The sequence below is a fragment of the Melospiza melodia genome, chromosome 13 (genome assembly GCF_035770615.1).
Source record: "Melospiza melodia melodia isolate bMelMel2 chromosome 13, bMelMel2.pri, whole genome shotgun sequence".
In the NCBI taxonomy this organism is placed as follows: Eukaryota; Metazoa; Chordata; class Aves; order Passeriformes; family Passerellidae; genus Melospiza; species Melospiza melodia.
In genome coordinates this window covers 16,081,648-16,310,398 of record NC_086206.1, presented here as the reverse complement: position 1 = coordinate 16,310,398, position 228,751 = coordinate 16,081,648, and the positions used below count along the sequence as shown (strand labels likewise).

Sequence of the window (228,751 nt, the reverse complement as noted above, 5' to 3'; positions counted from 1 at the left end):
GAAAGTTTCTGAGGGGAACTTGGGGGTTTTGGCCAATTTTGAGGGGTTAAATGCATCTTCTGGAATGCAGGGAGACGTGAGGCCATGAGGGATTGTGTGTGATGGCCGAAAAACAAACCAATTCCCAACCACCTAATTACTGCAGGCCATTTTTAGAGCTGTTACTATTAGGTTTTGGATTTATCATGGTCCAAAAATGGAAATGCATCAGGACTCTCTGCACTCCCCTATTGTTCCAGGCTGCCTGCAGTCTCTGGAAGACAATGTCTGAGCTAGTCAGTACTGGTTTCATACACAGGAGGCATCTTGCCCCCTGAGACCGGATCTTTAGAAAGAAGCACTGTGCTGTAAATAAACAGGCTGCTGGAGGGCGGGAGGGAGCCTGGATTTGGTGCTGGGGAGCAGCTGGAGCCAGGCTGGGCCAGGATCCTGCACACGATGCAGGCAGCTCCAAGGAGCTGGAAATGCAGCCTCTGTTTCCTCTCTGCTAAAATCCAGTTCCAGGTAGCCCTGAACCTGCTGTGACTTGGAGAGAAAACACAGGAAAATCTGATCTGGGAGAAAACAGGCATATTGGCATTTGTGAAACACAGCCTGCCTCTCCCTTTTCCCCTCAAAGTGACATTTTAAGCCTCAGGCAAGGAGGTGGGAGGGCAGGGCTGGCACAGACCCCACTTCTCCCACTGAATTCCTCTTTCAGGCACAACCTCATCCCTCTCTGTGATGGTTTCTGGCCACACAGAAAGAGCAGGGTTGCTCCTCAGCATGAGGCTCAGCTCTTGGCTGGGTGTTGCCTGTCCTGAGAGGAGCCCTGGTGACCCTGAGCCTGTCCTGTGCCCACTGCTCCACTCCTGGGTCTGGCAGAGGTTAAAAACTCAGTGCCTTAAAACTCCTGTGCCTTCCACAGCTCATACTGAAGGAGAAGAAAGTTTTCCAGCTGGCCAGGGGAATTTGGGACTGGCTTATTTGCCTGTGATCTTCCAAAGCATGAGCAGGGCCCACAGCAGAGAGCTCTGATCAAATACGGATGGTTTATTTAATCAGCAGCCTCAGAGAGAGGCTTTCAGCCTTATTACCATATCTCCACATCAAAAATGTCTCTATAGATATCCTGGACAGCTGAAGATGTGTCCACCAAGAGCCAGGTGAGGTTGCTAATGGCACTTTGGTGGCACCAGTGGTGGTACCAGCCTGGAAGGGAGCACACACCAGCTCTGTGGGGTGGGTGGCTGATGGCTGGGTGTGACACTGCCCAGCCCTGTGCCAGCCCTTCACGTCTGGGCCGTGCATTTGGGGCCTGCTTCTTTTCCTTCTTTACCCATCCTTTTCCCACGGGAAGCAGAACCAGCAGGACACAGTCCAGGCCTGAATGATTTCAGCACCAGGAGCACCCACAGGGGCTGGGCAGGGAAAGCCCTGCTTACACCCAGCCAGCACAAAACCCTGTGGTTTTGCTTAAATGCTATGACTGATGATCCAACAAAGTTATATTTTCCCTTGGATGTGAGTGCATAACATGGAAAACAATTTTCTAGATGTATTTTTTAGGCTGTTTTTAAGCTTTTTTTCTTTTCTCCAAACAGCAAAACAAAAGCAGCGAGGGAAGAAGTTTTGGGGTGGATCCTTTTTTCTTTTTTTTTTCTTTTTTTTTTTTTTTTCCTTTTTTTTCTTTTTTTTTTTTCCTTTTTTCTTTTTTTTTTTTTCTTTTTTTTCTTGTTTTTCCTTTTTTCCCTTTTTTTTCTTTTCTTTTTTTTCCCTTTTTTTCTTTTCTTTTTTCTTTTCTTTTTTCTTTTTTCCCCTTTTCCCCTCTTTTTTATTTTTTCCCCCTTTTTTCCCCCTTTTTTCCCCCTTTTTTCCCCCTTTTTTCCCCCTTTTTTCCCCCTTTTTTCCCCCCTTTTCCCCCCTTTTCCCCCCTTTTCCCCACTTTTTCCCTCCCCTTTTCCCTCCCCTTTTCCCTCCCCTTTTCCCTCCCCTTTTCCCTCCCCTTTTCCCCCCCCTTTTTCCCCCCCCTTTTTCCCCCCCCTTTTTCCCCCCCCTTTTTCCCCCCCCTTTTTCCCCCCCCTTTTTCCCCCCCCTTTTTCCCCCCCCTTTTTCTCCCCCCTTTTTCCCCCCCCTTTTTCCCCCCCCTTTTTCCCCCCCTTTTTCCCCCCCTTTTTCCCCCCCTTTTTTCCCCCCCTTTTTCCCCCCCTTTTTTTCCCCCTTTTTTTCCCCCTTTTTTTCCCCCTTTTTTTCCCCCCTTTTTTCCCCCCTTTTTTCCCCCCTTTTTTCCCCCCTTTTTTCCCCCCTTTTTTCCCCCCTTTTTTCCCCCCTTTTTTCCCCCCTTTTCCCCCCTTTTTTCCCTTTTTTTTCTCCTTATTTTTTTTCTCTTTTTTTTTTTCTCTTTTTTTCTCTTTTTTTCTCTTTTTTTCTCTTTTTTTTTCTCTTTTTTTTTCTCTTTTTTTCTCTTTTTTTTTTTTCTTTTTTTTCTCTTTTTTTTTCTTTTTTTTTCTTTTTCTCTTTTTTGTTTTTCTTTTTCTCTTTTTTTTCCCTTGCTTTTCTTTTTTTATCTTTTTTTTTATTTTGTTAATCTGCTGCTGCTCGTTGCGGAGGGGGGAGCCCGAGCCCGGCCGCGCCCGCCGCCCGCCCCCGGCCCCGCCGTTCGGGGCGGGAGGGTGGGCGGTGATGGCGAGGGGCGGGCGCGGCCGTGCGGAGCTTCTGAGCCCGCAGCCCCGTGGGAGCGGCTCGGCCCGGCCCGGCCCGGCGGTGAGTACCGGCAGCCCCCGGGGGTGCGCTGGGGATAACGGAGCGGGGCTGGGAGAGCGGAGAGTCCGGGGAGAGCGTGGCGCTGGCCGGGACAGCGTAACACCGCTGTCACCCACCGGATGGGGACATGCTGGGTCGTCCCGAGGTGTGTGGTAGCCCTTGCTCTCTTTATGTGTCTGGACAGATCCTCTGTTCTGCCGGACAGATCCTCCCTCCTCCCAGACTGACTCTCTGTGCCCTGGGACAGACCCTCTGTGCCCTGGGACAGACTTTTGGTTCCTTGCCCATCCCTCAGGACACTCCCCCTGTCGCTTTCCGCTCCCCTTCCCCAGCCCAGGTCCCTTCGTTCATGCACGGTGTGGAAGCTGTTCTGCTCCCACTCTCTGTGTGTGTCTGTGTCCACTTCTAAAGATGTGAATTGGGTGTGTGACCCCCAAGCAAATGCCAGGGCTTGGTGGCTTCACTCCCCAAGCCTGGGGATGTTTGTAGGGATTTTTTCTGGGCAGCTGCTGCAAGCCCCTTTGCTTATCCTCTGGCACTGAGTCCAGGGGAGATCTGGCGAGTTGGAGGCTGAGGAATCAGAGTCACTTCCTCAGGAGGTGTTTGCAGCCTGATGCTGCTGCAGCTGGTGATGATCTCCCTCATGCCATGTGTTTTGGGGGCACTGTGAGGGTTTACGCTCGTGGATGTGCTGCCTGTCTCTGCTCCGTGCCCAGCTTTGTTCTCTGAGCAAGAGGCGAGCGGAGCGTTTCGCTCAGCAGCGTGAGGGTGCTGGGAGGATGGCAGGCAGGGAGGTGTTTTCCTGTCAGCTCTGCCAGCCTGAAGACCTGATGCAATAAGTCTCTGTGTGAGTAACCCTAATTTAGGCAAAGGGGCTGGACTAAAGCCAGCAGGGCTGGAGGACTTGGTGGGCAAACACACCCTCTGGAGCTGGTCACCACAAGGAGGGTGGAACAGGAAACAGAGGTGAGTAGAGAGCCGAGCCTCGGTGGCAGAAACATCTCTGAAGGGCTGGGTCCTTGCTGCTGACTCCCCAGAGTGTGAGCTGCTCTGTGGAAAGGAATTGTGAGGATCCTTACGAACCTCGAGGACCAGGTTTGAACCTGCTGGCAACACACCTGAACCTCACTGGAAAAGCTGGAGTTGGGAACACAGCCCAGGTGTGCTCAGTTCTGAGCCTGCTCCCCTGTCACCTGTATCAGCCTCCTCCAGCCAGCCCAGGTACTGGGGCCTCTGATACCACTGTGCTTCTCTGGAGTCAGAAAATTATTTATTATCAGCCAGAAATAGCCTTCCACCGAAGCCTGTTGGGGGCAGGGAAGGGAGGGATGGGAGGAGGAAGGCTGGGAACAAAAGCTCGGGGCATGTGGAAAGGAGCTGTTTTGAGGAACGCAGTCAGTGGAGGATGTTTTCCTGTAGCTGCCTTGGGGAAATGCTGCATTTGCTTTGGTTTCAGCTGTGTGATAGCCTGGGACATACGTTTTCTGGTGATGTGTGTTTTTCTTTCCCTGCTGTTACTGCTGGAGCATCCTTTCTGGGATAAAGTGGAGGGAAGGAGTGAGGGCATCTAGTGAGGCTTCCAAGTGTCCCCAGATTTCATCTTCCTGTGGTGTAGGCAGCCCCTTGCCCCTGCCTTGGGCAGGCACACGGTCCTGGAGCTGCTCTCTAAGAGCCAACGCTGTCCCCAACCCCCAGGGGAAGGAGTTTGCCAGCAGCCTGGCACTGTTGGCATGTGCCCTGCTGTTCCCAGGACCTGCTTTGTCAGGAGCAGAGTTTGATCTCTTGCAGGGGCTGCAGACACTGCCCTGGTGCAGTGTGAGGGTGGGCAGGGCTGTCCAGCTGCCCTGCGAGCTCCAGCTGAAGGGAGGATCAACTTGTTGTGTCCTGGGAACATCCTTGCTCCCTGGGTCTGTGCTGGGGACAGCAAGGGGTTCGTGCTGGTTGCTGATAAGCTGTTGTGAAGCTGCTGCTTATCAGGGTTAGACAACTCCAGTGTGTGCTGTAGGAGGGGCCCTGCACCCCAGGAGCTGGGGATTCCAGTGTGGAAAAATCCTTTTGGGATTCAGCTGCTGGAGTTGAGCTGTGGATGAAGATGTTCTTTGCCTTGGGGGGATACATCAGCTGCACAGCCCTTGGCAGTCCTTGATTCTGCTCCTCTGGCAGGGATTCCCCTCCCTCACCCCAAAGCATTGGGATTTTGTAGTGCTGGAGCTGCCCCACGATTTACCAGTCTGCCCAGCTGTGTGCTGGAATTGCAGCAGCTTTGTTTGCCTTTCAGCAGTCTCAGTGTGGAGAGCCTGGGAGGAACAACTTCTCTTGCTCCACTTGGTGGGAAGAGTTTCCCCTGCCTTCAGTGGAAAGCCCAGCCTGAGGGGAGCTGCTGTAAATCAGGGCTTGTTCTCCAGGAGCCCTCGGCGTGCTGGGGACAGAATTCCAGGTTAATTGATGAAACAGCAGCTCCTGTCCGGGTTCAGGGCTGCCAGCTCTCATAAGGAACTCTTTATGTGAGAACCTTGGCTGCTGTTCAGAGGCAGGGTGGGGGGATAGAGGGAAAGGTAAATTTTCTGGTGCAGTGGAGTCGCCTGGCATTTGAAATAGTGCTCCTGGCAGGATGCAGAACCCACAAAGCAGTGTGAAGGAAAAAAAGAATTGAACACTTCCCCACCCTTTCTGTCCCTGAAATCTTACAGTTTGTCTTTTAAACCTCTGTAAAATATTTGTTGAAGGACCTGAGTCATCACTTTTTGCTGCTTTGGCTCAGTTTCCTGGCTGCTGGCTTTGCAAGGTTTCTTGTTTAGATCATGGGAGCGGGGAAAAACTAATTCCCAGGAAGTCAGGTGAGTTTGGAGATCATAATGTTGTTAAAATACCAGAAAAACAAACAAGTGTAGAATTCAGCAAGAAGGGCTCCAATTTTATTTGTCTGCTGCTTTTGCTAAGGCCTCGTGTTTGGGAGCTGTCATGTTTTCTGCCTGTAGCCAGCAGGAAAAATCTTGTGTCTAAAATAGTCGCCTTCCTCAGAGCCCTGGATTTTCCATCATCACGTGATTCCAGAAGCTGAGGATTTAGGAAGAAACATCAGCTGTCATGAGGCAGATTTTAAAAATGATACAAGCTGGGAATACAAGTTTTGCTATTAAATAAGTCCAATACTGTGCAACCATTTAAACCCAGTCTGATATTCCCTCGAGCGGTGTCTAAAGCTGTTGAGAAGGGGTTGAGAATTAGTCAGACGTCATTCTCACAAACCACAGCATTTTTGTCTCACTGGCACACAATTCTGTCTCAGGGTGAAGCTTCACACATCAAGTGGCAGCATCTCTCTGCTGCAGAGCAGGCCAAAAAATTAAAATTCTCTGGGAAAATGTTGGATCTTGGCAATGAAAATCCCGTCTGTGAAGGGGAAGGGATGGGGGGCTCTGCGGGGTGGGGTGGAAAGGAGAGGGAAAGGTGGCTCCAGCCATGGGGACAGCAGTGCTCTGCATGGCTTGGTGTCCCAGTGCCAATGAGCATTGCACATAAATACCCATGAATTAATATTTATTTATCTTATCAGCTCTGAAGCACTGGTTGCTTTAGGGATGAAATAGTGCATGGGAAGGAGGGACCTGCACAGCTGCCTGCTGCTGGGGCTGTTCTGGCTGACATGAGGTTAGCCTGACATGCAGTGAGCTTCAAAAGCAATTAAAGATATTTCTGATCCCATAAATGATGAATTTTTTTCTTCCCCTCTCACATGTGATAGATGGTGTTGGCTGGGAATAGGAATCCAATTAAGATTCAGAAAGCCAGCATTTTTGTTTTCAACAGCATAGGAAAGTGGTTAATAAGTTAAACAGCCTGTTATGTACATGGTGTATAGTTGGGATGTGGGAGGTTCCCTCTGCACCTGCAAGGGGGCCCTGCTGGTTGTGTGTCCTTTGCAGCCCAGGCACCCTCCCCACAGCCCTGATCCTTTACATTCCGTAGGGATGGAATGTAAAGACTTTAATTAAAGTCTTTTTCCTCCAAATCCAGTTTTGAAACAGATCTATCCCCCCTCCTCCTTGTGACAGTGTGCCCAGCTTTCACATGCCTCCTGTAGGATGGGGCAGAAAATTTTTAATACTGGAAGCTAAAATATGCCCCAAACCCTGTCCCCCCTTGCTGCATCTCCTGTGTGTCCCACCTGGAGCAGGTGTCTGACAAGAGCATCACTGCCCTGGGGAGGCAGGAGATTTGTGTTTGGTGATTTTTCTCTGTTGGACAGAGGCTCCCACGGGTGCTGCCTGTGGCTGCTCCCACAGGACTGAGCCTCCCAGTCCCTCGTGGAATGGGCAGTGTGGATTCCAGCCTGGGAAGGTGCAGGAGGTGGATTTGTGCCTGGGAAGGGGCAGGAGGTGGATTCCAGCCTGGGAACACGGTGGGTGCAGAGCCAGCACACGAACCCTCCCTTGTGTCCGCCTCGTAGGGCGGCTGTGTGCAGGGTTTGATGCGAGCGCCACGATTCGCGGTGACATCACGATGTTTTCTGCCCTGAATCACAGATTTCCCTAAATTGAGCCCCAGAGCAAACTCGTAGTCAAGCGAAAATGTGCAACCCTTCTCGGCGCATCTGAGCCAAATACGTGCGAACCCGTGGGGACAGCAATGGGCTCTGTGTGTCCCGAGCAGGGGGAGCTCCGCGCTCCCACCTCGCCCTGCTCCTTGTTTGCCCTTTCCCCTGCCTGAGCAGCGAGCCTGGGAGGCACCCATGGATCTGTGAGCTGGGCATGGATGTGCGGGGCTGGCACCAGGGTGGGCTCTGCCCCCTGCACACGCACCCCTGGGCGGCTGCCTGGTAGCACAGCCCCTGTTTCCTCTCCGGTTTGCAGGAAGGACTTTTTCCCGAGGTGGTTTTTATTTTTGTTGTTGTTGTTGTTGTTTTTTTGTTTGTTTATTTGTTTTGGTTCTTTTGTGGGTTTTTTTGTGGATTTTTTTGGTGGATTTTTTTGTTTTGTTTTTGTTTTATTTTGGTCGTGGGTTTTTTTGGTTTTTTCTTTGGTTTTGCTTTTGTGATTTTTTTTTTTTTTTGGTGTTGTTTTGCTTTTTTTTTTTCTTCACTTTGAGACTTTCTGAGCCCACCCCCGGCCCCTGCAGCTCCTCCCGGCCGTGTCACCAGCGGTGCTCTCCGTCTGTCCCCGCGTCACCGCGGGGTGTGGAGGAGCGAGTTTTGCTTTCGTTTGCCAGCCCGGAGCCCTCGGCTCTGCGACGACGCTGAGGATTGCGGAAACACCTCAATCCTCGTGATTTCCCGTCGGTGAGTAGGTTTAGACACTTAGATACTTTGGGGGGCATTTTCAGATTTTATCTGTAGAGAGTTGGAGAACAGATTTGCTCTTTGGTCCCCAGTGCCCGGGCAGGCTCTGCCCGGAGCTGCCTCCGTGCCAGAAGCACCTAAAGCTGTTTGGTTTTCCTCTTGCTTTCCTGGCTGATATTTCCAGTTTTGGTGTCTCTGTGGGTGTGAGCCCCTCCCTGAGGACCCGTGTCCATCCTGTGTCCTGGAGCAGTGGCCGGGCAGTGGCTGTGCCCTGCTCTGGCAGAGGGATCGGCTCTCCTCTCCCCACAGGGGATGCTGGCACAGCGGCTTTTGCCTTCCTGCCCGGGGCAGAGCAGCCCCAGCTGCTTCCAGCTCCTGCTCAAAGGAGGAACCAGCCAGGCTGGCGAGTTTGGTGGTCATGAGGGTCCCTTGGGGTCGTGGTCAGGGCTGTGAGGTGGTGCAGGAGGAGTCACTGCCACCCTGCCATCCTTCAGTGTGAGCCAGGCTCTTCCCTAATGCCACTGCCACGGCAGCTGCTGTGCCACGTGAGGGGATGGCACAGAGGCTGCTGGAGCTGCTGGATCCCTGCTTGGCATCAGCAGTGCCTGTCTCAGCTCTGCCCTGGGCACAGCAAAGTGCTCTGGAGTTGCTTTTCTCATTTTCAAAATGAGATGAGGCACTTTGGGGGTGTCCAGCTGTGGTGCCACAGGGTTGGCCTCAGAGCTTTTCTGTGATTTGTGACTCCCAGGGTACCTCAGGTGGCTTCTCAGGGCTCTGCTGATCCTCAGCCCCTGCAGAAGCTTTGCTGGGTGCTGCCCATGTGCTGTTAGTGCAGCCTCTTGGGGTTTCAGCAAGGGGGATGCTGCCCTCACTGCACCAAACCTGCACGTACCTGGTGAGTGGGAGCTTTTCTGGGGACAGCAGGGCCTGAGAGGAGCTGGCACTGTGGGTGGGGATGGCCCAAGAGTGAAATTGAGAGGCAGTCACTGTCACAGCAGTGGCACCAGCCCTTGAGAGGGAATTTTGCAGTGCTGCTATGAGCAGCATTGTCTATTGCAGCCCATCGGGGACAGTTTCCCTCAGGAAGGGTTCATTGGAGATATCACTTTATTGGGTTGTTCTGATACACTTTTTCCCTCTGTATCAGGCACCAAAGTATCTCAGTACAGTCCCCTCCCAGCAGGCAGGACTGTGGACTTGTGCTTCAGGCTGGAAACAAGAGCCCTGCCTGGGCATCTCTGCCTGCTGGGTCCACCCCAAATCTCTGAATTTGGGAGATTTTGAGCTCAGTCCCAGCCTTGCTGCCTGTGCTGGGGTGCTCAGGAGCAGTTTTCAGCCTTTCCCTGCCCAGTGGGAGAGGTGAAGCTCCTCTGGCAGGAGCCAAGGAGCATCTGCAGGGATGTTCCCAGCATCCCCTTTCTGCCTCCCTGGCTGCTCACCTGTGGCAGAGGCGTTTGCTGGGGAGCAGCAGCAAGGTGCTGTGTCCAGACTAATTGCACCTGTGTGCAGAAGGTAATGAGGCTGCTGAAGGACCAGGGGCAAGCTGTGAATCCACTGAACTGCCTGGGTGGTTCTGAGTAGTAGATGTTTTTGCTTTGTGAAAGAGTTCTGGAGATGGCTCTGTTTGTCAGCAGGAGAGGGGAAAGGGACCACTGTGAGCTGTGGTGCTGTGGGGAGCTGCCTCAGGTGTCCATCCCAGCTTTTCCTGGTGTCCCCAGCTCCATGTGTGCTGGGTTTCAGCTTTTCTGCTGCTCTGGGCAGCCAGTTTGTGTATCCTCACACTCCTCTCCTGCTTCAATCTGATGACAGCCTGTTTTCACTGCCTCTAATCCTCCCTCAGGTACTGCTGCTCTCCCTGTGTGTCTCTACTGCCTGTGAGCTCAGATATGTGATTTATAACTGCCCCAATTTACCTGTTTGATACTCCTCTCTCATTTTTGCCTTCCTGAAAGGAATTTTGCTGCCACAATTGCAATGGGCTGTAGTGGGACAGCCTTAGTGGGGAAACAGCCACAGGTGACTTTTGTGGACTCTTACAGAAATCATGGATCATCCCAAAGAAAGATGTCCTGTTCTCTGGGATGGACACAGCAGAATTTTGCATGATATCACTGCTGGGTGTCAGTAATTCTGTGTCTGTTTCAAATATGCTTGGTATTGGCCATGAAAAGAAACTATTTCTTTAATGAGAGGAGATCACTGAATTTAGGGCACTATTAAGATTGAGCCCCTCTTCTCCCCACAAATGCTTCACCTAAAGCACAGCTTTATTTTTTTCTCCTCTGTTTTTTCTTGTTAATGTTTAACACAGAACTTTAGCATGGCCTGAGGAGCTGCTGCTCGTGGGGCTGCTCTTCTGCAGAGGGAAGGGGGACCTCTTCAGTCAGGAGTTACTTTGCAAATCAGATATCTCCTTCCCCTCTTTGCTTTTCAGATAATTGAGGAAATGAAGCTCCCAGGTTTTTCTGCTGACCCTTTTACACTTTGTAAAAGTGATTTTGCTGTCTGCTGTAGAGGTTGGGATGAGACTCTGCTCTGGGACTGCTAGATATTCAGGACAGCCTCGGGGCTTGTGTGTGCCCCCAGGCAGCAAAACCTTTCTCTGTGGGTTGTTGTGGACTTGAAACAGCTTGGAAGTGACCCGGCCATGGAGAAGAAAAGTACTTGAAACTGAAGCACAAAGATGTTCTGTTCAGAAGGTCCTGGAAGCCCAAAAAGGATTTGGTGACCATGTCCCTGCATTCTGCTCCTGCTCCTGTGACATCTCCTGATGGCAGAGGGACCCTGGGGCAGCCAAACCTTCAGGTTCATCCCTGAGAGCCCTCATTGGTACCCTGGCTGTGCTCCCTTGGGACATCACGTGTGTGTGCTGGAGCTGGCAGCTGGGATGGAGCACAGGACAATGTTTGGCTGCAGATGCTGAGCCAGTTCAGGACTTTGTTCAGGGCAGCAAATGTGGGGACAGCAGAACAAAAACGGGAGGAGAGACTGGAATACAGATGATGGCACGCTGACTCTTTCAGTGCCAGGTCAAATACCCCCTGAATTTAAAGCTTCTGTGGCATGTTAGGATAGTGCTGGCTCGCTGATGGTGCCTCAAACGTGAAACCTCTGAGGCAGCAGGGGCTGAACCCACAGCTGGCCCTGTGGAAGGTGCTGGATCCATGCAGGTGTAGCAAGAGGAAGGTGCTGGATCCATGGCAGGAGAGGTGGCTTCCAGGGTTTGCTCTGGCTGATGCTGGCCATCTCCTCATCCCAGTGCCTGTGACATGCCCATCCTGGGGAGCCAGACAGGCTGAGCTCAGGGGCTGGAGTATGGGAGAGGTGCTGTGCACCAAGAGGATGTTTTGGTGTCTGCCAGCCCTGGGAAGAAAGGTTTTTCCACTGAGTCATTTGCTGCCTCTGCTTTTTATGAGACAGCACTGGGATCTGGGAGAAGGGGAGATGGAAAAACCCAGCCCAGCTCTCCCTGCTCTGGCAGGACAAGGTCCATGCCCGCACAGCTGCCCCACGTTTGCTTCTCAGAGGGAGCAGTAGACAGCAGCATAAATAAAGCAGGCTTGGCTATTTTAGGATATTGATCAGTGCATTAAAGAAAATTAATTAAGTAAAATCTTCACTTTAGCTGCAGCTGGCAACATGGGCTGGGGTGGAGCAGAGCAGGGATGGGCACCTTGGGGCTGCTCCCCAGCCATGGTGGATGAACCATGAGGAGTTCTGCTTCTCCACGTGTTCCTCCTTGAAGCTGCAGTGGATGGAAGGTTTCCCGCAGTTCTGGTGTGACAGTGCCACTGTTCTGCTGTGACCCTGCCACTGTTCTGGCATTGTTCTGCTGTGCTCTTCCCTGAGCAGCAGTCCGGGATGAAGAAACATTTGGGGAGGGCATAATCTTAATAGTGCCCTAAATTCAGTGATCTCCTCTCATTAAAGAAATAATTTCTTTTCATGGCAAATACCAGACATATTTGAAACAGACATAGAAGTACTGACACCCAGCAGTGATACCATGCAAAATTCTGCTGTGTCCATCCCAGGGAACAGGACATCCTTCTTTGGGGTGATCCATGATTTCTGTAAGTGTCCACAAAAGTCACCTGCTTGCACAGGGGGTGATGGCACCAGACAGGCTTGGTCTAGGCAAGGGGAGCTTGGGAAAGGGACGTGGGTGCTGTTTTGGCGATGCTCACGAGTGTCTGCAGCCAGGGATGGGGTTTTCCTTCTTCTGGAGAAGTTTCTGAGTTCTTATGGAGCTGGGATGGTTTTACCACTCATTCCTGAGCAGCAGTGTGGGGTGAAGAGCTTCTGTTTGCTGTTGGGGGTTAAAACCAGGCTTGTTTCTGGTGACTTAGTGCCAAGCAGAGATCTTGGCAGGCAGGAGAAGAAGGCTCCAAGCCTTGGGAGCTGGAACTCTTTTCTGCTCAGAATTCTTTACAGCAGGGCTGAGCACTCAGGACAGCTGGTGGTGAGCCCAGAGCTCCTTCCACAGCCCTGCTGGGATCACCCTAACCCTGCCCTCCCTCCCCATTCCAGCTGGGAAGCTGAGCTGCAAGGGGAAAGGGCAGCAGCCCAGCTCCTGGCAGCACAAGGGCTTGTAAATACTCATGCCCAGGCAAAACAAATAGATAATATTAATTGGGGTTTTAATGCCAAGTAGAAGCAGATGGTTTATCAAGGTGGAGAAGGCAATGTTTGAGGGCTTCAGATAAAGTGGATGAGCTAGGAGCCACTCTTGAAAAAGAAGACAAAGAATATTGAAGCAGCTGCTGAGAAGAGCTCACTTTCCACTAGCAAAAATAGCCACAAATGCTTGTTAGTGTAAATTAATCTAAAAATGCTTTTTTTCTTCTTTTTCTCCCCTTTCTTCTCTATTGAAGACCACTGGTGATTCATGACAAGTAAAATGTATATCAGAAGTCAAGACTGTCCTCTGGGATGGGGTTTTGCACTAATAATGGTATAAAACCCATTTATCTCTGCAAAATGGCTTTGGTAGCAGGCTTCTGATAAGATTTAAAATGGATTTTTAGTCAGGGCCCAGTAAATCGTGCTCCAGGTCATGCAGTGCTTGTCACATGTGCCTTCAGTGCTCTGAAACAACTATTGCCACTTTTTACCTGCTGCCAGAGCCACTGTTCTGAGCTGGGTGGAGATGGGGCTGATTGAGGGCTGGAGCTGCCCTGCATCACACTCTTCCTCACAGCCTCTCCCCTTTTTATGATGATTTGCAGAGCAGAGCTCAAGCTTGCCCCTCGTAGCTTAGGTCTGTGGTGTGTTGCCTGGGGACAGACAGACAGCAATCAGGTGTGTGCTCAAAGATGCTGTGGGAGTGTGGCTCCTCAGCACAAACAAAGGCCCAGCATGCTCGAAGAAGAGGTTGGGTAATTCCCTCTCCCTTGAGGGACTAAGATGTTACCTTTCCTTGAAAAATCTGTTATTTATGGAGCAAACTCCCAGCAGGTCATGGGTGCTCTGCTGGGCTTCCACTCAGGACAACCTGGGAGATGGAGCCAGGAGAGCCTCATGGCTTAGATCACCTGTGTAACTCAGAGCAAGAGGCTCTGTGTGTGCCCAGCTCTATTGTGAATCAAAGGCAACTCCAGCAAAGGAGAGAGAATGATGAAGATGACTCTATAGATATCAGAAAGCTAATTAATTACTATATTGTACTATAGTATATACATTTTATTTAAATTGAATCTGTTAAGCATTTACTCTGCACACAATTTCTCACACTGCACAAAATTTGTGACCCAACAATCCACACACACACAGACACTCCTGGCCCTGATAGGCCAAGGAAACAAAACATCTTCACTTTGGCTAAACAATCTCCATATTGCATTCTACTTTAGCACAACACAAGCACAGCAAGTAATAAGAACTGTGTTTGCTCCTTCTCTGAAGCTCAGAATGTGAATCTCAAAAATATTGTGTGTTGTGCCTTGCTTTTCTCTGTGAAATGTGGCAGCACCTCTCAGCAGTGCTGAGAGGAGATTTGGTGCCCCCAGCACTGAGGTTTGTCCCTGTACTGTCCCACACTGAGGTTTGATGCCCCCAGCACTGAGATTTGTCCCTGTACTGTCCCACACTGAGGTTTGATGCCCCCAGCACTGAGATTTGTCCCTGTGCTGTCCCACACTGAGGTTTGATGCCCCCAGCACTGAGATTTGTCCCTGTGCTGTCCCACACTGAGGTTTGTCCCTGTGTGTCCCACAGAGTGCCAGGAGCTGCTGTCCCCCGGGCCCATGGCGTACACGGCGCCTCCCTCACCGCCTGGGCCTGTGGGCTCCCAGTACTGTGTCTGCAAGGTCGAGCTCTCCATCTGTGGCCAGAACCTCCTGGACAGAGATGTCACCTCCAAATCTGACCCCTTCTGCGTCCTCTTCATGGAAGTAAATGGGAAGTGGGTGGAGGTAAGTCCTGCTGGTGTGTGGATTTGTTCCTCCCGTGGTTTGCTCGTGCCTCCCTGAGCAGGAGCGGGAGCTTTCCTGGTGCTCCTGTGTGGCACCAGTGTGTGAATGGTTCTGTGCCACAACTGGTCCTTCCCCCATCAGTGCTTTCTGCTTTGTGCTGGGCATTGGTTTTTACTGCAAATTCTGTTTTATACCTGGTTGGTCTGGGAAGGGAGCAGGGTAGGCAAAGTGTGGATATGTGGTGGATACAGGCACCCACATTGGGTGCAGCAGAAAATGAGCATAGAGGAATTTAAATCGTGTAAACCAAACAAAAATGTTCCTAGTTCCTGGGAGATTAGGTGCTCTCATTCATGTATTTGGCCCAGGAGCTGATGAATGACCCACACCACCTCAGGTGTCCAGCAGTGATCTCACCTTCAGCAGGGAGAGTGTAGGGAAAACCTCACTTTGCCACAGCCTGCAATTAACTTTTTCCAGCCTGGATGAGATTCATGAGCTTTCCAGCCTTGATAGGTGTCATCTCTGACCTAATTGTGCTTTTCAGGAATTTTTCTTTCTGTCAGTAATGTCTCAGTCCAGCGGTTTTGATCTCGAAGCTTTCTATGCAAAACGTTTGGTGCTTTTAGGTTTTTGTTTTTCTTTTCTGCTATTTTTAGCTTCTCTCTAATTGGCACAGTAGGCACTGGACTGAGCCTTGAGCAGCAGCTTGCTGGTGGTGTCAGCAGGGCTGGAATGGGCTGGCACAGGGTGTGGTGTGCTGGTGCCTCTGAGCTGTGCTCAGTGGGACACTGCTGGCATTGACTCACAGGTGTCAGGGGTGCTCTGTGGGTTTGGCTCGTGGCTGGGTGCCAGGCAAGATCAGGAGAGGTGAGATTGCCCATGAGAACCTCTCTGGATGGGATGTTGGTGGACTCTTGGCAGCTGATGGCACGTGGTTCACAGCTACCCCCTTGTTCTCTGTGGTTTTGGCCACACAGATGTGCCCCATGCCCTAAGGGGACAGAATAAGCTCATTGGAATCCATCCCACCCCACTGCCCCTTTGTCCTCCACACCAGATGAGGGACATATCCCAAGCCTTGGTCCTGGTTGTGGTGGTGGGTCTCCTCCTTTGGCACCAGCCCTGGTGCTGGTTCTGAGCTGGGCAGTGGGGCTGTGGCACCAGCTGATGCCAGCAGGAAGATTTCTGCTCACTGTTCTTTCTAGCTGTAACATTTGTTCCCAAATACAATTATTTTGTCTCACTGAGCTTAATAGGAATTAAAAATCTTTGTGAATCAGCCTTGGAGGAGTGGGGGAGGGAGGCACAATAAACCACAGGCTGGGAAGTGAAGATGGGTGATGCTTAAATGTTCTACCCAGTGATGTCATCTCAGAGAAGCCATGAAAAAGCTGACCTGTGGTAACAGGGACAAGGGACACATGAGTCAGCCCTGCAGCTGCCTTTGTGCCACTGAGTCACCCAGGCAGTCCTGCACCTTCAGCACCAGCTTCCCCTGGCACTTGAGGCAGCATCTCCCCGTGGTGGGGCATGAGGCACCTCCACATGCTGGGGTGCTGAAGGTCCCAGCCTCCCTCTGAGCACTGGAAGGCCCCAGTGCAGTCACTGAGCACAAGGGCTGCTGCTGGAGATGATTTCCTGGTTTTGTGCTCAATTTCCTAATTCATAGAATTGTGGAATGGTTCCTTTGGGAAGGAACCTAAAGATCACCTCATTCCTACCCCCCCCCCACCACGGCCCTTGCTTGAAGCCACATCAGCCTGGCCTTGAACACTTCCAGGGATGGGGCAGCCACAGCTTCTCTGGGTAACCTGTGCCAAGGCCTCACCACCCTCACAGGGAAGAATTTCTTCCAAACACCCAATCTAACCCTGCCCTCTGTCAGTTTGAAGCCATTCTCCCTTGCCCTGTCACTCTGTGCCATTGTCTGAAGTCCCTCTCCAGCTCTCCTGCAGCCCTTTCAGGTGTCCTAAGGTGTCTCCTTCTGTCTTCTGAGCAATCCCAAGGCTCTCAGCCTTTTCTCTCAGGAGAGGCACTCCATCCCTCTAATTGTCTTTGTGGCCCTTTGAGGCTCTTACCCAAACAGATTTTTTTAATTAGCCTGGCTGGCTCTTACAAACGCTTGTGCTTTTCTGCTTTTTGGTGGCCAAGGCCCTGTTCTTTCCTGCAGATCTGAAGGGGATGGCAGGAGCTGCTGGCAGTGAGGGGTGCTGGTGAAGAGGCCTCATGTGTGATGGTCACCAGCAAGGTGGCTTGTGCTCACCAAGCCAAAGCTCAAACCTTGTGCAGCTCTCAGCTGGGGATATTGCTGTGCTTCACACTGGCACTGGGCAGGGGATTAAAATGTTGAATCTTGGGGCTGAAGAAAGCCCCATCACTGCCAAGTTTACCCCAAGCTGGGTGGGGTTTTCATACCCTTCCTTCAGCCACTTCTTCCAGAACAGAGCTGGAGATGGGACCTCAAGTTATCTCCTTCAGTCTGGGCTCTGGGTGTGAAAGGACTGGTTTCCCTTGGTCCCTGGCTTCCCAGTCATTCCAAGAACATGGAAGGACCTAAAGTCCATCTCTGCTGCCTGTGCAGTCCCATCTCCTGGGGCTGGAGGGGGATTTGTGTGTGTTGTGCTGCTGAAATGAAGCAGAGCTGTGGATGCCCTGGTCCATCACCCCTGAGCAGATGCTTGGCTCCTTTGGTAGGGGATGGCAGCAGAGAGGGTGTGTGTGAAGCTGTGTGGCCCTGGCCAGCTCACAGCCCACTGCTGCTGGCTTTGGTTCCCTGGGGTGCAGCAGGTGCCTATTCTGGGAACACAGCATTTACTTTAGTAAATTTACTTTACTTCAGTCGTTTCTTGGCAATTAAGACAGACTAAGCGAGCAATTGCAAAAAGCCCTGTGATGGTTGGGTGTATAAATAGCAAACTCACCACATTTCCACTGAGCCCCTCCAAACCTGCCTTCTGTGCTGAATGAGTTTCTTTGGGACTAAGGTATGCATTTGCTTTTTTTTTTTTTTTTTCCTTTTTTTTTCTTTTTTTTTTTTGGAGGCTTTTTCTGCTCTGCTTATTTCTGGCTCAGCAGCCCTGGCAGACATCCCACGGTCCCACAGCCTGGTTGGTGCTGCCCAGGGATGGCAGCTGCTTTCCAGAGAGGTCTTGCCCTGGATCTGGGATGCACAGCCTTGCCCAGAACTGGGTGTCCTGGCTGCAGGACAGGGTGGAATGCCAGCCAGGGTCACAGCATGGCCAGAGGCTGTGTGCTGCCCCACAGGGAGATGGGATGGTCTTTCCAGACACTGAGGGCAGCAGCTTTGATAAAATCACACTGGGCTGTGTGATCCGACACAGTGTCTGTGCTTCCTTCTCTTTTAATATCCGTGTTACCATGCCCTGGGATAATGGGGTGATGTGGCAAAATGCCAGTGCTGTCATAACACCTTCCACACCTTCCAGAGCCAGATCCAACCTGGCCTGGAGCACTTCCAGGGATGAGGCAACCACAGCTTCACTGGGCAGCCTGTGCCAGTGACTCACCACCCTCACAGGCAAGAATTTCCTCAGAACATCTAATCTACACCTGCCCTTTGTCAGTTTGAAGCCATTCCCCGTTGTCCTGTCACTCCAGACCTTTGTCCAAAATCCATCTCCAGCTCTCTTGGACCCCTTTGCATGCTGGAAGGTGCTCTGAGGTCTCTGCAGAGCCTTATCTTCTCCAGGCTGGGCAGTGATACCAGCATGATACCATCTGCTGCTCTGCTGACAGAGCTCCTGCTTGCTTTGCAGGCTGGAGGATTCCAGCTCTGGGGACAGGACACCCAGCTCTGGGTGTTTCTTGTTCAGCTCTCAGGCTCTGCTGCCCCTGCCCTTCCTGCCCCTTTCAGCTTCATGAGGATATTTTGCATGTCGGGGCAGTCTGAACTTGCCCTTTAGCATGTCTGGGGGGGAATATGGGTTCTGACGTGAGTTCAGACTCTGCTTGCCCATGGACTTCCAGAAGTAAATACACCAGCTCTTCTCAGCCTCAGTTTCCCCAGTTTCTATCACTTTGCCCAAAATCCTGGGGGATTTTCTTTGTGCAAGCTCATGGTAGGATCCCTGCTGGTGCTTCCACCCTTCCTGCAGAGTGAGTTATGGGGCTAGGACCAAAGTTCCATTTCTGCAGAGCAGCATTCCAGCATCTCATCATGGCTGTCCTCAGGGTGTTGTTTTGGCTCACACAAGGCTTTGTGACCACCTGTGCCATGCAGTGTGTAAACCCACACTTCCACCAGCTGCCTGCCAAGTTTCCTCTGCTCCTGTCCCTGCTCCTGGCTGTGGGATGCTGCACAGAGCTGTGGTGCTTCCCCTCTGACAGCAGCTTCCCCACATTCTTCCAGTCTCCATCTCCTCTCTATGCCTGCCCTTCCAATTCATCAGGGGCATCATTGCTTCCAGCCTGCTTGCAATAGCTCTTGGTGACAATATCTACTGAAGTTTTGTCTCTGGGCCCTTCCAGCCTCTTGTTGCCACTAATGCTTGATGAAATTTATGAAAAAAGGGACTGTGGTGATGGTTTTTTTTATCTTTTTATCTATGGAAGGCCAATAAAAAGCAACCACATGGATGTTTTGGGTTGAGTTCTAGAGGGAAATGCTAGCGAGTCATGTTCTGGCTCATGAGCTTGTTTTGCTTGTCCTTGTTGCTGGCTGCACAGACTAGAAGCAGCAAGTTTGACCCCATACAGAGGGTCTGCTGAGGATCAGAGGTGTGTGAGAGCCTCAGCTCATGGAGAACAGGGCTTAAAGCAAATGAAGCAATTCTGGCTTCAGTGATCCTCAAATCCATGCTGAGCCTTGGCTGGGTGGGCACTTCCATCCTGGCTGTGGGGTGGGGAGGGGTGTCCATGCACCCCATCCTCGGGAGGCAGCTCTGCATGGTGTGCCCTTGTGTGTTCAGATGGATCCCAGGTCGTGCACTTGGCTGTCACAGCCTGTGTTTGGGGACAGCTCTGCTGAGGGCTTGCTGTGCTCATCCTGGTGGTCACCATGGAGTTCCTGGCTGGATTCATTTTCAGTGACAAAGCTGCAAAATGCACTTGCCTAAATGCCTCTTTTTCTCTTCAGCTGGACAGGACAGAGACAGCTGTGAACAACCTCAACCCAGCTTTTGCCAAGAAGTTCATCATTGACTACCACTTTGAAGAGGTGCAGAAGCTCAAGTTTGCCCTGTTTGACCAGGACAAGTCCAGCACTCAGCTGTATGAGCACGACTTCCTGGGCGAGTTCTCCTGCACCCTAGGCACGGTGGGTCTGGGGTCCCTGCAGCAAAGGGGACCCCAAAACACATCAAACACAGGGATGTGGTGAGGTTACAGCTGTTCTTCTTACCCCATGCAAAGTTTGCTGGCTCCTCCCTGAAAAGACAGATTTGATTTCCTTGTCACACTTCAGCTGTTGAGGTTGAGCTGTTGCACATTAGGGGATGTCTGCTTGCTCCACTCTAAGCTGGTCATGGTGTGGTTTCTGCTGGTGCTGGCAAAGGGGCATCAGCTGGAAGCTTCTGGCTCTGTCTTCACCATGGCTTATAATAAGGGCTCAGTTTGGGCTTGGGAAACTTCCAGAAATTTAAAGTTAGGATGCATGTAATCTGCCTTTCTTTCTCAATTTGGGTTTTGTCTTTCTGAAAGTTTTGACCATTGCTGTTGTGTAGCAAAACATTCCTCCTGCTTGAGCATATTGGTGCTGGAATGTGTCTTCTGCTCTTCTTGTGGAAAAGCTTTTGGGACACAATGCAATTTAAAAGTTTTTGGAAGGTTTTTTCATTCATGAGCCCAGACCCTGTTAGAAGCTGGCAGCTGCATTCTCCAAACGTCTTTGTCCTCTGGCTCAGAAGCTGGGAATGAGGGAGATTTTTTCCATCTTTTTGCAGCATCCAGCAGCTGAGGGCTGCTGTGGTACCTGGCACAAATGCAGAGGCTGGGAGAAACTGCTTCTGTAGTGCTCAGTGCTGGGATGGGAAGGAAAGAGGTGCTGTAATGGGTGGGTCAGCATGGGGAGGGAGCCCAAGGTGCTCAGGGAGGCTCATGAGAACATTGCTCTGCTCACAGAGTGCAGCATGGCACTGCACGTGGCAGGCAGCGCCAGGGGCTTTACCGCTGCCAGCTCAAGAGCTTGACAGGTTTAGAGGAGCACTGACATTTACAGGGTTTGAAGTTTAATGACTGGAATTTTGGAAGTGCTCTGTGATGACCTCATTCTGCTCCTGCAGAAGTTAAGGGAGTGCAGGCAGCAGCTCTGGCCTGTGTTCAGTGGTTCAGCTTTAAACCCATCCTTTACAGTGAGTTTTGCTGTGCTGAAACACTTCCAGCTCCAGGGTGGGGCAGCTCAGCAAGGGCTGCTTGCGAAAGTCATGTCTTGGTGGGAGCAGAGAATTCATGGATTTAAGGACACAGCTGGAACCTTGCTGCTGTTGAGTGTGGCTCTGCAGCAGCCCAGGGCTCTGCAGGCCCCTGGTGGGGAAGAACATTATCCATATGCAGTGGGGAGGAAAGTGGAAGAGTCTGAAGAAGAGAGCTTGGAACTCTGCAAGCTTACCCCAGTATTTTCACTCTACAAAGGAGACCTTGACCTGTGCCCAATTTTAGCAGCAGTTCCAACATCAGCTTCTTGGTGACATTTAGTCCACAACAGGACACCAGCTTGGAATGGAGGAATCTTTTAATTTCTCTTTTTCCCCTGAAATGCTGTTTGCCTCCTCTCCCTGGTCTGGCAGCACAGCCCAGCTGTGGGACAGAGGGGGGCTGGGGGGTGGCACTTGAGCAGGGTGAGGAGAGGAGTGAAGCAAAGTGGAGGGGGGCTTGTGGGTTCAGCCACCCTGCCTTGGGCTTCCTAGTGACTGCAATTGGCTTGGTGAGATGTTCCCATGAGCTCCCAGAGAGCAGCTGTGGGTAGCAACAACTGGGCAGTGAGAATCTGACTTTTCAATTCTGAGTTTGCACTGGAGCTCAGTCAGATCAGCCAGGTTGCTGAGTGCAGCTGATGAGGTCTGCAGTAGGATTTTAAAGGAGACCTGGATCATTCCCAGGCCTGTATGACCTCTGTGGCCAAAGGAAATGCAGGGAAATGGGATCAGACCCCAGGCTGGAGGGTGTCCATGGTGTCTGCTGTCCTGCCTGTACCCAGCCTGGCACAGAGATCTGGTTACACTGCCTGGTGATTCCTGTGCACCAAAAGCACTGGGACTTGGCTGGCTTCTCACAAATGTCAAGGGTTTTGCTTTAAAGTTGCAAGAATCAGGGTCACAGAATGGTTTGGGTGGAAAGGGACCTTTAAAGCTCATCTAGACTCGAGGGGGACCCACTGGATGTGGGGTCAGGGCACAGGTGGCTCCAGCAGGTTGCTGGATCTCCATGTGGGCATCTGTACCTCATAAGGAAAGTTACAGGTTCTCCAGACCTGAAGGAGACTGAAACTCACTGAGCTGGGAAAAATCTCAAGGGTTTAATTAATTTCCCAGTTTATTCTGTCTGTCCTGTTACAAACCAGAAGTGAAGGGAAGAACTTTGCATGCCTTTGGGCTGTCCCTGCTCAGGGGTGCAGAATGATGCTGGGGGAGAGCATCCAGCTTGTAATGAGAGTCCACCCATGGAAACATGTCCTGCAATCAAGCTGCTAGCAGGGATCGTGGTAGAAGTGTGTGAAATGGGCCTTGAGGGAGTGAGTGGTGATGTTGCTGGGAACAAATTGCAGTGGTTCTGTGTGTGTGAGGACCCCCTGATCTCCTCCAGGGTCCCTGGGTTCGCCAGGGGCTGGGGTGTCACTGGTGATATTCCCACTCTCACAGCCATCCTTGCATACTGGTGCCTTTGTTCTACTCCTGCAAACACTTAATCTGAATTAACCAACGTGAGCAATGATCAGTAGCTTATGAGTCTGCTTTTGATCACTTGTACAATCATGGCTTTATTGTCTTTGGCTTCTCTAGATTGTCTCCAGCAAGAAAATAACACGGAGTCTCCTGCTGGGAAATGGCAAGCCAGCTGGGAAGGGCATGATCACGGTAGGTTGGCTCCTTTGTGTTCCTGCTGGGCCTCTGAAGGTGGATGGGGGCAAGGCAGGGCACTCACAGGGGCTCCAGGAGATTGGGGTGAAGCTCTTGAATATTTTTCCTTTTACCTCTTGTTTTTCTGGTCACTTTGATCTGTTTGGAGGACAGTTTATTTGGGACAGGGGTGAATCTCTTGAATATTTTTCCCTTTGCCTCGTGTTCTCTTGGCCACTTTGGAGGACAGTTTATTTGGGATAGGACTGTTCATTTGGGACAAGATCTTGCTCAGTGTCTGTCCTGTGCTTAGCACTGTGAATCTTCAACTTCTCCTTCAGTCTCAGCAATAAAAAATGCCTCAGTCTGCAGAAGTACAGAGTAAATCTGTGCTGCTGCTCTTTGTTCTCTGGTAGAAGGCGCCTGCTCAGACCTCTCTGGTGCAGTGACAGGTAATAGGGCTCATTCCTTTTGCAGGGATGGGTGATTTTGTTTGTAGGATGAGGATGTGCCATGGCAACAACTCTCATGGCAACAGCCACTGCTTCTGCTCCAGACCCCTTCGGGCAGTGGCCTTCCTGCTGCGGATCTCTTCGGCAATGTTCTTTTTTAAAAAGAAGAGACTAAATTTAGGTGTGTTTCTGTCTTACCTCAGCTCCCATCGTTTTTGGATCTCTGCTGTGTTATGGGTTTTGTGAAATGTGCAGCTGGGCTGCGAAGTTGTGGAAGGAAAGGCCAGCAAGGAGTTAAACTTTTGTCAGGTTTAAAAGCACTGGAGAGGTTTAAAAGCCTGGGACCCGCTGCATCTCTGTTCTGTTTGCTTTAGGGGAAGATATTTTTCTCTCCTAATTGCTGCAGTTAGTCTTTAAATGCAAGGAGAAAAGCCACAGTGAGGTTCAGAAGTGGGGCCATTCCCAAGGCTCTCACATCCCATCTGATGCTTGAGTGGGAAGAGCTGGAAAAGTTTCCAGTCAAGTTCAAAGGTTGCATGATTTAGAGAAAGGAAGGTCCTGTTGTGTCACTAATGTGCCATTAAACATCCAAGGGGGGCAGAGACATCTGCTTAATTTTGTAGAACTGATATGATTTCTTGATCTGGGCTTTTTCATCCTGGCCTGGCCTGGGTGATGCCATCAGGGCTGTGTGTGTGGGCACTTTCCCTTGGTGCAGTGCTGGAGCACAGGCCATGGACTCCACTGGAGGAGCAGGGAGTTTGGAGCCAAAGCCTGACTTCCTTGTCCTCTTTCCCTTCAGTTTTGCCCACCTATCCATTTTCCTAGCGGAGATGCCACACAGGTGAATGCAGCAGAAGAGCCTTGGCTGAACAGATGGGACTGTGTGGGGGTCCCTGAGTTTGAAGAGAGGAGATCCCAAAGCAAACCTCTGTGTTTGTAGAAGTCAATTTTAAAATCCTGCTGCACCCCTGTGCTGGACATAGTGGTGGGGATGTTGTTGCTGTCCATGCTGGCCAAGAGAAGATGCCACCAGCAACTGTGGCAGGGTGGCACAAGGACATTCCTGGCCTGTCTGCACAGCCTGGCTTTTACATAGCCTACAGGAGCCCCAAAGTGCTGGATTCCAGCTGGGCATGCTTTTGTGGGGCTGAGGAAAGGGCAAATTTCATCCTCTTCCCTGCAGTTTCTCTTCTTCCTGCTGGTTTTGGTGACTGCTTGCACCCACCTGGGATTAGGTGGGAGAGAAAAGTAATTCCATGGCATGGCAATAGGGAACTCCTTTATGGGGCAGAGGGGAAAACTGGGGTTCATATGCAATGAATAGGGGTCCTCTGTGGACCAAAGGGTTGTGTCCACCATGGGAAGGCCAGGAGGTTTTCCAGGAGCTGTGGCTCATCCCCTCAGCTGCCCAGACAGATGCAGGAGCTGCATCTCTGCCTCCTCATCTCTGCCAATTCCCCAGCTCTCCTAAGTGCCAATAACCCTCTGATTGCTCCTTCTCTAGAAAATTGTCCCCTGGAGTTCTGCAAGTTTTTCTTGAAGCCTTGGTGTAATGACAGTGCATCATTTCAGTGCAGGACAGCCCCTTGTGAGAGGCAGCAAGCAGCTATGCTTGGGACACTGTGCACAAGGACAATGTCCAGGCTGTGTTCCTGGCTGTGCTGGGAGAAGGAGGATGCAGCTGGGAATGCTGGGGAACAGCTCAGCCCACCTCAAGAGATCAGAGAAAGGAGAGGTAGAGAGCAGATGCTTGGGCAGGAAAAAAAAAAGACAAGTGATTCAGAAAATGGCTTGTAATAAAAGTGAATAAATGTGGGATTTTGTTATAGACATTCCTTTAAAATACCAAGAGACTGATTAGACCATATTCTAGACAAAACTGGCCCACTGGGGGCTGGCAGCCAAAGCCCTTCTGGAGCATGTGTGAATAAAGTCTCTCCAGCTGAAGGGGTCTGGGCTGTGCTCCTGCCTGCTGCAGCTCCTCAGGAGCACCCATGGGCTCTCCATCCTCGCGGCTGCCCTATCAGGTGGAGACATGACTCCTGGGTTCCAGCAGCATTTCCCCTGAGGGAAATGTTCTCCTGAGGATGTTTTTGCCATGCCCAGCCCAGGACATGGAGGATGAGGTGGCACATCTTGCTGGCAAGGGTTCAGATGGCTTCTCCTTCCTCTTGGCTCAGTCCTTCTCCTCCTTGGAGGTCCTGAATGAGCCCTGGTGCAGAAAAGCCATGTGAGACCAAGTCCAGCATAACACTCAAGAAAGGGGTTGAATTTTTTACCAGGAGCTTAACTTGTTATGCTGAAAATGAATGCAGCCTTCCCTTGTCTTTCAGATAGCTGCCCAGGAGCTCTCAGATAACAGGGTGATTACTCTGAGCATGGCTGGCAGAAAACTGGATAAAAAGGTGAGTGGAGCTGTGTCTGGGGGATACAATGTTAAATTTCTGCCTTTGGGATCTAAAGAAACCTCTGCTTTGGGTGTAGCAGTGACAGAAATCAGTCCCACTGGAGAAAACTTCAGGGTGAAACTGGACAGGATCCTCTGGTACAGCTGTGCCTCAGTTTCCCTGTTGTCACTATTCTTCATCACACATCTCCAGATGGAATGATTCTGTGTGGCATCTGTGTATCAGCATATCTCAGAGACAGCAGGTTTACCCCCTCAGTGGCAGCTGTTTGCAATTGCCTCCTGACAGAGCTGGAAGTTTTGATGACCTTTGACTCCATATCTCAGATGTGCTGAGAGCTCCTGGCTGTCACCTTCAGCCCCTCTGGAAATGGGGCAAAGATCTGCTTCTGTACCAAAGTGTAGGGCCTGTCTTCTCCCAGGAAGTGCAGGTAGCACACGAGCTTTGCTTTGGATGTGCTGCACAGGAAACAGTTCTTAAAGCCTCTCTGAGCAGCTTCTTCTGACCTTATTTACCAGGCAACCAGAGCTATTCCTCTTGAACCACTCCTGTTGCTAAGCAATCCATGGGAATATTATTTTTTCCTTCTTCCTAGTCTCTCCAGAGCTTGTTTTATTGGCAGGATGGCCCTCAGTTTCAGAAAACAGGGTAAAGCAAGCAGCCAGGCAGAAGGGTATTTGTGGGGCAGAAGATGGGGCTCACCCAGTCCTGTTGATAAAACTCAGTGGGTATCTGGTTTATCCAAGTTGTTTTCCCCACCTGTTGGAAATGGCTTTCTTCTCACCTTTCTACTTACCCTGCCTAGTGCAAATGCCCCAGTTAAGAGGTAACAAACAACTCAGTTTCATCTGTAGTGTCAGCAGAAGGGTTGTGCTCAGTGACCACCAAGAACTGACAAAGTTTCCTTGCCAATTCCCATATGCAGGACAGAGCTGCAGTGCTCAAAGTCCTGCTCATGAGCAAAGGATGCTCAGGTCACTTCATGCAAGTTAAAATGGCCCTTGAACGGGGGTATTGGATGGAAAACAATATTTTTGTGTAATTTTTGGTTATGGTTGAAATGCAGCTGTGGGAGGTGGGTAAAACTTGTTTAAGCTTAGGAAAGACAGTGGAAAATTGAATAAACAAAAGAAAGCCAAGGCTAAGGTTGCAGCCTGGGGAGTTGCAGCATCTGGTAGCACACAGCATGGGGCTGGGAGCACAGCTGCAGACTCAGACATAATAGGGAGGGCCTGGATCTCACAGGACTTTGTGGTGGGGTCAGGGATCATCTTCAGTGCACACACCAAGCTGAAGCTGTGCTCATCCCTTACTGTGCCACAAAGCCAGCCTGGAGCAGTGCTCAGCCCCAGGCAGCTCCTTCTGCCATGGCTGCCCTGAGGCTGGGATCTCTTTGAGGCTGCAGGCAGGTCCTCCTCCCCATCACATTCCATCCTCTCCACCTGCATCTCACCACCTTGATTTAAATGTTGAAACTGCAAAGCAGGAGCATGTCAGCAGCAGATTCAGCCTGGGGCTCTCATACCTCATGATCGCTTCTTGGGAGAGTTGTTGGAAGATAAAATATCTTGCAGAAGAGGAGACATTTCCACCTGGGACCAGCCATGGGGAGCCCAGGGCTGTCTGTGCCACCACAGCAGTGGGAGGGAACAGTGATGCTTCAGCATGGCTGGGGGACAGCAAGTGCTGTAGGCCAGGGCTGCTGCTGGAAGCTGTGATTGAGAGAGCTGTATCTGTGATTTGGGGAGCTGTATCTGCTGGAGGTGCCAGCTCCACCCTCCTTCTCCATGGTGTGTTAAAGCCAGTTTGGATCATTTCACTTCTTGGATTGATTTGCAGATCGATCCGGCCTGCTGAGCTCCTTTGGTTGCTCAGTTTCCACCTCCTGCCAGGTTTGCAGGGGTGAGATGTGGGTGGGTTTGATGTTTCAGAATAGCAGCCCACAATCTTGTGGCTTGGAGGCATCTCCCACCCTGCTTTGAACAGAACAAGGCTGACTGGACTTGCAGGCCAGGCTGATCCACGTGGGATGGCAGCAAATCCTTCAAAGCTCCCAGTGCCTCCTCCAGCCCACGCTGGGCTGCTGGGGAAGCTGCCTTGGTTGGAGGTGAAGCCAGCACAGACAGGGTCAGGCACCACCACTGGTTCTTTAATCCATCTGTGAAGCCTGCAAGTGCCAAGCCCAGGTGGTGGGTGAGCAGGATCAGAGCTGTGCTATAGCCACAAAGCAGCAGAAGGAATGGCTTGTGTTTCTATCCTACAAATGTGTGAAAAAGGGTAGGGAAAAAAATAGCCTCATCTCACTAGAGAGCCTTTATGGTCTGCTACTCTGCAGAAGAATTTTGACTGAAGCAAGTTGTAGTTTCCCCAGGCCAAAACACTTTGCAGTGATTTACTTTCCTGGCTGGCTTCAGAAACAGGATTTACATGGAAATGTTGATGGATTTTCTGCTGGGACATTGCTAGGACCCATGTGCATCCCAGCTGCCATCTCCTGGGCTTGCTGTGGACAGGAGGTCCTGGAGTGTCCACGTTTCCTCCTTCCCCATGCACAGCCCCTCACATCCCCACTGCATCACTCAGAAGCACAAGCCCATAAAAAGTTCCTCCAGCTCCTTGAAGGATTCAGACACCCACCCTCCTCTAGGAGGAAAACCCAGCTGAAATAACTTAAATTCTCCATAGATTGTCTGGAATATCTGGGATTTGGTTTCTTCTTAGCAACTCCTTGGGGGTTTTTTTCTGAATGGGAACGAAGCTCTGCCTAGAAAAGCTGGAGTTTCCCTGTCGGTGCCTTCCTCCTCCCGAGGCAGCCCCCGAGCTGATCCCAGCAGGGCTGTGTGTGTGTGTGCACGTTCCCATGAAGCAGAGCCTTTGTGGGGGGATTATCTGAGGAGATGCTGGCAGCAGAGGCAGCACACACTGACTCAGGGCTGCTAGCTCAGGGTGTTACATGATCCCTGTCAACACCAGGGCAGCTCGCTCCTTAAAGACTTCCTCTGCTTATGCTTTGCTGCTGTGTGTAGGAGGGTGGATTTTCTTCCTTTCTCCCCCAAGACATGCACTTCAAAATTCTGGTTTTTCCTCTGAGGCGTTGGATGTTTTTCCAAGCCCAAATGCAGCTGCCTCCCAGCTGGGGTTGTTTTCTGTGGCATCTGTGTCCAGAGAGCTCCTTGGGTACAGGCACACGCTGGGGTGCCAACACACCCAGCTCACAAAATGTGCTGGGGAAATCCAGGGGATTCACACAGCCAGGAATTCACACAGCCAGGACACTGCCTGTGGGTGCTGCCTGTTTGCCAGAGTGCCTGACCTGGCCCCACGAGGACAGGAGAGTGTCTGCAGGGCTGGCAGAGACACAGAAACATCTCCCTTGGACCTCTGCTGCTTGCAGAGCACCACGTAACCCATCCTGTTCTTCTCCCTCCAGGATCTTTTTGGGAAGTCAGACCCCTTCTTGGAGTTTTATAAACCAGGTGATGATGGGAAGTGGATGCTGGTTCACAGAACAGAGGTGAGCAAAACTCCAACGTGAGCTGCTGAGACACCTCCATCCTCACATCAGCTCCTCTTGCCCTTCATGGTGTTGTCTCGTCCATTGGTTGTAGACCAGGGTGGGATCCAGGGATTTCAAAACCTCACAGCTCTCTTCCTGGTGTCCAACTGAGGCTGCTGAACCCCCGCAGATGAAGATTCACTGGGGCCAGAAAAGTCTTGAAATCTTTTCTGTGTCCTGCTATATCCAGCAGGCAGAGAGGGAGATGGTCTTGAAGCCTGTGATAATCTCCAGTCTCATCCTGGGCTTAGACTGAGCCCTGGGCCACTCTCCCTCCAATTTCAGGAGCATTAGGGTGAGCTGTGACCTGGGGAGATGGTGGAGAGAAGGTGATGTGAGGTGGGGAAAGGTTAAAATGAGCTTTTTCCCCACCTCCACCTGAGCTGGGTGTTGAGGCACCTCCAGTTTCAGAGCATGAGCACCCTACTCGTGTCTCTCATGAGCCAGAGCCACAGCCAGGGAGGCACAGAGCTGTGCCAGGGTCTTGGTGGGTCTGAGCAGGGCCAGCTGACCCCTCCTCTCCCTCATTTATACCTGCTGTGCTAATTTGGTCTGAGCTGGTCATGTTCTCAAGCTGCTAAAGCCAGTGATGTTAGGAATACCAGGCAGGGAGAAAAAGGCTGGATTTTGCTTTAACAATGGACTAATAAGTACTTTTCAACGGCTTTCTTTCTTCTCCTCAGAGCTCGTTTCAAGGCTCTTTTTAGTTTGCACATAGTTCCTGGCAGCTGGCAGAGAGAGGGGGGGGAATCACTGGAGGGGGGACTCAGCAGCTTCCATGGCAGAGCAAGAGAGCTCCATCTCACCCCATCTCACCCCCTTCTTTCTCCATCCCTTTTCTTGTCCCCTCAAAGCCTGCTTAAGGAGTTGTACCACCACAGGCAACTGCTGTAACAAAACACAGGGGGAGCTCAGGTGGAAGGAGAAAGTGGTGTTTGTTCACAGAGTCTCTCCATATGTTTGGTTTTACCACTTCTGTGCAAAGTCCATGAGGATTTCCTTCCCTCACACACCCACATGCACGTGAGCACCAGGATGTGGGTAATGCCTTGTGCCCTGTGGTACCAACACAGGCCATCCTTACAGCTCTGCTGTTTATTTTCTGGTGCTTTCCCACACACCTTTCCATGCATATTTAGCTCACATCAACCTTAGTATTTCTCCTGTGGGAGCAGGCTGAGACCTCACTTGTTTTTTCCCTCGTGATTCAGTGTGTGTAGCTGGGTTTGACTCAACAAGATGTGTTTCTCAGATGTGGGGGATTGGAGTGGCCCCCAGCCCTTCCTTCTGGAGAGGCATGGGGAGGTGACTGTGCCCCAGCCATTGCTGGGATCCCTAAAAGCCTGTCAGGTTTGTGGGGAGCAGATGTCTGTGCTGGTGTTCCCTCTGCCCATTGTCCTGTCTCACTGGATCAAGGTCTAGACAAGTTTTCTTTCAAGTAATGGATGCTCCAACAGCCTCCACCTTTCCAGCCCTGCATACATCCAGCTGCCCTGAGAGGGTACCATGGTAGGTCATCCATCCCTGGAAGAGTCCAAGGCCAGGCTGGATGGGTTTTGAAGCAGCCTGGTCTAGTGGAAAGTCCCTGCCCATGGTGGGGGATTGGAACTGGATGATCTTTAAGGCCCCTTCCAACCCATACCATTCTGTGATGCTGTGACCATCTTTGTGTTTTGAGGCTGGACACAAAGAAATAAAATTCTCCATTCTTTCAGCTTGCAGTGCAGGAATAGAACCAGCTTTCAGTGTGGTGCTGGCATTTCCCCTGCCCCAGCAGACAGGGCAGGTGTGACAGGGCAGGAGGGGTGCTCTGCTGCAGCTTGCTGTCCAAGCACAGGTGTGAGTGCTCAGCTGGAGCTCTGGATCCTCCCCCACCCACCCTGGTGACCTGGCAGCATCCTGGGCTGTGTGGGCTCCCCTGTTCTCCCAGGCTCCTGCAGGAGGTGTTTGTAAATTCAGCTGAACTGTTCCTGCCCTGTCGGGGTTTCCCCACTCTCAGGCAGAGCCTGGCTGTCACACAAGATCCCAGGTGCTGTGCAGGTGTTTGCCCACAGCAGCAGCCATGGATCTCTTCCTCCCTGCTCTGTGCAGTGACTGTCCCAGCTGCAGAGATCCAAGCTCCTTCACACCAGAATCCCCCGTGGTTACTTTGCACAGAAAAGGGTTAATTTGCTGCCTGTGCCTGGCTTTCTGAACATCCCTGTGAATCTCTCTTTATGAGCACCACACCTCGGTGAAAAGGGATCTTTGCCTGCCCTGCAGGCACCTCTGATGTTCACAGCATGTGCCTGGAGCCCGCTCCAGTTTGCTCAGGTTTCTACTAAGCAATTGCATTCTCTCAGGAAATGTCAAAAAGCATCAATTAATATTTCTCCAGCCCAGGCAGCAGATGTTACACAGATGAGACAAGAGAGCTTAATGTGCCCCGGGCTGATTTGGCTTTCCAGGGCTGCTTGCAGCATCTTGCTGCTCCATCTTCTCAGTGGTCAGAGCCCAGATGGATTCTGGCTGTGTTTGGGGGCTGGGGGGCTCTAAGCCATGAGCAGGGGGCAAGCAGAGGATGCAGAGGGCAGAAATAGCAGGGGGGTTGTGCAGTGAGTGGCTGTGCCCATGCTCAGGCATTGCTGTGCCCCTGCTGCCCAGTGTGCCACAGCTGTTCTCTCAGGCACAGTTCCTTAATTCCTCCCATGGGTGGATAAATCACCCAGAGCAATGAAAACAAACCTGGTTTAACTCACACCTGCTGCAGCCTGAGAAGGGGAAGCTGCTGTGTCTCAGTTATGGAGGCAGGGGAGGGCTGAGACAGCTTGCCTGGCCTGGCCCACCAGGAGCTGCTTCAGGGTCACCCTTGGAGATGTGTCCCTGCTTTGTCCTGGTCTGTACCTGTGGGTGTGCCCATGGTGACAGCATCCTGTGCTTCCCCTGCAGGTGATCAAATACACCCTGGACCCTGTCTGGAAGCCATTCACTGTGCCTTTGGTGTCACTGTGTGATGGAGAGATGGAGAAGATGATAAAGGTAATAAAAATAAAGGTAGTGGGGAGCCCTCTTGGGGATCACCCTCTGGGGTTGACTCTCAAACATCTGAACCCCCATGGCTGCCTTATTAACAAACCCCAAAGCAACAAAAAATTCCTTGTTTGGGGTCTCCAGCAGGAGAGGCTGGGGACTCCAGCAGCTCTGGCAGGAGGTGGTTGCTGCTCCTGAGGTTTTGCTCCTTCCACCCCAGGTGGTGTGCTACGACTACGACAGCGATGGGGGACACGACTTCATCGGGGAGCTCCAGACCTCGGTGGCCAGGCTGTGTGAAGCCCAAGATGCCTCTCCTGTAAGTGCTGACATGCTTCTGGGGAAGAATGAGGAAGGGGCTCCTCAGGGTTCATGGTAGACTTTGGTACTTGCACCCTCAGTCTGTGCTCAGAAGGGGCCAAGTCCAAGTTCCTTCCTCCTTCCACCCGCACCATGAGTGACCCAGGCTGTTGCTCAAACATCTGAGCTGGGGAGAGCTGAGGCAGACTTTGCTGCAGATCAGGTTCTGCTGGGTGTCTGCAGCAGCACCCATGATATGGAGGTGCCCTGTGGTTTGGAGGGGCAGAAGGGGAGCTGTGACTTGCTGCTGGGGCTGCATCTGCAGCAGGGGCAGCCTGGTTCCCATTAGTGCAGCTCAACAGCAGTTTTGTGCCAAAGGTGTCCCCATTCTGCCCTGCAGTGCTGGCCAAGATCCTTGGTAGGTGCCTCCTGGTTGAAGGGGTGCTGTGAAGACCCCTGCATAGCAGAGCTTTGCACTGCTGTCTCCGCCAGGGTTGCAGGCCAGGAGATCTTGGCCAAGGCATGGAGAGGTGTGAAACACCATGTGTGGTGCATTGTGTCTCCTGCCTGGGGAAACTGAGGCACAAAGGCATGAAAGTGCTCTGTCTAGGACTGCACAAGGTGCTGGTGCCAGAGGCAGGCATTGAGCCCATTTTTCCTCTGGATTTGCAACCAGGCAATAAAATCTTCCTCCTCTTCACTGGAGGGAGGCTGCCCCCAGGCCATGCTGCTGGTGGCATCTGCAGCCACGGGCACAGCCCAGCCCTGCTCTCACACCAGGGCCTGGCTCGTGTGTTACAGCTTGAGCTGGAGTGCATCAACCCCAAAAAGCAAAAGAAGAAAAAGAATTACAAGAACTCTGGGATCATCATTGTCAAGTCCTGCAAGGTGAGTGTGTTACTGAGAGGTTTCCTTCAGCCCTGACTGAGCTTGGGTCTTCTCCAGCTCCTCCCATCCCTTATCCTCTGCCTCCCTTGTGTTTCCAAGGGCCTGCATAGCCTGAATAATGATGACAATTGCTGAAACACTGCTTTTTTTTTTTGTTTTTTTTTCATTCAGATAACCAGAGATTTCTCCTTCCTGGACTACATCCTGGGAGGCTGCCAGCTGATGTTCACTGTAAGGACTTTTGCTTCTCTTTGCCCAGTAGTAGTCTCACCTATGTGATGGGCAGAACTGGGGAGTGAGGTTCTGTGTGAGGTTTGGCACCAGCTTGGGGTGACAGGAGCTGCCCATTTTGCTGTTAAACCATGTGGGTTTGGGGATTCTGGGGATGCTGAGGTACATCCAGTAGCATGGAGGGAGCTGGCTGGGCTTTGGCTGAAGGCCAGACTTTCAAAAAGACCCTTCTGACCCTTCACAAAGTGTCACCAACTTCTGCCTCTATTTCAAGGTTTAACCACCCTCATTTTTTATGGCAGCTCTCCTTATTCTGAGCCCATCTAGGAGGCTTTGGGATGTTATAGAGATGTTTTTCTGCATTTTTACTGACATTTCCACCTTTTTTCAAGCTGAACCACAGCTTGTCAGGAGTAAATAAGCAAGAACATGTCAGTCCTGAGTGAAACCACCACAACACAGAAGTGGGCTTCTCAATTTCTGCAAACTTTCCTGGTGCGGTACCCAGAGATCTGCAGGCACTCACAGTTAGATCAGTTTGTATTTTGTTGTTTTTTCTGAAAACATGATGGGGGAAGAGTAGGAGGAGGAGGAAGAGTTGCCATAGGAACAGCAATGATTGGGAGAGCTTTTTGTGTGCTGCTCTGCCTCTGTGTGCTTTGCTCTGGGTGCTGGAGAGTGAATAGAAGAGAAAATCAGGGAATTTATTGGTAGTACAGAGCCCTTGTGTGAATTAGGTTTGAATGCAGAAATTTTCCCCCCATCTAAAGATCTGCTGGTTATTGGAGGGCTCCTCCTCCTCCTCCCAAGGCATCTGTGGTCCAAAGGGTGTGTTTCCAAAGGGAGCACTGCAGAAACACCTGAGCTGGCAGGAGGATGCTGCACACACCCCCTGCAGTTTGGAAAGGCCACTGCTGCCCTCCCCACCGAGGGAGGGAAGGGGGTTTGGGCTCAGCTGTGTGCCCTGTGTTGGAAGCAGAGCAGCTGTGTCCCTGTCAGACCCAGTGCCTGAGTGCTGCTCTTGGTGACACTGCTTGCACCACCACGGCCCCTGCCTGTCTCACTCCACCCCACGCCGTGCCTCAGTTTCCCTCTTGCTCTCTGGCTATGGTGGCTTGGCCAGAGCTGGGTGCAGGGGTGTTCCAGAGGTGAACCACTGGTTTGGTGAGGCTGTACAGTGTGACAGTGTTCACAGGGGTCTCAGGTTGAGGGAAGAGACCAGGATCTGACTCCATGTTTCAGAAGGCTGATTTATTATTTTATGATATATGTTATATTAAAACTATACTAAAAGAATAGAAGAAAGGATTTCATCAGAAGGCTGGCTAAGCTAAGAATAGAATAGGAAGGAGTGATAACAAAGGCTCTGTCTTGGACTTTCTGTCTGAGCCAGCTGGGCTGTGATTGGCCATTAATTAGAAACAACCGACATGGGCCAATCAAAGATCCACCTGCTGCATTCCACAGCAGCAGATAATCAATGTTTACATTTTGTTCCTGAGGCCTCTCAGCTTCTCAGGAGGAAAAATCCTAAGGAAAGGATTTTTCATAAAAGATGTCTATGACAGTACAGTTGTTTGACAAAGAAGTAAGGTGTTCATGGAACCATAGAATGGTATGGGTTGGAAGGGACCTTCAAAGATCATCTCATTCCATCCCCCTGCCATGGACCAACTTGCCCAGGGCAGCTTCCATTGGACCATCTTGCCCAGGGCTTTGTCCAACCTGGCCTTAAGCACTTCCAGGGATGGAGCAGCCACAGCTTCTCTGCACAACTTGTGCCTCACCACCCTCATTGTGCAACATTTCTCCCTTATCTCCAATCCAAACCCACACTCTGGCAGTTTAAAACACGCTCCCTTGTCCTGCCATGCCCTTTTTCCAGCCACCCTGGCACAAGGTGGTGGCACATCCTGGGCTGTGATGTCCTCCTGCCCCAGCCAGGCCAAGGTCCCTTCTCAAGCAAACTGCCATTTGTCCTCTCCCATTATGGATACAGAGCAAAATCTCTCTCAAAATCCCTGAGCTCGATTTAGGCACTGGAGTTATTTTGGGTTTTGCCTCTTGCAAAGCAAACCAGTCGAGTGCAGTCACGCTGCCTGTTTGCCTGGTCCCAGCTCTTCCTTCCCAGTCACATCAGATTGGGTGGCTCAGCATCTCTCCTCTCCTGGCCAGATTTATCTGGGTCTGAGATAGGCATTTCTACAAATGCCTTTAAATAGAAAGCCTAATTTAGTGCCTTCCTGACAGAGTCCCCTGAGAGCTCAGCATATATTGGTCCCTGGGGAAGCCTGGTGAAGAGCTGGTCTTCCTGCCTGCAGGGAAAGGTCTGCTCAGGGCTCTGATGCTTTGGTCAAAGACCTTGAGATCCAGATACCCTGGTGGCCCTGGCTGCCCTGGTGGCCCTGGGGCTGCTCAGTTCCTGATCCCTGGGAGATGGGAGTGAGAATCCTCAGCTGGAGGAGGTGGTGGCTTGTTCCAGGAGTAGGGGCTGCTTGAGGACGCCTTGTGTGATGCTCATTGGTGAAAACTGGAGGGGAAAGAGTGAATGACTTTGCCTAATGTAATATTTAATCAATTTCTTGCAAGAAATGGATTTTGTTAAACTTTTTCCAAAGTTTGAGGTTTGAGGGAACTGTGTGTGGGCCTCACAGCAGTGGAGGATTGGTGGTCAGGTCTCTGGTGGCATTTGCTAACAGAGGATGGGTTTATGCCTCTCTCTTGTTCTCCAGGTTGGGATTGACTTCACAGCTTCCAATGGGAACCCCCAGGAGCCCTCCTCTTTGCACTACATCAACCCCCTGGGCACAAACGAGTACTTGTCAGCCATCTGGGCTGTGGGCCAGATCATCCAGGACTATGACTCGTAAGCACCGTGCCCTTCTGCCACCACCCCTGTCTGCAGATGTTTCCCTGGCTTCCCAAGAGGCTTCTGGGATGCATCTGCCTTGATCCAGGGCTTAGTAGTACCTTAAGGATGTTATTTACCATAAACTTCAGGATGCAGGAGGAGAGGGTTGGGACAGGCTTTCTCCTCTCCCCCCACTGCTGCTGTGGAGGGGAAGGATGTTAGCAGAGGTGGAACATCCTCTCCTGGGGGCAGGTGCTCTCAGCTTGCTGTTGTTTACTGCCAGAGCTGTGACCCCAGACTGCCTCATTCCTCAGACATCCTGGGGAGTGGAGGAAATATCAAAAAAATATCATCTCAGACACTGATAGAGAAAACAAAGCAGAAGTCTGTTGTTCTCACTGTGATGGCTTTTGTGACCAAAATGGATTGCTCACTTTTTAAAATCTCCAGGGTTACATGCCTGCAAGAGATGCAGTGTTTGGGCAAGAGGATGTTCCTGGTCTCTGTGGGAAACAGAGCAAAGCTGGACTCCTTTTTCTCTAAAGATCAAATCCAAGGGGGAATATCTGTTCTCTCTTGAGAATGTTTATCTCCCATTGAAAAGCACTGCATGTTTTGGGAGAAGCTGTGCAAGCCTGCTCTGTGTGTGTCAGTACACCCATATGTCTTCCTCCTTCTCTTTAGGGACAAGATGTTTCCTGCTCTGGGATTCGGCGCCCAGCTCCCGCCAGACTGGAAGGTGAAGTGCTGGGGCCACCTGAGTGTTTGAGATGGGTTTGTCCTGAAATTGCCTTGGCAGGCGCAGAACTGCCAGGGCTTGGTCAGGGAAAAGCTGCTGGGGAGAGGGGGAAAGGGCAGCTGTGGAATCTCAGCCGGTGGGATGTGTCAGTGTGGGTGGGCAGCAAGGCAGGGATGGGGCACAGGCAGCCCGTTCCTTCATTCTGCACTGGCATGAAAGCAGCAGCTCCCTGGCATTAATAGGCAGAGCCAGGCATTGATTCATTTTCCTGGCAGAAGGCAGGAACGATTCTGGGGAAGGGAAAAGGCCTCTGGATGAATGTGTCAGACGGCAGCTAAGTGTGGAAGGGGGCTGGGAGCTTGGGAGCCTTGATTTGATGCTGCACAGGCAGAACCTGCAAGGGCAGAAGCAAAGGAGCCTTCCCAAAAATCCACCTTGATCTTTGGTTAGGATCAGACACTGGTTCTACAAGGGCTGAGCTGCACATCCCGCTCTTCTGGAGGGCAGGGAATGGGGCTGTTCCTGCAGCCTGGCTGGCAGATGGGGAGCATCTTCTCAGGGCTGAGACAATGTGCTGGGACACCACCACCATTAATTACTGGCTGGCTCTTCTGGCTGCTCTTTGCTCACGCCCTTTGTGTGCATTTTCTTTCTGCTTGCTGCTTTTGAGGCGTTCCCAGCTCCAGGCTGGGGTTGGATCTCAGCGAGCCCTTTGTGTTCTGTGGGAGGGGAGCTGTGCTCTGGGCTGAGCACAGCAGGGCATGTAAGTCATGAGCAGCTGGGAGCTGGGCTGGGAAGCTCATCCCTGCCAGCCCTCGTGGCTGGGGATGTCCTGCCTGCTCCAGCTTTGTGCTTTTCCCTGCCCTCCCAGCAGCCAGAATTTCTATGACTCAAGTGGGAGCTCTTGCTGTTTGCCAGCCACAGAAGGAGATCCCTCCATGTGCACTTTGGAGCTGATTCATCCTCCTTGGCCTGCAAATGTCTCTGGTCTGTCACTTTACCACTTTTGTTGGGAAAATCTAGGTAAGCAGCTTCCAAGGTCTAAGAGCCTGCTGCTGCCAGGGATTTGTTACTTGGGGAGGAAAATGGGAATGGCAAATGCAGTAGGCATGGAAAGGGCACAGCAGCTCAGGATTGTCACAGAGAGCATCCTGTGTGTGAGTCAGTGCCCACAGGAAGGGCATTGCTGTGTTGGAAACAGCCCTTCTGGCAAGACTGGAGGTGGATACTGGGTTAAGGATGAGAGCTGGGGGCTCTGCACCTGCCTCCTGTGGGCTAGAAGATGCTCTGTAAAAGCTACCAGAAAAAATACCTTGTTTTCCCCAGAATTATTTCTAAGCCCAAATAAAGCCCAGTGGGGAGCAACTTCTTCCTCCCCAGGTGCTTGGGCCATGCCTACAGGTCACCCATGACCCATCAGTTGTCTCATGTTATCAGTGAGGCCATCCCTGGTGCATCTCCCTGCACCACTCCAGCTCTCTCTAAGCATCACTGGCTCCACTCACTCATTAATGATTTTTTGGCTGTCAAGGCTCATTGTGTAATTCCAAAGCCAAAGCAGCAGCTCTTCATGAAATCCTGTGCCCTGTGTGACAGTGGACAGAAATCAGGGACCCTCAGACCCAAGCAAAGATTGCCAGGAGACACAAGAGGTATAAATGGTGCTTTGTGCTCCCGTTGCCATGGCTCCCCCAACGCTTCTCCGGCGCCCGTCGGAGCGAGATGTTTCACACACAAAAGTCGCGTTGGAAATGTCAAAGAACATCTTTGTAGCCATGTAACAGCTCTGTGGAGAGCCTTGAGTGGCTTCCTAGTAGGGAACAGCAGAGGGGAGCAGATGGGTTGTGCTTTCTGGGGGATGAGCAAAGGCAAAGCAGCAGCAGACAGGGGGATTCTAAATGTTGGAGCCACACCAGTCACCTGGGTTTGGGAGATGGGATTAGCCAAAAGGTGGTGGTTTGACTGATGTGAAACCTCCAAGGCTTTCCATCCTGTTGCCATATTTATATTTACATCTTGCATATATTTTATATATATGTATAGGCAAACTGAGTCATGGCAGCGATGGGATTCCTTCTGAAGGTGGCAGAGAACCCTCTGTGAGGTTCTTCTTACCCTTTGGGGTGGTTCAAAAGTTTCTCCCTCTGAGTTAGTTACTGGGGAATGGGATACCTGTAGGTGCTCCATGTACATTTAGCTGGCTTCCACAGAAACTGTTTTCAAAGTACAAGCTGAATAGGGAATGACATCCTTTCTTTTAAGTTTTTTGTTGTTTTGAAGCCCTCCTGTTGATTTTTTTAGGAGATATGTATATGTAGATATGTATTTTTATATATATGTAAAATTCATAAAAACTCCAGAGGAGGTTTTGCAGCATTTCTGCCACGTAGGGGTTCGGCTCTGTAGACAGTGAGGAACACAGCTTGAAACCATTTCATTGCTTCTTAAAAGAAAGAGAAACCCCTCTTTTGCAGAGCAAAACATGGAAATATTTCTGCCTGCCTTGTCTATAAATACTCATGACAGAATTTTGAACATCTTCTAAAAAAAAGCAAGCTCGTTTACAACCACAAGTCAACTGAATTACTGAATTTGGGTGTATTGCCCAAAATGAAGGCTTCTGTGAGAAGGGATGTATGCAAAACACAGTGATATATTCAGCTTGTCTCTACCCTGGTGGCTGTGGGTGCTCTGCAGGCCTGGAGAGACCTGAGCAGGCTGTGGTCGGTCACCACTCAGGCAGCCCATCAGCTTTGCAGAATGGGGAAGGCTTTTGGTTGACTTTGCTTTTGTTTGGTTGCTGTTTCCCACCCCACAGCCTCTTGTAAGAACAGTTTCTGCTGCTTTGGACACAATGCCCAGCATAATTGGAAAGTCTGAATCAGACGCGTGTTGCGTTCGCAGCCTCGGGCGGGCTCTGCCTTCAGACAGCTCTGGAGGACACTCGTTTCTGCCAGCACTGGGAATTTGTGTGTCCCAAAGCAATTCCCTTGCTGGAAAGCTCAGCAATCCTCCACCCTTCCGAGAGGGAGACAATATCCTTGTTTTGTAACACTGGCACAAACAGGGTGGGAGCTTTTTGTTTCAGAGGCCTTGAGCTGGTGGCCTGAAGGCCCAAATCACCCCTTCAACTTTCAGAGGTGCTGGGAGAGACAGTTGCACATCCTTGATGCTCCTAGTCTTATTTTCTTCTTAGAGTGCCTAAATTGCTGGGAGCAGAGTGGGGAATGTCTAACCCCACATATCTGGTTGTTCTTGACCCACACCAGCACTGGAAAGGTTCACATGGAAGCCAGGATCCTCTCTTGCAACTGGGCTGTTGAACTTTCTGTGCTGCTGAGACAGGTCCAAAGCAACTGCTGTCCAGTGCACCAGCCAGGGATCAAGGTGTGAGGGCTCTCTGCTCATGCCACAAAACCTTTTTGCAAAACCAGCTCCCTCTGAAAGCTTGAAAGGAGGTGTTGGAAAAGCCAAAGGGTCTTGGATGTGCTGTGGTGGAAGGATGGGTTCATAGGCAATGAAAACCAGCTCAGGTTGTGCTGTCCATCACACCCAAGCTTTCACATCGCCTCTCCCACACTGCCTTTCACCCTCATGCTGACCCAGAGGATGAAGTGAATCAGCTGCTGGTTTGCCATTGTACCTGACATGCCAGACCAGATCTTCAGCACAGCTCACTCTGCGCCTTCTTCCCTCCTGCTGCATCATCCTTGTGCAGAGAGATGGGGAATGGAGATGCTGCCAGGACTGGCACTCCCTGTGATGAGTTTGAGTTTTCTCTCTTTAAAACCTGCAGCAGGATGAAGTAATTTCTCCTAGTGACTGGTGAGATGGCACAGCTGGCTGGGAGCATCCCTTCCCCTGCTTCCCCTCTGGGCAGCCCGCAGGAAGCCACGTGGACAGACCTGCTGTGATAACTGTGGGAGAATGTCTGGTGTGGTAATTTCAGGAGGCTCCATGATGAGGGCGCTGGAGAACTGATTCATCCTCAAGTGCTGCTCAGCCCTGACCACGTTTGTGTTTGCTGTTTGGGTAGCAGAGGGCTGGGAAGTGTCACTGACCCAGCAGTTGTGTGGACCATAACTCTGTGGCCACCTGGTTCTGCTCCAGGGGAGCATCACACTTAAACCAGCCCTGTAGCATCAGCTGAACTGTTAGTGAGCTGCCTGCCTTGCACTGACCCTCCAAATTAACTTGGGTCTTTTCTTCTCCACAGGTATCCCATGAGTTTGCCATTAACTTCAACCCCAGGAATCCATTCTGTTCAGGTAAGCATCTGCCAGTCCTTTAGGACTCCTCAGATGCCTTCAGTGCCTTCTGTCCTTCCTCTGCATTTCTTCAGTAACTCCTTCATCCCTGGGTGTGTTCAAGGCCAGGTTGGATGGGGCCCTGATCAACCTGATCTGCCGGGTGGCGTCACCACCCATGCCAGTGTGGTTGGCACTAAGAGGATCTCTAAGGTCCCTTCCAACCTGAATCATTCCATGATTCTGTGATCATGGGGATTTTTCAAGGCATGTTCAGGGACAGACATGAATGGTGAAGCAGAGCACACACTAAAGGCAGACTCAGAGGAAAGCACAGAAAATTTGGGGCTGTGTAGGAAGGCCCAGGGTAAGCTGCAGCTGGATTCAGACTGTGTAAAATCCGCCTTCGCTCTGCTGTCTGGTGTGTCCTACCAGCCGTCTGCTCCCCCTGCAAGGCTGCAAGAAACACAAGGCCTGCTCAGCAGATGGGGAATTCAGACTCAGTGCTCCATTTAGCAGCTGATAGCTGCTCACAGTGATGGCTGAAGGACTGCTCAAATCCTGAGTGGTAAGGGCTACTACCTATACTAGGGCTTCCGTGGACCCTCTATCTGTTTTTGGTTATGTTCAAGGACCAGGAGTTGATTTTCTTTTCGCTCCTCCTCCTTGGCTGATTCTGAGATTTTTTCACAGTCCTAAGGAATGCTTTCATTGACTGTGGGTCCTTAGAGGGCTTCCCTACCACACAAGGTCTGAGGACCCTCTACAAAGTGACTGAAGAGCAAAGCTTGGATATTCAGAAATTTGGGATGAGTCAGGCAGGAAGTGGGGGGAATGGATCTGACTTCAGCTCCATGACAGCATGAGCCAATGATTCTTGGTTGGGTTTGCTGTGGTCCTGAGTTGTGACCCCCTGTAATGCCTGTTTCTCTGCTTTCCCTGAAGGTGTGGAGGGCATTGTCCAAGCATACTCTGCCTGCCTGCCCCACATCCGCTTCTACGGCCCCACCAACTTCTCGCCCATCATCAACCACGTGGCTCGTTTTGCAGCTCAAGCCACCCAACAAGAAACTGCATCTGTAAGTCTGTGAGATTCCATGATCTGATGGCAATCCTGGTGGCTCTGGGCTGGGGAACACAAACCCTGAGCTGGGTTTCATGTCTTTCCCTTGTCTGTGGGTCCAGCCTTGCCAGTGCTGACCAAGGTGTGCCCTTAGGGGTGTGAAGAGCATCTGGAGTCTGCAAGATGGAGCTCCCTTGGGTCCCTATGGCAGCAGGCTGCCCGTGGAGGATGGCAGATCTGGCCCCTGGCTTTTGCTGGCCAAAACAGTTCAGCTTGGGCACCAGCAGTTGCATGGCACAAGATTTTGGGGTAAAAGCTCCCCTCATTCCTGCCTGGAGCAAAGGAGGATCACACTGAAAGCCTATTCCTCATGAGGACCTTTCCCAGCCTTGCTGTGAGTGCTGTTGCTCTTCCCAGCTCCAGGCATAAGGAAATACTGAATTTGCTTTAATTCAGCACAGATCCAGGTCCTCATTTTTTTGTTTTCTGTGTTGTCAGTGGGGGAGGGAGAGCCCACGGGCTCAGCACTGAGCAGAGGCACTAATCATATGCAAATTGCACCCCTCTGCTGGCACTAATAGTTTAATCAAGGGAGATTTTAAATAATGGGCACTAATAGTGCCGTCAGAGGCAAGCCTGGCTTGGCTCGGGTGGATTTTTGGCAGCACAAAGCGTTATTGATGAGGGATCTCACTCCCCCGGGGTCCTCTCCTCTTCCATCCCCTCTTCAGCTCGTGCATCAAAGCCACCCCTGGTGCTGAGTGGCTGCCTGAACCTGCCCTCCTCTTCCTCCCGCTCTTGCCTGCTCCCAGCATTTCAAATAAAACCAAAAATCCTCGTAGTTTTTCCATAGCAACATAGATCACAAACAGCCCTCAGCTCATAAGGGATGGGAGACTAAAACATCCTGGGGCTGGGGGAGGGACAGAGGGGTGTTACACCACTTGGCTCTTGGGGAAGGATTAATAAGCTTTGGGGAATTAAAAGTCACCTTTCCAGCAGGGTTCCTGCATCCAAACCTCCCCTTTCTCACCTCATGCTGTTCAGTGCTGCCTAATCCCTCCAAGTCCTGCTGATATCATTAACAAATGGATTGGGAATCATCCCAGAGCCCATGTGGATGCAGGGATCAGCCGTTTTAACAAGAAAAAGAGGAGAAAGGAGGCAGGTGCTGCTGGTTGGTGTGTGATTGACCCCCTAGCCTGGTCCCTGTGCACCAGCAGCTCTGATTGTGGCTTGGCAGAGGTGCCAGCCTGGCTGAGTACTGCAGCTGGAGCCCAGAGGTGCCACCAGCACCCCTGTCCTGCTGTCATTTACTGACACCACCAAAACTGTCACTGCTCATTGGGGAATCTCCCACTGATGCTCTCCAGCAGTGCCTCCTGGTCCTTTGCTTCATCACCCCAAGCAGCCCTGGGCTTTGAGGCTGATCCCCAGCATCAGCTCTTACTTCTTTTGACCTCTGAAATATGTTGTGATAAACATTTGACAAGCTCTGCCTCCCCACCCCTTTTCCTGCATATTTTCCAGCATTTTTTTTTTTCAGATCCTGTTACAGATTTTACAGAAAAAAAGGGAACAAAGGGAAATAACCCTTTCCATGTTTCCAGGAGAGAGTCCAGGCAGGGAAAGGGAGAATCAGCTGAAAGTCATTATCAGGTGCTCCCCTCAAGGTTTCATACTCTTCCTCCCATACTGGTTCCCAGATGGGGTGAGGTCCAAGTCCAGCTTCCAGTTATGACCAGTGCAGGTCTTCTCCTGAAATTTAGTCTTGTCCCCCAGACTCAGATCTTGCAGTCCTGCTCTGCAGGCTTCTGGTTGACCATGTTTTGCTCTCAGAAATTCGTATTTAGATAAAAACTAAACTCTGGACATTAAACTGTGCAGGCCAGGTTAATGCATCAAAAGGGGCTGGAGTGGGGAAGGGTCTGGCTTGGGAAAATCTCACCAGTGTCCTCAGTTGTGTTTAAGCTCTACCCAGCCTTGTTAGTACTTGGAGTTTAGCACTGCAGATCATCAAGAGTGGATGAAGCTTAGGGAAGGTTTCAGGGGATGTGGGCTGGAGGAAGACCAGAAGAACAGGCTTGGGGCAGCACTCCTTCCTTTGCTTTTCCAGGATGCTGCACTAGCGGTTTTCAGAGGAAATGGAAAGAATGAGGAGAAGAACAAAGGGCTTTAATGCTCTTAAGTGCTTGTTTTCGTCATTTCTCCAGCACACACAAGCTCTGTAATGTGCCAAAATTGAGCTATTACTTTCCCTGGAGACAGAGGAGATGGGAATTTGGGGGTCCACATGCTCCAGGTTTGCAGAGCTGAGTCCAGCAGGACCGTCTGTCCGTCTCTGTCCATCCTTCCCCAGCTCTGCAGGAGCAGCAGGAGCGGCCCTTTCCCAAGGGAAGGGGAGCAGTTCCCAATGCTGCTGCTCTGTCATCCCCCAGCTTGCTGACATCCTCTGCATCCCCCTCAGGGCATCCCACAGCCATGGCTTTGGACAGGAGCCCTGAGCAGTGTGGGATGGCCCCACAGCCTGGCAGGGCAATGCAGGAGATGATCCCCCCTCAGAGCAGGGAGATGTTGATGGCAGCACCCCAAAAACCACCCCACTGTGTGCAGGCAGAGGGAGATTTCATTTCCCAGCTGGGCTCCTGTCCCAACCCTGAATTCCTCCCGGCCCTGACAGAGATCCTGTGCAGTTTAGAAGTTGATTTTGTTTTGCACCATTAAGTACAGTAAATCAGTAATTCAGAAAAATATTTTGGAGTGGGAGCTGGTTGTTGTTTGTTCAAGATCTTTCAAAAAACAGGGAGAACAGGAGCACCTGAATTTCTGGATTCTGCTGAAGGGCATGATGCCAGCTGACCTGGGAAATGGTGAAGCTCACCCCCAAATCTCCAGGGGCCCTGCCACCCCTCGATATGTGTGAGTCCTGGCTGCAGTGTGAGGGTGTATCTCGGGATTTTAGCTGCTCAGAGTGACTTTGAGATATGTTAGAAAGTCTTTTTTCTTAGCCTGGTGGGCAAATAAGGAGTCAGAACTCTTCAGCTCTCAGTCTCAAGGTTGTTTATTGTTTCTTATCTATAAAATCCTTTCTCCTGACCTGCCAAGGTCCACTCAGCAGGACAGACAGAAGCACTCTGCCTGCCCCAGGGCTGTGTTATCTTTTTATACTACAAACTACGTGTACAATATTTACAATTACTTCCCAATACCTACCATTTATGTTAGACAGTGAGCTTCTACTCTAAACCAATTTAAAAGTGCCAGCATCACAGCAGAAGATGGAGGCCAAGAAGAAGGAGAAAGGTTGGACACACTTAAATTCTTCCATCTTGCCTCCTGAACACCTATTCTTAAAACCCCAAAAATCTATTTTTCCCACTGTAACAAACTAATTCTTATTCTACTTATACTTTCGTATAAGGTTGGTAATTTTTTCCACATATTTTTTGATATGACCAATGGGTCATAATCAAAGTCACAGGTGTCCTGGGCTCTGTGCCAAGGTCTCTGAGCCCCCTGGCATGGGTCTTGGTAATCCAGGACAGCCAGAGGGATGTCCTGAATTCCGACATCTGTACTGGCTATGACTTTGTGCCCTCCCCTCCGCAGCAATACTTCATCCTCCTCATCATCACGGACGGGGTGATCAGCGACATGGACGAGACGAGGCACGCTGTGGTGCAGGCGTCCAAGCTGCCCATGTCCATCATCATCGTGGGCGTGGGCAACGCTGACTTTGCAGCCATGGAGTTCCTGGACGGGGACAGCCGCGTGCTGCGCTCGCACACGGGCGAGGAGGCCGTGCGCGACATCGTGCAGTTCGTGCCCTTCCGCAACTTCCGCAACGTGAGTGGGGCTGCCAGGGGGGGATCCCGGGGGAGATGTGCTGGGCTGGCAGGGGGGGATCCCGGGGGAGATGGGCTGGGCTGCCAGGGAGGGATCCCAGGGGAGATGGGCTGGGCTGCCAGGGAGGGATCCCAGGGGAGATGGGCTGCGCTGGCAGGGAGGGATCCGTCACAGACATCTTTTCATGAAAATCCTTTCACTAAGATTTGCCTCCTGAGAAGCTGAGAGGCCTCAAGAGCAAAATGTAAACAATGGTTATCTGCTGCTGTGGAATGCAACAGGTACATCTGTGATTGGCCTGTCTTAGATGTTTATAATTAATGACCAATCACAGCCCAGCTGGCTCAGACAGAGAGTCTGAGACAGCTGCCTTTGTTATCATTCTTTATGATTCTATTCTTAGCTTAGCTAGCCTTCAGAGAAGAACCTTTTCTTCTATTCTTTTAGTATAGTTTTAATGTAATACATATAATAGAATAATAAATCAAGCCTTCTGAAATATGGAGTCAAATCCTAGCCTCTTCCTTCAACATAAGACCCCTGTGTACACCATCACAGGGAAGGATCCCGGGGGAGATGGGCTATCTACCTAATTAAGGTATCCAGGGCATCTACGCTGGAGCACTGATACTTGCATGTAATATACCTAGCAAAAACTAACATTAAAGTTAAGACTAAGTCTCTTGTTCTTGGGTGTGTATGGCAGCCATCTTGCCATCTTCAGTCATGCTTTTTATAAGCTACAAGAACGTAAAAATTGGTGGGTGATTGGTTGATGATTTATCATCAGGGTTTGTATTTTTGTTTGGGTTTTTTTTTGGGGGGGGGGGAAATTAGTTCTGGGGTTAATTCTGTGTTTGTTTGGGGGTGGTTGTGGAGTGATGATGACAGTTGGTTATTGTTTTTGATACTAGGAAATAAAGAGGAAGGTTAATTGAAAGTGTATTGATGACACATGATTTGGATAATGTAGGGATATATGGTTTAATTATTTGACAAAAAAAAAAAAAAAAAAAAAAAGTCAAGATAAAAAAAATGGATGGATTTCCAGACCTGGAAATCACCCTGCAAGTGGAACAGCCAAGGCAGAGGCAAGAGGTACCTGCCTGTCTTGCTCTGTCTTAGCCTCAGGGATGCTGTGGTGTGGATCACATAGATCAGCACTGCAGGGAGGGGAGGCTTGTGCTCTGCAGCTCTCTAATGGTTCCACCTGAGCCTGCTGTGTTTCTCCACCCCCTGTCGTGGTCAGACAGGTGGGAGCAAAAACCAGTGACTCAGAGCAGGACCAGGGTTCCTGCAGCAGGTGGGGCAGCACTGGGCTCATGCCCCTTGCCTCAGCCCTGTGCTGGTTTTGGTGACTCCCACTCAGGCCTCATCCAGCACCCGTGATGTGCCACACACCAAGGGCTTTGTGCTGAATTGTCCTGAGGAAAGGGCAATGGTGGCACTGGCCCTGCACGTCCCCTCTGTGGGATGAGTCCTTTGCAATCATCCAGGAGACAACTCTGGGACAGAGGCTGTTACTAGCATGGGTTTAAATGCCAAGGATGGATCTTGTGCTTATCTTACCCTTCTTTGCAATTTATCACTGTCTTTCTATTTCACCTCCTGCCACTCAGACCTGTTTTTTTTCTGACCTACCCAGGATATTTTGTTGCTCTGTACCAGTGAATTCTCTCCTGGAGGGAAGGGTGGTAGTATAGAATATAATAATCCCTGGTGCATAAAATGCTGGCTATCAATGGACTCTAAGGGGTATTAAATGCCAACATCTGGAGCTGGGCCAGCCCAGCCATGTTTGCTCAGTCAGTCCCCTGTGGCTGTCCTAACACTGGTGTTGGTTCCCTTTGGCTCACAGGTCCCCAAGGAGACCCTGGCCAAAGCTGTGCTGGCAGAGCTGCCCCAGCAAGTGGTGCAGTACTTCAAGCACCAAAACCTGCCCCCCATCAACTCGGAGCCCGCGTAGAGCCGTGCCAGGCTGCGCCCTCTGCATGCTGCCGGAGCCTGATGGTCCTGCCAAAAGCACGTCCCACATGCTTTTAAGAGAAGAATACCCTCCCTGAAACACTTTGTACTTCTTAATTTAATTGCTGAGTTCTTAAGATGCATCCCAGCAAAGTGTCTGGATTCATTTTGTACAGTCCTGGCCCAAGGTAACACTAAGCAGCCAGGCCATGCCTTGGTCCTGCTCCGTTGAGTCACTTTTCAGTATTGAATGTACTTTGTATAATTTCAGTGGTAAAGAATACAATTTTTATGATCAAAACTTGCTTTTTCCAAGCAATGAAATGCTTAATATATTATCATTCAATGAACTGGTCGTTGTATAGTTCATGTATTTGTGTTGTACCTGTACACCTGTCAGGTTCTGTGTTCATTTTTATACTGTGTACATGTTATATTTGTTATACTCAGGTTAATAAAGAAACTTGGACATTTAAAACAAGAGTCTCCTAGATGGGAAGGGCTGGGAGTGGTTTACACTGTCAGCAGTGCTGGGTGTTTGGAGTCACCCTGACAGGGCCAGTCCTGGTCCCTCAGTTGCTGTGCTGGCAGTGCCCAGGATCAGCCCCACACTGTCAATGGCAGCATCCCAGAGGGAGATTTAGTGAAGGTGGATACCCTGGGGAAGGCAGGATGCCCTTAATGCCTGCCTGAGTCTGTGTGCTTGGGAAAACCCTGGTGACCCCACGCCAAACCATCAAAGGGAGTTTCACGGTTCACTGCTGCTCCAACTCCAGAAAATTTTCCAAGTCTGAGTAACAAAAGCTCCCTGCTGCCGGGGAGAAGATGGGCTGGGTAATGAAATCCTGCTCTCCAGCAGCTCCTTTGAGCTGCTCATCAGCAATGTGCTAATTGCTGCTTTATGCTGCTCCTAACCAGATTAAGGTCTTTTGAAGCTGAGTGTGCTGCTGAATATCCGGCAGGGATCACCAGCCCTACTCCAAACTCGAGCAGACTTGACTTGAGTCTCCTCCCCATTAATGGAAGCTTTGAGGTGGGAGGTTGCTGTCCCCATAGAAAGCCTGCACAGACGTGTGCTGCTGGTTGTGCTCTCTGCCAGCAGCCTTGTGGCTGTCACTGCTGCCACCAGCACAGAGGGCCCCGGGCTGTCCCACAGTGAGTTGGCTCTAAGCACAGCGCTGGGTGAGACCCCATCCCTTGGGAGAGCTTGCACTGTTCTGAGAAACATTTTTGCCTTGCAAAACCTCCTGGAAGGGAAAATAAACAACCAACACCACCCTTTTCCAAAGGGAGAAGCAGCCTTTGAAGGGTGGCTTGTTTAAAAATAACGCTGTATCCAGCTCAGCTTCCAGATCGAAGTCTGCGGCCTTGGAAAATTTTTTTTAAATTTTATTTATTTCCATAAGAGAACCTCACACGCAGCTGCAGGAGCTCATAAACTCTGCTGCTAGTAGAGTGTTTGTGGGGGTTTGTTGGGTTTTTTTAACACCTCCTGAAACTTTAACAACTAGCACAGACAAGGAGCGGTTTATTGAGCTGTCCCTGGGGACGGGATGAAGCACACACTATGCAGTCATGGTTTTTTCTTAAAAACAACAAAAAAATGTATCTAAACCCACCAGTGAATGAGAGTTGCTGGAGCCAGCCACAGCCAGCTTGTCTCCAGCTTTGGCAGCCCAGGGCAAGGTTACTGCCACAGCTGCCCTTTTCAGGTCTGATTTACCGTCCATCCCATACTGCACTTCCCAGCACTGGAGTATTTTAATGTCAGATGGCTCCTGATGTACAAAGGTAAATGGGACCAAGAGATGGAGTGAGGAGCTGGGACAGCTCTGCAGTTTGTTTTCATGAGCCAGGCCCTGAGAACAGCAGAGCTGACTCAAAGGCATTCCCCAAGTGTCCTATTCCATTCTTCTAGGAACAGGAGAAAGGCAGAGGGCCCTCACATCTGCTTTTCCTGGATTATGTCTCCTCCTGGCCCTGCACAGCCCCATATCCACACCAAAATTTACACTCCATAATTTACACACCATCTCACCTGCACTTGCCACAATTGGCTGGAAACTCCCACTATAAATTTCTGGCTAAATCAGGCATTTTGACTTCAGCTGTGCAAGATACCACTCAGGAAAATGGCCCAGCATGCTGGCAGGTGGGCAAGGCTGCTCTGACTCTACAGTCAGATAACTGATGTAGTTTAAAGCCAGGGAGGAACACCAGCAGCTCTCATACCAACTCATTGAGGCTCTTGCCCATACAACTTTAATAAAAAAAACATGCATTTTTTTTGTGCACCACTTCCATTTCATTCCATAGCTCAGTAAGATGAAAAGTCACCAAAAGCAATGCATTAGGGAGGCTGCACGAAATCTGCTTATTTCCCACCTGGAAGTGCCATAATTACAGTAGCTGGAGAAGAGGCAGGAGCAACTCTGGAGCAAACACAGGAGGTGCCAGGCAGCCCAGTGCAGGGGAGGAATTGCAGTGTGTTTGTAAAGATCTGTCTGTGGAACAGGGCTGTGCAAACAGAAAGGGTGTTTGGCTAAGGATAGCTGCATTGTGAGCACAACTCTCCCCATTTCCTTTGGAAAATTCAGCACTGAGGCTAAGGCATGAATCCACTACAGGCCTTGTTTTCTCTGCTCCCTCCCAAGTCCCTCAGTGCCACCTCCAGTGACTGTCCTTTGGTACACACTGACCAGCTGCTCTCACAAGGGCAGCACTTAGAGCAGGATTGCACAAAGAGACTTCCACCCCTGAGCTGAGCTGTTCCAACCCTCCAAACTGCCACCAGCACACTGAGATTGAGAGGATGGGCCCTCAGCCCCACTTCTGGAATTCTCCAATTCCCATACAAAGGAGTTTGGCTGAACAGGGGAGTCCCACCCACTCTGGATTCATGCCCTTCAGGACACTGCTGCTGAAAAGCTCTGACTTGTCAAGCCCCAGTGTTGGAGCAGCCTTTGAGCAGAAAACCCACCTGCAGTTCCTGTGAACTCACTCAGACCAAGTTTTCCTTCACCACCTCTGCTTTTGTGGGAAACTGACCTACACCTCTCCTGGATGGTGGTTTGGACCCAAACAGTCTGCTCTGGCTGTTTGGGTAGAGCACAAATTGATTAATGGAATGAGAACAATTATGAATGGCACAGGCAGAGATAAAAAAAATGCATTCAGAATGTCTTTAATCATGTAACACTAAAACTTCTTTACAGTGTCATGGCAATCTACACTTCACCATCTGCTCAAATTTGGTTCTGCCCCCATTTTTCAAATACAGAATAAAAATGACATTTTAAAACAGAACACATGGCTGCTTCTACAAGACTTCACTGCTTCAAGTGATTATTTTTTGCCTGTTAGTCTTGTATAAACTTCTTAAATCAACATAATTCTTTCCATAAGAATTGTAAAAGATAAAGCTCTCTCCTCCATACCCTCAGACCTTTGTGACATGGTTAGGTGTGCCCTCTGCTTTAAGATGGCAGCTTTTCTTCCAGGCTCAGTATGCACCCCAGAAATGGAAAGTTGGGGGGGAGGGAGTGATGGGGGGGGAAATAATGAGTTACTTCAGGAATATCTGAGTGTAATAAAGTTGAGAGGTTAGCTAGAAAGATTATATTTGGGGCAGAAGGATGCAACAAGCATCCACCAGGGCTTTGGAAGATATTCTGCACTACATTACACACGGAGGGGTTGTGCTATGGACCATCAAAGAAGCTGTTGCCACGAAAGACAGAGGAGACAATCTTGCCAGTGGAATTGATGGTGCCCTCGCTGTCCGAGCTGGACTCGGAGTCGCTGCTGCCCGAGTAGGCGCCCAGGCCGGGCAGGATCCCGATGCACACGGCAGCAGAGGGACAGTGCACCGCGGAGCCTCCCACCGAGCTGCTCCCCAGGGACACGCACGAGGGCTTTTCTGCAAGACACAAACCTCAGTCAAAAACCAGACTGCAGTCAAAAATGAGAGTGCTTTCAATCAGCCCAGGAACGGCCACGTGTCGCTCACCTGCTTTTCCCACATAAGCAGGGGATGATTTCAGGATTTAATTAAAGCATAAGGCAGCTTTATGCTGTAATAAAAGCATTCTGACAGGAAGGACCTGCTACCTCAGGGGATTTTTTTCCTGCTCTATGCTGGCATTACAGATCTTTTTATTCTAAAGTTGTCAGTTTGATGCTTGTCAAGTACCAAACCCACTAAATAAGAATAAATGCTCTGCTTTGAGTAATTGAGTAATTTTTTTGCAATATAACAGCATAGTTGAGAAAAAGTTTTATTCCCTTATTCTGCTAGTCAACATCTCCCATCTTCCATGGCTAATTAATTATTTCTGCTGTTCTGAAAGTTTACTGAACAGAAGGAGATTCAGGAAGTGCCTTGGGTTGTGTTACACAACTGCAGCTCACCCGATTTGTGTCAGAGTAGCTTGACAGCAAGTCAATTGCAGCCCTGACAGCTACAGCTGAAACACAACTTCATTTTTCTTCTAGTTCCCCACAATTTTCTGAAACAAATTGATTTCAGGATGGACTGAATCACTTTAGAGCATGAAGTGGATGTATACAAATACATGCAAGGCTGCTGTGAAGAGGAAGAGGATGATCTGTTCTCCGTGTCTCCTGCCCACAGAACAAGCATTAGGCTTGAAATGCACCTAAGGACAATTCCATTACTTATCAGGTTAAACTCTTTCAGATTAATAAACTCTCAAAGGAAGGTGGACAGTCTATATGTGGAGACTTCAGAGCTCCTTAGACAAGCATCTGTCAGGGCTGGTTTGGGCAGGGGACATCCTGATAAGCTTCAGAGGTTCCCTGCAGCCCTATTTTCCATGAAGGCTGTCAGCTCCCACACTTACCATTTCTACTGCTTTAAAAGAGAACATGCCAACCAAAGTCCATGCTGTCCAGTGAAGGAACAGAGAAGCAAATCCTCTATGAGATTTAACCCCAACTCAGCGGCTGTTCAGTGACAGACACAGAGCTTCTCACACACAGAAGTTGGGACGTACCTGGATTCTTTTCCTCGTGGTCAGTGTCTAATTTCAACCTCTTGACACTGTTACCACCATCTGAACTGTGGAAAAAATAACAGAGTGTCTTGTTCTTCATAGGCAACCACTTAATTACTGTGAAGTCATTGTTACATCTTTGCCTTAAATGCTACAGCAGATGCCAGCAGGGTCCCCTGATGACCATCACCACTTCCACCTGCCTTTAACTGAGGCTCCTTGGGGAACATGCAGGATCCAAGGAAGCAGCAACACCTACACTACCCCTATCACCTTTTATCCTGGGAAAGGAACACACCTCTTAGAGTTCAAGTCAAAGCCCTTGCACAGCAACCTGGAGCTGCCTGTTGAGCAGGATGTGCCCCACAGGAGACTGGGAATGACTACCTGAGCTTCAGACACCCACATGGCCACAGCCTTGCACATGTGGATGATTACCACACTTGCTAATGCCAATATCCATGGCTTTTCCCTTGCAGGGCTTCCTTCCCCTCCTTCAAGCACCTGTTCTAAACCATCCAGAAACCTTGCACCCAGCCAGCCCAGACACTCTCACAGCAATGGACAGAGCTGCAGTGTCCACAAAGGTCCTTTCTGGGTCCAAAGTGGCATTGGGAGAAAGGAGCATGGCTTGGACTCCCGACTCTTCAGAGCTTCTACAGCTCTCCCCTATCACTGCTGAGATTTCCCCCCCACTCCTGCACGTGCCCAGTGCTAAGGCATCCACACAAACAAATGCTTCCCAGATTCTGCAGTGATGAACTGATGAAGCATGAGCATTAGGATGCATTAACTCTTTTCTGTCCCTATCAGAACATGCAGTACAGATGAAAGGTTATTCTGTGCAGAGAGCTTTAATAGTAATACATCCTTTAGAGGAAATTACAAAGCTCAGGGAGCAGATGATGAGCTCACACTACACTTGCTTTGGGCCACTTTGCAATAAAAGATAAGATGGCAAAAATAGAAGGCTGCAAAGCAAGTCTGCAATGGCATTGACATGTCAGTTAAGATGCTCTCTTTAAGCAGATGCCATCTGCAGACTTCAGAAGTACCATTAAGCACATGCCAGCTCCTTTTGTACATCCCACTGGGTTAAGTACTATTAGTTACAAGACAAAAACAACATTTTTGGCTGCTTGTTATCAGCTCAAGGTTTTTCTTTTCTGCCTTCCTAAAACCCAAACTATCACCCAACCCCACAGACATCAGGTGGTGGAAGTGCTTACTTCAGTTTTCAGACATGCAATTAATTGCTGTACTGGGAGCTAAACATCACCCTACAAGATAAGCTTCTAAAATAATCTCACATTCCCTGAGACAATTTGAACACACTGCACTTTGAGATGTCAGTAATCATCTCAAGTATTAGATGATTCATCTGGGGGAAATAAGTCTGGTCCCACATGCCTGGTTCCTCCATAACCTGTAGTACACCAACAGCTGTGTTTGCAGGCCAAGATCAAAGCAGCAAGCACATCACAAACCCAGCTGGGATGGAAAGGGTGCTGATGTATCAGAGTAAATCCATTAAAATAATCCATTTTAAACACGGGTAAAATTGGCTGATAAATCAGGCAACCTGAATGAAATTGCATTCGTGAGGTGACACTGATATCTGCAAACAGAGATGTAAAACAGATTCCCTCAAACCCCAAGCAGGATTGCCCAAGCCTGGCACTCTAAAATGAAGATCCTGCCCACTTGCTTTACACACACTTATCTATTTGATTTGCTTCATGTTTTTCCCCACAGTTTGTGAGAGCCTATAGAAACAAGACTGGTCTTTTCTTATACCTTCCCCCTTTTTCTTTAGGGCTAAGGTTTACACCTCACTCTCTGGAGGCAGTTTTGGCCTGTCTCCCTTTACACTGCTAACTGGGTTCCGTTCCTCAGGAATTTATAGAAGTGTGAAACTAACCTTCTGTGTTTCACAGCTCCTGCCAACAGCTTTGCCTGAGAAAATTTGTTCTTGTTTTCCACTGACTTCATGGGCAATTTCTTCTCAGTTTCCTTCTTTGGGTCCATACTGACTCCCACTTTAGTGAGAGTGCTGTGAATTAAGGGTTAAGGATCAGCTGGGAAGGAATGGGGAGAACAGACATTTCCTCCCTGATATATTTAGCCAGCTCTGCTGACAGCAGTGACCGAAGTTCATTCACATATTCTACCCAAATAAACTCATTTGTGATGACACTGAGCTGGTAGCCTCAGCCAGAGGAGAAGACACTTTCTCCTCTGGGGCTGGAGCTCTCTCTGGTATCAGGACCAGCTCTCCCTGTGAGGATGTCCAGGAGCAGCCTGGGAGCTGCTGTTCTGAAGCCAAAAAGGTGTAACACAACACACCCAGCACCCAGGAACACATCCACCATCCTGCCTTTTCCTTAGAAAAGCAAAAAGGTCAGGCTGGACCAAAACAAACAAACCAAAAAGGCAATGCAGTACTTCCCCTTCTATAGGGATCAACACATTTGTAATTCAAATCTGCTGCTCCACACTCTAATCCTTACCAGAAAAGCTAAGTAGCAATTTATGCACTCACTTCCACTCCTCAGACCTCCTTCTGCTGAGCCCAGCAGATTTCAGCCTAGCAAGACAGAACAGTTCCATTTTTTGGTTTGGTCCTTAGCACTCCACCTTTGCAGCTCATCTCTCTGTAAGGACCACAACGATTGGTGCTGGTCTGAGCATCAATCCCAGGAGAAAGGAGACTTTAATTAAGGGGAACTGTGGTCCAAGATTCACCCAAAAAAGACTAAAACTGCTCAGAAAAGCTAAGCAGACTAAAACAGTGTTAGCAAGGTGGAATGCAGCTGAAACCTATAATGAAGTGGAGAAGCTTGAGCAGGTTCTCAGATGGGATGAGAAGGAGCAGGGTGTGTTTATCAGGGCACGCTCTGCACACACTGAACACATCTCCTTGTGTGATGAAGGGAAATCTGCCAAAGACCCTGTTTGTAGATGAGGTGCCAGGAAAGTCACACAAAATTCTGCAAAAATTTTAACTGCACAGGCAAAGGCAAATTAACTTAGATTAAAAGCATGTTTATAAACTCAAACCTAGTGTTCTAATAGTTTCTCTTCTGACTACAGTTCCACAAGCTGGAATTTCACAGATGCCCCAGTCACTGCAGACAAATATTGGATAGTGAATTTTACATTGATGGCCCATATATTTGAAGCCATAGATTTTTCCCCCCACTCAACATCTCAAAATCAAAAACTTTTAGACTTTGTTTGAAGTGACACCCAGTCTCCAATCCCTTTACAGACAGGAATGTTCAGATGCCATTTATTACTTGATTTTCCTAAGGATACAGCAGTAACCCAAACTGTTCCTTACTTCAACCAAAAATCTTCTCAGCCCAAACCACTGTTCAATTTTATCTGTTTTTGAGATGGCACAGGAGTGCCATCCTGTGGCTGTCTGAAATCATCTGAGAGCTCCTCATGCTGATTTGATTTGATGCTGCCACACAATTCTTCCACACACTGCAGTGTTCAACTGCCACATTCAGGTCCATTACCTTGTTACAGTCTAAGCCTGACTGAGGAACTCAAAGGCTTTTCTTTTAAAAGATACCAAATTAGAGGCTTTTAGCTTCCATCCAGGATGGCATTCTCCTAAATCTCCTCAAATAGAAAGGCACAGCACATTTTTAGTAGGTATTTTATACATCCTGCTGTCATTAGCAAATGTAATGCTCTAGGCAGCCAAGAAGTGTTCCCTCTCAGGAAGACTACATTAGAAACAAACCTCTCAATCTTAAATATCAACTGCACTAAACAAGCTGTCCTTCAGCAAAGCCAGCTTCTTGGAGGGGGGACTGTTCCTACATTTAGATAGCAGTAAAGACAAGCTGATCTTGCTCTCAAATACTTCTTGGAAATGGCTTAAAAATATTTGTAAGTCTTTATCTGAACAGGGGGGTCTGCATAGGTAAGGAACAAACAAACCTAGTTGTTCATGCAGGAGAAAGAAAAATTCCTATTCATCCACGCATATGAATTTCTTATGCTCAAGAGTACATTAAAATATTCCAAGGCATATTTATCCTGAGGATGTAGAATTTTGTGATTGTTCAACCTGAAAAATTAAGAAAAAAAAAGATCTCTGTACTTGAATATTGACACAGTTTTTACCATGAAATTAATGCCTCTGGGTAGCTTAAATTAAATGCTATTGCAGGAAAAAGAGCAAATAGTGAAATCCATTGGGTTGAAATTGCTCTTATTAATTTGGAAGAGCACTTAAACAGCACCTATAAGTGCAGCACAGTGGTTTTTGTCACTGCAGTGATAAATTTGTTTTTATAGTAACAACCTGCAGAAGCAAAATCCACTTTTGCATTTCAGAACACCACGAAAAATTTCAAACACAAGTCAATTTAAAAAAGAAATTAAATGGGCAACACTTTTGATTTTCTCACAAGATGAGGTGACTATAAAACATTCTCCCTTCCTCCACTCCATCAGCAATAAGTTTAATTTTTACATTAAGACTTCAGATTCAGAGGCACCAACACTACTAAGAGTGCAAAGACTGAGGTGAGATGCTCTGTAATTCTTGATCAGGCTGTTCAGGGATCTGTGTGTTATGTGGCCAATTCAAGGCAACTCAAGATCCCCCCAGGGCTGGTGTGGCTCAGCCCAGATGTACATGACATAACAAGAGCTGTCAGCTGCTCCCACAGCACCATCTCACACTGCACAACCCTGGATCAGCCAGCTCCAAGAGCAACCATCACCAAAACTAAATATATCCATGAATATCCCATTAATAGATCCAGCAAATCAAGAAAATACTCCAAAGCCATCAGCTAACTGCAGCCTATTTCTGAAGTTTAAAAAATTCATCAGGATTGCTTTTCCCTAAACACACTCCTGAGCTAATTGAGATGCTCTTCACAGGACACGTGCTCCAAACTGTAAATCATTGACTAACACAAGGTAAGACCAATCTCTGTAATATTCACTATTCAATTTTATTTGCTGACTGGTTTTGGTCACCTCCTTGTGTCCACAAACTTTCCATCTATACTAAAGCTTCCCTGAGCATTTGTGTTTTGTTCACCTCTAACTCAAAAGCAATCCAGACAAGGAAACCATCAGATTCTGCATAGGTTCAGTAAACCTCAAAAAAACAACATTTTGCTTAGCACAGAAATTCTCAAACCATTCCAATCTCCCTTGACCGGCACTAATTAGAGAGGAAAAACATCCTCTATGATTTTCTAGCATATCTACAAGAAAATTAGGCAAATTTAACAGCAAAGCCAAACTGTCCTGTCCTTAATCCTGCCTACAAGTGTGTATTACCCAAAGGAGCCACGACTCCATGGGCACTGACTTCCCAGAAGAAAATCAGATGTATTTAATTTCTCATCCTGAAAGAATCAGCAAGGGAGAAAGCATCTAATACTCCAAGAAGAGTAACAGAGAGAGCAATCCACACATTATTTCAGACAGGAATGTTAAAATCAGGCAATATACAGATAAAAAAAGAGCGTGTAGTTTTCTATAAGAAGATAAAAGAAAAATATTAGAAATAATACACTGTTTTTTCTTTATGTTCTCTTTCTCTTTAAAGTTATGGTATTTCATGGCCTCACTAACACAAAAAACCAAACTCCAAAAAACCACATCCAAACCCCAAAACAATGCAGAGGGGAGAGGAAAGGATCAAAGAAGTGGGAGTTGAGGGGGAATATCAAACATTGCAGGGGTCTATCAAAGCTACAATGAAGGCATTAAACTTTGGAAATGTATCACTATACACATTCTGTAAAGCAGCTTTATAAAAAGAATGTCAAGTGACAGAACAAACTGCAGCCCACTCTTACCCTCCTCCAGGTAACCACCAGGCACCTTAGTGCAAAGGATATTCTGTATTCATTTAGTTCTTTCAGCTCTTCTTCCCTTCGTTGCTTTTCTAGTAGCTCTTGCTGCCGAGAAACCTCATCAAGGAAATGTGTCTCATCTTCATCTAAGCCTCTTACCATATTTTCTGAATAAAGAAAGAAGAAATTTGTTGGTTTCAGACACCAAGTCTGTCTGTCTCCTCTGAATTCTCTTAAACCAACCAATAACTAAAAAAAACACACTTCTTGCCTCAAAAGAGGAAGAACATTTTCTTAGAGCAAACAATTCCTACCTAATTAGTTCTAACACCAGTTCAAATTTTTTTTTTAAAGTAGAAGCAAGACAACTCCTAATTTTCAAATAAAATTAAATTCTTTCTAAAAATGTTACCCTATTTTAAGGAAAGTACATGCTAGTGCAGCAGGAAGGTCTTTTATTTCCTATTCTGCAAATATTCAGTGCCTCTTGAGCAAATTATTTAAATAGAATGGCAACAAAGATTATGTTTCAGGAAGACCAAATCCTGCTCTTTGTAGTCATCATCAGAAATCTTAGCCCAAACATCATCTTTAGTCCTCATTAAAGTTTAATTCCACATGTTAGGCTTTTACATGAAGTCACCATATTTTTAATCCTCAACCCACACAGGCAAGCCCTAGTCACTTTGAGGGCAAACTAGGAAATCCATTTACACCCATAATTGGCAAGTTGTGTCTGACAGAAAAGCTCTGGAAATCAGTGATTATTTGGGGTTACTTTATAAAAGCCAATCCCTGCTCCTTCCAACTCATGCAGAGCTCATTCATAAATCTTTCAACAGTAACTTGTAGCACTCACTATTACTACTGAGGACCCCTTCAGAGAGCAAAAGTAGTGGCACTCAGGACATTTTTTGACATGAATTAATCTCATTTTCTGCCTGACTCATCTGCAAACTAAGAGGAGCAGCCAGTGAGGTGCTTTGAGCTGAGGTTTTATTGAGGTTCCCTCCCAGGCACTCTGCAGCAGGTTTTGTTCTCCAGGCTAGGTGGTGTCTGATATTCTGCTGTGGCTGCATTAAAAGCAGAGGTGGGTTTATTCTCAGGGCTGCTTCCCATTCCAGTACTTGGATTACCAAAACAAAGCTGTTGCAGATCTAATATAACTGGCCAAGAAAAACTATTCATTTAGGCAGTTATTAGAAGCACTTCCTATTCAGGCTAACAGTCAATTTTTGGGTAGCTCCTTCAGCAAGAATTGCTTAGTCATGTTACCAAAAATTACTCCAAAAATGGGATCAAAAGTCTACTGAAGTTTACTGGAAACTCTAAGTGGAAAGAATGCTGTAGGCCCAGCTGGAGACTTAATGCATTAATGCTGCTATCTGTACTTGCCACTTTTCAAAGGGCAAACACTTTTCTATAAAACCAGAAATCCAGACATTTCATTAGAAGAGTCAAACATCTACTTCTAAAAAATCAAAACATGTAAGTTTACTTCTTCCAAATCATAATGTTAACTTTCAAATCACTTTTAGTCAAATAATTATGGCTTGGAAATGTAATAGCTGCTCTAACAGGATTTCTTTAATTGATTCAAGCATGTGTTAAAGCATGAGTTCAAGAGTCACAAAACCACAATACTTTGCCATTTCTTTGTGGATTGCTATCAAGTTTGTTTGGGATTTTTGGGGGTTTTTATTTTATATGCAATATAGCTCAGTATTCAACACTCTGCAGGCTTGCAGCTTGATAACTGCAAACACCTTTTGAGTTTTGCATGTGTGCAGTGATGCCTCAGTGTCTAGAATATGTTCCTTTAAAAATCCAGGATTTCAATACTCTCCTGAAGCCTTTGTTTCCCTCTCAGAGAGGGAGACAAAACATGCAGATAGGTCCTTTACTCAGAGGTTGTGCACAGCTGTTGCATACAACACAGTTTGCAGTTTGCAAATACAATGCAGCTTGCTGCTTACTGAATTTAAATTGCTCCTCAAACTCCTGCTGCTTCTTTTCTCTCTGTTCCTGGAGCCTTTCATACAAGGACCGTGGGTCATATGCCTCCTCTGGGCATTCTGAAAGGAACAAATCAGGAAGGGAGACCAGGTTAGAAACACTAAACCACCAACAGTTCTCAGTTCCTTCATATAAAAACCATTTCAATTACAGAATATTAAAAGCCATTACTTTTAATTTTTATTTCCCACAAAAGTGAAAAATTCTCACATCTTTTTCCCGTAATTACTGACATGAGCAGCACTTCCCCTGCAGAGAGCACAGCCCCTTCTCACAGTGCAGCCACCTCTGTTTCAAAATTTCAGTACCAGGGCAGGGTGGAGATGCTCCAAGTACTCAGCCTAACAAGGAAACTTGTGCTCTTGACACCTGTAAGCCCAGGATGAAACAAATTGCTTCTCTCAGTCCTGGGTGTCTCCTTCCAGAATTTATATTTCCCACCAAAGTGGGAAAGTGGAAAAAGTGGGAGAATTCTCAGCTCTTTTCCCTGTAATTACTAAAGTGAGCCCATACCTTTTGGGTCCTCAGGTTTTCGGACCTTTTCCCATTCCTCCTGCCTCCTCTTCCGCCGCTCCTCTAGCTCTGCTTCAGACACGAACCTCTTGTTAATCACCAGGTCAGCAGTGCCATCTCCCCCTTCCATGGTGGAATACTGTCTGCTGAAAACACAGTCAGGAGTCTGATCATGCTTTTCAATGAGTGATTACTAAATATCCTGAAAAACAGACCTGCTGTCCTCACAGTAACTCCAGTTCTCTAAAGAACACTGCATAGTAAGCACTGACTGAGACACAAACTCACTGCATAACTGCTAGAACTAATAAACATCATCTACTACTCCTTCTTTACTCTTTTTTCATATCTTTTCTGTTAGTTGTCTGCCTCGGGCTGTTTTTCTGAAAGTCATGTTCTAATGGATTTACTCTGCTTAAATAAATATTTTTAAAAAATTAAATTAAACACCCTCACCTACACTCTCATCCTTTTATTTCTGTTCCTCCACATATGTTCTGAAGAGAAATAAAGTGATGGCAAAACATCAAATCCCAAGTTCTTTTTGGCCAATCTATGAAAATTTGAGAAAGCTTGCCTGTTTTCAGTTGTTGAATGCGTTTATTTAGAAGCGATTAACAGTGAGATTTCAGAAATTAGCAACTCTCCTGGTTTTGGCTGGGACACAGCTAAACTTCTTAGCAGCTGGAACAGCTCTGGGGTTTGGGCTTGGTGTGACAAGAACATTGATAACAGCCTTTTAGATTTAGTCTAGGTAAAGGAATCTCCAGTGTTTTACACTCAGCCAGTGAGGAGCTACACAAGAAACCACGAGGGAGCCAGGACAGCTGTCCTGAACTGCCCAAAGGGATATCCCACAGAACCATGACCACACAACACTGCCCAGCATATAAACTGGGGAGAACTGCCTGGGAGCTCCCCAGCTGAGTGAGAGAGGGCTGAAACAGAGCTGGGGTTAGAAAATGAGCAGCACTGCCCTGCAGAGAGCACAGCCCCTTCCCACACACTGCAGCCACCTCTGCTCAAGATTTCAGTACCAGGGCAGGGGGGAGATGCTCCAACAGTCAGCCTAACAAATAAACTCATGGTCCTGACATCTGTAAGCCCAGGATGAAACAAACTGCTTCTCTCAGTCCTGGGTGTCTCCTTCCAGAATTATTCTGCCAGCTCCATGGAGCCCCAATGCCTGTTTTTGTTTCAAGCCTGTACCTCAAAACTGTACACAGAGGCACAACACAAACACAACACACAGAGCTGCTCATTTAAAGACAGGCACACATAACTTTTTTCTACTTTATCATCTCCCTGGATAACTGCAGCAAGTTAAGGATTGCCCACAGTTGTGCCAAGTACTGCTCATTTGGGATCTCACCCTGCATTTCAGCACAGAAGAGATCCCAGAACTTTTCCAAGGAGGAAGGGATGCAGAAACCCAAATTAGGGAAGAAACTGTTTATCATCCTTCCTTCATACCACAAGGAACCAGTCCTGCAGGAAGTCCTGAAATCCCAAAACTGATACTTTTGGGGGGCATTGCTTGAAACAAAAATGGAAAAACTGAAGTCTCAGCAGAAATCAAGGTTAGAGCACTGGACAAATATTTGTTACAGCAGGATGCTTTCTTAAGGTTAGAATTACTAAAAGAAGTTAAGAGAAAAGAATTCTCTTAGGAGCTGGGGACAGGAAGGACAGATCCAGGGCGGGTGATTTTATCTTCTTTAAACTTTTCTTTCTTTCTTTCTTTCTTTAATATCAAACAAAAAAAATCCACCCTAAGACCCTAACTCCGCTTTCCAGAAAGCATGGAACATTTGCTCTTTGAGTGCAATTTCTGAAGGTGGCTCAAGCTGGAAACCTACAGAGAAGATAAAAATTGAATCCCACTGCTGAATAGAGGTCCTGATCACAAGGCCAGCTTTGCTATCCAAGTGCTGCATAAACAACATAATTTGTTTCTCCACTTGTGTCATCTCAACCTATATATTTAGAGAGGACACAAAAAGTTCCAATGCAATGGTGACAGAAAGTAATAAAAGCAAACTGAGAGAGGGATTCTGCAAGAACACAGTCCTGTGCATCCTCTGGGGACTACAGCCTTCAGCAGCAAACCACCTGGATCAGTCAGTCTGCTCAGACAACATGATGAATTGATACATCAATTGATACATCAATTAAACCATGATTACGGTTTAATTATGGCCTGAGATGCAGCAATGGTGTTTCCAACACCAGCCTGAAAACTGGTGCCTGACACTGACAACCCCATCTTGGGGAAAACCTCATCAAGCAGCATCAGATTAAAGTTCATTTGCACTTGTAAAGTTTGGTCATCTTGCTGTATTCTTTGCCCTCTCCCATCTGAAGCTAACACACACAAACCAGACCCAACAGAAAACACGCCCTTGGCAACTTTTCCCTATTTATCAGTGTTTCCGTCTGATGACTAGGTATTCTAGGGCTATGCTGTCACTGCAAATGACAAGAGTTTGTCACAGTTGTAAACCACGTTTTTATAACACCAGACGGTAACACCCCAGGATCACAAAACCTCCCAAACCTCCCCACTCTTGCCACAACTGAGGCTGGAACAGATGTAGGGCAGGGACCGTGCCTTGGGTACCGGAGCGCAGTTTCCAACAGACTCAGCCCTCTGTGAACACCAAGCACGATTTACCGGCCCGTTCCATCAACCCACCGGGGCCGGGCCGGGCCGGGAGCGCTCCCCGCCCCGCATCAGCCGAGGCGCGGCGAGCCGAGCCCGGAGCGGCCCGGGATGAATCGGCCTCGCCGGCCTGAACCCGCCCCGGGCCCCGCTGCCTGCGGTACCCCAGAGCTCGGTACGGCCGTGCCGGGCTGGAGCTGCCCCGGGTCCTCTCCGCACCTCCCCTCCGGCCCCCGGCCCGCCGCGCTCGCGGGGCCCAGTCCGGCCCTCCTCACCCCCGCACCCCCAGGGCCCGGCGGCCCGGCCGCGCCGCTATCCCCGCCCCCGGGCGCTCCCTCCGGCCCCGCCGCCCCGGGCCCGCCCCCGCACGTACCGCGGCCCCTCAGAGCGAGCGGCACCGCCGGGCCCGCAGCGCCGCCATTGACCCCGCTCCCCTCCGCCGGCCGCCCCGCCCCTTCCGCCCGCCGCGGCCAACCGAGCCAGCGCCTCCTCGCTTGGCCCCGCCCCCGCGGCAGCCAATCCCCGCCGCGCTTACGGCGGGCAGAGCGGCGCGCGGAGCGGGCGGGGGTTGGCTGCAAGGATGACGTCACGGCGCTCCTGAGCCGCGATTGGGCGAAGCTCCGCGGCGGGGGCGAGGCCGAGGGCGGGGCGGGTCGCCCGGGAGACGGCGGGGGGCGCGGCCGCGGGCGGGCCGGGGCCGGGGCGGGGCGGGGCCGCGCCGTGAGTCGCCTCCATCTTTCGGCACAAAGGAGCGGCGGCAGCGCCGGGCCGGGGCCGGGCAGGGGCGGAGGGTGCGGAGTCTGCGTTGGCCCCGCTGCGCTCCCGGCGGGGCTGTGCGGAGCTGAGGTGAGGCAGGGCGGGCGCGGCCCGGCTGGCGGGCGCGGCGGGGCTGGGGTGGAGCCGGGGCGCATCGAGGTGAGGGGAAGGGACAGCGGCGGGCTGGGCGCTGGTGGCCCCGCTGGCGGCCCCACTGCCGGCCTTGCGTCCGTGAGTGAAGGCTCCGTGCTCAGCTCCCCGCCCTCCTCTCTCCCAGGCGCGGGTCCAGGTTGGGGCGGGGGCCGGGCCAGCGCAGCCCCCCGGCCCCAGGCAGCGGCCCGGGGTCCCGTGGGCTCCCGTGGTTGGTGCCGCTGCCCCTCAGGGACTCCCGGTACTCTCGGCTGCCTCACTGGGGCCATCTGGGGAGGGCAAGCCGGGGGTACCGGGGATCCCTGCACCTCCCTGGCCGAGGTGCAGCCTCCGGGCTGGCTGAGCTCTGGCGGAGGCCCCGGAGCTGGGCTGGCGTGTGGAGCTGGAGCTCGCTGGGGAAGGCGGCGGGAGGTGAATGAACGGGGGAGTGCCGGGCTGGGGCGCCCCGAGTGCGGCGCTGCTCGGGGCCCGCAGGGGCTGCAACTTCCTAACGGCGCCTCCCGGGAGCGGGGAGAGCTCCCGGGGCTCGTATGACTTGCAAAACACGGGCTTGGCCACAGCGGGGCTGGTGTGAGGGGGCAAAATGCCATCGGATCGCGGAGTCACGGGCTCCAAGTGCTGCTTGGCAGCTCGGAAACACGGCAGGGCTGCCGAGCCCTCGGGTATTGCACATCAATGGCACATCAGACCCTGAGCGCTGTTTATGGCTCGCAATGTGAAAATGCTTCTGCACAGCAAGTTTCCTGGCTTTCCAGAGGAGATGTGGAGGTGTGGAGCGGGCCACCAAATGCGCTCGTTTACCTGGATCATTTGTTTTACATTCTTGGGGGTAGATTGGGCAGCGGCACCTTTGCTGCGGGTGCGGCAGCACCTCGGCTCTGCTCTCCCACTTCAGCTCCTCTAAAGCAGGATTTTTTCACTGCTGGTATTATGCCCATATCGAGCATGAGTTTCTCTTTTAAGCCCTTTGATTCTGTCCTCCTGATCGCTGTTTCTGTCTCGCAGGCCTTCAGTGATCCCCTCTTTTTGGGAGCTGCTTTTTTTAATGTATTCTGCTGTGTAGCAGTAGGTGCACTGTCCCTCCTAGGCACAATCTTAGTGTAGTCCCAGGAATGGCTGATAGTCACTTTACTTGTCACTTTGTTTCATTATTGCAACCTCTGATCCCTGAGCCCACAGTTCATTTTGGTGCTCAGCCAGTGTTACCAGTTTTTCTCACACAGTGAAACTTTGGTCCATGGAGGAGCACAGACATAAGAGCTGCCTTTTCTCTCCTAAATTAATTCAGCCTGCTCTGATTTCTGAATGCTGGTATGTTTGGTAGGGCTTTTTTTTTCTTTTTTTTTTTCATTTTATGTCTGTGTCAGTGTTTGTTTTCTTCAATATAAGAGATTTTTTTTTTCGACTTAGCGCTAGCTTTGTCTCAGGATTTTAGGTTTTTTGTCTTGTATTGAATGCATGTGTTTGTTTTGGTGTTGTTTTCTTTCCTCATGCTGGTCCTCAGCTCAGTTCTGCTAATTTTCTGTACATCCATCACTGCTATGAGATTATTGTCACATGGAAATCTACATCCACTTGTTTAGTGTGACTTTCCCTTGTTTTCTTCCTGGTATTAAAATTTTTGCTCTTTTCTTATTAAAATATACAGATTTTTAAACAGTGAATGTTCTCATCACCTTTGAGCCACCTGAAATATTCCCTTGCATCTCTTCTCCTCTTGGACTCCTGCATTTGATTGTGGATTTCTGGAGGACTCTGCATTCTCAAAACTTGTCATATTATTTTAAGAGTCTGTGATGCTGTTAAATGTGTTTTTGTTTTGCATTTATCCAAATGCACAGAATTGATCTGTTCTTTGATCTAAATCTGGCCCATTCTTCTGTAAGCGCTTTTGCCTGTGTCTTTGTTCTCTGCCCAAGTCCACTCAGCAAAACAGGCCCTTTCTCCTCCTGGCACCCATTCCTCTGTCCCTCCCTTTAGGACATTGCTGTTATTGCTTTGTGCCCCAATCTCTGCTGTTTGTGCCTATTTATAGGTCTGCTTGAACAGATTGTGAATTTCCTGTGGTGTGTTCTTTTTCAGATGAGTGAAGCACAATTGTAGTTGTGTGATCGCTTCTCGTCTCTTCCCTTTTCATCCAGACATTCTCTTGAGGTTGCAGCTAAATGAAAGTTTTCGGTTTCCCCTGTCCATCACTTGAGCAGGAAGCTCCTCCAGGGTATTTTAGTGCTGTGTTTTGCATTCTGCACCACTCTTGTGATAACTCTTGCTGATGCTGATTGTTTATTAGCCTTGCCTTGGTTGTTTACCCACTCTTAGGTTGCTGATAGAGCTAATCCAGCTTGTCCACACACCTCCCTTATCGTCAGCTGTGATACCAGTGGTGTTTGCAGGGAGGTGGGCTTATTGGTTTCCCTGAGGTCTTTAACTTTCCTTTTTATTTACCTTCAGCCTCCTATACAGGAGTTTCACTGCAAAGCTTTGTGGTAGCCACTGTGTTATCTTACTGTGTGGCCTCGTAATTTGGTGAGCACTCAGTGGCTCTCTTGTTCTCTCACTGATACATTATTCTGTGCTTTTCTAAATGTTCTTTTTTTCTTCCTCTAAGAGGGACATGATGGTTTTCTGCACAGCCCTGCAGTGCTCTCCCTTGGTACATTATCAGTGTTTTCACATAGGAGGTCTTAGCTTGAAGTGCATTTCATTTGCTGTGAGTCTAATGGATAGGACTGAAATAGATCACTTGAAATGTTTTGGTTCCCTCCTGTAAAGTAAGACATTCCTCATATTCTGCCCTTCAGGTGCAATCAGAGTCAATTCTCCTCAAGCTTTTTGCTTGTTTGTTAAAATTGAGGAATAACAGGAAGATATTTATTAGTGTGAGCAGTAAGTTAGTGATAAAGGCAGTGATTTGTCATAGGACACTAGCTGGCCTGTAACTCCTTAGGTTTCTTCATTCAAATTTCCTTTGAATTCATTATCTCCCCTACCTGGCAATGTGCTGTGTTTGGAAATGTCCTCAGTTGCTCGTGTAGTTATGTGCTGATATCCTCACAAAGTGGAGTAAGACTCACTGTGTGCACTGAGTGCTTTCCCTCTCAACCCAGAGGCAACAACTTAAAGTGCTTCAGCTTGTAGTAAATTGAAGGCCAGCTAATGTCCTGATACTTGTCCTGTTCTGCTCCATTATCAATATGTTGTGTTCAGCATTTCAAACTGGTTTTTGTGGTTTTTTTCCCTCTACTGAACTTATGATTGCTCAGTAGACTTTGAATTTGTTCATTGCTTTAAGCAGTGCAGATCTTACACTGAGATTCCTTGTCTTTCAAGTATCTCATGTGCATTGTATTGCCTTGTGTCCTGACAAATATATTTAATTTTCCTGGTCTGTGTGTGGTAACTGTGAAGCTAGCATTGCAGGGCAGTGACTGTGCCAGCATGATCTTTATTTCCTTTTCTATTCTTCATTATATTGCTGAGGTCTAATAAAAGTCAAATGTTCACACATGACTCACGAGGCTGCGTGGCTGACCAATGCATCACGATCTCTCTTCAGGAGTGCTTGTAATTACCTGCCCTTGATCTGCCATTCCTGTGACCAGCCTTGTGCTCTGGGAGCACAGCTCTGCCATGGCAACTCTGGGCTTTATCTGTCCCTTTTCTTCCAGGGATACCTGGCAGTGCAAAGTCTGGGATGAGGGGCTGCTCCTTGGTTTTCAGTGCATGTTTATTAGGTGGAGTTCAGGGAGTTACCATGATCAGTAACAAGAAATCCACCTTTTTCCTAATAAATCTCTCCCCTCAGGGAAAGAGTGGCTTCTGAGCATATGAAACACAAGTGTCATTATCTTTCTCCCTTTCTAAGGCTTTTTTTTCCCATAGAAAATGCCTCCCTTTTGCTCTAAGTATCTGAATATCTTGGTGTTGTGTTAGGTAGGAGAAGGACGAGTATTGAAGACTTTTTGATCTGAAGTGCTGGCATGGGTTTTTGGCTTCAGTGCATGAGCACAAACTGATGCAATTACAGCTTGAATCATAGATTAGGGGGCAGCTGGTGAACTACAAGCCAGGAGGCTGCACCATTCACATTTATCTTATACCTTCCTGCAGACAGTGGGGCATGCTAGAAAGTCATACTAAAAAAAGAAAACCCAGCAACCTGCTGATGCTTTTTTTTTTTTTTTTTTTTTTTCTCTCTAAAGGCAAAGCTGTCTGGCATGGATCAGGCTTAGAATTGTTCTCCCTGCTTTTAAAAGCATTCAGCTAATGGTGAGTCCAAGAATGGTGTGTGTTTGCACTCAAACTCTGGTTAATGTATCAGTCCTGAAATAAAAAATTTAAAAAAAAAAATTAACAATAGGTGAGTTATTCTCTCTCTAGAGCATTACCCCTTTGTAACATTCAGTGAAGTGGTGTTTACATGTAATTATCAAAACAATTTCTGAAATTCCTCAGAAAGTTATTTAGCAGAAGCCCCAGGTGGCTGAGACTTTGTGTTCCTGGTACAGTTACAGGATTTTGAAAGCCTCTTAAGTAGTTTTTGTGCTTTCTGCCTTTTTTGACTGAACTGAGTGCACAGTCTTGTTTAAGCCATGGTCAGAGTGCCTTGTGGGGCACGTGCTCATCGTCCTCCCACTTCCTAACCCACCTCCACATGGCCAGGCCAGCTCTCAGGCCTCTTCCCCACCTTGGCCACAGCACATTGAGCAACTTCCTCTGGCTTTCTTGGTGCTGGAGGGGCCCTAAAACACTGTAAGGAAACAGCACAGCTCAGTGGTTGGAGCAGGAGACCTGGCAGGGACACTTGTTACACCTGGCTGGTGAATCCACAGCTGGCTCTCTCCTGGCAGGTTAGTGGCAGAGCAGAAAGGAAAGGTCCTGGGGGCAGAAACTGAAGAGACAGATGGGGAGAAATGAAGCTGAGTTCTTGTGTGGTTGGGTTTTTTGTTGTTTTAAGTGAGTTCTGTTGATGAAGTTCTGGAATGGCTGCCCAGGGAGGTGGTGGAGGCACCATCCCTGGATGTGTTTAAAAAAGCCTGGATGTGGCAGTGGGTCCCAGGGTTTAGTTGAGGTGTGGAGCTAGGTTGGATTTGATCTTGAAGGTCTCTTCCAACTTATTGGCTCTGTGATCCTGTGAAATTGGTTAGATAAGGGGGTTCCAGTGACCTGCCCTGAGCTGTTTCAGGTTCTGAATTCTTGAGCTCTGGGAGTCCCAGGTCGTTCAGGAATTGTGCTTTCCAAGAGTGCTTCCCAGGCAGGTTTGCTAACCTAGTGACCTACATGTTGTGTTGGGCTCAAGTGACAGTCTCTGAGCAGCTGTCACTGTATCCACTCACAGCAGGAAAGGGAATTTGAAGGGCATTTCCTGCTCTGTCAGTACAGTCTTGAACTTTGTCTAGCAAAGAGCAGCCAGCTTTCCCTGGCTGGCAGGGAGGCCACAAAGGTGGCTCTCAACTCTGCCCACTGAAAGATCAGGCCATCCTCTGATGCTGCTTTAATTGTCGAGACATGGAATTTTCTTCAATCTTTTTCTAGACATTGTCTGCTCACCAAGGCATTGTCAGACAGCTGATAATGCAGGCTTCCTACTGAGGCATTGCTGAGTTTTTCAGCAATGTTATTGAAATTTTACACTGAAAACAGTTTGTGGACATGTGAATGTTATGTGTTTGTAATGGCTTAGTCATGTCATGTAGCCGGGCTAAGTTCTGTGGTCTACAGCACAAGACTATTCTGCCTTCTACAGAGTAGTTCTGCACCCAATGTTCCTCTGAAAACAAGCTCAGCTCTGAGACAGAAGAAAGAAAAGCACTAAGATTAGTTTACACAAGAAACAGACAAACTCTGAGTTGCCACTCTTTTTAGCTCACTTACATAAAGCTGTTGGTTTGCTGACAAGAATCTGCCCCTGCTTCCAGCAGTCCCTCCCTGAAGCATCTTCCTGGTGCCCACAGTGTGATTGCTTGGATGCTGTGCTAGCCCTAATTCCAGTTCCCAGGGCAGGGCTGGACTGTGACTGAGCTGCTCAGTATCTTGACTTGTCCCTCAAAATGCTTTTGTTGTTTAGATTTTGCTCATGCACAATGTTCTTTAAATATTGCAAGGAGCTGATCTCCACGTGACTGAAGAGAACTCTTCACTGGTTTTTTGATACTGATATAGATAAAGCCTTATCCTTTCTGAAATGAACTGTTGTAAATTTTACTAGACAAAGCTTTAAAAAAAGGTCTTTTTTCGGGGGGGATTTTTTGCCATTCTGTACCTCTGCTTGGTATCCAAAGAGTCACCTTCCTTCTAGCATTGTCTATTCTGCAATTCTTATTTCTTGTGGATTTTTTGGGAGAGTTTTGGGCTTTTTTTTGGTAGTGTTTTTTATTTAATATTGAATCCTGATATCATGAATGCTTTTGTCAGAATTGTATTGTTGGTAACGCCTTTAACTTTCTGGGCAGCAAGGAAGATTAACTTGAATTAATTGAAAGAGTTATTTATAAGCTTCCAAATGAATGTCTGTGCCAAAACTTAACAGGGTATAGCTAATCAATTTTATTTCATGTGCTTGTATCCCTGCAGTTGATAGGATTAGTGTTCCTTGCCATCTACAGGGCATTATCTTTATCTCCCTGGCACTTGTGAAGCAGTGCATTCTCCTCTGCTCCTTGAGCAATGCTGAGCTTGTTCAGCTCTGCCAGGCCACGTCACCCTGCTGGAGGCACCTCTTGTTCAACTTCACTGGGCTGTCAGATACCACTATCTATTTAAAAGATCATTATCTCAGAAGTGCTTTCATCTGCCTCAAAGCAGAGCTTAAGCTCAGTCTCTGATAAGGGATTTAATGATCCAGCTGTGGCTCGGGGAGCTGAGAAGCAGGGAGCATGATCGATAGCAGCTTTGGTTTAGACATGAAGCAAAGTTGAGGTTTTCTGTAGTACAAAGGACAGTTCCACCTAAATGACAGATGACAAATGATGACCTCTGAGATGGGGAAGCTCAAAAGGTGGTAAATGCTTCAGTTTATCTTTCAGAAAGCAAGCTGAACAGTCTGATGCCTGGCATGTCCTGAGCACTAGTGTCTCTGTATCCAGAGGTAAGGGAAAAACTGCAGGGAGGAATCCCTGCCAGGCCTGCTCTGCTGATGCTCATTTAGGTGAGAAAGTGAAGTTCACTTTAAATCCATGCTGCAATTTTAGTGTTCCTGTACCAGCTTAAAAAAGGAGTTTAAAGGAAGTGAAAAGACAAAGTAGTGTGATGTGCAAGTGACTATAAAATCTGACTTTCACACTGAGTCTACAGAAAAAGAAACTCCTGTGGTGGTGGTTACTGTCTGCTTCTTTCTGCTTCACATCAAGTCAAACAAGAGATCAGATCCTCCAGCTCTGTGTGTGTGACAAAGATGAATTACCTAGAGAAGGCATCAGGGTTAAAGCCCAGTTGTTTGTATAAACCTTGGGCAACCCTGGGGTTTTCACTGATGAGCACTTGTGCAGGAGCTGGAAAGCTTTGAGATGTGATGAGTCTCCCTTTCTGTGAAACTGGCGTGCTCAAGGTCAGTCTGCTTTTGGTTTCAGGTGCTCTTGCCTCAGTAAGAAAGCAACCAGCTGTGGCAATGGCTTTGTGAAATGCTGCATGCCAGTAAAGGCTGCTTCCCATCAGGTTTTGACACTAGTCTTAACCCTCCAAGGTATTTTTAAAGAAAATAGAACTGAATTAGGGGTTTGCTTCAGATTACACAATGTGGTGGTTGGTAACCACATGCCAAAGCAGCAACAGCAGGGTATTTATTTACCTGCTCCTCCTGAAGCCTGTGCTCCCCTGGTTGTGTGGAACCACTCTGGACACCCAGCACCTGCTGCTCTTCAGCTGCACAAGTCTCACAGGTGAGAGGTTGTCTGTCAATGGGATCTCCTGAGAAAGTCTCCATTTCACATTCCAGTTGTATGTCATTTACTGGAAATTCTTGGTTTTCAGTACTATCCCCATTGTTTCAAAATTCTCCTTATTAAAAAAAGCTTGTTTTTCAAACAGGCTGCTTGTATCAAAGTTGATTATCTTGCAGCGGTTCATAGCTGTGTTTCCTTCTGGTTTGAACTTTCATCTGACAGGCATCACAAGCATTTCCATCTCTTCCTTTTTAAGAGCATCATTTCTTTGGAAAAGAAGTGCTGAGGAAATATTTCTAATTGTTTTATCATCTTAATAGGAAACTGCTGGCCAAAACTCTTACAGTTTTGCTTTTGAAAACTTGTCAGCTTTGCTGTGTGGTTTGTTGACTGAGCTCCTGTGTTACTCTGCTCAAGAGAGGAAATCACTGATCTTACTCTTGTAGTGGTGACAGAAACTGGAGAAGTGTTTTTGGTAGCTGAAACCTTCCCCATTTATGTGCACGAGGGTTTTTGTGTTTGCTTGGCAGTGCACTCCATTTCATGGAAAGAAGAGGCATTTTCCATCATGAGGCAGTATTATGGTTGGCTGTAATTGAATATTTGAGGGGATGAATCACTTACTCTAGGGCTGCACATTGCAGAGCAATGATCCCAGTGCCACTTGGAGCCAAGTGGGATAATCCAGGGAGGCCTCTCTGGGGCAGGCAGGTGCAAATCCACTCCCACAGCATCCCTTCCAATGGATGATGGTTTTGTCTGCCCACTTGGACATCCAGCCACGGCAGGTTGGTGCTCATAACTCCTGTGGAGCTCATAACTCCTTTGTGCTTCCATGCCTGTGCTTGAGCCTGCCAGGAGAGAGCTGCTCCCTGTGCTGGGATGGTCCCAGTGCCAGGGGAGGTGTGGGGGGCACTGCAGGCTGCAGCTGGCAGCTGCTGTTCTGCCATGCAGGGAAGGTGTCCTGCTCCAGCAGCATCTGCTCTGGGGGCTGTGTTGAGGGCAGGATGTGCTGGGGCAGCTGCTCAGTGAGTGTCCCACAGAGGAGGTGCTGGGCATTGGCATTTTGTGCTGTTTGGTGACAGCTGCAGCACCAGCTACTTCTTATGGAGTAAAAGCTTGTCTTTTTATTAGTTTCCTTTGCACTTCAGAACCTTTCTTCCTGTATTCATGCTCTATCCAGACAAGCTGGTTTGTGAGCTGATCTGTAGCAATCTCTCCTACCTTGTGTTCCTCATTATTTAGCCTTTCAGTTTGTTTCAGGCTTGACAATGAGCTCCTTGTATGTGATGGTGAGCAAGAGCCAAGTGAATGCTGTCAAACCCAGCTCTTTACTAAATAAGGGGAGTTTATCCTGTCATTTCTCTCTTGCTGTTATCTAATCAGATTTTATAGTGTACTTTTATTTTCTGCTCTGTCTGGAGCAGATATTATTGCTTCTCTTCTTCCTCCTGTAGGGAGTGATTTGAGGTGAGGAGTTGCTCACTGTCTGCTGTATAATCTGGAATACCAAGGCTGTAGAAACAAGTTGGGTTTTCTGTCTCTGTGTTTAGTCCTAAAGCTTTTAGATGAGAAACTGGGTTTTGAAGCCTTAAGAGAATTCCCTCTGTAAAGACTGAAAATAAGGCTCTGTATAGCTGAAAATAACAGTGTGGCTTGATGTCATGGCAGGTGTAGGGAGGAGGTGGAGTATGTCTACCTTAGATGCAGTTTCCAAGTGAATTCTCTTTTTTTTCCATCTCTCCTCAGGGACTCCTCAGTGCAGTTCCTAGGAGTGAAAGCAGAGTCAGTCATGACTCAGTGCCCACCATAAAGGCTTACAGAGCACTGCCTTTTCCACAGAGACTTTGTGCCCTGGAGGAGAATAACCCACTTCTGCCACAGCACTTTGAGTTCCCCAGCCATTCCTGAACCAAGCAAACTTACAGGTGAGTTGATCATAATTACTTGGTTTTAATAATGCTTTAAGTTGTCAGCCAGAAAAACTTAGGCTTCAATAATCAGCTTTAATCTTGACATATGTCTGGTTTTGTTTCTTTAGGTTCTTACTCATTGTTAATCTCTAAAATACAGCTTTTCTATTCTTGTTTGGATGACAAGATAGATTCACTGTGTTAGAATTTCCATAAGTTACAGAAAACTTTATGCAGATTCTAAATCTGTAACAGTTTTAGATTTTAGCATTATCTTGCTAAAAAGCCCTTAAATGACCCAGATTCATAAATACATACATATTCCCTAGAAATACATGATTTGCATTTAACATAACTATTTCTTTTTAAAATCAAGAAAGTCACTTTAACCAGTTGTGAACTCAGACAATTCTGTTGGAGATTTTTGCAATCTGCCCTGGCACCTCTCATCTGTTTGTGACTTGCTGGCTGAGAAGGTGCCAGCAGGATTGGCTCAGATGGAAGGACTCTGAGCCTGATGGCCAAACTGCTCAGGGCTAAAAGCAAGCATGATGTGATGCTGAAACCCTTTTGATGATTTGGGGTTTAGGAATTTCTTAACCAAGAAGTCAAGACCTTGTATTTTTTTTCCTATTAATATCCCTTGGGGAATTGACTTTTTTTTTTCTTAGTTAGCCTCAATACTGAACATGTCACTGTGCTAAAAGATGATGTGCTTCACACTACAGAAGAGCCTGTGAGAGCTTGGTGGCAGTGCCTTTCCAGTGACAGCTGACATCCCAAGAGTTGCTCATATGACCAATGTTTGGCTTCCTGAATGTTGTTGAGATCTTCTCCCAAAGGGCAGCCAAGCAATTGCAGAGCTGCCAGTTGGCTCTGATGCTGGGGACCTTCCATATTTAAAAGGTGTCAGCTCTCTTTGACTTTCTTTTGAATTTAGGGTGCTACATGTCTGCTGTTAATGAGATTATTTAGCAATTGAAGAATAGTAATAACCTATTACAGGATATTCACCATAACTTCTAGTGTAAATGTTAAACTTGATTCTTGAAAGGATAAAAATTACTTACACACTTCAGGCATGTCAGAATAAGTAAGTAATGAAATTATATCTTTTGTAGGGTTTTATATTACCTGAGACTTTAAATAATATTCTGTGGCTTGAAACATACCTTGTTGTGAAATGGGGCTTTGAATCCTTTTTCTCTTGCATTTTCAAGTTAATAATTGGGAGGGACTGCCCTGTGGTCTCAGTTGCTATTGGGCCTGATGTGATCCAAACCATTTGAATGAGGAACAGAAGAATGATTGAATTAGTCTTTGTTCCCAAAAATGGGAGGTTGGTTTCACACTAGATCCAAACAGGCACACAACACCCATTTCAAAATTCCAGTTAGATTTGTAAGGCATTAAAATGGTGTTCTATAATTCCTCTTTAATTCAGTGTTGGTGCTTCTTTGGGTGAGAATGCAGGAGATGTAGGCATGTTCCAAAAATGTGTGTTTATGCACAGGTGAACCAAATGGTTCTCTATTAAATCTATTGTTTGTTGAGATAAACCCATAACTCTAAGATTAGTTCTTTACAATTGTATCTATTTTATAGTTTGGAAATGTTCCTGAATTGAAATGAGAACCTGAAGTGTACAGCTTTTATTGGGTTGGCATAGGTCATGTGTCTCTGTAAAGGGCAAATAAACTGGTTTGCTGATACTCAGTATTTAAAGGATAGCAGTGTGGGACTTTTACAGGCAAACTTGTTCCTCTGCATCCAAAAACCACCAAGGAGCTGGGAGGTAATAGGTAGTGTAGAAAGGAACGGAGTGTGGGTGAGAGCTCCTTACCAGGGGAACTTCCTCCTCCTCCTCTTCCTTCCTTTCCCTTTCCCCACAATAGACTTCAGGTGAAGCCTTGTGTTTCTGAGCTGCTTTATCCACCAGAACTGCTGGTGTTTACTAAAATAGGAATTCTTCTGCTGTTTTCTAGCAGTAGTAACACTGACTCTTGTTCTATGTTTGCTTTTTCAGACCTCCTTCTGGATGACCAATGTGTGTTTTAAGTGATTCTGTCAGCAGCTAAGTCTCCAACTTCCCACTCATTCCAGCTGGTAGCAGCGTTTAAGATGCAAAAAGATCGCAATTCAGGATCGCACAAACATTTCTCTTAAAACTTCCTAGATGATTGTAGTTGCTTGGGTTGTGTTCTATGCTAGCAGAAGCCTTTTCCAAGCTCTGCTGTTGACTCTAGAGCACCACCTTCCCCATTTCCTGGGAGCCTTGGGGGCTGGCAGCATGGGAAACTCGTGCGTTTGCCGCGACGACAGCGGGGCCGAGGACAACGGGAGCTCTCAGGGCAGACAGACGGAGCACAGCAGGACACACATCCCTGAGGCCAGGAGCCACCCAAGGGACCCTGTCCGTCCACCCAGGAGGGGTCGAGGGCCTCATGAACCAAGGAGGAAAAAACAGAATGTGGATGGGCTGGTGCTTGACACACTGGCTGTAATTCGGACGTTGGTAGATAAGTAAGTACCTCCTCAAGGAATAATTCAACATGAATGAAAATGTTCTTGTCTCCTCTCAAACTGTGGCTCCAGCCTCTCACCGATCTGCACCTGACCCTCCCTGGAGCAGCTGCGTGTTTCCATCTGGAGGCTTAGGAGAGGAGCACCTTTCCTAGGTAATAGAAGTAGCTCCTGAGTGCCCAGGTACAGACTCTTCCAGGAGCTGAGGATCTTCCTCAGAATTCCTGATTTCTTACCTGGCACAGATACACAGTTTAGGAAGCAATAAATGCTCCAGAGGCTGGGAACTTCTGTCCTAAAAATTGGTTGTTGTGCAGTTTTCTGTTTTCAGGCTGGATTTTACTTCTTTGGAAATGGTGAAGCAAAATAGGGAGCTTTGATCTTAGCCTGGATAAACAGACTGAGGTTTTCTTTCCAGTTTTAAGTCTGACTACTTTTTAAAGATCACATGTTGTGACTGCCCAACTCACAATCCCAGTATTGCATTCCTGTCATGCTCAAAGCATCCATTAAGGGCGTGGGGGATATTTATGGGCTCATCCATTTTTTGGTCTTTATTTGGTTTTGGGTTGCTTTCTAAAAAGCTTTAAAAGGACCTTAAAATGATTGGTTAAGTTAGCTCAACACCTTTTGGGTTAGGTGCAGGCTAGGAATTGGGAAGACCAGAACTGAAGGAAAAGCACAATTCCAGCCTGAGAGCCTGACTCAGTGGTTTGAGTTTAAGGTGGATGAGACTCAAAATAAGTGAGCCTTGATTCATATACCTGCATCAACTCTGGAATGTGCCTGCAGAGAAGGAGTTTGCCTTCCTGCTGTTAAAGGCTTTAAGTGAAAATATCAGGACTGATGTTTTTCATGGACATTTAAGTCTTAAGGTGTGTTTTGTTGGTTTTTTAACATATTTTATTTTGTGCTCTGTCTTCAAATCATGGCAAACATTTTTTTATAGACTCTGCCTAGTCTCGCATGCCCTTTCCCTCAAGTTCAGCTCCTTAAGCTGTTTCACAACACTTCTGTGCACAGTCAATCCTGTTCCTGTGGGTCTTGCAATCAGTTTTGTAATCTTGTGAGCACTTTCCTATGCTACTGAGAGACAATAAGCATGGTTATTTCACTGCCCATGGAGTCCTGTTTCTGATCAGTTCCTGAAGCTACTGTATTTTTATGGGGGCTTTTATACAGACTACAGGAAAATGCACTGTGATAAGGAATGAATCATTGCTCTCCCTGGTTGCTGTTTGGTTTTTCTTGGGGTTAATTTTTTTCTTGTTACTGTTTATGGTTTTATCAAATCTCAAAGTTCTGACCTAAAACATATCTGACAACTGATTTTATTTTCTCTCCTATCTAGAGATAGATGCTTCCTAGAAGTCTAATTTCATAAACTCAGAAGGATAAGTTCTATATTTTGGGGCTTATATGAAAAGCTGCCTTGCAAATTAAGAAATTACCAAAATGGCTGTTTTGCTTCAAAATGAGGAAGGTGTGTCCTGGAGGGGATGTTAAAAATTAAGTGGTTAAAATGGCAAATCAGTGGGACAGGATTGTCCTGTGCTCAGTGCCACTACTGTGAAAAGCTGCTACTAGTAACAAAATCAGAAATCTTCCAGTTAAAAATGTCATCCTTTTCTATTGTAGCCTTTACTTGTACTTATGGTTGGGATTTTTGTTGGGTTTTTTTTCCCATTTCTTTGAATCTTTCTATTCTTTCTCCTGATGTAATTCTGGCTGCAAAACTTCACTTCTTTTTCCTTCTAGGCAGATTACTTTCCAGAAGAAAGTTGAAGATGCCTCGAGTTAAAAAAACAACCCATTTGTTTCAAATGTTGTGGCAATATAAAAATTCATTAAACTGGACTTTAGCATTCTCTTGTAGAAATATTTAAGAATATATTGTGGTCACCTTTTTGTAAGAAAAGAAAGACATGTATTTATGTCATATATATTTCATCACTGCTGAGATTTTTCTCTTTATGACTAATCTCTCAAACTAGGTAGTTTTATTATCTCCATAAGTAATGTCTGTTGAAATTTTCTAAAATTTCTCTGTATTTCACATTTCCAATTTCTTTTCAGAGCTGTTGATAGAGAGTGAGTGTGGAACACAAAGTCTGAGCCTGGGGTTAGATCCCAGTGCCTAAGGAGCACTGAATAAAGTATTTTAGGACATGCTGCTGCACAAGCTTTTTCTGGACCTAGGGGTGCTTACTGAGCAAGACTTTGGGGTCTTGCTGTAGGTACTTTCACTGGCAGTGCCTGCTCAGATTCAGATGAGTCCTTAGCTTTGTGTCCTTTCTCCAGCAAACTAGACTGAGGACCTGAGCTGTTGAGCTTCTTGTGGTTTTCATGTTGGAAAAAGGCTTGGATGAAATATTTTCTGTTAAACTGCTTTAACTGTTTCTTTTAACAACTCTTGTTGAAGACTCTGATGCTGTTAGATGGCTTCCCATTTAGGTTTTGTGGTGGTTTTTAAATATTTTTATATTTAGCAGAGAATTTCTGAGGAAAAAATCCCATTGAAGTGATGCCCCTTGTGCAGTGCTCTGGGTTCACTTTGTGACCTCTGACATGCAGTGCCTCATTATGATGTGCTACAAGGAACCTGCTAATGAGCAGCACCAATCCAGGCATTATGTTCAGCTCTTAGACATGCAGATGTTGATCACAATTTCACTTGTCAGCTGTTGCAGACATGCAGATGTTGAGCCAGAGAAAGGCTCAAATTCCATCTGTGTTTCAGATCTGAAAATTACATTAGCAGTCTGCAGCCTGTGTAACTTCCTTTTGTTAAATGGTTACTGGATTTGTTTTCTGTCTGTGAGTAATCATTTTATTCATTGTATTACATTGATGATTGTGTATAATTTTTGACCTGTGTAATATCTCTTTCAGTGACCAGGAGCCTCCTTATTCAATGATCACGTTGCATGAAATGGCAGAAACAGGTATCAAGGCATTGTGTTGGGCATTTCAGTTGTGACTCACAAGCAAAAGAAACAAAGCAAACCCCAAGCCCCTCTTTTCTTTGCAAGGAAAAATGCACCTCAGCTGGGTGTGTTGGGGTGTGGTGTAGCTCTGGGGATGTGGGAACCAGAGCAAAGTTCTGCCCTCCAGGGCTTCTGTGAGCTCATGCATTGGCCTGAGTTTGTTTGAATTCAGTTAAAGTTCCCATGTGAAATCTCCAGAAGCAGCCAGTGGATGGCCACAAACACACTGTAGTGGCATTAAACCCTAAGCCACCAAGAGTGGCTGTTTGCAGCTGAGCAGGAACATCCTGCCCCTGCACACAGATGTGGGCCATCCTGTGTGCTCAGGTGTCAGCACAGAACAGGTTTCTTTGGTTTGGGTTTTACTGACCTGAGACCTCTGCTTTACTCTGTATCTGTCCCAGCCCTGTCCCTCAGTGCTCCTGCAGGACAAGCAGGGGCTGCCTCATCTTTGTTACAGCAGGAGAGATTCTCCCAGCTTAAGGCTTCAACAAAACTTCTGGTTTAGTTGAATTTTTACCTCTCTACTTAGTAGTGTTGATAGTTGTCCTAGGAAATGTATTTCTGTATTAAAATAAATTAATCAGTCTGGTTAGGTATTACAGCAATTCAATAAAATGTTTTTTAGGGGAATATGCTAACATAACCCCCAATATATTACTGCTGTGTTGTTGTTGTAGGGAATACTGCCTCTTCAGCCTCACTCACCTGTATACAGATACAGATTGTCTTTATTTTCACTTCTAAGGGAGCTATTTTCTTGTAAATCCAAATTTGTTTACTTTATCAGTAGTTTAACATCTTTGTAGTGGATGCTTGCAAGTAAAAGCCCTTGTCTACTCATTCAACAGTGAGAGCTGCTCCTTAGGAACACAAATATTCTTTAGACCAGCAGGCATGGGAAAAAGCCACTGAGTTTCTCTGTAACTTCAGGGAACTCACAAAGAGAGATCTGATTCTGGTTAAAAGAAATTATTTCCTCAGCATCATTGTGTATGTAGCATTTAACACTTAAGAGTTGACATTGGCTGCTGAACTATGGGTGTCACAGTAGAGCAAAGTACTTATCCATACCACCATGAGTATTTCTTCCTAAAAGTAGTAGGAACTAAAGGATGCTCTGGCCTGGCAAGACTCTTCTCCAAACCATACAGGTGTTCACTATTACCCAAGCTGCTGTAAACTTTTTCTTTTTTTGAATTTAAACTTCTAAACTACTGCAAACTAAGACAGTGGTGTAAAAAGCAAACTGTGTTTCCTGCTGTCTCTAAGCTCACTTGGGTAATTTTGAGGATTTTTCAGTTTACATTTGGGGATGTACTTTGAACACTTCTGAATTGCACTGTTAATTCTGAGTGTGACTTGTGTTTTGTGGTTGACAGATGAAGGCTGGTTGGAAGTTGTTCAATCTTTAATTAGAGTTATTCCATTAGAAGATCCCCTGGGACCAGCTGTTATAACGCTACTACTTGATGAATGTCCTCTGCCAACAAAAGTGAGTCAAAAGCAGATGCATTTATCTCTGAATGTCAGTTACTTGTGGTTGCCACACCCAGGATCCCTTTGAGTGCCTTTCACTGGTGATGCAAGACTGATAGTGGTTCAGAAAATGGGTGTAACATTCAACTTCAAGTAGTTTGGGGTGGCTTGGTGTCTAAATGCTAATTGATGCTAGGATTATTCCCCCAAAAAGAGATAAATTTGATCCATGGGGAAGGAGCAAGAAAGCCTTGGGTTTTGGTTGCTTTTCCTGCCACTCTCTCCTGCTGTGTGGTACTTGCACTGTGCAGGTGTTGCAGAAGCTGCCCCAGTTCTGCCCTTTTGTTCTCTCATTTGCAAAGCTGCACATTTACAAGTCACTTTTGAATTTGTTCCTGCCCTGCACGTGAGGAATGCAACACAAATGGGTGTGTTAAGCTAAATAAATGACATTTTTAAACTAACAAGTACCTATATATGGCTTTGGCAAATGAGAATCCTTTTGATTTACTGGTCACTAATCTGGTTTTGGGCAGAAAGATGACCTGAGGTGTTCATGCTATGTTGGTGCAAGTGTGTAACTAAAAGCCTCAGGTGCTTAAAGATGCTAAACATAATGTTTGTACAGAGAACTTGTCTGTCTTCAAATATTTGTCATTGTCTCATTTCTTCAGAAATTGCTGCTTCATTTCTCAGGCTTCTGATGCTGCCAATTTTAGTCTTCCATTGGTATTGTTAGGGACATGAAGAGCTGCTTGCATCAGTGGCTGGAGAATTGGTCAAGCTCTCAAACTACCTGAAGTGGGTCTGTTTCCTCTAGGCTATTGATTAAAGTTATCTGAGACTTTTAAACAAGAGAAATGTATTATGACTCTCACAGAGACTGCTGAGTTATTTTGAAAACAAAGCTGTTATTAGAAACTTTGTCTAATTTAAAAAAGAAATCAGGAAATGGAGACCACTGTGAATGCACATAGGGAGAGTGATTTTGGAATTTTTGTTTGGCTCTACAATGTCCTCAGCAATCAAATGATTTGTTTTTCAAAAGCCATGTGACTTTCATTTGGGTACAGTTAAGGAGTTTGCTATAAAATAGTTGACCTTATCAGGACAAGGGATGAGGTGCTTGTTTTTCTGGGGGGGCACAATGGTTTTTCCTGTGTAGCTTCTTTGCAGCACAAGGAGCTGCAGCTGAGGGGTCTGCTGGCCACACGCAGCCTCAAAGTGTGTGCTGCTGTTAATTTTCTTTCTATACAGTTTAAGTTTTTTGTCTTGGGGATTTTTAGGTCAATGCCTCACTTCCATGACAGCTGGAGAACAGCAGTATGCTGTATTTTATTTTCTGGTTTTGCAGGCTATAAAGTCCATAAAGTTAAAAGGGCAGTGCAGTAAACTGTTTATTCTATAAAGTCTTTATTTAACTCAAAATACTTGATCTCTCTGACAGTTCTAATAATGGCTAAGAGCAGTATCGGTATGTCAAGAGTCTAATTTTAGTGAGTCCTTTCCATCCCAAGTCTGCTCAGTCATTCTTTCTCTGTTCTTTCCACTTAGCTCAGTCCTGTTCATCAGTTCTGTTTTTGTGGCTTTCCTTTTAAGAATGTAACTACTTTTCAGTGTGATCTCTGTACAGACCTCAGACTCCAGCACAGTCAACTGATTCAAATGTGGCTCAGAACACAGTTCAAAAAAACACATCTATTCAACTTGAGCAGTGCTCATTTTTCCTCCAAATGGCTGCTGATGACTTCAATATGAGGAGTTCTTCTATTCTAATTAGATCCTTGCCTGAGATTATGCAGTTTCAATCTGAATCAGCTGAAACTTTCATGAAGGCTGGAAAGTTGAGGAGGATTTGGGGTGGGGTTCTCCCTGTGGGATGACTTGTTCTGGCTCTGGATTAACCCCTAACTACCCTGAAAAATGCAGAGTATGCTCTAGACCTATCTGGAATTTTATTCATACCATTCTGTGTGAACAAAGCAAGTCAAAGCATGGGATTTTAGCTTTATTACCCCTCTTTGGTTACTTCCTAAATCTGTGACTGCAGAAAACCACTTAGGCTCTCAAGAACACAGTTTAACATTCTGTAAAGCTGGCAACATCCTAAATTTATGATGGGAATGTGGGCTTTTTGGGGAAGGGGCATGTCTCTTTAGTCCTGAATTCTAAAATCTGAAACAGTCCTTTTCTTTTGAAAAGGATGTGAGTTTTAGGACACTGGAAGTAGATCAGATGGCAGTGGTGCCAAATGTGCTAATTGGTTCCTATTGCCATGGGGAGCTCACTTAAATCCAGAAGTGTTCTGAGCTGTTGATCACAACAACCAACAATCTGATGGTAATTTTAAAGTTACAGCTCTTGGGTCTGTTGAACTTTTGTTCTCATCTGTCCTTAATTATCTTGTCTTAAAAGATAACCACCCCATGTTGTCTATAATACGATGCTGACTTCAGTAAAGTGTAAAAACAATCTTGTTTTTACAATATTGAATTAGGAGGAAGCTGTACCTGTCAGTAGCATTGAAGAGGTTTCTGATTTTTCCTTTGCAGGATGCATTACAGAAGTTAACAGAAATACTAAACTTGAGTGGAGCTGCTGCTTGCCAGGACTCTTGTCACCCTGCCAAGCACCGGAACACGACCGCGGTGCTCGGCTGCTTGGCAGAGAAATTAGCAGGTAAAGAAATTAGCAAGTAAAGAAATTAGCAAGTAAAGACCTTCTGCTTCAGCACTCACCATGCACAGGTCAGAGGTGTTGGCTTAGAAATCAATTTCTGCATCCCAGGGTTACCAGGTGTGACAGAATCTGGTTGATTCAATGTCTGAATGAGCCATCGACAAATCCTTCTGCTGTGTGGTTAGTGATTGGGGATCACTGGTGGTTATATTGCCTTAGCACTGATAATCAGTCTCTTCTGCAGACCCACTCTGCTTCTGAATTACTGAGGACACATCCTCTAGAGTGTAGGCAGGAATATCAAGTTCGTGGTCTTGGAGGCTGTATAGAAATAACAAAGAAATATGTTTTTTCCAGTAGACATGTCTTATTCTATTGTAGATAGCTGAAAAGATTCTCTTCTGTGTTGCTTAAAAGAAAATTGCTGAGATTCTATTTTAAGGTGACTTCATATAGAATTTTTATTCTGTCATTCCTACCTAGTACACAGTTGGAAACTGATGGTTAAGTTTCCTTCCTGCTGGTGATCTCTTTTGTATCTAGATTTTTTTACTCCTTTTTTGAAAGTGGACAGGAAATAGAGGGAAAAAAGTGATTGTCCAATGTCACCTAATGGTTATTAAAACCCAAATTACTGTATTTCTGTGGGAAAAAAAGTAAAGAACAAGGTTTGGAAGTGGTTTTGTACTGTAATACTTGTACTGTATTATACAAAGTCAAAATGAGATATACTCTATCTGCTTCTATCTTAGTGGACACAGATCTCATTGTGTCAGCTCAGGCAACAGATCTGTTAATTAAGTGTTGGAATCCACTGCAAGTTCTTAAGAGCTTGTAGGTGCCAGAGTTTGATTCCCTGGTGTCTCTCTCTTGATTAAGTGGACACTATTTCAGGGCTTTTCCATTTTAAATTGGCTGCTTGTTCTGGTGCTGCAAGTTGTATAATTAACTATCAAGTTGGCTGTTTCAGGTGCTCAGTTTTGCTTCTTTTGGGCTACTGATAGATGGAGCTGGTTTTTAAACATTGACTCTGGAAGTAAAGGGGAGACAGTCTTTTTTCAAAAGTAAAGAGCATGGAAATGCTGAGTGGAGGCTGCTGGAGTCTTACTGCAAAATCTCTGGCTGGAACTCTGTCCCCACTTAGAGCAGTGAAGTGAACAGGACTGTAATGTGCCAGTAACTGTGTAATTATTAAATGTGCAACAAGTACTTTACTAGAAACAATGATAATTGTTTTATATTATAGTTTTGCTTTGCTGTGAAGTTGTTTGGTGTTCTGTAATTTGTTACCTTGTGTTTAAAAGCTCTGTGGTGATGGGTTTGTGGTACTTCCCAGAGAGGGATTTCATTCCTGATGTTCTTGCAGGTCCTGCAAGCATAGGCTTGCTCAGCCCAGGCATACTGGAATATTTACTTCACAGCTTGGTAAGTGTCTTTGATCTTTCTATATGTATCTATACATAGCAATTAGAATGCAATTTTATTATTATTATTATTATTATTGTGAAAAGTTGAAGTCATGTCTGCTAAATATTGGCAGTATATGTTACAAAAAGCTGAAATTCCAGAGCCTGTGGGATCTCCATCCTTGGAGGTAATGAGAAATCAATGGTACAAGGCTCTGAGTAGCTTGATCTCTCTGGATCTATCTCCAAAGGAGGGTGGAATACAGGAATTTTGGAAGCTCCTTTGCACATTTGACTTACAGCTCTTCTTGTCTGTACTGGGTCTTTATTAATATAAACTTTTTCTTACTGCCCGTGTTTAGAACTTCCAGTCCCACCCAACAGTGATGCTTTTTGCACTAATAGCACTGGAGAAGTTTGCACAAACAAGTGAGTATTGGCCTGGTACTGCTCTTAGCACCATGGCTTCTGCATTATTGTCACTTGCTTTGCCTGATCACTTGTGAGCATGAGAGCCTGCATTGGTATTTATTGCTCTAGTGACATCCCTCTACCCCTCAAAACCCCTGAGATTCTTGCTGAAACTTATTTTCCCTGTTAGCAATTGCTGTAGAAGGATTGGTGACACGAGGCCTTTGTCACTGACATAAATCTATATTAGAGCTGGACAACAGCATTGGGAGCTTGTAGGCAGGAAAAGATATTTTTTGTTTTAATGACAAACCCTTAAGAGATTTGCTGAGGCTGGCCTTCTCATCTGAGAAATTACTACATAATGACTTATGACATGAGACCTTTGTTACTTGAAAGGAAATCAATCAATATTGGGGAGATGGAGAACAGCCGTGATCAGTCTCCTGATGATGCAGTCCATGCTGAGAAGTGGTAAATCTGAATGAAGATAATTCTGCTTGGGGAAACAACTTCATGCTTGTAATATTGAGGTTTAGGTGTGTGTAGAGAGTTCTACTGCATTCGTAGGATGTTATTATTTTTAACTTAGCCCTAGCTGATAGCAATTACTCTTTTTCCTCTTAAATTGCAGGTGAAAATAAAATGACAGTTTCTGAGTCGTGCATTAGTGACCAACTGATGCTGCTGGAGAAATGGACAGATAACCCCGACTACTTAAAACGCCAGGTTGGATTCTGTGCCCAGTGGAGTTTAGACAATCTGTGTAGGTATAACAAAGGGATGGATGAATTAAACAGTAATCACTCCTCCAAAGATATGGAGGACTCTTTTGTGTTAATTTTTTATGAGCACTTAGTGTGCTCATTACAAACCTGGCTGCGTTTGTAATATCTCCTTGAAAAAGAAAACAAAACCAAAAAAAACCCACACCAACAAATATATCCAGTGTAATGGTATGGAAAGAAAACGTTGGCAAGGAAAATGTTTTTGAAAGGAAGTGGTTTGTACTCTGCAAGTTGGAGCTGCAATGAAAATTCTTTGCACCAGTTTCCTGTAACCCACACTTCAGCCAGTTTGCTGAGTGGCTCAACAGTGCAGCTCTGTCTCTGTGGAACATCTGGGTTGCTGACATGTCCTGGTGATGGCCACTCCTGTGGTCATTCCCCTCTGGCACAAAGAATTACTGAAGACTTTTTAAATTAAATATACTTTTTGATTTTTGTGATCAAAAGTAAAGTGTTCTGCAAAGCACTGATCTAGATGAATCTTTTGGATTATTGAAAACCCACTGAATTTGCTTGTTTAGTTGTGATTTCAAGGATGCAGTAACTCTAATGACCTTGTATTTTCTAATGCCTTTTAGAGAAATTTGGGTAAAAGGTCTGTTGGGCTTTAGGGGCTTTAGTCAGCTTATGGAAAGCCAGTGTCAGCTGTGTTTAGTAAATATCTGTGTAAGTGTTGTAGCAAGTTTGAGTTCTATGAAGGGTCCTCAGATAAGATCTTTCACTTGTAAATTAACATGTATGTGTCAACAATTTGACACCTGGCCGGAGAACTGGTTCTGATTCTTCCGTGAAGAAAGGGCAAGCTGGGAGAGAGAGAGCTGCTTTGGCTCAGTTCAAGTTCATCACCTAAAAATGAGATGGTAGAAACCTTTAAATCCTTGTTTTCCTCTCCTTCCTATCCCCAAATCTGTTTCCACTATAATGAGTCAGAAGAACTCTGCCCACTGAATGTACAAATGCAGTGGTAAATCCTGAAGCAGTGGCATCTTGATGTGAACTTGGATGCCTTCCATTTGCCTGTGGGTTTCCTGCAAGTACAAATTAGATTGTGGGAGCTCTAGTCAGAGGCACAGGTCATGCTTTCATGTTTGGAAGGTATTTAACACACACTATTGAAAGCTGTTTTCATGCAGGGAAAATCTCAGTGTTCCATTCAGTTATGCCAAAAACTACCTGGATCCTAGAGAGATTATCATTGTATGAAGTGTTTAAAATCATGTTTTGCAGCAGCAGCAACTAACACTGGTTGGGATTTTTTTTTTTTTTTTTTTTTCAGTTCTAAAAGAAGGCAGGCAATTTACATATGAGAAGGTAGACTTGACCAACATTAGGGCCATGCTGAACAGCAATGATGTCAGTGAATACCTGAAGATCTCACCACATGGATTAGAGGTAGGAATTGTTTCATGTATTCAACCTGAAAAAGAGGCTGAAGAAAAAGGTTTTGCTTTGTACTTGCTCCTGTGATTTTGTAGAATGAATCCATCTTGTCTGCCAGCTTTTACAGAAAACTTGTTTTGTCATCAAAGAGTTACAGCATCACTACACTGATCTCAGTTGTAGAAATGTTCACATTAAAGTAATGCCCCAAAACCAGGGAAGTGAGGAGGGTTCTTCAGAGTCAGATGGCTTTTCACTTACTTTGTGAGCAGTTGTAGTCAAAATATTATTCTATTGTTTGTCCTGTCTCATCTTGAAAAGCTCACAGCAGTCAGATATTTGTCTCAGCCAGGTGTGGTTTTTTCCTTCCTTTCTAACTCCTTCTAAAAACTTGTTTGACTACTTAGAAATGAATTTTCATGAATTAACATTGAAGGCCTCCTTGTCCTTTCTACCAGGAATCAGTTAACAACCAACAATTTAGGTTTTCCTGTCTTGGCTGTCTTAGTCTTTAAATCTTTACATTGTTTCTGTCAACTTTCTACTTTTCTCTTTTTTTTTTTTTTTTTTTTTTTTTTTTTTTGCCTGTTGCTTAACCACTTAACAATTTTCAGTCTTGCCTACTCACTAGGTCAAAGAGAGGTCACTTTGTCTGAAATGCCTCTAAAATTATGTTGGTATTTTCTTATACTCAAGAAACTTGAACCAGGGCAGGAAGGTGTTTGTTTGGGTGGTGATTTTTTGGAGCCCCTGGCTTTGGGTGGTGATTTTTGGAGACCCTGGGTCTGGGTGGTGGTTTTATAGACCCTGGCTCTGGGTGGTGGTTTTATAGACCCTGGCTTTGCGTGATGATTTTGGGTTTCTGTTTGGTTCTGGTAGGCACGGTGCGACGCCTCGTCCTTCGAAAGCGTGAGGTGCACGTTCTGTGTTGACTCTGGGGTCTGGTACTATGAAGTCACTGTCATTACTTCAGGAGTGATGCAGATAGGATGGGCAACCAAAGACAGCAAATTTCTCAACCATGTGAGTACCTGTAATATCATTGAGCTGGTGGTGTAACATCAGTATTTTCCTTCTTACAGCATCTGTGAGAATAGCTCTGGTTATTCTGTGGTTGTAACTGACCACTTGTTTGTTTCTTTCAATTTTTCTGTCTGTGAAGAGCTGGTTTTGCTGAATTTAGTGGTACAAGAGATGTCAGTTATTGCTACAGACTGACACTGTTCACCTAAGGCATGCAGAGCTGCAGCAGAAACAGCTTGTTATCTGCTGGCTGTTGTCTGGAAACTATAGGGAGCTTTATTTCTTATTTCTTGTAGCATAATCTCTTGAAAATTCTTTGGATGACAGTAGTTACTCTCTGTTTTTGGAAGGAAACAATAAGTCACCAGGAACAGCAGTTTCTCATATGCTGTTCTTTACACAGGTCACCAAGCAGCCATTTCCTCATCCTCTTTAACACATTTTCCTATTAAATTAACTTTCACAAGGGAAATAACTCAAATTCACTCTGGGATAACATGGTATATCATTGGACTTGCTAGTAGCAGCAACATGGGACAGTCTTGGAATGCAAAAGCTTCTTTTTGATTAAAAATAAGGATTAAAAAAAAAGATTAAGTCCTTTACCTTCTTGCCTTTTCCTGAGAGTACAGAACAAGTCTACTGTCTTATTTTATAGCTTGCTTTACTGTCCTTCTCATCCAGATAGAAAATTATCTTATTCTCAGTTCTAAGTATTCTTTTTCCTACTATTTACTTGTAATGGCTGTTAGAAACTTTGTATGCTTCTTATGCTATGGTATAACTTGTTTCAGTATTTCCATAATAAGAAAGAGTAATTATTACTACCCAAAAACCTTTTCTACCTCATCTTAGAGTTAATTTTTCATGTTATCAGCCTTCCAAATGGCCATTAAAGTTCATTGAAGTATAAGCCAGAATTTTAGGACAAAAGATATGTCAGGCCTAGCCTAGTGCTGAGAATGGAAACAGTGCTGGGGTTGACACTTCTACTGGCTAAGCTTGAGGGAGAAATTCACCTGAAGCCCTTTATTGTGGTAATTTCATGGCTTTCTGCTCCTACTTGGAACTTATTGTAGAAGAATTATATATTTAATATAGAGATAAGCAGTTAAACCTGCTCATTTCTGATTATTAAAGAAAAAGTCATTCTACAGCTAAGTCAAATACAGAAGTTAATATGAAGATAGGCCAAATACATACATGTGAGCAAATATTGATTGTGGGGGTATGAGATAAATACATTGAGGAGATGAAACAAACACCAGTGGCAAGAAACCCAATGGGAATGCAAGAGAAACTTCTGTCACCATTTAACTTAGGTATTTCTGTGAGTTCAGAGGTCTTGCTCCATTTCTTCTAATTATTCATGGAAATAGCATTGTCTTCTGCTGATGTATAACATGCACATATCTCTGTGTCACATCCAAAGTCCCGTTCCACATTTTTAGCATGGAATTGAAGTGTGATTTAAGTAAAAAAAAAAATTAGAAACCATACACAAAATCAAAAACAACCAACTGAACAAAAATATCATGCAGACCTGTGTTGAGCAGTCCTTGCAGACACTGAGTGTAACAGAAACTGTGTGAAATAAAAGGCCATGTGTCTGCCTTTAGACTGCTAAGAGGCTTAAAAGATTTTTTTTCCCACTTACTGTTAAGGAGCTTGGTGTATGTGCATTTTTCTGTGTGTCTTGTACAAGGTATGAAAATAGGAGATGTCACCTCTCTGAGCAGGATGATTTTTCTTGTGCTGCAGCTGTTTTGCTGGTGGCCAAATGCTGCTGTTCTTTAAGTTCATCAGGTGTGTGCCTGAAATACAAGGATATTATCCTCGGGATATGTCACAAACACAGGCCTCAGAAGCCATATGCTCTTTATTTACAGCATCTGTAACAAAAAGACTAGTCCTAAATATGACATTAAACACCCATTAGCTGGGCTTAGCTTTAATTTGGGACATGAGAGGCTTGTGTAATCAGATGCTGTCTGGTATTTGCACTCCAGACAAACCATGCTGAGCATGAGGAAGTTACTTACCTTCCATAATGCTTTGGGTTTCATGGCTGGGCTCTGCTGTGTGACAGATTTTTCTCCCACTCTGAAACTCTTTAGTTCTGTGTTTGCCTTGGACCTTAGGACTATCACTTGATTATGTTTTCACGATTTGAGGGAGGCTGGCAGTGAAAGGGACACAATATGCAACAAATTAGTTGAAGGGGCTGTGTTTGTTCCCTTTGTGTACTGTGGGTTCTGGTGACACATGGGTATCTTGAGGAGAGGACATTACAGGCTTGGTACTGAGACTTCAAGATAAGAGAGTGGCTGTTACTGTGTGGTGACTTCTAAAGATGCAAAAACTTAACCTACTTGGGTACTAGCCTTGTGGCATTTAAATACTTTAACAGACAGGAGTGATTTGAGGTCACAGAGACTGGAAGGCACTTTGGAAACATTATCCCCCTCTCCTTTCCTCCTCACCCCAACAAATTCCCTTTTGATTTGAAAATGAAACTAAAAGTAGTTGAAAAAAAATATTACCTTCACGGGGGAGAGAGAAGGAAACCATTCCTGCTCCTGAAAGAGTGCTTTAGTGACAATTCTTTGCTTATTTTTTCTTCCAAGTTTGGGGTTAGATGCACAAGACAGTATTTCTGGTTTGGGCTCAGATGTTCATTAGTTCTTATCTATGTTACACTCTCAGAGCATGAGTTCTGCAGCACTTCACTAACAAACTACAAAATGGAGCCCTATCTTTTTCCCTACAAGGCCTTTTAAGGACAAACTGTCTAATTAAGAAATAACACCTAAATTATTTTTACTTTTAACCCAATAACCAGCCACCCGTGCCCCACAATGACTTTTTCATCTAATTACACAGCACCACCCAAACCCATGGAGAAGGTGAAGAAGGATCAGCCTCCACCCTAAAAATTCCATCTTGCTTTATATATATTACTATATTTTAAAACCATAAACTCCAAGTGATATTACACACTTTTATTCAAACTCCACACCCACCATCCCAGTTTTATCATTCAATTTTGAAAGCCTTCTCCACAGCCTCAGGTCAAATGCAGGGTCAGCTCCTGTCAGTGCAGAAAGTCCAAAATTCTCAGTTTCCAGAGTTCCAACAGTTTAGGTGATTGAAAACAGGCTTCTAACCAATAACCAACCACCTGCACCCCACAATGTCGACTTTCTCATCTAATTACACAACACCACCCAAACCCATGGAGAAGGACCAGTCTCAGTCCTAAAATTTCCATCTTGCTTTATATATATTACTATGTTTTAAAACCTTAAACTCCAAATTTTCCACCATGTAATGTTACACACTTCTACTCAAACTCCACACCCACCATCCCAGTTTTATCGTTCTATTTTGAAAGCCTTCTCCACGGCCTCAGGTCAAATGCAGGCTCAGCTCCTGTCAGCGCAGAAAGTCCAAAATTCTCAGTTTCCAGGCTTCCAACAGTTTTAGGTGAATGAAAAGAGGCTTTAGCCCCTGAGTGTGGGGAATGGCTGCAGGCTGAGGTGTTGTGCTCTGTCTCTGAAGGAAGGTTACGGCATCGGGGACGATGAATACTCCTGCGCGTACGATGGCTGCCGGCAGCTGATCTGGTACAACGCCAGAAGTAAACCACACTCCCATCCCTGCTGGAAAGAAGGTACTCACTCTGTCTGCTGCTCTTTATCCTAACTGCATTTCTGCACAGGATTCTTTCCCCTTGCAGGTGTCTGTTCATTGGTGTGAACAAAGGCAGTTACTGCCTCATTCTGACAATCACACAGGCTTAATAATTACTGTGTCTTTGTGATTTAAATGGGCACAGTGGGCACTACAGTCTTATTCCCCGGTCTGTGTAGAGTCTTGTTGGTTAAACACTTTTTCTTTTCAAATGCAGAGTGAAAATCACAGCACAAATTAACATTGGACATTTAATCATTCGACTTTTTTGTAGCTGTACAAGTACAAACAAGGTGTACAAACAAATTCACTTGTTTGTAGTTGTACAAAACAAGGTTGAAATCTTCCTTTCTGGGTTAAAAGAGTTGTTTTAGAGAAGGGGAAAAAACCTTGATCTCTGAATTAGACTTTTTTTTTTCTTTTTTAAGGAGGAGTTGCACTGTCTTGCTTACTTTAAATTCTTGGATAACTACTTGGACAGCAAAGTTCTGTTCTTGATCTCAGCTTTGAAATCTTGGTAGGATTCTGTGCATGCCAAGCTTGTGTGAACTGTGCCGCCTTCTCTTCTATTAAAAATTTCTCCCAAGGATGGCTAAATTAAAACACCTCTTAAAAATAAATAGCACAAGCATATTGGAAATTTCTTCTCAGAACACCCACTTGCTAAAGTCTATTTTCAACAGGTGTAAAATAGCCAAGGAGTGACAGAGTGCAGCTTTCTTCTGGCTTTGGCAAATACTCTGCAATACTTCTACAATTATGTAGTATTAATGCTCTGGCAGACTAAAATACTTAATTTTTTTACTATTTTCTTCTGGGTTTTTTGGTTTGGGTTGGGGTTTTTTTAGTTACTGTCTGTATCAATGTTTCTTCTTTTGTGCTTTTGCAAACAGTTCCTTTTAAGTAAGACAACTCACAGTGACATATGTGATACTTGAAACAATAACTGTTCCGGCTGTTGGCATTTAACAGAAATTAAATCTTTAAATTATTTTTGTTTTGCATGTAAGGAGACACAATAGGATTTCTACTAGACTTGCAAGAAAAGCAAATGATCTTCTATTTAAATGGAAACCAGCTTCCTGCTGAGAAGCAAGTATTTTCATCTGCTGTGTAAGTATCTGCTCATTTGGAAGGACATGACCTCTGTGGATAATTGTGTTAATTATATGAAGAGTTTTTAATTTGAGATGTAAATTCATATTTACTTACCTGAAGCCATCATTAAGCAAGTTTCCCTGTTGAAAGTTGCTTAGAAATCAGTAAGAGGGATATAATTTTACAGGTGGATTTCAGGGTCCAAAATAAATACTTTGGACTTTCCAAAGGTATGTTCAGCTCAGTGGTTTATGCTGTCTAATTAGCATAGCATTGAAATAGAATGAGGCTGCAGCAAAGATGAACAATTTTCTGGTGCCTGAGGAACTTATCTTCTGAAAAACAAAGCCTTTCTGGTAAATGTTGGAGAGGGCTTGTTAACTGACTGCCGTTCACTGGGGCCAGCTCCTGGAGCAGCACATTGAACATTCATCAGAGGATGTCTCTTGGTAGCAATGCAGGCAGGTGTTGGGGTTATTTTGCCAACTGTTGTTAAAATTAACATATGGTGAACTTCTCTAACTCTCCTAGGGAAGTTCAGCCTTTTACTTCAGAAAAGATAAGCTGTTGTAATACTTTAGAAAGCAGTTTCACATGCAGCTTAATTAAACATTAGAGTACTTTATCAGTTATTCCTACCAGGCTAATAATTTCATCCATGTTTTCTCCTCAGAATAAAGTTCAAGATGCAGGCAAAGAGTAGTTCACTTTAAAGAGTTGCTGAGTATCGTCTTTATTGAGCTTTTAGTCCTCTGTGCTTTGAGTATGGAATTGATAAACTTGAGTACTTGTTAGAACTTGGGGTATTACTGAACTCATGCCCTTTGAGTAAATTTGAGAGGTGGTAGTTGTGATTTTAAATGTGACTAATCCTAGTTGCACAGGAGGCAGCCTTTATTTGACTCACTGAGAAATTCAGATAAATCCCAATAGTAAATTCAGGAGTTGAGAACTAAACAAGGTAAGTATGTGCAGCTGCAGCTTGATGCTCTCCCAGTTAGCTGCAAAACACTGGTATTAAACTTGTCTCTGTCTCAGGGTATATTTTCAAATGGTAATGGTAACATGTCTGAAAGCTCTGCTATTATTTAAGTCATTCTAAAATGCCTGTTCATGATGTTGCAGATCAGGATTTTTTGCTGCAGCAAGTTTCATGTCCTATCAACAATGTGAGTTCAACTTTGGGGCAAAACCCTTCAAGTACCCACCACCAATGAAGTTTAGTACCTTCAATGATCATGCCTTTCTCACAGCAGAAGAGAAAATCATTTTACCCAGGTAATCCTCCTACTTTGTGTGTTTGCATGCAGAGAAATAAAATGTTTCATGTCTGAGTTGCAAAGTCTTGCCTTGTACTCAGCAAAATTTATTTCTTATGGGGTTGTACTTCCATAGGTACCTCTTCTAAAAGGATGAGACAATAGGCTCCAGTGCAATTTCATCAGTAGGGCAGGAGATATGCAACCAAAATTTATTAAATTAAAATATATTTTGTAATATTAAGCTAATTAAAATGAATTAGTGCCACACAGTAAGCTGTTTTAGTAGAAGTACCTTCTGCCATCTAAGGATTATTAGGCTGATTGAGGAGGTGTGCTGTTAATTAAAAAAAGATGTCCTATTTAAAATTGACCTAATTAGTGGTGTTAGCAGCATGGAGGTGCTGAATGATTGTAAGTCTTGAAATTGTCCTTTTCTGATCCTGATGAAAATTTCCCCACTTTTGAATGACAGTGCTGACAAAGGTTATTCAAATTTAGAAGTGTTTTCCCACCTAAATAAAATTCAACCCAGATAAAAACAGGTCTAGATACATTCTTCTTTAGCTTTTACCAAACTTCTGGCAGGATTGAAAACTAATAGCTCATGTGAATCAAGTTATTAGTAGTAAAATAACTTACTGGAACATAAGCAGTAACACTGTACATTGTAATCTATGTGGTATACCCTGGATTTCAGTATGTGACTGAAATAATCTTAAATTGCAACTTATTTAGTGAGGGTGATGTTGTTGGAAGGGGTACCTCTGGCTGTAATAACATTCAGAGACTGGTTTTGAATTATCTAGTTTTGATCAAGTGTATTTGAGGTACTTAAATATATTTAAAAAGAAAAGAAGACAAGCCCCCCTACTTCTGCGTTGGAGTCACACATTTGCAAACTTTGAGGCTTGGAATATTGTATTGATGCAGAGAAAATCAAATGCAACTTGCAAAATCATTTTGTGCTTACCTATAGCCAGAGTAAATTATTTCTGCTTGTGACTGCAGGTGCTTTAAGTGAGAGTCTGATGTAGTCTTTGAGATGATCTATTAGGTACAAATTTGTGCTCTTCTGTCTTGGTAGTGTCCCACACTGAATGAGAGGTTTGTAGCTTCTGGCTGATGCTCAGGTGGGATTGATGTTCAGGCAATAGCTGTGAGAGCTGTTAATGATTGTGCCAAAAGATGAGAGACAAACTGGGGGTAACTGGTTTCCTGTTGATGCCTGACTGGTGAAACTTGGCCTCCTGTGCTACAGACCCTGTATTATGCAATAGCACTGAAAGGCTCCATTCAGGGCTGGACACTTGTTCTTTGTAAACAAAGATCATCCCTGCCCTACAGCCTGAACTGCTTGGAAATGATAAGCCAATTCTAAATTAAAATATAGCTTTGATGATCTTAAAAGTGATAGGAGATAAGGCAAAGGTGGGGTGGACCCTAATTATCCATCACAGGATTTAACATAAACTCATGCAGAGTTATGCTGAATTTAGTGCATCTGGTGTTGGGGAAAAAACACATCACCCTGCCATTAAGTAGTTGTGATGGGTGTTGTGTGTGTGTTCCAGCTGGGAAATGTCTTATTTCATCAGATGAGGTATTTTTACCTATTTTCTCTCCCTTGTGGCCATTGCCATACTGGGATGTTGATTTAATTTTCTGGTTTTATTCTTTTAAACTCTGTTAGAGCATTATAGGGTTTCTGTATGTTGTTGATACATGGGTTTGTGAGGTTTATTTGTTTGGGTTTTTTTTCTTAACTCCTGAAAGTTGCCAGGTACAAAAGAATTTCTGTAAGTGGTTCAGCTGTGGGAACTAGGAGAATTGTTATTTAATCCCCTCTTTGTCCCTTTCTGACAGACCAGCAATAGGGAATCAGATTGTTTTGCAGGTCTGTGAGTGTGTTAAGCCTTTTTTTGTGGGCAATTGTGATTGATGTTTATCAGCAGTGTGATGCAGCACTGCTACAAGTGTTATGTTTGCCTTGATGCAATTCTCAGAATAGTTTTGAATCAATTGCTTTGAGCCAAATTAATGTTTGGGGGGTCTGTCCCTCTCTCCCCTCAGACACAGGCGCCTGGCTTTGCTGAAGCAAGTGAGTATCAGAGAGAACTGCTGCACACTGTGCTGTGATGAGATAGCAGACACAGAACTCAGGCCGTGTGGACACAGGTAAAAGCTTAAAAAACCCAAATCCAAAGAAATATGAAATGTGTGTGTGATGCTCAGCTTGGATGAGGCCATATGCAGTCCCTGCTCATCTTGATTGACTCCCCAGGATAAAGGAAATAACCTTCCTTCCTTTTAAGGATGTGATGTGTAGAGGTTAAACACAGTATTCCCACTATGCCATTCATCCTACACCTGAGCAGATGGAACTCCTGGTTGTGTATTTGGGGAAGTACAGAGGCTACATCTGTGTGCTGCCCTGGGCTACTGAGTCTTAATTCCCTGATGTCAAAGGCTTTACTGATAAGTACTTGATACTGGTGCTGTGAAATCCAGATCATGTGAGGAGAGCAGAAAATTCATAATACATCGCACACTCATTAAATGTTCAACAAATGGATTGTCTCAAGTCACAAATTCTTCTAAAAGCTAAAAATGAGCCAGCAGTATGAGTTATACCATAATAGCACTTTCCTGCCTTTAAGCAGCCTGCTGGGAAATGAATCCAGTTAAGTCCAATTCCTTACAGTTCTGGAGCACTCGTGGAAGGAGTCTTGCCATGTGTCTAGATGCTAGAAAGTTAAAAGAGATGTGCCTGGATTGGAGAATTTGCTGCAGGGCACTGGGGCTGCTCTCCAGACCAGAGTGAGTGCAAGGATTAATGAGCTCAGGGAAATGGGATCCTGAGCAGCTGCAGGAGCAGCTGCAGGTCTGGGAGATGCTGAGCAGCAGGAGCTCCTTTCAAAGCCTGTAAATGGATCCACCACACCTGACTTGCAATGCCACCATACTGAGGGGCTTGACTGTGCCTCTGGCAGGCTCACTAAACTGCTTAGTGCTTAGTGTTATTTTGTTGTTGGTGGTTAGTTTTTCATACTGTAAAAGCAGGCTTTAACTGCTTGTGTTATTTGGTTGTTGTTGATTAGTTTTGCATACTGTAAAAGCAGGCTTTAACTGGTTTTTCTTCTCCTTCAGTGACCTGTGCATGGAGTGTGCCTTGCAATTGGAGACCTGCCCTTTGTGTCGACAGGAAATACAAACCCGAGTCAGACAGATCTCTCACATTTCATGACACACGTGGAGAAACACCACAGACTTGTTTTTAAAGAACTCCAACCAATACTGAAAGGGGAAAGCATCTCTAACCAATCCTTATGCACATAGAACCATAGCCACGGCCAGATTTCATGCTAACCTGTAATCTGTTTATGTTAAAACTGAAATCTTTAATAAGCTCTTCCCAGCTGCCAGCACTGGGAGCTGCATTCAGCAGTCAGGAGCTCTGGCTATTGGTTCCTCTGAGCAAGAGCAGAGGGAGTTGTCTCTTCTTCCCCTTTTCCTTCTCGCCTGTCGCAAGTGCTGAAAAAATTTGCACTGGAAGTACACATACAATGCATTTTAGAAAAGAGGAGAAAATAAGTATTTCCTAAAACAGGGCCGTGCTGTCTTGTGCTCGAAAGTCTCTATTTTTGGCAGAAGTCAGTACTAAAAAGAGAATGCCAATGTTTTCCTGTTTAATGTAGCCTCCTGCTGGTCAGAGACTCTGTATTTTCAGATATTAAACTGCTCAAAGACTGAATCTGTACGCAGACTGATTGAAAAGACAGTGTGGAGACTGTAGAGAAACTCACAGGTTTTAATAACTTGGTGATTCCAAAGAATGTTATGATTTGTTTTTAAATGTTAAAAGATCAGTGGTATTTTCAAGTACATAATGTTTCTGATACTTTTAACTTCGGTACCCACATTTTTTTGTGAGGTTATAATTTTCAGGAGGTATTCTTAACTAATTATAATGCTGGACTGGAATTAATTTGATATTCTGGTATTTTTTAAGGTATCATCGAACATCTTTTTTAATCAGTGTTGTTTTTGAAAGTTAGCTCAATTTTTCCAAAGTGAATATATCTTAAAATATTAGAGGAGAGTTCTTGACCCATTTATTTAAAACAAGGTTATTTGGATAGCAACTTCAGTCTTATTCTTAACTCCTTAAAAATGCACCTTGCTTGCCACTTGTCAGTCCTGCTCTGAGCAGGTTTGGGGCCACACTTCCTATTTTTGGTAGGGATCATACAGTGGGAATCTCTGCTCCACTTTAATTACACATTTGTGATGTTTGTATGTTAAGGATGCACTTCAGTAGGCAGCTCTTGACTTTTACTAGGTTTCTACAAGGAATCAGGGTTCACAGCTGGTGTCAGTGAAGTAGCACAAAAATAGGTGGGGTTCTGCTTATTTTGCACCAACTGAGGATATGACTCGGTCTCTTCCAAGTCTTGCACCGGTCGATTTTTTAAAAATATCTGTCTGTATAGTAGAACTTTGCTAATTCACACACAACTTACACCAAAATCATCCCACTTCTTGGCATTGATTCAGCAGCAGAGGCTGTTGTAGTGAATTCTCATGGTGTGATGTAGCTTATTTTTAAAATCATTTATTATCTTTATTGTACTATGAAGTACTAACAAAGCAGAGCCTGCTGAGCACTCTGGCTTCCTACAAACCTCAGCAGGAGCTGAGAGCTCTGCACACAGGTCCCAGAACCCAGCTCTCCAGCAACTCCTTTCACCTTCTGCCTTTGCTGACTCAAGGGTGCTGAACTTCATCCAGAGATGTGTGAATTAGGAAAGTTCTGTCCATCGTTTTCACGTTGACTTTGTCCAAATGTAGACTGAGTCCAGCAGCAGAGTGCTGGTTAGTGTTTTTGCTAAAATGTGGATTCTCTTCCACCTTGGATGCCTGGTCTGATTTAAGTCAGGCTGGCAAATCTGTGCCACAGGGATCTCATTTCCTTGCTGAGTGTACTTTACAATGTTTTGCTGTATCCATGTTTTGTCAGGGCCGAGTCCCTTCCAGCTCAGTGAGCAAACATGAGCTCCATCACTGCCACAAGGGTGTTAAAAATTCAGAATCACTTTGAAATGAAGTTCTAAGTGCTTCCAAATGCAATGATGACTTTTTATCCCTAAGGTACAAAGTTACAAATCATATTTTAGGGAAGAGGTGGGACAGAACCATTTTGAACTCTGCCTTAATAGAGTCTAGTAATTTCAGGGCTTTGGTTTCCCTGGCCAGGATTAACTGAGGTAAAATTTTCAGAAGTGCCTAGGACTCCTAATTTGTATCAACTGCTGTATGAGATTAAGGTCTTCAGGCCCAAGTCCACAATGGCTTCTGGGCATCTGCTGTCCCTTGGAACGCAGGTGACCTTAGAGCCTCGCTGCCTTTGTGGACATGGGACTAAGTGCCTGTATTATGGAAAAGATGTGAATGCTTTGGAAAATTTTGCCCCAGACCGTCTTCCATGCAGCTGGTGCTGGGCAGAGGGAGCCAGCGGTGGCGGAGGAGGGAGCTGTGTTGCAGAGAACTGTCCTGTTCATTTCACAAAGGGAAAGGCTGTACCCTGGGCCCGGCTGTGCCGCCATGCAGGCCGGGGCCATGGCTGTCAGGCCGGGTGCGGTGTCAGCCCCGCTCCCTGCACCCCCGGAGCTTTGGGGACAGGGACGGGAGCTGCCCACTCCACAGGCCCCCGCAGGGGGAAACGAATTGTAGCAAAGTTGTCCATTCAACAATAAAAACATCCTGAAGGCTGTTTGTTGTTCTTTAATTCCTTTTCGACTGAGGTGCATCTATGCGCTCGGGTGGGACATTGGTGCCGGGTGGGGGGGGTCATCGTACTGTTCGCTGAGCTGCAGCAGCTGCGGCTGTCCCCAGCCCTCGGAGCTCTGCTCTCTGAGGGGAAGCCCACTCTACCGCTGCCATTAACAAGCAAATACTTGTAATACAGCAAATAACGCTGCCTCCTGTCTCCCCCTCAGGGCCCGGCCCGGCGCAGGACGCGCTCCCCAACCCGCCATGGCGGCGGCGCCGCCTTCCCGCGCAGCCCCCGCCGCGCTCTGATTGGGCGAGCGGGCCGGGGGCGGGCCCCGAGGGCCGGAGCCGCGCTGTGATTGGCTGCGGACGGGGCGGAAGAGCGCGTTCCCCAGGAGACGGCCCGAGGGGAGGGGGCTGCGCGCCGGCCTGAGGGCGGTGGGTGCGGGCGGGGTCGCGGGACACGGAGCCGGCGCCCCGGGAACGGCGGGATGGCACCGCCTTGTGCAGACGGGGACGGTGATGGCCCGCTGCCCCGGGTCTCTTGAGGGGCGGGAGGGAGTGTGGCGGGCTGGCTGCCTGGGGAGGGACAGGGCTGGAGGGCTGTACCCGCCCTCGCCGGGACTGAGGATGGGGAGGCGAGGGACGCGCTCGGCTCCCGCCGGGCTCGCGGGGGTGGCCCGGGGCTGCTCTGAGGGCCGGCGGTGCGGGAAGCCTGGCGGGAGCAGCGGGGTCCTGTCGCCAGCCGCCCCGGGGACCCGTGTGCCCTGACCCCGGTGTGCCCTCACCCCGGTGTGCCCTGTGCCCGCGGTGCCCTGACCCCGGCGTGCCCCGTTCCCGGTGTGCCTGTGCCCGGTGTGCCCTGTGCCCGCGGTGCCCTGACCCCGGCGTGCCCCGTTCCCGGTGTGCCTGTGCCCGGTGTGCCCCATCCCCGGTGTGCCCTGTCCCCAGCGCCCACTCACAGCCACGGGCCGAGTGTCCAGCCAGGACACAGCCCCTGGGATCTCTGTCCAAAGCTGCCCTGGGACACACTAGAGCATGGTGGCACTCTTATCTGGCTTTATTTCTATAATGGTCAGTCAGAGATGTTTTAGGAGAAAAGATGGAGAGGTGACCCAAAACCCTTTTATAGGGTCTGGTTATATTTTGAGCCTGTTCTCTGAATAGGCAGAGAAAGTTTCTAGATTGTTTAGGTTATTACAAAAAAACGGCAATCATTTTGGAAGAATGTGATGTTGGAATTCCTGTGTTTAAGAATTAAAATTTATCTCCCAGTTTGCTCTTCAGGAAATATATGGCAGTTCAGTAATTGATTTGTATTAACACTAAGTCATGTTATTCCTTAGCACTTGGGTCAAAAAGAAGAAATAACCACTAACAGCTGAAACATACATCTCCACTCTGGCTAGGCAGGAGCAATGGAGACTTCTGATGGAGAAAGTTTGGGTGTAGCCACGTGAGTATGCTGCATTCTCATGTGTCAGATTTCAATAAGCTAATTGCTGATTAAGATATCTTGATAGGAATATAATTACAGGAATGAATTGACACCACGCTGTTTAGCAGAGTCTGCCTCTTAGGAGAAGAAAGGTGCAGAATGCAAAGCTGCAAGAGGGAATAACATCAGTACAGAGTTTAGGTGAAGTCAAACTAAATATCACTGTGGTCAGTGTAGCTGTGCTGAGGAATCAGAGCAAGCCTTGTAAAGGCTAGAAATTGCTTTTTCTGGTGTTCATTTGAAATCCAGAATTTCTTTTCAGAGTGTTTGTTGTCTTATGTCACTGATCCTGGCAGAGAGGAGACTCTTCCTCTGCTTGAGTGTTCTCCTCCTAAAACTGAGCCCATCCACAGGTGACCTCAGCCAGATTTCACCCTGGCAGGTGCTAAGCTGCTGCTTCACCCCACAAGTGTCTGCCATACCCTTCTCCCAGGAGTTGTGGCAGAAGGGGCTGTGTGACTGTGCCTCTGTCATGTGTGGATTTAACTCTTTCAGCCCCAGACTCTGTGGCAGAAGGGGCTGTGTGTCTGTGCCATGCATGGATTTAACTCTTTCAGCCCCAGACTCTGAGCAAAGTGCCAGGGCTGCCTCAGCAGCACAGTGTGCTGGGCCAGTCTGGGTACTGTGACAGGGAATAAAACCCCAGAGTTGGTGAGCTCGTGTCTCTGTAGGTGTGTGCATGCCCGTCTGTTGTATAAAGAGATGGAATTAGGTTTTTGATTCTGTTACTTGCACAGACTTCAACCAGGGTTTAAATTAACACTTTCTCTGTTGCTGTTAGGATAAGCTGTAGAAGTAGCAGTAGCATTTATTTGGAGGGTGTAAATTATCGCTGGCAGAGCCAGCGCATGCCGAGGGGAGCCCTGAGCCCGGCTGAGCTGCCCGGGGTGTCCCGGGGTGTCCCCGCTGCCGCCCTGTGCCGCCCTCTCGCGGGCTGTGCCCGGCCCCGGCTCCGCTCCCCTCCCCGCAGCAGCAACGCTGCTGCCGGGCTATCCTCGCTGAGCAGAAGCCGGTGTAAATTAAAGATCCCTTAATTTTTCCTGATCAGAGCGAGCCTGGTTATAGTTAAGCTGTCGGCTCAACTGCTGTTGGATTAATTTCACTGGAGTATTCTCTAATGGCAGAGTAACTTTAATGAGCTTTTCAAAACTCAGTTGGAAGGGCTATCCTACTCTGTTTACTGATGAGAAAGAGACATTCAATTGAATTTAAATGCTGCTTTCACTGATCTAAGAGATTTTTTTTCTTAAAGACAAATATCCCTGTTTCTTTGAGACTTCTTTTCCTCACATGTGAGAAAAGTTTGTCTTTCATCCCTTGGAGGAAATAGGAAGAGTTCATCTCCCACTAAAGAGCTGTGAATGCCAAAGACATCCTGTGGATTATTTACTGTGTCTGAACAAGTTGCACAATCGTAGATCCAGACTCCTGATGCTGGCACCAAAGATTTCTTCCCTGGATTAATTCAGATCCATAATGTTGTTTAATATTTGCTCATGGTAGAATAACTTTAGGAGATTATTCCATTTATTTGGATCATATAAGGATGTTTCTTGCATAAGAAAAATATTGAAGTTTCTTCAGTTATGTAATAGTTGTGTATACGTTCTTGTTCCACAAGACCAAATATTTCAAAATATTCTCTAGAGTGTCTACAGTTCTGTGATCACCATGTGCAGGAATGAGAAGTGAAACTGGTAGCAGCTGGGATTTGTGGGTTGGAAAAGGTTTAATTTGCTGTTCTAATTACACTCTTTACATTCTTTTGCACCAGAACTAGAATTACCTTGACAGTAATGCCAGTAAACCAACATTTATTCTTTCTTGCAATTAGGCACCTTAAGGGGAGGAAATAGAGTAGAGGTCTGATGAGAATCTCCATGGAGCAATCTTCTCATCAGTGCCAGGGATTGTTTTGTAGGTTAAAACTGGGAAGTTTTTCAGTTATCTTGTAATTACTGGGTTTGTTTGTTTATTTGTACTTAGGCTTTTGTTAACACTTTTTAATTTTAACTTTAATTTTCTGCTGGGGTTAAAATATATATATTTTCTTTTGCTTTCAGCTCCACCACTTCTGATGAGTTTGATGCAGTTGTTGGCTATCTGGAGGACATCATAATGGGTAAGGTTTACAAGTAGGTACAGACAACAGCAGGGCTGTTAAACCTGTTGCCAGCTGCTCTTCTGTAAATTAGCCAACACACAGAGCCCCTGCCTGCTTCATGGAGGCTTTCTTTCCTTTCCTACCTGGTAGTGTAGTAAAATTATACACAAAATTCTTCTGTGTGCTTGTGACTCTTGAAAATTATTCTCCACATCACTGCAGCACACTGCTTCTTTGAGAAACAGTAAAGATGCTTGTGCATCTCACAGAGAAATCAAAACTTTCTGGGATTTTTATGGAGGAGACTGAGAGGCTGCCTTCCCTTCCCCAGCTCTGCCCAGGCTTCTCCTGACATCTCTGCCAGGATGTTCTGAGAAGCTGCCATGGTTTGTCTGGGCAGTTTTCTGCAGTGCCCTGCTGCTGCTGCAGGGAGCCTTTTGCACTCTGATATAGAGTTGGTTCTGTTGAGGGTTGGTTCTATTCCAGGACTGAAAGCTGCAAGAATGGGGAGCCCTATTTCTGTGTATCCAGCCCTACAGCACAAAGATGGTCACAGAATCACAGAATGGTTTGGGTTGGAAGGACCTTAAAGGTCACTCACCCTCCCTGCCATGGGCAGGGACACCTTCCACTGGAGCAGGCTGCTCACAGTCCCATCCAGCCTGGCCTTAGGCAGTAAAAGATGCTCAGTTCTCAGGGATGTGGCTTTAATGAGAACTCAGTGTGTGCAGAGAAGGGTTTTACAGGGTGCCAAGGCAGAATTCATGCTGATCAGCCATCAGCTGCTTTATAGGAGCAGCACATCATTTCTTTGGTCACACCCTTCCCAGAGAGATGCAGATTCTGGAGCCTCAGTTGCCTGGTGATGCAGTTAATTCTGGAGAAATGCTAACTAAATTAATTTGGAACATTTCAGAGTTTGGAAAGCTGTGCCTGGTGTCCTTTACCAGTGTTCATAAGTAAACTTTTTATTTATACCTGTTTTGTGGAATTCCATGGTAACCTCCTCTGGTTATTTTTACTCTTCTTTTCTTCCACAACTGGAAAAACTTATTTGGCAATTGAAAATTTAATCTGGGAATTTCACTAATATTTTTAAATTCAAAGACAAAAACGTAGAGTTCCTGTAGAAAAGAGGTATTCACTTATTAAAAAATACAGATGTTTTGCTGACTTTAGAGCCAGAGCAAAAAGAGGTTGAGAATAACTAACTATTAATAAATGTAGAGCAGCAGGACTGTTTTGGTAATATTTCACCATCAGCCTCTGTTCTCTCACAGATGGGTCAGAAGTGGTGCTTTGGCAGCAGCTGTGGGGCTGATGTGATGAACTCTGCACGTGTGCAGGGCTCTGTGCTTGCAGCAGGGAAGCAGAGGACCAGTGAATGTGGGGTTTGTGTCACAGAAAGAATGACTAAACTCCTCACTCTGTGCTGCTTTTCTGTCATGGCCCAGATGATGATTTCCAGTTAATACAGAGGAATTTTTTGGAGAAGCACTACCAGGAGTTTGATGACTCAGAAGAAAACAAGCTCATCTATACAGACATTTTTAATGAATATGTAAGATACCTTTTCCTATTTTTCTTTTTTTTTTTTAATATAGTTCTCCCTTTATAAAATACTGGGCTTAAATGGAGCAGATCCCAACAAGTTCCTGTTTCCTTCAGAAGCACAGCCATGATCTGTGAGCAAAAAGGTTTTTTCTGAAGCTTTAGGGTCCTTTTGTGTTTCACACAAAATTTTCTAGAATTACAAGAGTTTGGTTTCTGTTCAGCTTTTGCATTGGGTCATTTTAGCTTAACCAGCTTCCTGAAGAGCTGAAGAGTTGTTTTTGAAAGATCACTGGTTTTCCCCTTGAATAAGAAAATCAAGTGTAATTGGGAAAATTTTGTGAATTTTTGTGAGTTTTCTCTTTTTTTTTTTTTTTTTTTTTTGGAAGTAGTGTAGCTCCCTTGCATAGAAATTTAGCCAATTGCTGTAGTAAATGTGTTTAGCATGTGTGCAAACAAAGTTTCTTATTTTCCAGTTTTTTTATTTCTTGTATTGGATAATTCAATCACATTCTTCATACAAAGCATAATCAAGAAACTAGACCAGTCTGCTCTTCAGTACCATTAAATGAGCTGGAAAAATATTTGTTTCTAGATACAAATATTTGTTACTAGATACAGATAGTCAGTGTTTGTTCTCCCCAAGATCCCCAGCAAAAAATGTGCAGCTCTGTGCCTCAGGGCTGGTGTGAGAGCAGAACCAGCAGCACCCCCTGAGGAATCTGCAGTAAGGATCATGCAGAGTGTCAGGAAGGTGTCAGTGCAAGGATGCTGTTTGAAATCTGCCTCTGAAATTGTTGTGATCTTACTGGGGTGGTTTGTCTGGGTTTTTTTCAGATCTCTTTAGTAGAGAAATACATTGAAGAGAAGTTGCTCGATCGGATTCGTGGGTTTGATATGGTTGCTTTCACAGTGTCATTGCAGTAAGTCTCTGCTTTGCTTTGGTTGAGGAGTGGCTTGTGTGCCTCTCAGTTCTTTTTATCTAGATTAAAACTTAGGTTTTTGGCTCTTCTCACTCTAGATAATGGTTCCACTTTAAGTTAAAATAGAAGTGTTCATGCTGGCTGTGGCTGACCGCTTTTCTTGCCTTCAGCATGTCCTGCAACTGTAAATTTCTGAGTTATCCTGCTGAAAAATATTTGGTTTGAAGGGGTAGGAAGAAAAGTCAGACTGAGAGCACTGGAGGATTTTTGTATTTCTTGTCATTTTGAAGCCAGACCCTTAAAAGGTTGTGTCTTAACTCTTCCAGGCACCTCAGTAGCCTGGTGGTGTTTCAGTCATGTGGTTGAATTCCTTTATTGCAGTTTTCATATGGAGCATCCAGAGAGGAGTTTGGTTTGTGTTCAGCTTTTGCATTGGGTCATTTTAGCTTAACCAGCTTCCTGAAGAGTTGTTTTTGAAAGATCACTGGTTTTCCCCTTGAATAAGAAAATCAAGTGTAATTGGGAGCTGAGTATCTTAAAATATTTGAATCTGGTTAATTTTTAATGTTTCTTAAATAAACAAGTCAGGTTTTCAAGGACTGATGTGATACTCATAGGTCTTGGATTTAGATAAATTTAACAATGGAGTTGGATTGGAAATACTGCCTGGTGATATTTGACTGCAGTTTTGCTATATGATAACCTGCAATAATATTCTTGTTTAAATACTGATATCATTCTACTTTGTCCTTTTTGACCTTGTACCATTTTAAAAATAACAAATTTTCCTCACACAATTTTCTCATTCCCAACTTCTTTTTCTCTGTAGACAACACAAAGATGAAATGCCAGGTGATATATTTGATCTGCTTCTCACATTTACAGACTTTCTGGCTTTCAAAGAAATGTTCTTGGAATACAGAGCTGTGAGTATTTCACATTGTTTATTTTCATTGGCACAGTAGCTGTTGGTTTTGTGTAGCTCCACCTGAGAGTGCCAAAGGAAAAGTTTCTGCAGTAGGTCACAGTATTTAATCAAAGGCTGTAACAGAGTCAAAAGAAAGAATAATTCAATGAGCAGCTTTTTAAACTCAAACTGCACATTTAATGCTTATAGAAAACATTAATAAAGCTGGCATGTGGAGCAGCTCTTCCTGCTTTTGTGAACTTCCTGCATTTGTGAATATTGTTTTCCAAATGAACAGAAGGGAACACTTTTTCACTGTGACAGTCTCTGAGTTTGTGGAGTCTCCATCCTTGGAGATATTCTAAAGTTGTCTGGACACAGTCCTGAGTGACCATGCTTGAGTGTGGGGTTTGGCCCAGATCACCTCCAGAGATCCCTCTCCACCTTGGCCATTGTGACTCTATAGTATCTTCTTTTATTTTTCATCCCTAGTCTATTCAAAATTCGCTTTTTAAGCCTCTTTCATTTGTTTTCTCCTCCTCTCTGTGCCAGCTGGAGAAATAAACAAAAGTGCTGAGATTTTCGGATGAGGTTTTTCCTAGCAAAATAAAAATCAGTGCTCTCCAGTGTTGGACAAGGAGCAGAAGAGTCACAGTTGTGGTTGTGCCTCTGCCTCTTCCCCATCCCTGTGAATTTTGAGGAGATGGGGAGAGGCTGAAGAGAGTCAATCTGTGTATCAGCATCAGGAGGAATTTCAGCTGGGATTTGCAGACTGGGGTCTCTGAGAGGCAAATGACAGGAGCCAGATTTCAGTAGATCCCTGAGCCACAGCATTCCCAGCCAGGGCTGAGCAAAGCTCTGCTCTGACATGGGCAGGGTGACAGGAATCCCTCACCCCAGGGATTCCTGACAATCTTCTTGGGTTCACATTCAATCCCAGATGCTCCATTAACATGTAATTTTATATTGGTTTGATGCAGCAGAAAATGTATTGCCAGCTTCATTTTTTGAAATGCTTATTCCAAACCATCATGGAATCACAGATTTCTCTTTTTTTTCCCCATCTTTCTAGGAAAAAGAAGGTCGAAGTCTGGATTTAAGCAGTGCGTTAGTGGTGACTTCATTAAACCATTAAACAAACCATTCTGAAGGGAGTTCTGTTGTATTTTAAGCGAGGTCTATTCAAATTTCAGAGGGGAAAGGCCCCGATTCCCAGGAGGGGCCGGGGCAGAGGGGCGGGGACTCGGCTGGGAGGGAGGAGGGTGTTCGGTGGGGCCGGGCCGGGACTGTGGGTCCCTTTCCAGGGGGTGAAATCAAAGCTTCCTGGGATTTTTATACCCTTGCCCAAATGGATGGAAGAGACTGTGAGAGGCAGCCTTCCTTTCCCCAGCTCTACCCACGCTTCTCCAGGATCTTCTTAGAAGCTGCCATGGTTTGTCTGGGCAGTTTTCTGCAGTGCCCAGCTGCTGCTGCAGGGAGCCTTTTGCACTCTGATATAAAGTGCCTGAGCTGCAGTTCGAGCTCCTTGTTCTTTGTCCTGTCTCTGCTGAACACAGAGAACAGTTTATTCCTTCTGTTCCTGCAGCACCATTGCTTAACTGGAAATCACCCAGTTCCAACCCCCCTTCCACTGGAGCAGGTTGCTCACAATCCCATCCAGCCTGGCCTTAGGCAGTAAAAGATGCTCAGTTCTCAGGGATGTGGCTTTAATTGACAAGTCAGTGTGTGCAGAGAAGGTTTTTACAAGGTGCCAAGGCAGAATTCAGCTCCTTTATAGGAACAGCACATCATTTCTTTGGTCACATCCTTCCCAGAGAGATGCAGATTCTGGAGCCTCAGTTGCCTGGTGATGCAGTTCAATCTGGAGAAATGCTAACTAAATTAATTTGGAATGTGTCAGAGTTTGGAAGGCTGAGACCTGTGTCCTTTATCAGTGTTTGTAAGTAAATTTTCTGTCTGGATTTTGGAATTCAATAGTGACCTCCCATGTTAATTTCTATTAATTTTATTGATTTTATTTTCTTACTGTTCTGTTTTATATATATATATGTCTATACATTCATAACTGGAAATTTGACCCTTGATTTACTTACTGACAGCCAAATAAAGGCAGATGTGTCATGGGTCAATGCCATGTGTCCAGTTCCTTTTCAGTTTACACCTTCCATCAATGCAGTTCCCTTTCCTGATCCTCTGCAGACAACCTGGTAAAATTTTTCCCTTGCAGGGCATGCAGTAAGATTTGCAGTGTAGCTCACCATGCACCAGCTTTGCAACTCACTGAATCTCCTTTTACTACCTTGTACAAGGAGGGTGTGAAAGGAAAAGCTGCTCTGCCTGGCTGGGCATCACTTCTCGTTCTGACAAACAGCCAAAAGGTGAATTTGTGGTCTGCAGCACGGGGGAGCAGTGTGGTTCTTCCCTCTCCTGAGGCACTGGTCCTGCCTGTGTTCCCAGAGCTTCTGCAGACTTGATTGTAATTTGTGAGAATGACCTGCAGCTAATGGGCAAAATTGACTTGCTGGCTAATTAGGTGAACTCAGGAGAGTGTGGTGCTGAGCCAGGAAGAGGGAGTGATCAAAGCCTTGGCATCTGGTTGGTGTTCTTGTGGTCTTGGCTGCACACTCTGAGCGTGTGTGTGCATAAAGCAATGAGAGGTGAACGCTGTGGCCTCGTTCCTTCCATAGCCCACACGGGCTAAAGCCCACATGGAGGGGAAGGAACAGCCACCTCTGCAGTGCACTCTCTGCTGTCCCCACCACGCTATGCTGCCTTCTCACAAGTTTTCTCATGACAGACTCCAGTGCTGGATTCAGGAATGTTTTTATTTAAAGCATAAAATCTCTATTCAAATTGTTAGAAATCAATAGAAGAGCAGTTACGACTGCTTCCCTTGCTTCACTTCTCATCTTCCAGCTCTGCCGCTGTTTCTGCACCCTGTTAATTGCATTACTTATACTGCAGCTGTGAATGAGCAGAGAGGGGAGCCTGGGCTTGGGTTAGTCAGTTTTAGTATTGCACTGTGCCAGATTGGCTGAGCCCCCTGAGTGGAGCTGCTCTGGTGAGGATCCAGGTGAGCCCCGGGGATGAGCAGGAGCTGCAGCCCCAGCGAGTCCGTGTTGTGCTGTGGGCACATCAGCTGGGAGCATCCTCAGAAACCACAGGGCAGCTTCCACGTGAGCCAGTGCTGAGCGCTGCTGCCAGCCCAGGCTGCTCCCAGAACGGGCCCTGGTGGCACACGAGGCTCCGAGCCTGGCACAGGGTGGCCCCGGGGTGGCCCGGCTCTGCTGCCCACTCCTCCTCACGCGTGGTCGCTCACTTGGCTGGTGGCCGCGTTGCTGCCCAGCCCCTTCCAGGCGCGGAAGCTGAAGAAGGTGCTCACCCCGTAGGTGATCATGGTGACACAGGCGAAGAACTGGAAGAGGAGCACACATCCATCCCACGGGTGAGCACAGGGGCTGCCCCAGCCCTCGGCCCTGCCCTCCCTCCCTCCCGCCGGTACTCACGGAGGCGGCGGCTCGCCGGTTGTAGTCCCACTGCCGCCAGGACGTGGGCTGCACGGCGGCCGCGCACGTCACGAAGGCCGTGATGTACAGCACGGTGGCCACGGCGTTGCAGATCATCAGCTGGGAAACAAAGAGGAGCTCCTGAGGGCTGGGCTCAGGATCGGGCATGCCGGGGCGAGGCAGCAGCAAAAGGCTCGGATTCACATTCCTCCCCATTCCCCAGAACACATTAAATGCTCCCCAGGTTGTGCTGGGAGGTTTTTGAATGAACCCACAACTGCAGCAGTTGGTGGCTGTAACTTCCTGGATTGACACAGGACTTTCTATTTTGAGCATTTTCTAAGCAATTCAAGGGCAGAATGAAACAATGTCACTGTGCAAAGTGCAGGGGACTCGGTTCCATCAGCCCAGAAGAGAATGAAGCCTTCCCAGACCACCTTTCCAAGATGTTTCCCTCTTGGGATCCCCCCTCACCCCCTCTCAGCTACGCACCACGAGGGGCCAGGGGACCATGTAGAACTTCTGATGAAGCTGCAGGAGGTAAATCACCAAGAAAAGGAGCGTTAGTATCCAGAAGAAGAGGGACACGAACATCACCCAGCCGTAGGCCGCGTGCAGGTGGTACGTTGTGGCAGCGATGAGAGACCACACCAGCAAACCGAGCACCTGTGGGGGGAAAAGGGGAACCTGTTCAGGGGCTGCTTCCTGCAGGGGGAGCACAGAACATCGCCCACAAGCCCAGGCACACCAGCACCAACAGCAGGTGGGTTCCCCTCACTTCAGGAAGGCAGGAGAAGGGCTCCTTGGAAAGCCGCCGTGCCCCTGTGTAAGCCCGCACCGCCCATTGTCATGGAAGGAACACAACAGCCTTTGTCCTGCCCGCGCCCAACGCCCTGGCTGCCCCGACAATGCCTCCTTGTCTGTCACATCCATTTCTAACACTCGTGATCACAAAATATGTGCTGGGGAGAAACACGCAGGGGGCTCCTGCAGGAGTGGGAGGTGGCACGCGTGAGCTGCTGCCGGGGGAAAGCAGGGGAGGTTTAACAGCGTGCCCTGAGCAAGGGGCTGCAGAGGTGGGAGCAGCTGCAGAGCTGGAAGGTCTCGGCTGCTGGCCTTGCTTTCATCTCTCTTTCCTGGCTCTCTACCAGGCACCCCCAGCAGCATCCTGCCCAGCCCCTACCCTGAGCGTTTGTCTCTATGCCACTAGCAGCTCAGCCATGCCCAGGGGCTGGAATCTGGAGCCAGGCGCCAGGAGCCAGGTCTGTGCCAGCTGTTTCACAGTGGCTGCTCAGGGCACATCCCACAACGCTGCCCCGAGGAGAGGGGGCGAGCAAAGAGGCTCCCAGGCCCAGGGGCAGCACCGTGGGCAGGTCACGAATGGCCCGGTCCGCAGCTGAACTCCCACCCCTGCGCGTTCACGCGGCACCGCGGTCCAGGGGACAGCACCAGCGGGAGATTATTGTGGCCGGCTCCGATGCTGAAGCAACGGGCAGTGATGCTGCTGCTCGATATGATGACAAGGACCCTTGGGCTCCTCTGAGAGTCTGGGAGGACAACCTGGAGAGCTGAGAGTGTTCCAGGGAGCGTGAGAGCCTCAGGGGCACCCCCAGCACAGCTCCCCTGGAGTCACCGGGCTCCACACACCCCGACCCTTCGGCGGTGCCCTGCGGAGATGCCCGCACGGATCAGCCCGTGCCTGGCACTGGGAACCACCCGGCACTGAGCGGAGTCACAACCGGCAAGGGGTATGAGGACAAGAATCCGACTTCTCCTCTGGTTTACAGAGTGAAGGAGGAGAGAGGAGGCTGCACTGTCTTAGGGTTGGGGATTACTCAGGGTTAGACAGCGGAGATGGGGTCGGAGTGGCAGCCGAAGAGAGCCCGGGCTGTTTCCAGCTGCAGAAAAGCCCCCGAGTGGGTGATGCCCTCCCTCCTTCCCCGCGCCCCCTCCGCGGTACTCACGGCCTGGGCGCACATCAGCCCCCCGAGGGGCGAGAGCAGGAAGGAGCCGTCCAGGGCCTGGGGGGAGCCCGGGGAGGCGCTCCGGGCTCTGGCGGCGCCGGGCAGCCCCGCCATGCCGCGCACCGGCCCCGGGACGGCCCCGGCACGGCCCCTCCGCGGGCGGGGCGCGGGTGGCTCCGGGGCGGCCGGGCTGACCCCGCCGCTGCCCCCGCCCCGCCGCCCCCGGAGCCTCCGCCCGGCGCCGCGCTGCGCTCCCGGTGTGCGGCCGAGTCCCCGTGCCGGGCCACCGCCGACAAAGGGCAGCCCCACCGCGACAGCCCCCGCTCCCCGCATCCCGGGGATGCTCTGCTGGAGCAGCCCGGGACACCGCAACCTTCCGTGCCGCCGTGTCCTGCTCGGTGCTCACCGGGGACATTCGGTGGCATCCGGCGCATCCCGGTGCCTGGCGTTGCTCCTCGGCGGGGGCCGGGCGACACGCGTCTCCTTGTTAAATCCTGGAATAATTTGGGTTGGAAATGATTTAAGGCATCTCGTTCCGACCTCCTGCCACCATGCAAGGACACATTCCACTAGAGCAGGTTGCTCCAAGCCCTTGGACTGGCTCCAACGCGGCCTTGAAAACTTCCAGCTTCTCAGGTCAATCTGCGTAGAGCCTCATCAGCCTCCACTCCGGGAGATTCCTATCAGCCCGTATCCCGGGCTGGTCCGGGTCACTCCGGGCGGCAGCAGGACCCTCTGGACGACCAGCCACTGCTCCCAGTTTGGTGTGATGTGCCCAGGGCGCTCCGGGCCCCATCACGCAGGTCGTTAATGCAGCCTGTGGCTCAGGGCTGGGCCCGAGGCTGTCCCGGGGCTGTCCAGGGTGTCCCGGGGCTGTCCCGGACTGTCCCGGCAGTGACCGGACACAGCGGCTCGGTTGGGATCTGGGATGGGGCGCGGCTACAAGAACGGCGTTCTCAGCAGGTCAGGATGGCCGAGCGGTCTAAGGCGCTGCGTTCAGGTCGCAGTCTCCCCTGGAGGCGTGGGTTCGAATCCCACTTCTGACAGCTACTTTTGCGCCGCCTGCGGGCGCTTTTAGCTGCGGAAGATGGGCGGGAGCGGGAAAGAAAAAAAAGCCGACCAAAAGCGCGCAGTTAAAAACAATTAACTAATTAACTACAGGCCAGCGTAACGCAAAAACATTCGAGCTGTCAGAAGTGGGATTCGAACCCACGCCTCCAGGGGAGACTGCGACCTGAACGCAGCGCCTTAGACCGCTCGGCCATCCTGACACCGCTGTATGGGCACTGTGGCCCGTGCTACAGTTGAGGGCGTTGTGCGAAAACGTTCCGTGAGCTCTCCCAGACCATCGGTTGTGACACCGCCCTGCTGTGACACCGCCCTGGGGAGCTTTCTCCAAACCCGGCCACCGGGCAGCGTGAAGCACCTTTTCCTAACATCCAGCCTAAACCTCCCCACGCACAGCTTCAGCCGTTCCCTCAGGTTCTATCACTGGTCACAGACAGCAGCATTGCCCCTCCGGTGCCTCTTCTGAGGAAACTGAAGCCCACAATGAGCTCTGTCCTCAGTATCCTTTGTTCCAGGCTGAACAAGCCACTCCTCACATGGCTTCCCCTCAAGACCCTTCACCATCCTCACGGCCTCCTTTGGATGCTCTGTTACAGCCTTAGATACTTCTTGTACTATGGTGCCCAAATCTGCTCCCAGAACTCGAGATGAGGCTGCACCAGCACAGAGCAGAGTGGCACCATCACCTCCCCATCCTGCAACTGCATTTAACAATCCCAGTTTAACATAAAAATGGGATGGTTGAGGCACAGCTGAAAGTTTTTGCTGCATACATTTGCTTGAGACTAATAGCTCTAAGCTAATCTGAAACCAGGAACTCTGGCAAGTGGAATTACAAGTCCTAAGAGTACAAGCAAGCTCTTCCCTGCACTAGGCTGGTTCATGGGAGGCCATGCCTTCTCCTTCCTCCACCAGGCATTAGACAGGAGAGTCATGCTGGGAGGAGCCCTGGTTCCCTGCTCAAATCCCTCCAGGTTGCACAGAGAGCACCCTGTGACTGATGGTTCCAGCCTCTGTGCAGGTAGGTGTGTGGTACACTGAACTGAGCTCAAACTCCTCCTCCTCACCCCACACGAATGTAAAGATATTCCTGCTGTTCCAGCTGTGGAGCTGGCAGTGAAAAAAGATGTTACAAAAGAAAAGACAAAGCTACAGCCACAACCTTTCAGAAATAGACACATAAACCACAAGGAGACAGGAAACGTAAGAAAACAAAATATACTTTATTAAAATTAAGCATGTTAGCACCTCAGTGTAACCTGGAGAAGTCAAACAGTCCAGCAGGTAACCAGTCCAGCAAGGCCAAATGGCTGAACATCCTGAAGTGCCTCCTGATGGTAGGAAAAGTACCATGACTGTCAGGACATGCACGCTCTGAACGAGCTCAGAGGCACAACCAGCCTCGTTTGCAAGGAGGGATGTTGTGCTGCCTACTCTCTTGGTGGGAGCATCTAGAGCTGCTGGACCAATCACAAATGTTAGATCCCATGGTGGAGCAGGTATCTGCTTGTCCTACAAAAGAAACCAAAAACAAACCCAAAACAACAAGCCAAACCAACCCAACGAAAAAATCGCCGCTAACTCGACTTGCAGAAAAATCAGTACAGCACAGAGCTGGAGAGCCACATATCAGATTGAGAATAAATTAAACTGAAGTAACAGCAAGGACTTAGTACATGGATAGACATGTAGCATCCTTACAGATGACCATCCAACTTGGCACACACGTTAATAAAAAATGACCCATGCATCACATAGCAGGCTTTGACAACCTGGAGCTGAACTGGCTTCAGGATCTACAGAGAAACCTCCGGCTACAAAACCCCACGGTGCCCTTTTGTTCGGCTGTATACAGTGTTGAAGCTGATGGTTGTAAAGCTACATTAGCCAGTGTTACAAAGATTACATAATTTCAAACTAAAGATACTTTTTACATTTAGAAAATACCTCTATAAAATTTAGTAAAAGTGACATCCCAATCTACTGAGCACAATGCACTCTGCTTCCAGAAGGATCTCACAGAGCCAGGGAACACCTGGGAATTCTTCCCTCCTAGGTGAATGTGGGCACACTGTGGTGAAGTGCTCTTTGTTCTCAACATCCATCCTCATTGCCCATTGCCACAGGGCCATGCTGGGGCACCACACACTCCCCTCTTCCTCCTCCTCCTCCAAACTGCTGAGGGATGTGTTCCACCAGCCAGGCTGGAAGTGCATAACCAAGCCAAACCCATGGCTTTGCTACCCTCACTCCACCATCTTTCTAGCCAACGCTGATTTGGTTTCCTGTTGCAGAAAGTGAAGGGACTGATGCTGGCTAGAAACAGAAACTACACAGCCATTCCACATAGATTTGTTACAATACTCGTAAATCTTGGTTTAGAACACACAAGCAGGTTTTAGTATGGTCTTGCCTAATGTACAGATTATTAGTCATGCCAACTAGTTTAGGATTAGACAAGAAAGGTTTGCAACCACTGCAGGTAAAGTCACTTCTGTTTCATCCTGGATCTCAGAACGAAAGCCAAGGATTAAAATTCCAATGTGTTACAAAGCCTCCATTTCATTAGAGGGAGTCTTAAGCCAATGAGATAAACTACAGCTGTTAAATGCCACCGTGTTCCTTGTACCAGACTGTAATCCTTACTGGTGTCGAGAGCATGGAGACATCTGTAACCAATACACACACACTGCAGAGAAAGCAGAAACTACACGGGTACAAGAACACTCTTTAATCTGGGGGTTCTGTCACGCTAGGAACAGCAGTCTTTTATGGCATCAGTAATTTACTGAAGAACACATCACCCTGAGAGGGTTTCTAAAGCTTTCCTCCACTGAACGAGGGTGAACGCGACATCACCGACCATCCTGCGATGGGGACAGCGCCCACGGCAGTCGGACACGCCTTCTCCAGGGTAGTGTTGCTGTTACCTCACTTGACACAGAGCGAGTTTATTTGCTGAAAACCGATACCCTACGTCCACTTAGAGACGGCTCGGGTCCCATCCACGCTACGAGCAGCGCGTTCCGACCCCGCACACGGCGGGTTTGATGGGCCCGGCGTGAGGTGACACCGGAGACAACGTCGGGGCGATAACGGCGCTGGGCACCGAGCTGATCCAGTCCAGGCGGGGGAACCCGACGGCCTTGCCCGGCCGGGGGCTGCAGTGGCGTGGGCTGAGCCGGGCACGGAGGGGCCGCGGTCCATCCCATCTCTGCCGTGCCCGGCACCGCAGCGAGGGCGGCGGAGGCTCCGGGACGGAGAGCCCCGCGCCGGGCCGGGCGCCGGCAGCGCTCAGAGGCCGTGGCGCTTGCGGGTGCCGGCGCTGGCGGCGTGGAGCAGCCGGTCCTTCTCGCGGATCTCCTCGCGGAGCTGGGCCTCGGCCAGGCGCAGGCGGCGGATGCTGCCCTTCATCTCCTTCATCTTCACCTCCAGCAGCGCGATGATGTCGCGCTGCTCGTTCAGCTTCCTCAGCAGCTCCTCCGACGTGGTGCCCGACGACAGCGAGTACGAGTGATCGGGGGGGCCGCCCTCCACCGGGCTCTCCTCCCCCGCCGCCGCCGCCGCCGGTACCGGCACCGGCAGCCGCACGGGGCTGGGCCCGATGGTGGCGGCGGCCCCGAGCTCCACCTGCACCGTCAGGTCGATGGGCTTCACGTCCTCGGCCGCGCCCCCTGCAGGGGCCTCGGCGGCGGCCGCGGGGCCCTGCGGGGCGGCGGCGGCGGCGGCGGCGGGGCGGGGGCGCCGGGCCCGCTGAGCCTTGCGCTCGTTGACGCCGCGCAGCGGGAAGATGGTGGGGACCCGCACCAGGTAGGACTTGCGGCCGCCCTGGAAGTGCTCGCTGCAGACGCGGTGGCCCGTGGTGGGCTGGAAGGTGCTGAAGCAGCCGCTGACGCCCGCCCGGGAGACGTTCTTGAGCCAGAGGCGCCGCAGCTCCTCGTCCTTGGGGAAGGTGTAGAAGTGCAGCGCCTTGTCGCGGTGCGAGTTGTTGTAGCAGCCCGGTACGCAGCAGGTGAAGCCCGGCATGGCCTCGCGGGGCGGGGGGACACCCGCGGCGAGCGGGGCGAGCGGCCCCGCCGAACTACAGCTCCCACAAGGCCCGCGCGGCCTCTCGCCGCCGCCGCCGCCGCCGCCCCGGAACTACGCGGACCACAATGCACCGCGCCGCCGGCGGAACTACCCGCCCCACACTGCGCCGCGGCCCCTCCCGGCGCTCGCGCGCGTCTCGCGAGAAGTGGTGGGAGGCGGGAACCGTTCGGCCGTTACCGGGCCCGCCATGGCTGACGGGCGGCCCCGGGCCAGGCCCGGCCTCAGGCGCAGCGGCCACAACGCGCGGGCGGCGGCACAGGTGCCCGAGGGATCTGCAAGGGCGGGCGGGAGGGGAGGAAAAAAGAAAAAAGGGAGGAAAGGAGAGACGCTGTTGGGATTTACCGCCCGATCTCTCTCCGTTTGAGACAGCAGCGAAGCCTCTGAAGCAGGAGCAGAGGCCGCTCCCTCACCCTTGTTCGCCTTTAATCGTGGAAAATGGGCCGAAAGCCCTGACCCAAAGGCGCTCGGCGAGTTTAGGTAGCGGCTGTGCTCTGAGGCCGCTCAGGATCCCGTCCGTAGGAGGGTTTCGTGCTGGAGCTCCCCTGGATGATTCCACAGGAACGGGATTTTATGCTGGAACCCCCCTGGGTGATCCCACAGGGTTTCATGCTGGAACCCCCCTGGATCATTCCATAGGAGGGTTTCATGCTGGAACCCCCCTGGGTCATGCCCCGGGCTGATTTGTCTCCCATCCACACGGGAAGTGTCACTGTTGTCAAAAAGCCAATACGCGCTATTTCTCTTTGGAATTTGGAGAAAAGTTTCTTATCAGCCTGCTTAGCTTGTTATTAGAACATGGGTGGTGGATGCTTTTGGTGTTGGGGTCTTTAATAATAAAAATACTAGTTTGAATTGCTTGTGTCTTGATTTCCCTCTAGACTCGATCGAGTGTGGAAAATAAGAGTAAATCTGTCAGGAGCACCTTGGCAAAGCAGAGACTGGGAGTATTCCCTGATCTCAAAAATGGCACACCACGGCTTATGCTCAAGAGAGTCATGCAGAACCGTAAGTCTCTTTTTTTCAGGAGAATTGAGAACAGAAAAACAATGGTTTTGGAAAGTTAAGAAAACAGAGGCTGTTCCTTGGTGGCCCATTATCCTTTCCCCGATACACAACAGAAATCGGATTGTTGTATGACTGATATATGTAGCAGAGTCACTTCAGGGCACCTGAATTCAGAATACAACTGCCTGAGAGACCAGGCTTTGCACTGGTGGAATCAGAGCTTTGAAGATCCTCTTCAAAACCCTCTTTACTTGGTCTTCTTACCCTGGTGACTGAGCACATGATCCTGGTGCTGCCTTTGGGTTTAGGATCAGCTGTGAGTTATTCTGCTGCCCCCTGTCACCACTGGCTTTGTCACTGCCAGCCTTCCCAGGAGCAGAACCCACACAGTTTTCACTAGGTCTTTATTTTCACCTGCTAGTAAATGTTATTTACAGCCTGTAGTGTAGATGTGACATTCTGCTGTATTGAATTGAGGAAAGGAAATGTTGTGGTTTGTTGGCAGAGCCCCAAGTTTCACCACTGGCACCTCAGATATCTAACCATGAAGACACAGAAGAAGCTCATTCAGAAGTCCCATCTAAGAGGGTTTCCAGCATGTAAGTAGGTTTTTTTTTGTAATTTACACTTTCATTACACTTCTATTACACTGCTGTTATAGCTGCAGTTTCTGTGGTGGGATTGGGGAGCAGGACTTCTCTACTTGTGTTTCAGTGATCAGAACTGCATCTTGTCAGGTGGGATTATCAGAAATGCCTCTGCAGCTTGGTTTGTTTTGGCAGGGGGGAATTGCAGCTGCCAGATGTTGCTCCTGAGGACACATCTATCACTGTGTTCAAGATGAAAAAGAAGAGAAGGAAAATCAGCATTTCTGAATTTGAGAGGGCAGCAGAGAGACGACTTCCCCAGTACCAAGGTAAGGCTGCAGTCAAGAATTATCTTACTCAGAGCTGCATTTGCTGTCAGCTGCTTCTCACCTGCTCAGCTCAGCTGTCAGGAGCTGCCCAGTTGTAGGTTTGGAATCCAGATTGCAATATCTCATGCAAAGGGGAAAATGGAGAAAGTAAAGGCCCCCATCCTATCAAATTTTAAATAAACCTTTTAAAGCCAAGTTCTAGGCTCTGCCACAACTATACATAACAATAATAATAATAAATAAATATATATATATATATAAAATATAACAAGTATATAATTTCCTGACTACTTTTGCAACTTGATGCTTTTTGAGTTTTGTGTCTCCAGAGGAACCCTGTCTTCTTCTCAGTTCTAGAACCTTTAAAATACAAAGAACTGCATACTTTCCATTACAATTATATAAAATAATGATAAAGTTCTTTGTGAGCAGAACAGGTTTGAGTTCCAGTTTCATCAAGAGTCTGTGGAATAGTTATCTGTGTTTCTAAAACTCCAGATGTGTTTGGGTTGGGTTGCTGAAGGGTGATTGTGACCAAGACCTAACATCTTGTTATGAGTGTGGTAAAATTAAAATTATTAAATCTGGGGGTATGTGCCATGTTAAATTTTCATTGAAATAAATGAAATCTCTTTCTTACCCTTACAGAAATTGCTTATGTCTAATATGCAATTCTGAAATGTAGACAAGAAATGGTAAAATGACCCCATTATCTAATTCTGTTTGTACCAAAATATGATGTTTGAGGATTGTAGCATGGCTGGCTCTGAAAAGAGGGAGATGCATTGGGATGTTCCTGTAGCCTGGTGTGTAATTTCTCAGCTAATTTGCCATTCACTTTTTCTAGCTCAGTCAGCGTTGGACAGCACAGTTATGACTCGGTGAGTTTAACTTAAAATGTCTTAAATTCTGCCTGTCCTGGCTGTGATCACATCTGAAGGGGTGAGGAGCAGTGCAGATGCCTGGGTTTGTGTTCAAGACCTGTGTTAGTGTTATAACACAGGCATCTGCCCCTCTGCTGATGGAATTTCCAGGTGTTGCACTCACCCACCTTTTGATTTTCAGAAACTGCCTCTGCACCGTGTGCCTGGCTTGGTCTAGTTTGTATTGCTACTGTTGCTCCTCTTTTCACTTGCTTGGATCATTCCTTTTTTCCTTTCATTCTCATGCTTCCAGCAGTAAATTGGTGGACAATATACCTTAGAATATTATGTAAATCAGTACCCAGTATACTTTAGAATATTCTGTAAATGAGTACACAATATACTTTAGAATATTATCCCTGCCTATTCATAGTTCTATCACATCAATTGTTTCTATGCAGTATTTTCTGGACTTTAAAAGCTTTTTAGTGAGTCAAAGCACTTACTTTCTGGTGTTGCCTGTGTACTTTGCAAATGACCCTGGCCAAAATCAGCACATTATTTCACCTTTCTCACTGCAGCCCTTGCCTGGGGTGCCACACAAGATGCTTTTTGGGGCTGCATTCTGTACTTCTGTCTCTGAACCCCCTTTTTAATGGGGTTGCCTGGAGAGAAGGACAGGAGGTCATTGAGCATGGTCAGTCTTCAGGGTGCAAAACTCCTGCAGTGAGAAACATTTCCTGTGCTTCAGGTGTTGCTGTCAGCTCTCTCTTAAACCAGTCACAGTGTGTTGGTAGCTGTACTTTGCTGAGAGTATTGATAATAAGTAGATTCTTAAACTTATTGGGAAGTCTTCCTACCACCCCATTGTCATCTAGGGTATGTCTTTAATATCAAACTTTTTTTTTCCCCTTTTTTATTTTTTGTTATGTTAAGATTTTTAAAATTCCTGACCCTTTAATCAGCTGCAGTGTTGCAGTGTCTCAGGGAAGGTTTAAAACAATCTGCTTCCTGATCTCTGTCATCCATATCCTGATGTTGGCTGATGGTATGAAAATAAACAATTCATTTAAAGACCGACTCATAACCTTCAGGGGTTTTTTGGGGAAGTTTCTCCTAGTTGTGCAAAATGTGTCACTGTTAGAGCCATCATGTACTCTGAGGGGGAAGGTGGGGTGTTTGATTTTGACAATTTTCCCCCCTTTTTGCAGGTCCCTTCGCATGTCTGTGGGTTCCCTGCTGGCCCCAGACACCGTTGAGAAGAGGGGTTTGCTGAGGAGGCCCAAAACCCGCAGGGCTGTTGACATGCAAGCCTTTGAAGGCAGAGTGGAACAGAACCTGCTGAAGAGCAAAGGTTTCTTTAGTGCTGTTATTTCTCTTTTGGGAGACAGGGCCTTACATTACAGGGCCTTTTAGAAGCATCTACTGAAGCATGGTCTGTATTTTAGAATTTAAAATTTACTAACTCATTGACAGAAATAGAGTGGGATTTGGGAGGCAGAATTAGAATGAGGTTCTGCCTTGGCAGTTCCTTTGATTCTATGCACCTAAATGTGTACTTTGCCCAGTTTGGTCATTAAACCACAGGAATTGTTGGGGATTCTCTTCATCTGTGAGTACTGAAGCCCCTGTTGTTTGGTAGGGAGAGTTGTGGGCACAGAAGTGGGGTCGTACAGTGTCAGTGTTGGATCTGTTGAAGAGGAGTAAAATTTGGTTGAATGACTCAAATGGTGAATTGCACAAGTCCTGATAGTATAGTGTGTCCCTGTGACCTTGAACAGTTTTTCACACAAACTTTGTTTTAAAACTTTCTCAACAGGACAGAATGATCTTGTGGACTCACAATCTGCATCTGGGATTCGAACAAGCATGCTGACCAGTGATGCAGAAATGATGATGAATAGCACAGAGCTCTTTGTTCAGCCCCAGCTGGATGAAGAGAGCCAAAATAAATTGTCTGCTCTTGAACCCCAGCTGTCAGATTCAAAAACTTCAGCACAGAGGAGCCCAATTTCTGATGCAGATCAAGAGGAAGCAAGGCTGGAGGGCCTGGTATCCAGTGTGAGCACAAACCAGGGAAGGACCCAAAGATACTCCAAGAGCACAAGCCTTGATGATGAGCATGTTGACAGAATGAGTCATGTATCTCCAGAAACCCCTGCAAAACAGGGAGAAGAAAAGCAAGATCACTCCCAGCAGAGTAACCCAGTGGCAATGATTTCTGATACTGAAGAAGTGATTTACAGTGAGTACTGTGGGTTAAGGCTTAGCAGGTGTTATCTGAACTCACAGAGTGGTTGAGGTAGAAAGGGACCTCAAAGTTATTTTTTCCTGCCCCTCTGCCCTGGCAGGGCCACATAGAGCAGTTGCCCAGGACCTTAAGTGGCTCTTAGGAGTCTGCAAGGGTATTGACTGCAAACTGCCTTCCTTATGTTCAGATGGAGCCTCCCGTGTTCCAGTCTGTGCCAGCTGCCTTTTCTCTTGGCACTGGGCATCACTGGGGAGAGTCTGGCTCTGTCTGCCTTACACCCTGCCTTCAGGCACTTGTATATGTTGTTAAAATCTGCCCTAAGCCTTCTCTTCTCCAGGCTGAGCAGTCCCAGCTCTGTCAGCCTTTCCTTCTAGGAGAGATGCTTCAGTCCTGGTGGGCCTTTGCTGGGCTCTCCACTGTGTCCTTGTCTCCTTTGTACTGGGACCCCAGAAGTGGGCACCCTAAATTGGTCACAAAACTAAGGAGATAACATGTAGGGCATGTGGACAGATTTGGAAGGGATCTCTGGAAGTTCCTAGTCCAGACCTTCACTGTGGTATGGTCACTTATTTGTCACAGCCAACCTCTCCATTGTCTCCAGGGCCTTAAAACTCTTTGGGCAGAGGCAGTTGCCTCCCTGCTCACTCTGTACCAGTGCTTTGCAATTCCTGTTGCTTGCCAGTTTTCCCCTGGTGCCTCTCCTTGGCATTCATTTCCCTGGCCTTGTCCTGGTTGTGTAAATGGGAGCACAGTATTTTCCTCATACTGCTTGGACCAGGCAAAAGTTGTTTTGAAAGGACAAGAGAAGGAATGAACAGAAAAGGGTTAGTTGCTCAGAGAGCTCCAATGGCAGGCATTTTTAGGACAAAGGGAAAGATAATGCAGAGTGTGGAGGATGTGGAATAGGGGACTGGATCCAATGAGGGGAAGAGGAGGGGGAGTGAGCTGATCTTTAAGATGTTGGAGTTAGTAAGGCATTAATGTCAGATGTCAGTGGTGACATAGTTCTGCTCTACCACAGGAGGCCGCTGGTGGGGTTGCTCCTCAGTGTCAGCTGAAAAACAGTTGCAAAGATTTTTCCAACTGGTTCCTAAGGTTCGATGCCAACTCCCTAAACTTGAAGTACACACAAATGTTTCCTGTGTGTCTTCTTCTCCCTCCTTGGTTGGTTTTGTATTTACCAGGAAGGTTAAAAGAAAATTCCAAAAGCTGTCAGGAGACACATTAATGATCTGTTCTAGGTGTGTTTAGATGGAACTCCTCTCTGCCCTCCAAAAGTTCAAGTACACATTTGGGATCCCCAGTCACTCTCAATGTTTCCCGCATGCATTTGAGACAAGTTGTGTCCCATATAATCGAAGACCTAGAAGTAAGTGATACAGAAGAAGAGATGATCAATACAGAGAATGGAGTGGAACAGGAAAAGATTTTCCAAGAAGATTAGAAGTACTTTCATTGTAGAAAGGAATGGAGTATAATCTGATTTAAACAGAGTTTTTCAGGTGACTTATAAAATAAAACTTATTTTACTCAGATTAAAATAAGACTTAATTGTGCAGTAGATGCTGGAAATAATTAAAGACATACCAGAAATCCTTGGTCATTTCCAGACAAGCTCTCTAAAAGTGGGCTGTGACTGGAAGTGGAATCAAGGTTCATATGTTTTGGCAGATCTGTACTGCTGCTCAGCTTCCCATAGGAAAGATGAAGAGCCCTCATCTGGCTAATCTAAGCTGCTTAATATTGCACTGCACTTTAGGCCCTGTGTTGATGTAGGCAGCCCAATATTCTGGTTAGTAAATGGATAAAACTGATTTTTGCACTACCTTTGGCCAGATTTCCTTGTGCCCTTCGCTTGGGTTTGGGGGTCCCAAGGCCTTGCCACACTTTTACTTTTCAGTGCGAAAACCCCCAGTTGTTGGAGAGAATGGTAAAAGTGCAGTTTGACAGCTTTTGGTTCTGGACCCAGCCAAGATTTCCAAACCCTTCAGCAAGTGACAGCATTGTCATGTGTGTCATGATGTCAGAGTGCCCAGTTTTCACCAAGTAATTACCTGTGTGGGCTTCTGCTTAACTGAGCTGCATAGTAACAGATATGTGGACTATATATGTAGTATAAAGGAAAAAGGAATACTTAAGTAGTCAGTAGCTCAAGTTTTTAAACACAAGCAAGTCATTGTATTATTTCTCATCCTGCATGCCAGAGGCCTATTCTGCATGGTTAAAACCACTCTAGGCTCTCTTCTCTCCACAATGGAATATATCTCTTACAAAATTATTATTCAGAAAAATGAAGGAAATGAGAAGGAGAATCTGAGCACAAACTCCAGGTATTGTTAGATTTAAAGGAAAAGAAATTGGTCTTTTACACAATCACCAAAATTGAAAATGGCCATAGAGATGGCAGATCTGGAGGAGCCCTGCTTACTGTAAGTAAAATTCTTTCATTGGCATCTGATGGGCCCCTAATTAGGTGGCTGTGGAGCAAACACAGGAAAAGTTGGGCATTTCTCAGCTGTGAAGGGAACTGCATTTGCTTTTCTTATTTACAGCTTATGTCTGAGTTTATTTATCACAAATAATTCCAGTGATGGTTGAACTGTGTGCTGGTAGCTGGTTGGAGTTTTTTTGTAGGTAAGATGTATGATAGAATTTCTTATTTTAGCTGCAGAACATGGTGCAAGTGCTGGACATTCTGAACATTTGGAGAAGAAACTGGCTGAAAAAGCAGAATTGCAGATAACTGCAGGACATGCCAGCAGAGGTGAAACAGAATTGGCTCCTTCAGCAGGAAAGGAAGTGGAAGAAGGCAGCACTGGAGCCCACAGCTCTCCCTCAACTGGTGAGGACACTAATGCTGGCAGCTCTCTGTAGTGCCACAGTGCTCTCATGCTGCATGGCTGGCATCAGTGCTGAGAGACACACTTAACTTCCTTTGTTTTCTGGAAGCTGGGCTAATTACTGGGGAAATATCAAACTGATTTTGTTATTTTAAGCTGGAAGACTGCATTTTATTTAAAGGGAAACCAAAATTGTACTGGCAGTAGTGTTTAGAAGTGCATAGTTACAGCAGGTATCTTTGATTAAAATTTACTAGTGGAAGCTCCAGAATCAGGCAAAGATCTTTGTTTCAGTGCTTTATTTTTTCTGTTTTGGAAATCTAGAACGTGAGATTACCAGAGGCATTGGAGCTGAAAGTCTGCGCAGGCCCTCTCATGCCTTTTCCTCATTTGAAAAACCTGAGGTGACTCCAGTAGATGAAACTGATGAACAAGGAGATGAACTACAGGACCAGGCTATGATGCTAAATTTGGATAGTTCAGTGGGAGAGGCTGCTGAGGATGAAGCTGAGCAGCCTGAAAGTCAAGGTAAGGAATCTGCTCAGCACTTCTGTTAATATTGTTTTCTGTCCTGCTCTCACTTGTTAAGAAGTGAAGAAGTTCAAGAGTGAAGTTAAAGACAAGGCAGATTAGACTTGGAGGAAACTGCTGTGGGTTCATAGCAGAGAGCAGGTGAGATGCTGATAACAGGAGCCTTGCCTGGAGGGAGTTATGAAAGTCTGCAGACAGGGAGAGGTTTATAGTCTGGCCCTTGCAATGTGACTCTGTATTTGGAGAATTTGCCAGTGGCTTAGCAAGATGACAGAGGTAACTTCTAGACTTTGAAGTTCTCACTGGTTAAAAAGGCTGCAGCTTTATGGCAACCTGAATTAACCCAGCCATCAGCCACTGCAGCCTGGCCCTGAGTGTGTGTCCCTGCAGCCTGGCCAGCCCAAGGGCCAGCACAGGGAGCCACCAGCCCGTGTGACAGGAGCTGGGGGGTGGCACTGCAGCAGCCCTGCTGGCTCAGGGTGCTGTGGGGCACAGCCACGTGGGAGCTGGCTGGGTTTCTGTCTGCTGTGGCAGCACTGCCTGCTCCAGGAGCTCTGGGAAGACACTTCAGTTCCTCCAGTACTTTTTTCCCAGAGGTTTCCATGAAGACTCCTACATTTGTCCGAGCTCCAGCCCACAACCTCCTGCTGTCAGCAAAACCTGAAAAACCTTCTGCTCCCAGGTAAGCCCAAGCCTTGTCCAGCCTGGCAGAGGTGGGGCTGGGGGCAGAGCAGAGCCTGGCTTTGCCAGCTGCTCTGGCAGCTGCCACAGGGAGTGAGCAGTGCTGAAGTCTGTGAGTGAATGTCAGTGCTCTTCCAGGGCAGGTCTGATGCCTTGAGGCTTTCCAATGAATGTTCTTGTAATATTTTCTTGTGCTAAACATCAAAACTACTCCTAGGAGTTTTTCAATTGGTAAGCCACTCTGGAGCCATAGATTCTAGTAAGGGATGCAGAGGCCCTTGCAGAAGAGGGGGAGTTAAGATGGCAAGACACTGATCACCTGGAGTACATACTTGTATTGACTGCAGAAGCCTAAAGCTGTGTGCAGTTGCCATGTGCTGACTAAAATGGAGCTCTCTTAGATGCAGAAAGTGAACCTGTCCTCTGCATTACTCCAAATTAGTTAACACTTGCAGTCTCTTGACTAGAAATTTGGTTTCTTCAGAAGCACTAGCTGTGGGTCCTAGGGAACAGGAGGAATCTTCTAGCCCATGACTTTAGAGCTTTGTTATTAAAGCAATAAACAAGAGGACAAAATTCTTTTGCCCACATATGGGGGAACTGGAGAGAGTCAAGTGATCCACACACCCTCTCTGGGGTTTTGCCTGTGTTAACTTGAGCTTCTAATTTTTTCTGTTGTTTTCCAATTATATATGAGTGAATCCATGGATTTCACTTAACTGTTCCATATTACAATTTTTCCTATTTTAGAATGGACAATAATTGTAATTTCCTTTAGGACTTACAGTCTTGTTTAATGGAGGGGTGGGAAACCTTACAACCCACAAAAAAAAGCCCCCACTGAAGTTTTTAATAGTGTAGAAGGATTCCCTGCAGAGCAGTTTCCCCTGTCCATAGATGCAGAGGTGCATCAAACTTTGTACACTACTTTAAAGAGGATATTGCAGGGATGCAGTGGAAACTGCAGTCATGTACTGCAGAGAACTCCAGTTTGCTGACAGTGTGTTACATGAGCACTCTGGGATCAAGGCAACTTGAGCCTGGATTGCTTCTGTCAAGGCCAGGATGCCACATGAAGTGTTTGCAAACTGCCCTGTGTGGCCATGAGAGTTTTGAAGAATTGGGAGGGAGAAAGAATGAAGAGCTCAGGGTAGTTCTTATCCCTTCCAGTTCAGCTTAGGGTTTCTCCAAACTCAGCCTGGTGTCCTCTGCCTCTCCCTTCATTCAATGTGTGAATTTTCAGTTTTCCTCAAAGTTCTCCCCTGAAGCTGCTGCAGCCTAAGACAGTTCCAAAGAGATTGAGAACATCCCAGAAGAAACCACGGGAGCCTCAATTACCCAGGAGTTTGATAAAGGAGATATTCAGACATTTTGCTAAAATGCCAGTGACCAGAGATGCATTCCAAATTGTTGAAAAATGGTAGGTAGCAACAAACTGCTCTTTCCATTATTTTTACTATTAAGGTTTTTTCCTTTCTTTTCTCCCCTGAAGTAAACTTGTTGAGAGTGCTACTGACAAGCTGACAGCCATCTCTCTTCAGCTTGAAAAAAGTCTTGGGAGGCTTGATAAAAATGGGCAGAAATGTGGAAAGTGCTGTGTATTGCCATGTGGGTATCTGATCAGTGCTGCCTTTCAGGAGCATCTGGGTTTTGTCCCAACAAATTGTAGCACACAGATTGTCTGTATCAATTTCCATGAGCAGGGTGGCTCTGGACAGTGCCCATCATGCTGGGCACAGTGAGGGTGTGCAGTGTTCCATTGGAATCCAGGTTTCTCAGCTTTTTGCACCCTTAGACCTTGTGGCTTTCATGAGGAAAATCTGTGTATTGTCTGAGCACTGTCACTGCAGCAGCCAGTATCTGCCTCAGTGCTGATTTCTCTGTCACTGGTGTCAACCCCTGCTCCTGCAGCTGTGAGAAGTTTGGGAAGGGTTCTGGTTGTGCAGCTGTTTCACAGCTGTCTTGGCACTGAAGTTCCAGGGAGCCTGGGCTGAGAAGCCAAGCTTTGTTCATGGGCTGGAGAGTTTGTTCTCCCCCAGCTTTCCCTGGCAGGCTGTGACCTGCACAAGGAGCAGCTGTGGTGCAGCTTTCCCTGCAGAAGGGGGTGAGTAGCTGGTGTTCACACCAGCTTTGATCTGCTTTGATTTTCCCCCTCAGCTCAGACAGATACTTCAAGCAGCTGAGTGATGATCTGGAGGCTTACAGCCACCATGCAGGGAGGAAGACAGTGGAGGCAGCTGACCTGGAAGTCCTCATGAGAAGGTAATGGAAGGGTTGTTACCAATCTGCAGTCGTGTTTGGTGGTGCTTTGAGAGCCCAGTAACACCTGGTTGTTGCCAGAATGTGCCACAAGCAGAGTTTGCATAGTGTGGGATCTGGGATTGACTGTGTGAGGCCACTTCTGTCCCAGGGGGCATCCCTGGGCTTGGGTTGCACCATTTGGTGATGGTGGAAGGACTAGAAGTAGTAGTGAGGGACCAAGAGGAGAGGGATTTGTGTAGAATGTGTAGAAGTAGTAGAGAAATGCTAAGAGGGAAGCTGGGCTGCACTGTTTGCATCCCCGAGTGATCTCTTTGCTAAAATCATCTGCAGCTGACACTGAGCATTTTCACATGTCCTGCTGTCCTTTTTGGTGAGTTGCTCTTGCAAACAAAATACAGCTCTTCTGCTGCTGCACAAGCTGATCCTTGGGATCCAAACTGACAATTCCTCTTAAAAGCAGGAGAAACAGCCCCCAGCCTGAGTGGGCAGGGCTGGCCTCTCCTAACAGTGACATTGCTGGACAGCAGCCTGAAGAGCTCTTCTCAGAGCTGCCTCACTGCTGTTTTGTCCTCTGGACATTCACAGCTGCCCCAGCTCCTGCCTGGATTTACTTTGTTCTGTCACCAAAACACAAGGGATTTATTCTTGGCTTGGAAGCTCTCTGTGAGGCCTGAAGCAATCCACCACTTTTCATTTAAAGTCCTTACTCTGGGTGGTTGTTCTTAATCTGCACTGGAAGAGTTTCACATGTGATGTTAAAGTCACCAGGGGGATAGTGCAGGGCACAGCTGATGACTCTGGCTTTGCATGGGCCTCTGTAGGTGAGCTGGTGCTGCTGATTAAAAAGAAGAATCTGTTGCTGTCCTGATGCAGAGATTCTGTTTTCCCACCTGGTGCTGGGGTATGAATAGGCCAGGAGGCACAGTGTGTTCCTTGTTTGGGAATTCCATGCACTTGCTGTTTCACCTTGTTCTAGGTGTCTTTATGCCTTGTTACTGCCTCATAAAGAGATCAGGAATTGCTGGCTCATGCATAAGAACAGCATCTCTGTTCCTTCCACATGGGAAGTGTGAAAAAATTTTGCACTTCCTTTCTTTTTACAAAACTGGGAGATGCTGATTTTTTTCAGGCCAGTCAGCTAAATGGTGTACAGGAAAACTCCATGGCCTGCCCAGTTGGCAAATGCCAAATCTGGGTACTGAGCTATTTCCTTCTGTCCCATCATTCTGTGCACATCTTCAAAGGGTAGAATTTATCCCATGGTAGGTGGATTGTGGATTTATAAAGAATGAGCCTCTACTTTGGTCCTGGTCAATAGAGATGAATATCCCCATGGTAAACAGTGGGAGCTGCTCTGCAGGACCCCTCTGGATCTGTCTGCTGTGCTGTGTGAGCAGTCCTGCATTGCACCATGCACAGGAGCTCAGAAGCTGCCTGCAAACATGAGTTTTTGTTTGTCATGAGCAGTCACAGCATTTCAGCTCTTAAATGCAAACACATCACTGCAAGAAAGCTTTGCTGTGGCATTGAGTGCAGACACATTTCACTGACAGCTCTTGTTTCTGCCCTGCTCTCTCTGGCCCAGGCAGGGGCTGGTGACAGACAGGATGCCTCTGACGGTGCTGATAGAGCGTCACCTCCCCCTGGAGTACCGCAGGCTGCTCATCCCCGTGGCCATGAGTGGCAACAGAGTGATGCCCTGCAAGTGAAGCTGGGCACGGTGGCTGCTCCCAGGGTTCTTCATGCCACTGCTCCAGGTGATGCTTTTCCACACACACCCAGTCAGGCAGCCACTGCTGGATGTTCTCCTGGGGAGATGCAGCTTGTGCTGTGGCCACCACACCACCCTGCTGGGTCTCACCAGCCTTTGTTACAAGTCATTTGACTATCCATATTTTTATATGTTACTTTTGGATACTTGTACAGCTCTGATAAATAAAATGTTACATGTATTTTTTTTGTGATGCCAATGCTGCTTATGCCAGTGAGCTGAGAGGGTCCTGCATTGTGGTGTTCAGGTTGTTCCCAGCAGGGATTTGGGGGGCTATGTGGGTGCTCTTCATGGTGCCCTTTGTTTTCCACTGGTGTTCCTGTGCAGGCAGATGCTGGTCCATGCTGTGCTCCTCATACAGGGAAACAAAGCTTTTGTCTGTGGTTTTACTATTTCCAGGGAGCCCAAACCACACTAGGAATGAGATCTGACACAGCAAAATGTGTGACTTTGTAGGATAGTTCAGAAGCTGGGAAAGAATAATGCCTGAATAATAAACAAGTGCCAGTGTCAGAGGGATGGAGATGGATTCTGGACTTTCTCTGCAGTTCCTTCTGGGCACTCAGTGTGGCAGAAGTTGTTTGTCCCCATCTGAGGCTGTCCTAAACCCTGCTGCAAGTGTGGATCCTCCTCCCCTCTGGGTTGTGCTGGGTGTGCAGTACAGCCTTCCCAAACCACAGCCCAGGGCACAGTTCAGAGGGACTCCTGGAAATCATACCCAGCTCTTGGAGGTTAAACAGGTTCTGAACAGCACTGAAGGGCACAAGGACCAGTGCAGCAGTTAAAACCTCTTCAGCAGGCAGTGCCAATCCAAATGGCAGGCACTTTGCAAGGGTTATTTCAAATCATAATTCCATTACTACAACAAAGAGCATTTTTGTGGGTGCAGTGTGACTGAAATGTTGGAAAGAGAAGGGTCCTTTGAGAAGCTCTGCTGGGAGCAGTGTCTGCATGTCCTGCATGGGTGGGATTCCCTTCTCCAGGGTGTGTCAGAGCTCACCTTTTTCTCACCAGGAGCTGCAGCTGCCCAGGGGAGGAATGGAAGGAGACAGGAAGCAGTGCTTTGCACCTGCTGCCTGCCACATGTTGGGCTGACACTGGGGTTGGATGTTCTTGGGAATTCTTCAACTCACTGCAGCCTTTCCTTAGGCTGGGTGTATTCCAAACAGTTTGTACCTGTTTGGCAGCCTGGAGCCTCAGAGGCTGAATGTAACTTTTTGTATGGATATCTAAATATATATAACTGTGGATGTAGTTACATATATTTAGATATAAATATTCTCTCAGGGAATATATAAATATTCTCTCAAGGAAGGGAAGATCATTCTGTCAAGAGCACCTGGTGTCAGACCTGGAACCTCAGTGCAGACCAAGAGAATGCAGCTCTTGCCTTAAGTAGGTCCTCAGTCACTCTGACAGTCGTGGCTTTGGAATGATGACAGGGCCTGTTTATTGCTATGGAGACAGGGAAAAAGAATGGAAACATGGAATTAGGTGTGTCATACACAGAGGGATGAACTCATACTAGAAGTCTGCTCAAGGATCTTGTTTCCCTTCCTGCTGGCCATGGCTTCACAGCAGTGGCTCAGTTTTTGTAGTGTACTCTCAAGGCATAATAGTATTTAAATACATACATATATAATAGTATTTATATACATAAGAGTATAATGTATATAAATACTATTTGTATTATATATATAATACTATAAATATTATTGTGTATATATTATGTATTTATATAGATAATAGTATTTAAATACACATATACGTATATATGTATACACACACACACACACACATATATATATATATATATATATATATATATATAAATACATACAAAGAGTGTGTAGCCATATGGATCCAGCTGGGAACGAAGGATCCTTTGTGAGTGGCAGGGCCCCGCCGGGTTCCGTGCGCTGTGTCCTGGCAGCGGAGCCGCCGCCGCTCCCGGTGGTTTTTGCTCTGTTCGTTCTTCCGCCGCCATGGCGCGCGCGCTCCGTTTACCCATCGCCATGGCAACGGCCACGCCCGCAGGACCCCCTCGCGCGCCGCCATAGCTGCCCACGCAGCGCCTGACGCGCGGGCGCCGCGCGGCGGCCGAAACCGGCCCGTGAGCGGAGGCGGCCGGCGGGCGCCTGCAAGCGCTGGGCGGCCCTTGGGCTCCGCGCTGCCGCCGAGCACGCTGGGAATGCGAGTCCCGCACCCTACGGCAGTGAAGGGAGCGGAGGGGAACGGGGACACGGTTCCCAGCGTGCAGCGCGCCGAAGGGGCGGACGGGGCTTTGCGCGCTCCGCCTCTCGGGAGTTGTAGTCTCAGCGAGAGACGGGGACGGACGGACCGGAGTGACGAGGACTGCGCTTCCCGTCGGGCGGCGCGGCCCCATTGTGGGCACGCTCGCAGCCCATTGGCTGCCGGCCGCGGCCGGGCCTCGCTCCCCGCCCGCTGACACAAAGCGGGTCCAAGATGGCGGAGGCGGGCGCGGGGAGCCCGCACGGCGGGGACGCGGCGCCGCCGGGGCCGCCCGAGGAGCAGGAGCTGAGCCGGCGCCTCCGCCGCCTCTACCCCGCCGTCAACCAGGACGAGACGCCGCTGCCGCGCTCCTGGAGCCCCAAGGACAAGTACAACTACATCGGCCTCTCGCAAGGCAACCTGCGCGTCCACTACAAAGGTGCCGGGCTGGGGCGGCGGCGCCGGGTTCGGCCTCGGCCCGGAGCGGGACGGCCCCGGCGGGACCCTCGGCCCGGCCGCTCCGCGGGGCCCGCCGGGCGCGGGCTGAGCCGGCAGCGGCTCCGGCGGCCCCGGGGCACCGGGAGCGGCGCGGGGACGGGCGGCGCCGAGCTCCGGGCTCCGGGAGCCTGCTCAGCCCGGGGCCCCGGCTGGGCTGCTCGGGCCGGGCTGCCGGGGCTCGGGAGCGGAGGCGCTGGGGAGCCGGGGGCTCTCCCCGGCGGGGTGTGTGGCCTTATATAACGCTGTGCGGTGCCGCGGGACCGGGCCCGGTGCGGGCAGAGCTGTTTACTCTGTCATCCTGCTCGGAGCCAGCCCAGCGCTCGGATGGCCCCGACACGCTCCGGGCCTGGGCTTTGGCTCCTCGGGTTTGCACCACAGAGCTGCTCGCTGATTTGTAGTGCGATGTTTTCCTTGCTCGCTGTTGGAGCTGTTCTCCCTACCCACCCAGCGGAGAAGTGATTATTCCTTTTCCAGCCTGGCTAGTAAACACTGATGTCATTCCCTTCTTGTGTAATCATTTTTGTCTTCTCTCTGTGTACATTGGTCTTCAAATTCTGTCTGTGGGGAGGGGGAGAGGTGGTACTGAGAGGGTTTCTCAAAAACTTCTAGTGAAAACAAAAGGAAAGCTGAAATGCTTGTGCTGTAGGAATTGTTCTTGGTGGCAGTGCAGAGTTGTGTATGCTGGTTCTCTGGAACGTGTGCTTTAAATGGCTGGCTCCGTGTAGAAGCAGATCCCTGCTGGCTTCAGACAGCGAGGCTTTAGATCAGGACACGTGAGAGGCCAGATCCCCTCAGTACTCACATTTCTGTTCTTTCTTAGGTCACGGTAAAAATCACAAAGATGCTGCCTCGGTCAGGGCCACTCACCCCATCCCTGCAGCTTGTGGCATTTATTACTTTGAAGTGAAGATCGTCAGTAAAGGTAGAGATGGGTAAGTGCTCCTTGCAGCCCCGTGCCTGGGGATGTGTGCTGGCAGCTCTGCTGGACTCTGGCCTCCTTTCCCGAAGGGTTCCAGCTCCCTGTTCCAGGCAGGCACAGCACGGGCAGGTTTTGTCTCCTGCTGAATGGATCTAAACGAGATGGAAAGCCCTGGAAGCAGAGGCACTGGCACAGCTGTGTCCTGAGCTCTTGGAGATGGGCGCTTCTAAAAACACATTCAGTAAATTTGGAGTCTCTGGTGTGATATGAATTGAAGTAGGTTTTCTGCTTGCTGGCAAGGTCTGATCACTGGTTTCTGGAATTGTGATGCCTCAGAAATGAAGTGAAGCAGAAGGGAGGAGCCTTGAGCTTTATTTTGGACTGCTGCAGTGGTGTTGATGTGGTGAAGAGTACTGGAGCACTGGGGAGAGCAGTAAAGGGGCATTTCTGACAAGGTCTGGAGTTCTCTTGCTAATGTGTATTTAATTTTTACTCATTATGAAGGTGTCAGTCTGCTCTGTGTGGATGACCCTGGCATTGTTTGTTGTTAAAGGATGAATATGGCAGGAATGTTATCTGGAAGGGAAAGCCACACAGGAGGAGGGATTGGGTGTAATTAATTAATCCAGTCCTTCAGGTGTGACATTTGAACTCTGACCAGTTTAGGGGTTGTGGGGAAGGCAGCAGATGTTCCTACTAAAATCCAAACAAAAGTGACAACTTGTTACAGTTGAATTTTTTTGTTGTCATTGTTGAAGTGAGAAGTGGCCTACTTGTAAAGGGACTTGGAAGGATCTCAGTTTGTGCTGCATTTAGGCCCTTGATAATTACTAGGTTATCTGCAAAGGTGGATGCTGGGCTGAATTCCTCATAAATGAAAGGAAAAGACCATCCTTATTCCTTCATTTCACTGACCTGCCTATTAACTGCTTGTCTGTTTTGAAACACTGCCCTTGATTAGTTTATGTAACTGCTAAAACTGAAATAATTTGCAGTGAGCTTCAAGACAATTTTCCAAAGAAATCACATTACAAAAGGTCACTGAACAGCACTTAATCTTTACTGCAGTCTAGATCAATCTTAAAGGGAGATAATGGAATTTTCTGCTTGTCTCCCAAGATCAGAGTTTTCTGTATTAACAATTTATTGTTTTTATTGTATTCTGTAATTACAGTGATTTTCCAGGAATAATTAATTCCAAAGAGAGACTCATATGTGTTAACACAACAACCTGAACAGGAGCTGCTGGTAGCTCTGATCTGAGGTTGGGCAGTGGAGAGGCTTTGGGAGCCTCTCTGATGTCTCAGCCATTCCTGTGCCTTGTTTTTCTTTTGCTGGTGGAGACAGATCCAGCTTTTATCTCGCACAGGGTGGTGCTGGGGATTTGTGGTTGTGAATTTCCACTGTAGCTGCTGCCTGCTGTCACTTGAGAAGGTGTTTTTGTGTATCTCACCTTTAATAGTTTGAATTGTTCCTGCTGGAGGCTCAGTGTGTTGTACTGGTGAACCATAGCAGGGATCTCTTCTGGGGAGGCTCCCCAGTGTTGATTCCATCATGGTGACTTCAGTTCAAAGGATTGAAGGTGCAGACATCTAAAGAAGGGATTGAGGGAATGAAGTTCTCAAGCAGTGGAAGTGGCAAAGCCTGTCCCTAGGGACAGCACTTGAGCAAGGGGAGAGGAATGGGAATCCTTCTGAGCTCATTTCAGAATGGGTGTTTCAGCCTCTGCCCCAGAGCTGGTTATTTGACTCCTGTGTGAGGTGAGGATGTGCAGTTATTGCCTGTGTTCTCCTTCTGGAGTTTGTGATGGCATTTCACATTTGGGTTTAAAATCTGAGTGATTTGGTTTCGAAACAAGGCTTTGGTGAAGGGAATTTCAGGAGGGCTGAGGAGTCTGATTTTGCTCAAAGCTGTTTTGTCTCTGTGCTCAGCATTGTTAGTTTAGGGCACTGCACTCTGGTTGGATACTGACACTTGCTAATAAACAGCAGAAATGAAGGTTTCAGATCAGAAATGGGATGGAAGCTCCCAGTGGCTCTTTATGGAGAATAAGAACCCCAGAACTCACCCAACAGCCTGCCAAGGGATGTTGCCTGTGTGTGACATGCTCTGATAAGAGGCTTCTTGAGCTGGCATCAGGCAGTGCCATTTTGGATTGGTGATGTCACTGTGGGAGAGAAACCTGAGCTATGGAGATGACTCAGGTGTCAGGACCACCTTTTTAACTTGTCCCCTGCTTTTCATTGGACTGAGGGGATTTAAAACCAGTGTGCTCTGGTTCTCTCCTCTTTTCTCTCACCACATCATATCCTAGCAGTCAGAGCACACATCCCTGCCTCCCCCTGTTTGCCAGGCTGAGAACTCCTGTGCTCACCCCAGAGCCAGCACAGGGAAGAGAGAGGGAGGGACTGCAGCAGCACAGACACAAGTTGCTTTCTCCTGCCACAGCTGGTGGAAAAATTTCCTCTTTTGCACTGCCTTGTCTCCCCTGTGCCTTAATGCACCTGCCCCAGAAAGGTGCTTTTGTTAAAGAAGCAAACAAAGTGATTCATGAAAACTTTGCCATAATTGGACTTCTCTGCCTCAGCATTGGTAAAATCCTTTACTGGTGGATATTTCAAAGCAAGTACAACATCCAAAAAGTCCATTTGGTGCATGCAAGAAACTTTTAAGACTGATCAGGTTTTCTTAGTTTTGGATTTTCCACTGCTCATGAGATAAAACCACTGTCCTTTGAGAAGGACAAATGTAATTCAATTTTACTTTTAGCTGAATGGTAGCTATTTTTTATCCTGGTGGATTTAGTCTTAATTGATAAGAGGTCATGTTTATTTACTGGGTTTGTTTTTTGTGCAGTTTTGTTTTGGTTTTTCTTCTGGGAGACTGGAGGCTGCCAGGATACCATTGAAAAATTGTCTTGACAAGGTTTTCTAGGTAACATGGAACAAATCAGATCTGTCAGTCTGTTGATCTGTTGCTGCTTCTTGAGTGGCGAGATGGTTCTTATCCTCAGAGAGCAGAGGAGAACTGAGTTTGCAGTCTCTGGTCCCAGCCCTCCTGTCACCTCCTTGTCTGTGCTGAGCACACAGGGAGTGGTTCCACAGCACTCTGGGATGATAGATGGCAGGGCTGTGGGATTCTGCCCTTGCATTTGCTGTGTGTTTCTACCCCTTCCTTCATGCAGACACACTGCTGCCCTGTCCTATGGAGAGCTGCTTCAGGGAGATAACTGGTGGAAGGCTGGCCAGAAAATAATGGATGATGATTTCATCTATTGATGTCACTGTCAGAAATTACTCCTTTTTTTTCTCTCTTTAAATTGAGGTGTACTTTTCAGGGTTCCCTGTATTAATTGAAGGCAAGTCAGTAAAGGCATGGCCTGAGCTGGCAGACAAAAGGGTAGGATTGCAGCAACCCTCAGTCCCATTCAAAGTGTTGTTGAAGAGTTTTGTTTTAAGACTTGCTGGTAGTTAATTCCTGAGCCATTGTGTGCTTGTCTCCTGAGTGATGTCAGCTGGAACAAAAGGACAAGAGGCAATGGGTCACAAGTTGTGGCAAGGGAAATGCCAGCTGGACATAAGGAAGAATTTTCCTTTGTGGAGATGGTTGTGGACCCAAACAGGATGCCTGGAGAGGCACTGGCATCTCCCTCATCACATTTGCCTGGGGGAGCCCTCAGTCTGCTGCTGCCTGAGAGATGTCTCAGAGTTCCTTATGCTTTGGGCAGAAGGGTGAAGAAAGAATGTCCCAGGGTCCCTTCCTGTCCAAACCTCTCCATGAATCTGTGGATGGCTTGCTTCCAGCATTCCTCAGATGAGCAGATTGGCAGAAATGCCTGTGACTCCTCTGTTCCTGAGCTACCACAAATAACTCAGCCTTTTATCCCTGTGCTGTTCATAGCAGCTCAACCTTAGCAGTATTTGAAGCCCTGAACTCTTGTCCTCTCTCCCTCCAGTACGTGGTTCTGCTTGCTGGTGATTTGTCAGCACATCTCACAGCCTCTGTTCCCCCACTCCATGATCTCTGCTTGGTAAACAGGAACAGGGACAGACTCACCAGGGCAGGGCAGCCAGCCCACAGCTTGGAGGCTGTTGTGACTCAGAAGGACAAGTCATCCTTGTTGTCCTCTTTGTGCTGGCTGTGGGTGACACTGTGTGTTCCTGACCACCACTTTGGTGTCTTGGCTGGCTTTACCTCCCCCAGCCACGTGCTGGGGTTGTGATGGAGTGTGACTGGGGAGGACGTTCCAGAGGCCAGCCCTGATGATGCATGGGTTCTGAATTCTGGCACAAGTCACCTGTCCTGCTGCCTCCTCTCCATTTCTGAGCTGCTCCTGGAACAGACAGCCCAGCAGCCTGTGGATTGCCTTTGCTGTCTTTTCTGGGACTGGTTTGGTCTTGGACAGCTGCTTACTCATGGGTGCTTTGGTGTGCTGCCATCCTGACCTCTCTGGTGGGGACAGAGTGACTCTGTGCAGGCACAGCAAGTGTGCTCTGTGGGCAGAGGAGGTGCCAGGGCAGCCCAGTGGTTTCATGAGGACTTTGAGCCATCCCAGAAACATCTCAGGATGGCTTTTCTTTTTGCCATGGTGTGTTTTTGTGTGCCAGCACTAATGACTGTGTCCTGATCTCCATTGTGCTCACAGTCTTTTTGCTGGATCAGTACCTGAAACAGTGATTTCTGCATTAGGTGGACACCCAGAAAGGCAGGAGAGGGAAGAGATAACCCACAGGGAATGCTGGTAACCTTCTTCCAGCCCCATTCCACAGTTACTGTGAGCTGTGCAGCCTGTGTTGTCCAGAGATGTTCAGCACCAGCTTAGGTTGAGGAGAATTTTCTGGGAGAGGGAGAAAAGAGTTCTTTGAGGAGAGTGACTGAAGAGCTAATCAGCTTAGTCCATACCATAGTTTATGTTAAATCTTCCTTTAGCTTTCATACACAAGTGCCATAAGCCAGACTTAAAAATAGCTTAGTTTCTCTCTGACTGAAAAAGAAAAATAAAGGTCAGATGTGTTGGTTGGTTGCAGTCTGTACATTAGTAACAAATCATCTGCCCCTTTTCCTTGCTTATGTTTCTCCTTGCCAACTTTCCATTTCTCCTCAGCATATGGTGAGTGTGATGGCTCTGTGAAAAGCCTTTTGCTCATGTTCTGTAATGGTTTCCAGATGCTGCCAGAGGCCTGGCCACGGAGAGCTCTGACAGCCCTGGCTGCTTGTGCTCAGGCACCTTGGAGTGCCTGTCTTGGATGTGCCTGTAGGGAGGGGTAAGGGACATTCTATGGGAACTGAGGATTTCTTGTGTGATCCCTGATTTGTTACTGGGAAGCCTGTAAATAATTGATTTCCTCCCCCCTTTTTATTTTTTTTTTTCCATCCTGGTTTCCAAGAATCCAAAACCAGCACAGAGAGGGGGTTGTTCTGATTGCAGGTAGGTTTTGTTTGAATTTCTGCTGTTCTGCAGACACTCGTTTAAACAACCCAACACACAAATAAAGTCCCCAAGTAGATTCCATAAACAGTTCCTGCCTTGCTCCCAATTGCAGATTGCCCAAGCAAGTCCTTCTTGCTCAGCCACCAGCTGTGCCTTGGTGCTCTCAGGTGTAGAGACTCATTTTCTGCAGAGGTTTTGTCAGTTGATGACACCTCACACAAGTTGTTATTTCTTTGTCATTGTTCTGCTACACTCTCCTGAAAGGGAGTAATATTGAGAGCAGCTTTTCAGTGTAAAGGAGTCATGAACTTGGAATATCTTGGAATATGATTTGCACTTGATAGCTTTTTTAATTCCTTTCTTTTTTATCAATGAAATAGAAATTTAAACTGAGTGTTTTATAGCAGTGTCATGGGCCATCCATTGTAATAGCTGAGTATCAATTTATCATTAAAATTATTTGTGAAATAAAGCAATGAAATGGCAGCAGTGATGGTGATACATGACTTGTCCACTTGTGATGTGTGGATTTAGGTATGTCTGAGATCTGAGATTTCCTAGATTTCTGACTGTGATAATTTTTTTTGTTGTTGTTGGAGTTTTTTGTTCAGCTTCTTATGGAATTTTGCACAGTAAAGAAGAAAAATTTTGGGAAGGGGTTATTTTTGTTTGGTTATTTTTTCATCCCCCTCCCTCTGCTAGTTCTGCGTATCTGTTAAAGAATAGGTAAGAATGTGACAAAAGCAAGCTAGCAAAATCAACATCTTTAGAATACATGTAAAACATTATTATGCTCAGTTCTTCAGAATATGTTTGCAGTTAAATCAAATCACGGGATAATGGGAACTAATTATTTACATATTCTAAGCTTGCAGATCTAAGGAATTCTGTTTAATAATAACTTTTGTAAGCTGGATAACTTTTATGTAGGAAAACCTTTTTCTTTCACTTGAGAAGCCTTGAAATGATGAACTGCTGAAGAATTTATCATCCAGTGTGAAGCTTTGACTCTCTCTCTTCAGCTCTCCACTGAAGCTGAATTGTGTTAGTTGTGGCCAGATTCATTTTTTATCCTGCTCTTCTAGCAATGGGATTTACATTGTACCTGTGATATAAGACTGGATCTGTTTCCACACTGCAATCTGCCAGCTTGTTTACAAGTTCTTTGTTTTGATGCCCTGGTGCACATGCAGCCTTTGTCCCTTGTTGTGGAGATGTCAGAGTGTGAAGATCTGTGAGTTCAGTGTGTGGTGCTCTCCCAGCACTCACCCAGCCCGGACTCTGCTGCTGTTTAAAGAGAAAGTGTTCTTATTTCACCAGTGCAGCTCTTACAACTTCAGGTGTTGCTTTTTCTCTGAGATGTTTTGCACAGAATTAACCCTCCCTCCAGATCTTATGTAAATATTGCAGCTACTTCCTTCTGTAATTTCATTAATTATTATTAGGAGGAAAGAACTCCTCCTTTCATAGGAATTGTTACCATCCAAGCCTAAAGCAGAGGAAATTAGCCTACAAGGATGTGAGAATACCCCCTGAGAGACAGTTAGCTGGTGATGGAGTGTTTTCTTCTGATTTGGGTATTGCATTTATATTGTCCCCTTGTTTGTCAGAGGAAAAACAGGGGCTCAGGGTTCATTTATAATCTGTCTGTTATGATGGGCTGAAATGCAAGATTAGTCACCAGAATGAAAGAGTCATTTAAATACTTGCCCTCTTTTGGATGCTTTTCTGTTAGACATTTGTGGTAATTCTTAGCATTGTTTTTTACTGTTTTCCAGGCTTTATTCATGGCAGAAAAAATGTTCTATTACTTAGAGTGCCAATCAAACAATCTGAAGTCCTTTTTCAGTTGTGGAAACCTGTTTAACTTCCCTAATACATTTTCAGTGACTGTGAGCAGTGCCTTTGGAAGTGAGGTTTGTTAATCAGCAGGACAACCTGAACAAAAATCCTTCTTATTCAGTTGGGTGTAACCAGAAGAAATAATCAGAGAATGAGTATCAGTAATGCTTTGTGCTGTTCCCAGACTGTAGGCACCATTTGCCACTGAGATGGTTTGTGTGTGAACTTTGTTGGATATCAGCTGACTTGGAGAACGAGTCAGCTGCCAAGAGTGAGAAAAACAATAAATTGCTGGGACACCTCTGCTTCAGCTGCATTTGCATTTGACCACAGGGTTTGGGGTTCTGTTGGATGTGGTGATGCTTGGGGTAGCAGATGGAGAAACTGGTTATTTGTGACAGATTTTAGTGATTTTACCTTGCTGCTTGTATTTGGCCTTTTCTTTCTTAAATGGTGCTCAGATCAAGTCTTCATCTCTATTTTCCATCTTCCAGAGCTCCTACAAACATTGTTAATCTACATCATCAGTCTTCCTTTCCTGAAGGTAGCACAGGCAAGGGACACTTTGGCCCTTCTTCCAGCTGGCAGATACCACTTGAACGTGATCCTAAAATTAGAAGGGAGCTGAATATGATACCTTGGTCTGTCAAAAATAGCTTTTCATTCTTCCTCTTGTCCTTTTATCACTAATTACTCATAACCACCCTGAGAAGATTTGTTATGTTACCAGATTGCTGCCTCTCAGTTTTGTCCTGCTCACTCACCCCTTCCCTTCCACAGCCTTCAGCTTTTAAGGATTCTCTGCCTTTCCAAGGGCTGATGTACACTGGATTCCTCCTTGCCTCAAGATACTTATAGTTGTTTTTAATGAGCTCTTCAAAATTTTATTTTCTTCCCTTTATCCCCTTCTTTTCAGCCTTGCATAGTTTGTTAGTAAAGATTCTTCTTGGGGAATTGGGATTCTTCCTGGAGCCCATCAGGGCTATTTCTGAAGCACCATCGCAGAACAGCACAATATGCACAAATAAAACCAGAACCTTTTCCACTCTAGAGATTATATTCCCTTATAAAGTAGTTCCAAAATATTTGTTGTTAGACTGAAGAATTGGAGACTGTTGGAATCCAGTGTTTTACATGCCACAGGTAATTTTTCTAAGCAGATGTAACTTGTTTTTTCACTGCCTTAAAACAATGTTCCCCTTCCCCCACCAGAACTGCCACAATGTGGTTCCAAGTGGTGAGTTGATAAGGGTTATCATTTCTAACCACTCTTTAAACCTGGCATGAAGTCAGGACCCACCTCAGACAAGAATGATAGTTCAGAGCTTTGCAACAAGAGACTGTGCAAGTCTCTGAAATGCCACCACTGTGGTGTGTTATTCACCTCTAACTTGATCATTTGGTTTGTTTATTTTAGATTTAACTGTGCATGTTGAAAGAGTGAGGTGCATGATAGCTGGGAGGACAGGATTCCTGCCACATAGGTGTGGTTATTAGAAAAATCTGCAGGATACAGGAAGCCTTTGAGTCACAAACCTGTGGAAGAGTGAGACATCCCTTGTTTAACTCATGGCTCAGCAGGATTGCTTGGCTTTGGCTGAGCCATGTAATAAAATGCCAATCCCAGGCATTTCCACCCTCTGTTGTGTTAATGTTGGTTCACAACTGCTTTGCTGGAAGTCGTGGCCTTCAAAACAAATTATTCAACCTCTCTGCTCTTAACTCTTTCATGTTTGCACTTTGGTGCCTGTTGGCATCCCTGGCAGTGTCATTCCAGCCTCCTGTGCTGTGCCAGGGTGGGGCTGGCTCAGGAAAGAAGAGTTCTGGGCTGGTGGCTGCTACCCAGCCAATGCTAAACCAGTGTATTTTTTACCCTTTGTTTCCCCAGCTTTTAGATGGGCTGAATTTTGTCTTCCATCTGGGTGAACCTCACAGCCACTTGAAAAAATAGTGGCAGGGATTGTTTCACCATCCTGACCTGGTACCTTTCAACAAGTTGAACAATAAATACAGGGGAAACCTGTATTTATTATTTTTACTGTCCTTCTTCTCCTGGCAGAGCCTTAACAAATCTGCCTTGCTAATTGTCAGCTAGTGTTAGAGATGAGCACTCAGCCCAAGTTCATTGGAGAAAGTCTTGCAGCTTTTTAAGGAAGAAATCCTTCCTTTTGTTTCAAGTATACTCCAAGTCCGTGGGCTAATTGCTTTTCCCCTCTTTCTCCCCTGCCTTTTTTTTGCACACAGTGCAAAATTATTATTATTATTTATTTTGCAACAGCAGTGCTTCCCAGGTGCTTTCCATGGACATGATCTTTGCTCCTGGGATTCCTGAAAGTGAAGAATGTAGTTCAGGTCTGCAGGAGTTCTGTTGCTGTGTTCTCCCCTGTTGTACTCAATGAGTTCTTCAGTCCTGCTCTGGAAAAGCCAAATAGATGCAAATCCTGGAATTTCAGCATTGGCCACTTGCTGTCAAAGAGCAGGTCTGTTCTGAAGGTTTTCTGCTGGGTTCACAAGGATTTTTGTGGGTTTGCTCATACAAAGCAGCTTTAAACTGCACAAAAAACTTTTCTTACGTTGTCTTTTTGGCAGGTTCTCTGAGTATCATGTTTGCTCTGGAGAAACATCTTTTGACTCAAAGAATTGCTTCTCATATGGGTGGATTCTCCTTCTGGGACAAGCTAAACACAGCCATCAGTGTCTCCCCTACTTCTGTAATGCTTAGAGCAGCCTCATTAAGAGATCTCTTTGTTTCAGTTTAGGTCAGTGAGATGTTGTCACTCCTGTGAAATAACTTTTCTCATTGTTTTTCAGATGATTTCTGCCCAGTGACAATATATAATTCTTCCTGACTGAGTCACTGCATTTGAGATCTTTTATATCTTTAAGAGTTAAAATTTAATTCCAAAATGCAGTCATCATTTTGATTTTCCATTTATTTTCCAAGAGAAAGTCTTATTGACAGAAACAAAAACCAAATTACATATTTTTTTTTTAAATATACAGATTTAAAATGCAGCTTTGAAGCTATCTAAGACAACCCAAGTTGTCTTAGGGGCCAGAAGTGAATGCTCTTGTGTTTGGATATCACTGTGCTGGAGCAGCCACATGTTGGTGTTCACTGCTGAAGTCCTTGGCAGCTGGGAAGGGACCCAAAAAGCTTTGTGTCTTTGAGCTTAATCTTAGCACAGCCATGGTGCTGTGAGACCTGGAGGAAAAATCCCTGAGAATACTGCTGGGGGTGTGTGTGTGGAGCCAGAATCTTCTGCCATGAGAGCTTTATACCAAGGTCCTTCATTCCTGTGCTGGGGCCAAGGAGAGGCAGGGAGGGGATGGAACAGGCAGAGCTGATGGTGGGGCTGATTCAGGCACAGTTTCTAAAGCAGCCAGTGCTGGGCAGGGCTGAGGTGGAGTAGGAGTCTGGAAAAATTTGGTGCTATGGTAACTGCCAGGGCTGCTGGTGAGTGGAAACAAGGCTGTTCTGACTGAATCACCAGCATGTGTCTGAGTTTATTTTTGCCAGTCTGCTCTATTTGGAATTGGTCTAATGATGCAGCATTTTTGAAGCTTCAGATTAGGTGTGGGGGACATGTCCAAGTATTCAGTGTTCACTGCTCAGAAGATGGTTTTAGGAGGTCACTTTTGCTCAGATTTGCAGATTGCCTATGATGGATAATGGATATAAGGGTATTATTGCCCCCAAAATTATTTTTTCCAGTTTGACACTGGGTGCTGACATTCCTGTGCATCCTTTTTTTTTTAAAGAGGCTCTTTGGATCTCTCAAAAAGGAGCTCCAGTTAAGGGATACCCCACAGGGAGTCTGTCCACATCATTATGGTCTGAAACCAGGGGTGAGGACAGGCAGGCCATAGAGGTTTATGTTGAATGATACTCAATATAATAATTGATTCATTATTAAAAAAAAAAGGCAGTAGTTTGCTCTTGATGATGCCCACAGATACTGTTTAACCAGCATTTGTTGCATACACAAAACTGATTTGGAACATTTGGAATCAGGGAAGTGAGAAGTTGTTTTGCACCAAGAAGTTCAGAAAGCATCTGGTGCTTTTGGGGGTGGTGGAGCTGAGGATTTAATTTTTTTTCCCCCTCCCAATTTTCAAGAGAATAGAGTGGTTTATTTTTTTTTTGCACTGAGGCTTTATTGATCTTAAAGCTCATTTCATCCATTACTTCTGGTACATAAATTGATTGTAGATGATAAAAGCAAAGTAACACTTTCTAAAACAAAACCCAGCAGTCAAGTCTGTGACAATTTGAAGATCTGGATATAAGCTGTGGGCTGTGGAGTTGAAACTCAGCATGGTGAGGGAGTCTGTTTTTATTTTAGGTTGTCTGCAAATTCTGTGTACAGTTACAGCCATTATGGTCTCATTTTTAAAGTTTGTCTTGAGCTTTAAATGGGAGCAGAAGTTGAAGAGCAAAAAACTGTGAACCAGGAAGGTTTGTGGTCATGTTCCTTTTTTTTTTTTAGCAACATATTTCCATGATGTTGTGTATCTAGATTAAAGTGTAATCTTAAATTTAGAATTTATGGAGTTGTAGTGCTTGCTTTTTATAAAAATACAAGCTTCCAGTCGCAATTTAAAGCTATGTTGTCTGAAAATGGAAAGATACAATTGTATAAGTTTTGTATTTGGCTATGTGCATCAGATTTAGCTGTACACAAAAGAAGGGGGGTAATCTGCACAGAAAATAATGAAGTTAAGCAGGATAAGCTGAAGTGGGTGATGACCTATTTTATCTGAGTTTGACAATTAGGTTATTTCCTCTAATTTCCAATGTTTTCCTTATGGTGCAATAGAGAGCAGAGCCCCAGCAGGGATGGGGGACAAAGGGCAGTGCTGCAGCTGGGACTGTGGTGAGGCTGTGCCAGGGCTGCGTGCAGAGGTGCCCTCCCCGCTCAGTCCTGGCTCTGCTCATGCCAGCAGCAGCACACGTAGAGGCAGAGGAGCAGACAAGCACCCTCAGCAGCAAGGAGGGATGGAGCTGGCCCCTGGCCCCGTGCCTGCAGAGCTGTGCTGTGTGATACTGAAAGGAAGGAATCTGACACCACCACACGACAAAGTGGCCACAGTGCCACAGTGCTTTACCTTCAGCTGAGCCAAACAGATCAGGACATAAGAAACATTCCCTGTGCCAAGAGGCACGTCCTGTTCCTTGAACAAAGTTTGTCACAGCCAACAGGTTCAGGAGGTCTGGAGCTTGTGATGTGACCTGGTGAAGTTGGTGGGGATAATTCTGCCAGAGAATGGTCTTTGCTGAGTGTTTCAGACCTGCCAGTGTCAGGGTGAGCTCTCTGGTGTTATTGCTTCAGGCTTAGAGGGTGCTTTCACACTGAGCTGAAGCAATTGGGTACTTTGGATCACAGCTCCCCTCAGGCTTCAGCAGCTGGCAGAGGTGGCACTGAGGTTGTCACTGCTCTCATAGAGCTGAGGGCAGTTGTAGCTGTGGACTGGATCCTGGCTGCTTGCACACATAATTGGAAAAAAGCACATCGCAAACCCCACCATGTTGTAAGGAAATCTCTGTAGCAGCAGAAGACTCCAGACTCAGTAGAAATAGAGAAATTGAATAAGAACTCTCTTATCTGTCAGTGTGACAAGGAAGAGCTGGAGTAGTCCCTGCAGATATAGGAGAAAGTCTTCCATATTGTGCCTGGAAGGCTGTAAAAATATCCCCAAATTCAGTCTATTACAGATGCATGTATGTCAGATGACACTGGGAGGCTGAATTTTTAGATGCCATAAATGCCTGCTGTGGAGAGGCTCTTGTGAGTCAGGGAGCTCATGGGGATGTCACTTCTGACTCGTGCTCTGAGCAGTGCAGAAAATGTTTACAGCAAAGGTGTGTTCAGAAGTTGTTCTGCAGCACTGACCATAATCACTCATCTTTGGTATCCTTTGAGAACTGCCATAAAAGCCCTGCCACTTCAGTATTCATCCAAAACACCACCACCCAACAGCAAAAAAGCCAGAAAACAAACCTTACAAATTAAAGAAGCTTGTTTAAGAATAGCTAATAAAATCAGAAGGGTAAATTCTTTGAGATGGCAGAGAGACTGTTTAAGAAGACATTTTATTGGAGGATCAGACAGCTGATCTAAACAACTGACAAAAGTACATAGGGTTGAGAGGCAATTGGGGTACACACCCCAAGTTTAAATTTTATTCAATGAGAAAATTTGAAAGAACAAACTTTTAAGCTTAAAAAAACCAATAAGGTTGACAAAATTAGTTGAGGGACATGTGACTAAAGGTCTGAAATTTTAAAGAAATATTTTTTCTTCCCAGCACATCAGGGATGGGAAGCAAGCTGGAGTCTCAGGAGAGCTTCTTATGAAGAGCTCTGAAACAGGAATGTTTGGAGGCTCACAAATGCCACTCTTCTGCTTTTAAAGGGTTATCATTCTGAAGTAAAAGAATTAATACAGCAACCATGTTGTTTGACAACAACAAAAAAATTACAGACCATGCAAATTAACAGAAACAGAAGACACAAAATGGGAATGTGCATAAGCATTGCAGTAAGGAAGAGCAGATTTTGTGAAGGTTGGATTTGCCTTACTGTCCTGCTGGATAGGTGCATAATGGTTTTTATGAGGGTGGAATAAACAATCCAGACTTTATACAAATTGGCCTCTGAGCTGCCACTTAGAGTGCAGGGTCAAGCTGTGTCCCACTTGATGGAAAAGTGAGTTCAGTTCTCATCTGCAGTCAGAACATAAATGAAATAATAGAGATCAGGAAGGGGAGGAATAGAAACCAAAGCAGAGAACATTGTTATGCTGTTATCTGTAATAATCACCTTGGGCTTGTGCTGTGTGATGTTGGTGGCTCTGGTTATTCCCTGCTTCTCAAAGAAGTCACAGAACTGGAAGTGTAGCAGGAGCTGAGGTGGAGATGAGCTTCCGTGAGAGCAGCTGAGCAGACTCTGATTAACCAGCCTTGAGAAGAGACCTTTGGGGAGGGGTGTGAATCAGGACTTCAAAATCCTTGAGAAAGTAGTCAGGGAAATCCTTTTCCTCTCTCTTCCAATTTTAAAATAAAAAATAGCTTGGGCAGGAATTGAATGGGGGGGCTGTGGGTATTGCCTTTACAAAGAGCCTACAAAGGTTCAGAAAGTGAGATTGTGTAAAATATATGCTGAACAATGAAAAAGTGTTCTTGGAAAGTACAACTGAGTGCTCTGTCCTCTGCATCCACTGTCAGCTATTTTTGGAGAGAGTACATCAGGCTGGACAGACATCTGTCCTCATGTACTATATCTGCACTTAGATGATTTTTACTGTCTTGTTAATCACCTATATAAATAGTTTTTTTGATATATGAGTAAAAATACCTCACAACTACAAAATTGGAAATTAAACTACTGATTTTTTTTCAGTGCTTTTCCTACCAATTAAGTAGCTGTAGTTGTACATTGGAAAGCTGTCAGTTACTAGAGGAGACTGATGTTTTATCTTGGATTCAATAAAATACATAAGTAATTGAAAATCTTTAGTAATTTTGTCATTCTTCAGTAATTTTTTGTGTGGATTGGGTTTATTTTAGTGCTGTATTTCTGCTGCAGGGAATCTTGTGCTGTGACCATTCTTTTGCTTGACTGATATTCTGTTTGGTTTTTTTGAAGGTACATGGGAATAGGACTTTCTGCTCAAGGAGTCAACATGAACAGGCTTCCTGGTAAGTCACTGTTAAGGTTTGTTTTACAATCTGTGTTAAATGTTCATTTGAAATAAAGATTTTTCTTTATATATATGTATTAGTGAATGTGTGTTTCTATTAATAAAATTGCATTACTATAATTGTCTTATATCTGGAAGCTTCAATATTGAGTGTTATCTTAAATTGAGTTACTGGTGTTGTCAATGCAGCCATGATGGTTTCAGCAGATAATAGAGATTAAAGCTAAACTAATAGGTAATGGGCAAGATGATGAGCTTTCAGACAGGCAAACTATTCTTTGTGTCTGAAAAGTAAGTAAGAAAATAATTTTGCATTTAATCTGTATACTCCACTTGACAAATTTACATGAAAGAATCTGAAAATGACAGGGTAATTGGGCTGTTGTCTTGTCTCTATTCTTTCCTTCTTCCCACTGAAAGACTACAAAAATGTGATAGAGTGATATTTCCAGTTAAGATTGTTGCTTCTTTTGTTTGAAATGTGTGTTTTTTGGTTTGCTGCTAAGTTGGTCAAGTGGCTTCTTTTTAGAAATAAATAATTGGTAATCCTTCTTTGACAATATCCAATTTATTGAGCAAAATAACAATTTCTAGGTATATATTGATGTAGTGACTTCTGTGCCAGAAATCCTTACAACTGGGCTTGAAATTGGAAGTTTGTATTTGGTAGAAAGTAACTGTTCTTCAGATGCCAAAGTGAATGACAGCTGGTCAGTGGTGGGGACTTTTTTGGCCTTGGGTGTTACTTCTGGTGAGGATGTTTTAAAGGTGAAATCTGTGCTCAGCATTTATGGATCTTGGTGTCTGGAAAGGAGAATGTTTTGTGAATGTCCTAACAAAAGAAAGATCTGTCTTGGGGAGAATGCTTTGAGTGACACCTGTGCTTCAAAGAATTTGGATCTTCAATTTATATTTGTTAGTAATTGTTATGACAGCTGCACCAGTCAGTCCTTCTCTCTCCGCCCTTTCTTTGCCCCCACTCCTGATCCAGGTGGGTTCTGTGCCATGTCCAAGGCAAAGCAGGAATTGAGTCCCATCATCTCCTTCCAGGGTTGAAGTTCTTGGACAAGGGGTGGTTTGGTGGTTAATGGAGCCTGTTCTGTTCATGGCTCTGTGGTTTGTGTGATGGAAAGATGGGGGAATGTTTTGTAGGCTTGGCCTTGCAGATGGTTGGTTGGATTGTGCTTTATTTAGGATTCCCCTGGGGTTATAGCACGGGTACATCCAGGGTTCAGTGCTAACCAAGATGGTGTGTGCTGAATGTCTCAGGTGTGCTGTCCTGAAATTCAACAGCCAGTGTAATTTCTTCTCTTTTTTTTTTTTTTTCCTTCACCCTTTGGTGACTAAAAATTACCCAAACCACTTCTGATAAATGGCTTTAAAGCCCAGGAGTTATATGGGCAGCATTTGTGGCCAGTTTGAGTCAAAGTGCCTGTACACCACTGTCATTTCTACAGTGCATGTGATGAACGTGGAACTCTTTTCTCTCAGTGAAATAAAGCATAAAGTGAACTTGAGACTTGAGATTGTACAATTCACTGCTAAATAAGCACTAATTTGATCCTCTGAACCTGTTGTTTGTTTGATCACATGCAGATTATGCTGCCAAGAGTCATTCTGTGGTCATAGTTAGGTCTCTCTCCCATCTGTATAAGTTTAACTGCATAGCTCTGTATTGCAGCTCAGTAATTATCTTCCTGGCTGTTGGACAGTGAGTGTGATTTTTTAAAATGTATATATTTTTTTTTTAGTATATTGTTCAAGTAACTGTAGTGAGAAACATTTCCAGGCTTAACTGTTGTCAGGTCCTTCACAGCACAGAGTAAGTGAGAGCTCACAAAGAAGTGACAGACTTCGGAGTCTTGACTTGGCTTTGTGTCAGAGTGTAATTTTAACTTTTTGTGACCTGAAACCCTGCCAGGTTTCTCTCCTTAGACCCTTTCTAAGTCACTTCTGCTTTAACAGATCGATTTTCACTCAGTGTGCTGCCAGGGAAGTGTGTAACCACTACAAGTGGTGCTTGGGAGCCCAGAGCCTGGTACAGGAGCCAAAGTTGGTCCCTGTCTTGTTCCCAGTTTCACTGGGGATCCTTGGTGGCACCCTGGGAGTCCTAATTCAAAGCACAATCTTGCTGCTGGGTTCTGTCTCAAACTCCTGTTGCCTCCACGAGGACAAACACTTTGGCCATATCCAGTTCCAAGTCAGGGCATTTGTGTTTTATTGCCAGATTTATTTTGGCTTAAACCCAGCTGGGTGCTGGGGGGGTAGTGCTGAGCTTTGTCTGGAGATTACAAATGTGATTGGAGCCACATGAGCTGAGTTCCCTTAACTACCCCTGTCTGCATTGAGAATAGAGATTGCTTTTAATTGGAGAGTTCCCTGTCCATGTTCTACTCAGGGTTTCTTTGTGCTGTGCTTTGAAATTCAGTCAGCAGGTCTGAAATAATTGTGGGATTATTATTAGCTACCAACTTTTGTGACCCTGACATATCTTGATTTAAAAAAAAAATTAAAGGTATTTAGAACATTTACTAACAAGCATTCTGCTTTAGAGCAGTGGCTTTTAGTGAAATGTCTGCTCACTTCTTTCCCCACATTCAGTTTTTTTCATGTGTGCTCAGCATTTTGGTATTTGAGGATGAAATTACATGTTGCAGCTGAACTGATCTAACTCCATGTCATCAAAGGAGAGAAACCTGACCCTTCCCTCCTCTCCACCCCATCTGCACAGCCACTCTTCTGCCCTGGTGCAAGCCTTTGGCTCTGGCACTTGTCACCTTGGCCGGGCCAGCTTCCAGGCCAGGCAGGAACCTGGTGGGCTGGTTCCTTCAGGAACCATGGAGACATGCTCTTACTTGTGCATCCTGCATGTAACAGATCAGTGTCCTTTTAAATTTTGTTATTATTATTATTATTTAGGCCTCAGTGCAGTAAGTTTTCCTGAGCCCTGCTGAAAATGTGTTGGTGGTTTGCTGCAGGTTTCACCAAACCTCCATAAAATGAGAGGATGATAAGTGTCCTGTCCTTAACATGGGTGAGATTGCACACTGGGAATGAGTCTCCCCTGCATGTGATGTTCTGCATTAGTTCAAGTTTTTATGCTGTTGAGAAATAACATTTCATTTGTTTGAGCTCTTTGGGACATAGAGCCAGGCAGAGAGGGAAGGGGGGATGAATCTCTAAGGTAGCAGCAAGTTCTTGATTCAGCCTAAGATGATGTGAAACCACACCCTTAGGCATACCCTGCTTCAGTTTCTCAAACAGCGCAGATAGGAGCTGACCAATCACTTTGAGAGACTTTAAACACCCTCTGGTTAATGAATGACCTGCCCTGCTGTGCAGCATTGTGCGTGCTGCAGGGAGTGCCAGCTTTCACTCACCATTCTTTGGTTTTCTGAAACGTTGGTAATTTTTTCAGCTTGCTTTTTAAACAAAAAGATGCTGCTTAGTTTATTCACTATCTGTCTGCTCCAAACTCTTTGTTAAAAGAACAAGGTTTCAAACTCAATAATAATATTTTATAGACTTGAATTAGTGTGCAGCCAGATAAATCAGGAGAATTTGGTGTACAGAAACCTTCTCCCTATTAGGGTTTGGCTTCTGGGTCTGTAGTGCTGTGAGCCAGGTCACCAAAACCAGAAACCTTTTGTCCAGGTGTCCTGAGTCTGTTGTTCAGCCAAAGGTCCTTGAGAGCAACCCATTTATCTGGACATAAAATAGAAATGAGCCCTGGGAATTAAGAATTCCCCCTCTCTGTGAAAGCCGTCCTTCATCCTCCATAAACCAGTGTGTGGACTGGACTTTCCATTTTAGCTTTGTTTGGAGATCCTTTCTTTTGAATTTTCTTGCTGATAGGTTTCTGTTGACATTTGTAGGTAGGACTTTATTTCTTCTCAGCTTATCTTACAAGCTGTCAGAGGAGATGCAAGCAGGGGGAGCAAGACTGTTGAGGACTCTCTCCTTCTGTTCCTTTCCTTGAGAGGAAAAAGTTCCTTTTTTCTTCCTTAGGGATGTTTCCAGGAGTTTTCATTTTGGTGTGCTCCCCTCTGGGAGCAGCCAGAGAGGGGAGGCTGGGTAGGTGTTGTATCATAAAATAATAGGATGTCCCACACTAGAAGGGATTCACAAGGATCACTGGGTCCAACTCCTGGTCCTGCACAAGTAAAATTCTCATGGGAGGATATTTTTCCCATCAGAGTTGGGGATGGGTTTCTGCAGAGGTTCTGTATTTAGATTTTCAAGCCTCAATTCCACAAGGATCTGGCAGCCTCATGTAACTCTTAAGTTAATCCTGCTACAAGTGGGAAGTTCTGCTAAAATCTTCCAGATTTTCCTTCTAGCCAGTTTTGGTCTGGTGTTGGTGTGGGGTTTTTTGTTCTTGAGGTTTGTTTGTTTGTTTGGTGATTTTGTTTTGTTTCGTTTCTTTTGTTTTCTGTGAATGCTATGGTATCTTTCTACTTCAAATGTCTTTAAGGAAGTTTTCAGTTTGTGCTTTGGCTTGTCCCTTTCTCTGACTGACAAACAAAGGACCTGTGCTAAAGGACTCGGTGCCAGTGCTAAATGCAGTAATTATAGAAGCTGAGACCTCACCAAATCATCTGATCTGAAGTGAGTTCAATTAGCATTAGTCCTGCCTGACAGGTGTGTGTCTAAACCAGTCTTTCATTATTTTTCTGGCAACTTCTTCCAACACTGTCCTTGTGTTGGAAACTTTTCCTGATGACAAAGCTGAATATCCCATGTAGTCTGAGTCTATTCTTGGATCACGTGGAGGTGGAAAATAATTAATTTCTTTCCTCTTTGTAGCTCTATACATGAAAACCTCTATCAGTGCTTTGTGGTCCTCTCTCCAAATCATACACTCCTGGCTCTATACCCTTCCCTGTTTGTTAGGTTTTCTTGATTTATGACAACTTTTGTAGATGTTTTCTGAAATTTAATCACTGGATGTATCACAAGCACCAGTATCTTACTTTTTATAGTAAAAGAGAACATTAAAATTCAGAGCAAGTTCAGGAAATGGCTCTTATCCCGTCTTGCAAACAAGGGCAAAGGAAAATCCTTGCCAAGCTTTCACAATTCTTATGGCTTCAGCAGAAACAGGAGGGGAAGAAGCTACATGGTTACCTGGGGAAAAAAGGCTTTTGTTTTCTAGAGCAATCAGCAAAAGCCCTGAAGTATGGGGGTAAATACATGAGCAGTATGTGGCACACAAACAGTGAATCAGTCTGCTCTCTTGGCTGTATCTGCAGCTTGGACACACTGCTTGATTTTCTGTCCTTAGAAGTAATTTCTGTTAAGTTTATTTATTTATGCAGCTGATGAAGCTCTGGCTTTTGGTACCTTATGGTGTTTGTCCTGCTGCAGAGCTCTTTCAGAGCTGTCCTTAAGAACAGTTGTCCAAAAAGGCCTGTGGGATTTCCAGAGGGTGTCACAGCAAAGCCTTGGACAGGTGCTGGTTCCACATCCAGCTGGCTGTGCCAGTTCCTGTCCACAAAATTGTTTGTGCCACTGGTACCCTCTAATTTATCCTATCAAACCAGTTTGTGGGGCTGCATGTGGAATGGGTCACCTAATTGGGTTAATAAGAATGGGTGGGGGGCCCTGCTTCATTCTGGGCTTGTTATTAATTTGGCTCTGTGCACTCGCCTGGTTCATCAGAGGTAATGCAGGGTGAAACAGCTCCTTTGGGAAACTTTATTCTCCTGAATCACGTGGTTAACAGTGGTCAGAGGTTGTTTTTGATAGAGATATGTGTTAAAAACCTCAATTAATTTTCCCCCCAATTAACAGTTTTCCTAATTTTTTTCAGTCTTTCCAGGCATAGTGGGCTGAAGCTAACTTGGCTGGCTTGTCTCCCTGATTTTTTATTTAGGCTGAGAACTCCTGAAACTTCACTTGGGTAGCCTTTTGCTGACTTAACTGCTTTTTACCTGAACGCATAATCTGTGCCTCCTAAGAGGTCACCAGTGTGTTTAGAAATGGCAAATTTCAGCACTGCACAGTGGAAGAAAAGAGAGCAAAGTGGGTCAGTGTGATGGGTCAGCTCTGGAATTATTGAATCCATTTGTGCAGAATGGATTTTTAAAAAAATTCCTCAGCACACAAGAGCTCATGTGGGTGGGCGAAGATGATTGTGGTGCATAGAGCCGTGGTGGATAAAAACATACACTGCCAAGAAAAGATACATGTTACAGCAGATTGGAGATTGCTGGCCTTTGAAAGTCAGAGCCTTTTTGATTTACCTACATGAGTCCCTTATTTTTGGAGAAGGGATTTATTTATGTAAGTGAATCTCCTGGCTGTCACCACTGCCTGTAGTTTTATTTACATCTTTGGTTGTGCTACCCCTGTTTCTTCTAAACTAAACTGCAAGATGCACTCCAGAATCACAATTAATGCACTCCAGCCACTAATAAGAGTTCAGTCCAAAACACAAAGCTAAGCAATAAAGCCTACACAGCCCCATTTGAAAATAAAAATTAAAAAATCTCATATGGGAGGAAGTGTCCTGAGACTGGTTTAAGCTGGTTGTTTCTTCCCTGAATCTGCTTTTACTGTACTGCACCATCTGCTATTTTCAAAATAGCTTTTATTTATTTTTTTAAATTTAAGTCAAAATTAAGGTCATGCTAAAGAAATTAATAAGAAATTTGGGCTTCTTGTAATAAAACAAAAGGATTTCCTTTGAACTTAAGCTTTCACATATTTTTAGTGTTAAGATTTTTTTTCCCCATATGGAATCAATCTTGTGTTCAGTGTATGTAAAATGCCATCATAGCAAAGTAATCTGAGGAGCACTTAATTTTTGTTTATCCTGGGTATACACAACTCATTAAATTTTCTTTCTTCATCTTCACTCAAAATTCTGTGTGTACATGTATTCTATGTGTATTTTAATGGCTGCCCTGCTGTGTCATATGTTGAAGAATCTGAGTTCCTCTGGGATTGCTTAACTCACTCTCATCTTTCCTCTTCCTGCTTCTACTCTCTGCAGATCAGCTGAACACCTTTGAAAATCAAAATTTAAAACCACTAAAATTTTTAAAATTTGAAATTTTAGAATTCTTAAAATTATATGATCTTTATTTTTAAAAAATGAATTCTTTGTGTCTTTGGGGATCTTTGTCGTTCATGGTTGATTTGTCCTCTGCCCATCAACTTCAGCTCAGTTCCACTGAACTGCTGGGTTGTCTTCTCATGCCATGGCAGCTTTCTCTGTTTTCAATAATCTTTTGAGTTTATGTGCTGAGTTCACCTGAACTCCTCAGTTGTCTTCTCATCCCATGTGAGCTTTCTCTTTTTTCAATCATTTTTTCAGTTTATGAGCTGAATTCACCTGAACTTGTATGAAAATTCCAGCTTAAATATTGAAACAGATTTGTTGTGTGCCCTGTGCATTCACTCACATCCCACCTTTGTCCCTTAGAAGAACTGGAGGTTCTTTCTTTCCCATTCTTCAGTTTTTCAGGGCTCATTAAAGGGCTGTCTGACCAAAGCTGCCTCCTCACAGCTGCTGTGTTTGGGGTGTTGCCCTGCAGAGCTTATCATGGTCCCAGCTTGGTGGGGTGGGTGTGTTTTGGAGATGAGCCTGGTGCTCAGGGCTGATAGGGCTGAGCTGCTGTGGCAGGGGGTGGGACAGATGTGGCATCTCCACGTGCTGAGGGTGACACCACAGGGATCAGGTCCCCAGATGAGGTCAGACCTGGTGCTGTCAGCTGTGTTCAGAGCTGGAGAGTAGCTAAACCAGCTCCTGAACCACAGAATTGGGATGAATTACCTTCTGAATTAAGGTTAAATTTAATGCCATGTTTTATTTATGGATATGTATATGAAAGCTAGGACTGTATACAGTAAAAGTTCCTGCCTTTTCCCCTTTCTGACTGACTTCAGGTGATGTGTTTGCTCATATTGATTGTAATGATTGTCCTGCCTGCAGCCAGAAAAACTGCTGCCCATTTGGTTGGGTTTATAGTGAAGTGTTGGGTTTCTTTCCTCTCTTTTTTTTTTCCTTTGGTCTCTTCAGTTAGACTGGCTTTGGGCACCCAGCCTTCAGGTTTGACTGGAGGAGCAGACTGAGGCTCCAGCTGAGCTCTCAGAGCTGTGCCTCACCCAGAAGTAGTTTGGAAAGTGCTTTGCCATTAAAGTTGAACAAAACCATCCATCAGTATTTCAAGGCAGTAATCCTGGCCTTGGAAAATAACCAAAGAAAATGTTTCCACTGGCCATTAAGAGATCAGGCATCAGTGTGGGTATGTGATTCTTAGTGCTGGCCTGCACTTTACCATGCCCTGATTTCTGTGCTGTGTCTCTTTCAGAGCTGGGCTGGCCTCTTCAGAGGTTCTGTGCTCTGTCCTCCTGCACCACGTTCCCAGAGATGTGTGGTATGGCTGTGCTGGAGCCTTTGCAAGGGTTCTCTGTCCTCCAGCTGGCTGTGCTGGTTGTGTACCATGGGGAAAGCATCCAAAGCAGGGCAGAGATGGCATTGCACAGTGGGGTTTGGGGTTTGGCCTTCACCTGTGCCACAGGTTGCATCTCCAGCTGTAGCACAGATTATGGAAAATCCAGGTATTTTAGTGACAGCTAAGAGTTGATTGGCACTTTAGAGACAGCAGTTTAGCTGTCAACACAAGTTGTAATCACTGAACTGCTTGTTTTTCAGATTAAAACAAATTCTTTAATGTGGCTGTACCTATTATTTTGGATAAAAGGTGGCATCAACACAGAACTCAGTTTCAGTACAATTCAAATTGCTGGGTAGCAGCTGTTTCTGCTGATGGATAAATATCATTCTCTTCAGAAAACCCTGTTGCTTCACCTTGATTAATATGGAAAGTATTTAAGAAACCTCAGTTTAGAATCTAGAAGTCTTTGTTGCAACCTCTTAACATCAGGAGGTGTATTTCTTCTGGAAGACTTCTCTCTCCATAAGGTCTTGTGTTTAGATAAGTGGATTTTTGTTTGTAATTTTCTTAGCTCATTAAATACCATTTTAGGGATTGTTTTTACTAGTAGCTGGACATGAACCCCCTGCATTCTGCAGTGATCTCCAACATTTCTTTTGGCTGAGTCACTAAATGTCCTGCCTTGATGTGTCTGTAGAATGACTCTTTTCCATTACCTTGCAAGACTTTGCTGGAAGTGTCTTAATATTTTATAAAGATGTTCTTGCCCTTCAGCTGAAGGTTGAAAAGTTGGCCCATAAATGAACATGTGAATGAATTATTTAGTATGATGAGATTTGAAGCTGTATATGTAATAAGCTTTTGATTGTTGTTCCTTACCCCTTCCACTAAATAGATAAATGGAAATGCTCCTCATCTGACTCTTTCCCCATCCCTGTCCTGCATTATTGTGTACCCTGCCCTGTGTCCCACCCTCTCCTCTGTGCTGTGCCAGGGAATATGGTGGATACAATAGAGCAGTGGTGACCTGATCATGCTGGAGAGCTTTTCCTTTGTTTGCAGAAAGAGCCTGTTCTGTGGCTGTGGTCTTCACAGGGCTGTGAATGGCTCCAAGCACATCTTGACCTCTCTGGTGTAGGGAAACCCAAACCATGTTCTGACTCTGGCAGAACCTTGGAGCCATCAAGATTGTAAGTTAGGAGGACTTGCCATCTTTATTCATTCAAGGAAGTATGATTTTTATCTTGATTACTGTATTCTGTGGTGTGGTGCATGCTAAGTAATAGTGAAATGGACTCCTTACAAATTTCTGGGGCTGGTGGAACAGACCTTTCCTGTTGAAAAGGTATTGCCTGTGTTGCAGTTGTCCAGAGCTTTCTGATTTTGTTTTTTTCTTTATGAGTCAGTGGGTAGTGCCACTTTATATAATGGTGTAGTTGTGGTTTGATGCTTTTTTGAAGGCTAGTTAACATGCAGTGAGTGGTTGTTAATGGTAGGACTTGCTGATCTGGTCTAAAAATCACCGTGCCAGATCAATATTGTGAAAAATTGAATTCTACAGTGCTGTTCTGCTTGTTGTCTCCATGGTGGATCAGGCAGTGCTTGTTAGCACCCACATTCTGCTCAATCTCTCAGACTCTTGAGTCATACTGATTTTTGGGTCACTGTGTCCTTTTCCTCCTGCTCACTGTTAATATGAGAGAGATGTTGTGATTCCTTTTTTTTCTTTTTTTCCTCTCCTTTGGATTCTTGCCACACAAGTCTTGCTGTGAGGATTTGGACTGAATTTTGTCTCTTTTGCAGTTGCAAGTACTTTATTAAAAAATATGGACTAGCTTCTGAGCAAAAGCTGCAGCCAGGCCTGCCAAGAGTCCTGCACTCTGTGATGAGCATCATCTGCTGTGTGTGCAGGGGCCAGGCTGGCTCTGCTTGCTCTGCTGGGACCTGGGGTGAGGGGGAGGCCATGAGCAGCAGTGCCTGCCTGGGCTGTATGGTGCTGTGCTGCTCCATGGCCCTGTGCAGGATTCAGTGGGATACTGCAAGGGTTATGGTCCTGAACCCACCCAGCCCCTGCTCAGGGAAGTTTGTGCTCCATGGGGTAAAGTGGTTTTGTTCTCTGTACAAGCATTGGTTCTCTAATGCAAAGTTTGGTCTTCATTCAGTCATTTTGCCACCTTGTAGAAGAAATAGAAGCTGGTTGGGGATGTTTCTAGCTAGGGCTTCTTCATATCCCTGGGTAAGTGGGTTTTAGGGTCTTTTTTTTCTTTTTTTTTTTCTTTACTCTTGACATGTTCTGGGCAGATGTCCAGGCCCTTGAAGCTGTGCCAGGGAGATGCTGTAATGTGTTGAGCATGCTGTTCCCTGCTCCTATTCCTGTCCTGCAGTTGGTGTTGTGACTGTACCTAGACAGTTGTCCGTGCCAGGCTGTGCCTCCCCTGTGCCCACATCCCCAGTGCTGTAACAGAGGTTGCTGTGGCCACTGAGCAGCTGTTTTTGTAGGCTCAGTATGGGACAGAAGGATGTGTTGCAGCACTAATAGTTGATTTGATTCTAAAGCATGATTGAATAAAGGAAAGCAAAGCAACCACCCTGCTCTCACCAGAACATGTGATGTGTGTGCAGCTTCATAGGGCTTGGCATAAATGCTGTAAAACTGAGTGACAGCTGAGATGCTCCAGCATCTCAAATACTTCTTGAGGCAGCATATTTCTCATGGCTAGGCATTTACAGACTTCTCAAGGCCAGGCATTTGGTTTCTGAGGCTGTAGGAGCACCAGAGCTTGTTGAGCCTTCCTTTTGCTGGGGGTAAAGGCCTGTGTTCACTGATGTGGACTGATGTACACCAGAGGCACATCCACTTGCAGAGCCAATCCACTGGGAGATGGAGTCATCAACAGAGGGTGGTTCTGCTTCTCCTGTGGTTCTGTCTCCTGTCTCATGTTTATGGTTGTCCTGTCCCTGCCTGGGACTGCTCAGCCCAGGATGGTGTAGAACCAACATCCAATTTCTCTGTGCACCAGATTCCATCTGTTCAGCCTCTGTTGAATGTACCTTCCCCTCCCCTGACCTTGTGCTCTGCTGCTGCCAAAGACCCATAGCTGCCTGAGCAATAGCAGCCTGCTCAGCACAATGCATGGAGCTGGGCAGGCACCTCCTGCCTCCAACTGCAACGTGGTCCAGCAGCAGCTCTGGGCTCTGCTGCTGCCTCCACCCTCCACATCCCATTCCCCAAGCACTGGACAAGCAAAGTTTATACATATGTTTCTGCTGGACTTTGGATTCAATAAATCTTATAAAATAATTTTGTTTGGTTTATTTCAGTGTGTTGACACAAGTTCTTGTCCCTTTGCAGCTAGTGTTTGCACACCGCTTGCCCTGGCATGGGCAGCTGTGGGAAGCTAGGATTGCTGGCCAGGGGAGTGGGAAGAGGAATGCCCACAAGCAAAATACTGGACAAGAATAGAGAAGGGAGAAAAATTAAAAGTATTCCAAAATATGAAAGAGAGAAACTTTGGAAAGATTGTAGAGTGGTCACTGGGGTCTATCCTGAAGAGTAAGTCTCAAACTCTCCCATTACTCATGATATAACAGACACAAACCCTATTTACAAATCTTCAGATTCCTTCTGAGGAACTTCCATCTGCCCTCCATATGCCCAAACAATCTCCACCATTCCTTCCAGCTTCAGATGCCCCAGGTATCCCTGACTGCAGGAAGGTCAGCACTGAATGTGTGGTGAGCAAGGCCCTGCCCTTTGCAGCAGCTTCTGCACCCATGATGTTGAATGCTTGAATGCTAGAATGTGTTTCTCCTTTGGAATGTTCATGGGCAGGGAATGGTTCATGTGTCAGTGACAGTTCATCTCTCTGCCAACATCTTCAGCCCAGCAAGTGCAGAGCAGGAAGAGTCTGACGTGTCTGGCTGTAACTCACTGGAAAAGTGTATTTTCCATGATCACTGGGCCTTGTGTGTCAGTCTTTGGCATGTCCTCAGAGGGGATCTCAGTACAGATCCCCCTGGGTGTTGGCTTCCCTGTTCCCTTGTGCCCAGTGGCAAGTTTGACATGTTTGAACCTTGATGCACTCAGGGCTGTCATCACTTGGCTTTCTCCTCCACCCTGTGTGAACAAAGCATCAGGCCAGAAAGGCGTGGTGAAAATACTGTCCTTGGTAACTTGAATCAGGGCATCATCCATCCATCCATCCATCCATCCATCCATCCATCCATCCATCCATCCATCCATCCATCCATCCATCCATCCATCCATCCATCCATCCATCCATCCATCCATCCATCCTCCAGCTGATGCTCCACACTTTGAAGGCTGAGCAAGTTGTCCAGGTCCTGCTTTACCAGAGTGTGTGATGCAGCCATGATCCAGTTCTGCCCAGAGCCTACCAGCAGTTCTGTGTTCATTGCTGGGGCTCTTGAGGCAGAGGAATAACCTGAATCACCAGGTTATTTCTGTGATGCTGAGGTGTAAATGGTCACCCAGCTCAACAGAGCCACTTCCCACTTGCTGCCTTCTGAGGCAGAGTCTGATCTCAGGATCTGCCCAAAGAGTCAAGAGCAAAGCAAGGCTGACATTGAGTGGGAAAGGTGGGATTGAGCAGGGACAGATGTAGGACAGTAAGGGATAGTAGTAGCATGCTGCATCTAACTCTAGTGCTTGCTTAAGGGTGAGTGTTTATCAGTTTATCCTGTAACTGTGTCCTGAAGTAACTCAAGTCCTTTCTGCCACGTGTCTGGCATTGCATAATTCTGACCTGTTTATCAAGCAGCAGCAATGGAACTTGCTGTTCAATTTTTTCCCCTATGTGTTGGGATCAAGGTAGTCTGCCAAGAAGGTCAGCATATCAACTTTTTCTTGTTAGCAGGCCAAGCAGAGCTTCAGTTTGGTGTTGAACATACAAAAATGTCCTCCCAAGCCCTACTCATGGGTTTTGTTTTTCTTTCTTCCAGTTCTTTGATTGCACAATCTGAGCTATTCTGCATCTTGTTAGTAAATGTATAGGTATATTTTGGGTTTGGGTGTTGAAGTGTTCAATTCAAAGGGATGTAAATTTAACCTCTTTTTGCTTTTGTAGCTGCTGAAGTCCTACCTGTAGTGGTCGTGATTCTTTATTTGCATGTTCAAAGTGCTGTCTTCAAAATGAGCTGTAGTGAGAAGAGTCTTAGAGTCAGGACCTTGAGATTCTGCTTTGACCACATGGGCCAGGTGACCAAATCCTTTCTGTTCTCTGCCTGTCTCCCCTATTTTAAATGATTTTGTACTTTTGAAGAGAGGATGGGGAAGGGAAAGGAAAGAAGGAAAGAACTGTAAACTGGACCCTGCAGCCACTCTAGGTCACTTGATTTCTGTCTGTATTGTCCATCAGGAGTCCATGACCAGGGTTTTGTAAGAAAAAGCACATTCTCCAATTTGGTCCAGAGTTCTGAAATTTTGAGAGGAATCTGCACTTGCACTTGAGAAGTTTTAGATTGGCCACAGCTGCATGTGGGTGCTGAGTGTCCATTGCTCTAGACATGGCTATGACCAAGTGACCAAAATGGGATGTTTTAAACAGCCTTGTTGGAATGAGCTACCAGTCACAAACTGACAGTGCCTGGGTTCTCCCAGGGTTTTCTTAGGAGCAGCTGCCTGCCCCTGTCTGTCCTGGGATGGGCTGCTGGAGCTGCTGAGGATTGTGAGGTTGAAGATGGTGAGAGGGGCTGGGGGAGCTGTGGGAGCCAGCTGAGGTGACACACCCTAACAGGGAGGTGCAAATGAGAATGTGTGCAAAGGGAGCAGTGATGCATTTTGGAATGATGACAATGACTTCATGGAAACATCAGGTCAGTGGTGAAAAGGACAATGAAGGGAAAATGCTGGGATTAACATGTAGAGGGTTTGGGAGCAGTGCAGAGAATAACTGCAGCCTGCTCCCCTTCTCCATGGGGCACCTTCATCTCCATTCTCAAAGCAACACTAAATCCAGAGAGGGTTCAGATGATGATGGTCAGAAAAGCAGGAAATAGCTAAAAAAGTTAGGAGTCATCAGCCTGGAAAAGGGATCATTATGGGGGATTCTGCAGAGTCTGCATACTGATATATGTTGTGGAGACACCAAATCCATTGTTTGTCATCCTCTCCTGTGCCAGAACTACAGGATATATCCAATTAGTAGGAGGCACATTTTCACTGATTGCAGTTACTCTGTCAAACTTCTTGCAGGACACAGTGAGTGATGTGAGTGTTTATATGTTCTTAATAGAGGATTGAACCATTTAATGGAAACAAAATCCTTCCAGGAGTACTGAGTGAACAGAATCTCCATCTGGCTCAGTCTGTCTGTGCTCACAGGTGGTTGGAGAGGGGTGATGCTGTTCAGTCAGGGTGTGATTCATGCACATCCTGTACTTCTCCTGTCTCACTTCTTGAAGAGCATCCTTGTCCAGGCTGATCCCTATCCCACACAGAAAGCCATTGTAGGAGCATGTGGGTGTCACCTTCTCTCTGCCTTCCGGCGACTTCTGCAGTACTTGAGTACAAGTGGCACAGAGGTTAAAGTGTCAGGAGAATTGGCAGATGCAGCTGTGGGGAGGGATTTCAAGAAGTTCTGATTCAGTCCTTATTAAAACACTGCTGGATTTTGTAGAGGAAGGAGCTGTTGAGTCACTGGAGGCTCCAGGGGTGTCGTGGGAGTCCCAGAGGAGGCTGTAATATGCTGGACCCATTCCTAGGTGGCGATAGCAAATTGTTAATGGTGCAGGAAAACCCCAAGTTTTCAGGAAGTGTTTTGAGAAAAGTTGGAGTCTGTGTTTTTAAAATACATGTGATGAGTTACTCCCCACTCTGCTGGTAATCCAGGGTAATGCCAAATGCTTTCAATAGGGATACACAATTTAAATCAACAGGCCCTGAAAACTTTGACCTAGAAATACTAGAAATGCTGATTCTTGTTTTTAATTCAGATTATTAGGAAATTTCAGAAGGCTGGCTGAAACTGGCCAGTACTGGAATTACCCGTATGCCACTGCCCTCATGTTTATTTTGGGCAGAATTTTAGGAATAGAGATCTGGTTTTATTAATAAATAACTTAAGGTTTGACATATGATTAATGCCACTCAGCTTATGTTTACAGTGAGTACAGTAAGTTCACTCAAACAACTCTGGTTTGTTGTTTAAGATGACCATGGTGATGTGATAAGCCTGACAGTGTAGATTTAAAGCCCCTGGTGTGGTGCCAGGTCCAGGTTCAGCACCACACAACATTTGAGTTGAAAAAGTAAACTCTGTGTAACATCAGCAAAGTGCTGGGTGAGCAAATTTCTTTAACTGATTATGTTAGTGTTTTTGTGGGAAGAATAAGATTCAAAACAAGCTTTTTCCAGGCATTGTTGCTGTTTGTACCACGTTTGTAATTGTCTTTAAGGTCTTTATTCAGTCCCTTTTCACTGGAGTTCCCCACCACCATTGGTGCTTCAGCAAGAACTGACACTGTGAAGCTCAAGTCATAAAAGAACAGGAGGAGGGTTTTTTCAGTAGGATCAGCTGTGATCTGTAGGTAAAGAAACCTTTATTTCTCACACTGCAGAACCAGTAATGTCTGCATTGGCCCAAGCATTTAGTGAGCTCATCCTCATGGTGGGACACGCTGCTGTATTTTTTATGGGAGCCTCACCCAGTACATGATGTGTGAGCACTTCACTGCTTGGGTGCAGCTGATGACAAGTTCTTGGTAGGTGCTTTGTAATGCCAGGAATGTTTTGTATGCAGAAGATCTAGGAGTTTGTATTTAGATTGTATTATTAGTACCTTAAGAGATAAATTTATTTAAGTTACTATCTGAATTATAACTTCTCAACAGCTCCATTAGAGAAGTTCTGAATTGACACTCAGGTAACAGGTCTGGTTTTGGGGAGACTAAAATAATAGATCAGTGATGGCAACAGAGCAAATAAAAGGGATAGTGGAAAGGAGCCACAGTTTTAAAAATTCAAAAATATTTCAATGATATTTTTACTGGATGGAGTCTTAGCAGTGCAAGTTTGACAACAGACTCTAGAGCCCCTATCACTTCCTCCTTTGTTTTGGCAAGTCAGTTTGGCATTGTTTTTGTGCTTGCTGAGGGTGCTGCCTGTGCTGCTGTCCCTGTCTCTCGTGAAGATTTGAAACAGGACTGGTGCTACTGTCAGCAGCTTGTTTGGAGCTGATCCGAGGGAAGGCAGAGCTGGCTCTTGGGACATCTCAGTCTGTTCCTGTTGGATGTGTGGGACTAAATAGAGGAAATTACTCACCATTCCTAGGCTAGAATTTGCTGGGAATCCTTCATGCCTTTCACTCTCAAAGTTTGCTCAGAGGTCCAAAATCTTGGACTGTGGTATGTTTCAGTTTTGCTTCATTCCCTGACTTTCCCACTGGCATTAATTTAGTGTGGTACAATAAGAAGGGCCTTAGACATGCACTGACTGTTTTGTGCTTTTGTGAGAAGCCCTGAGCATGTGAGTGCTGATGCCTCAGTGTTGTAGCACTATTTTACAAGACTGAATTTCTGGTGCCCTCATCTAGTGCACTGGTGGCTTTGGAGGAAAATCCTGGCTCACAGAAGTGCTCCAGCCCACCTTCACAGGGCTCTGCTCTGTAGTTCTCAGGGTGCTCAGTCTTTTTGTGCCTCATTGCAGGATGTGCATTTCCTGCACAGTCTCTGTGTTTCTTACACAGTCCCTTTGCCAGAGCCATTGCTCCACATTTAACAGAATCTGCACCACTCTTGGGTGTGTAAGGTCAGCAGATGCCAAAGCACCTTCTTTGCTTCCCTAAGGATCCAGCCATATCCATATATAAAACACAGGTGTCTGTTTTTAATGTTGTGTCACTTTATGGAAGAACTCTGTCTCTCTGTGAGATGTGGCTTTGATTGTGCCATTCAGAAGAATGATCTAAATGAAATTACTGGGATATATAGAAAAGAACAAGTGGGCAGGGTGCAACTGTAACCCTTAGCACAATGTTACTGGCAGAAGAAATAAAAGATATTAATATTAGAACTGACCACTTTGCATTGAACTCCCCTTTGACATTTGACGGCTGTGTTTTAAGCTGTCTGCAGAATGGGAAATAATGTATCCCAATGGAAACACAGAAATCCTTATCAAATAAAGATTGGAGGATGCAAAAATTGCCTCTCTCCATTTCTTACACCTGTCACAGCACTTACAGACAAAGCTGCAACTGTCTGAGAATTATTTTGTTAAATGCTTTTGTGGGAAGAATTTGGTTATGGGAAACACTAGTGTTTTACAAAAGGAGTTTGTTTCACCTCAGGCAAGATAAAAGAGAAATGTGTTGAAATGCAAATGGTGTGTTCTGATTAATTTCTTTTTAGTTACAGGTATGTGAAAATTAATATTGGGATTAATCAGGAGTGGCAATCAAATTTTAAAACTCCCACAGAAAATGGTGTCCTGAGGGTTGTAGTAGTTCCATGTGGTTCTGCTGAGCTGGCTTCACTGCTGTCCTGTTCTTTTGTCTTTTTCAGGATGGGATAAACATTCTTATGGGTACCATGGAGATGATGGGCACTCCTTCTGTTCCTCGGGGACAGGGCAGCCCTACGGCCCCACGTTCACCACTGGAGATGTCATTGGCTGCTGTGTCAACCTCATCAACAACACCTGCTTCTACACAAAAAATGGCCACAGTTTAGGTGAGTGAGAGTGTTCTCAGGAGAGGGATGCTCCAGCCCTGCTCTTGCTGCTGTTTAATTCTTGGCTGTATTGTAACTCTTGTCCCACACCTGTGAGTAAGGTTTAAATGGCAAAGAGCACTCAGCAGCTGTCAGCAGTTGTAAATTGGCTCCAAGACAGAAATGCTTCCAGCAGGTAAAATGGTTTCCATGCTGCTCAGTTTTTTTAGATATGTTAGAATTTCATCCACAGCTTCTTCTGCTTTCCTCTGCTACTGCATAGTAGGTGGGAGGTTGGATAAGATGTCTGATGGCTGGGCAAGAGGGAAAGAAAGGAAGAAGTGGGAAGTTTAATTAGTGTTTTGTTCAGCTACCTACAAAGGCATGGTACTGGTGTCTTCATTTTTGAAGGGACTTGTCCATCTAAAAGCCTCAACACATTGGTCTGAGCATTCCCAAAGCCAGGCATTAATTCTGCACAAAAGTGGTCTGAGTTAAGCATTGAGCTACAATGTGGTTCATTCCACACTTGTTTCAGTAACTGTCTTAAAGTTAAGGACTAAAAATTTTGCCCAAATTAATACCTCAGATATTTCTGTCATATCTTATTTGTCTAAAATAGAAATTTTTGGCCATTTCCCCCTAAAATACAATTATCTCGGATGACATGTTCTCCACCCCAGATAAATTCTTGTCTTTTTTTTTTTTTAGTACATAAGATGTGCAGTGAATTTTATAGGTTCATCTCACTTTTTGTACTGGGATTCATTTGATTTGGCAGGGAGGGATGAGCATTCCTTTCCTTTGCTTCTCCTTGCTGCGTCAATTCTACTTTGTTGAATTCAAGATTAAATTGGTAGAAATATACCAAAAATACCCTGCTCAAAACACTCAACAGAGCAAAGATGTTTTGAGTTACTGGCTGGGCTGAAGGAAGGAGTGGGATTGGAGTGCAGTGTGTGCCTGGAGAGTACAGGATTTCTGGTGAGCTCTTGGGAACAGTGCTGGGCTCCCCAATGTTGGAGAGAGAGGGACTTATTGGAGAGAGTCCAGCAAAGGGCTGCCAGGCTGATGGAGGGTTTGGAGCATCTGTCCAGGGAGGAAAGGCTGGGTTTGTTCAGGCTGCCCATGTCAGTGCAGTACTGGTGAGACAAGTAGAGGCTTGAAAGCAAGAGCTGGTGGTGTAGAGCAGGAGGAGCTTTTGATTAGGAGTGAGACAAGATAGAACAAGAGCAACTGAGGTAATGAAATAGTTAAAAAGATTTCACAAAAGATCTCCTTTTAGCTGCTGTCCTTGATTTTTAGCCTGTATTTCCCTGTAGTGGTTTGTGCTGTGCTCCTCTGGATGTTTTCTGTTAAGTGGGTGCTTTTCCAGCCTCACTGTTTTTCACCCTGATGGTGCTGTTACTTTTCATCATAACAAAAATGTAAGAGTCAGGAAGAGGCCAGATCCTCTATTTAATGAATACAAGTTTGTTCATGTGGTATTTAATTTCTTTTTAATGACCAGAGTCTCCACAGTATAATCTGTATCAGCTGAAAAGTTGCTGCTTTCTCCTCTGTTTTGTACCCAGGACTGTGCCTGGGTCTCTGGGCAGATGAAGCCAAATAAAGAGCCAAGTTCAGTAACTTCTGTGTTACCTTTTGTCCTTACCACCTTCTGATTCTTTGCCTCGTGTCTTTGCTCAGAGATTTGTTTGGTTTGGGACATTCAGAGTTCTTTGCAGCAGAGAAGTTATCTAGTCTTCCTTTCTGAAACTGAAGTGTTCCTTTTCCTTCAAAGATGGGGCTTTTTGGATGGAAAGCTTGTGTTTTTCTAATCTGACATTGAATGACCCCTTGAGGAACAGCCTACCCCAGTGCTGAACAATGCCAGTGGGAAGAAACAGGAAAGGTAACAAGAAAGTTACCATGCTTAAAGCAGCATCAGTTATAAGCACTGCTGTCCCCTGGGTGTCCTCCTGAGCTCTGTGCAAGACATGAGCTGTCTGAGAAAAGGACAGGGAGAAGCCTCTCCTTAGCATTCACAGCTGGCTCCTGTGTGTAGCAGCTTTTCTCTGAGCTGCAGTGGCATAGTACAGATAGAGAGAGAGAGGAGAGATGGTGTGGTTAGAGGAGACAGTGCAGAAGGGAAGCAGCAGAGCTCAGGTCTTGCTGGGTGACCCCGCAAAAGCTGCAGGAACATTTTACTGCCTTTTCTAAAAAGCAGAATGAAAACCTCATCTGAGCAGTCTGTTGGTGAGGGCTAGCAGTGTCTGTTTGTGTCACTGATAAATAAACAGCATCCAGAAATGCTCAGTGCAGTGCTGAGGAGAGGAGCCCTTGGCCAGGGGTTTCACAGCTCCTCATGGGCACAGAGCAGAGGTGTGAGCAGGGGGTCAGCAGAGGAACCAAGGCCAAGTGGAGGCAGGAGCAGTGATTTGTTTGGAAGTCAGAATGCTTTCTTCCCTGAAAAAAGCAGCTCCTTGAAGGTCTTGAACTTCCATGATATTTAGTGCTAACCTGAGAATGTCATTTCTGTGTTGTGTAGCCCCAGGGTTTACCAGGAAGGGGATGAATTTGAGTTTTTTAGGTGTTCCCTGACATGAAGCTGTGGAAGCCATGTGTGTCTCCTCCTAGGAGATGAGGTAATTGTGTAATCCTACTGCAGATGCCAAAAATATTCATGAGGCTAATCAGCTCCTTTGTGAGGCCAGTTAGCTTGAGAAGCAGGGTTTCAGGGTTTGACTTTGTCTTTCTTTTGATGGAATTACTGTAGCTTTGTCTTTCTAATTCACTCTTCACCATTTAAGTCCTCTCCTTTTCATCCATTAATTAGACATCCCCCCTTTTGTTTTCCTTGCAATTTCTTCTGTTGCTTAACTATTATCTTCCATTGTCTCCATACTTTTTCATTTAATCAGATCCATCAGGAGCACTGTATAAGAACTGTTTTCTTGGCCATCACAAATTCTGGATGTTCTGGTTGGAGCTAAGTCTTGAACTTTATTTGGAGACGTCACATGAAAACTGTTTGACATCGTATGTAGTCTTAATTCTCTGTTCTGGAAAATGTCTTGAATGTCTTCTGGCTGCTGATGAAACACTTTTGACAAGTTCTGAGCAGAGTCCTGGCAGTAAAAAACATAGTGAGATGTGGCTAGAAGTGTGATGAGAGTGAATTTGGATAGAAACAGGGAGAAATGTTGGGGCACCAGCCATTAAGCAGAAAGTCTTGGACCAGGAGATGAGGAGGAAATGTGACTGCTGCAGGTCTCTGGGTTTAAGTGGATGAATTTGCTCAGGATTAATGTAGGAGTGTCTCAAATCTCAGACTTTGACAGCAGACCAAGGTAAATGGAGCAGCAGGGCTATAAAAAGAGCATGCAACCCTCTGAAGTCTTGGCATAGAAAACTTCCCGCAGTTTGAGTTCTAGTGCAGGCTCTTGGAAAGACCAAGTTAACCTAAAAAGTAAAATATCCACTCTGCAGCCAGTTTAGAGACTAGGGGGAACATTGGGAGTAATGCAGAAACCTGTTGTGAGAGACATGCAGGTGTCAGTCCCAGATTTAATAGGTTTGACCCCAAGGCTTCAAATGAAGTTTGCAGACAGCAAGAGCATTGGGATGTTCAAAAGAAGACTTCAGATTAATCAGATTTAAAACCACAGAATCCTGGAGTGGTTTGGGTTGGAAGGGACCTTTAATATCATGTATTCCAACCCCTCTGCTGTGGGCAGAGACACCTTCCATGAGTCCAGATTGCACAGGGCCCCATCCACCTTGGCCTTGAGCACTTGCAGGGATGGGGCAGCCACAGCTTCTCTGGACAACCTGTGCCAGGGCCTCACCACCTGATTCACTATCAAAATGAACAGAAAATACCAGGTTTGGCCACAGCTTTGTTCTCTGTGTGAGCACTTTTACCCAGTGGCCTGATTGGAGGATCTGTTTCCAAGGGCATGTAGAGCTATGTGGGTTTGACAGTGCTTCTCCTCAGCAGCATGTTGGAGAATATTCAAGTATTTTCCTAGGCTGGCATTTCCTGGTCTGCTCTTTAGGATGCCCACACTGCTGAAGGAGTTGTGTTCATTGCAATCCACCAGCAGTGCTTAAGGATTCCCTGGATCTCAGTTCCCTAAACAGATGCTGGAGGAGTTCCCTGCTGTGCAGGCAGTGCTGTGGCTGATTACCAAATGTACATTGTCTTGTGCAAATTGAATTCTCTAAGTGGCCAGCTGTGAGGCAGAAAGGGTGATTGGTGCTGGTGGAGAGCAGAGATGGGCTGGAAGCTCCACAAAGACATTCTGTGCATGGGATCATGTGGAAGTGCAGTCATGGAAGGTGGAAGTCCTTTGTTTGGTTGGCAGGTGAAAATGTCAATCACACTGTGCCCTAGCACTGAACCTTCATTTAATGTCTTTATGTCCTGCTCTTCACACACTTGCTCTTGCTTCCTGAGCTCTTGGTTTGTCCAATCCTTAAGTGTTTTAGAAGGCTGTGGTTTTAAACTGGATCCAGGCTTTGGAGGGGCTGCAGAGAAAGAAAACAGTTTCTCATTCAAGCTGTGATTATTTCATTTCTGCTGTTGGCTTTCCTGGTGCAGGTGTGCAGCAGTGCAGATGCAGAAACTCTAAGCAGACATGTCTGTGCAACAGACCAAGTGCTGTCTGCATAATGCATTTTATTAGTCTGAGTTACATAACAGAATGTGGAAAACATGCATTTGTCTCATTGTAAAAGCAATGTAATGAGTTTATTTATAGAATCATAGAATTATTTTCTCTGGGAGGGATCTCTGGAGGTCAAGCATCCAACACCCTGCTGAAAGCAGGCCCAAACTAGATCATGTTACTCAGAAACTCATTAAGTTTTTACTGTCTTCAAAATGGAGATCATCTGGGAGTTTTTTGGTCCTGATTCAGTGTTTGACCAAAATCCATACTGAATTTTTCTCATTAGAATTTCCCATGTTGCAGCTTGTCTATGTTGCCTCCTGTCTCCTGCCAGCATGCATCTCTGAAAAAGCCTTTTTACACCCTCCTGTATGAGAGTTGTAGGCAGCAGTAGGTGTCTGCCCTAATGCTTTTGAGACTGAACAGAGACTATTCCCTTTGTCTTGCTGGCCTCTGCTGGACTCACTCCAGTCTCACTGTATCCTGTGTTGGGGAGCCCTAAGGTGAACATCATAACTGCAGTGTAGATTCACCAGTGTTGGAAAAGAAGGCAGAAATCCCATCCTTTAACCTACACCCTCACTAATAAACCCAGGATGTAGTTGATGTCCTTTGCTGCAAGGACCCACTGCTGGCTCCTGCTCTACTTGTTGCCCAGCAGGACCCAGCATCTTTTCTGCAGATCTTTCTCTCCAGTCAGCCTCATCCTGTCTTGTTTCCTGGCAGTATCACAGCCTGGTGGCTGGGCTCTTAGGTTGCTTTTGTTGAGCTTTGGGAGCCTTGTGCTGGGTCATTTCTCCGGCTACAGCACTGTGCCCTCCAGTTTGGTGACACCTGTGAGCCTGCTGGGAGCGCACTGAGTCCCATTGTCCAGGTCATGGGTGAAGACAGGGAACTGTGTTGGCCCTGCCATGGATCCCTGAGGGACAACTCTTGGACTTTGAGCAGTTTCCACCCAGCTTGTAGTCCATTCAAAAGCCAAGTGCTTGTCCAGGTGCTGGGAGCAGCTTCCAGCCACACAAATACACAGGCCTGGCCACCTTTGGCTCTCAGAGGTGCTGGGGGCAGAGAAGACTCCAGTGGACAGCAGGCTCAAGGAGATTGGCCTCACTCTGCCATAAGGGTAGGAAAACAAGCTTTCATCCACCTTTTCATCCAGCTGAGCAAAATAATTGCAAAGTGAAAAATAGGTTTGAGTGAGGAGCAGTATCTGGGCAAAGTGACAAGGTGAGAGAAATGCTCACTGAATGTTTTCCTCAGCCATGTGTTCAACATCACCTGTGTGCACAATCTTTGGTTGGATTGTAGAAAAGGTGCTCAGTAAATAAGGTCCAAAGTGCCAGGATGTTCATTAAACCATACTGACTATCTGCCATGATGTTAATTTATCTTTATTTGCTGTTTATTTAGTAAAAGATTCAGGATTTTTTTCCGAGCATTTGATTTAGGTCTGTGCTGTTTTGAATAACTTGTTTCCTATCTTGACTCCTAAAACTGGTTTAAATTACCATTTCAGACTGATCTGGTAACATTACATTGCAGCTCTGGGTTAAAGTAGTCCTAAAATTAAAACCAGAGGGTGGTGTTCTCCTGCTTCTGCAGTCCTTCCAGTGCCAGGCAGAAGGGAAGGAGGAGAGGTGGGATGTGTGTGAGAACTGGGTGTCCTGCTGTGGGTACCAGCCTTGCTCTGGCTGGGGACAAGGAAGCATTCTGGGGAGCACACATGGGGAAGGGCTGCAGCTTCCTTGGCTCCTGGAATGTCAGCTGGAAGTCTGGATTTAGCTGAGCCTGGTGGGTGATGGCAGCAGTGTCCCCTGTGCTGCTGGTGAGGGTGACCCAAAGCCTGGGGGGCTCTGCTGATCCATCTCCCTGAGCTGCTGCTGGATCCCACCGTGGCAGGAGAGGGAGGAGAGGCCCCATCCTTTGGGGCAGTAACTGCACCTAAATCAGATGCAGAGCTGTGCCTGGGCAGCCTGGCTGTGGTGGGTGTTGTCTCCAGCCAGAACCCTGTTAGACATCACAGGCAATGTCTGCCTCAAATACCTCTTTTCTGCCAGATGTAAATAAAAGATATTATGTTTTATTTATTGTATTGTATTTATATTTATTTACATCTGCCAGATGTAAATAAAAGATATGCCAGATGTAAATAAAAAGGAAACCATACACTTTTTTCCCCATCTTTTCTGTTTGGAGCTGTATCAGCTGAGTTGAGGATGAGGCTGTTCTTTGCACAATTTCTCAGGTGCTCCTGGCTGCAGCTTGTAATGCCAAGCGTTGAATATTCTTTCCTCTTTCTCTGGCTTATAGGAAGAATCAGTTACAGCCTAAACCAAAGAAATTTTATACTAAAACTCTTTTTCTAACACCAAAGTGAATCTTGAAAACTAACTCCTTCCTTGTAACAGAGGGAGAAGCAAAGGAAAGAGGAGCTGCTTTTAGAAAATCAAATTTTTGGGAGAGATGTTGAAAACATTTAGGCTTTTTCATGAACCTTTCTCCAGATGCAAAACCTTACAGAGGAGGAGACTGGGGAGGGAAGTTACTTCTAAATACATGAAGCAGTGAAATGCAGGGTCAGAGCTGGGATTTGAAATGCAGTAATGTTTAGTAGCATGTTAAGGATGTAGGCAAGCAGGGAAAAAAATCCTTTGTCTTTTTAATTCTAATATTTTTTCCCCCCACAGGTATAGCCTTTACAGACCTCCCTGTAAGTACACCTATTTTCAGTATTTTAAGTAAGGATGCAAACAGAAGGGAGGGGGAAGAGTGTGGGGGTGATTTTTTTTTTTCTGTTTGATGCCCTGTTAAAAAAAAAAACATGATAACACACATTACTGAATGATGTGGATGCTCCTTTTTCTGAAACTTCATAATCCTGTGACTGGGTTTGTGGGCTACTCACATGCCTCCTCTCATCCCTCACCACCTCTAAGAATTTATTGCTCCTTCTCCTGGAATTAAAGCAAGGATGCAAACTTCATTACAGGTCATTGTCTTCCAAATGCAGCTTTGACTCTGAGGAGGAGAACATGTGCATAGTTGCACTCATGTCTAGTCAGGTCTCACAAAAGCACAAGAAAATATTCCCTCTTTTCTAGACCCAAGTGTTCCTGGACAAGGAGAATGTGTTCAGTGAAAAAAAGGTAAACCCAGGTCAGGCATGCACCAACATATCCACTGCATCCATCACATACACAGGACTTCCTGTCCCTAAGGTTGCACTCCTGTCTTTGTACTTAAATACCCCAAATTAATTTCCTCTGACAAATTTCTTCATTTTGATAACTTTTTTAAGCCTCCAAAGTGATAAATTTTCTTGGCTGACTTCCCTGTTGTGTGTAAGGAAGGTTGGTTTGCTTTGTTCTGTACTTCCTGGCAAAAAATTTACCTTGTTCCTCTAATTTTTGTATTGTGAGGAGTAATGTCTAGTACTCCCTGTTCACCTTCCCAATGGGATTTAGGGCTTTGCAGATTTCTGCCATATCCCAAATATAACCTGCACTTAAATTGCAGTTATTTGATTGGCCTTTTCATATCAGCTGTCAATACAGGATGTTTTGGGGTTTTTTATGTTCTGGAGTCTTTGAACTTGGTAACATTGCAGTGTGTTCTAAACCAGAAACTCTTTATGTGGGTTATCATTCACTTGGTCCAAGTACAATTTATTAAAATACAAGAATAGTTTGCCTTTCCATGAAGATTAACCTTTTGGAGTGAGGTATTGTGATAACCTTACATCCACAGCAAGAAGATGCTTCTCTGATGTACCCCTTAGTTTTTGGTGCTGTCTGTTTTCCCTCTGGATATAGATTGCATTAGTAGTCACAGATTTACCATATTCCTTCTAACTTTTTCACCACTTTATCTTCTCATTTGGTTAGACTGCTTCTCCTTCTGCAGCAGGAGCAGACATTGTCCATGTTGTCAATGACAAATGACAATGTCATTGTCCAAGTTGAGCTGGACAATGGCAGTTTAGGCTCCTGTCCATCAGAAATGGCTGTCCAGCACATGTACCCCTGCTCATTTACTGCCCAAGTGTTGCTGTGCAGCTTCACAGCACAGATTTGGCAGCTTGAAATTCCCTGTCCTGCTTAGCTGAACTTGCATCCTGTTGATCCTGGAGTGCACAGTGAGCTGACAGAGAATTTAATGTTCATGTGTGAGCTGCCCACCTCTGTGCTGAGTCTCTGCTGGGCACAGGGGATGAGCAGCAGGGGAGGCAGAGCAGACAGAAGGACAGAAGGTTGTTTGCTGCACTGAGCTCTTGCAGTGCCAGTGAGATTGAACTCAGAACTCTCCTGAGCCCCTGGCATCTCCCTGTCCTGCTGTTTGCTGGTCTGGGCAGATCATCCTCACAGGATCTCAGGCTTGTTTGTCTGTGTGTGCTGTGCAGAGATGTTTAGTGAGAAACTGGGAGAAGATCTGGCCAGGGTAGGTTTTGGCAGATGCCTCATGGTTAACTGGTGTGTAAATGGTCTCTGAACCTTCACCAGCCAGGTTGCTGAGCTGTTTTCTGGGGAAATCCCCTTCTGGCTTTTACAACAGCAGCTAATCCATAACACTGCTTTTCTGGGCCAGGAAAGAGAATAGCTGATGCCCTGTAGGCCTCCTACTACTGAGAATTATCCTTCATGAGATAATTCCTCTTCAAAAAGAGGAGGAAAGAAGCTTGATGGGGATTGTTTACCTCTTAACTGTGGACGTGAGCAAGGATGGGAGACTTCTGCCTCCATATGGATCTAGGACATCCCTCTGCATATGCTAAATCACTCTGCTGCTCTGCTGGCAGCTTCCTAAGGGTGCCTACAGCTGACTTCAGCATTCTCTTTTCCAATATCCTTCCCTTGGATTACTGCATTCTTCCTTCACCCTTGCAGGTACCAATGTGTTCCATGTGCTCCTTTTGCTCCCTTGGCCCGTGGATTATTGGTTGTTCCAAACAGTTCAGGTTACAACATTTCCTAAAGAAGGGGATGCCAAACCCAAGATAGACTTTGGTTTAAAGTCTATCAGATATTTTAGAATTCGTGAGGCAGTAGAGAATATGAAGCTGATCACTTGCAGGTTTCATTTTTTATAGTTCTCTGTTCCAGGCTCAAACACAATATCCACTGATTATAAGGTTAATAAAAAGAAAGTATCCATTATAGAGTCTGTGTTCTTCACCTGCTAAAGCTGCAGTTTTGAAAATTTAACTGCAAACAGGAGTGGGAACAGCAAACTTACCTGGGTGACCCTTGAAGTGCTCTGGTTTGAGCAGCTCCACACAGATTTTTTGGCTCTGGTCCGTTCCTCATTACTCACCCCTGCAGGGGGACTTTAGGGAGAGCTTTTCCTTGCATCACAGCCTGAGGGGTGCTGAAGCTGACTGGTAACACACATCAGTGAACCCCCTTACTTCTGCAATTTTTAAGCTTAAATTTTAGGATTGGCACATCAGTGAGGTTACACAAGGAATTAAGCTGACCCTTCAAAACACTGCCAGATTAGAAATAGTTTTCTTGAAATGCTTGTTCCAACATTCCCCTTTCAGAGGCAAATAGTGAAAGCAATATTTTGCAGAATTCACAATATTAGGAAGTTGAAATGGATACTTTAATGTGAAAACCAGAGACACAGATGTTGAAACATACTTGCTTTGGCTTGTTTCAGTTTCCTCTAAAGGGTGTTTCCATTTGTACAAAAATACAGTGATAGGAAAAAACACATTTTGGCTTAGCACAGGCTGAAGTTAAAACCAAAATAACTGCTTGAAATAAGAGTGAATTCCCACAGAGGAAAAAGAGGGAGTTTCTTTTTGTTTCTTTCTTTTTTTTTTTTTTTTTTTTTTTTTTTGCCAATTTAAGTCAGTGCTCAGGCCCAACTCTTATTTACGCAAGCCTGGATCAGGTCTATCCTGCCTGGGGGTTTGAAGGAATAATAGGAGATGAAAAAAAGCAGAAGAGCTCAGGGTGGGATTGTATCAGTGCAGAGGGACAAGGGGGTTAAAAACCAGGTCAGGATGAGCAGTGGGGGTTGTGACCAACATCAGGGCAGGGGGTGGGCCAGATGTCATGGGGAAGGTGTTCCTGAGGAACTTGGCAGGAAAAGCATCTCCTGGGTCAGTGGGCTCTGGGATTGTGTCTGCCTGCATCTGGCAGGGTGCTGGAGATACATGAGCTTCCCAGCAGCTGCTAAGCAGAGAGAACACATCCCACATGGAAAAATGGAATTTTACCTTAGAGATGATTTGAGAGATGTAGAGGATAGGCAGCTTCTGCTCAAAGATGAGCATAGCCAAAATTGGGGGGGGTTTGCTTCCAACTTCCAAGTATGTTGGGTGTCTGATTCCTGGCGCTTTGGAAGCCCTTGGGTTGAAGATACGAGAAGATAATAAGAAGTCTGAAGTATGGACTGTGGAAAATATCTGATTCCTCATTAGAGATATTTCCATGTCAGCCAGTTTTGAAGGAATGGAGGAACTAAATTTAATTACAGCATTTTCCTCTGGTAGCTCTTCCTTTATCATGCTGTATTTACTTTGCACCTCTCTGACCCAGAGACTTCCTTGGTGTGGGAACAGGAAAGGAGGTGTGGTGCATCACCAGTAATGCAGTCATCCTGATCTCTGTTTTTCATTTCCAGTCTGTATTTATAGATTCATTTCTTTCCCTTGTTGTTTGAGGTTTGGTAATTTCAAAGGTAGAGGAGGTTGGTCAGGCTCTTAACCAGTTCAGTTTTGAAAATGAGAACAGGAATGCTGCAGTCGCTCTGGGAACCCATTCCAGCCCTAAATCATCCTCATCTCTGCAACAGGGAAGAATCAGTTGAAGAAGTTTTCCAGATAATTGTAGGAATGCTCATGTCTCTTGCTGTAGAGGAGGAGAGGGTCATCCTAGGTTTCTGATGGGACTTAAGGAGGGAGGTCTGCCCCTCTGCTGTTCTAATATCTGATATGGGCTCAGCCCTGAGCAAGGCACTGCAGCCAGGCACCTTCCAGACCTCAGTTCCATACAGGTGTCCCTGTGCCTTGCCCAGTGTCCATTTCTGGCTCCAGTGTTTTAGAGCAAAGTGGAAAAAACCCAACACCAGGCAGTTCCTGAGTGGCACGAGAGAGATTTCTTCCCCCAGGCTGCAGAGTCTCAGCGCGTGCTGTGAAGCAGAGAATTCCTGAGGTTTGTGTCTGCTTTGCAAACACAACAGTAATTGGTGCTGCACAGAAGTAACTTGAGGGTGAATGGAACATGCTTTGGAAAAATGGGATTTTGGTGTGCAAGAGTGTGAGCAGGTGTGCACGAGTGTGCAAGGGTGTGAGCAGGAAGTTTGAGTTTGTGCAGTTTGTGTCTGTTTTGCACACAGTGCAGTAATTTGTGCTGCACAGCAGTAACCTGACAGTGCTTTTGAACAATGTGCTCAGTGATGAGAACCAGACACCCCTGTACCTCTTCTGATGCTGTTTCTCTTTTCCCAACATTCAAGTGGGCTTAGGGGTTCCATTTGTCTCCACAAGCTTATTCTTAATATAGTATTAATTCAGAGACCTTCTGATACACTTTGAACACCTATTTTTAATTAAATCATCCGTAAAAGCAAATTAGTGGCTGAATTTTAGAGATACTTTCATGGTGGTAACCTTTTTATTTTCCTCATGTCCTGTTGATGGGTCAAAGCTTCCATTTGGATCTGTAGACTTATTCTTAAAATGAAATTAATCTATCAGTAGTGTAATTTCTTGTGTGGATGTCTTGGGATCTTGGGATCATCAAAGACCTAACCTCAGAGCCCCACCACTGTCTGTTCCCTTCTTATCAGAGATGTACAAGACTGAGATAACAATTCCCAAGGAATAAAAGAGTTGAGTTGAAACAGGAGGGAATACAGAGATCCATTGATTAAGATTACACACCTCTCAAGAATAAGAATAAGAATAAGAATAAGAATAAGAATAAGAATAAGAATAAGAATAAGAATAAGAATAAGAATAAGAATAAGAATAAGAATATCTGCTGGCTCTTGAAGCTTGGTAGAAACTGTAGAAAACTAATCCAGAAGTGCCATCCACAGACAGCAGTCATGCCCTCGATCCCAGGCTGCTGGGGGATTGAACCCATTGTTCTGGTTTGATGCAATAACTTTTCATAAATGCACAATAAGTCACAGGATTCCTTGAGAAGTACCCAAAGGGCTTTTGCCCCTTCCAATTCCATTAATATTTATTTCAGTTTAAAGAGCTGCTCTTTGGTTTTACCAAACCATGTAACTGGAGGAGAAAGCTGTGTTTAATACAGGTTTGTTTTTCTTCCTTCCCAGTCAAACCTCTACCCTACAGTGGGTCTCCAGACTCCAGGGGAGATCGTGGATGCCAACTTTGGGCAGCAGCCCTTTGTGTTTGACATTGAGGACTACATGAGGGAATGGAGGGCGAAGATCCAGAGCACCATTAAGCGGTTTCCCATAGGAGACAGGCTGGGAGAGTGGCAAGCCATGCTGCAGAAGTAAGTCACTGCCTTGCTGCTCAGTTCTTCCCTCTTGTTAAGCTTTAAATACTTCTTAAGTGCTGATTTGTGGTCTCTTATGGTAAAAATTGCCACTCTGTGCATTTTGCTCAAATTGTTTTATCCTCTGTTCTGTTGTTTAAGTCTTTCCTGTGTAGATTGCTGCTGTTTCTAATGTTTTTGTTTTCAGCCAAAGATTGCATGGAAGCTTGTAGGAATGGAAGGACATTTTGGGGTGATGCACTGCAGGAGGGGCAAGACACCATAAACACTGCTAACATAGGAGAAAAGTCTGTGTGTAAGCCAGCTGAATTCAGAAATGAAAGAGCAAGAAACAGCCTAAACCAAAGGCTTTCAAACCTAACTGAAAGCACAATTATGGCATTTTATAAATTTATGAATACTGAAAGCACTTCTCATTGCAGAAAGGATTGAGTGGAATTTGATGGGGGCACTTGGCAGGAGTTGTCAAAGGTCAGGAGTGTTATTGATGCTGCTATTTGCCTTCCAAAATAGGACCAAATTAGAGAGCCAGGACCTCCCTTAACAGGAGCTGTTGATTCTGCTGCAGTGGGACCAATTTATCCCTGTAATTGTTCCTTGTGTTCTCCAGAAATTTTTCTTCTGATAGGCACAGGGGTGGGGGTTGTCAGGGTCACCACTCTGAGCTCCTACAGAGCTCTTGGGCAGAAGCACTTGTATTTAAAACAACTTCCAAAAATTACACACCTGCCTGCAATGTTATGCCTAAGAATGATTGCTGACTCATAAAATACTAATTTCTTGTATTGAAAGTAGCCAAGTTGAGTGTGTGCTTTGATCAGATCAATGCTAGCTTCATCTTGAGAAGCCTGTTTTGAGATTCATTCTGAGAAGCTTTGAAATCCTGTTGCTAGCTTTTTAGATTTTGTTAAAATCCAGTGAGCATTAACATTGAGTCACTGTGTCCTGTGTTAGAAATGGTCTGTTCAGGAAGATGGTTTTGTTGTCTTTGTTTTCTGACAGTGATACTCCTCCCTCCCCCAAGATTTTTTAAAAATACAACTTTGAAGAGTGTTAATGTTTTTAAAATCAATGCTGACAGTCACCAGATTAAAGTATCTGTGAATGTGCAGAATTCATAAGAAGATTGAATACTAAAGATATAATTGCTGGCAAATAAGTGATGGAAGAAATTCAGGACTAGAATCTTTTCTTCTTTTTAAGATCTACTTGAAAGCCATGAACCTCTCTGAGGTTCAGATTTTTGTCTCTATAGGATGTCACTGGCAGTAACACAGTATTGAGCCCTTACAAGTGACCCTTGGACAGCAGTCATAAATAAATACTGTATATGCATTGAGATTCTTCATTTTTTCCTACTCTGTAAAGTGAATTTAGAGCCCCCCTGCTGCTTGCAGAGGACCAGGTGTCTGTCTTGTAAATACACAGAGTTTAGACCCAGAAGTAGAACCTTGGTTTTGTCCTAAGCAAGCAGAGTTTCTCAATGAAACTGCAACTTCTGTTGTGTTTTTGCTGATTTCTTTTTGCTCCAGTGTGATGACTCTGTTTCACTTGTACCTTGTCATCTCTTTGTATTTTCTTTTTTTCTAGTATGGTTTCCTCATATTTGGTCCATCATGGGTACTGTTCAACAGCAACTGCCTTTGCCAGAGTCACAGACACCACAATCCAGGAAGAACAGACCTCAATAAAGAATAGGCAAAGTAAGTCTGTGGGGTGTCACTCCTCAGGTGTGTTCCCTTTGGGGCTCTGCAGAGGAGTGAGTGCTGTGGAGGTCACTCCATGAGAGTACAGAGCTGTGCACAGCACTCTGCTGGCCTGGAACAGAGCTTGGGAGTCTCTGCTGGGAGCACTTTTCCCATCACCACTGCCTGCTCTCCACCCTCTGCATCTTTGCCTGGAGAACTGCCCTGTTCTTCCTGTCCCTGTCTGCTCTGCTTGGCCTTTACTGAGCTGAGATCATTGTGCACCAGAGATCCCTTTGGGTGTGAGCTCCTCACTGCAGGCTGGGGCAGCAGGGGCAGGTCCATCAGCCTGGGCACAGGGACTCAGACACATCCCTTTAGTTTCACTGGAGCTCCCAGTTAAGGACTCTTCAGTCCTCTGCACATTGTGATTTCAGGTAACTTTTACATGCTGAGGGGTTTTCAAATTCACAGCCAATGTGTTAAGCTCACACTGGGTGAAGAATTTGTGCTCTGTGTCTGTTTTGGTTGCTGCTGTTTGCTCCCAAGTGGCTCATCTCTCGGCTGCTGGGGCTGTCAGCACTTTTGGTCCTGCAGAATAAGGCTTGCAGCTTTCTCCTGCTGTACATTTTTTTTTTTTAACTTTTCTATTCACAGGCTCAGCCTGCAGAGTGGCAGAACATTGGTGTGTGTTCTGCATTCTCCTGGCTGCTGAATACAGGCCACATGCCTGTACATTTCCCTTCCCTTTGTGAGCTGCTCTCGTGTGACTGTCACGTACCAGAGCATTGTGCCCTTTGTGCCTTGCTCTCCATACATTGATGTGCTTAGCCAGCAGTCAGGGTCATCTGGGGACTCTGCTCTTAAATAACTTGCAGTTGCTGCCTGTGAGTGCTGATGGGCTTGGTGCTTTCCAGGTCATGCATTATGCAGCCCTGGCCCCAGCAGTGCTCCCAGTGCTGTGGTTTAGCTGGCAGAGCCTGACTGGAGGGGGACACACACACGGGGTGCTTCAGGCTCCTTGGGCTGAGGACAGGTGACAAGGCAGATGGAGGGAAGGAATACAGGGCCCTCAAGTTGGGGCTTGAATAAAAGGTGTGAGGAAAACACAGATGGGGAAACAAAAAGAGGGGGAAATAGAAAAGGGAATGACATCTGTGAGAGTTGCCAAACAAGGCAAAGCAGAGCTGTCAGAAGCAGCGAGATGAGAAAATGGACGTGCAAGAGAGTGAAATGAGAGCCCTTGTGTTGGTGTGAGAGCCACGGCTTTGGTTCCAGATTTCAGCTATAATAACAACCAGATAGACACTGAGAAGTGGGAGACATGACAAGTCATTGCAGTTTGTTACTGGCATTGTTAATGAAGATTTGCCAGACTGGGCTTCCAACTGCTCCAACACTTTGCAAAAGCCACAGCCTGTTGTTATCAGAGGCTCTGCTTGCAAAGCACCTCATGGGCTATTCCAAATCTTCCCTCTGCTGTTCATAAGGAGTACTGGAAAAACAATGCAGTTTTAGTTTTAAGTACATTTAATTTTTATCTCTAAGCATGCATAGAAAAAGGAATTGTGAGTCCCTGTAGATCAGCAGCTTCTCTGAGCTTTCAGGGGTCTCGAGTTGAGTCTTGCACTTGTTTCTTCTGACCTGCTGGAGGGACTTACATGGGACATGAACAACCCAGCATGATAAATGTCTTCTGCCTTGTGTCTTTGCATCTCCTACAAGTATACAAGTCACTGAGCTGTTTCTAGTGCAGTCAGTAGCTGGTACTTCTCTCTATTCAAAACATGGGGTTTTTTATATAATTACTTCTGCTTAGTGGTAAGAATGTTGTGGAAGCATTGCTGTGATTTAAAACCACAGACCCTGTAAGAGTACTCCATTTATCTCATACTGAGCCATATGTTTGCTTCCAAGCTTGAACCAGACAGAAAATGTAGTTTGAGGGTGACTAGGAATTTGCCCTCTGAAATTGTCACTTCCCCATCAGGCTCCTTGTTTCCATCCAATTGGCATGTCCTGCTTTTGTTTCCATTGCTGCAGAGCTCTATGACTAAAGAGCACCCCAACCCACCTTTTTCATCCTTCAGATCCTTCTACTCTTTATGGCTTTTTGCTACTAAAAGATCCTTCCACATTTTCACAGGGTTTTCCTCCCCCTAATCCAAATAAGGATTTTTTTCCTTCCCCTAATAAACCAAATATGGTCCTGAGTTCTCCCAAGCCCTTGTGCAAGGTGGCTTTGGGGACCTGGATGGAATGGATGGGGCAGCTCTTTTGGCTGTTCCTGTGGGCTGATCCTGTGTGTCACCAGGTCTCCTTTTGCTTTCAGGAATACAGAAGCTAGTATTAGCAGGCAGAGTGGGAGAGGCTATAGAAGCCACCCAGCAGCTCTATCCTGGCCTCCTAGAACATAACCCCAACCTGCTCTTCATGTTAAAGTAAGTATGAAAAGCTTTATGCTCCCTAATGCTAAAATGTGTAGATTAAGGAGGGAATAAGAACATGGGTAAACATCCAGTCTGATTGCACACCTTGCTCTGAATTCACACTGTTTGAGCTCCCTTTGGGAGTCCTTTGCAAGTGCTTGTATGACCACAGATGTAGCCCTTTTGTTGCTGCTCAGACCCAGTATAGCTTTGTCTCATGAGGTCAGGCATAGGTGGGTGAATTTTAGTTCTTGTGACTGCCAGAAATTCCTTCAGAGGAGTTTCTTTACTGGCCTTGTGAAGATCTTGCAGTGCTGGAGCAGTGTCAGTCTCTGTGGAAGTTCCTAGAAAGGCAGGTGTATGGAAAAGGCTGTCTGGGGTAGGGATTAAAGGAAGAAGTGTCCCAGTTCTCCCAGCTGTACAGAGAGGTTCTCCCCAGACTTCTGACACATATGAGGACAATTCCCAATAAAACTAAATGAGGAGCTGTCCTCATTGTCACTGTGGATATTGCATTTTTTACTCTTCCTTCTCTATTTTCCATTGGCCACCAGTATTTTTAGGTTGATGGAGTAGTGAAGGAATTATGGTATTTGACAGATTTAGTACCTTCTCCCTGAAAAAACACTCCACAATTGAATCTTGACTTCTTCTTTGGTTGTGGGGCTGGGAAAGAGATTTTTTTAATACCACAGGAGCCATTTCAATCACAGAAAACCTGAGATTGAAGTACCTGCAGAAGAGCTGGAGGTGAAAGCTGCCAAGGAACAGCTTTTTCTTAGCACAGTGGAATTAAACTTGCTTTTTTGGGAATATCTCACCATCCATTAGCATCAAAGCGAGCTTTCCAAACTCCTCCCTCTGTAGCATCATCAGAGCACTCACACTACAAAGGCACCAGGAGCCTGAAATATGTTTTTGGAAGTTTGTAGGAGTTGCCCAGTGGGGCCCTGAGGCAGGCTGAGTGCTGAGCATGCTGGCTGTCACTCTGTCCCTCTTGCTCCCATGAGCTCAGGTGCCGGCAGTTCGTGGAGATGGTGAACGGCACGGACAGCGAGGTGCGCTGCTTCAGCGCCCGCAGCCCCCGCTCCCAGGACAGCTACCCCGGCTCCCCCAGCCTGAGCCCCAGGCATGGATCCACCAACTCACACCTTCACAGTACTGGTAAGCTGGGGGCATCCAGAGCATCCCTCTGGCTGTCCTTCTGGCGTGCCAGAATCCCTGGCACAGAGCCCAAAACACCTGTGGGTTTGATTGTGGCCCGTGGAGCAAATTACCAACCTTGTATGAAGATCAGCAAGCTGTGACAGTGTTCACAGGGGTCTTAGGATGAGGGAAGAGATGAGGATCTGACTCCATGTTTCAGAAGGCTTGATTTATTATTTTATGATATATATTAACTAGCTAAGAATAGAATAGGAAAGAATGATAACAAAGACTTGTGGCTCGGACTCTCTGTCTGAGCCAGCTGGGCTGTGATTGGCCATTAATTAGTAACAACCAACACAGATCCACCAGTTGCATTCCACAGCAGCAGATAATCATTGTTTACACTTTGTTTCTGAGGCCTCTCAGCTTCTCAGGAGGAAAAAATCCTAAGGAAAGGATTTTTCATAAAAGATGTCTGTGACAGCAAGCTGCAACACTTTAGGTAGAATAATAGTGAAGTTATCACAGGATGGAAAAGTAGATTTTGGGATTTTTGGTATGGGGGTTCAGGAGGCAGGATGGAGGGAACTGGGCATGTCCAACCTTTCTCCTTCTTCTTCTCCTTGGCCTCCATCTTCTGCTGTGATGTTGGCATTTACAGACTGGTTTAGAGTAGAAGCTCACTGTCTAACACAGTCGATAGGTATTGGGAAGTAATTGTAAATTTTGTATACATAGTTTTTAGTATAAAGACATAACACTGCCCAGGGGCAGGCAGAGTGCCTGGTCTGTCCTGCTGGATGGACCTTGGCAGGGCAGGAGAAAGAATTTTATAGATAAGATACATTTCCCTTGAGACCGGGAAATGAAGAGCCCTGACTCCTTCTTCTTCTCAGGGTCACTCTGACCAGCTGGAGACCCTGACAGTAAGTGGGTCCTGTGTCTCCACATGAGGAGAACACATGTCAGAGGTGGATGTTTCTTCTCTAAACCCCATTGAATTTAAGAATGATAAACCATAATTTAAGATCTGCAGTCTTATTTTGTTTTCTTCCTTTGGGGCCACAACAGGGTGACACTGTCAGTCTGGTCTCATTTTTCTTTCTTCTTGGCTTTCAGGAGCAGATAGTCCAACCTGTAGCAATGGAGTCATGTCCACAAAAAGCAAACAGAGTCACAGTAAATACCCAGCACTGAGTTCATCATCTTCATCTTCCTCCTCCTCTTCCCCTTCATCTGTGAACTACTCGGAGTCCAATTCCACAGATTCTACCAAATCTCAGCAGCACAGTAGTACGAGTAATCAAGAAACCAGGTATTGTTTTTCCTCTGGAGACACCTGAGGGGGGGTGGCATGGTGAGGAAAGTCTCAGTCTGCTTTCTAAGGAACCAGAAGGGATCTGTCCTGCCCTTTTGAACAACATTGTTATCTACAATATCTACCCAGCACACACAAGTGTGAGCCTGTTCTGGCTCACACTTGGAAGCTCATCTCATGAGGAATATTATGATGCTCTTGTTTCAGGCACCAGGCTGTCCCATCACACTGAAGCCTTTGCATCCCAGTGTTTGCCCAGAAGCTTTCCCAGTCAGCCTGGTGCTGTTTCTGCTGCCTCAGCCAGGCACTTGTTCCTGCTGAGCAGCTTTCCTGCCCTGTCCTGTGTGAGGCAGCAGCTCAGGCCACAGTGGCTTGGTGCATTGACCTCTTGTGTCGTTTCCTTGGGCTGCCTGTTGCCCAGTTCCTCCCAGGTGAGCCAGCAGTGATTTGTTTCATGCTGTGGCAGAGGTCAGACTGAGCCTCCCTTCTCCAAGAAGCCACAGGTGACCCAGCATTCAGTGCAGTCACTGCTGCCTTTTCTGGTGTGTGAAGCAGAGTGAGCTCTGCTGAAAACTGAGCTTCCTTTGGGCTCACTCTCCACACTGCTGTTGCAGGGCTGTGTGAGGCCTCAGTGGAGCAGAGGGTGTCATTGTGATTAAAAGAATCTCTTGCTAATTACAGCTGGCACTCATTCTTCAAGTGCTGTGCTGAGCATGGCTTGCAGCGCAGTTTGCAGACTCAGTTGTGACCTCTGGAGAGCCACCTAGCATGTAACTGAGTGAGAAACACTTGTTCAGACTCAATTTACCAGAATCATTTAATGATGCTGGATTTGTCATTCTTTTTTTTTTTTAATGTAGAGCCTGAGTTCCAGTAAGATCTTCTCATAATTTCAGTTAATCAGTAGTTAATCAGCAGTCTCAGTCAGCCTGCTGTCTTGGGCATTTAAGTGCTCAGTGGTGCACTGTTTGCAAGGACTGGGGATGTATCACAGCCAAGATTTCCCTCCTGCAGTCTCTGAGTGTGTTATCTGTTACCTGGTGCTGTTTACTATCCCAAGGATCACCACTTCCTGAAGGGAAAATGCAAAATGTTCTGCACCTGGAATTATGTCAGGCACTTAGGGAACAGAAATCTGTTTCATAAATTGTCTTCAGAAGCCTGCAACAACTTTTGCTGCACTGACTTGGACCTTGTGGCTCCCTGCAATCCAACTGGACCTTTTCTCGTGTGCTGGCCTTTGCTGGGCACTGTTTGGCATATAAACTCTTCATTTCTTCCCTTTTTAATTTAGAAATTAAAATTTAATTTTAATTTCTTCCCTCCTTTCACCTCAGTGACAGTGAGATGGAAATGGAGGCTGAGCATTACCCCAACGGAGTCCTGGAGAATTCATCCACCAGGATAATGAATGGCACCTACAAACATGAGGAGATCCTGCAGACAGATGAGTCCAGCATGGGTAGGTCCTCAGGGGCAGGAGGGGTAAAGGGAGACAGGAGCTGGTGTCAGGAGTTAAAACTGTGATTGGATTGTGGGGAAAAAGCATGTACTTTGGGCTGCTTCATGGGGAAAATCAATCTGTGCTGGAGCTAAAACTAGGTCTGGCTTTTCATAGACTCCCAGCAGTGCTGGTGGGAGCAGGGAGAACAATAGGAGTCAAAGTTTGTTCCGTGCTGGTCATGGAATTGAGCTCAGAGCAGTCCTGGCAGAAGTGCCTGTGGGCAGCTGAGCTGAGCTGTGCCAGCTGAGCTGGTGTTCCTGTGCCAGGCTGGGCATGTCCAGCTGCGGGGTGGCCTCAGCACAGCTGGCAGCCGTGACTCTCTTGTTTGTGGGTGCTTTAGCCAGGAGGGGGCAGATGAAGCAGCTACACTGCCTCTGAAACTGGTTCATCCAGTTCTAAAGGCTCTTGTGGCCACTGATACTGGGGAGCTGGTGATGTTGGCCTCTGACTGAAAGTTTTCTGAGTCCAGGATTTGTTAGACCAGGCTTTCTGGGTAATATACCCTGTGTTAAACACATGAAACGGTAACAGATTGATTACAGGCAAGCTCCCAGGATTTTATCAATGAGCTTGATTTCTACGTAGTTCTCAGGCATTAAACAGAGCTCAAATCTTCCCTGTATCTACCAGGCACTGTGACAAACCCAGCACTGGCTGTTGTAGGGCAGGGATCACAGAAAGCTTCCACTGGAATAAACTTAGGGTGGGAAGCAGCTGCCTGCTGCAGAATGGAGTTTGTGGGTATCCTGACACACAGTGGGCATTGGTGGGGAATGCAAGATGATTGTTCCTTCCCCTCTGCTTCTCCTTAGAAGACAGCTGCCCCCAGAGGCAGCTCTGTGGAGGGAACCACGCTGCCACAGAGAGAATGATCCAGTTCGGGCGGGAGCTGCAGATCCTGAGCGAGCAGCTTTGCAGAGAGTATGGGAAGAACACCATGCACAAAAAGATGCTTCAGGTAAGCCTGGACCTTGTGCTGCATTGCAGCAGCTCTCTGGGCCAGCTCTGGGGTTGTGGGTTCCCTTGAGTACCCCCCACTTCTGCACCTGCTGAGCAGGAAGGGACCTACGTGGGGATCAGAGATCAAAACATGAGTGTAGATCATCTACAGCCAATTTTCAGCACAAAAGAAGAAACACAGCTCCTGCCTGGCTTTCTGGAGCAACTGCTTGCTCTTCTCTCCACCTGCCTTCCCATGCTGGCTCCCATGCCAGGTGGAGGGGGCATCCTCTCTAACCTCCTCTCTTGGTGGCCACTGTGGTCCCTTGTTGCCAAGAGGAAAAGGCCATTTCTTTTCAGGAGGTGGGCACCTCTCACTGTGGTGATAGCAGGAGGTGCCCCAGCTGGATTTGGTGGTTTTTCTGTGTGTTTGCAGCCCTTCTGATCTCGCTGTGCCTTTCTGTTCCCTCCCAGGATGCCTTTAGCTTGTTAGCTTACTCAGACCCTTGGAACTGCCCTGTTGGCCAACAGCTGGACCCCATCCAGAGGGAACCTGTGTGTGCTGCTCTCAATAGTGCTATTTTGGGTAAGATCTGCTTCCTGTGGGAGTGTTTCCCAAGACACACCTGCTCTCAGGGGCTGTCCTGTGGCAGGCAAGCCTGTCAGAAATATTTGTGTTCAGCTTTGGCCTTTCTTTCTGTTGCTGGGGACTGTCAGGGCAGTAGTGCAGGAAGGGGAGTTGGAGAGAAGCCTGCAGAGAGCAGATTCCCTGATACACTCCCATTTTGACTCCCTTCCCTGCATATTCCTCAATGCTGCTCCCAAGGATGCACCTCAGGATTTTCCTCCCCTGCTTTCTGAAGAAACTGAGATCTCTTTGGTGCATTTCCCTTCATGCTCTGAACTCACCTGAACCATTGTGTGGACTTTACCAGGGCTCTTTTCCAGCTGTATGGATTAGCAGAGTTCAGCCCTGGTATCATCCTCTTTTCTAGGAGGGAATATAGTTGAGTCCTCTGCATACTCTGGCTCCCTGTGCCCAGGCAGATTTCCTATGGGGTCTGTGCATCTCACACTGAATGTTCCAGAAGGAGATTTAGAGATTTTCTTCTGGGGAAAGGAACAACTTGATGGACATGCCCATGAGTGCTCATGTTCTGACTGAGCAGAGGAGCAGAAATTGCATGTTTTGGGGAGGAGAGTCCCTTCCCCTGACAGTCAGCAGCTGTTTGTCCATTGCTTGAGGAGCATGGACAAGTTGTCACCAGGGAGATGTGATGTCTGGACATGCTGCATCACACAGGTTACCAGACACCTTGTCTAGCTCAGCTGAGGGTTCCCTCAGAAAACATATGCCACTGTAAAGGCATGGTGATGAGGGAGTGAGCTCATCCAGGGCCTGGGCTGCTGTGCAGCCTTGCACAAATGGGAGAAACGGAGAGGTTGCCTCCAGCTGGGACCAAATTCTCCTGCCTTCCCTTATTCCTCCATGCTTTGATGTCTCATGTTTTAAGGATTTTCTGGCAAGCAGCATCAGCAGTAGCTTCATTGCCTTTTTGTTGCTCTGGCCAGCACAGCAGCACTCTGTCAAAGGCCCTGCTGAGCTGTGGGATGTGTCATGGTTGCTGGGCTGTGTGTGCAGCAGCAGCAGCACAGAGCTGGCAGTATTTGGGAGCAGCTTCCTTGCAGATCCAGCACCTTCTGCCAGGGATCTGGGCTTGGGACGTGAGAAACCTGAGTGCAGGTGAGCCAGCACCAGCCTGACTCTCTTCTGAGCAGCTTTTTCTTTGTCCCCACAGAATCTCAGAACCTGCCAAAGCAGCCCCCGCTGATGCTGGCCCTGGGCCAGGCCTCGGAGTGCCTGCGGCTGATGGCGCGCGTGGGGCTGGGCTCCTGCTCCTTCGCCAGAGTGGACGATTATTTGCACTGACAGGAGCTGCCGTGGAGTGCTGCCCTTCACCCTCTGCTGCTGCCACTCTGCACCACCACCTCGTCCCTGCCACAAGCCCCTGTAGCACACACACACACACACACACACACACACACACACACACTGCCCGTGCCAGGACGGAGCGAGTCCCTCGCTGTGTGGCTGTTGTGACCCCGGGGAGCCTGGCGGGGCTGAGCCGTCTCCCTGCGCTCAGTATTTCGCTGGTTATTCTAATGTAGCACCTTCTGATGTAGGGATTTTTTCTCTTTTTTTGTTTTTGATTTGAGTTGTTTCTCATGGTTCCACCGATGTTTTATCTGGAGAGTTTTGCTGAGCTGGTTTATGCTGATTTACTGAGGAAGTTCATCAAGTTGGTGACAGCTTGTTCTTTTCTTCCCTTCTCCCTCCATCGTGCACATACAGCATCATCCGTGCTAGTAATCAGAACTCTTCTCACAGTGGCAGTTCAGAGGGAATTTTTTTTTTATTTTATTTGAATCATGTTTATTAAAAAGGTCTCTTCCACCTCCACAAGGTCATTGATGTATTTATTGCCCACAGACTCGGTCCCAGCCACACTCACCATACAGCCCCTCAGGTGAGGTAGGTCCTGTCACACACTAATGATGAAACCTGGTCCTTCATGGTGCCTCTTTTCAGAGCCCAAGGCTCTCAATCTTGGCTTTGTGAGTAGAAAGAGTAGAAGATTAACATTGCCTGTGTTGGTGATTGTGCTGTAGAAGCATCTCACAGCCCTGAGAAAGAGTTAAATCCAGCTCTCTGAACAGCTGGAGGGACAGGAATGATGAATATGAAGTCATCTGCCACTGTATGGTAGAACCAGGTCATGTGAGTTCACCAGAAACATCCGTGGGCATGCCCTGGTGTGTTGACACTTTTTAATTAAATAACAAATCCCACACTTTTCTCTATGGAAGAGGGCTCTGCCACTAACTCAGTAATAACAGTATTTCCTGCCCTCTCCCATCTCTGTAACACTGATCTAAATGAGCACTTCTAAATTTTGGAAGTGTCTGGAGAAACCTGGGCTGAGCTGTGCTTGTCCTTGCAGGTGGGACAAACTGAGGTCAGGTTGCAGGTTGGGGTCAGCTCTGTGGGACCAGAGCCTTTCAGAAAGGAGCAGCAGTGTTTGTTTAGGGATTATTTAGATAATTATTGAAGTTCCAGTCCCAAAAGAGACCAGCAAAGATCTGTGGGTGAGTAACCTCTGAGTAAAATGGACTGATGTGTCCATGCTGTGTGCCAGGCCCAGGGACTTGAGTGCTGATAAGCATTCAGACCACCTGGGAGTGTTTCTGAGCTTCTGTTACCTGGCCAGGCAGCACTGTGTGCTTTGCATCCTCTGCTGTACCATTAGGACATGGCAGGTTCAGCTGGCAGGTTCTGCACCAAATTAATTTTAGGTCAGTAGCTCTGGGAAGGACCCAAGGGAGCTCAAACCAAACATGAATTTTACTGCTGTTCATGAATGTTTTGGAAGGTCAGTGAAAGATGAACAGGTTTTATTGAGGTTTGTCCTTAAAATGGAGGCTAGCCTGTGCCAGGGCTTCAAGCACCAAGAGGGTTTCTGTGCCACTGAGAGGAACAGTAGCAGCAGCCCAAAGCTTTAAGGATTTTCTGGGTTTGCAGGATGGATTTTAGCTGGCACATGAGGTCTGAAATGAAGGCAGAGCAGGGGGCAGGTGCCAGGACAGGCTGTGGCAGTGAATGTGCAGTTGGTGCTGGAGGTGGTTGGGAACATTATCCCTGCCTTTTGGTGGAGGTGTGCAGTGTGTAGGGGCAGTGAAAAGAAAACAGGAGGCTTAGAGCTGCAGGAGATGCTTTAATCAGATCACTGGGACAGCTGCAAAAAGCAGAGGGAGCTCTGGCACAGCCTTTCTTCCAGGAGGCAGAGGCAGAGGGCTGCACCAAGCAGAATTTAACTTCCCAGTCTGGGGCTTCTCTTGCAGCTCCTCTCCAGAGCAGCTCCTGTGCCTGACAGCTCATCTGTTCATTGCCAGCTCTGCTGGTGGATCTTAGCCAGCCTTGCCGCAGGTGCAGAGATAACTCAGTGCAAAGGTTTCCTTCCCCAGGCCTCAGGTCCCAGATGTGCCAGAGCTCTGCCTGGTGGGATTCTCATGCTGACTTTCCATTCCTCAGGCTGACAGCACCCTGCTGGGCTCATTCTGGATGCTGAGCTACTCCAGGACCTTGCTTTGCCTTCCCCTTTTAGCAGCTTCCTCTGCTGTTGGTCACCACTCCAGCAGTCTGGCTGCAGTCAGACCTCTCATCTTCATAGCAGCACCATCTTTATCTTTCTGAGGGTTTTTGTTCCTTCTCTTTGTAGTTTCTTTAATCAAAGTCTCTTCATCATGTGTCATATTAATGCCCCATTTGATCTCTCAGCAAAGCTTTGCTGACTGTCCTGGAGCACCTTTTTAAATTTTGGTTTCGCTACCGAAAAAAAAACCAAACCAAGAGATATTCCTGGATATCTGGTTATTTTGGTGCCAAGAAATGTGTGATGGATGTTATTTGGGTTTTTTAAATTTACTTCAAGTGTTCTGGTGGTTTCACCAGTGGTTTCTGCTTCTTGTACTCAGATTCTGACTGATGTGGCCATGACTCAGTGTGGGGAGGATAAGGATGTTTGTGGTGGGATGTAGGTCCCAACCTACCCCTGATTCCTAGATGGGATTTCTCATGTGGTTTTCTCAGGTTGCATTTCAAAGCCTCTTGCCTTTGAATCTCCCTGGCTGCTCTTTGATGGTTCATGTTGGCTTAAACTTGGATTATTGCAGTAGTTTTTAAGAACAGAACTAAAGTGAAATGGGGTCTGTAACACTGAATGTGGCTGTACACCTAACTAGAGGCTACATGGCAATTCAAAAGTTACTTTTATAAAAATGATTTGGGTTTTTTTTTCTTCCAAGTGCCTCAAACAACCTGGTCCCTGCTCCCAGCAGTCCTTCAGTACAGCCATGTTTTACTATGGAGCCTGTAGGAAACTGCTGGTATCATTCCTCATGGTTACCCACACCTGGGATCTTCCCATATCCTTCCTTCTCTTTTTCACAGTGACATCTCAATCTCTCCTCAAGCTGTGTCCTTGTTTTTCACATTTTATTAAGGCATCTTTACCATTCTTTAAATAGCTTTGTTCTTGAGGCTGCCTTGAAAAACTGGAGCAACCAGAGCTGCTGGAGGTAGTTTAGGGATTGAATGTATCATTTTCCACCTTGGGTAGCAGGGATGATGAGCATCTCCTCCTTCAGCAAGGAAACCAGGCTGGGTTGCAGCTGTGCTTTGGTACCTGTCTGTGTTAACAGGTGACCTGTGTGTCACACACATTTCAGAGTTCTGCTCTCCTGGCTTGATGGAGAAGGTGGCCTGTGGCAGCCAGGCTGCAGAGCAGTGTGTAAGTGCCATGAAGCTGTGTGGTGCACCACGTGGGATCAAAAGTTCTGCCCTTAAGCAGCAGTGCAGACTTGAACTGTCCTGTGGCAGAGACAGAGGTCCCTCACTCCAGTCTGGGTGCAGTGATGCCCCATGAGCTGGTGACAGCCTGGGAGAAGGAGCAGGAGCTCCTGCTCCACCCAGGAGTGCCCTTTGCAGAGCAGCATCTTCCTTCAGCCCTGCCAGGGTGAGAGCAGCCTCAGTGGTGGGGCAGGAGAGGGCAGGTAGGGAGCAAGTGTTGGGTCTCCAGCTGTACCAAGGTGTTTCTGCCTGGGGACGTGGCAGGGGACCTGCTGGGTGCTGCTGGGACCCTTCAGATCCAGAGGTGGCTGTGAGCCTTGTCCCATCTGCTGTGTAGGGGCAGAGCTGGAGGAAGTGCTGCTGGGGCTGTGTGAGGGGAGCTACAGCAGATTTGGGAGGAAAAGGGAGGAGTTGAGAGCCTGGAGACCTCTTCCATAGACAGCTCTAGCTGCTCTCCACCATCCTCCCCTGCAACAAGAGGTGGCAGGTGATGGATGAGTGAACCTGGCATGTCTGTCCCTCTCCCCACATCCCAAACCAAAGCTCAGAGCCTGCAGCTTGAGCTGGAGCAGTGCCCAGCAAGCCAGGGCATCATCCAGGCTTGAGGAGCACACACACGTCCTGCCAGCTCCTTATTTCCAGGAGGGAAGCTTAAATCACAAGTCCTGTGTGGAATTCACACTCACATCACCACAGAAACATTCCTGGAGGCCATGCATACCTCTGCTCCTTGCTGAAGGTCCCATGGCCAGGCAGACACCTTCTCTCTGGTCACTCCACTTGGGTCCAGGCGTGTGCTTGGACGTTTTTGCTCGGGAGGACTTCAGCCACATCCTTCCTCCAGAAGGGAGCACAGAGGGATTTTTGTATGCTGGGCTTCTCACAGGCTTAGACTTGGAGAATGGAGAAGCAGCAGCAGCAGCTCTGGGGATAATCCAGATTTTAAAGAAAATTTGAAAACCACAAGTATGGTGACTTCCAGCCCAAGGACTGCACCGGCGCTGGATTGGGATCGTGTCTCTGTCCTGCCTGTGCAGTGGGGGAGGCAGGAGGAGGCTGCAGCCCCTGAAGCTCTCACACACAGCTGTGCAAGCCCCAGGACCTGCCCAGCACGCAGTGAACTCTCCTCTCCTCTCCTGCTGGTTGCTCAAAACTCAGGTATGAAATGCTCAGCTGGAGCACGGGGTGCGAGCTCTCCGCAGGTTTCCCGGCAGCCCTGGAGGAGCAGCCACGGCTGGGCACAGCTCCCTGTGCCACCCCAGGCTTCTCCAGGCCCTTGGGAGGGAGTTTCACCTCTTGGGTACAACATTGGCTACGTGGACATTACACAAACTGTGCACATTGGTTCAGTCTACGCTTAGTATTTGTGAATTAAGTTATCTGATGCTTCGCATGAAAACTTCAAAAAAGGGGCTGGGGGGGTGGATTTTAACTGAGAAAAAGCCTATGAAAATATACTGGAAATATGGTAAAGAAATCGACATTCTGCTGTATATTGACAGAATTATTTTTATTAAAATACACATCCATGTGCAAGAGCCAGTGTGGAGCTGTGTGCTTTGTCAGTCTGTGCTCATCAGGGAAGGCTTTGGCCACTCTCAGGGGGGTGCACAGTCCTCCAGGTGTTTGTCCCCCAGCATCTGATTCTGTTTCAGTTTTGCTTCCTCCCATGTGCTTAGAATTCATGGGCTAAAATGTCATTAGGGATCCTGTGTCATTAGTTTTTCCTGTGCCATTCCATATCCTGGAAAATACAGCCCTGAAGTGTTTTCTAGCCATGAGCATAAAACACTGATGAACCTTTAGGCTGAGGATCATTTGCCCCATTCCTTGCTTTCTCCTTTGAGGTTTTCCCTTGTATGTTTGCAGCTCTGCCGTGAGAAGATGGGCCAGCAGCCTGGTTTTAATGTCTGGGATCTGCTGTGCTCACCCTCCTGGCACTGTGGGCATTCTCCTTATCTCCCTCAGACACTTTGAGTGACCAGCAGCACATTTGGAAGCTGTCAGGGTATTAAGGGTTTGGTAGATCAATATCTTCTCCCAGAACCCTCCCCTTAATTCTGGAGCACCTGCAAATCTCAAGGGGCTGCAAGCATGCCCTGAGGATGTACAGCTTTGCCTGGGGGTGAGGTAACCTCACCTACGAGTCAAGGCCTGGCTCCCCTGTCACATTCCCAGTGAAACACTCTGTGACCAGGCACAGTTTGCTCCTGGAGAAATAAGAGCTTGTGGCAGAGGCTTTTTTCTGGGTTTGTTAGGATCTGCTGATTGGTTTGGAGAATAAGGAGAAGTTCAAACAGCATTTTGTAGCAAAGAGTCTTTATTATAAATATTGGTTCCACAGGCACATCGTGGCAGGGCAGTGGCAGCAGGAGGAGCTCAGGAGCTGGCAGGGCCATGGCACGGTGACACCCGGTCCTGGTGGCTCCTCCTGCAGGGACCCCACGGCCGCAGCACCCGCTGGAGAAGAGCTGCCAGCACTGATGGCTCCCTCGAGAGACGGGAAGACTGAATGGGATGGGCAGGTCAGATGGTGGATGGGTCTGATGTTTTGTTTTGAAGCCGTTTTATGATTTTTTTCACCCAGTCCTTCTTGGGGTCGGCGCAGATCTGATCACCATTGGCAGCCACAATCCTGCAATGAGGAAGTGAGGAAAAAGAGTGAAAACAGGAACCGTGAGCCATTCCCTTTCTGTGCACTATTTCTCCTCTCCCTTTTTGCAGTCCCTTCCAGCATCAAGGCTTGGAGCCATCTCCAGCAGCCTGTGCCCTCCTTGGGCTGGTGAGTGTCTGTCTTCCCAGAGCTCTAGCATTACCAGACAACACTAAAACACATTTTTTCCCCTCTTTCCCCACCCTTCAGAGCTGCTTTCCTCCCACAGCCCCCCTGGCTGGGACTGGGATGGGATGGGATGGGATGGGGCAGCAAAAGACCTGGGATCCCAGATGTGGGATGGGGAGCAAAGCCTGGGATACTCACACAACTGCAGGCTTGGGGCAGTCCTTGGATGTCTCGTAGAAGCCCTGAGGGTGTCGCATTCGTTTCTGTGCATATTCAAAGCAGCATTCCACAGGTGCAAAGTGGGCTGGGGAGGGAAGGGGGATGTTGTGAATTACATCTCCAGATAATGGCACCACTAGGTTTGGAACAGCACAGAGGCTGTGGAGCCCCTCAGCAGCTCCCATAGCATTTCATGGTAGGGGTTTGCCACCCAAACCCAGGACTGGGACATGGACAGAGGTGGGGCAGGGGTCAGCCTGGGACCTGGCCCCTCACAGCCCAAATTGCTGCAGCTCCCAGATCACACAGGCTGGGGTGCCCAGTCTGGGGATGAGGTTTCGGGGCTTTCCAAGGCAGGAGCACAACTTGCAGGGTGTTTTGGAAGTCTCCAAACAGCTGCATGTTCTCCTTCCATCCAACCCCTTGCTCATCCAGGGGAAGCTGCCAGAGCCTCCTCCAAGCTCCTGCAGCCTCTCCCCAGGTCTGGCTTTGCTGAGAGCACCCAGCACCTTCTCCATCCCTCCCTGCATCCCAGGATGTGCTGCCCTGCCCTGAGCAGGGGGTGCTGCTCCCATCAGCAGCGCCATCCCTGCTCCTGCTGGGGTTCCTGCCTGACCTCCCCAGTGGGGGCTCAGAGCCCTCACCTGCAGCAGGGGCCCCTGAGGTTCCTTACCTGTGGCATGGTGCAGGGAGAAGGTGAGCAGCAGGGTGAGCAGCAGGACAGTCCTTGCAGGGAGCATGGTGGCTGTGGGGTGGCTCTTCCTTGTGCCCTGTGCCTCTCTGCCCTCTGGCTGTGGCTCTGTCCTCGCTGCCTTTTATCCTCTTCTGCCACCCACTCAGGCTGCATTTCCAAATATTGAGGGTCCTACCAAGAAGCCAGGGTCAAGGGGCTTTCTGCTGTTTATTTTTGGGCCACATGGACAACTTTAAGGAACAGTTCTACTTTCGATGGAAGAGGCGTGACGTGGAGCTCTAGGAACTGAGAGCAGAACCATCTTCCCATGCAGGCAGGACAGCAAGTCCAGAGCTCATCTGCTTGTTTCCAACAGGAGAGACAGCCCACAGTCCCTGAGCAGGGACAGGTCTCAGGGGGTTTAGTTGGTTTGCCCAGTGTCAAAGGCCAGTGATGGAATCCCATCCAAACCAACCGTGGGCACACAGGGAGCACTGGGCTGGGCAGGAAAGCACAATGGGATGGACTGGGATGGGCTGGGCTGGGCTGGGCTGGGCTGGGATGGGATGGGATGGGATGGGATGGGATGGGATGGACTGGGATGGGGTGGGATGGGATGGGATGGGATGGGATGGGATGGGATGGGATGGGATGGGATGGGATGGGATGGGATGGGATGGGATGGGATGTCAGGCAGAAGAAGCCACACTGGACCAATCCAGAAGGGACTCCAGAGCAGGGGGTGTCAGAGGTGCTTTTGGTGGGTTCATAGAAGGGGAAGAAATGGGGCAGGGGCAGTGGGGAGTGTGAGGAGAGTCTGGGTCTGAGCAGAAGCCTGAGCCCCTGTGCTGCCTGTGCCTCCCACACCAACCCTGGGACTGAAATGAGAGTTGGGGGATGGAGGCTTGTGGTGCCCAGAGATCTCCTGCAGCTGAGGGGACAGATGCCAGCTCAGCCCCAGGAGAGGGGACAGAGCCACCCCAGAGGCCAGGCAGGAGGGGCAGGTGGCCCAGATCCCAGTGGCAGCCCCATGGAGCACTGCTGGACACAGCCCAGCTTCCATGCAGGGATCTGCTCCCTGGGCAGGAGATGCAGCTCTGTGTGAGGAGGTGAGGTCCTGGTGGGAGCCAGCATAGGATGGTGCTGGGTGGGAGCACAGGAGGGGACCTGGCTGTGGCTTGGGGGATCAGGCAATCAATCCAAGGCTTCTCAGAGGGGAAGAAAGGTAGAAATGGGTTTCTCTGGAAATTATGTCATGTCTGCACGACTTCTCTGAAAGGAGAAAGGAGAAGGAAACAGATCTAATGTGGTGGAAAAGCTGGTTTACAAGAAATGGGCTGCAGGACATGGGGTCTGCTGGCCTTGCATGGGGCAGGGGGCCACACAGAGAGCTGGGCACAGCCCCACGGGGTTCTGGTGCCACTGTCCCCAGGCAGGGCTCTGCAGGGAGAAAATGCCTGGCCCACAGCAGCCAGAGCCCCTTCTGTGGGCTGGGCATCACCCCCAGGCTCTCCTGCCCTCCCTGCCCCTGTCCCCAGTGCTCAGAGCCTTGGGGCCAGCAGCCCCAGGCTCACCCCAGCTCCCAGGCACTGGTTAAAAGCACAGTACTGTAATTAAGGGAGAACTGAGCTAATGACTTTTTCCATCCAGCATCCCCTGGCTCAGAAAACCTCATGTGCCAGCCCTGAGCTCCCTTTCCAGGCTTGTCTGAGGCACACAGGTGCTCCTCCTTTCCCTATTTACTCCTCTCTCCAGAGGAAGCATCAGTAGATGCCTCCACTATATCTTTCATGGAGAAAATCAGCGCATGTTGGATGTTTGAAGGCCTGGAAAGGCCCCACTGGAGGACTGGGCTTCCCTCCCTGCCCCAGCAATGGACCTTTGGGTCTGGCTTTACTCCTCTCCAGGCTCCTCTGCAGCTCCTGGGCCATTCCCAGCACCCTCTGAGCCATGCCCAGCAGTGGCACAGCCTCTGCCCAGGTGCAAATGCAAAGGCAAGTGGAGAGAAGAGGGGGTACAGACTCTGCAGAGGATTTTATGCGTCTCCAACCTCACTATAGTTAATAACTGAATACAAATTTTCTGACTGAGCAAAACCCCTGCTTTAGAAATTGAAATGGATAGGCATGGACCAAAAAAACAAACCAAAAACATCATAAAGGTGGGAAATATTCTCTGACTCATAAAATGCCTTTTTGAGTGGATAATCACAGAAGTTAATACTTTACAGAGAGCATGAACAGTTTGCCGGTGATAAATGCCGGTCTCCCCGCCCAGAGCCCCGGGGTCTGTTCTGCATCCGAGCCCCAGCAAACAGAGACTCCGTGGCTGAGGATTCCTGCAGTGGAAAGGCAGCAGTTTCAGCAGCTCAAGAGGCTTCCCCAGGCTGGAGCCCCTCCTGGTGCACCCAGAGTTCTCCACCCCAGGTTCCAGACCTGCAGCGTGTCAGGGTCACCCCTCAGCTCTGCTGGGAAAACATCCCTGGAGCTGCTGCTGCAGCCAAAATCCCCTTCCCCAGAAGCTGGGAGTGCCTGAGCATCATCTGGGCCAGTGCAAGTGATGGTTTCTTTATCACTTGGTGGAATTTTTTGGGTAGGTTTCTTTTTTTGGTTGGTTCTCCTTTTGTTTTCCCCCATAGTGAACTGTTACAGGGAAAGGAGGAGGAAGTAGGGGGACATTCAGATTTGCAGAATTTGTCTTCCCATGTCACTGTTACACGTGAGGGAGCCCTGCTCTCTCCCCATGGCTCAGCACTTTCCCACCCATGGGAAGGAGAGAATTAATCCCTTATTTTGCTTGGCTTGTGGGCCGGTTCTTCTTTATTTATTAAACTGTCTTTAACTCATGACTTTCCTCATTCCTGCCCTTCCAGTTCTGCTCACCCTCCCACAGCCCTGGCAGGGATCAGTGCTGAGCTCTGCATGGCCCCTGCCAGGGGGATATTGCAGGAATCCCTTGTGTGATTCAGCCTCCCCTGTCTGTCCCTCGTGCCCAGGGAGCTCTGCAGGGAATCCTTTCCTCTGCAGCCCAGCAGAGACACCCCAGGCCTGGGCACACAGGGCAGACAGGCTGTGCTCTCCACAGGACAGCAAATGGGACAGGCTGAAACCCCTCAGCCTGAAACTGGTGGCAGTTTGGCACCTAAAAACCCTCAGAGGGGTCTCCAGCCCCTTTAGGGTCCCCTCGAAATCCCATCCACCCCCTCCCTTCCTGCCCTGAGACCCAGTGGGAAGAGCCAGCCCCAGCTGCTGGCAGCAGCACAGTTGTGGGGCTGGCAGAAGAAAGGACAAATACAAACAAACTCTTCAATATCACATGAAATAAACTTTATTGTGTGGCTGTGAGCAGCAGGCAGGTGCAGGCTGGGCCAGCAGCATTCCAGGAGCTGGTGCCCAGCTGTGGGTGCAGCTCAGGGCTCTGGTGCCTTTTCCCAGGAGCTGAACATCCTGAACCCCTTCTGAGAGGGGATGCAAATCTTCCTTCCCAGCAGACGTTGGGGAGCCTGAACCAAGGCACCCAATCCACATCATGGAGCACGAACTTTCTTCTTTTGAAGCACTTTAACTGCTCTCTTCACCCACTTCTCCTCAGGGTTTGCACAGACCTTGACTCCTTTCTTGGTCTCAAACCTGCCATGGTTAAAGGTGAAGCTTTGTGAGGAATGACATCTGTGATTCCACTTGTGCCCACACCATCCTCCCTGCCCTGTACCTTTGCTCCTTTCCCTTTGTCCCTGTGCCTGCCCCTGGGCTCTCGGTGTCCGACAAGCAGCTCACCCTGCAGCCCAGCACCTCTGGAGCCCCTGCAGAGCCCTCGGGAGCTGCAGTGGCCTTGCAGAAGTGCCCAGACAGTCACATCCTCCCCTCCTCATGCTGGAAGCTCACGGAGCTTACACAGATCTGTCCCTGTCCTGTCCCCACCCGGAACAGATGACCCTGTGGCACCCCAGGAGGCAGCACAGCAGCAGGGAAGCTGCCAGGACTTACACAATTGCTGGGAAATAACATTCCCTGGTAGTGGAGTTGAAGTCCAGGAGGATCTCCAGCCGCAGGACGCCCTTGACATAGTCGAAGCAGCACTCGGCTGGGGTGTAGGGGGCTGCAGAAAACAAAGAGCACAGTGAGGCTGGCTCGGGGCAGCCCTGCCCTCAGCACCTTCCCCAGCACGGGCCTGATGGACACAACATCCCCAGGCTCTGCAGATGCTGCCATGAGGAGCCCCAGGTGCCCTCCCGGGGCAGGAGGATGCTCCAGGTGATCCCGCAGCCCTGCAGCAGCTCTGCCAAAGCCACCCAGCCCCAGGAGCAGCCTCCATCCCTCCCTGCACCCCAGAATGTGCTGCTCTGCTCTGGCCAGGACAGCAGTGACCCACCAGGGGCTTTACCTGCATGGGAGCACGGTGAGAGTGTGAGGAGCCCAGCGAGCAGCAGGACTGTCCTTGCAGTGAGCATGGTGGCTCTGGCAGGGCTCTTCCTTGCAGGATGCTGCTCTGCCTCCTTGGGAGAGCTCAACTCTGAGTTCAGGCAAGGAGCTGCTGCAATTTATCCCCTCTATTCCTCCCCAGTTCTCTTTTCCATAGACTTTGACCCAATTCAAGGAAAAGCTGCAGCTTCTTTGCTCATGGGGATTTCCATGTCACATGGGGTCATTGGGATTGCAGACAGTCAACACCTAGATGGCTAAATAGATTGTGTCAGCTTCTGTGTTCACCCACTCAGGGAAAGTCATGAGGGAAGTGAAATCCTCCTCTGCAGATGTACACTCAGGAGCTCCTGGGCCTTCAGAGAGGGGATTCATAGCCATGGGAAATGCAAAGCTTGGTGTTCCATGCAAGGTCACTCAGGCCAGAGCCAACACAAATGTGCTGGAGATGCCAGGATGGCTTGTGAATCCTGGAAAGCGTTAAACAGAGCACAGTGACTGCTGCCACCAGCCCTCTGTGGCCTGAAAGGGACGAGTTGGCAAATACTGGCAGAAATTGTGTCACATTCCATGTTGGTACTATGGAGAAGAACCTGAATTTTCCACCAAAAATCCCTGTTCATAACTGGGCAGTGAGGGAGAGGAGAGGAGAGGAGAGGAGAGGAGAGGAGAGGAGAGGAGAGGAGAGGAGAGGAGAGGAGAGGAGAGGAGAGGAGAGGAGAGGAGAGGAGAGGAGAGGAGAGGAGAGGAGAGGAGAGGAGAGGAGAGGAGAGGAGAGGAGAGGAGAGGAGAGGAGAGGAGAGGAGAGGAGAGGAGAGGAGAGGAGAGGAGAGGAGAGGAGAGGAGAGAGTGTAGCTGAGCCTTTCCTTGTGGACAGGGCTGGCTTAGCCCCAGCTTCAGGGCAGGCAGGAGTCAGCACCAGGCTGGGGGGAATGGAACACTTACTGTTCAAAGGTTCTGGGTGTGTTTCCATCATCTTCCTCGCTCCACAGCCTTGAGGCATCCCAGACCCTGCAGGGAGCTGTGAAAGGGATCAGCCCCTCTGTGTTAACCTGGGGACAGCTCTCCCCTCTTGTGCTGGGCTCCCCTTTCTTCAGACCTTCTGAAGGTCCAAGGAGCCCCTCTGCAGGTCCTTGCCAGTCATGCTCAGCTCATGCTCAGCTTTTTTCACCTTTCCCTCTGTTTGACCAGACTCCAGGTGGGTGCAGGGAGCAGGGGGTCCCATGCAGATCCCCTGGCACCACAGTCCTCCCTCACTCCCTGAGAACTACCCAAGGGGCCACCTCAAGCCCTTCTTCACACTGACACCCCCAGCCACTCTCTGGAGCAGGACATTGTGCCTGGGACTGTCATCTCTGGATGCATTTTGAAATATTTGGGAGAAAAACCCCCAGCGCTGAGAACAGCTCTGGCCATGCTCAGCTTCATCCGACACATTTCCTGCCAATGGAGGCTCAAGATCCACAGCTCTGCATGGACCTTCAGGAGCTCCTGCAGAGCTGTGTTTCTTTTTCTGGCAGAAGACCTGGCCTAGGATGCTGTGCTTCCCATTTCTCAGGATTTGAAGCCCTGTCTGTGGAAACCAGATGATTCACAACTCCCTGGAGAACTTTTGATGTTTCTTCTTTTCACTTTGGAAAGGGAAAGGCTGGTGTGCAGGCATTCATTGTTAAGTGTTGGAAAGCCCCTCTGCCAACCCAACTTTTTCTTTCACTTGAACAGACTCTGAGGAATGTGCTTGTTTACAAAAAAAAAATAAACAGAAGATTGTTTTTCTGCAGGAGGAGGGAGGCAGAGGGGACACATCAGATGCAGCCTTTGCCAGTGAGGGGACAGAGGAGTTGGGCAGAGCAGCCCCGAGCTGGGTTTGGGGTCTCAGTGGGTGGTTGAAAACAACCACAGACATCCTGCACTTGGGGAGGCCCTGCAAGAGCAGCTGGGCAAGGCAGGAGCAAGGGGCATCACCCAGGGCCTGGGGCATCACCCAGGGCCTGAAACTTCTCCCCAAGCAGGCAGTGGGAGGCTTTGGAATAACCTTTCCCTGCTTTCTTCTGTTCTACTCAGTCACTCTGAATTTTCCCATTTACAAGATGAGACATCCTTGTTTGGCTTCTTTAATCCCTTTCTGCCTGCAAAGCTCCTTCCCATTCCTTTGGGGTGCTCCCTCCAGGCTCTGCATGGGGAAGCCCTGATAGACTCAGGACACAATCACAAACCAAATTCTCTTCTTCCTTCCCAAAATCCCTGCGATTCCAGGAACAGCCCTGGCAACTCCTACAGCCCGGAATGACACTCTAAAATAAGAAAAATAAGAATCTCTTCCAAAGTCTGCTTCCTACAGTCAGACACTGGGGAGCACCAAGTGCTGTGAGCTGTTGATCTGAAATCTTCCTGTGCAGGAAGCTCTGCCTGGACTCACGAGACAGAGCTGCAGAAAAGCTCTGTGCCTTCCAGGAGCCCTTCCCCAGGCTCTGTCTGCACTAACTCACTGGGCAAGCTCCTCCACAGGCACAGGGACAGAGCAGAAATTCACTGTGGGCGTGCAGGAAACCTCACAAACAGCCAGGAACAGGCAGGGGTCAATGCACCTGCAGGAGAAACTGGAAGTGGCCTTATCTGGCTAAGGAAGATGAGACAACAGATCTGATGTCAGCTTCCCCAAACACACTAAAAATGAGATATTTTTCCATTTCTATCCAATGAGGTCAATCAACTACCTCAGGGTTAAGTGAAGGGTGTGAGGGAGACTCTGCACTGGAGAGGCTTCTGTGTGGAGTAGCAATCAGGGGAAATGATGCTTAATGAGAACTTCAGCTCCTTTTAGAGCTCCTAGAGTTTAAGCAAGCAGCACAAGATGCTTCAGCTTTTAAAGCAAAGCTGAGATAACAGAAAAAATAGGGCATGGAAGCAATTCCAGTCAAATTTTTATTCTGAACAGAGTTAGCCCTGATAATTTCAAGATGGCACTAGAACAAGTTATGAATTTATCTGCTCCTTAGTGTTTGATTAGAATAAAACCCCAGCAATCAGAAAAATAAATGCAGTTAATGAATGTGATGAACAAGACACGTTAAGGGACCTAGATGTTGTAATGAAAATGTGTTTATGTGAGGTTATGGTCAGAGTCAGCAAGGTGATATCACAGCCCTCCTTGGAGGGTGACCTCACTTATATCTGTCTTCTTCTCTTTTAAATGATTTGGTTTGTGGCAGAATTCCAGGGTGAATTCTGGAGGCTCAAGAAATGAACCTTCCTCCATCACCTGTGACAGTCAGCAAAGAGGTCCCAACAACCTCTGTGGTACCCAGGGGGGCTCCAGCAACAAGAGCAGCCCTTGCAGTGACACAGCAGGGACACAATTCCCATAAAAAGAGAGATCAAGCAAACACCAAGCCCAGCAGGGCCATGGCTGCTCACCCTGTTTGTCCTGCCTTGCTGAGCCAGCAGGGTGAAGGTGCTGGTGGCTCCAAATGCCGCAGGAGAGCTCTTGTGCAACATTTCACAGGAAAGAACCCACGCTGAGGCCTGGGATCAATCCCAGCCCAAAGCACTGAGGATGGAGGCAGCATTTCCTCTTCTTCACCTCACACCACCCTGGGAACAGTCAGAGCTTGCAGGAGACAATGGCAGAGGTGTGTCCCTGGCAGGTGCAGCTGCAGGGAGCGCAGGGAGGGACAAGCCAGCAGCCAAGGGTGGCCCCAGCACAGGCAGGTGACAGCCCCCAGGGTCTGAGCACAGGGCCCAGAGCCTCCAGCAGTGCCCCAGGCACACCAAGGTCAGGAACCAGACCCAGAATCCATTTGGGAAGGTTGGGGGAATCTTCTCAGCAGTAACAGGAGATGGGGACAGGGACAGAGCTCCATCCAGCCAAGGTACCTCCAGCAGAGCCCCAAGGGCTGTGCAAGGGGCTGATCAGAGCCAGGACATCAGAGCAGCACTCACAGCACAGCAGAGCTCAAACCTGAGTTAGATGGGGCTCCTGAGGCTTGGGCAGAGGATTGGGAGGTGTTGTGGGGGTGAACCCACCCACAGGTGAGGCTGGTCAGGATGATTATGGCCAATTAGTGCCCTCAAAGCCTGACATTTGATGGATCCTGTGGGACACTGAGCCTGTGAGGAGCCCCAGGATTTCTCCTTCTCACAAGGTCAATCTAAACAGCTGCTATGACATGGTGGAGATGCTGTGGAGCTGGAAATGAAACATGAGGGTTAATAAGGGCTGAGAGAGCCCTTCACGAGCATGGATCCCCCAACTCCTGGGGGTGTGGGGAAGCATCAAGGCAGGACATGCACCTCTCATCCCCCTGAGCAGAACAGATGTGGCATTGGTTATCCCATGGAGCAACCTCCACCCCTGAGGCCCCCATGGAGCTCCAGGGGAAGGGGTGTGGAGGGACACCCTTGGCACAAGGTGTCCCTGCACAGCCACACACCAACACCAGCAAAGCCAGGGACCGTGTGCTCAGGGGCAGCCAAAATCTCCAGAGGAGCAGCCCCAAGAGCCCTGCTGGGGCCAGCTCTGCCTGGGGAAATGACTGGAAATGATTCATCCTGTCAGGCCTGCCTGGGTTGCATCGCCCCCTTCCTTCCTCCTGCTCTCTCCAAAGGAGAGGAGAAATGAAATTAAAAAAACAAAAGTGCTTTCATTTCTTTAGAGTTCCATTATCCCCAAGTGACCTTCCTGGCCTGGTGACTCAGCTGCAGGAAAATTTCATTGACTTCTGTGTCTACCTGGAAGGGCACGGGCCTGAGAGATGGTTGGGATGAGAGTTCCTGAAATGTAGGGAAGGTGCTCATCCCTCTTGCTCCTGCCAGCTCCCCACTCCAGGCGACCCTGAGGACTGACTCTGTCACTGAGCTGCTCTTCCCAGCTCTCCAGCACCAGAGCAGCACACAAGGGCAGCCCAAGCCCTGGCTGGGGTGGGAGAGCTCCTGTCTCAGCCCTTGCCCTCTTGCCTCCTTACAGAACAGACTTGGAGCATGGTGTTTGTTGTCTCTGAGCTGCTGTTCGACCTTAGCTTTGCTTAAACAATGCCAAAGTCCAGTTTTCTCTATTGCTTTTGTAAGATGGGAGACACAAATCCCTGTGAGGAAATGTATTTCCTGCAAACATCTGCAAGATCAAACCCTAAAGCAGATGGAGCAATAGCCTGGCCACATCCAGCTGTGCCAGCTTTGCCATCTCTTGGTGATGCAGGGATGCTTTCCACAGTGCTCAGTCACAGGTGTTCATCTCTGCAGGGACCAGGCTTGGAAACCCAGCTCAAGGCTCAACCTCCTGAGGGCGAAAGTTTTTAACATAAAGACTTTATTACTTTTATTTCTATAAAAATGTACAGCTCATATCTCATGCACACACTCAGTATGCAAACAAACTGCAGCTTGTAACAGTCACGGTGCTCCACAGCAAGTGGTGTTTGACCCCCAGAAATGGGTGACACCCACAGGCTCCATCCTCCCTCCCTCCCTCCCTCCCAGACTGCAGAGAGGAGCAGCAGTGTCCCCCTGTCCCCTGTGAGGGTGCCAGCAGTGTCCCCCTGTCCCCTGTGAGGGTGCCAGCACCCTGCCTGCAGGCAGCCAAGGGACAGGAGAGGGGCAGGGAGTGCACAAGGACAGGGCCAGCCTGGAGGAGCAGCTGCTCCTGCTGAGGGATCACAGCAGCTGGCAGCTGGTGGTGGAGCTGGGAGCAGGGTCCTGCCAAGGACTGGGGGCTCCAAGTGGTCTCCTGGTGCACGTCCATCCCCCAGCCCTTCACCTGCAGCACACAAGTGTCCACTGTGCTTGCTGGAGGGCCTGGGCACTGATCCAGCCCCCAGGGACATGCACAAACCATCTCAGACCAGCAACAGAACAGACAAGGCACAGTGTTCCCCAGGGCTGCCACAAAGGTCTCAACTCCAAGCAGCTCAGACAGAACATTACATACATTCAAAAAGCTATAAAACCTTTTTTACAAAAATAACATTTCTAGTGTTTCATATAAAAATAATGCCACAGTACATCACCTCACAAGTTCCAGCTGTGCACAGGTGGGTGCAAGGGGAGGTGGCACTGGCAGGGCCAGATTTACCCTCCAGGAAAATCAACCCCAACCAGAGTTCCACAACTGAGCTGCTGCACAAGGAAGGGTTTCCCTCCAAATTAATCACTGAAATTGATCTGATTGCATCCTGTGCTTGCAAGGGAGAGGAATCCCTCAAAATGCAGAACAAACTGCAGAAGTGAGGGATGTGTGATGGCAGAGAGCAAGCACAGCTGTGGTGTCCTCTCCCCCTGCAGGGCTGCAGGGATGTCCTGAAGGTGCAATCTGACAGATGTAACAGGCCTCATTCCTCAAGCTCTGCTTTACAGCTGGCCCATCATTTTTTATCATCTTGCTTATCATCTTCTCGCTTTTTTCTTGCTGATCTTGCTTTTACTTTCTGCATGCATATTTGTAGTTAGGGATCTGATCCCCTGAGGCTGGTTGGGGTCTGACCCTTGATACGTATCTACTTACAAAGCATCACGTCATGAAGGCCTTTGCACACTCCAGCAGAATTATCCTGGAGTCAAAGTTTATAAGGGCTTTCAAGACTTGACCACAGATAAAACATAAGACTTATGTACAGCACTGTCAGGATGTGTTAAAATCACTTTGGGGTTTAAAAAACCCTGGTTCTGTAACAGTGCTTTCATAGCCTGGTGCTCAGTGCTATCCAAAATGGAAAAACTGAAATGTGGCTGAAGTACAGGACCATGAACAAGCATTTTGTGCTTCTTTTTTTTTTTTTTTCTTTTTTTTCTTTTTTTTTTTGTGGATCAGCAAATGTGCTTATTTCTAGAGAGAAAATGGGATCAAAAGAATGTCTGCTGGGGTAATTTTTTCATGACTACATCCAGAATTGCCTTTAGCTCCACACTTCCTGGGTTTTGTGCTTGCAGAGAAGAGCAAAAATGTTCCAATGATAACACAGGAATAGCAAAATTATTGGGTGGCTTCTTGATTTCTCCCATTTGTGAAGATTCATCAGCATTTTCCTGCCCTGGTGATGGATGCAGCTGGGCACAAGGTGCATCAGCTGGCAGAAGGGATTTATTGCATTGATTTGCCAAGAACCAGCTCTCAGAATTCATCTGCAAGAAGAAATACCCAGAGCTGCTAAAAGGAAGGGCTTGATTTCAAGGAGGAGACAGACTGTGGATTGCCAGCTTCTCTGAATAGAAAATCTGTAGCACTGACCTTCATTCCCCTGATCAGATGCAGTGTTGGTCAACTATTTCTGAAAAGCTGGGCTGTTCCTCGTGCCTCCAGCAAGAGAAAACGATGAGAGTAAATTCCATCAGCCCAGGGAGAGCCAGCACCCAGCTGGCACCAGCTCAGTCTTGGTCAGAGCAGAGACCTGAAGTGCAAAGAAAGAAGCAGCAGAGAGTTTAAGTGCAAATTGTGTGGGTTTGGTGCTAAGATTGCTCAAGGTGGCTGAGCCCAAGTCCAGCAGTGTGGGTGGGTGAGTGGCTTCTTGCCTGGGCCACGATGAACCACAGAAAATTCCCAAGAGTGACTTGGGAAATCTCATCAGCTGGCAAAGAGCCAGCAACAGCAAGAGAACAGCCACAGCCTTTGTACAGAACAGTGCCAGTAGAAAAGAAGTGTCTCCCTTATTTCCAGAACACTGTGATTGGTCAACGATGAAGTAGATGTATTATTGGGCATTCTGCTCTATCAGCAAACCAGTTTTCTCTGTGATTTTTATTCCCAGGCTTACTTCCTACTGGTCACCAGTTCAGCATGAAGAGCTTTTCTGGAGCAACACTCAAACAGAAATATCCATGTATGAAGCATTCATATTACTTCCATTGGATAGGCATTGTCTTGATGTCCTGCCTGCTGGTAGAGCAAGCCCTGCACCATTTCTCTGGATGTTTCTTCTGGTTTGACTCCAAATTTCAGATACAACCACACAAGGGCAACACTGGTAACCATCAGTCCACACACCACAGAAACTGGGATGACAAAGTGCATTTGAGATTTTGACAGGAAGCTGGGCAGGGGCAGATTGTTTGGCCTGACTGTGATCATCTGCACCCTGGCTTGGCTTGACAGTGCCTGGTGAGTAAAAACTCCTGTGTCTGAAGGCTCTTGCTTCCCTACAGGCAATGAAGGATCAAATGCTGTTGTCCCTGCAGAGGGACCAACAAGCCTGTTGGTATGGACAGAAGCAGCTTTGTCTGTGGCAGTGGTGGAGCTCAGAGTAGACACTGGAGTAGTCTGTGGTGCTGTCTCTGTGACTGTTGTGGTCCTCATAGTGTCCCAGATGGAGGGGAGATCTGACCCAGAACTGCTGGCAGCAGTGTCTGGTGTGTTGGCTCTGGCTCCTGTGGGGTCCAGGGGTCCATTGGCAGCCAGTGCAGGTTGGGTTGATGCTGTGGCAGCAGCCATCAGGTCTGAATTGGAGTTAGGAGAAGCTGTGTGCTGACCAGTGGGGCGTGGGGTGGGCTGCCTGGAGCCCGCATCTGCTGCAACAGGAGAATTTGAGGGCTCCCCCTTGGCTCCTGGAGTGACCCCAGGGTGCAGATCCTCCTCCTGTGTCACTGGGGTGGATCCTGCAGGGAGCTGGGGGAGCTCCTGCCTGCCCAGGGGGGGCTTGCTGGACACCTCTGTGGTGGCAGCAGGAGCATGTTCTCTCTCCCTGAGTGTTGTTCCAGTCCCTTGGAAGAAACCAGCTGGAGCAGTGGCTGGAGACGGAGGCAGTTCTGGAAGACCAACGTGTCTCTCAATGCTGCCAGGCTCTTCTGCTGAGGTGTCATCACGTGGTGGCGTCACTGTGGCACTTTTCCTGCCCAGTTTGTCTTGGAACTTCTTCACCCAGCCTGCATTTGAATCTACACAAATCTCCTTATCCTGCACAGTAACAAATCTGAAAATACAAAGGGATCACTCATTGAATAAAGAAAACACTGGTTCAGGTGATCAGAGCTGTGGGGAAGGTGTGTAGATACAAAGAGCAAGTGTTGTTTGGATGATTCATTTCAGGAAAGGCAGGCAGGTGCCTCTGATATCTGACTGAATGAGCAGCTGAACATGACTCACGGGAGAAGGGTTTTCCCCTAATAAGCTTTTCACTTTCAGAAGCATTGTCCTGCTTGGGCACAGAAAGCTCCACAGGCACCAGCTGCCCCGGGACACACAAGCATTAAGGAAAAGCTCTCGGGTTTACTTTTACTGGGTGTTGTGAGACTTCCCAAGGTCAACCCAGCAGCTTCACTTTGGAGCCACCCCCTGGGCTGCAATAAAATGGTGTCAATGGTGCATGAACTTCAGCACAAGCACAAAACAGCAATTATGCCAAAGAAAAGAAATGGAGCTTTTCTCATTTCCAGACAAGCTCACAAGTCTGAATCTGCCTTCAGACAAATATCTGCTTTCAGAGGAACACGTGAGCTCTCTCCCCACATCATTCCTCTGCCCTGTCCTTCCAGGTACATATCCCTGTCCCTTTCCCCATCCATTTAACCCTGATCCCACTTGGAAGTGGGGCAGCACTTACATGATGACATTTTGTTTGCATCTAGAGTCAGTCTCGTAGAACCTCCTGATCAGCCTGTCTGGTATAAACTTCTGTGAAGGATTTCTGCAACTTCCTGGACACGTCACATGTGCTTTGGGTTGCCCTGAAATAAAAATTTAAATTCATTAAGTGTTGGCTTTTATCTATAAACCAGCACTGCTTAATGTCTCCCTTTTCCAGGGAAGAGTCCAAAGCCATGAAAGTTTCCAATCCCTGCTGAACTGAGATGAAGACAGATCCTGATGACCACAAAGCCAAATTTGCTTGTAGCCCCCACACATGCAATAAGATACCCAGAAAACTGAGGGGAAAAAAGCACTGTGAAACCTGTGGTCTTTTGGGACAGCATTTCAGCTTGTCCTGTAGGATGTGCAAGCCCCTGGACCTGCAGGACCTTTCCCCTTTGGCTACCAGGAGGACTGGTCTCAGCACAATGCCCAGAAAATACATTTCTTCATCCCCCAAAGACCTGCTGCAAGCCTCACCAGTGGACAGGGTGCTCTGCTCTCTCCTTATCGGTCTTATCTCTGTGGGACCTCCCCTCCAGGTGAGCATCCTGCCTCTGTGCTCCCATGGTCTCTGAGCATCACCTGGGCTCAGAGAAAGGGTGCAGGGCAAGAGCCTTTTGGCAATGATGCTTCAGTCCCACAGGTATCTCAGCAGCCCAGCTTCCCAAACACATCTTTTCGACCTCCAGCAGAAAACACAGTTTTCAGTTTGCAAAGTGTAAAAATAACCCCCCCTTGACCCCTTCAAGGGGCAGGGCCAGTCACACCACTGGGGCCATTCATCCACCTCCAGCCTCCCACAACAGGCACTTGCACAACACATCCTGACAACTTGTTCCTGACATCCCTGGGGGCAGGATTTACAAAAACAATCCCTGATTTATCTGGAGCCTCTGTAAAGAAAGGAACTGGCATCTGGTTTCAATCAGGCTGTCTCTTACAAAATGTTGTCCCTGATCCCTAAGGGAATGTGGCGAATTTTATGCATTTCAGTTAGGAATGATCCAGGTACCAGGTACAAGAATGAGCATCAATGCAAGAGCACTCTGAATCATTTGAATAAGTTACTGGGGAAACGATTGCAAAGAAATCCCAAGCAAACACTCCTGTGGCCCCTCTACAGAAGCCCATTTCCAACTCTCAGTCAAGTCAAGTTCAAGCAAAACTCTCTTTTCACACAATAATGTATTCATTTTAGGGTCAAGAATTCCCTGATGGGAATTCAGGGCAGCTGACTTGCCAATCAACTCTCATTAGCCAGAGGATATTCAGCTGGTGGCCTCCACTTTCAGAGCACAGTTCAACAAAACAGGCACAGGGACAAGAGGGCCACACCGTCCCCTGCATGGTGGGGAGCAGTCCCTGTTCCTTGGAGAACCAAATCTGTTCCTTTGAGAACCCTGAACTGATTTTACAATTATTGGCACCAATGCAAACGGTTTCCATGTGGCTGAGCTCCTGGTAGGTTTCTCTCAGAGTGGAGGAGCTTGGAAAGCCTCCCCAGGACAGAGGGGTGCCCCAGGAGCACGGAACTCTCCTCCTGGGGCACACACCCTGCTTCTCTGAGCTGCATCTGACTCTTTGCCAAAGGGATCTGGGAGTTTTTCGGCCCAGGACCGCTGCTCTTAGGAGCCATTGGCACTTAATTTTCAGCACAGTTCCCCCAAAGGAGCTCCTCCAGGGAGCTCCACCAGGCCTCTAGCAGGGCCAGGCCTGTGTCCTCTTTTGGGAGAAAGGGTGAGCAGAGTCAGGCAGTGCCGAGCAGGCAGCGGGTTCGCGGGGCAGGGTGAGCTGCCTGGTGTCCCTGCCTGGTGTCCCTGCCTGGTGTCCCTGCCTGGTGTCCCTGCCGTCCACCTTCCTCGGGCCAGCGCTGCAGAACCTGCCCGGAGGTGTGCCGGAGGGAGGAGATCCATCACTGCCCCCGTGTCCTGGCAGCAGGGCACGGATCTCAGGGGCTCTTTGGGAATAATCACCCCTTGGCTCCGGGCACAGTCCAGCCTTGCCTGCCGTGCTGGGAGCCTGCGGGACAGCCCAGCACCGCCCTGCTGAAGGGTGGCGAGCACGGAGCTGTGTCACAGCCACGACAGCGAGCCTGGCCCCGGCAGAGCCGGCCCAGCACGGCCCGGAGCCCGCAGAGATCTCTGTCCTGAGGGCAGGAGAGCGGCTCCCCTCACACACAGCCCGCAGAGATCTCTGTCCTGAGGGCAGGAGAGCGGCTCCCCTCACACACAGCCCGCAGAGATCTCTGTCCGAACAGGAGAGCGGCTCCCCTCACACACAGCCCGCAGAGATCTCTGTCCTGAGGGCAGGAGAGGCTCCCCTCACACACACACACTGCAGTGTGTGACAGCAGTGACAGTGACACCCCCCTGCCTCACAGGACGGCAGCACTGGCACCTGCAGCACACGGTGTCGTCTCCTCAGACCCCCACCCATCCTTGGCGAGGCTGCAGCCTTCCTGCAACGTCCCCAGGCACGTGAAAAAGGGGGACGAGAAGCACATCATGCTTTTTTTCCTAACAGCTGTTATCGGGAAGCGTCTCCGCCGCTCTCACCATCTGCCCTCCCGTGTGACAGAAGCCATCTCGGCGCTCTCGGATGTCCCTGCTGCCGGGATTGCGGCCATTTATTGGCTTCCCCCCGCCCAATCGCTTCCCAAACCCAGCCTGATCCTGCCCTGAGATCCCCTGCATCCCTCCCGCACAGGTCCCTACAGTCTGATCAGTGCCACCGCCCCCGTCCCGGCCCCATGGCCATCCCCCCGAGCCCGGCTGTCCCCGGGCAGGGTGGGGACGAGCGGAGCTGTGTCTCACCTCCAGCCAGGGTCACCACCAGGTACAGGGCCCACAGCAGCATCTGGAGACAGGCAGCCTTCATGTTCCCGTGGTGGGCAGGAGGAAAGGCAGGCAGGCAGGGATTCCCGGCTGTATTTCCCACTCCCGGCTGCTTATCGCATCCCCCGGAGCAACACAGACGCTGCCGCTCATTCGGGATTGAGAAAGCCCGAGACAGAGCTTTAGTTGTTATTCACGTGTCCAAGGGTGACGCCAGGAGGAGGAGGGAACAGGGAGAGGGCAGGGAATAGCGGAGGCAGTGGGATGGCTCCTGGAATTCCCCAGATGTACTCACACCAGATTTTCCCAAAGCACGCACAGCAGCCCAGACTGCTTGGCAAATTATTCAGGCAGGGACTTGCAGAGGTCGGCTGCTCCCTCCTCCTCTCTCACCAAAGCATCACTGTCCTTAGGCTGGGAAAGCGCTCCCCACCTTCAACTGCAGCTCCCCGCTGCTCAGTAAGCTCATTAATTACCCAAAATGCCAAAGCAGTTATTCCTTTCCTTTTTGGCAGCCATCTTACAGCAGCAGTCATTAGGCCAAAAGAGACGGAATTTGCTAATCAGGATCGCGAGTTCATCAGCTGCACTTTGATCTCAGGCCAGGCTGCCTCTAAGGAGCATCACCAAAGACAAGGAGAGGGATGAGCAGGGACCCGGTGGCTCTGCAGGCAGCTGCTGTGCCCTGGCCGTGCTGTCTGCAGTGTGTGCTCGCTAGGACAGCCTGATGTTCCATGAACACGGGGGCTCAGACATGGGGGTCTTGCTGCTGCCTGATGTTCCATGAACAGGGGGGCTCAGACATCGGGGTCTTGCTGCTGCCTGATGTTCCATGAACAGGGGGGCTCAGACATCGGGGTCTTGATGCTGCCTGATGTTCCATGAACAGGGGGGCTCAGACATCGGGGTCTTGATGCTGCTGGGAGCAGGAGAGCCCCAGGAGCAGGAGAGCCCCAGCTCTGCAGGGACCAGGCTGTGTCAGGGCTTTCCAGTGGCAGGTCAGGAGCGGATGTACCAGCACTGCAGCCACATCCTGCACCTTTCCTTTCTCTTTCATCTCCGGTCCCAGGAGACAGAACAGTTTTCCCCTAACAATTCCCTCAACTGAAAGATGAAGATAAGCTCCAGACTGGGTCTGTGACTGTCTTGGAAAAGAAATCTTTTAGGCTGAAGGTTTCTTAGGCTGGTGAAAATCTGGCATCTCTGTGCAGTGGGAAATTCCAGTTGGGATTTTATTTTTCAAAAGTAAAAACCCCCTGGTTTCCATATATTGCATTTGGTGAAAATCCCAGCCTGCAACTTCAGTTTTTGTTTTATTGTATTAGAAGAAAGAGGCCATTTCAAGGAAATGAAATAAAATTTAAGGCTTGAAATAGTCTGTTTGCTCTCGCAAGAACAGAACATGCTGAGTTTGTTGGGATGTTTTCTGGCCCTTCCCCAAATGGTGTTTTCTCAAGGTCCACAGGAAACTTTTGTCCCAGGAAATGGCATTTCCTGAAGCCATTGGGCACCTCGGCTGTTGGAAGTGATGGCACAGCCTACATGTGCTCACATCCCCCCTGAAGGAACAGGACCTGCCTTTTCTGCAAAGGGTTTGCTGCCAGAGATAGGTAAAACTGAGGAAGGGCTCTGACATTCAGCTAAGTGGGAGTGCTTTGTTTGCCAAAGGCATAACTTGCCATAGGTGTTGTTGTTTTAAGGCACAAACTGCTCTCTGGCAGCTGCTGTTCCTCTGCAGGTTGGGCTGGAGGTCTTTTACCTGGCAGAGGACTCCTCTAGGTCACTTTTGGACATCTCCATTTGCTTCCTGTGAGCTCAGCAGCTCGATTTGGAGGTGACATCTGCACAGGAAATTCCACAGCAGGAGTGTGGAGGGGAGCTGCAGCCTCAGTGTGGCTTTGTGGGACACCACGAGCCTCCAAGGGCTGGTAGCAGCGAGGGCCTGAGCCACCACCAAGCCCTGTATTTCCCACCAAAAGCAGGACACAGAGGCACAGCAACTGCCTCCAGTGGGAGCAGGCAGCTCCAGCGAGCAGTGACAAACCTGGGCTGCAGCTGGCAGAAAACTGGCACCATCACTGCCAACCCACTTCCTATCCCATCCCATCCCATCCCATCCCGCTCCTCCACACCAGACCCTTGCAGCATTGAGGAACCTAAAGTCAGAGGATCTGATGTATTCCAGAAGACATTTCTGATACAACTAGTGGTAAAACACAGACATGTGGGAATCCTTAAAATCAGAAGGCTTTGGGAAAGCTGCAAAAGGCAGGCCCCTTAACTCTAATCACAGTTCTGCTGTCTCTGAGGCAGCTTTCCCAAAACACTCTGATTTTATGGATTCCCACATGACAATGAAGGATCTCAGGATTTCTCTTCAGATTCAACAGATTTTAGGTTTAGTTACAGTAGGAATTGCCTGGGCACTTGCTTTCTCAATTTGATTTGTTTCACTGAAGGAAAATTTTAGTTTCCAGGATTAGCAGCTTGTTTTTCAGTGCAGATCTGGACCTGTAGATGAAATTGTGATGGGTGCAGGCAGGCAGGTGAGCTCCTACATGAGCAATCCCAGAAGAATCACAGCATCCAAGTGATGGAGTGTGCAACCCTGCCAGCCAGGGACTTCCAAGCCTTTGAGGAAACAAAGAGCAGAAAAACTGAGTAACTGGGAACCAGGGCCAGCTTATTCCAGCCTGCTCCCATTTCTTTTTTGGGAGATTTCTTGAGGCAACCCTTTGCACCCCAAAGAAAAGCAGTAGATAACAGGAAGAGGGTTGATTTTTTCCCCCTGTATGTAACTGCAGTAAGAAACATGGACAAGGGAAAGCATCCACAAACATTCACCCGTGTTCCTGCCATGGAGTGTGGGCAGAGGGACACACAGTGGACACTGGGCACCACCAGGGGTTCCTGCAAGCTCTGGGCCTTCCAGCACTGCCCCAGTTGTGCCCTCAGCACCCACCAAAGGATGTCAAACCAGACAGTTCAGTGTCCATGCTGGAGGCTGGGCTCTCTGCCTCCAGCCCCTGCTCTGCTCTAAAGTCATTTTTGTAGCAGGACAGATGCTCTGCTACCTAAACACTGGGTTTGGTGCAGAACAAAAGGAGAACAAGGTCTGCTGGGGACATTGGTGACAGGCACCAGGCACACAGCCCTTAGCCAGGAACTCCTTTATTGTTCCAAACCACATATAGCTCAGGTCAAAGTGCCAGATCCTATCTTACCCAGGAGAGAGCTGAAAACAGCTCCAGCATTCCCCACCTACCAGAGCTGTTCACAATCAACTTGAGCTGTGCACAGGGTCAAGGTCCCCACAGGTGGAGGGAATCTGTGACTAATGCCTCAGGAATTGCTGTGAAGGCAAAAGCACCTTGAATCTGTAATTTGCTTTATATGCAAAACAACATATAAAAAGAATGTGGGCGGTGTCCTAAACAAACAGGAAATAGCCCCAGAACACCTACCCCACCTCCTGCAGGGAGTTTCCCTCCTGGAAGTGTTTGCTGTTTGATTCCTTGTGAAAGAATTGTTTGTTACAGTAGATTTGGATTCCTTGAAATAAGGTCAAGACTGAGAATTAAAAGGGAAAGTAAGTGAGAGCTAGGAGCCTGTGAAAGAAAGATGCCAGAGTGGATCAGAAGAGAATGTTGATTTTCCACTTCAAGGGAATTTCCACTTCATGGGAAGCATGTACAGGAGGTCCCCAGGCTCAGGAGTTGGTGACACTAGAGCAGGGCCTGGGAGCAGGTACTGACAGCATCCTTGTCTGCCCACAGCATTGTCCTCCATCCCAGGGCCTTGCTGGATGGAGGCAGCAGGAACATTTAGGTTTTGGCACAGCCCAGCCAGGGTCGGTGCTGCAAGGGAAACACACAGACACTTGACTCCAGCTCTGGACATAGGATGGGATTCTCTCTCCCCTGACAAAGCTCCCAGCTGCTCGTGGCAGCTCATGCTCACACTAACCCACCTCTCCTCAGTAGTGTTGGCAGCTCAGCCACTGCTCTGACACAAACCAACTCACCAGCCCCTCTCTCCTGACAAAGGACATCCTTGCCAAACTCAGGAGAAGATTCCTTAGAGCCAAATGGGGCCTCTTGCTTTGGAGATGCCCTTTGGAGAAGCCTCTGCGGTTCATGTAGGGCTCTTGAGCCATTACTGTAATAAGGGAGAGAAATAAATGGCAGGGGATCAAGAAAGGCACCACATGATTTCGTATTTTCTCACATTTAAGAACGAAGCAGGAAATGAAAAGCAGACGTCTGGATCTGTCTGCAGCCAGTGTCTCCACAGGGGACGGAAAACTCCAATTTTGGAAGTACTGACCATTCTGGGGGTTGTGTTTTAAGGGAACTGCTTTACGTAGAAAGTGTTTTCAAAAGTAGTAGAGAACATCACACTGGCTTTCACTTCTCTGAACACAATGGCTTCCTCCTTCTCCATAAATGAGAACCAGTTTGAAGCCCAGCACACAGTGCAAAGTGCTGATACTCTGTGTTTTCCACAGCTACCAGTCAGCATCCCAAGGCAGCCAGGCTGTGGGATGCAGCTCTTCCCTGGCAGCATCGCACCCGAGCTGCAAACTGCTGGCTGATCCCAGTGGGACACTGCAGGGCAAGGTGCACACCTGCAGCGGGAATTGCTGCCTCTCCTTGGCAGCTGGAGCAGCCTGGACTGAGGAAAACTCATCCTGTGCCTGTCCCATGGAAGCTGCCAAGGGCTGCCGTGTCTGCTGCAACAAACAAGATTCAAGTAGTTTGAAAAGATTGTGTTTACAGAAACAAACACGGAGCTCTTCAGTGCACACCATGGTTATGCTTTCTCTAAACAGGGAAGGGTCACTTGCCTCCCACAGAGCAAGGCAGCCATGGGAGCAAGCTCCTTCCTAGGAAAGGGGATGGGGAGCTCCTGGGAAAGGTTCCTGCATGGCAGAGGTGAAACCTGGGCAGATTTCAGCTGAGGAGAAGGAGCATGAAGGGACTGTACCAGAGCAGGCTCCCCTGAACTCATCAAGCCCTTGGCTCCTGCCCAAGTCCCTGCAGAGCTGGGGAGACATCCTGATGTCCCAGTCCTTCTGTGGAGCTGCAGGGCCTGAAGGGAACCGTTCCACAAAGCTGGCACGATGGAGGACAGACAGAGGATCTGTCCCCCCAGCTCTGGGGCCCCAGGAGGAATGTGGAGCTGCTGGAGCATGTCCAGACACCACCAAGATGCTCTGAGGGCTGGAGCACTTCTGCTGTGGAGACAGGCTGAGACAGCTGGGGTTGTTGAGCCTGGAGAAGGTTCCAGGAACACTTTAGAGCCTTTCCAGTACTAATGGGACTACAAGAGAGCTGGAGAGGAAATTTGGACAAGGCATGGAATGACAGGACAAGATGGCTTCAAACTGACAGAAACCAGGGTTAGATTGGATATGTGGAATAAATTCTTCCCTACATGTGTGGCAAGGCCCTGGCACAGATTATCCAGAGAAGCTGTGGCTGGCCCATCCCTGGAATTGTTCAAGGCCAGGTTGGATGAGGCTCTGAGCAATCTGGGATGGTGGAAGATGTCTCTGCCCATGGCAGGGGCTGTTGGACCAGATGGCATTTAAAGATCTCTTCCAACCCAAACTGTCCTGTGATTCCATGATCCATGGAAGGGCAGTCTCCTGCCACAGCCCTGCAGGTGAGAGTAGCAGTAACATGGTCAGGAGGGCAAGACAGAAATCTCCATGTGCCACAGGAGACCCTGGCTGCTGCTGGAGCTGCTGCCAGGCTCTTCCTTGGCACAGGGGTGGCTGTGCCAGGGTGATGAAGGGGGCTCTCCCCTCCTTTGCTTCCTGGAAAAAGATTCTTCTGGAGCCTCTGTGACAGAAGGTGGGGAGCAGCAAAGTGCCATGGCTCTACTATTTCACCTCTGCCAGAGCCTGAGGCCAGGCTAGTGCCTGCTGCCTGGGCTGTGGGAGAGGATGAGGCATGTGCCTATTTGCAGCAGCCCCCCTGTTTGCAGCTTACTCCCTCTCTTCCTCCTTCTCATGTCAGCAGGAGCAGCCAGTGACTGTGCAAGGCATCCTCATGTCCTGGAAGGGTTTCCCTGGCAGGAACAGCCAGGTCCTGCCCCAGCCCTTTGCCTGGGGTGCTGTGAGTCCCCATCTGCCACAGAGCCAGCCCCTGGGCCCCACGCCAGCTCCTCTCCACATCCCCTCTTCCCACTTCTCCATCCAGCGTGTCTCCACACGCCGGCAGTCTCGAAGAAAGGAGCTTACCAGAATCAGCTCTGTTCCCAGAAAGGCTCACCTCTCCCCGCCTCCTCTGGCCAGGAGATGTCTGAGAGCCTTCCAAGAAAGGCTGTGGGAGCTGTTTGACATTAAGCCATGATGGTGGGTGAAGGAGAGAGCCCCAAACCTCTCTGCAGTGGAGCCACGGGGCTGCTCCCCAGCAGTGTCTCCATGGGGGCTGCTGGGATCTGTGGGCCAGCCCCAAAAACAACGGGGGCTGCCACGTGCAGGGCTGTGACCTGACAGAGGTGACTGTGCCGGGGCACTGGCAGCCCCTGGGCTGAGCTGAGCCCTTCCCTCCCAGCAGAATGGGATGTCACAGCCTTTCAGAGCGGAGCTGTCACCCCACTCGTTTCGGGGTGACACAGGGGCAGCAGCCCTGGAGCCTGCACAGCTTCCAGCAGCCAGGAAAGCCAGGAAGCCTTTCCGTGGTCCAGCACAATAAACGGACACTGGACACTCGGCCTGGGTGAAAAACAAGCCCAGGCAAACATTTTCCTGCCCAGGATTTTAACCCTTTTCAACCCTTGCTGGCTGAGAGACCAGGGAGTGACCGGACCCCTTCCCCTCCCACCCCAGCTTTTCTGCACCCCACGTTGTTAGAACAGGGTGTATCCTCCCTCCCCCTCTGGCTCTGCCCAGAGCCTCCACACTCCCGTGGGTTTCAGCTGTGACCCCACTGGGGGGCTGCTCCCTCAGCAGTGCATTTACATGAACAGCCAGCCTGTTTCCAGGGCAGCGTGCTTTTGCCTCAGCCAAGCTTTCTTTCTAGAACCATGACAGCATCATGCCTGTCTCACTGCCTGATGCATGATATTCTCAGGCTCCTGACCTGCTGTCGTGACTGTGGGTGTGTTTTTAGGGTCAATGCAGCTGTCCTGCCTAAAAGAGCAACAGGTGCCAGACATTAGCATTTTGTTGTTGGCTGGGGATAAAAAGAGGGTGCTGTGGGTAAGGGTAAGAGGGTTCCTGCCCCAGGTGGGAATATTGCAAATCAACTCAAGGAGGCAGCAGGGAAGAACTGAAGAAAGCAGAGATGAGGTATGTCTGGGATTCAAGGTGTTAATTGGGGAACAATTTCCCTCCCTAGGACAGTGCTGATGTCAAACCAGGGCTATAAGCAAAGGCAGTTCTGTTCATAACGGTGTGCCAAAAGAGAATGAACTGTCTACAAAGAGCAGAAGTGTCTGTGTCCCTTCTCATTGACCTGGAGCCCGGAGTCGTCCCTCTGTCCCATCCTCCCTGTCCATCCCCAGCCCGTGACTCCTGAGAACTGCAGCCCAGTGGGGTGCAATTTAGGGGCCAAGCCAAGCACAAGGAGCAGGAGCCCTGAGGCTCCTCTGAGCTGTGACAGGAGCAGAGGGTCTCTCTGGGAGAGCTGCCGGCAGAGCTGCAGCCGCCCCCGGCCCCCGCCATCCGCCGGGAGGAAAAACCATCGGCAAAGGATGCTCTGCTTCCCCTGGGCACCCACCGGATGGCTGACAAGGAACAAACCCAGCCACGCCTGGCCCTCGGTCAGCTCCTGCTCTGTCCCCTGCCCTAATGTGACAGGCTGTGAGGAAGGGACACCCGTCCTTTGTCCTTTCTGCCCTGGAAAGGCTCCCGCGGGCCCCGAGGGGCGCACCCCGCGCTCTGCCCTGGGCAGGGCTCTGCGGAGCTCCCCGGGCTGGAAGAGCCGCTCCTGCAGGGGACAATGCCATCATGTGGCTGGTCCTGCAGGGGACAACGCCACCGTCCCCTGACCACCGGCTGGTCCTGCTCCCTCGGTGACAAACCCAGGTCAGCAGGCGAGTGACATTCACTTTCCTTCTGTTCCCACCAAGAAAACTGTTAAAGTGATAAAGGACAGTTTGGATATTAACGGAGATTTGGTTAATAACGTCAGAAAATGGGGTTACAAAAGTAATGGAAAAGGTGGGAGATATTAAGTGCCACCAGGCTCTGACAAGTCTTTTGGCTCATGGGACTGCACACTGAAACAAAAGGTGGTTCTGTTTGTTCTGGGGATTTACTTCTATGAATCTTAACTCAGAAACTAAAATATGGTCTAATGATAAATCAGGGTGGGATGGCCTCATGTTCTTCACTTCTGAAGGATGCCACAGGCTGGAGACACCAGTGTATCCTTTGGTCTGCCTGAATGGAATTCTGGAGTTTCAGAGTTCTATTGTTGCTCCTTCCAGGTGAGCCAAGACACGGCCAGTGGCACAAATGATCCAGGCCAGACATTCTCCACAATGGCTTCTGGATCCCAGGGCAGAGTTGTGGAACATTGTAATCGAAAATTCATCAGACAGGCAGAGAAACCTGTGAATACCCACTGTGCCTGGGCCTGAGCTGTGTCAAGGCTGGAAACTCCTGTCGTGTCCCTCCCCTCTTTGCCCCACGTGTTGTCCAGCAGCTCTGAGGCTGCAGATCCCCTCCCCGAGCCAAGTTAAACCAATGTCCAGCTGAAGCCGTGAGGGTGTGCTGCTCTCCATCCCCTTTATGTGGCACTAATTCCTTCTGCCAGGCTGGACACTCACCTGTGCTGCTCCCACCAGCCTGCCTTGGGCACCTGGCACGTGCAGGGCAGCTCAAACTCTGCCAGGAGCTCTGAGAGACAGGGCTGGTCCCAGCTGGAACAGGTTCCAAACCAGCTCCTGTGTCCCATCTCCTGTGGGAGCACAGAGCCAGCCCAGCAGTGGGGTCAGGGCAATTCCCCTCCCCACCCACAAATGTCCCTTTGCTGACTGCAGCTCAGTGACTGGAGATGTTCTGGTGCTGGGGCTGTGCCAGGAGAGCTCTGTGTTCTTCTGGGGAGGGGTCTGTGAGGGCAGGCAGAGAAACAAATGCTAATTAAAGAGAGAGCCCTGAAGCTTGGAGCCATTGCTGTGCACTCCAGCCTTGGCACAGAGCTGCTCTCCTGCCCCCCTGGACTCACCCAGCAGTGACATCTCCTGCCTGGGGGCTGTGAGTGCTGGGCAAGGCTGGGGTTAGGGGAGTTCTGATAACTCCTCCCCACTCTCTGCAAAGGTCACCAGCTCAATCCAGTGAAACTAAAGAGGAAACAAATGCCCAAAGAGCAGAAATCCCCAAACATGTCACATCAAATCACACAGAAGGTAATGGGGCAGAGCCACGTGGCTACAGCATGTGCATTCTGCTCTATATCATTAATTTACTGATGTTAAATATTTCAGCAGGTAACTTCCAGGGCTTCCAGAACTCTCCTAGTGGCTGTGATCACAAATTATTCATCAGTAGCAAGTGAACAAGAAAAGCCTCTATGAACAAGTGCATTTCTGAGCTCTTGGTGGTTTTTTACCTTTCAGCTGACTCCCTCTGCCTTCCAGAAGATGTCTCTCACCATCAAGCAGAGGCCGGCCAGAGCTAAGAAGCTAAATCTGCCCCAGATTGTCCAGACTCAACAAAGCATGGATATCCCATCACAAGGTAGCCTTTCCCTGCCCTTTTCCTTTTTGTTTGAGGTGACATTTGAAGAGGGTGCCAAAAGAGCAGCTTGACTTGAGCCTGCTCAGTGTGGTCCAGCACCTACGGAGCTCCTTCAGGATTTTACCTCCAGATATGACTGGATCTTAGTTGGATCTGCACTCAGAGGCACCAGGAAGCTGCCTGGGGCACGCAAGGAGCTCAAGTGACACGGGGGGAGGGTGGCAGGAGCCTTTCAGCACTTGCTCCTTGCCAAGGGAACCCTGCAGGGCACGGGAGAGGAGGGAGGGAATGCATCAAAGAAGGTTTGATGGAGATGGCCCAGGGGACAGGCAGGCTGAGAACACAGGTTCTCATCTAGGAGAAAACATCAGACCACATCAACTCCTGACTTCCTTGTGCCCAAAAGCTCCAGCCTCCAGCCCTGGGGTGCAGTGTGTCCTCCTGAGGGCTCATCAGCCCCAGCACAGCCTGAGGTGGGCACAGCCCTGCTGCTAACAGGAGGGGCCCTCTGCCAGAAAGAGCCACTCTGAGCAAATAAAAGCTCTTCTGCCAGCTGCCTTGTAAATAAATTCCATTTGGACATATTACTTGCCTTGTTTTCATAGGATTACACAACATTTTATTTGGCATAGTCAGCAGAGTGTCAATAGAGAGGGTTCTGGGGAGTCAGGGCTGTGCCCCTTCCCCTTTAGGGATGGAGTGGGTGGAGGAGAAGGGGTTGGAGCTGGAGGAGGTGGCAGAGACACAGCAGGGCCCGCGGCAGAAGAGGACACGGCAAAGAGCGTGTGTGCCACCTTGGGAGCGCCACTGGTACAGCACAGGCACAGTGTGGCTGCTCCAGGAGACTGGAAACAGAGAAACAGCTGGAGACAGATGGCTTAGGAGAAACAACAGGGAAGGAGCGCAAGTATGTTTATTGGAATGAAGGATTGAAATAAGGCTGTCAAAACAAAAAAAACCCCAAACCAACCAAACAAAAAACTCCCCAAACAAATAAAAACACAACAAAAAGCCCCTCAAAAACCAGACAAAAAAAATCAAAAACAAAATTAAAAATAAAAGCACACAAAAAACCAACCAAACAAAGAAAATCTCCCACAAAACCAAAACCCAAAAACAACAACAAAAACTCCCCAAACAGTAAGATTATCCATTTCTGGATGGTGATAGCAGATGTGGATCCAAGGGACTGGTATGGGCATATCTGGGGAGAGTCTGATGAAGGATTTCTGAAGGATTAGAGGAGTTAGAGGAAAGAAGCCTGTGGCTCCTTATTTAAAAAGGTCTGTAGGCCCATGTGGCCAATGCTCCCTCTACCCCATGGATGGGACTGGAACCTGGGGCACTACAACCTAACCTTTAGTGCAGCCCAGGGGAAACAGAACCTGAGTGTTTGTGGAGAGTCTCTGTGATTGGGGTGGTGGGAAGTGACAAAGAGTAGGGTGGGTTTGGGGCTCCTGGAATGGTTTTGAGTGATGTGTTACCACTGAGGGGCTTAGGTCAGTGAAAGAACCAGCAGTGGTCACAGCACCAAGGCTGCCAGAGCTGAGAAGAGTTTGGGCAGTGCTCTTGGTGTGAGTGCTGGGGCTGTGCTGTGCAGGGCCAGGAGCTGCACTCAGGGATCCTTGTAGATAAACTCTGATAAAGGCAGGCACTTTTCCTCATGCACATTTGCTCCCATTTCCTGCTAAATGAAAGAAGTGAGCAACCTCAGGGAATTAAGAGGTTAATTCTGTAGGAAGGCACCTTACCATGCTAGCAAAAAACCCTTTGCTGCTGCTCAGTGCAAGCATTCTTTCAACCCCCCATCTTTCTGTATTCTAATCTAGCTTGTGCCCTTGCAATATTTTTCTTCTACCAGCTCTATTTCTGATTGTCACATTTTTGTGTATTATAAAATGTCAGTCTTAGAAGAGGACTTGAAGAATGTTTATTCTAAATGGCTTTTATGAGTCTCAGGGAAAACCTTAAGTTCATAACAATTCCTCTAAAGATTAATAGTGACTCCCTTTTTCCTTTTTTTTTTTTTTTTAAAGTTTTTATGTAATAATATGATAGCTTTTGGCCCAGAGGGTTAATAATTTTATTTAAGATGATGCATTCTTGGCCAGCATCCCCAAGCTGCAGAGCTCAAGCACTAACAAGCCATGTATTCCCCAAGTAGCCCAAATCCCATATCCACCACTGCAGTACAAGAGCATCTACCATTCAGCTTTCCAGTCACACAAAAAATTTAGGAATGTAACTCTGCCCACAGCCTATTTAAGCATATAATCCTAAATCCTGACAACTCCTGTACCCTTATGAGTCCCCTCTGCTGCTTCT

At 47.5% G+C, this 228,751-nt stretch overlaps 11 protein-coding genes, 1 long non-coding RNA gene and 2 other non-coding genes across 25 annotated transcripts; 7 read left to right on the top strand and 7 right to left on the bottom strand.

Annotated features, from left to right (window-relative positions):
* Window positions 1–2,708: 2,708 nt before the first annotated feature.
* CPNE2 (copine 2) lies at window positions 2,709–48,487 on the top strand. Of its 3 annotated transcripts, none has more exons than XM_063168014.1 (16): window positions 2,709–2,742; window positions 14,237–14,433; window positions 19,532–19,711; window positions 22,392–22,466; window positions 25,237–25,308; window positions 28,742–28,825; window positions 31,796–31,885; window positions 32,097–32,195; window positions 32,978–33,064; window positions 33,236–33,295; window positions 36,028–36,161; window positions 36,831–36,885; window positions 41,102–41,153; window positions 42,078–42,211; window positions 45,805–46,041; window positions 47,900–48,487. In XM_063168014.1, exons 2-16 carry the CDS (start codon window positions 14,266–14,268, stop codon window positions 48,005–48,007), a joined length of 1,635 nt encoding a protein of 544 aa, XP_063024084.1. In that variant the 5' UTR covers window positions 2,709–2,742; window positions 14,237–14,265; the 3' UTR covers window positions 48,008–48,487. The 3 variants fall into 3 exon arrangements, with proteins under 3 accessions (XP_063024084.1, XP_063024082.1, XP_063024083.1); XM_063168012.1 differs by lacking the exon at window positions 2,709–2,742 and adding an exon at window positions 3,732–3,963; XM_063168013.1 differs by lacking the exon at window positions 2,709–2,742 and adding an exon at window positions 7,903–8,020.
* A 2,687-nt stretch (window positions 48,488–51,174) lies between these two features.
* Window positions 51,175–64,507, bottom strand: PSME3IP1 (proteasome activator subunit 3 interacting protein 1). Of its 2 annotated transcripts, none has more exons than XM_063168016.1 (7): window positions 64,426–64,507; window positions 61,391–61,533; window positions 60,838–60,936; window positions 58,902–59,028; window positions 54,943–55,071; window positions 53,022–53,086; window positions 51,175–51,925 (listed from the first exon to the last, which is right to left on the bottom strand). In XM_063168016.1, exons 2-7 carry the CDS (start codon window positions 61,518–61,520, stop codon window positions 51,708–51,710), a joined length of 768 nt encoding a protein of 255 aa, XP_063024086.1. In that variant the 5' UTR covers window positions 61,521–61,533; window positions 64,426–64,507; the 3' UTR covers window positions 51,175–51,707. The 2 variants fall into 2 exon arrangements, with proteins under 2 accessions (XP_063024086.1, XP_063024085.1); XM_063168015.1 differs by having other exon boundaries at window positions 61,391–61,536; window positions 64,426–64,485.
* A 317-nt stretch (window positions 64,508–64,824) lies between these two features.
* Window positions 64,825–101,246, top strand: RSPRY1 (ring finger and SPRY domain containing 1). Of its 4 annotated transcripts, XM_063168011.1 has the most exons (18): window positions 64,825–64,898; window positions 69,161–69,227; window positions 71,984–72,045; window positions 74,681–74,766; window positions 76,778–77,274; window positions 80,167–80,219; window positions 81,644–81,756; window positions 84,293–84,419; window positions 85,786–85,844; window positions 86,188–86,254; window positions 86,871–87,002; window positions 88,301–88,416; window positions 89,284–89,427; window positions 92,989–93,100; window positions 94,131–94,233; window positions 95,344–95,496; window positions 97,551–97,655; window positions 98,628–101,246. In XM_063168011.1, exons 5-18 carry the CDS (start codon window positions 76,928–76,930, stop codon window positions 98,722–98,724), a joined length of 1,728 nt encoding a protein of 575 aa, XP_063024081.1. In that variant the 5' UTR covers window positions 64,825–64,898; window positions 69,161–69,227; window positions 71,984–72,045; window positions 74,681–74,766; window positions 76,778–76,927; the 3' UTR covers window positions 98,725–101,246. The 4 variants fall into 4 exon arrangements, with proteins under 4 accessions (XP_063024081.1, XP_063024079.1, XP_063024077.1 ...); XM_063168009.1 differs by lacking the exon at window positions 71,984–72,045; XM_063168007.1 differs by lacking the exon at window positions 71,984–72,045 and having other exon boundaries at window positions 74,588–74,766.
* A 366-nt stretch (window positions 101,247–101,612) lies between these two features.
* ARL2BP (ADP ribosylation factor like GTPase 2 binding protein) lies at window positions 101,613–109,372 on the top strand. 3 transcript variants are annotated; one of them, XM_063168004.1, is made up of 7 exons: window positions 101,613–101,687; window positions 102,596–102,705; window positions 104,811–104,869; window positions 106,306–106,412; window positions 107,240–107,325; window positions 108,155–108,251; window positions 109,305–109,372. In XM_063168004.1, exons 2-7 carry the CDS (start codon window positions 102,668–102,670, stop codon window positions 109,365–109,367), a joined length of 450 nt encoding a protein of 149 aa, XP_063024074.1. In that variant the 5' UTR covers window positions 101,613–101,687; window positions 102,596–102,667; the 3' UTR covers window positions 109,368–109,372. The 3 variants fall into 3 exon arrangements, with proteins under 3 accessions (XP_063024074.1, XP_063024075.1, XP_063024076.1); XM_063168005.1 differs by lacking the exon at window positions 101,613–101,687 and adding an exon at window positions 101,698–101,768; XM_063168006.1 differs by lacking the exon at window positions 101,613–101,687 and adding an exon at window positions 101,727–101,788.
* Window positions 109,373–111,039: 1,667 nt separating this feature from the next.
* PLLP (plasmolipin) lies at window positions 111,040–114,596 on the bottom strand. Of its 2 annotated transcripts, none has more exons than XM_063168003.1 (4): window positions 114,109–114,596; window positions 112,231–112,404; window positions 111,739–111,858; window positions 111,040–111,647 (listed from the first exon to the last, which is right to left on the bottom strand). In XM_063168003.1, exons 1-4 carry the CDS (start codon window positions 114,115–114,117, stop codon window positions 111,534–111,536), a joined length of 417 nt encoding a protein of 138 aa, XP_063024073.1. In that variant the 5' UTR covers window positions 114,118–114,596; the 3' UTR covers window positions 111,040–111,533. The 2 variants fall into 2 exon arrangements, with proteins under 2 accessions (XP_063024073.1, XP_063024072.1); XM_063168002.1 differs by lacking the exon at window positions 114,109–114,596 and adding an exon at window positions 113,703–113,828.
* A 69-nt stretch (window positions 114,597–114,665) lies between these two features.
* On the top strand, window positions 114,666–114,748 carry TRNAL-CAG (transfer RNA leucine (anticodon CAG)). Its single transcript has one exon. It is a non-coding gene; the product is annotated as a tRNA-Leu (tRNA).
* A 142-nt stretch (window positions 114,749–114,890) lies between these two features.
* On the bottom strand, window positions 114,891–114,973 carry TRNAL-CAG (transfer RNA leucine (anticodon CAG)). Its single transcript has one exon. It is a non-coding gene; the product is annotated as a tRNA-Leu (tRNA).
* Window positions 114,974–115,974: 1,001 nt separating this feature from the next.
* THAP11 (THAP domain containing 11) lies at window positions 115,975–118,796 on the bottom strand. Its single transcript, XM_063168001.1, has one exon. It carries the CDS (start codon window positions 118,794–118,796, stop codon window positions 118,065–118,067), a length of 732 nt encoding a protein of 243 aa, XP_063024071.1. The 3' UTR covers window positions 115,975–118,064.
* On the top strand, window positions 118,633–132,160 carry CENPT (centromere protein T). 2 transcript variants are annotated; one of them, XM_063168000.1, is made up of 13 exons: window positions 118,633–118,771; window positions 119,738–119,864; window positions 120,370–120,463; window positions 120,647–120,780; window positions 121,628–121,661; window positions 122,855–122,997; window positions 123,463–123,888; window positions 126,560–126,736; window positions 127,059–127,262; window positions 127,860–127,947; window positions 129,190–129,366; window positions 130,104–130,208; window positions 131,794–132,160. In XM_063168000.1, exons 2-13 carry the CDS (start codon window positions 119,840–119,842, stop codon window positions 131,915–131,917), a joined length of 1,731 nt encoding a protein of 576 aa, XP_063024070.1. In that variant the 5' UTR covers window positions 118,633–118,771; window positions 119,738–119,839; the 3' UTR covers window positions 131,918–132,160. The 2 variants fall into 2 exon arrangements, with proteins under 2 accessions (XP_063024070.1, XP_063024069.1); XM_063167999.1 differs by lacking the exon at window positions 118,633–118,771 and adding an exon at window positions 118,795–119,118.
* A 2,285-nt stretch (window positions 132,161–134,445) lies between these two features.
* On the top strand, window positions 134,446–197,783 carry RANBP10 (RAN binding protein 10). Of its 2 annotated transcripts, none has more exons than XM_063167996.1 (14): window positions 134,446–134,650; window positions 135,530–135,641; window positions 150,550–150,602; window positions 168,532–168,699; window positions 176,021–176,043; window positions 181,629–181,813; window positions 183,407–183,519; window positions 185,834–185,942; window positions 186,946–187,094; window positions 188,199–188,394; window positions 189,735–189,859; window positions 190,714–190,859; window positions 191,315–191,426; window positions 192,640–197,783. In XM_063167996.1, exons 1-14 carry the CDS (start codon window positions 134,446–134,448, stop codon window positions 192,768–192,770), a joined length of 1,827 nt encoding a protein of 608 aa, XP_063024066.1. In that variant the 3' UTR covers window positions 192,771–197,783. The 2 variants fall into 2 exon arrangements, with proteins under 2 accessions (XP_063024066.1, XP_063024068.1); XM_063167998.1 differs by having other exon boundaries at window positions 134,631–134,650; window positions 190,717–190,859.
* A 766-nt stretch (window positions 197,784–198,549) lies between these two features.
* On the bottom strand, window positions 198,550–200,135 carry LOC134424315 (C-C motif chemokine 3-like). Its single transcript, XM_063167995.1, has 3 exons — window positions 199,922–200,135; window positions 199,228–199,333; window positions 198,550–198,882 (listed from the first exon to the last, which is right to left on the bottom strand). Exons 1-3 carry the CDS (start codon window positions 199,986–199,988, stop codon window positions 198,774–198,776), a joined length of 282 nt encoding a protein of 93 aa, XP_063024065.1. The 5' UTR covers window positions 199,989–200,135; the 3' UTR covers window positions 198,550–198,773.
* Window positions 198,876–202,766, top strand: LOC134424316 (uncharacterized). The gene is made up of 2 exons (XR_010029391.1): window positions 198,876–199,029; window positions 202,152–202,766. It is a non-coding gene; the product is annotated as an uncharacterized LOC134424316 (long non-coding RNA).
* Window positions 202,767–203,225: 459 nt separating this feature from the next.
* LOC134424063 (C-C motif chemokine 14-like) lies at window positions 203,226–204,974 on the bottom strand. The gene is made up of 3 exons (XM_063167568.1): window positions 204,305–204,974; window positions 203,908–204,019; window positions 203,226–203,550 (listed from the first exon to the last, which is right to left on the bottom strand). The coding sequence occupies exons 1-3, from the start codon at window positions 204,369–204,371 to the stop codon at window positions 203,448–203,450; spliced, it is 282 nt and encodes a 93-aa protein (XP_063023638.1). The 5' UTR covers window positions 204,372–204,974; the 3' UTR covers window positions 203,226–203,447.
* A 4,658-nt stretch (window positions 204,975–209,632) lies between these two features.
* Window positions 209,633–217,117, bottom strand: LOC134424314 (mucin-2-like). The gene is made up of 3 exons (XM_063167994.1): window positions 216,712–217,117; window positions 213,870–213,993; window positions 209,633–213,239 (listed from the first exon to the last, which is right to left on the bottom strand). The coding sequence occupies exons 1-3, from the start codon at window positions 216,773–216,775 to the stop codon at window positions 212,165–212,167; spliced, it is 1,263 nt and encodes a 420-aa protein (XP_063024064.1). The 5' UTR covers window positions 216,776–217,117; the 3' UTR covers window positions 209,633–212,164.
* Window positions 217,118–228,751: the final 11,634 nt, after the last annotated feature.

Excerpts from the sequence above, each read along its gene's own strand:
- CPNE2 (XM_063168014.1), top strand. The coding sequence starts at position 14,266 with ATGGCGTACACGGCGCCTCCCTCACCGCCTGGGCCTGTGGGCTCCCAG. Across the intron at positions 31,886-32,096 it reads AGATGGAGAAGATGATAAAG|GTGGTGTGCTACGACTACGA; the intron begins GTAATAAAAATA and ends CTTCCACCCCAG. Across the intron at positions 41,154-42,077 it reads CAGGAATCCATTCTGTTCAG|GTGTGGAGGGCATTGTCCAA; the intron begins GTAAGCATCTGC and ends CTTTCCCTGAAG.
- PSME3IP1 (XM_063168016.1), bottom strand. The coding sequence starts at position 61,520 with ATGGAAGGGGGAGATGGCACTGCTGACCTGGTGATTAACAAGAGGTTC. Across the intron at positions 55,072-58,901 it reads CTAAATGAATACAGAATATC|TCTCACTAAAGTGGGAGTCA; the intron begins CTTTGCACTAAG and ends AATTCACAGCAC. Across the intron at positions 51,926-53,021 it reads CCACGAGGAAAAGAATCCAG|AAAAGCCCTCGTGCGTGTCC; the intron begins GTACGTCCCAAC and ends TGTGTCTTGCAG.
- RSPRY1 (XM_063168009.1), top strand. The coding sequence starts at position 76,928 with ATGATTGTAGTTGCTTGGGTTGTGTTCTATGCTAGCAGAAGCCTTTTC. Across the intron at positions 85,845-86,187 it reads AATATTTACTTCACAGCTTG|AACTTCCAGTCCCACCCAAC; the intron begins GTAAGTGTCTTT and ends GCCCGTGTTTAG. Across the intron at positions 95,497-97,550 it reads GAGAAAATCATTTTACCCAG|ACACAGGCGCCTGGCTTTGC; the intron begins GTAATCCTCCTA and ends CTCTCCCCTCAG.
- ARL2BP (XM_063168004.1), top strand. The coding sequence starts at position 102,668 with ATGGAGACTTCTGATGGAGAAAGTTTGGGTGTAGCCAC. Across the intron at positions 102,706-104,810 it reads GAAAGTTTGGGTGTAGCCAC|CTCCACCACTTCTGATGAGT; the intron begins GTGAGTATGCTG and ends TTTTGCTTTCAG. Across the intron at positions 108,252-109,304 it reads TGTTCTTGGAATACAGAGCT|GAAAAAGAAGGTCGAAGTCT; the intron begins GTGAGTATTTCA and ends CCATCTTTCTAG.
- PLLP (XM_063168002.1), bottom strand. The coding sequence starts at position 113,816 with ATGGCGGGGCTGCCCGGCGCCGCCAGAGCCCGGAGCGCCTCCCCGGGC. Across the intron at positions 111,859-112,230 it reads TGGTCCCCTGGCCCCTCGTG|CTGATGATCTGCAACGCCGT; the intron begins GTGCGTAGCTGA and ends TTTGTTTCCCAG. Across the intron at positions 111,648-111,738 it reads ACCGGCGAGCCGCCGCCTCC|TTCTTCGCCTGTGTCACCAT; the intron begins GTGAGTACCGGC and ends CTCCTCTTCCAG.
- CENPT (XM_063167999.1), top strand. The coding sequence starts at position 118,795 with ATGGCCTCGCGGGGCGGGGGGACACCCGCGGCGAGCGGGGCGAGCGGC. Across the intron at positions 121,662-122,854 it reads GACAGCACAGTTATGACTCG|GTCCCTTCGCATGTCTGTGG; the intron begins GTGAGTTTAACT and ends CCCTTTTTGCAG. Across the intron at positions 127,263-127,859 it reads TGAGCAGCCTGAAAGTCAAG|AGGTTTCCATGAAGACTCCT; the intron begins GTAAGGAATCTG and ends CTTTTTTCCCAG.
- THAP11 (XM_063168001.1), bottom strand. The coding sequence starts at position 118,796 with ATGCCGGGCTTCACCTGCTGCGTACCGGGCTGCTACAACAACTCGCAC.
- RANBP10 (XM_063167996.1), top strand. The coding sequence starts at position 134,446 with ATGGCGGAGGCGGGCGCGGGGAGCCCGCACGGCGGGGACGCGGCGCCG. Across the intron at positions 150,603-168,531 it reads CAACATGAACAGGCTTCCTG|GATGGGATAAACATTCTTAT; the intron begins GTAAGTCACTGT and ends TGTCTTTTTCAG. Across the intron at positions 185,943-186,945 it reads AACCTGCTCTTCATGTTAAA|GTGCCGGCAGTTCGTGGAGA; the intron begins GTAAGTATGAAA and ends CCATGAGCTCAG.
- LOC134424315 (XM_063167995.1), bottom strand. The coding sequence starts at position 199,988 with ATGCTCCCTGCAAGGACTGTCCTGCTGCTCACCCTGCTGCTCACCTTC. Across the intron at positions 199,334-199,921 it reads CTCCCTGCACCATGCCACAG|CCCACTTTGCACCTGTGGAA; the intron begins GTAAGGAACCTC and ends TTCCCTCCCCAG. Across the intron at positions 198,883-199,227 it reads TGCCCCAAGCCTGCAGTTGT|GATTGTGGCTGCCAATGGTG; the intron begins GTGAGTATCCCA and ends TCCTCATTGCAG.
- LOC134424063 (XM_063167568.1), bottom strand. The coding sequence starts at position 204,371 with ATGCTCACTGCAAGGACAGTCCTGCTGCTCGCTGGGCTCCTCACACTC. Across the intron at positions 204,020-204,304 it reads CTCACCGTGCTCCCATGCAG|CCCCCTACACCCCAGCCGAG; the intron begins GTAAAGCCCCTG and ends TGTTTTCTGCAG. Across the intron at positions 203,551-203,907 it reads TGTTATTTCCCAGCAATTGT|GTTTGAGACCAAGAAAGGAG; the intron begins GTAAGTCCTGGC and ends TAACCATGGCAG.
- LOC134424314 (XM_063167994.1), bottom strand. The coding sequence starts at position 216,775 with ATGAAGGCTGCCTGTCTCCAGATGCTGCTGTGGGCCCTGTACCTGGTG. Across the intron at positions 213,994-216,711 it reads GGTGGTGACCCTGGCTGGAG|GGCAACCCAAAGCACATGTG; the intron begins GTGAGACACAGC and ends TTTTTATTTCAG. Across the intron at positions 213,240-213,869 it reads TGCAAACAAAATGTCATCAT|ATTTGTTACTGTGCAGGATA; the intron begins GTAAGTGCTGCC and ends TTGTATTTTCAG.